Source organism: Ictidomys tridecemlineatus, chromosome 10 (assembly GCF_052094955.1).
Source record: "Ictidomys tridecemlineatus isolate mIctTri1 chromosome 10, mIctTri1.hap1, whole genome shotgun sequence".
NCBI classification, from domain to species: Eukaryota; Metazoa; Chordata; class Mammalia; order Rodentia; family Sciuridae; genus Ictidomys; species Ictidomys tridecemlineatus.
Window position 1 is genome coordinate 62772996 of NC_135486.1, and position 224455 is coordinate 62997450.

The 224455-nt window shown below is 40.4% G+C and overlaps 1 protein-coding gene, 3 long non-coding RNA genes and 2 pseudogenes across 9 annotated transcripts; 3 read left to right on the plus strand and 3 right to left on the minus strand.

Annotated features, from left to right (window-relative positions):
• Positions 1 to 1696: 1696 nt before the first annotated feature.
• On the minus strand, positions 1697 to 154469 carry Lyst (lysosomal trafficking regulator). 5 transcript variants are annotated; one of them, XM_078023087.1, is made up of 55 exons: positions 154357 to 154454; positions 151987 to 152056; positions 135046 to 135130; positions 129706 to 129904; positions 122388 to 122478; positions 118143 to 120219; positions 114825 to 115854; positions 112527 to 112688; positions 110893 to 111049; positions 109131 to 109357; positions 108417 to 108483; positions 104688 to 104797; positions 102817 to 103243; positions 99786 to 99930; positions 99004 to 99177; positions 95794 to 95954; positions 94938 to 95128; positions 92260 to 92505; positions 91366 to 91539; positions 90379 to 90528; positions 87097 to 87234; positions 82273 to 82471; positions 79725 to 79856; positions 77197 to 77821; positions 76326 to 76503; positions 74348 to 74517; positions 72915 to 73145; positions 71119 to 71285; positions 69739 to 69891; positions 66546 to 66686; positions 65666 to 65857; positions 64252 to 64430; positions 62145 to 62351; positions 55629 to 55805; positions 55010 to 55086; positions 54547 to 54735; positions 52047 to 52192; positions 51873 to 51969; positions 50865 to 50926; positions 48528 to 48583; positions 45253 to 45405; positions 41354 to 41598; positions 38439 to 38505; positions 36997 to 37153; positions 34810 to 34950; positions 33130 to 33347; positions 28615 to 28845; positions 24739 to 24928; positions 21766 to 21902; positions 16282 to 16380; positions 11553 to 11692; positions 10512 to 10609; positions 5148 to 5304; positions 4661 to 4732; positions 1697 to 3704 (listed from the first exon to the last, which is right to left on the minus strand). In XM_078023087.1, the coding sequence occupies exons 4-55, from the start codon at positions 129895 to 129897 to the stop codon at positions 3566 to 3568; spliced, it is 11541 nt and encodes a 3846-aa protein (XP_077879213.1). In that variant the 5' UTR covers positions 129898 to 129904; positions 135046 to 135130; positions 151987 to 152056; positions 154357 to 154454; the 3' UTR covers positions 1697 to 3565. The 5 variants fall into 5 exon arrangements, 4 of the variants coding, with proteins under 4 accessions (XP_077879213.1, XP_040134068.2, XP_077879214.1 ...); XM_040278134.2 differs by lacking the exon at positions 151987 to 152056 and having other exon boundaries at positions 154357 to 154469; XM_078023088.1 differs by lacking the exon at positions 151987 to 152056 and having other exon boundaries at positions 64261 to 64430; positions 154357 to 154464.
• Positions 53754 to 53853, minus strand: LOC120887786 (U6 spliceosomal RNA; annotated as a pseudogene).
• Positions 154470 to 165289: 10820 nt separating the features above from the next.
• On the plus strand, positions 165290 to 167850 carry LOC144367303 (uncharacterized). Its single transcript, XR_013426632.1, has 3 exons — positions 165290 to 165614; positions 166288 to 166583; positions 166776 to 167850. It is a non-coding gene; the product is annotated as an uncharacterized LOC144367303 (long non-coding RNA).
• A 1310-nt stretch (positions 167851 to 169160) lies between these two features.
• Positions 169161 to 172319, minus strand: LOC101957401 (serine--tRNA ligase, cytoplasmic-like; annotated as a pseudogene).
• A 5667-nt stretch (positions 172320 to 177986) lies between these two features.
• On the plus strand, positions 177987 to 186251 carry LOC144367304 (uncharacterized). 2 transcript variants are annotated; one of them, XR_013426634.1, is made up of 3 exons: positions 177987 to 178156; positions 178925 to 178992; positions 186054 to 186251. It is a non-coding gene; the product is annotated as an uncharacterized LOC144367304 (long non-coding RNA). The 2 variants fall into 2 exon arrangements; XR_013426633.1 differs by lacking the exon at positions 186054 to 186251 and adding an exon at positions 180302 to 180416.
• Positions 186252 to 207431: 21180 nt separating this feature from the next.
• LOC144367305 (uncharacterized) lies at positions 207432 to 209225 on the plus strand. The gene is made up of 2 exons (XR_013426635.1): positions 207432 to 207933; positions 208263 to 209225. It is a non-coding gene; the product is annotated as an uncharacterized LOC144367305 (long non-coding RNA).
• Positions 209226 to 224455: the final 15230 nt, after the last annotated feature.

The window sequence follows — 224455 nt, forward strand, 5'->3', positions numbered from 1 at the left end:
TACCCTCCAACTGCTAGCCCTTTTCAGCTGGTTTTTCTGGAGAACAGTTTGATGCTGTTAGATTTGAAGTGCTTTGGCTTCAGAGAGGGTGGAATGTTGCTCTGGTTATAAAAGTTCACTGAAAGGAGACTACAGCTATTCAAGAAGTGGGAGTTTGGGAACCATTAGGATATTTACGTCCTCAACATGGAACCAACTGGTGACAGTTAGTTGAAGTGTGGTCAGCAGTAAAAGAACACTGAAGAGGACAGAGCAGGCACTTGCATGGTTTCAATCCTCAACTTCTTTTCAACGTTTATAAGATAAATGTCAGACGCTCCTTGCTCCTTTCTTTGCTCCCTACTCACCTTCCCAAATACTAGCCTCTGCTCTTCTTTCCTGTTCAGGAACATTAACACCTTATCTGAAGTAGTAAGGGGCAGATGGCCAGGAATGCAGGCTGAGGAATCCTGCTCCTCCCTCCCCATCAGCACCCTGATGTGCAAACTGAGACTTGCAGGCAGACTGGCTGTGGGAGGCCAGGCTTGCACTGTGCCAAGTTCTCTTGGGGACCGGACACCTAGGAGCCAGCTTGAGAAGCTGGAACACACCACAGATGCAAGGCAGAAGCAGAGCGCCTGGTCCTGGCCTGCTGGTGCCAGAGCCCTCCCTACCCACACAGGTGAGAGTCCAGGCAGATGCACCTCCCTTTCCTGGTTGGGACCTGCCGGGTGACCCCAGTCTTCACACATGTACTATACTGGACCCGTCTGCCCCATCCTCATCTGGATTCCTATTTGTCCATTAGGTAGCAACAAAACCTTCAATCTTTCAAGGAGTTCTAGATCACCTCCATTTGACTTGAGTTCTTCCTGTTGTGTTTTGGATACTCTTGACTCTACAACACCCTGAGCATCTACCATGGTTTTAACTGCATATACTGTGTGCTGCTTATGTTACTGCTGCTGGCTTCTACACCAGCCTGCAACTTCCAAGATGGCAGAGACACTGCAACACCAAATCCTCTGCACTTAGAACAGTGCCTGGCATGTGGCAGGGGCTCACGGTACATATATATCACGGGGGCAGGACAGATGTTCTTCCCATTAAAATAAACAGCCTGTCTTGGGACTGATGTCTCATTTAAGGGTAGAAAAGCTTGAAAGATAACATTTAGTAAAACAAAAACAAAACAAAACAAAAACCCACACAATTAAGAAATGAAAGTTGTCTCTTTCTCTCGTGGGGTGTGTGTGTGTGTGTGTGTGTGTGTGTGTGTGTGTGTACGTACGTATGGTATTGAGGATTGAACCTTGGTCCTTACACATGGTAGGCAAGCGCTCTACCATTAACATACAAACACAGCCTAAAAGTTGTCTTTATCTTCTTATACTGATAGAAATTTATAGGGGAACTGCAGAGAGAACCTAAAAAGCCACTGATTTGAGATGGGTGTAGTCGTACGTGCCTGTAATTCCAGTGGCTCCAGAGGCTGAGGCAGGAGGATCCTGAGTTCAAAGCCAGCTTCAGTAAAAAGCTAAGTACTAAGCAACTCAGGGAGACCGTGTCTCTAAATAAAATAAAGATAGTGCTGGGGATGTGGCTTAGTAGCTGAGTCCCTGAGTTCAATCTCCAGTACCCACTCCACCCCTTCCTCCCTACAAAAAGCCATTGATTTGAGATCTGGTCGTAAGTCCTATAAAAGATAGGTAATACCTATTTTTATGAAATTTATTCCCAAATTGAAGTGGCAGTGTATACAAAGATAACAGAGCTTGTGATAATTTACAGGAATGTTTGTTATAACATGCACATTAGGAAGTGTTTCCAACATATACATATTAGGTTCCATGCTGAATAAATAATCCCCCCAATTAATTTTTATTTTTACATAAAAATAGAATATATTGCACTCGTAACAAGACCAGTTATTTTGCATATTTCCACTTTAGATAAATGATGAAATCCAGCACTAAAAACAAAAGACCAAGTAGCAACCCTATTCTAATAGGAGAGTAATTTAAAGTTCTCAGTAAAAAAATGGAAGCTAGACAATAGCTGCAATTTTTTTTTAAACAAAGCAAATCACTTCAATGTGAATAGGAATAGTCTCATCTCTGCACTCACATGGACCTCAGAATGGACACCTGGCTCGTGCAAACCATGACTTCAACGTTTGAGGTTGAAAGTGCGCAGGCCATGGGCCTTGCCCTGTGCTTAGTTCCCAGCAGAGACTCTGGAACTGTGTTTTATGTTTTTTAAGCAGAATGTTTTAGAAAGTCTGGAAGTTACAAAAGCAGTTCTGTAAACATCATGTGAACTAAATTTCTGAAACAAATGTGCAATTTGTTCTCAGGCAGGAATATACATTTTTATCCCATGGTAACATATTTTTGAGCCTATTTTGCAATTTTTGAAGCCACTAAAGCGGCACCGCAAGTAAAATACAGCTGTCACTCACTGCATGGCAGAGATGAACTACTCCAAAATGTTTAGCACTGCGTCTTCACGTTATGTAAGTCTGCTGTGGAATGGTTTTCTCTTGTTCCTAGAATTTTCAGGTGGCAGAGGTTATTTGTAACGCAGTGAAAATGGCTTCCTAAAGAATCACTCTGCTTCTGTTTAAAGGACAGCAACCTGTCTCCTTTACTTCTGTGGTTCTGTTCTGGGGAAGACGGTTCATGCTGCAGATTGGGTGAGCTGCTTTACCTCAGCTGCATGATGCCTGTGCTCACCTGCATAGCAGAGGCTTTTCCCCACACAGGTGTTCAAAGCTCTGTAAATGGCACTGCTAATGGCAGATGTTAAAAGATTCACCATTGTGTTTGATCCTTAATGATTTAGCTAAGGATGTTCAATATCTAGTGTTATGGGTTTTAAGTAAAAATTTCATGAAGAAACAGGACATGTCTGAAATTGAAGATGACCATATTCTTGTTCATGGCTTTCGAAAAATTCTGTTTCTCCCTTGAGCTGAGGTGGCAACCAGCAAAAACTGTCTGAAGTTGAGATTCATTAGGAGTTTCCTCTTAGTATTCTGATAGTCCACAGAATGCTTGGTGCAGAGGCACCTACTGAATTATCTGCTTTTCAAAGAAAGCAATTTATTGAGTCCTGAAAAATCTTATCTTTCTCTCTTTCCAGTTTTTGGGGTGTGTCAGGGGTAGGGGTATCTCAAGGCAGAAAACTTTTCAAATATAATTTTTAGAGTGTCTTATATAAATAACTAGCTAGCCAACTGAAATTCTATTGGCCCTTTTTAAGGGAGACCTTGATTTTTTTCTTTAGAATACCTGGGTAGGAAAACACTTTGAGAACATGATTTAATGTACAATGTACCACGCGAGCCCTCGGTCAGCTGGCTGGTACGCATCACACAGCTCCTGCAGCATCCGTCGATGAGGATGGGACTCGCCTCTCAGGGCCCAGGGAGGCGTTGGGATTCTGTGCAGATGATTAGATGTGTGGTTATTTGAAGGGTGTGCCTAGTCATCCACTTCTGCAGGCTCAGCCTCCTTCCTGCCCTGGTGAAGCCCACCATCCCCCTGGAATTGAGGTGCTCTGGAGAAGGCATAGCTCCCTCCGTTCACCCAGCAGCGTAGCTGCTGAGGAAGGAATAGAACATGGGCTGCTTCATGCGCTGCTGGTCCTTCCGACACCAGGCGATCACCGTCCCATCACTGTTTGCTGTGTACAAGTGGTGGCCATCACAAGAAAACGTAAGGCTGTAAAAGCAAACCCCATTGATACATTATATTTCTTGACATTGCTGAGGTGTAGTGGCAGGGACAAATCAAGTGTGCCCACAACCCAGGGGTCTGCAGAGATCTAACACAGTCACTCTGTGGACAAGTGTGAGAAGCCTCCCTTTCAGCGGGGCCAGGAGCTTGGCCGAGTTGGTCCCTGCTTTGCCTCCCTTCTCTTTCCTGCCTGGTCCTGTTCTACCACCTACCCAGCACAAACTTGGGTGTGGAAAACCTTAAAAATATAATAGCAGTATAGTTTCCTTTTAAAAATTAAGTGATTGTTTTAAAAATATATTTTATTTCCCTGACAGATAAAAGAGTAAAAAAAAAAATCTAACATTAATAAGTAATTTAGGTTCATTAAACTTTAAATTTAGGACAGTGAAAATAAATTTAATAAAGTAGAATGTGAATGGCTTCATTTCTAAGTGTTTTTAAAAATATTTTTTTACATGTTGATGGACCTTTATTTTATTCATTTATTTATATGCAGTACTGAGAATCGAACCCAGTGCCTTGTACATGCTAGGCAAGTGCTCTACCACTGGGCCACCAACCCAGCCCCCACGTGAGTTTTTAAAGTCACATATGTTAGCTCAGCGAAGAGTAACTGGTTGTTTGCCAATCTTGTCAAATGTACCCCTACAGCAAGCCATTGCCACTGTGGACTTTGCAAATAAGGAAGTAAGAAAGTACAGTTCCTCGCCTTCCAAGGCCCACCAGGCACACTGCCAGGCCTGACTTTCCAGGGGACCCTCAGGCCGTAAGCTCCCAGGGCAGGGAATGTGGTTCTTGCTCTGGGTTCCTGACAGCCCTGTGGGAGGAATGGCTGGCCTTCACAAAGCCTTGAAGCACCTCTTTCTTTATGTTGGCATACTCTAAGATCTAACAAAAATACCATCACAAATCACAGGGAACAAAGGGGGAGATCTTACCTCACAATAGGCTTATTTGATTTGGGAAATGTGATTTCTCTCACGGGCTTTAGGTCCCATGTGCTCCACAGCCTAGAGGGAAAAGTCATCATGCAGTAAAGTCAACTAAAGTGCCCTCCACACCCCCTCCAGACACCTGCACATCTGTTTATCTGTTACAAGTCACCTGGAAGGAAATGTAACTATCCACTAACAGCATGACTTCCAGGAAGTTTTCAGTGGTGGGTGTGGGAATAAAAGACTTTTAACTTTGTGTATTTTCATGCTGTTAATCTTTTAACAGTTAACACAAAATATCAAAATTATACTAAAGCTATCTTTATTATTTAGAAGTGGGAAATAACCAAAGAACTTGTACCTAAAGGTGATTCTGAATCTAAGATTAAATTATAATATGCCCAGATATTATTAAGAACTAAATTTCTAAAGTTGCTGTATCCTTACAAATGAAAACAAATAAAAAAGTCTGAGTCCACACTCTTCTTACCTCACAATTCCATTTTCTAGTCCCCCAGCAATGACATTGATGGATATCCCCTCAGGCTGGTTGGAGAAGGCCACGGAGCATATGATCTCCCTGCAGTGCACATGTCCAACGAGGTCCCCATTCACTGTCCAGAGCCTGAGGTCACTGCCTCCGCCAGCTACAACATCAAATCATCCCAGTCACTTAAAGGTAGGAGTCACAGCCCAGGCCTACTGAATATCCAGGGCGGCCCTGAGGCCATGCTCCTTGGCAGTCTGGGGGCAGCATGGTACGGACCTGCATGCTACCTAGAGACCAGGGTTGGTGGGCAGGTGGGCAGGTTGGCAGGCAGTTCACGGCAGAGCTACACCGTGAGCAACCGCGGATCCCTGAGCAACTGCAGCATTGCAGTGCAAACTGCCCAAGCTGAGCACTTGCAGCCCTGGGAATGCCAGGCGGTCTCCAAAAAAAGATGGAAATATTCTGTGACACCATCTATCAGAAGTGACTTATGTGACTTTCAAAAAGGAAAAAAAGTTGCAGTAAAAATTACCTGAGCTAAAATTCTTACAAAAAAGAAAACCTACTCTAGAATATCTCATGCGGAATCTTACTTTTCCACGCCTTACTGAACTAAATCCTTCTTTTCAAAGACCACAGAGTAACCAGCTATTTTCAAGTTTTCCTGGGGCTGGGAGAGGCCATAATCGCTGCCACACTGCAGAAATAAGTGATGTTGGGGCCTCAGGCTGTCAGCTACCAGTGGGGCCGGGCCGGGGGGAGGCAAGACAACTGAGACCAGCCTGGACAACTTTGCAAGACCTTGTCTCAGAATTAAATTAAAAGGGCTGAGGAGGCATGTAGCTCAGTGGTAGAGCACTTGCATAGCATCCATAAGGCCCAGGGTTCCGTCCCAGAACAGCCAGAATTATACAAATATACATACACACACACACACACACACACACACACACACACACACACACACACACAAATATATACCAATACCAATGACTTTTTTAAAAACCTTTTTTTCTAAAACCTTTATTTATTTTTATGTGGTACTGAGGATCGAACCCTGGGCCCCGTACATGGTAGGTGAGCGCTTTTCTGCTGAACCACACCCCAGCCTACCAATGACTTTCTTAAGCCTTCTAACCTAATACTCACCTGTTTACTTCATCTTAGGGTAAAAAACAAAAAACTTTTAGCAGATATTAGCTCCTGAGGAGAGGATGAATGCAGCCTGCCTGTGGGACGGGTGACTATCCACCATTCTGTTCTCTAACATACTGAGTCCTGTGTCTCAATGCTGTTCAGATAGCATCTCCAAATCAGTGTTGTGCAGTGGGACATCTAAGTGACCCTGGGACTGTGGGCGCAGAGTAGCTTTAACACAGAATTGCATCTCAGCCCTTCTGAATGTACAGTGGCATTAACTAGATCAGCAGTGTGCGTGTGTGCATCCACCGCCAATGTGGCAGAAACTTCTCCATCAACCCAAACAGGAAGCATAGCCACAGAGCAGTGGCCATGCCCACCCTCCTCTACTTTCTGTTCTGAACTGGCCTGTTCTAGAGACTCTTCATGTCCTGTGCACGTGAATCACATGGTGTTATCCCCTTGTTCTTATCTCCCTTCGAGTAATGCTTTCAGGATTCATCCTGAAAACTAACTTCCTTTTTAATGGTAAATAACATGTCACACATGCACACACGCATGCACAAATTTATTTATCCACTAGTTTTTGAGGGCATTTGAGTTGTTTCCACCTTGTGGCTATTTTGAATAATGCCACAACACCATGGGCATTTTGATCTGTGATATTGAAGGTCTGTAAATCAATTAGCATTTCCAATATTTGTTTCTTTATATTAAATATGAAGTATTTTAATTGCCTTAATAAAGAAGAGAAATATGATCTCTACTTCTGTGTTAGCTCTAATAAAAAAGTGAAATGGAAGATACAAGACAGTGCTATCTGAATGTCCCACCCCCATGGCACCTAGCTTCATGTATAATGTAACACATAAACTAAAAAGTTAGAAACTTGAGCATTCCTGAGGAACATGTTATTCTCCCTACACACTGTCACAGAGGTTAAAAGAACATTGAGAACAGCACTATTCTACTTCGTAGAGCCACTCTGACAGAGGACTGGGCCGGGCCCATCCTTGTCCAAAAGTACAAACTTGGTCCAGTGATAAAATGGTTTAATAAAAAAATACAGAAATAATCTGAGTTTCATAATTTATTTAATTTCACATCTTATCACTATGAAAACTATATCCCATAGTAAGAACTGAGGAAGTATGATCAGGAGGAATAAAACTGCCAAAGTAACTTTAGAAAAGATTTCATGCACAGATACACACACTACACATATAAGTACATACAAGCATATTTATATTTATTTATTTTTAATTTTAGTTTTAAAGTTACTTGTATAGTATCCACTAAAGGATCAAGATCTCTGGTAGGTTAAATCTGGTAACTTCTTTCCCTTCTTGGGCTAGTCTCATTTGGGTCATTACATATGAGTTTGGCCTCTCTTTTAGAAAGTGTTTTGTTTGATTTTGTACTGGGAATTTACCCGGGACAATTTACCGAGTTACATCCCAGCCCTTTTTACTTTTTATTTTGAGATAGGGTCTCACAAGGTTGCTTAAGGCCCTGCTAAGATGCTGAGGCTGGCTTTGAAATTGTGATCCTCCTGCCTCAGCCTTCTGAACCACTGGGATTATAGCTGTGTGCCACCACTCCTGGCACCAGTGCTCTTTATGACTTCTTTTGTATGTGTTTCAAGAGGGCTTAGAGAAGTTGAGAAGGCTTTTTTGTTCAAATTGGAAAAAAGCTGTGCCTATCATTCTGTACCCTGTTCGATATCTAGGGACCCTTGAATATTCTACTGTGAGTTGGCAACTGCAGCAGAAGTAATTTTGTTTCTAGTTCCCAGCTGACTAGCTGATATAATATCACAGATGAATTGTTGCTGGCAGCAGGGAAGTAATTAGCTTTAAAAAATCTGGCTTCCTAAGGGTAAGCCCTAACTTTCAAACCTTGCTAAAACAAGAAAGTAGAGGACTTCATATAAATATCATTATTTACCGGTCCAGCGTATCTCTGGATGTGACACAGTGAAAGCTGCTAATGTACAAACCCAGGAAGAACAATTAGCCAATTTATGAATCATCTGCTCACACTGGTATTACCTAGGTCAGCTCTAAGTAAGGTTTTCCCCCTGGCTGTGATCATTAGGAAATAAAAATGTTTTCATGACATGATTTTATGATGGAGCTGAGAATGGCAAAAACTATGTGAACACCTAAAATCTTTCATCATGACTGATGACATTATAGTTCTTGAATATAAAAATGAATGAATGTTTTGTAAAAACAACAACAGTCAAAATCCTAAGAGACATCTGTGGCATAATAAAAAATAAACATCTGGCTTTTGTCCCTGGTTCCTGGCACAGAACTCCAAAACCCCTTCAGATGCACTGTCTTTTGCTACAAGAAGGAGATGACTCAAGGGGCTGGTCACCAGGGCAGGGATTTTCAGACCCACCCCCACATGCAGGGGAGGGAGGCAGGGCTAAAACTGTTCAGTCACCAACAGTGTGTTAGTGGAGTCTCCATCAAACCCCCGTGACAAGGTCGGGGGTGCCGTGGTTAGGTGAACAAACCACGGGCCAGGCAGTGTGTTCCTCAGTTCCACAAAGACAGTGATGCCATGCTCAGGACTCTCGGGACCTCAGCCCACAGGCTCTGCAGGCTGCTCATTTCTACCCTTCATGATGAACTATAGTAGTAAGTGTGGGCCCAGCACCACGAATCAGAAAGGCTCTGAAGATGGAAAGCTTTTGAGTGCTGACAACAACCACAGGTAGGAAATCCCACAGCTGACCTCATGTAGTGGGTCACAGACAGAATGCAAGTGAAAAATACTGCACGAAATTATCTTCAGGCTGTGTGTGCAAGGTAGATAAAAACACAAGAGAATTTAATGTTTATAACTGAGCTGCACACCTAAGATATCTCAGCACATATATGTAAATATTCTATAATAAAAAATATGCAATATCTGAAACACCCACGTCCTGGGCATTTTGGACAAGGGATACTCAACCTGTGCAGGGTTGTACTGAGTTCTGAGTTGCTCTAGGGAGTCATTAAACCTGAAAGCAGGTGGTCATGGCAACTCCTAAACTGCTCACTTCCAGTGGTGAATGAGCTGTGTTGTTGTTCACCCAGGTAATGGTAGAGAATTGAAGAAATAGTTGGTGTTTGGAAAGATACCATATATTTGGCATCATAAAAAATCAAACAATATAAAAATGTAAACAAAGGATAGAGGACCACTTTCTACAGACGTGTCAAAGATACTCTAGGCTGAGTGGACAGACAAAAGCAAATGGTTATTCAAAGGATCCTTTCAATTAAAAAAATTCCTTAAAAGCAGAAATCCAAGCAGGAAATCATACATTTTCTAATTGTTCTTTGTTGCTAGATGCACTGTTTTAAAAACATACACACATGAAAAAATCCTGACTTTGGCCAGGAGATGTATTTTTGCATATAAGTTTTAAGGCAGATCATGGCTCCACTTACTATCCTATGCTACTGCCCTCTCTCAGAATGGGAAGACACCCCTTATGGCTTGTTACCTGCAGATGCTCTTCATTTATCAGGAGTAAAGGTATGGGAGGCCATTGAGCCCCAACAGACCAGAATAAACCAAACAGAGTCACTGGAGCCAGGTGCCACATAATCAAACTGAACTTGGAAGTGGGCTAGTTTAAAAAAAAACAGATTTGCAGTAACCAATCATAAGGGGTTGGGTCACCAGAGCTGGCATAGTAAGGAAGTCCTCTCTGCCTGCTCCAGACTTCTGCCAGCACAGCAGGCTCCTAATCAGCTCACTGCAGTGTCTTTCTATTTCATAGGTGGAATGCTGCCAGGTCATGAAGGACTAATAAAAGCCAATTATGTCTTCAAACTCAGTTTACTGTACTTACTAATAGGAGGAAGGTAACAAAGTCAATAGCTAAAAAGCAGAAGCAAAAAAAAAAAGCAAAGAAAAACAAAAACCAAGAAAATTCCAATAATTATGAAAATAATTTGGTTATGTGTGCTCAAATGCAATTTTTCATATATCAGGGAAACAGCTAAATTATGACAACATTAATTTCAGTACAAGTTGATGCCTATATCAAGGATCTCAGTCTCAGACCTGATTGTATTTTAACATAAATACATGCAATGTCCACAGTGCTCAGGCCAGGCAGGGAGGGACCTGACAGAAGCTCCTCCTGGAAAGTAACCAGCTGGTAGATGCCCTAATAGAGTGGCAGCCCTCTGCTGTGGCTTGGGCCAAGCTTACCTGAATCACACACAGTAGCAATGTCACCTGAGGTTTCACTGGCAGAGACAGCTGTGACAGGGCTTTTGTGTCCTGCCAGACTTTGTACATAGCACAGTCTGAAAAACAAAAGACATGAATTTGCATATGATTACTAAATAGAACTATTCTCTTATTTGTATAATTCTTTTCTGTCATGAGCCATCCATGGGCTGTGTGTGTGAACTATGTGCATAGTAGCCATGTGAGGGGACAGGCCTGGCATCGAAGGCTGACTGGGCTGCGCCATGCTAGTGCACCTTCCCTTTGGCTCTGCTTGTGACTCCACACAGCACCTGAGATGGGTGTGACTCACCAAGATGTCCATCAATCTGCTGACCACAAGACAGCATGAAGCAGATTCCACTCTGAAGCTTTGCCCCCTGCCTATGTGGTGAAGAACACTCTATCAAATCCTTGTGAATATAAAAGTAAGAGATTCTGGGTACATGCTCTCTTTTCCAGCATACTGTCTATCATGGAGGCTGACCTTTAAGGTTGCAGAGCAGTCCCACCCTTGATCTGCAGAACTTATGTCTGTGTTGAGTGATTTCTTGGTTTAACATTTTGGCCAGCTTTTCAAACCCAGCTCATCTCATCAGCGTGGGTCGTTGGCAAGACTTCCTCAGTATGTGTCTACATTAAGACATACATGTTTTCTTACCTGATCTTTTGATCTTAATAAAAGGTAATCTTAACTTTAGGCATGTGTTTCATTCTTAAAGTTATAAGGTAATGGTACTATTTTACTCATAAGTAAGAACTACAATATTAAAAACAGCCGTCTTTGGGGCTGGGGCTGTAGCTTAGTAGTAGAGTGCATGTGTGTGACCTGGGTTTGATCCCCAGCACAGCAAGGGGGAAAAAAAAGCCATGTGTGAGTTGAACACCCCCCACCACATGTGAGTCCCACACCCCTCACGTGAGTTCTACCCCCCCAACGTGTGAGTCCCTCCATGTGAGTCCCACCTCCCCACAAGTGAGTCCAACAACCCCCACATGTGAGTTGGACACCCCCCATACCTGTTCAAGTCCCACAGGATGCAGGTTCCGTCTCTGCTCACACTTATCATGATGCTATACGGTTTGCAAACACACAAGCTGGTCACCTCTTCCGTGTGCCCATATAGGTGTATCTGAGTCTCCATTTCTATCTCTGATGGCTGAAATTCAGAATGTATAAAGATCAGCATAGAATATTCTCATATAGTTTCTCAAAAATAAGGAAGTCACGTGACTCAAACAGCCTTCTCATGTGATCAATTTTTCTCTCATGTGATCATTTTTTCAATCCTATTCAGTTCAATCTGTTTTAAAGGGTAAAACTAATAAAAAATTTTGACTTTTTATATTTGTGGATTTCATCAACTTGTATGCTTTTCATTTTTGTCAATTCTTGTCCAGTCTTTTTTTCAAAGGAACATATATATTTATAGTTGTAATATTGCTAAATAAAATTATTTATTTTATCTTTTACACATTCTCCTATAAGTATTTTCTTCAAAATAACTAGAAGAGAATTTCTTTTTTTTTTTTTTTTTTGGTGGTGCTGGGGATTGAACCCAGGTTCTTGTGCATGCAAGGAAAGCACTCTAACAACTGAGCTACATCCCCAGGCCCCCAAAAGTATTTTCTAGTTTTGATACTGTCTTTGTAATAATTTTAAAGTGTTATAATACTCTATATGGTTAGTATAACTCAGTTTACTTGAGTGTCTTTCATTTATAGGCTTAAAATTGTTTCCATTTTTTCAAATTATAGATAGTACCATAAAATTCTTCATGTTTAAAAGCTTTATATACTTTTTCTTTAGGGAAAATTCCAGAATTTTATGTCTGTAAACTTATAATTCTTGACAGTGCAATTTTCAAAGGTGCTGCACCAATTTCATGATGCTACTTGTGGTTATGGGCTCTCATGCCCTGCTCCTTGTCAGCAGCTAAGGCCTGACTTCCTAGGCCCAAGAGAGCACGCTGAGGCCCGAGGGTGAGCCTGGCCTACATAGACCAGGTGTCCATGAGCTTTGGCTCTCGTTTTCCTTATCGGGCTGCTCATTATCACAAACATTTCAGTATTTTCCCTTCAAAGAACATAGAAACTTAAGAAGAGCAGGTGTAATAAAGACCTATATACTGACCACCCAGTTAAACCAACTAAATATTTTCAGTTTATTTTTTTAAAGAAAGCATTAAACATTATACATATAGTTTATGTCTTCTTTTATATCCTACTTCCTCTCCCTTGTCAGAAATTACTATTGTCTTAAATTTTCTTCCTTTTTTTTTTTTTTGGTTCTGGAGATTGAACCCAGGGGTGCTTAACCACTGAGCCACATCTCCAACTCTTTTTATATTTTATTTAGAGACAGGGTCTCACTTAGTTGCTTAGGGTCTCGATAAGTTGCTGAGGCTGGCCTTGAAAACACGATCCTCCTGCCTCAGCCTCCCAAGCCACTGGGATCACAGGTGTGTGCCACTGCACCTGGCTCTCAATCCTTTTTGTTTTTAATTTTTTTAAAATATTTTTTTAGATGTTGATGAACCTCAAAGAGTGAACACTGGGTGTCTTCTGCTGACTCAGGCAGGCCACACTGCAGTGTCAGAGTCACCAGGAGGATGAGATGGTTGATGGGAAAAAGCAACAATAAGGACTCCCTGAAAACCCCAGACAGTGATAAAAGCCATAGTGAGTTGCTTTCTTTTTCTTTCTTTCTTTTTTTTTTTTTTTTTTTTGCTAGTGGGAGTTTACCCAGGGACAATTTATCATTGAGCCAATATCCCCAGTCCTTTTGAACTTGGGATCCTCTTGTCTCAGCCTCCTGAGTTGCTGGGATTACAGGCGTGCACCACCAGGTCTAGTGAGTTGCAGTTTTGGATATTATTTAAATAGTAACTGTTAATTCCAGGACTTGATTACCTGATACTTACAAGTAAAAGAAAATCTTTACTATGAGCTGAGCAGTCTGCTTTCATGCAAATATACAACTGGGGAAAGGCAGGCAATAGGAGCCTTCACAAGTACCATGGCTTCAACCCAGAGAAGCAGGCGTCTTGCTGTATTTGAATTATAATAGCCATACCCTTGGTGGGCTATGTGCAAAGTTATTCTGTGTGCATTTAATTCTACACTGACATCTTAATCTTTTCTTTTTAAACCTGTACTATACACCTTATTGGTACACAATTAAAAATACAGAAATAAGGAAAACTAAGAGCAAGGTGGTTCAAAGCGTTGACAAAAGCAAGTGGAGATAAAGAGCAAAAGATGAAGCCAGTTTTTAAAAAGGTACCCAGCTACACAGTGACTTGAGTGCATAGCACACCTCTGCCTCTGTGGCAGGCTTTGGAGTACATTTGTAGGAAACACAAACAGGTGGGTGAGCTCAGAGGTTAAAGGTGCTGGCTGCTGTGAATATTCAAGATGCACAGGGTGAGAGCCATTTTTAGACCTTTGGGAGTAAAAGCGAGATGAAGCAGACATTCCACAAGTTATGGCCTTCCTTTGCTTAGGTTTCTTAGCATCTGTCCCTGTCACACAGGACCCTGACCCCTGGCTCAGCCCCCTTCTGCCCCATTTTTCCATGTCTTCCTTACATGTTATGCTCCATACAGAAAACTATTTGCCACCCTCCAAATCACCAGGCCTTGACTCCATGCCACTGTGGGAGCTGGTTCCTGTGCTGAAATGTTCTCTCCTCTTCTCTCCATGTAGGAAACTACCCTTCAAGACCCAGCCCAAGTCAGGCTCCCTGCCACTGGATGGCTCCTCTCCTGTCTTGGAGCATGAACTCTGTTGTCTGTCCCCTCCTTGCCTGTCCTTCCTCATATGCAGCCTGCACCACTGTGTCCTGGTCTCTCACCCTGGAAGGGTTTCTCCTTGCAGATTCTACTCAGGTCTCCCTAAGAGGCCAACGGGGCCTATCACTTCTGCTGAGAACATTTTAATGGCTCCTTAGGTTCCGAGACAAAAGCAATATTATCACCTTTATACCCCAGGGGATCATGGCATAGAAACTTAACAAGGAACGAGCACAGATAAAGTAAGAAGAACCTGGAAGTCACCCTATACTAGTTTACAGGTTTCACCCAGCAAAATATATTTTATAATATAACTGAGAAAAGTGAAATTGGTGGGAATCACTTAAGAGCAGCTATGTATCTTGGAAGTTCAGTGAATGGCTTAAAACATGTTTCTTCCATTAAGTAATAGAAATTTATCCAGAGAGAATGGGAATGCTTAACACTAGGTTTTCCAAGCTTTCAAATGTGATTACCCTTCCTAAGCATTCAGGTGGACACTGAGAAGGCAGGAAAGCATTCCAATGTCATGACAAACCCAAGACAAAAAACAGATCATAACTCAAAGTGCTATCTGTCTTTGAAACTAAAGAGCAAGAGCCTATACAATTATTTCCAAATTTTTCATGATCATTGTCACCAGCCATCTGTGGGTTGTGTGTGAACTATGTTGCGCACAGTAGCCTCCTAAGGAGATAAGTCTGGCACTGGGAACTCCCTGGGGCACTTCCTACAGGTACTGACTGCCTGATACAGGTGAGCTTCCCTCTCAAGCTCTGCCTAAGATCCCACACAGTGCCTGAGATGGGTGTAACCTGCCAAGATGTCGATCAACCTGAGGACTACAAGGCTCCACCCTTGAAACCTTACCCTTGCTTTTGTTTTAAAATTAATTTTTTAAATTTATATATGACAGCAGAATGCATTACAATTCTTATTACACATATAGAGCAAAATTTTTTATATCTCTGATTGTATACAAAGTATATTCACACCCATTCGTGTCTTCATATATGTACTCTGGATAATAATGTCCATCACATTCCACCATCATAGCTAACCCCATGCTTCCTCCATTCCCTTCTCACCTTTCTGCCCTATATAGAGTTTGTCTATTCCTCCCATGCTCCTGCTCCCTATCCTACTATGAATCAGCCTCCTTATATCAAAGAAAACATTTGGTATTTGTTTTTTGGGGGGATTGGCTAACTTCACTTAGCATTATCTTCTCCAACTCCATCCATTTACCTACAAATGTCATGATTTTATTCTCTTTTATTGCTGAGTAATATTCCATTGTGTATATATGCCACATTTTTTTTATCCATTTATCTACTGAAGGGCATCTAGTTTGGTTCCACAGTTTAGCTATTATGAATTGTTCTACTATAAAAATTGATGTGGCTGTGTCCCTATAGTATGCTGTTTTTAAGTCCTTTGGTCCTTTGGGTATAGACCAAGGAAGGGACAGCTGGGTCAAATGGTGGTTCCATTCCCAGTTTTCCAAGAAATCTCCATACTGCTTTCCATATGGGCTACACCAACTTGCAGTCCCACCAGCAGTGTATGAGTGTGCCTTTTTCCCCACATCCTCGCCAATACTTACTGTTGTTTGCTTTCATAATGTACCCCCTTAAATAAACCACCAAGCCATTTTATCTTTGTCTAGTTCAAGAACCCATGTGGACTAGACCTATCAGGGGCTTCGCTTTTAGAAATATATTTCTGAGTGTTGTTATTTGTTAATTATTTGAGATATTAAGATTTAGGTGGCTATTTAGGGGGGCTTGGATTCCTGTGGCAGAAGAACCCCCTAATGAGACGCTGGAAAATCATATTAAACCTAAATATAAAGAGTTAGATATGTAACTTTTCACATTTTAAGAACTAGTATGGCAAAATGAATGCCACTTTGCAAAGGTTTTCCTGCCCTGACAGGAGGGCCCAGGACCTACCGTGCTACTGGTGAATCTGTTCGTGTAGGCCGTGATCACACCGCACTTGCTCCCAGTGAAGAGCTGGCAACCGTCAGGTACCCAAGCACAACTAGTCACCTTCAAAAAGGACAAATCAAATAATGTAATGTCTTCAAATTGTGAGAAGTGCTTCTATTTCTCACAGCTATTTAAAAAATTACATAATCACAAAATTCCAGGTAAATGTTTTACTTGAGAAGATGGGGCTGGTGCCAGATATAATAGCACTTTCTGTAATTTTAAACTAAACATTTAAAAGTTGTTTCCAGATCAAAAGGTATTATAAGGCCCTTGAGGTCATCTGTTCCCCAGCAGCTCAGCTAAATGGTCCAGGAGAGGTCAGACCCCAGTTTGAACTTGAGTGCCTGTGTGAGTCTCTCAGTGACTGCTTTCACTTTCACACAGCTCTCCCCTCTTCTTTTCTGGTGAAGAACAGAGAGTATTCAACAGAGGCATCGCTTCTGCCAGTCCTAAAGGCCATTGAGTAGGAGAAGAAGTAAATACAAGCATGAAGCAGAGAAGCTGGGGTCACTCTTTTGGTGCAAAATTCTTTGGTTCTAGCTGAGAAAGTACCATTCAAGCTTAGCTGGGTTCCCCACATGGCTGGACAGACCTCCTGTGAGCTCCAGATGACATCCAGTGCCCTATCCACAGCCTCTGACTGCAAATGCTCTGCCCCCAGGGCACCTCTGCTGCAGCCCACAGTCCCTCCCCACTTCACTGAGAAGGTGGAGGTCATCAGCTACTTACTGCCTATTCCTCTTCTGTCCTCTGCGCCTCTGTGCAATTCTGAGTCTCCTCCTGAGTCACAGGAGGAAGGGCCTCTGATTTCAAAGCCAATCTCTGTCTAGCCCCACAACACAACACTGGTCCTTATATTTTCAAACCATCTATTCCTGGACCTACAAAAATGTTTAAGTTCTCTGCTACAGTAGAAAATTACTTTCTTTGATCATGATTCTTCTTTACTCATGATAAATCATGGATCCATTGGATCCACTTTTATTTTATGAGTTTCTTTCTTCATTAGTTGTAACTATTTGTAAGTACTGCTACCTCACAACTTTTATTCTTTCAAAAAGATTTACTTTAAAAATATAGAGAATAGCTGGATGTGGTGGTGCAAGCTATTATCTCAGATACTTAGGAGGCTGAGGCAGGAGGATCACAAGTTAGAGGCCAGCCTGGGCAACCTACTGGGACCTTGTTCAAAATAGAAATAAAAAGGGTTGGAAATGCAGCCCAGTGGTAGCACACTTCTGGGTTTAATCCTTAGTTAAACAAATAAACACAAATCATATTGTGTGTGTGTGTGTGTGTGTGTGTGTGTGTGAGAGAGAGAGAGAGAGAGAGAGAGAGAGAGAGAGAGAGAGAGATAGAGATAGATATGTCATATATATGCACACACATAGAGAATAAAACATGTATTATAAATGTATATAAGAAAACTCATTCTCTTTCAATTACCATATTGATCCACTGAAGTCTTTTCTAAACCTAAAAGGACCATGATATTATTTTTCCTAAATATTGAAACATTGCTATTTCATTGTTCTAGGAATCATTTCATCATTACTCATCAGTTATTCCTAACTATGCTAAAAACATATGAACAAAATTAGAGATGATGGAATGATCTCCTAGAAGGATAACACAGTGAGGGAAATGAACTGCCATCTTTTGGTTTCCTTACTGCATTGTCCGAAGTACAGAATCATCTTTTAAGAAAGCACAAAGGAAGGCGGACACACCATTTCTGGAGTCTGCTTTGGTTTTCACTGAACAGCTAAGAAATCAGAATTTTTCATTTTCTACCAGTAACAACAAAGAGAAGGAAAGTGAAAGAAAAAGAAGTCTCTTAGAGTTAGGAGACTAATCACAAGATGATGGCAAGGTGCCAGCAATGCCCTAGACTCTCGGCAGTGATGACAGTGATCACCTAAGTCAGATCTCAGCGAGTCTCCATATGGTGGTATTCTAGATGAATTTCTCAAACTGAACAACAAATGAGCAAACAGCATATCTATTTTTTAAAATTTATTTATTTATTCTAATTTGTTATACATGACAGCAGAATGCATTTCATTCAAGTACACATATAAAGCACAATTTTTCATGTCTCTGGTTGTACACAAAGAAGAGTCACATCATGTCTTCATGCATCTACTTAGAGTAATCACATCTGTCTCATTCCACTGCCTTTCTTTCCCTCCCTTCCCTTTGCCCTATCTAAAGTTCCTCCATTCCTCCCACGCCCCCCCCCATTCCCCATGGATCAGCATCCATATATCAGAGAAAACATTCGGCCTTTATATTTTTTTGATATGTATATATTTTTGGTTGTAGTTGAACACAATACCTTTATTTTATTATTTTTATATGGTGTTGACAATCAAACCCAGCACCTCATATATGCTAGACAAGCACTCTACCGCTGAGCCACAATCCCAGTCTCTCGGCCTTTGGGTTTTTGGGATTGGCTTGCTTCACTTAGCATGATATTCTCCAATTCAATCCATTTACATGAAAATGCAATGATTTTATTATCTTCTAATGCTGAGTAATATTCCATTGTATATATATACCAGTTTCTTTATCCATTCATCTATTGAAGGGCATCTAGTTTGGTTCCACAATTTAGCTATCATGAATTGTGCTGCTATAAACACTGATGTGGCTGTGTCTCTGTAGTATGCTGTTTTTAAGACCTTTGGGTATAAACCGAGTAGTGGGAAAGCTGGGTCAAATGGTAGTTCCATTCCAAGTTTTCCAAGGAATCTGATTTCCAAATTGGATACACCAATTTGCAGTCCCACCAGCAATGTATGAGTGCTCCTTTTTCCCTATATCCTTGTCAACTGTTCTTATTGTTTATATTCTTAATAGCTGCCATTCTGACTGGAGTGAGATGAAATCCTAGAGTAGTTTTGATTTGCATTTCTCTAATTACTAGAGACGTTGAACATTTTTTCATATATTTGTTGATTGATCGTATATCATCTTGTGAGAAGTGTCTGTTCAGTTCCTTGGCCCATTCATTGATTGGGTGATTTGTTTTTTTGGTGTTAGTTTTTTTGAGTTCTTTATATATCCTGGAACATGCTCTATCTGATGTGCACATGGTAAGAATTTGCTTCCATTCTGTAGGCTCTATTCACCTCACTGTTTCTTTTGCTGAGAAGAAGCTTTTCAATTTGAATCCATCCTTTATTGATTCTTGATTTTATTTCTTATGCTTTAGGAGTCTTGTTAAGGAATTCAGGGCCTAATCCAACATGAAGAATTGGGCCTACTTTTTTCTTCTATTAGGTATAGGGTCTCTGGACTAATTCCTAGGGCCTTGTACCACTTTGAGTTGAGTCTGCAAACAACATATCTCTAAAGAGAAAATGAAGTGTGGTCTCCTGACCCAGTTTGTCAATTCACTGGAAATACTTTATCATACAATATTTTACAACAAGAATCTGGACTATCCCTTTTTGTTAAAAAGACTCAGGAGAGTATTTGCTCATCTTTTATGGTGCTCGTGTACCAAATTTTACATGATACAAATAATATATATTATATGATATATATCTTTATATAATATTACACACACACACGGATCACAGAAAGACAAATACTGCAAGATGTTGTGGATTCTAAAAGAGTTGAGCTTGTGGCAGCAGAGAGTGGAAGTACGGTCTCCAGGGCTGGGGTGGGAAGACGGTCACCCTGGCTGAAGGGGACAGAGGCTTGGATGTCTAGGATGACAGAGCTCTGGAGGCGTGATGTGCGCCATGGGGTCTACAGTTAGCAGGACTTTATTAAGTACTTGGAGTTTGTTCAGTACATCTTAAAATGTTCCCATCTTACACGTAAATTAACTGTGGTAATCATTTCATAAAGTGTATCAAAACATCACATTGTATATTTTAAATATAAATAGGTTTTATTTTTCAATTACACTTCAATAAAGCTGGAAAAAATAAAATCATACCATATAAAAAACAAGATTTATATTTAAAACAACCGTTGCAAAAATAGTTTGATAAACAACTGTCTTTGTACTGAATAAGATTTATCAGTGAATTAAAAAGCTTAAGGTCATTGTTTCTTTGTCCTTTCTTCATATTAAGTCTACCTAATGAGTTAATCAGTAATAGTCAACTTTTAAACAAGTAGAAGGAATTCCTAATAATAGAAGGCATAAAGATTTTGACTGAAAAATCATGGTAAGAGTCTTTGCTTTAGCATTCAGTTAATGGTGATGAAGATTTGAAGATTTCATTTGCTCTTCTTCACCTTCTCCCTGGAAAGTCTAGATTGTAAATCCAGATAACTGTTGACAGTAGGGAGCTGCACCTGGTCATAATCTAGTCATGTAAATGCAAAACACATCTCACTCCCACTGTGCCTGTGTTTCCCTCTTCGCCCCCATCCGTAACAGTTCCAAAAAGGAGTCAGTGAGACATGCATGCTTACTCCTCAGTAGATTCTGTGTTTCCAGTGCCAGCTAATTTTCACTGCCAGCTCTATGATGATTTATGGTGATAACTTGCTTGTATTCAGACATATATCTCTGTCTGCATCAAATGGTTTGATGAATGTAGCTGATATGTTTCAAAACTAAAAAGAATTCTTATTAAAATCTGAGTAGGCCATTTTCCACGGTTCTTTTCCTTTTTGCTTGTCAGTTTACTGGAAAGCCAGGAAGCAAAGGGTGACATCCTCTCAGCTTATGCCAACCAGTCTCTGCTCCCCTTGCTCTCACCACCAGAAACTTCCCCAGAGTAGTTCACCCTGTCCCTAAAGAGCTCAGAGAATGCAGGACATTTTAGGGCACAGGAACAGGCTTGCTGCCTAGACGATAGATGAGAGAACGGTAGGAGAACTTCCCACAGACAGAGAAGGGAGGCTGTGCACTCAGAGCCTGCGGCAGTTGCGGCAGTGCTACGCGTCTACACGACAGTTACAGTTGACAAACTTCAAATGTTGGAAATGTTTCATAACTGTTCTTTAAGGGTAGCATGAGTCCTGCTCTCTCCGTTTTAAAGAAGAAGAAAGATACCCCAGCTTGGAAAGGCTGTCATATCCCAAAGACTACATGGTTAATAAATAAGAAAGCCAGGAATCCAGAGCAGATCACAGGGCCTGAGGCCCAGTATTCTGCTACTTTACCATGCCGAGTGCACTTAGGAAAAGCCAGGTGACCAAGATGGCGCTATGGTTAAAGAAAATGACCTAGTGACAAAGGCAAGTGAATAGGGAAGAAAAAAGTGCCAGTTCTGCTCACAGGCCATCATGATAACCCTCTCAACAAAGAAGTAGATGAGAACAATAACAGGTACAGTTCAAAGAACAGGGCAGACACCAATTCCTCAATAACACTACTTGCAGGATATTTAAACAAGCTAATGTGCTCTGGCTCCTTTGGAAAGCATGGTATTTAATCACTATAAAGTGTTCCACAGAATGGTTTACCTGGTACTGCTGGGAGCTCTGTATGAAGTTCACTGGCGGCTCGCTTTGCTTACTCTTCAACCTTAAGATGTTGTCAGCATACCCCCAGCTCAGGATGGCCGACCACTGAATGTCAGTACTGTTCATGCTTCTCACACCTCCAGGAAGAGGAGAAAAAAAAGTATCAAATTGTCACTTGTCAGTGGTTATATGACAGCCCCCCAAAAGGCAGGTTAAAGGCTAAAGAAGTTTTTATAAAACACAAATGATTATCAAGTACACTTGATTCATGTTCTGAGACACCATTCCTTAAACAACAGCAAAGGCAAACTACTTAAATAACTTTCTAAATACTAACGCTGAAAGGTCAGTATAAAAACTTTTAATGTTAGAAGGAGACTCTGCTAGGAGAGAAGACCCATCTACTCAGGGAGGGGATGTGACCCTGTCACCTGCAGCATGAAGCATGGCAACCCTTCATTCTAGGGACTTCTCTTCTCTTCTACTTTAACAACATAGTATTGAGTGCTTTTGGCATAAAGATCTAGAAATTGTGATCTCCTTTCTCAGTACTGTTTGTAAATTCACAGTTTGTTGCTATAATGGTAAACACAGCATGAATGCTGTATATGGGACTGTCCTTGAAACCTGCAGTGCTTTAAAATTAGCTTGAGGGATTTCAGGAAGAGAGAAGAGATCCATGCACTCTAGTCCTCCGCAGGACTCCTAGCATATGGACAGAACAAAAAGTTCTTGAATGAACCAACAATACATTGAAAATACAATTCACAGATTTCTTTTTGTTTTGTAGGTTTAATAACCAAATATAGGCATCAGTTTCACAACAAAGGAACTGGGATATACTCATATTCAGCTCCTCTGAATATGAGCTTCGAGAGAAAGGAGTGCACTATTCTAAGTCTTGTGTCCTCTCATTATCTACTAGAACGCCCAGCCTGTGGCAGGTGCCCAAGTAACCAAGTTTCTCATTGACAAGTTTTATCTCTTTAGAAAACAAACTTCACCTAACACAGCAGTGAAATCTTAAAAAGACTTTCCAAGGAAACTTGTTTTTTCAGTACCTGTAGGCTTAGACCCAGGAATTCCAACGCTGCCACAGAGTGCCTGAGGGGGACCCGAGGTAATGCTGTGGAAAAAGCACTTCAGGCAACTCTGAGGCACAGTTTTCAAGAAACTGGCCTTAAGACCATTAAAACCATCTCATTAGCTGCCACTTGGTAACATGTATAACTAAGCAAAAACTCAGAGCTTTTTCATGTCAGTGCTGAGAGTGTCCAGCTGTTTCTAGGCCCCCTAACTCTCACTTGCAGGCTGCAGTCTCTCTCAGTAAATGGCCTCTGGAATGTCTATGTGGACTGTTATGTGTCAGGTTCATGCAGTGTCACTGAGAGTCTCTGTCCCAGGGTATCCAGTGTCTGATGGCCACTTACTAAACACTTAGGATGAGCCATGCCCTGTGCTAATCATTCCTATGCATTATTTCTTTGAATCTTCACAGTAAATTACTCTGGGACAGAAGAAATTTTATTTCCCCCATTTTATAGGCCAAAAGCCAGGATGTGAAAAACATTGAGTAATTAGCAAAGCTGGGCACAAACTCTGGGCTTTGTGCTTCCAGAGCTCTTAGCTGAACACACTTCTCTGTACATATCAAGGTACTAACAAATCCAAAATATAGTATGTGGGGAAGTCAAGTGCAATTTGAGTGAACACAGCTATTGAGGAAACACACTAAGAGCTTGGGACCACAGTGGCATAAATAAGATAGGTTGAGAATTATATGGGAAACATCTATATCCAATAATGCTAAGTGATAATACTAATAGAGATAAATCCAGTGCACTCTAATTTATTTAAAGGTAAATAATTTACATATCTTAGTATTTTAAACCTTATTAGCAGTGAATAGTTACAATGCCTCATAATTATTTATAATACACTAGTGAGAATAAACCACTGACTTCCCAGGCATTACAATTAAGTAGACTGAACTTGTCCTAACTCGCTAAACTGAGATGAAATGGTATGCATGCTCCCTATTCCTAGCAACTATAAGAACTATCCTTCATTCTATGACAGAATAAGAGTGAGCCTGAAAGAACCATGGACCATTAGGCACACGTAACTTCTTCAGGTGGCCTGTTTGGCCTGGGTGCTGGCACCTTTATACATGGTGCTGGGGAAGGCTGCGAGCAGGACTTCCCCGAGGAGCATTGTGCACGGAAGGTAAGGTTAAATGCCAACAGTACTACCTGCCAAGGGCATTGGGTCACAGGCTGGCTTCCAGGCAAGTCTGTATACAGCCTGTCTTGAGCTCACTGTCCTCAGTCATTTCAGTGCTCACGCCACGATCTCCTAGGAGAGGAATTTTTTTTTTTTTTTTGCATCTAATGAAACAGTCAATATGGAAGGATTAAGGGACTGCTTCAGTGGAGAATGCCCTACTTCCTCCCTGTCTAGGTGACATTTGACACACAAATGGGTCCTGCTACACAGCACTCTTCATGTGTCACTGTCACTGAGTTGGCACTGGGGAGTTAGCAAAGCCCTGCTTTTCACGCACTCATGTCTCAAAGCCTACTTCCATGGCTCTCCTAATTCCTTTGTTTTATTTTGCTTGTGGTTTAAACTTGAGGCTCCATCTTCTGAGGTTCGAGATTTGTCTTTTAGATACATCTGTCTATTGTGGGGTTTAAGAGGTTCAAAGTGAACATTTCTATCAAATTGGTAATGCTTTCATCCTGTGAGTATGACCATGTATCCTTGTCTCTTTCCAACTCCTCCTTTCATTTTAAATGGGACTGCATTTAATTTTCATGTTTTTCATGTTACATTAAGTAACTACATACACAAGCAGAGTTTTCCACCAAGGACGGAGAAAACTTTAGAAGTCACACAAAATAGCAGCATAGGTGAGCTGGAAACATTCTAATGAAAGATGTCCCCAGAACGATTTTTATTGTTTCATTTTACCTTGTTCCTTGCTGTAAGTCATCAGAAGACAGAAATTTCGGGACAAACCACAGATTGCTCTAGTGGGCAGAGCTTGGAGAGAACCGAACCGTTCTCCGTGGGGCTGGCTGAAGCAGACCACAGGCACAGGAGCGCTCGGGGAGCCCACATACTCTCCCCACTTTAAGCCTTTAATCCACGACAAAGGGCTCTATAACCAAGGAAAGGGAAAAGTGTGATTTTTTTTAAAGGTGGTAAATACAGAATTACTTCTAATTTAAATCCTAAACAAGGAAGAGAAAACAATCTGATCATAAGTTCTTTGAGGACAAGAAGTATTTTACATATTTTTACTTCCCTATGTTTAGCATGTAGGAACATTTTCCTTATTTGATTTTCATTCTGTGGCTTCAGCCGAGCCTGCATGAAAATTTCTGGCTAAAAATTAAAAATTCCTTGAAATTTGAGCAGGGGAGAAAAAAATTTACCAAGGCACATTTCTTTCAGGTTAGCTGAAATACCTAAGCTGAAGTGGATGCCTATAGGGGACTGTAATGTGGAAGATAAGCCAAAAGTACATATGATAGCTACAAATTAAGACCACATGTGGCATAGACAAGCTCACTCAACCGTGAACTCCTGGAAGACAGAGGCCACCATGGACTTCTCCATGTTTCTGGGATCAGCCCCTCAGTGGATGCTTGTGACTGAATGGAAGAGCTTACCTGCAAAGCATACAGAGGGGACTAGAGCACCCAGTCCTCCAGAAAGTGCTAGGAAGTTCTGGAGAACCAAGAGCTACCCTAGAGCAGAAGAAGAGGTGGGCTCAAAGTAAGGCAGGGTGTGGGGAAGATATCGAGGGGGGACACTGGTGCTTGCCTGTGAACAGTGACCGGAGCACTTTCTCTATTTCAAGTGAAAACCAGAGTCGAGAGAAAAGCAAAAAGGGAAGAACCAGGCCCTTTTAGCATCTCTCCCCCAAATTCCGCTCTTTCCATGCTCTTTCTTTTATTGTTTTAGACTCTATTAATCTTATTTTTCAATGGTTTTTATCTGTTTTAAACATTTACAAGTTTAGTTGTTTTGCTTTCAACTTTTCAAATGTAAATCTAATAAAAATAACATACTAAGCAAATTTCAGTAATTTACACACACACACACACATACATACACACACACACACACACACACACACACACCCTGTAAATATTTTCAATGCAATTTATTTATGTTATTTTCCAAATGAATGAAAAATCAGGTATCATTGACCTACAAACTCTCTTCTTTAAAAAAACCACAGCATTCAGGAGCTCTGATGCTTCTGTCAGGCCAGTACTGGGGCAGAGAGTTTGTTTTGAGATGGGGTCTCACTGTGTTGCCTAGGCAGGTCTCCAACTCCTTCCCTTCTCAGCCTCCCAATAACTGGGACAACAGACACAGGCTACCACACCCAGCTTAATATATAGTTTTAAGTGGCATCCAGTGGTCTGGAAACAGTGAGCATCTCTGGGAAAGCTGAGGAGCTTCAGAAATGCTCACACTAGGACTGGGAGGTCAATACCAGGTATTCTGAGAAACTTTTTCTTTTTTTTTTTTGGTGTTGAGGACCAAACCCATGGCCTCATGCATAGTAGCAAGTGCTCTACCACTAAGCTATATCCCCAGTCCTTCTTATTTTTTATTCTGAGACAGAGTCTTGCTAAGTTGCTGATGTTGGCCTTGAATTTGTAATCCTCCTGTCTCAATCTCCTAAATCACTGGGATTACAGGTGTGTGCCACTGCAGCCAACTAAGCACTCTTTTCTAAGTCTTTAGCCTATGAATGCTGAACCTGGGAAAAAGTGGTGCTAAGTTCTAGTAATGCTTTATCACTCATAACTTCTTGCCTCAAGAATACTTTCGTGTGAATTGCAGAGTTTAAACTTTTGTTTTTCAGTTACATACAAAGACACATGGCAACTGCTTTATGTCAGAGTCAGCAAGAAGGAAGATCACTCTACTGAAATGCTTCTCAACTAGTTCTGGTTGTTTTTAACTATCATAATGAACTGGAATCCACAGAAGTGATAGGTCATCTGGCTGATCCTCGTAAGTTCAAGGACTGCCCCTGGGTTTCAGAGCTAGTGGCTTACGTCTGAACTCTATGCAGACACCACCTGAGGGCCAAGGAGAAACCCTGTGGAAGCTTTCACAATGCTTCAAATATAGAGAAGCAGTGGCCTAAATGCATGACATGTCAGCCAGAAGCACGGACAAGCCAAACTCTAAAGAACTTGCAACTGAGAAGTCATTATTTTGAAAAATAATGTCTGTCAGGCACCATCCTAGGAGCTGGAGACACTGTAATGAGCAAGACAAAGTCCTTTCCCATGGAGTTTCCATCAAGTAGGGCTGTGGGGGACAGAGAGTCAATAGATACAGACAGTGTGTGCCATGGAGCAAAACAAGAAGGGGAGGCAGAATGACAGAGCTGCTGTTTTAGATATTAGGGTTGGAAAGACAGAGATGCTGGGACAGAGACCTGAGTGCAGTACGGGCCAACCTGAATCCATCTGGAATTGGTCATTCCAGGGGGAGGACAGACAGTATGAAGGTCCTGAGGTGGCAACGAGGCAAGTTGGTACCACATCCCAATGCCAGCAGACACACTACCAAATTTCCATATGTAGGCCAACTTAAGACGGCTCATTAACAATAAGTACAGTAGTAAATTAGGTGGCATTTATAATTTTAAGATACATATTGTTAAATTATTTTGACAAGAAAAAGTAATGGATTATTTTTAAAAATAGCAACTATGGTAATGATAGCAGCTAAATGATTTGTAAGGCTTCAAAACACAAAATAAAAATATTCCTTTCTAACATGAAAAACAATATTGTGATCTGGTTTTAGCAAAACAAGAATGCCCAACATAATAATGATTTATAATTGAATCTTAATAGTTAAATGAGTTTGTTTGTATTTAATATGCACATTTGACATATAGGAACATAAAGAATTTATTTCTAGTGTGCAGATATATTTGAGCCATATTATTATATAAAACTGTCAAAACAAGGTTTGTGGAAATCTTCTTCTCTGAAAATGAGCACAGCTCCCTGTATCTGAGAGCCACTGCTGATCCCTTTCTAAGGATCCCTCCCCGACTGTCTTACCTCTACTGGCCTCCTGCAAACTCTCGAAGCACTCTACAGTTAACATTCTAACTTCTTCTACTACTTTTATATGAAGAACTTAATTGAAGATTAAGGCTTGCTTGATTTTTCTATTTCAAAGAAAAATTATATCTACTTCCTATTGTCAGAGGCTATACTTTTTATCATTACAATGTGGGAGGCCCAATAAATTTGTAAAGTTCCCCAGCAAGTGTAAACCAAATCAGTCACACCTCTGGCCAGTGCTCTTTTTTATTGTAGTGGTGCTGGGGCTTGAACTCAAGACTGAGGGAGTGCTAGGTGGGGTTCTACCACTGAGCCCCTTGCCAGCCCTTAAGCTTATGGCTTAAGATGACAACCAGGCCCAGACTGTGTGCTTCCATGGGCATGCTCATGTGCTCACTGGGCGCCAGTCCTGAGGGCTCCTTTCCTCGTCCTATGTGTCGCATCCTGGGAGGCTTTCCCTTGTAATAACCCTTCTCTGTCTTTCCTGAGGAGGGCCACAGTCTGACATGACCAATTCTTTCCCTCTGAGCTCGAAGGCACTCTTTTTCTCTCACTGGCACAGCATTTACCACACATAGGATACTGCTTTAGCTGCCTGAGCCTATCTTGCAGGGCTGTTCACAACCAAGACCACACCTTTTCATTTCTGGGCCTCCAGAGCCCACATGAAGGCCTAGAACCACAGGAGTCCCATCAGGTTTTGCTGAATTCTACTAAAATATGAGTGACATACCGGACAGGTAATTTCTTTGACCTGCTCCCGGGTCTCCCTGAAAGCAAACTGTACTAACAGCCCCACAGCAGCTGGAAGTTCTCCTTCAATGTTAAGTTTGGCTCCAGGTCTATTGGCGTGGGCTGTGTGGAACAGCTGACGAGGGGTCTGCCCATAGGTTTTTATCATGGTCTCTAGGGCTCGTCTCTGAACTGGATCTTCAACTGCAGAGACATCCATTCCAAAATACGTCTGCAGGGTAAAAGAGCAAAAGAACATAAGACATCTGATGAGTAAGACTTGGCTTGGTGCCAAAGGGAAACCAAGATTGGTTTTATTCTTTAGACAATGGCTTGCTCCTCTCTATTTCAAATGCAAATGATTTAAGATATTTTTGATCAGGTTAGCTACCTATTAATGGTCTGAGATCAGAATAGGAATAATCAATGTCTCTAAATGAGTGAATTAAAAACAATGTATCTTGTCTGATGTTAACTAGGTTTGTTTATAAAACAATTTAAACTTAATGCCTGAGAATATCATACAAGATTTCATGTGTAATATGAAGCTACTAAAGAAGTTGCTGTCCAAAGTAATATATAATAAAAGGAATAACTGAAGTTAAAATACAATGAAAATTGCAAGTGGTCCCTGGTGAGTAGCAATGAAAGCTCCAAGCCTGTTGATGGAAGGGGTGCGATTTTGTGTTTCTTGGGTGGCCATACTTTGAGGTCAGATGGACGTGCTATGTATTCACTCCTTCACATCCAAAGCTGGCAGCGGGCCACAGACCTGTTACATGTTGTGCAAACCCACGTGGACAGTCTAGCTTTTGGCATTAAGCCAGTCACAGCCGACTTTAATTTACATATCTGGGTAATAGCATTTCTATAAGCATCAAAATAAAATGCCCAAACACTTCAAGTTAAATAATCTTCATCTTTACTACCCCCACTCTCTACCTCCAGCATCAGGGACCAAATAGTCATTGCAAATGCCTGTTGAACTAGGGCCATTCACAGGGCTGCCTGACTGCATGTACTCAAAAAATCTGATGAGCTCTTTTCAAATTTACTTTAAAATAGTGCTTCTTTACATTTGGTGCTATAAGTTTCTAAGGGAACCCCAAGTAATTATGAATGATGAATTAAGGAAGGTAAAAGGCATCTGTATATGTCTTTTGGAAAAGTCAACAGTTATTTGTACTTAATTGTATGGTAGCCATTATCCTAATATGAATTTGATTCCTCCCATAAGAGGCTGGTATTGTCATTCACACTTTATAAAAGTACACATTTAGGTACAGAGAGGTTAAGCCATCTGCCCAAGGTCCCACAAGTGGTGGGGTCAGAGTGGGGATCTGAACTCAATTCTGAACTTAGACACTAGGCACTTAACCACTACATCGCCCCATGAAGTGAATGTTATTCAGTGCTGAGAGCCACAGCCAAAGGGGCCCCAGCAAACTTCCAGCTGCCAGCAAGCTTCAGACTGCCCCAGCAACATCACCGCAGAGGAGCCAATCAGCTAGATGATTTTTTCCTCCCACAATCCTCCTCCTCTTGAGGCCGATTGGCTGGGTTGCGTGGGCAGAGCCAAAGAAGTCACCCAATGAGCAGCTCCGTGGAGGAGCCAATCAGCTAGATGTTGCTGGGGCAGCTGTGAGCCAATCATCAGCTGGCAGTCTGAAGGGCAGGGAAACAGCCCAATGAACATCACCGCAGAGGAGCCAATCAGCTAGATGTTGCTGGGGCAGTCTGAAGCTTGCTGGCAGCTGGAAGTTTGCTGGGGCCCCTTTGGCTGTGGCTCTCAACAATTCAGCCCCTAGAACAATAGTATAAACACTATCCTTTTACAAATACTGAAGACCCAATGAATTAGTGAAAAACCTCCCAGTCAGATGAAAACTCCCTTGCAGCTTCAGCCTTCAGATAGGTTTTTTCCAAGTACTTTTAATGTGATTTTATTTAAGAATAACTGAAAAGGTGCAAAAGTTCCTAATTGCTCTAAAAGTCGTATTTTAGGATCAAATATGAATGAAGCTAAAAAATTATATCTGAACCCTTCATTTTATACTCAGTGGGATTCAGGACATGTTATTCCAAAACACAGCACCTAGGCACACTGAATGTTTTAAGCCAGAGGAAGGACTCTCTGATCTTCCATGAAGCTGATCATAAAACCTAGAAAGGGTTTTTTTGGCCTTGCCTTGAAGCAGGTCAGAAGACCCTCTTGTGAGAGGTGCCCTCCCCCTCCCCTAGTGGAAGAGCATCCTGAGCTCCACAGTCAGGGTAGAGGACACATAGAGAGGACAGAGCCAGTAAGCCTCATGGTTTCCCCCGGTTTCTTGCACGAGGCTCAGACATTTTTTTATCCTATCCTATTCCTCCACGATGCTTCCCTTTCCATTAAACTCAGCATAAAAATACCGGGTTTAAACACTTTTGGGGTCTTCATTTTCTTAACATTCTTATGGCACATAAATTTCAAATGAGATAAATCTGAATGCCTTTCTCTTGTTACCTTTTTATTCCAGAAGCCTCAGTCAATGATGGGTAGAAGGAAAAGGTCTTTTTCCTCCTCTACTACTATTTTATATAAAATTATTATCTCCTTTTTCAAAATAACTTTTCCAAAGCATATATCTTCTATTGGAATAATCGGTAAACCTGTCTTACTCTCTTTTCCAGATAATAAATCTCTTAAGGAATTTCATTTTATATAACCTTGGAGGTACCCCACATAATTGCATAGCAAAAGGGACTAAAGAGAATTTTATTTTTAAGAATGAATCTCTGGGGGCTGGGGATGTGGCTCAAGCGGTAGCGCGCTTGCCTGGCATGCGTGCGGCCCGGGTTCGATCCTCAGCACCACATACAAACAAAGATGTTGTGTCCGCCAAAAAATAAATAAATATTAAAAAAAAAAAAGAATGAATCTCTGGCATAAATAAGCATAGGTATAGAGTTGTTTGTGCATTTTAGCTACATTTGTTATAAAACACTTATAGATTTGTCACAATCTATGGAGAAAATTACAGTTGGAGGGGAAGTCCAAGATCAGTTGATTTCAACCTTCTTTTTTTTAAGTTAGGGAAGCCATGAGGTTAAACATCACATGCAGCGAATTAACAGGTTATCTCTATACTTGTACCGAGTGACTCCTAGGCAGCATCAGCAAATATTGTTCTCATCATCAACTGCTTTTTAAACATTCTGCTTCCAGAGACATTTCCTTAAACAGGCCTCAGAAGAACCCCTCTTCCACAGCAGGGTAGACCTATCTACTCCACCTCTCCTCCTAACCCCATCTACCCTCAATACCTCTGTACCCCAAAGCCTAGCAAGAGAAATATTTCTTGAGTAGATAATATTTTCAAAATAAAAGGTTAGTTTATCCAACAACATAAAAAATACATGTGAAAGTGTTACAATTATACTTCTAGGAAACCAAAGAAATAACCTCAAGGATATTAAACAGATATTAAACAGATTCTAACTAAATATCCAACAGCATACTGGTAAAATAAATCACTATACTTGGAGTAGTAAGTAGCCATTAAAAATCATATGAAATGATATCTAGTGATCTGAGTAATTTAAGACTAATTGTTCAGAAGAGAAAAAGGGTACCTAACTGTACTAATATTATTATACTACTGGAATAATGTACAGAAAAAAGTCTGGAAGCTGGTTTTCATATTTCTCTTGGGATGGTGACATCAAACCTTATTTATAAATTTCTTCCTTTTGCCAGTCTGTATGTTGTAATTTTCCTACCAAGGCACATGCATTGCTTCTGTAATAAGGAAAAATGATGTTATTTTCAAACAGAGCATGTGCATAGGAGAGTGTGCAGAAAAGAGTTAAAGTGGCAAGCTGACTGTTCTCCTTGGAAAGATATGCTTGCCAGGTGGCACGTGGCTGGTGTCTGGGAACTTGGCAGTCAGAGCCTTCCCACCACTGTGCCTACACTGCTCAATGCTGTGCTTGCTGAACACCTGTTGTCCTCTGGGAGTCTGGAGCTCCAGCATGTGCAAAGCAGATGGTGCCTCTGTGACCAGCCCCAAAAGGCCCTGGTGCTCAGTCTCTGACAAGCATCCTGGCAGACAATAATACTTCACGTGTGTCACAACCTGTTGCTGGAGGAAGTAAGTGTGTTCTTGTGCTTCGCCAGGAGGAGACTGGAGGAGGTTTGTGCTGGCTTCTCCCAGACTGTGCCCCATGTTCCTCTTCCCTTTGCTGATTTTGCATTGTACCCTTCCCCATTACAAATCTGATTTGCATGATAAGTCCTTAAATCCACCCAGTAAATTACTGAACCTGGGGGTGGTCTTGAGGAACCTTTAACATGTACCTAAGATATTTCTTAAAAGTTGAAATATAAAACCTCAAAAATCTTGGGTAAGAATAACAAATCAGTATAATTGCCAATTCTGTTTGATAAGTTGGGTATTTTAAAGAAACAGCCTACCAGGTAACTAAAATATCCAGGTTCTATCTTATGTATGCGCAGATTATTGTAAGAGTCACTTACAGCAGGATGAAAAACATTGATGGCTTGAACAGAAGCCTTTCCCTTCTGCTTGTACCCGAACACCAAGTCAATCCAGTGACAGATGTTCTGGGACACATGGTCAGATTCTAGAGCCTGCCGGTGGATGAGGATAAAAAGGCGAGGATCGTTACGTGCCCACGGGGGAAGGTTGACGTGATTAACCCGTTCACCATTCTGACGCACACCAAAATCAAAACCTAAACGAGAAGATTAATATCAATGTTTACTTCCCAAAGCATGCTTCACTCAGCGTACAGAGTAGGCCTCAAGAGCTCTTGGCCTCAGCAGATGAGTATTCCCAAGCTAGGAGCGTTGACTTTTGCAGTAAGAAACACAACTGCTCGCTCACTTTCTGATTTAAGGAGAGGGCTGTGTGCATAAATGCTATCAGGATTAAACTTAAGATCTTTCAACTTGATCCATGTAGCACTTTATACCCACAAATTAGATGAAGAAAAAGTAGAAAACCATTGCTCACAAATTCCAAATTCCCATTAATCAAATCTACAAATGAGACAAGTTCTTAAATATCTAGTCAATTGTAAACTTGATTAAAATCAAACTAAAACTTCAATTTTTTTGGTATTAACATTTAAATGAATTTATTTAGTGAGTTATAATTATTTAAGAATTTTTAGTAAATAGTATTCTGTACTTTGAAAAACCCAACCAATACAAAGCACATGCAATCCTAGAATAAACTGAGAGTGCCTATTAATTTCATGGGTATCTGTTCTGATTTCATTTCTACAATGCACTGCTGTTCCAACAAAGTGATACCAGCACGTGGAATACCAGGATCCTTTCGTGACACAAATGAGCTCATCTCTGTCTGTCTCAGTCTGTTAGCCCAAAAAAATCCTTGGAAATGTTATTAAAAAAAAAAATCATCGGGGCTGGGGATGTGGCTCAAGTGATAGCGCACTCGCTTGGCATGCACAGGGCGCTGAGTTCGATCCTCAGCACCACATTAAAAAAATTTAAAAAAAAAGATGTTGTATCCACTGAAAAACTAAAAATAAATAAATAAATATTTAAAAATTCTCTCTCTCTTTTAAAAAAAAAATCGTCCTAAAAGAAATACCTTTGATTAAAAATGTTTTTGTGCTACAGTTTACGGACAGAAAAGCTAAACAATATAGCAGACAAAAATTAAAAAGGATCTTTTGAAAACTGAGTAAGATCCCTATATAATTGAAGTATTGTCTACTTCTTGATTGTGCATGAATAAAGTAGAAAGATCTTTTTTCACCAATTTTGAAAGTGTTTTGAAATGATACAATGTGAGGTATAAACTGAGGGCTTACATAAAATTACCATGGGGTGAGATGGGGGCTATCTGAGAGCTCCCAAGTATTCTGGAGCAGCCCAGGGCCAGTTTTGGAGGTCCTAGCCCAGGCACCTGCAGAGCTCCAGGAGATCAGTGTGCAGCTATTTTCATTTTGGGAAATGAAAACATTATCACACTCTCTCAGAAGTACAAGTTAGGAGTGATTTGCTGCTGGGGGCTGGAGCTGTAGCTCAGTGACAGAGCGCTTGCCTCATACATGTGAGGCTCTGGGTTCAATCCTCAGCATCACATGAAGATAAACAAAATAAAGATATTGTGTCCATATATAACTAAACTATTTAAAACAGAGAAATTATTTTCTGCTGTACCTTCACGGTTGACTAAGAACTCAGGAAGATAGAAAAACTCTGGAATAAGCTCCTTCACATCAGTCATGGATTCAAAAGACGAGAGGCGCCAAGTTGTATTTGTAGAATGAAAAGTTCTGTCTGGAATGTCAAAACTTTGATCTACAAAGAAATACAAATAATATAGTTAAGACACAGAGACTTAATTTCATTTGAAGCCTGTCATAACTTTTGCTACTTCAAAAAGATCAAAATAATGTTCATTTTGTTTGTTCATAGTTTAAGAGAGAATTTATATCCTTGAAAATATGTATTTCCATAAATAATTTGAGACCAGTTCCATTATTTTTCACCTCAATCATGATTTCATAATATACATACTGCTTAATTGATTACTATATTATTACCCAAGTATAATAAAAGTTCCATAAAAGTAGGAGCCTGGCTATCTGTCACTCATACTAGTACATAATGGACACACAACAATTTCTTTACTGAGTGAATGAATTATAAAGAAGGAAAACAAGGGATTTTGAATATTTTTTAACATATTTGTTGTCCATTTATATTTCTCTTTTGAGACGTGTTTAGTTCTTTTGCTCATTCATTAATTGAGTTATTTTTTATTTTACTTTTTGCAATGCTGGGGATTGAACCCAGGTAGAGTGCATGCGAGGCAGGCATTCTACTAACTAAGCTATTTCCCCAGCCCTGAGTTATTTTGTTTTTGGTGTTCAGTCTTTTGAGTTCTTTATATATTCTGGATATTAATCCCCTGTTGGAGGAACAGCTGATAAAGATCTTCTTCCATTGGGTTCTCTCTTCATGCTCTTGTTTCTTTGCTGTGCAGCTTTTTAAACTGATGCCACCCCAAATACTGATTCTTGGTTTCATTTCTTGTGTTTTATGCCTGCACTGATATGTTGGAGTGTTGAGCCTATGTTTTCTTCTAGCAGTTATAGAGTTTCTGTCCTAATTCTAAGGTCTTTGACTCACTCTGAGTTGACTTTTGTGCAGGGTGAAAGATAGGGATATAGTTTTACCCTTTTACATATGGACATCCAGATTTCCTAGCACCATTTATTAAAAAGCCTGTCTTTTCTCTAACATATGATTTTGGTACTTTTGTCAATTATCAGATGACTGTATCTATGTGAATTTGTCTCTGTGCCTTCTATTCTATTCCCTTGGTCTTCCTGTCTGCTTTGATGCCAATACCATACTGTAAAATTTGAGGTTTGGTATTGAGATGCTTCTGGCATCATTTTTGTTGCTTAAGATTGCTTTGGCTATTCTGGGTCTTTTATTCTACCAAATTAATTTTAGGACTATTTTTCCCCTAGTTCTGTGAAGAATGTCATTAGTATTTTTATGGGGATTGCATTGAATTAATATAAAGCTTTTGGATGGCCAGCAAATAAATGGAAAAAATGTTCAGTATTCCTAGAAATTAGAGAAATAAAAATCAAAATTACATTGAGATTTCATTTCACTCCAGTTAAATGGCAATCATCAAGAACACAAATAATAATAAATGCTGGCAAGAATGTGGGAAAGAAGGTACCCATACATTGTTAGTGGGGCAGCAAATTAGTATAGCCACTTTGGAAAGCAGTATAGAGCTTCCTCAAAAGACTAGGAATGAACCACCATATGACCCAGCTATGCCATGCCTTGGTATTTATCCTAAAGTGCTAAAATCAGCATACTATAGTATATGGGCATATTAGTAATGTGTATAGCAGTGTAACTGCTGTAAACCAGCTTAGGTGCCTGGTAACAGATGAATGGATAAACAAAATGTGGTATATATACACAGTGGAGTTTTATTCAGCTACAAAGAAGAATGAAATTATGGCATTTGCTGATGATTTAAAATAATCATAATGTTGAAAAATCTTTAAAAATGAACTGCATACACTATAAAATTAGGGTACATTTTATGGTTTGTAAAATACATCTCAATTTTTAAAAAGTGAACTCGATGTTTTTAAGCAGACATGTTTAAATTGAAGCTAAAAATTGAGACAATAGTAAGATGATTTCATGTACTACAGCTCTTTTGAGGAAGATTTTGGTGAAGGAATAAATAGAATTCCTGTGATGTCATTAGTCTCATTAAGTTCTCAAGAAGTCAGAAAAAACAAAAGATTTCTTTGTTCTGATGACCCAATAGACTTTCTGTGCAGTTATAAAAAACACCCTTACCTTGATAGGCTAAGAACATTTTGGTGAAAGGAGGCATCCTGACCAGGAAGTGGAGCACAGTGCCGCTGTTGGAGTAGTGGGAACCGTAGTGGTAGGGCTGCACGGGGGGCATGGGGTCATCCTCCCTGGCTCCTTTGCGGTACTCTTCCTCCAGATACTGAAGGCAACAAAGCCCCAGAAGACTAATGATCATGTGCTTCCGGCAACACTGGGAAAGTGCTGCTTCCCCTTTCATCCTTCCCTGTCACCCATGCTCTTCTCCCTGGCCTGTCTGCCCACTCTTGACCAGAGACCTCAACCACCTAGAGAGTCTAGGAGTCTGTCCTGAACCCTGTGAGCCTGACCACCTGAGCTCACCCTGCATCTGCACCCCTGTGCTCTTAATTACTCATAAAACCCACCTGCCCTGCATCCTCCCTCCAGCACACCAGCTCCCAACATCTAAGTGGATCAAGCACCCAAGGAATGGGAGCTGCTCCCATCTCTAGAGAGGCCTGCATTTGAATAGCGTTTCACCTTGTCCATACAGAATGTTTCTCCAGAAGGGGAAATGCAATAGAAATGCAGACATCACCCATTATTACAGAGTTACTATAATACTGCATGGCTGCTCTGCAGTATGTTACACAGAGGTGGAAAAGAACATGGTGATCTTTTATGATTCCTGTATTCCCAACATGAAGGAGGAAGTTAACATCTGTGTACATCACTGTGTACATCTCCCCTTGGTTCTGTCTGGCTCCATAACAAAGTCAGGTGTACTGGATCTTTGAATCCCTTTCATACTCCTATAGACAGCCCCACTTTCAAGTGCAAAATCAAACTGTGACAGTCACGGGTTCTTAGAGGAATGTTTTAGGAACTGTGATATAAAACAATGTGTGAATATGAGAAAACTGTTTCAGCTGCTTTTATCTAGATACTGTTGTGAAGATCATAATTGTGGCAAGTGAGCTTTTTATATTTCCAATAGAATTCCAATAATACTAATATCACAGAAAAAGGTAATTAATTCATTTCTACTTTCAAAATTGAAAATCTGGTAAATTTCTGTTTTGATAAACCAATGCATACTTTTTAATGATTAATAAGGTTTATGATATACAATCAATATTTTAATATTGCTATGTAAATTACACTGGGGGATATAAATAGCAGGTCCTTGGAAAGCTTTATGATTTTTATAAGAATTACAATTATGTATTTGAATAACAATGGATTATTAGCTTTCAATTTATGCCAAAATAAAGGTATTCTTTTTCTTAATTATCTTGAGTTCTCAGAAAATTGATTTCATATAATGATTTCTAGTTGTCAGTCAATTAAAGTACAAGGAAATGAAAAGAAAAAGCAATAGTATAAATTTAAAATTAGGTAATCACAAGTCTATAAACAAAACCCCATTTTTCATTTATCATAGAATGAACAGAAGCTAAAACTACCTTGTATGTGTCCACATAGCGGTCTTCTTTTTCTTTGTACTGCACAGCTATAGGCTTAGAGAGATTTCTACAAAGAAAAGGATAACGGGAAAAGTCTGAAACAACTCGATACTGCCAGGACTAAACTGTGTTTCATACTGGGAGTAAACAAGGGATCCACGAAATGCTTGGCCCTTATTTTATGCTTACACGTGTTGCTTTGCAATCAACAGTCACCACTTAAAACTATGGCTGTTTAAACAACTAAGGTAGAATTCTTCATCAGGTCTGTACTGTATTAGAATTCCTAACTCATGTGTAACCTCAACAAGAAGAGCTGCTCCCCCTCTTTCCTCAGCCTCCCCAAGTCATAACTGATGCTGCCAATGGCAGCTGATTTTGTCAAAACCTGAAAGTTCTTGCTCCATTTTCCAGACTCTATATGAGTCAGGCAGAATAAAGTAAAGGGATGTTTGGACAGTAATTATAATCATGAGGGGAGGCTATGTAATTATGAGCCTAGTTAGTAAAAAATTGAATATATGACACATGCTTAAAATGACCAAGTTGAGATTTGGAGTGAGTACTGCAATAAATATCATGCAATCTAATCAGGAGTTGAGGGATGCACTGAGCACAGTGAGGGTATGTGTGCACACTAATTAAAAACCTTGGTCAAAAGTAAGAACAGTTTTATAGAATAAATATGAATTCACATCTCAAAATCAGAGAAAATCTTGTTTAAGATCCTGGCATGTGGGGCTGGGGCTATAGCTCAGCGGTAGAGTGCTTGCCTAGCACATGTGAGGCCCTGGGTTTGATCCTCAGCATCACATACAAATGAGTAAATAGAATAAAGGTATTAAAAACAAAAAGATCCTGCCATGTAATTTATAGTAATTGTTGTGGCTGACAAATTAGAAATTATCATTGAGCAAACAGAATAAACTAAAAAATCAGTTGCAATACTACTACTCACAGGTAATTATTTCCATATATACTTGCCCAGATTGTTTTCATTGATCTACACACATATTTACTGCTTTTTAAAGTAAAAAAAAATTCAATGCTGACAATATACTATATATATATATATATATATATATATACACACACACACACACACACACACACACACACACACACACAGTATTGGGGAAACCTGGGGAACTCCAAGCTAACATCCTAGCCCTTTTTAATTTTGAGACACAGTCTCACTAAGTTGCTTAGGGCCTTGCCAAGTTAGGTCTGGCCTCCAACTTGCAATCCTCCTGCCTCAGCATCCTGGGTCACTGGGATGACATGTGTGTGCTATTATGACTGGCTATGGTATTGTTTTTTTTTTTTAATTAATTTTTTTTGAGAGAGAGAGAGAAAGAGAGAGAGAGAATTTTAATATTTATTTTTTAGTTGTTTTTTTTTTTCGGTGGACACAATATCTGTGTTTGTATGTGGTGCTGAGGGTCGAACCCGGGTCGCACACATGCCAGGCGAGTGGGCTACCGCTTGAGCCACATCTCCAGCCCTATGGTATTGTTTTAATAGCTACAACATGTAACAATCTAATTAAACCTAGTGTTGGGCATTTAGGGTTTTTTTTTTCTAAATTTTAGCTACTTTGAAAAAATGATTTGAGGACTATACTTGTGGCTAAATCTTTGCAAGCAGAACCAGATGCCAAAAAAATGCAATGATCTAGGCAGAAGTGGTTCCTAGGTTCATGAAACCTATGGCTAGTGGGAGTCTTTGTGGTAGAGCCCACATCCTTCAGTATTTTCTAAGAAAAAATTCCTAGAAGTTAAATTGCTATACAGAGTATGCACATTTTAAGTTCTCTGGATAGACATTGTCAAACTGCCTTTTAGAAAGAGCAAATTTCTTCATACCAGCAATGCATAAAATGCTTAAATGTCACTACAGTGTATAAAAATGCCACTTGCTCTTTTTAAAATTGACAATGTATTAAGATGAACCCAATTTCTTGAGAACGGTCTGAGTCAGGCACCCCTCCCTTTTTTTTTTGGCAGTTATAATTAAGATAGGTTAATATACCAAGTGGAATATTTGGAATAAAATTTTCCTTAAATTACACAAGACAAAAAAATTCAAGCTAAATAAACACAGTATTCTCTCATGAACTAGGCCTATTTTGGTTACTTAAAATATAGTTCATTTAGGAAAGGCAGAAAAATGCTGAATTCATCTCCTTTAATTCTCAAATTTCAAACTAAGAAACTAATACTCTAATAATCACTAATGGACCAATGAGGTTTATTTTGTTTTGTTTGTCTTGTTTTCCTTTTAAAAGATATAAATTAAGTATTTCTACTCCGAAGATCTGGAATCTGAAATGCTCTAAAATTCAAGACATTTTAAACACCGTACTAAAAATCAGATTTGGAGCATTTCAGATTTCAGATTTTTGGATTAGGGATGCTCAACTGGTAAAAGCTATGCAAGTCTTAAAGATGTCAAACACTTCTAGACTCCAGCATTTCAGCTAAAGATACTTAACCTGGGTAGTTAGGAACTTAACCTATCTTTTCATTTCAATGTATTTTAATTTCTTGCAGTCGTTGTTCTGATTCTCAGACTGTCCTATCTTTGGTAATGAGAGCCACTTCAGTTTGTTTCTGTGCCCTTTTGACAATACAATATTAGTTTTTTTATTCTCTGGCACAACAAAATATCCTAGGTTTATCTTGTACACTTTCTTCTAATTTATGAGAAATGAGAGAATAAGAAATCACCATTTTGCCATTCCTAGATTATAAAGATTTTGTAATTCATAATTGTTGAATTGGGATGATAAGAATATAGGGTTTTATTATATAGCCATTTTATATTTGTGCCTGTTTGAATTTTTTAGTAAAAAAATCTTAGTGACATAAATACTATGTTTGGATGAAACCAAAAGGGTTTTTTTTTTTACTCACCTATAAATAGAGGGGTCACTGAGGTCGAGGGTTTCACTAATGTAGTCAGCAAGTATAAATGGGAACACTGGGTACTGCATGAGATCATTGAAGGATCGGCCAGCATGTTTGTTTAAGTGAGTCAAATATTCAAAATTGGTAATTTGTCCAGTATACCACAGGTTTGTCAGAGCAGTAATATTGCCATATTCCAGAAGGTTTGGTAGGTTATTTGTGAGTATACTGTGGTACACATCATCACGAACCTAAAAGGGAAGGATAAAAAAAAAAAGACCCAGATATTGTTTAGGCTATTGACACCCTTTCCCCACAAAGAACTGTAATATTAAAAACATGCTACCAATCCCAAGTCCTCCAAAAAAAAAGGTTTTCTTCAATAAAATGAACTGGTGGAATACTGAGATTCAGAGTAGGTCTTCCTCCAGAGGCAGGACTCTTAGTTATTATGCTTTGCTGCTAGAAAAATCTCCTAATAATTATCTGTTAATAATTTCTAAGGAAAACCTATGAAGGAAAGTGCCCTACATAAAGATAATGAAATGTCAATAAGTAAAAAGAATTTCCTTTTGGATAAATATGACATGGTGCATTAGGAAGGGCAGGGCTCTGCACTGGAGTCTTGAGCCAGCTTAGAACGGATGTGGTCTGTGCTTCTGCTTAGACTTGGTGCTGAGTTACATCTGTAATGTGGAGTGAAAATACTTCTCTCTTAAAAATAAAGTGGAATATCTTAGGTAAATGGGATTTCCAGTACTAAATGAAAACAAATATGAACTCTTTTTTTGTAGAGATTCACAAAAGTTCTGTCACAGTAAAAGAGTATTCTGATTCTTCTAAACCAATTAAATGTCATTTAGTCTCTGATTTGATATCAAGCTTGATATCAAATCAGAGACTCTGCATCTGATAGAAGAAAAAGTTGGCTCCGATCTACATATTGTGGGGTCGGGCTCCAAATTCCTTAATAGGACACACATAGCTCAAGAGTTAATAACAAGAATCAACAAATGGGACTTACTTAAACTAAAAAGGTTTTTCTCAGCAAGAGAAACAATAAGAGAGGTAAATAGGGAGTCTACATCATGGGAACAAATTTTTACTCCTCACACTTCAGATAGAGCCCTAATATCCAGAGTATACAAAGAACTCAAAAAATTAGACAATAAGATAACAAATAACCCAATCAATAAATGGGCCAAGGACCTGAACAGACACTTCTCAGAGGAGGACATACAGTCAATCAACAAGTACATGAAAAAATGCTCACCATCTCTAGCAGTCAGAGAAATGCAAATCAAAACCACCCTAAGATACCATCTCACTCCACTAAGATTGGCAGCCATTATGAAGTCAAACAACAACAAGTGCTGGCGAGGATGTGGGGAAAAGGGTACTCTTGTACATTGCTGGTGGGACTGAAAATTGGTGCGGCCAATTTGGAAAGCAGTATGGAGATTCCTGGGAAAGCTGGGAATGGAACCACCATTCGACCAAGCTATTGCCCTTCTCGGACTATTTCCTGAAGACCTTAAAAGAGCATACTACAGGGATACTGCCACATCGATGTTCATAGCAGCACAATTAACAATAGCTAGACTGTGGAACCAACCCAGATGCCCTTCAATAGATGAATGGATAAAAAAAATGTGGCATTTATACACTATGGAGTATTACGCAGCACTAAAAAATGACAAAATCATGGAACTTGCAGGGAAATGGATGTCACTACAGCAGATTGTGCTTAGTGAAGCTAGCCAATCCCTAAAAAACAAATACCAAATGTCTTCTTTGATATAATGAGAGCAACTAAAAACAGAGCAGGGAAGAAGAGCAGGAAGAAAAAATTAACATTAAACAGAGACATGAGGTGGGAGGGAAAGGGAGAGAAAAGGGAAATTGCATGGAAATGAAGGGAGACCCTCATTGCTATACAAAATTACATATAAGAGGTTGTGAGGGGAATGGGAAAATAAACAATGAGAGTAATAAATTACAGTAGATGGCGTAGAGAGAGAAGATGGGAGGGGAGGGGAGGGGGGGATAGTAGAGGATAGGAAAGGTAGCAGAATACAACAATTACTAATAGGGCATTATGTAAAATTGTGGATGTGTAACCGACGTGATTCTGCAATCTGCATTTGGGGTAAAAATTTGGAGTTCATAACCCACTTGAATCTAATGTATGAAATATGATATGTCAAGAGCTGTGTAATGTTGTGAACAACCAATAAAAAAAATAAAATAAATGTCATTTAGTAATGCATGGGAGGAAAAAAACTCAGAAAAGCCAAGCTTTTGCTAACAACATGCAAAATACTCATGGTAAATGCTCAGGCATAGGAAGACGAGCCACAAGGCGGGAGAGTAAAAGATGGAACTAAAAGAAAGTGACAACAATGAGAAGCTGTGGCTGTAGTTTTGGAACAGGCAGAACTAGAGTTTAATAACCCAAACTTGTAGCTTAAATCTGAAGAAGCTTGGGCTGGGCTGGGGCCTAGTGGCAGAGCGCTTGCCTCACATGTGTGAGGCACTGGGTTGGATTCTCAGCACCACATATAAATAAATGAATAAAATAAAGGACCATCAACAACTAAAACAAATAAAATAAATTCTAAAGCTTGCCAAATCATCATGGATGGAACAGAGAGTGTGAGGGAGAGAATGGTGGAAGATGAGGTCAGAGAGTTAACAAGGTACACAATTATTCAGGGCTTTTTTAGGCTACTGTAAGGGCTGAGTGACATGAGAAGTAACTGGAGGGTTTTGAGCAGAAGAACAGCATGACCCAACACACTCCACCTGTTGTGTCAAGAGCAGTCTGGAGTGGAGTGTGTATGGAAATGGGAGGCCAGTTAAGAGGCAGAGAAGATAGAGACTTAGACCAGGATGGTATCAGAGGAAAAAATTCTGGATGTATTCTAAAATAATAAACATGGGGATGAAAGAACTGTAAGCCTTGGATAATCTCAAGGATTTTGGCCTGGATGTCAGAGATGGTTGCCAAATATTCAGATGGGGAAAGCTAGGAGCATGTGGTGAAGCAGGGATGTTAGAGGTTCATTTTGCTACATGTTACATTTAAGATGCCAATCAGTAACTTCCAAATGGAGAGGCCAAGCTGGGGTTAACATTTGAGTGTGTCACTTATGTGTTGAAGATAAAGATGTAAGGTACTGAGGTACTGAGAACAAGTTGTAGATTGTCAGGATGCAGAGGGCATTTTAACGCCATAGATTAGAGAAAAAGAGAAGAGGCCTGAAGAATGAGTCCTGAGCCACTCCAGGAAGGATCTTCAAATAAGACTGGGTAGAAATGGCTGGTGAAAGAAAAGAAGAATCAAGAGGAAGTGGTGGCCCAGAAGCCCAGAGAAGGTTTTCATTAAGAAGAACAGACCAATCATCTGCATCAACCGCTGCGAACAGGCCCAGTAAGACGAGGACCAGGAAAAACAAGCACAGGATTTAGCAACATGTTGGCCCTAGTGGCCCTGACCATAGTAATGAGAAGGAAGCGACTGCAGCATTTCTGCAGGGGAGGATAGAGGACAGGTGCCCCAAGTGTCCCATGGGGTTCTTTATAAGGAAAGCAGAGAAACAGTAGCTGAAGGACGTGGGTCAAGAGAAGGCTTGTCCCAGATGGACAACTGCAGCACTGAGAAAGATGAAGTACTTCTTTCAGTCATTTTGGGAAATCCAAATTTAATGCAATTTTGAAGGTCATACAGCCAAGGGTTTACTTTAACTAGGACTAAGAAATAAGACAAAAAAAAAAAATTGGGGGCTTTCAGAACAGTGAGCTGAAGTTTAAATAAAATAAACTTTCACATAATCATTATGAATAGAGATATTGGTCTTGGGATTACTTAAACAATATAAATCTATTTATAAAGCTGGATTTACCTTGGTGTTATCGAATGCTAGCAGAAGTGTCCTGCCATTTGTTAAAAAGATTTCTACAGCATTATCTCTTAGTTGCCACCAACGCTTGTGAACTTCTTTAATTTCCTCATATGTCCAGGAAAATGATGCTGGTTCCAATTCTCCCTGCAGGCTCTAAGACAAAAGAAATAGAAGTGTTTGCTTTACATGAAATATAAATCAGAATTTTAATTAAAAAATTTTAAAAATATCAACATGAAATGAAAAATCCTTCTTTTGTAGCAAAATGAAAGATAAGATGAATACTCTCCCACTATAAAACACTTTAAATGCTAGATAAAACTTAGGAATAAAAAAATTTAAGACTTCTTTTTAGGTCAGTTTTAAACTTACAAAAAACTGAGAGGTGAGTTCCCATGTGCCCTCTCCCCCAGCACCACAGCTGCTTGCACTCAGTTTCCCAGCTATTAATATCTTACATTGCATGTGGAATACTCTTATAATTGATGAACTAGTATTAATTCTTATTTTTACCTGAAGTCTTCAGTTTATATGAAGCTTCATTCTTAGTATACATTCTATGAGTTTTGGCAAATGTAAAGTGACATGTATTCACCATTAAAGAAATATTCAGAACAGTTTCACTGCCCTGAAACCCCTCTGGGCTTGACCTATTCATCCCTCCTAACACTGGCAACCACTAAGCTCTTCCCTGTTTCACTTTTTGGAGAACATCATATAGTTAGAACCATAACTATGTAGTCTTTTCAGGTTAACTATTTTTGCTAAGCAAATCTTTTAAATGCATACCTGAGCCTACAAGAAAAGAAAAGTAAATGAAATCCCCAGGGCGGCGGGGGGGGGGGGGGGGGGGGAGACAGCGGGCGGGAGCAGAAGTCACACTTTGGCGGCCTGGTTATGTGTGTGTTTGTAGGTATATACATGTATGCACTAATCCTGGTTCCAGAAATGAAATGAATGAACATCTATAACATACAAGAGATAACGCCTGTGTTTTCTGGAATCAGAGTGTTGAGCCTAGACTCTTTCAGAAAGCTAAAATCCATGACCAGACACATTCCCAGCAAAAGTACAGACAAAACCAATGTGCAGAGAATATCAGGAAGTGTCCCTCCTTGATCTGAGTGGTGTGGAGAACAGAAGGAGGCTTCTGAGAATTCAGACGCCATGCCCACACATGGGTCTGAGTCAGAGTAGCCTGTCTGCGTGGCCTAGAGACCTCCAAGCTGTGAGATGCAGCTCCTGTGCTTAGAGCCACCCTGCAAAAGCAAACCAGGGTCTCTGGAGGAACACTGCTGAGACTAGTGTGGCATTCTCACAGACCAACACCCACCAGAGCCAGGGACTCTTCCCATGTACCTGGGGGAGATTGAAAAAGTGACCCTTGGAAAGCCCTAATCCTAGCCTGCTCAGACAATCCCCCACATTCTGGAATTAGAGGTAGGGCCATGGGTCCTACACATCATACCATTACTGTCTCCTTCCAAAGTATAAAACCAAGAAAAACTGAAACAATGTGAGTCTAATAGTTTATAAATTAAAACTGAATACATGAATTGTTACTCAATGCTTGTAACAGAGAAATCACGAAAAATGTTTGTAATAAGTATAAGACTTTAAATCCTCAAATAAAGTGCCTCCTAGTTTTTCCCCCTATTAATTTTCACTTTTGGAAAACTATGTTTGTCTACTCTTTTTGTGTCGGCCAACAGGAAATTCAGAGTGAAATTTAGAACTCAATTGCAATTAATATTTTATACAAAGTTCTCTATTTTCAAAAGCATGTTTAAATTTTTAAAATTTGAATTGCTATATTCTGTGTTTCCCCTGGGTCCCAAATAATTTTTAGAACAGAGTCAATAAATTATAAATAAAATAAAAAATTTTAATGAAAGCACAATATTCTCCGATTTAAACGAAATTCCTCTTTGTTTAGCTTCAATGTCAATTCAATTCAACACACACAACTAAACATCCTTGTGCAAGATACTTGTTAAGTGCTCTGCATGAAATAAAACTGTACAAATGCTTAAAATGCAAGATAGTAAATGTCATAGAGGATGAAATAATACTATAAATGCACTAAAGAAGGAAAGGTCCTTCAAGCTATCAAAAGGAAAAGGCATTTTCAGAAGTCTTTAAAAGAAGGAAAATGTCATCTCTGGACACAGGAAAATGTTATCTCATATATCAACTATGAAATTATTTGGTTGATAAAAAGATACATCTTGAAAAATAACTATAACTTTTACTAACTGGGACAAACTCTGAGTTAATTTCTATATAAATCAGGAAAGAATGCCTCTCAATTTGGGGGACTACATTAAATATTTTCTTGACTTTTTCACATTATTGGTTTTATAATCAAATTTGATGTTTTTATTAATTAATTACATTAAAATATAGTCATCATTAAACCATATGTAATCTTTTTTAATAGCCTTAGAAATTCAAGGCTTTAGGATTTTTCTAAAACAAAAACCCTTATTTCTCTTATTATAGGAATCTCAAAAAATACTTTAATGGTATACAAAGTAATTCTATAGGAAAATATGAATTAAGAGTTCTTTTTTTTCTTTGGTACTAGGGACTGAATTCTGGGCATTCAAGCACTGAGCCACATCCCCAGCCCTTTTTTGTATTTTATTTAGAGACAGGGTCTCACTGAGTTGCTTAGCTCCTCGCTTTCACTGAGCTGTCTTTGAACTCATGATCCTCCTGCCTTGGCCTCCAGAGCTGCTGAGATTACAAGCGGTTGCCACCATGCCTGGCTAAAGAGTTCTTTTCATTATTTTCTAATAATTTATTTATTTTCTAATAATAATTAGAAAATTTATTTTCTAATAATAATAAAGTATCAGTATATCCAGAGAATAAGCTACATAAATATCATGATGACTTAAGTTATTCAATTACACAAAATTTTTCTTTCTTTTTGAAGGCAAAGGTACTTAATAGTAAATTGGGAGTGGTGGGGAGTAGCTACTGTGGCTACTAAGGACACTGCTGAGGCAGAATGGACATAAACTGAAGTAAGAGGAGCACTTTAGAATATGAGACATAATAGTAATTGCTGAGAGACTCGGGCCTGCACAAGCCAGAGGAGATGGCACAATCTTCCTTTTAAAATTATCTTTTAAAAATGTTTGTCATTTAGATCAATCTATACACGGAGTAATAAGCCATAATAGTTCTGCCTGTTCTGTCATAATGGATTATATATTTTTGAAATTTGTTTAGGCTTAACGTAAGTAAAAACTTAAGCCTCTACTCACCGAACTTTCAACTGTATCAGAAGCATTATCTTCCACAAAATACATTCCACATTTACCTGCAGAGTAAGAGTTTACAAATGTACACACACTGTTATCAGATATGATTAAAGCAGTACTTCTGGAGTCCTTGGGCTTGCCTTTGAACTCCATACCTAGACACAGTTCCCAGCACTTAGTAAATATTTTTAAATGGTATCCATAAGATCTTGGGCAAGTTACTTAACTTCAATGTGTCTATTAACAAAAAGATGTGTGTGTTGTGGGGGAGGCTGTAATTTATAGAATTATTGTGAAAATTAAATTAAAATATATAAAAATGCTTATCAGTAGTGTCTGGCACTTAATGCTACATAAATATTGGCTATTTATTATTATCTTTATGCTTTTTATATTACAAGCACATTGATTTGCTTTGTTTTGTCATACACTAATTTAAGTCAAGGAGTAAACCAAATTTTCTAGCAAAAGAGGATTAATAATAATCCTTAGTTGTTTTAACGATTGAAACATTCAATAGAGCAAAATAGCTCCCATTTTTTTTTTTTCTGCTTCCTAGGCTGCCTGTTGCTAACACATACCATGTTTTAAAATGTTAGGAACTTCCCTGGGGCTCTGCTGCCAGCATGCTGATCACCCTTGAGTTCTGGGGGCCCATGCAGCAGTGGCATAGCTGACTCCGAGAAGGATGATATCTCCATCCTTGGGATGGTGGGGCTCAGTCCCAGCGAGCTCAGAGCTCCATCTTGGACCATGGATGCTGCAGCTTTTTCAAATTTGAGTGTGCCTTAGAGTCACAGAGAACTTGTCCAAACACAGACTCCACCCTCCATAGAGTTTCCGATTCAGGAGTTCTGAGTGGGGACCAAGAATGCATTTCTAGTAAGTTCCCATGTGATGCTGAATGCTGCTGATTTAGGACCAGCTTTGAGCACCGCTGGCTGACAGCATGCTCATGGTTCTTTAAAGGATTAGAGACCAAGTATTTATAACTATTTCTTCATTTCTTGAGGGAAAAAAAAATCCCCATCAAATTTAACCATAAAAGTATTTATGAATTAACAATCTTGGCTTTTCTCTCAGAAGCACAAGAAGGAATATAAATTATGAAAAATATCAAGGTATATAATATATTTGTCTTATGAATAAGTGTATCTGTTAAAATAATAGGAAATATAAGTACACCAATATATTTTTATTTTAAAAGTCTAAATTGGTATATTGTAAAAGGAATGATTAAATTAAAAATGTGCATATATGAAGACATCAGATTCATTAAAATTAAAATTTTAATTATGTGTTTTCAGAAACCAAATGTCATCTCCCTCCCCCCACCTTCTTTCCTTCCTCCCTTCCTTCTTTCTTTCCAGTTCTGGGGGTTGAACCCAGAGGTGCTCTACTACTGGGCTATACCACCAGCCTTTGGATTTTTTATTTTGAAACAGGACCTCACTAAGTTACCCAGCCTGGCCTGTACTTGTGACCCTACTACCTTAGCATCCTGAGTGTATGTGCTGCTGTGCCTAGGCAAGATATAATTTCTTATAATTTATGAGTCATAAGCTTTATACTAGTCCCTCCTTATCAGTGGTTTTGCTTTTGATGGTTGCCATTACCCATAGTAAACCATGGTCCAAAAATATTAAGTGGAAAATTCTAGAAAAAAGTCTTTAAGTCATAAATTTTAAATTACATGTTATTCTGAGCAGCATGATAAAACCTTGTCCTGCTCCATTTTGCCTGAAACATGAATCATCCCTCTGTCCAGTGCAGCCATGCTATATATGCTACCTGTCCATTAGTCACTTAGTAGCCATCCCAGTTGTCAGATTGACTCTTGTGGTATTACAGTGAATTCAAATAACACTTATTCAGCTTCATAGTGGCCCCCAAGCAAAAAAATGGTGATGCTGGAAATTCAGATGTGCCAAAGAGAAGCCACAGTGTTTCCTTTCAGGTGAAAAAATGAAAGTACAATAAAATATTTTGAGAGTTATTTTGAGTTATTCACATAACTTATTATTAAATATTGTTATCATTGCTCTATTTTATTTTTAGTTACTGTTGTTAATCTTTAATGTGCTTAATTCACAAAGTTTTATCATAGGTATGTGTATACAGGGAAAAAAAAGTATACACTAGGTTTAGTACGCTCTATGGTTTTAGGCACACACTCAGGGTCTAAGATGTATCTCCTGCAGATCATGGGAAACTATTGTCTATGTAATGTCATAGCCATGTGGTATTAGAGAAAGTTTATCTGATATAATGTAAATGTGTCAAAACACTTCAAATTATCTAAGGATAAACTGTATATAAAATTCTTCAAAATTGACTTACCTAATAACAATTCACCAGCTGTCTCTCTAGATGGTGCAACGCTGATACATCTTCGATTTACTCTGGCAAAACATATTTAAAATCACTGTGATTAAATGTTTTGACCACTTTTAGAGTGTAAGTTTTATCTAGTGGAAGATTTCAGCAAAGTGAACTAGAGTTTCAATAGCATGAGGTATCTTGTCAAAACCCACGGGGCAATACTATGTCTTAACATTCCAGTGGAGGAGGAAAAGACTGAACACTTTAGAAATTCTTATAATTCCTGTATACACAGTATAAGGGTTTGGCTATGTAAAAGAGACTTCAATATCTCAGATATTCAATAAAAAATAGATATTGTTTGATGCCACTGATACTTCAATACATAAAGAAAACCTAGTATACTAGGGAATCTTGGAGTCAGAAAAGTTTTATTCTCTATTCTTTTGTCAAGTTATTTATTTTTTTGAGGCTTAGATTTTTATATATAAAATAGGCATGATAATAATAGCAACCACAGCAACTGTAGTGATAATACTATCAACAGTTAATATACACTGACACACATAACACTCAATGCCATGAAAATTTGAGTATGATTATTTCCCTCCTTTAATAGGTAAGGAAACTGAGAAAGAAAGGCTAATAAGTAATTTGCCCAAGATTAGATTACTAGGAGGAGTTGATTCTGGAATTTGAACCTTTAATTGCTACAATATATTGCCTGTTGATGAGATCACCAGCACCTCTATCTACTCTATAGAGCTATCAAAAAAAAGTCAACTATAAAAATATAAGTATGCTAACAAAGGTCAGACACAGTATGACAACTGAGATGTAACAGACTGTGCTATCAGTAATGCCATTTAGAATTTGGCTATCCAACCATGTCCTGTTTTGAGCCTCTCTTGTTTAGGACTTTTCTTAAAACCATAGCAATTTATAAAATGAATATTATAGCAATGCTACAAAAAAACCATACATTCACAAGAAAGTGAATGTCTGTGGATGTGGATTAAAATTTACCTTATAGATTCACTTGCAGCTTTGTCTTTGACAGTAGAAGAGAAAGAAGAATGAGTTTTGTCTTCAAACAGGTAAGAGAGTGGTGGTTTGGCCACATCTGTTGGGGAGGACATACACATTATCTAATGACCATAATCTGCCATATTAATGTGCTGAGGAAGAAGCCACTATTACCTTCTGATTTTTGTCTATCTCTCAGTAGATACTTATTTGGAATAGTTAAATAACATCTCTGCAAACGTCTCCTCTCTCGATTTGGCCCTTCTGTGGGATCCAACTGCCATGAGGTTGGATAGTAGATGGGGTCATACCAGACAGCTCTGAAAAAAAAGGAACATTTTAAGGGCCACCAAGGACTTACAGCCTTAAAAATCACAATAGAAATTGGGTAAATAAATAGCAATGAATCTATTAAATTAAAAAAACAGTATTTAGATATTTAGGCTAAGGACTGCATATACATAGAACAAAAGAATAATATAAAAAATATGTATCCTTCTGCTCCTGAGTCCCAGTTTCTGAACACCCTTCTGGAGCAAGCTCTGCTTCTAGTTTCTTGTGTCTACTCAATTTTTAAAAAGGATATATTACCCCTACTATGAAAACTTTAGCAACATAATATAACACATTAGATTTTATATGGTTAACTAATGAAAAAAACTTTTTTCCAAGTTAACTTTTTACATTTCCCATTGTGTCTATTACCTAATGTAAAAAATTAGCTTCTTTTTGTGATATGTATCACATATAAAATGTTTTAAAATAAATTTATATTTTAGCTGACAAGAATATTAAACATTAAGTATTAAAATATTTTTAGAAATAAATAAGAGGGCTGGGGTTGGTTGTGGCTCAGTGGTAGAGCCTAGCACATGTGAGGCCCTGGGTTCGAGCCTCAGCACCACATAAAAAACAAACAAATAAATAAAATAAAGGTGTTATGTCCAACTACAACTAAAAAATAAATATTAAAATTAAATATTAAATATTAAAAAAGAAATAAATAATAAATATAATTTAAATATTTATTTAAAAATAATAAATAAAATCACCCTTAATCCTACTACCCTAAACTTTAGATTCTTTCATTTTTAAACATGCATCTGTTTTTAATTTGCAGTTATAGCTATTACATATATATTTCCATGTCCTGCCTTCTTTCACTGAACACAGCATAACCTTCATTATCATCTTTTCAAGTGTTTGCTGAATATTACACTGAGTGGACGCACCATGACGTAGATGTATTTAACCATGTTTCTAGTACTCTTCATTTACATTCTTTTCAATCAATTCACTACTGTGAATGATACAGAGATGGAAACCTTTATGTTTATTGTCTTATGTATATTGAATATTTTCCTTATGATAGAATCACTAAAACATTTTTAGAGTTAAAAATATTTGTAAGGAAGCTGGGTATGGTAGCACATGCCTATAATCCCAAGGACTCAGGGGGTTGATGCAGAAGGATTGCAAGTTCAAAGCCAGCTTCAGCAATTTAGCGAGCCCTAAGCAACTCAGTGAGATCGTGTCTCAAAACACAAAATAAAAGGACAGGGGATGAGATTCAGTGGTTAAGAGTCTCTGGGTTCAATCTCCAATACAAAAACAAAACAAAACAAAAAGAATGTGGGGTTCTGACATAAATTGTCACAGTGTACAATGCCACCAGACCTCTGCCCAAGGACAATTAATATTCTCAGTTACTATCTTGCTATGGATACTAGCCCCTGAAAAAATATTTTTAATGTAAAAAGTTAAATGGGGTATCTAAAAGCTTAAAAAAATCAAATTAGCCTCTAGAAATACTGAATGCTTTCCCATTTGCTTATTAGCTCTATTTGTTTCACATGAGAAGTATGTTTATATCTTTTTTTTTTAAATATGCAATGCTTCACAGATCTGTGTGTCATCCTGTGCAGAGGCCATGCCAGCCTTCTCTGTATTGTTCCAATTTTAATACACATGCTGTTTGTGCTTTTGCTTTTTTGAAATCAAGGGATTATGATATTTTACTTTCAAATATACATAAGGTTTCCAAACAATAGAAATATTAACTCTTTGATAAACTTGCTAAAAATAGACTTCAATGCTTTTTCATCTTTACACTAGCAAAAAATTAAAGTTCAAAACCAAAAATTTCTTTCCAGTTTTTTCTGTTGCATTAGAGCTTCTTTAGAGTTGATGCTCTATTTTCTTCCACATTATAAACTTTTTTAGTTTAATTCTTTCATCTACCTATAATTTATCTCAGCATGTAATAATGTTTTAGTACCCTAAGTCATATAAATCAATTTTCTTAAATAATTTAAAAAATAATACTTAAATTTCTCTCTTTTCATAATGCATCTTCTAAATCACATTAAACAAGATCACTTTTTTCAATTATCCTACTTCAGTAATTTTCCTATTCATTTGCAACGACTGTATTTTAAAATTAAAGTCAATTTTAAGTCTGAAAGAGCTAATGCCCCCCCCTTTTTTTCTCCAAGAATTAAAAAAAAACTCTTATGATTATTCTTCAAAAAAAAGAAAACACTTGTGATTAAGCAAAAAAATGTTTAAGCTATTGAAACAATTTTGTGAATGTGAATTCCTGAGTGAAAACAGTGTTTAACACCCACTTACAGAATCCACAGGTAAACAACTTTAAACTGCCTCCCCTGCTCACCTATCGTGTGTCAGTTGCTGAATGAGCTCCTGCCAGTGTCTGCTGGCACTCAGGTCAACTTTGTACATTCCTCGGATGTGCTGGATCACCTTTTTCCTCTCAATTCCCTGGGAAAGAGACACTGCCTGTGTGATATCTGCAGCTATTTTAGATATATCCTTTGATTTTGAATCGAGACGCTGAAAGAGACTAAATAATAAGATTGTTCATAAGTTAAGTGAATATGGAATATTAAATACTTATCAAAACACAGTACTTTTAAACTGAAAGATTACACAAGGGTTGGGAGTATAGCTCAGTGGTAGAGTTCTTGCCTGGTATGCACCTGGCCCAGGGTTTGATCTCTGCCCTACCACTCAAAATCTCAGAAAATCAAAAACCAAACCAAACCAGAAAAGCTGAAAGTAAACATGAGACCTAATGATCCCCACAGGATATGACTTTGGAACACATAAATTCTTACCTTTGCTGATTATTATTAACTGTTTTCTGCCAGGAAGCTTTGTTCACGCCTTCTTCAGTTTCATATTTCTTTTGTTCCTAAAAGATTTGTATGATAATATATTACATAAAATTTCTTTCTTGTCATGTGCCAATGTTATGGTATGGAGGCTAAAAAACTAATTTTAAAACCAAGCTAACCCAAGAAAAAATATCTTCAGGAGACCAGGATATTAAAATATATAAGGCACCTAAGTAATGCTAGCACTCTCCTTTGTTACTTCATGCTTTGGGTTACAGAAGTGAGGGTAGAAGAGTTCACTTCTAAACTGGATGGAATAACAATGCCACCTGCTCCCCTATTTTGCCTTTTTACTGAAGAACCCATAACTCAAGGTATGGATCAACTTGCTTATCACTATAAGAATCTTCCCTTTGCTGAAGGCTCCTGACAATGGACAAGGATGACTACAGAGAATAAAAAGCTCCTTAAAATACCTACTCTTTTTCTCTCAAAGTGAAAAAGCACAAAGTTAAAAAAAAATCGCTTCAAGTTTACCATCAGTGATACTCTATAATTAAAACATTTTTCAAAATTATACTCAATGGTAATGGGAACAATCATGGTTCCACTGACTCACCTCTTTAATCATTTTAATAAGGTCTGGTTTTGATGGTGCGCTGGGAGGGATGCACTTGTGACCACATAATTTTAAAGTATTCATCAGCAGTTCTGCTGCGTCTAGTTCCTCTTCAGTCAGCTCGTCTTGGTGATTATGTATCAACTCTGACAAATACAAAACTAACTTGGCTCCATGCTTTAAAAAAATAATATTTTTTTTAGTAATAAGGAATTTTTATTTCTTCCAAATAAATTATTTAATAGTAAATTAGATTAAATTGCTACACTGATTTGTTTGAATCTGATCTGAATACATCAGGTAAAAAAGACATCTCCAGGAACAAATGAAAAAAATTTAATTAGGCACTGGATGTTGATGACATTACAGAATAACTGTTGATTTTGTTAGGTGTAATGATGTTATTATTGCAGAACAAAACGCCTTTAAACAAAAAAGGTAGAAAATGCCATGATTTTCATATTTTACTTTAAAATAACTTAGAAAAAGAAGACATGACTCCAATACAATAAAAACACTAATGAATGTTAAATCCAGGTGATGGTGACATAGTGTTCATTATATTATTCTGTCTATCTCTGTATATTTGACATTTTCCATTTTCAGAGGTTAAAAATCAGAACACTAGCTAGCTAACTTTTGGGGACAGAATTTTGGAGAGGATTTGTTAAAGGAATACAAGATATCGGAATACAGCTGGGGATATAGAAAAAGACTTCTTGGTTTTTCTCAGAGAAAGAAGGGAAACTTTTTTTAAAAAAACCATAAATGTGAAAGAAATATGCTTTTCCATTCCTTTTCTTTTGATTTTTGCTCAGTAGAAGAGAAGTTGGTGAAATTTCCAAAACAAAGCCTATCTTGGCTCATCTATTCACTGCTTTCAGAGAGAGCAAGAGGTGGAAAGCTCTGGAGCCAGCGAGATCTGAGCACCGAGTTCCACACGCTTGTCCAGGGGAGTGGTTTGGGTCAGTCTTCTACAGGCAGCCCCTCAACCAGAATTAGAGCATTACATAAGGTAGACAATTATTCTTTGCAATCCAAACTGAAACCCAACTTGGGCTCATGATTTTCAAAGTACATGTATGAAGTACATGTATGAAGACATGAATTGGTGTGAATTTGTATACCAGAGATATGAAAAATTGTGCTCTATATGTGTAATAAGAATTGTAATGCATTCCGCTATCATATATTAATAAAAAAATTTTAAAAAATCACAAAAATAAATAAATAAATAAAATAAAGTGACCCTTCCATGTTATGGGTATTATATCAGATGGTAATGTGTATACAATATATTAATTTTGTCAACAATTTAAACTTGTCCATTTTGCTTTAAAATTTTGCATTGATATCAATACCACTGCATTTGCTTTTATGACATTTTAAACTGAGAACAGTATTAAATGTCAACAGATGGATCTGGAAATGATTACATTCGGGGCAATATTTAAATTAACATGGAATCACATCATGTAATTTCCCCGAAGCTAAGATGAACACAGGCAATGGTGAAAATATCAAAGCTCATTTTAATGCAACATTTAGTTGCTTTAGTCACAAGACAGCTGTCACCTGACCAAAAGAGGAAAAGGAACAGGTGCTGTGTGAGTAAAAGCTTGAAGAGTTGGCAAATAAAGAAAAATGGTAAATGACTGGAATATACATGTCTTAAAAGTAGCATTCCTGATATAACTTGTAAAATATTTCAGTTTAGTATTTGGTGGCATTCTAAAGTTATCTTGAAAGACTATCAGAAATGTTTTTATTCATTCTGAATATGCAAAGAAACAAATTATTTTCTTTAACACTAAGTTGTTCCTAATATCTCATTTTAACATCCTCCGATCAATTATTCGTTGATTGTAGTTTCTGGGACTATAAAAGGTGTTACGGGGGGTAGATGCAAACATTTTTCTTTTTAAATTAGCCCTCACAAAACAGATTTCTTGGGAGGCTTGAGGTAGGAGAATGTCTTGAAACTATGAGCTTGAGACCAGCCTGGGCAACAGTAGCAAGACTTAAGCTCAAAAACAAAAAGGAACCGACTCTATTAAACATGTATCCCTACAAAATAATAAAACGCTAAAGGGCATAAAATAAAAAATTTCAATGAAGGTTCTCAGAAGAAAGAGTTCTAAGTGGATCATACAAAGGGAGGATGGTTTTGAAGGTGCTACGGAGTGAGCTGGGTCTAGGGATGAAGAGGGAAAGAGGCTCATGGACACAGGAGAGGGCATTGTGCATAAAACAGCATGGCAGTAGGCTGCACAGGATGTGAAGAAGCAACAAGAGAAGTGACAGAACTACCTAGAAGGAGTGGAGGCTACAAACTGATCTGCTATAGCAGACAAACAGCGTGGGGCTTTAAGGTCCAAGCAGACTACAAATGGAGGCTATCTGGTATGCAGGTGAAATCTCTGTACACCACCACATAACAACCTGTGGACATACTCTTAAGTGAAGCAAGTAAGGGCAGAAGAGGCTTTTCTGCTTACTACCTTCCTGTAGGCTGAGTAGAGGGGGTGATACTGACAGAGGCATGTGTGTGTTTGTGGACAGACTTGGTTATACCTTCAACAGAAATAAACTAAATGAACACACTACCTATAGGGAGAAGGAGGAGAGGAGGGCACAAGTAAAAAGCCAGAAGCTCTCTAAATATGCTGTTTCACAATTCTGCTTTGGGAAAATTACACAAATTAAAAATTTTTTTAAATTTAAAAATCAAACAAAAACCCAATGGAATCTGTAAAAATAGAAAATAAAAAGAACCTAAATAGTTGGTTAAAGTTGATGGCATAACCAAATAAATTATTTTAAGTGATTTTATAATACTTCATTTTCAACGTATACTCCTGATAGTAACCTAAGAACAAAGAGAACCACAAAAGAATATTAAGTTACATCTAGTGGGATTGTTATTAATGGTAATATTAGTTATCATCACTAATTATAATTGTTAGTGACATCTTATTTTAAAAATGGTATACATACAGAAAAATAAAGCAAGTAATTATGTTAATGTCATCTGAATTGTCAACATTAATAAAAAGAACTACAAACATAAAATCCACAAAAAGGAAAAAGTTACCAGATGAACTCATGATTTCTTTTTCTTTCTAAAAAAAAAATTACCTATTTCCTAGCTTTGTCCACTAAAGTGACTGAGAAGAAATAAAAACTAAGAGGAAATGAATGCACTTAGTACCTAGAATTGTAGTCCTTAAATACTGTTATCTTGAGAAGAAGAACAGGGATTTCTGGGGAGTATGGTTCAGGTTGTGGGAAAGAAAATCTACAGGAGACCTGGGACATCTTTCTGTACCAGAAATCAAGGAAATCAAATCAATCTTGTTTACTTGTAAAAAGTGGAAAAGGCCATGTTAAAAGGACACAAAAACTTCAATCTCTGCAGCATTAGTTTGAATATCAAATAATAATAACTTTAATAGATTAAAACACATAGAATTTAATTTATACTACTTGAGTCCATAAAGATCCCTCAAATTAAAACAATATAAAAGTTAGAGACTACAAGGGAATCAACTCATTACTTTAAAATTTAATAAATAGGAAAAGAAACACAGGCTGGAGGAGTAACTCAATTGTAGAATGTTTGCCGGGCTTGCACCCCCAGCACAATTAAAAGAAAAAAAGTAGAAACAAATATTTATTCTGCCTTTCCTTCACTGACTATATTTTAAGGTAGTCAAATAATTGACAAGGGAAAGTTTTTCTCTATGATGAATTTTGACAAATAGATAGTAAAGGAATGAGAAACTCAGGGAAATGACTATTTTCTAACTCCTAGGGGAGAAGCAGAATTTGGCAATTCATGACTGGTATGCTATTAGGTTAAAGATGGATGGTACACTACAGACTGGATGGATCAGGCAAAGCAAAGCAATCAGACAGTCTGTGCCCCCTGCACTGATATGAGAACAACACAAGAACACCGGGATCTAGCCCAGCCTGTGATCCAGAGCCACAGGGTATGGTCACTGTGTAAAATCTGCAATGTGAGAAACTCTACAGAATAAGTGACCCTGAAAAATACAATGATGGAAGAGAATTGATGTAGATTAAAAATATTTAAGACACCAAACAAATGCAAAATGTGGACTCTGCTTGGATCCAGAATCAAGCAAATTAATTATTAAAAAAATTAGAAAAAAATTGGGAAAATTTCAATACTAATTGGGTATTAAGTGGTAATAATAAATTACTATTGATATTGCGGAGAGTGGCAGGTAAAAAAGATCTTTACCATTTATAGATACAAATTGAGGTATTTCTAGGTGAAATGATTAGATACCTGGGATTTGCTTCAAAATATTACAAAGAAAAACATAGCTGGGTAAAGTCCTAGGGAACTCTTTCCTGATTCTCCCAGGTTATAGATATGTTTGAAAGCTCCCATAAGAAGCTTTTAAAAATAAGGTGCAGTAATTTGGTGTGGAAGTGGCAAGAAGATTATTACAGTAAGCAAGGAAACTGGCAAAGTCTGAGATAGACTGGGAAGGCAGACCAAAGAGAAAGGGATGCATCTGAGAGACACAGCAGGTAGGTGACTGGCCCTGGTGACAAAATGGATTTAGAAGAAAGTCAACAAGCTGAGTCCAACAGTGATGTCACTGACACATGGACAAGGAGGAGGCAACCGATGGGGAAAAGAGGGTTGCTAACACCAGGGTTGATTTTTTTAAAAATATTTTTTTAGTTGTAGATGAACACACAATATCTTTTTTTATTTTTATGTGGTGCTGAGGATCGAACCCAGTGCCTCACATATGCAAGGCAAACACTTTGCCACTGAGCTACAGCCTCAGCCCCCAGAGTTGATTTTTAATGGATAGAAACATTGCTGAGTAAAAGGAAAGAAAAAACACCACCTCAAATTTTTCCACAGAAGGGAACAGGAGACAATATGATCTGTTTTGGGAAAAGGAAGATAATCAGTGCCCTCGGTGCACTTGAGAGTCTCAGCTGGAAAGAGTGCCTGAGGGTATCCCAGGAGAGTATCAACCCTATATGATGTATTTGAGTTTTCTAGGTATTAAAGAGATGCCTGTTCTTTTTAAATATGTCATCAATTAACTTCTTTATTGAGGAACAACTTACGACAAAATCTACAAATAGATGATAAATGCTTATTTCTAGGAGTTTTTTTTTTTTAATTAGAGTTTTACATACATAGTAGTTGGGTTCATCCTGACAAATTCACACAAGCGTGGAATCTGATTGCAACTCACGACCCACCTTTTTCTCTTGTCCCCCTCCCATGCCTATTCTCTCTCCTCTGCTCTATGTAACCACTGCCTAAAATAAGCTATTGGAGTCTTTTATCACCTTAAAAATTTCCCTCATGACCCCTTCCAGGCAATTCCTTTCCCCACCACCACTTCCACAGACACTGCTTTCCTGAAGCCTATCACCATACTTAGTTTCTCCTGTTCCTGGACTTGATATGAATGACTACAGACTATGCGTCACTTGTGCTTGGCTGTCCCCTCACCAACTCAGCTGTGTTGAGATTCATCTACGAGGGCAGGGCTATCCGTAATCTGTTCCTCTTTACTGTTGTTGCACAGCAGTCTGCTGTACAAACACATCACACATTGCTTATACATCTGCCTCTGTACATTTTTAGGTTATTGCCAGGATTTGGCTATTATGAAAAAGGCTGACGTCGATATTTTTGTATAAGTCTTTTTATGGACATACATTTTAGTTTCTTTTGGGTAAATATCTAAAAACTGCATGGGGTCAAGAGTTTGCATATGTTTAATTTTATAAGAAACTATTTAGTAGACTTCCAAAATGGTTCAATGTACCATTTAAACTCTCCATTGATTGCTTTCTCTTATACAAGGAATTGAACCCAGGAGCACTTAATCACTGAGTCACATCTCCAGCCATTTGTATTTGTTTTTTGATTTAGGGTCTCATTAAGTTGTTTAGGGCCTTGGTAAATTGCTGAGATTGGCTTTGAATTTGTGATCCTCCTGCCTTGGTCTCCTGAATGACTGGGATTATAGGAATGTACCACTATGCCTGGCTCCATTGGTCACTCTTAAGGTGACAGAATTTATATTCTAAATATTCTTTTAACTGCTTTTGATCATTGCAAATTTTTTCATCATAATTGACTGGACATTTTTTGAAATATGCTGTATGTACTCTTACTTGAGATACTCAGTATATGTTTTTCATAGATAATAAAATACTTTTAAAAAGGCTTCCAATTATTTAAAAAATACTCCAAGATATGATAATAAATTACAAAGGATCTTACAAAAACTCAGATACAGAACTTCCTAATTTAATCACTGAATAAAGATTGGGAAATAAACAGAGAAACCAAATCAACCCCACATAAAACAATCAAGAAAGACCTCAGTTAATAGTTTGTTAAGAATATTATATTCATGACATTAATCATAAAAATACAGTTTAATTTCAGTTATTGTTTTGAAAACTTTACTTACTTTTATCAAATGCTGAGATACTTACTTGCAGGGATGGGCTGAGACAGTCTCGCAGTATTTCCTGATGATTTGGTTCATGAACTATTTCAAATATCTGCTTTCTTTCTTGTGCAGTGTGGGCTGGTGATAAAATATGCACAAGTAGTCTTCCAAGCTGCATTCGGAAGGTTTCCTTACAAGACGATAGAATTTTAGTCCACTGCTGCTTAGAACCACTGACTTTACTTGAACCCTTAAATCAAAATAGGAGTGAATTAGGATCAGACTTCTTAAGTGATAATATACAAACCTCATATAGCCCTAAAGATGATAGAAGAAAGTGAACAAGCCGAGTCCAACAGTGATGGATGTTTTTGTATAAGTCTTTTTATGGACATGCATACATTTCATTATAGATTTTAAAAAATTCTAGAATTAAAACAATATTCAAAGTTAGACATATTGTACCCATATAGGTGGGAGTTTAAGAGAGATGGAGGTGCAATGACATTTATAGCAGCATTATTTAAAATTGCCAAGAAGTAGAAATAATCCAAACATCCATTAATGGATGCATGTATGAACAAAATGCAGTCTATACATACAATGGGATATTATTCAGTCTTAAATAGCAGTCAAGTGCCCACACATATTTCAACATGGGTGAAACCAGAAAACAGTATGCTAAATAAAATAAGCTGCATACAAATGAACAGATATCATGTGATTTCACTTATATGAGGCATCTAGAACAGTCAAATTCTTAGACTAAAAGTGCTTATTGGGGGTGGGTGGGACTGGGTAATGGGAGTTATTGTTTAATAGGAACAGTTGTAGTTTGGGATAATGAAAAAGTTCTAGAGATAGTGGTGCACAAAAACATGAATTACTTAATGCCACAAGCTTGTGCTCTTTAAAGTGGTTAAAATGATAAATTTTATGTTACACACATTTTATCAATAAAAAAGAAAAAAATGGATGAAAAAGCTAAAGTCTTATGCCATTTGAAAAATTACCAAGGGCTTAGTATTGTAAATTAAAAATTAAACCAAAAACAAAATTATCAAAGAGCAATGGCAGATACACCCACTTTCACTTTGCAATAAGGGAAAGGATTCATAATAAAGAATTAGTACCACAACATTTAGCATAACATTCACAAATTAAGAACGTATATAAGCTGACCATCAATTTTCCCTAACAAATGACTACCTAGGTTGTTTCAACCACTGAAGCTAGCCGACTTCTCGTTAAATCACTTGCCTTGAGTTCAAAATTGGAACCAGTACATTTTGGAGTTGATTCTGAGTTTGGAAAATGACTTCCCAATTACTCTAAGTCCTAAGAGCTCTGTATGAGTGACTTAATTCTAGGTGAGTCTGCAGTTTGTTTTGCTGTCCAGAGCTGGACACTAAAATCTAGTTTAGATTAGAAACTGCCAGAGTCATGATTTATGAGTTCTGCTAGAACTGGATCAGTGTTAGTTATCTATGGCATGAACTGACTGATTTGTTCCTCAGGATTATCTGTAAATGACCCATGGAAGCCCAGGTGAGATAACAATAAATGGAGCCTGATGCTGCCAGTATTCTCTAAATCATTTTTAAGGTGTTGGGTGTGTTTACTCTAAGATCTAAACTTCAAAATTCAGAAACTCAAGAGTATGGCTGTAAGTAAAGTCCTTTAAAAACTGGCTGATATGGGCTGAGGTTATGGCTCAGTGGCAGAGCGCTTGCCTAGCACGTGTGAGGCACTGGGTTCAATACTCAGCACCACATTACAAATAAATAAATAAAATAAAGGTATTGTGCCTATCTATAGGGAAAAAACAAAACAAAACAAATAGGCTGTTGATTAATATCTCAGAGTAATCTCAAAGCGTTCCTCTTTTCTGATACTGATCTTTCTATACTACAAGATTAGAAAAAGGCTTTCAGGGAATAGATTTAGAAACCAAGGTTGCATGAGGTGAGTCATTTTGGAATTGGGGAAATAAGCAATATATATTACTTGATTATTAAAACTTTAAGTTGTCTGAGTTTCAGAAGACTCTCTGAAAGAGCACAAAGAAATAGATTTTGGAAATGTAGTATATACACATATTATCTCTATTCCTTTTGTGTGAATGAACATTTCCTAAGTAATATACTTACAATAGATACCTTGAATCCCTCAACCAGGTAGGTGAACATCTCTCTTTGAAATGGATTGAAAACAGAAGGCTGTTCATGATGCATATTTTCCTCAAAAATTTCAGTCTGGGAAATTGAGGTCTTGTTTTGAGTTGCATTTTCTGGAGTTCTTAAAATGTCAATAATGTCTGAATTAAACTCTTTGAATTAAAAAAAAAACAAAAATTATTAGTCAAATCACAATACTATCATTATAAGTAACAATTATGCTTGTAAAAATATTCTATGCAATTACTAATTGAATTATCACAATATAAATGTGGGACGGTATACAAGACAGTATATACAATACAGTAGAGGAAGAATTCACCTAAAACAATGCAGATTTAAAAAATACATTAAGTCATTAAGATTTAACTTACTAGAAAAGATGAATTAAACTGCAAAATTATTAGAACCGTAAGACTCTTGTACAAATCAAACATAAAGACCTCATAATATTTGCATAGCTAGATCTGCAGAACTGTTTCACTGTATGTACAATCCAATTAATGTGATAATCCTGATTCAATTTTGGAGTATAGCCTGGGAACTGTTGCCCCAAATGTAAATTACAAAAGTTAAGACAAAATATCCCCCTTGGGTTTTCTGCTTTTCTAGTGATTAACAATCATTCTTTTCTTTTCCCTGCCTTTCTGAGGTTACCTAAAATTTTTTTTTCCAGCTTTATTGGGCATGATTGTGAAACAGAATTGTGTATTGTGGGTATTTAAAGTGTAAATGTGATGTACTGGCTTACATATACATTGTCAATGATGCCTCAATCAATCTGCTACCTATCACACACTTCTATCTATATAACATTCCTTTTTTTGAGATATGGTCTTGCTGTGTTGCGCAGGCTGGTCTCAAACTCCTGTCATTATCCTGATAGTGATATTGTACTATAGTTTTGCAAGATTCACTGGGGGAAAACAAAGTAAAAGGTACACAGGATCTCCCTATTATTTCTTAACAACTTAATGTGAATCTATAATTACTTCAAAAGAAAAGTTAAAATATTAGACCAAATTACTCTAAAATCAACAGTCAATCTAGGGTTCCATTTAACACATTAAAAATCATCCTTTTATTCCAGATTATCCATTCCAGGTAAGAAATTCCTTTAATAATGTAGATATTAAGAACAGAAAAAAAATGCAGTTTAAAAATTTGAAACCTAGGGGCTAGGGATGTGGCTCAAGATGTAGCGCGCTCGCCTAGCATGCGTGAGGCCTGGGTTCGATGCTCACCACCACATACAAACAAAGTGTTGTGTCCGCCGAAAACTAAAAAATACATATTAAAAAAAAAATGAAACCTAATGGGTTCCTCTGAAGTTACTTTTCTTTACATTTGCTGTCTGAGGAAGGACAAGTCAATTCTGTGGTCCTACCTTGGTAAATAATCCTGTTGACTGCTAGGACAGTGAGCCTCTGCAGCCTCTGGGCGAGCTCTGCCTCAGTTGCCTGGCTAGGGCTCTCCTGGCTCATCCTCCTCTGCATCATGGTGTGGAGCTCGTCGCTGGCCACTGAGCGCATTTTTGTCAGAAGAGATTCTGTCTGAGCCAGGGGATATTTTCTAGGACCTTCAAGTACATAAATTAAAATGTGCAAAGCCAGTGTTAACAACAATCAAGAAATTTATTTTTACTACAACTTTTTGGTTATTAGACCACAAAAAGACAGACTTATTTATTACAAAATGAATTTATATAAAGGAAAGAAAGAGAAAGAAATTAAAAGAAAGTGATATTTTCCCCTTTTCCAAGAAGTGCAACAGTACTTCTCGTTCTGAAGTCCAAAATAACCAGGTCAAAGCCCATGATATAGTTTAACAGGAAGAATATAATTTCTGAAGGTTTGAGTCTTCTGAAATACTCAAAGTATTAGATGGGCATAAGTGGTTCAGAATGTTTTGGTAAAATATTTTCCAATACTGTTTCACTTTCTTGTGTTTCAAAATCATCAACAGAGTTTTAAAGTATGTCATGTTTAGTAAGAATGTTACTATTTCTGGATAATTACTGTTGTTGAATTTTATAAAGTAGTTTTGAAAATCATATATGATGACAAAGTAGAAATTAGACAATAAAAATAAAGAGATTAGAAGAGTGAATGTACGCCCAGTGATTTGCTATTAGAATGATTTGGTGCAGATGCATCATTTGGAATTCAGTGTTACATGAATATTTTCTGAGAAATTCTTTGTCAGATTGGACAGACTGGAGTGGTGCTCTTGCACCATTACTGCACCTGCTCTGGAAGGTACCACACCTGTAATGCATCCAGAAGAAAACATGGGGGAAGAGTCTTGATTTAATGGGCTGAAGGAGAAGGGCATCGGAAGTTGACCATAGGAACCAAAATGACGTCTTGGCAGGTGAGGAATAATGGAACCCTTCATTGGAATTGAACCTTTGTTTTAAATCATGAAAATATGTCAATTTCCATAAATAACTTCTATAAAAATGACTTATGTATGAGTAAACTATAATAGGTTTTGATGACTTATCCTGCGAGACATTTAAAAATTTTATAGTTATTTTACATTGCACATTTGATGGGTATAGTCACTGATGAAACAACAAGAAACAAACAAAAAATATCCTGGTTGTATCCTGGTCGCATTCAATAATAACACTGTCAGGCAGAGTCCTTAGTTCAGGCAGATTCTTTCCTGATGTCTATGTCTCTGACCACTTTCCCACTCGTGATTGACAGTTGCCATCCAGAGGGAGGGCAGGGAACAGAAAGAAGGAATGCTGTCCTATCCAGCATTGCATGCTGGGAAAGTGGGGGGCATGTTAGCACTTCTGCTGTCGAGCCACATGGAGTTGATGTGACCTTAAGTACATTTCTTTCTAATCCTCAGTTTCCTCATATGTAAGATGTGGATTAGAAATATAATAAAATTTACCTCACAGGTAGATATTTACCATTATCTCACAGTATATTCAATATATTTATTTATATGCTTATTGCTTATTCTAATTCAAGTTCCAAGAGGACAAGTAAAATAGTAGCTGGTACATGGTTGGTACTCAGTATTTGATGATTGAATGAATGGATCAAGAGTGTTATTTTCTGAATTAAATTATATAATGTATGTGAAACACAATATCTGCCTCATTCTTTATAAAGAATAAAAAATTATTAATGGCTGTTATTTTTATTGGCTAAAAACAAAAAAGAAATTCATTTGTATGTGAATTATATTAATAATACAAAACTATTTACTATCTGCATGAATGACAACTTAGATACATATGTATAATGTATATAATTAATATATAAATAATATCCCAATGCTGACTAACTTCATGCATCCAGATGACACGTAAAATTTTTGATATTGATATGCAAGGAAGCAGAGAGGATACATTTAAAATAATGTACTTTACTGTCCTGTTTATAATGGCAAAAACAAACAAGTTACAAAACTTTGTTTATTGAATAAAAGGAAGATCATGATACATCAATTCAAGAGATTAACATTAATTCATTAAAATGTTTATTGATATGGAAATATGTCTATAATATATTAATTAGAAATAGAAATCAGTTTGTAAATAGTAGGTACACAGCATGATGTCATTTAGGCAAAATTACATCTTTCTCCCTTATATATATATCCATGCCAAGAAGAGACACAGAGGCCAGGGAATTGGGACTCTGTTCTCTGAAGAGAGGGGAACTCAGTGCTATTTGCAGGATGGGGTCCTGCAAAGGGAGGTGTTTGCAAGGCATCTACTGTCATGTAGGAAGCTGTGCAGTATACCACTAGACCTGGGACAGGAAACAATCTACCTGGTACAAAAGAGAGGTACAAAGGTCGGCCAGCTCAGGAGGAGGGACAGCTCAGGTAATAAATAATAAGACATAGGGGCAGAAAGTTTAGTTACATGAATGTTTCAGAAGTTTCATCTATGGAAGTTTTATTTAGAAAAAGTTAAATTACTATAAGACATATGTTTAAAATTTTTTCTATATGGGTGAAGTTTTTAGGACTTTAAAATTCTGCAGAGCCTTGAACACAAATAAGTGGATCAGTGTGAATAGTTGAAAGATTTGGTATTAAACGTCTTTAAGTCTGGGCTGGGATTGTGGCTCAGTGGTAGAGCGCTCGTGCGGGACCCAGGTTCGATCCTCAGCACCACATAAAAATAAAGGAAGGCATTGTGTTGTGTCCATCTACACCTAGAAAATAAATATATTTTTTAAAAAGTCTGTAAAGGTAATTAAATTTAAGAAAAACAATAGTACTCTGTTTGGAGATACTTAAGTATTTGTGTAAACGCATGTGTAGGTACATATAAAAGTCTTCTAAACACAGATGTACACATACGTGCATGTGCTCGCACATGTATCCTGTTTGTGGTTTTAGTTATCTTTCCAGATTATGTTTGTATAAAGGGAATAGCAGGTTTTGTGGAAAACCTAAGGAGGTCTTTTAACATCAACACAGATTATTGGATAACATGTGCTAATTTACAGCTGGTTCTGATGCCACGTGCATTCTAACCGAGTACATGCCAGAGGCCATTGCCTGCCTCACTACTGCAGCAACCCCTCCTTGACTCCCCACTACCTCTTTTGCTCTCCTCTAATTCACATTCTATAGAAGCCAGAGGCATTTTTTCCCCCTACAGTACTAGAAATTTAATCCAGAGTGCTATACTGCTGAGCTACACCCCACCCCTTTTCATTTTTTATTTTGAGAGAGTCACTAAGTGTCCCAGGCTGCCTTGGAACTTGCAATCTTCCTGCCTCAGCCTCCCAAGCAGCAGAGATTACAGGTGTGTGCCACCATGCTAAGCTCAGAGTCACCCTTACAAAATGAACATCTGATTAGATCATGACTTAAGACCTTGACAACTTCCCATTAGAAAAAAATTCCCAACTCTCTGAAACGATCCATATGATCCATGAACAGGCCCGCACTGTCCTGGACAGCCTCATCTGGCAACACTCTCTCCTCCAGGGCCACATTCTAGCTAGAGGGCTTTCTTTCAGTTTTCTGAACAAGCTGAGCTCTTCCCCAACCTTGGACCTGTTGCCTATGCCTCTCACTCTACCTATAACACTTTTCCTTGATTCTACCTTTCTCATCCTTTATAAATGTACTGAAATTTCACTTCCACAGAGACCTGAAGTAAAGCCAGTCACCCCACTATGCTCTATTCCAGCCCTCTGCACTTCCTGTTATTTGATAATCTCTTCTGGGTCAGAATCTGTTTTTTAACTATTATAACTCCAAAATTTAACCTAGTGTTTGACATGGTGGATGATTTAAGAAATAACTGATCAAGAACTGAAAATAAAGTAGTAGAATAGTTTCCTTTGGGAGGAAATTTTCTCAAATTTTATAGTTCAACTTTTTAACCTGAGAAATATTTTAGATACGAAAATATAGGAAAGTCAAACTACTTTCAATTTATAATTATTAAAACATCACTTTAATACTCACCAGCAATGCTCCTCCGCTTCTGAAACACAACATGATGGGGGGCAGAAGGTAACTGGACTGAATCAGGAAGGCTTTCAGAGTCATGATTCGCGGTGCTCCTTATGAACTCCATGGCCGCCTGGAGGACTCTAAGCTGCAGTGCAATAGCCATACCTAAAAACAGAAGAGACTGGAATGTTATCCAGCTAAGAGTTGACTTTTTAAATTTTTATATATTTCATATGTCCAATATTGTTTAGGTATCCACTATCTAAATAATAATATCCCAAATAATACATAATATCCATATCTAAACAACATTTTATTTGATATTAATTTAAAATTTTTTAAATTAAAATGTTTTTAATTTAAATTTTTTAAAATTTGTGACAGTGATATTTTATTGTACTAAAGGATTTTCTTGAGCACATGCAATTATAGACAGGAGTCAGCTACAAAGAGGTTTTTTAAACTACAGTTGCATTAGGAAGATTTCAGACAGTGTAGTATTTATGCCACTGTCAAGTTTATTTTCAATCATTTCTAATATTCTTTACAATACCATATGTTTTGCAAATTTAATTTTACTATTCATGCATTAAGAAAATATACTGAGAAAGGTCATTATAGATTTTACATAAAAAACAGTAACATTTACAAGTGAATATTCCTCTTTTAAAATATCAGTCCTATTGTTTTTGCACAATTATTTTGCAAAACAATTCTGAAAAGATAATAATTTATATTTAGAGTGATAAACATTTTTAATTTCATAGCATTAAGGTCTCATTTCAATAAAGCAGTACAGCTTGTTCTTTTTAATTTTAATTAGGTATATATGACAGCAAAATGCATTTTGATTCATTGTACACAACTGCAGCACAACTTTTCATTTCTCTCAATGTGGGTTCTCAGTGATAGTATTTTAAAACTACATTTAAACTCAATTTTTAAAGCAAATATCCAAATGGACTCTATAAAATTTTAAAGGAAAAAAGTAATACATGAATTTATATAATTTTACATAATTGTTTCAAAGAACACTTTTTTTTGGTACCTACAACAAATGTTCAACCCACAATTCTCACATTTCCAAGTTTTACCTTCACTTTAATATTTGCCATTAAAGAAAACTATAGGGCATGACTATTCCACATAGAATTTCAATTCTACTTGGCAAGAAAAACCAGTAGCTTATGGCAGCTTCCTATGATGTGCTGCCAGCTACTATGTCAAGGCATCACTACCTTTACCATTCCAAAATGCTGCCTTTTAAAGCCAATCAATATCATCACAAAGTTAGGGTTAAGCCTTTAGAAAAAAAGAGTTACCAAGAGAGAAGAAATTAGGCCCCCCAGAAATGTTTGGCTACCTCTCAGATCCATAAAAATTAAATCTTACTTTGTGTCCTCTTGTTTTTGCTATTTTGAAGATATCCAAGGAGTACAATAAGGTCTTCAATAACTCTAAAATACTGTGAGCCTGAGGAACTACACGCGTGAATCGTCACTGCTATGAAAAGTTGCTGTATATCACAGGCAAGCAATCTGTATTCATTCACAGGAAGACTGAAGATGAGCAAAACACAATGCAGGACATTGTAAGAACCAATAATTTAAGACCACAAGAACTGGTTTCAATTCCCATTCTACCAGCATGCATTTATTCAATGTTTATTCATGTTTACTCTATGGCAGGTAGCACATTGCATACTAGGAACAAAAATGAGAAGATACACTTTGACTTCTGTCAAAAATATAATCTTTAAGAGACAGGTAAAGAGATCATTATCAACAGTAAGTAGTGGTAAGTGCAACAACAGAGGTTAACACAAGATACCATGGGAATGCAGAAGCAGGTTCCTAGTCCGCACTAAGGGGGAAGGGTATGAGAGTATGAGCAAAACCATAAAGAGAGGCTCCCCAAAGAAGGTGAGCTTGAGAAGATCAATTAGCCTTCTGAACCTCACTAGTGTAAACTATAGTTATTTTAAGGATTAAAAAAGATAATAAGTTTGAATGTGTATTATTCACTTCTAAATATATACTGAATATGAATCAGTTACGTCTGTCCCTCAATTTCAGCCTTGATAACCTACTTTGGTATATGCTGTTAGACCTCTTCCCTCCATTCATTTTTTTTTTTTTTTCAAATCAAGCAAAGGTTAGACATGGTAACTGCATATAGAGCAGCACACGGGGACTATCAACAAGCACAATTCATCTTTTTACAGAATAGAAGCAAAAACTACTTCTAGAACAAGCTTCAGGTACCCTTTCCAATTTATCAATTTCATAAATTATACTGAAATCAATACTAAGCATTTTGAGGAAATAATACTTGGTATTTCTTTTTATTTCTCATATATCAAGTATATAGACCCTAAATATAGTAAGTGTCCAATGAAAGTTGAACTGAGTAGAGTAGAAGTTGTCTCTGGCCTAGAGAATCACTAAAGATATACTCTCTTCTCTCTGAAAGAATATAGATAACATTTAATGCTTTAATAGGCAACAAGATTTATTCTTGTTTACTCTAAAGATTTGTATCTTATCATTATGCTAGTAAAAATAGTATGCTGTGTGTGCATCATAAATGGAGACATCAAAGATACAAAATCTGAATAAAAATCTAATCTCAACATATTTTTAAAGCTGCTAATCAATTGCCAATGTACTTTTGACTACTAGAAATTAATTTATGGTAATAGTGATAGAATATGACTATTATAAATTAATTTATTCAGGGATAGTGATAGAGTATGCTAATAGTAAGATAGCATGGTGAGTTCAAAACAGACTTTTGAAGTGAGACAGATTCAGTCCTCAAGTTCTCTCTTGTTGTAAGGCTGTCTGATATTCAATGAGCTACTGTATCTCTCTCATCCTCAATTTCCTATTCCTGATGAAGGTAACAATTTTTATAATCCTATGGTGGAAGCTTAGCAAATCTATTTGGGGGCAGTTAAACTTATTTGTCTTCAGGTTCTAAATATCTAAAAATAGGTCAAATACCCTCTTCATAACTAAACTTTGCTGGAAATTATGCCCTCTCCAAGCTAATTTAATTTCAAAATTTTTGTGGCAAAGAACTTTGAAAGCATTATGAAAAGTTACACTTTAAAGTTAGCTCTTACTAAAGTTTCTTTTTCTAAAGGACTTATCAGATGTAAATTTAAGTAACAATTTAAAACTTACCTTTTTTCTAATCCATTCAAAGCTGCTACTGTGTTACATAACACATAGAGCAGACCATTATCCAACAACAAATCTGCTACCTTTGAACAAGAATTCAAAATTTGGAGAAGAAGTAAAAGACCATTATGCAAGAGTATGTTGTCATACAGAGAGGTCTCTATTAGTCCCAGAATAGGAATCACAGACCATTTCTGAAAAAGTCCCATGTTCTTTACGTCTTCCAGATCAAATCTATAATAAAAAATACAATTAAGAACATGTTAGAAGCAATAGTCACAAAAATAAGAAAAAATGGGCCATTATGTTAGCCTGATTTGATGCTATAAATTTGGGTCATTTTGTTAACCTGATTTGAAGCAATAAGAAAATAAATTTGGGAAATAAGGATCCTTAATCTTTTTAAAGATTATAAACCCTCTCTAATAATAAGATAAAAGCTGTTGTCAGAAGTCCATCCCAAGATAAATATGCAAATATTCAAAAGAAATATGTATACTGTTTTATATCTGTAACTGACTTTAATCCATTCATGTGCCCCTTATATCTAAGGCATTCCTGCTACTAACAAGCATACAGGATTATTATTGTTATTTTACATAGTATTTGAAAGACAATGAGCTAGTAAGAAGAGGTTCAGCACAAAGGAATGAATGAATCTTAAGTTCTTGTTCTAAAACTATTTGCCTTTGTGATGCAGCTAAATTATTTAAGCACCTCACCTGTCAAATATGTGTGATGATATCTGCCCTACTTTCTTCTCAAGAATCGGAGGAGATAATGCAGAATCGCTTTGAAAAAACTAAAAGCTATATGCAAATGAAAAGTGCTATGAAATCTCAATAAATAAGTAAATTCCTCAGGGTCTGAATCTGTCTACTGCAATAAGGAGACAAACATTTCTCTTTTTAATAAACAGAAAAAAAATAATGTTTCTGTGAAAACTTTGGGTGAAAAATATTCTTTTACTTTGCACTTATTTGCTAATTCTTCAGCACTACTCCAGGGCCAAATCTCAGGAATCAAGACATGCAGGAATTTAAAGTGAGGGTCTCCCTCTTCTTCCAGAAGACCTGAGGCTCTGAGGGGAGGGAGGAGGTCCTGCTCTGACCACTCCTATAACCCATGGTTGAGAACACATTAGCCATCTCATTTTTAAGGTAACTTTCTCATGTTAGTACAACAAGCCAAATCTTACTTTATCACTTTCTTTCATTTGATACAGCATTTCTTTGTTTCTAGTTTTTAGTTAGTGAATTAAATACAAAGGAAGAAGTAATATTTGAAAGGATATCATATGCAAAATAATAAATTGATTTACCTGGAAAATGACTACATTTTTTTCTAAAGTTGACAAATGATTTTAAGAGTGCACTTACTAAATCTGACAGTTAAGATTAAAAAAAGAAACAATTATGGTGGAAGAACCCACTTACTCTTCATCAAGACCAATATGTCGACCAAAGAACATTTCAATGAAGCATTCTAACAATTCCTGAGTCCCTCGATGCAGATACAACTGGTTGGCTAACAAGGAAAAGCCACGATTCTTCAGAAATTTATCTTTTTGTTCCTTAGATGCTCTATTAAAATATGCATGTAAGAGCTAAAGAAAAAATTCATGACAATTTAGATCATATGTTAAATTTGATATAATACATACAAGTCAGTATATCACACTTGTATTTATAAGTTATTGTATAAGTTATTCAGAAATATATATAGAAGAACACAGAAAGCTCAATGAAAGACTCCCTCTATAGTAAGAGGAACTTTGTCTCTGACTGTGGAACTCTAGGAGTGACTCTCTCAGAGACTTTTAAACACTGCTGTGATGAAAAACCAGCCATTTCAGCAGAGCGGGGACATCTAGCAGACTGGCAGCCTTGGTGGAATTTAAGTGGAATGAATACATGTGCTTAATTCTGAAGGAAATAAAATCAGTGCACGAGGCTTTCCCTGTGAATCTACATCTATTTGCTTAGAGCTCTATTTCTAGACTACTTGACAGGCTATTTATCCTGAACACAGGCCTGATTCTCCACCCTTCCTTTTTTAAAGACAACGTGTATACAACTTACTTTCCAGAACCACTCCTCTCATGGTTCTGAACTTAGATGGATCTTAGCTCCATCCCATAGACTTCAAGGTGAACTTACTTTGGGCTTTTCTCCCCACCTGAAATTATGAAGGTATCTTTCTCTCTTCCACCCTAGCAAGTCTCTCAAATCTGTTGATCCTTTGACTTCATTACTCTAGGCTGGAAACTCCTGAATTCCCCTGGACTTCCAAGTGAGCCTCTGGGACCAGTGGTCTCTCCCTTGACTACTATGCTAGCCTGCGAAGGGAGCACGTCTACCTCTCCCTATTTTTCAGTCCCTCCCTCACAGTGGTGACAGACTACCATTCCTCAAACATCTATTTTTATTGCCTTATTTTAAAAGCTTCCTAAGTTGACAGTATACTATCCAGTTGTTTCCCCCCACGAATCCTTCCCTGTGTCCGCATCAGAATTATTTGCTCCCCCTCTGCTCGAATTCTTCTTTATCAGTGCTGCCACTGCAGCACGCAGCACGGCCCCTTGCGTTTTATGTGTTTGGGTTTGTGACCCTCTTCTTCATGGGACCACAAACTCTTTGAATGTAGGGGCTCATGTTACTCCCCTCTGTACCCCACAGAGTAACCAGCTCTGCGTGCAGCTCAGTGCTCTGCATGTGAAATGGAAGCACAGTGAATACTAGGTGGAACTGCAAGTGATTATACAATCTCTACATCCAGACAAACTAAAGAGAATGAGAATCTTTAAAAGACCACTCCAGCACTTGGTTGCTTTCTACTCATATTAAATATTTATTCATTTGACAATCTATTTTGGACAACTCTTATATACCAGACACGAGATATGAAGAGTTTATTTTCATGTGAGAGATTAAAACATAAGTCCACAGAATAAGTGAAAGATAAATATAAGACATAAATAGGATGGTTTGATAGAAAAAATAAAGAATAGTGCTAGAAGGAAGTAATTTTGATAAGGTGATCAGGGAAGTTCTTTTGAGAAGATGACATCTGAGCCGACACCTGAGGTAGCATCTAAACTCTGATGTTCTGCCTATGCAGGCGAGATCTCAGTGAACCACACTTACCTTGTGAATTTTTTTGACATAGATTTACTAAATGTTTAGATGTATGAATTTCTTGGTAGATTTAAAAAACATTGGAATGAATAAATATATGGATAACTTAAAACTGGATGATACACACAAAATATAAGTAATAAAAACTACATTAGTTCATTATTCCTAAATATAAAATAAAGCTTCAAGTCTATTTTACATAAATATTCAAGTTTTTAAATTATACATATGTTTATTTTCTGAATTAAAACAGCATTCATGTAGTGTTTGCGCTTACTTTAATAACTCTTTGTTGTATAGCTGGCAAAGGGTGGTTAACGAGGACTAAAAGTGTATCTGCTTGAATGATCTTGTCCATCACATCCTCAAGCATCATATCAGGCAGGATGAGAAGAACACCACTTAAGAGTTCATACAGTCCACAGCATACAGGTTCCAAACAGTCTTCAGTTACACTAAAATAAAGACCAAAAAGTCTAACACAGGGTAAGGGTAACACCACATGATGAGTACCCTAAGAAGTATGCTGAGTGGTAATTTTAACATGTAAAACAAATCTCATAAGGATTAGGAAATGTTTCCAAATTTAACTGTGATTAACACACTTGCCATCACTTTTTATCACTGGTATTTTTAGGAATATAGTACACTAAACACTATTCTATTCTGTGTTTATGATGCTTAGTACTGGAGTGACTGTGCTACTTACTTTAAATTAAATTTAAAATTCAGTTCTCAGTGGCATTGGCCACGTTTCAACAGGCATGTTTCAAGTGGTGTCTGTGGTACTCTCCAGCGCAGAGAAGACATTTACATCATCACAGAAGATCCCACTGGGCAGTACTACTTGAGATGCCAGTGGGAACAAGAATCAATCTGATTGTTCCCATGAACTAAGGGGTTTTTCCCTAATAATTCCAAAAAATAAAATAAGCCACAAGAGATATTTTTCTTTGAGAGCTAGTTAAGCCTTTTGTTGAATGTGGAACTCAATACTACCTAATATTAAAATGAGAAGAAAGGCACTTTTCATTTGTTATCAACATAATGTAATATCAGAAGTGGAATAATGAAGACATTTCTAGAAGTGTAGACATTCTTCAAAGAATATTTAAAGAGGGAGGGATGCACAAAAAACATGTGAGTACCTGTGAGCACTTGCAGCACGGCTGAAGTTTGGCTCGTAACCAAGAGAAAAGGCGAAGTTTTCCCAGTCCTCAGTGTTCCTATCAACGAGACTTGGCCACCGGCCCACAGCTGCAGATCCATTCTGTGAAGGGAAAGCTAGCCCAAGACTTGCAATGGTGCTGTGGCTTCGCTGGAAGGAGGCCAGTCCCTTCAGGTTGTCTGGTCGGCGTGGGCAGGACTCATCCCCAGGGCTTTCATCATCTGACCGGGGTTCTGCTCCTAGGTCTTTGTGATCTACTCTGACCACAGGAGATCCCAGTGTTCCTTTTGGGACAACACTGGCAGAGTTTTGGGCTGTGAAAGCAGCGTCCACTTCACAGACAGTTTTGGCAGACTCGCAGCTACTGATGAGTGCATCCTCTTTGCCTGTTTTCAGCATATTGAACTCCCCCAAAAGGTTCTGTGTCTCTGGCTGGGCAGCAACATACATATCTACAATGTTTCGTAACTTGTCAATACTACAACCCAAACTTCCAGTCAGTTTTAGTGGCTGCACTTGTGGACAGGTAGGAAATGCTGGCAGGCTTCTGGAACGCAGCAATTGGGCAGCCATTGGCTGTAGAATAACAGTGGAGGAACTATCTCCTAGGAAGAGCAACAGAAAAATACTACTTAAAAAGCTGCTAAGAGGGACCACTTTTCTGTGCACTATAAGTCTCAGTCATGGTGAAGGCCCAGCTACCTACTGTTAAAGAATCTATTTAGGTTAATTTTCCCAGCAACTAATGCTTAAAATGCTTAAATGCCAGAATTATTTTTCTTTTAACCACATTTCATTAAAATCTTTCAAGAACATATGCCTTTTCCTATTTCTTTAACAAAATGCAATATTGACCACATGATTTAAAATCATTAGAAACTAATCAGTGGTTCTGCTGAAATGAAATGAATGAAGTGAAACAATTTATTCAGGCCAGCAGTCACATGGATATGGTGAAAAGACCCGATACTTTGCAACTAGAGATAACTGGATTCAAATGTTAGTTCTGTTAGTTCAGTGGCCTCAGTTAGATCACTCAATTGTACCATATGAGCAGTGTTTTTGCAAACACAAATGAGAGTTCAGAATATCTACTTTGTAGGTTGCTTTTAGGATTAAGAAAGACCTATAGCATAGTGTCTGGCATATAATAAGTGCTCAATAAATGTCAATTTTATTGTTATTAAACAGCCATTAAAATAAATAAAGAAAGAAAGAAAGAAAGGTATCATGTCCATCTGCAACTAATGTTTTTTTAAAAAAGAGTAATTTGGAAGACTAAAAAGTACTGTTGACATAAAGACTTGAATACATTTACTACAGAAACACAAGAAGGAAGTGATTCTGAACAAACAGAAAAATTATAGGGCAACATTAAAAGCCCTGGTACAGTCTTCAGCAGTGTGAGGTTGGTCAGACTGAGGCCAGGTTAGGGTTTTTCAGGTCAGGAAAACCAACAGGGGTGGGGCTGTGGCTCAGTGGTTAGGTGCTCGCCTAGGACATGCGAGGCCCTATAAAAATAAATAAATAAAGGTGTTGTGTCCAACTATAACTAAAATAATAAATAAATACTTTTTAAAAAGAAAACCAACAGGCCAAGGGACAAGGAAACTGAAGATGATGTCAAGAAAATTGCTCAAGTTATAGGCTAATGGGATTTTGGCTGGATAGGGAAAGCAGAGGCAAAAAAAAAAACGTTGGGACTGTGGTAAAGAAACCAGAAAAGCTGGGCATGGTGATTCAGCTATTCGGGAGGCTGAAGCAGAGGATCCTAAGTTCAACATTAGTATGGGTAGTATAGTAAGACCCCATCTCAAAATCTGAAAAATTAACCCTAAGAAAATCAGAAAGAGAGAATGTTATGATCAAAGAGTGGATTAGAAAGGTTGGAGGCATCTTCTTTGTCATTTTCCTGTGAATCCCCAGAGGATTCTGTTTCTCTATTGGCTAGGGGCTAAAGCTGCCAAAGAGTCTGCTCAAAAGACCTGGAAAGATGGAGGCGTGAATGCATTTGAAAATGTTGCAGAATGATGCCCATGATTGAAAAATTGATCATAAATGTAGAATAAACAGTGGAACCCTGTCTCAGGTGTGCTTGGAGGCCTTGCTGATGATCATGTCTATGACAGATGGGACAAGAGTGTGAGGCTGGAGTACTGGATGGCCATCCATCTACCAGTGAAGCTGCTCAGGTAGGAAGGAGAGCATAAAACAAAGAAACCAGGGTTTTGAAGAAAATGGGAAAATAAATCAAAGGCTTAATGAAAGATAAATGACTGTGATAACAGAGGACAGACAATGTCAGAGCAAGAAAGTGTGAGCCTCAGCCACTCAATCTGTTCTCCAGGGAACTTGTGTTAGATAGCTCTTATTAGATTATGAATTATAGATACCAGAAAGTAGTAAAAATGGGTTCTTTAAATATATTATGCTTAAGTTTAATATTCCATTTATTTTAGTCTAGAACTAAAATAGGTAGGGGTATACTTTCATTATTGCTATTTTTACCTTCAGGTGGTGAAGCAGTAAAACCAGATGGGCTTATTACCACAAATCCAGGGCTAGCAAGGGATCTCCCTCCACTATTAGAATGCCTCAGGTACATGATTGACTGTACTTTCTCTTGAAAGATCTTGCCATCTATGATTAAAAAATAAAATTGAGACAGCAAAATATTAAAAAGGGTAAAACAAAAACATATCCTTAAAAGCAAATAATTAAATACAAATTTCAAATAGATACTCAAAGAGAAAAATGTGGTATACTTTATCCTAGTGTATACCTGACCTGTGAGGACTCACACTGTGTTACTTATCATTACAGATTTTGTTGTTATTGTTGCTGGCCACATTCACTTTGCTTTTTTCCTTCCAGATCAATCTGCCTTCTGAGGTTCATACTTTAAATTCAAGTGCTTGATTTCTTCAGTGCACCACAAATGCAACAAATCTGAACTGGACCATCTTTCTGCCTAAAGCCAGCCTTCCAATTCTGTGCTCTGATTAGTTCCACAACAGCACCAGTTCATTCCCCATGGGGAGCCTGAAGCCACTTGGGCCATCAGTTTTGCTTCTTCTGTGCCAAGTCAGTCACCAAGCGATTCTGACTTTATTTCTGGTTCCCTCAACTTGTTCCCTCCCTACCAGAGTGCTGTATCATCTCTCATCTGGATTGCTGTCAGGGATTTCTAAATTGCATCCTGATGACATCTTGTCACTTTCAAATCTTCACGGCCATCAGAATTTTCTGCACAGTACTTACCCTCTAATGTGCTGAACTTAATACAAAATTCTATCCAAAAATGTCAATCTTTCTGCTTAAAATCTCCTGTTGTCTTTCTCTTGCCTCCTTTCCAAGCTTATTGTCCACAAGCATCTCCATGATCTGTCCACAGACCTCTTGCCAGGCTTGCTTCTTCCATTTCAGCAGCACCAACTTCTCATAGCTCTTGCTCAAGCCATTTCCTCTGCCTGAAGGCCCTTCCCTTGGACTTCTACCTACCTTTAAGACTCAGAGCAGGTATCACCTCCTCCAGGAAACCTCTGTCCCCTCAGCCCTAAGCAGGCTCTCTGCTACCAGAAAACCAAAATGCTAACTTCCACATCTCTGTGCTTTCCACATGATATGGTATAATTACCTGCTTCCACCTCTCTCCCTCCTCTCTCCCCTCTACTAGGCCGCAGATCTTGGAGGGGAGGGAAACATATTTTACTCAACTTTGCAACTATTCTGCTCTCAGGATTCTGCACAGTACTTACCCTCTAATGTGCTGAACTTAATACAAAGTCATACTACCTAATTTCATTTGGATTTTTAGTGTTGCTCATTTATTCATTTATTAGACTTCTTAAAAAGGCTGTTGTATCGCTGGTTTTCCATTCTAAACTACCGCCTAGGTTTTTCGTAGGTTCACTCCTGCTTGCTTTCTTACAATACTTCTCTGCCCTAGTTCTTTAAAAACTTATCATTCCATCTTCTCTTAGACTGACTCCTCTTTCCCGTTGTCGTTTTAACCTCTAAATAGTGATATTACCAGTGTCCTACCTTGGCTCCCTCTTTCCTTCTCTTTCTACATTGCTCTTCAGTGATCTCATCTATTCTGAGTTGAAACTCACTTTGGCACAGGTAGCTCATTGTAATCTCCCCCATGTTATAACCTTTCTTTCTAGTTTGCCTGCTGCACTATTCTTACAGAGCACCTCAAATGCAACATGCTTTATAAAACCAAAGCCATTATCTTCTACCCTAACACCCCATTCATCCCATCCTAACCTTCTCAGTTCTCCTTTTATCCCTCTTTTCCAGTTCTACTGCTACTATGCGTATATTCTGTTATTTCATTCTCCTACAGATTACTTAATTGAACTTACTGCTCCTAGTTTCCTACTCCTAAATCCTACAATAATTTGCTTACATCACATCTCTGTTCAAAAACAAACAAGTAAATGAGCAAAGCAAAATAAAATTTAAAAACCCCTTTTTCAAAGATCTCTAACTAGAATATAAGTTCAAAATCTCTAGCCTTTCATTAAAGGACTCATTTAACATGACCTTGGGGAAAACAAATAAATAAATGCCTTAATATGGTATTATTTCTCATTTGTCCTTTATAGATCCTATATACATGGTTAGGAAAAATCTCTATTTTTTCTATTTTCCTCTCTTCAAGTTATTCTCTTTGCTTGAAGTGCTAATTCTCCAAACTACCTATCAAATTCTACCTAAATTCTTCAATGCCCACAACAGATAATTGTGTAATCTATTAAATACTCTCTGTATATAATGGTCTAATTAAACTCTTTCTCCTTTGAAGTCTCATTAGCTTTACTTTTGTTTCTAATACACACTACCATCTGAGTGTTTCCTTTCTCCTAGGTACTCAGGCTCCCTGAAGGCAGAGATCAGTCAGGTTCATTCCATAACCCGGTGTCCTGTTTCTACTCCAGTAAGTAATTAGAGCAGTTTCTAGCTCAGATAGGCCATTCAACAAATATTAAACAAATGTGAATCAAGTGGGCCAATGGGACAGAAGATTGAACAAAAATGTCATACCTACCTATATGCAAAGAGAAGTAGAAGTTTGTGGGGTTGTGACAAACATAAGTATTAGTAGGAGGGTGAACTGCTAAAAGGAAATTGAAGATAATCGTCAATAACTCCAAATCTGGAGGAGATCCAAGGACTTCTGCAATAATTTTCACAAATGATCTACAAACCTCTCGGGGCATGGATGTAAGTTGCCCCTCTTTGTGTTCCTGAAAAAATAAAAATCAAATTCTCTTTAGATTTAAAGAGAACAGTTAAAAAATATTTTTCATTTAAATACGATATTCTTTTTAAGAGAATTCGGCTGGTTTACTACTCTAATCAGACTTTATTTACCACTATGTTGAGTTGCTATTTTTCAAGTCAAGTAATCTTGTTATTAAAAGTTCATTAAAGCCGATAGCAATTTATCCCACATATCTTAATAGACTGAGGAAAGTCACATCACAGCACTGTGGGCATGGACTCCAAAGTCCAACGCCTAGGCTTACACTCCGGCTCCTTCATTCCCTGGCAGCGTCATCTCAGGTGTGCTTTTCAATACCTCCACTCTTCCACTTCTCTGTCGATAATATGGGAAAAACGCTAATGCTACTTCACAGAGTTCTTACAAGGAACAAATACACAGACTCTTAAAACAATGCCTCGCACATAGTAAACTCACACATCCAAGTGAGATCAGACATGCCTCAAATCTTAGAGGTTTTTTTGTTGTTGTTGTAACCTTGCATACTCTTTACAATTGAACATCCATAATCTGAAAATCCAAAATGCTCTAAAATATGAAATTTTTGTGTGCACAAAACTATAAATGTCAATACCATCATTACTGTGACTATTTCTATGACTTTGACTTCCTCTTCTATTATACTGCTTCTATGAAATCCATAGGGAAAACGTGTACATAAAGCTAGTTACACTGCATACTGTACATTGATTTACACAGCTCTTTCTCACAATGGCTCTAAAGGGGTTTTCTTTCTTATTTCTAGAATAAGAGGCTAAAAAGGAAGTTATGTGACTAGCTTAAGTGCTACAGAAAATATATAAATAGTGCAACTATAACTTAACTCAGGCTTCTAACCCCCTACTGCATCATCTACTGCTTGGAATAGTGAGACTTGACAGAATGTCAAGTAATTACTAAAGTAGAGACTGATACAACTTTATGTCCTCCAATTCCACTTTCCCAATGGGTAGCAGTAGGCTTCTAGGTCAAGAGTTTGGGAGGTAAACTTCTTCATCTTCCTTCTCCCTATGTCCACATACATGTCTCTACATCTATTCCTCTTTGACTCTTAAGCACTGCTGAATTAGAGTATTTAAAAGGTAGATTTTAATTTTGAGACAATTTAGTCTGACTACTATAAATGTGAGAGAACACTGAGTCTACAAAAACAAACACAAAACCCCTGTGTCAGTGTCTCCCAACTGTAGAGTGGCCAGACTAAAACAGGAAAATTCATCTGACTTCCAGTTCAAAGCTACTTCTGCCACACCATCTGCCTTTCTTCTCAACAGCACCTCTTGCACCTCCCCAACTCTCCTGGTTGCATTATCAGGTGTTCTTTCCTAAGCCATTCCAGCCCATGTTTCTTCAAACTTGCTTGCTCCACTTATTAAAAAATAGTCTGGTATTCTATTTCATTTTTAAAAAAAAAAATCCCTTAAATCAATCTTTTGTAATTCTGTTTTTCTCTTTGCTCTTGCTGCTAGACTTAAATAATAGCTTGCTCTTACTGCCTCCCATGATCCACCTCACATACTGTCTGAAGTCCTTGAAATCTAATTCTTGTCTTTTCCATTGTACTGATATCTTACAAGGCATTAAGAATGTTCAAGGTCATAGCCCATTTCGGCCAACATTTTCTCTGAACTTTCTCCATCACTGGGCTCCTGGTACCACCTTATGTGTATGTTCTTCCCTCTTCTTGCCCATGGCTTTTGTTTTTCTGGGTTTTCTGATTCTTCTCTTCTTCTTCAGCTACCCTTTCTACACCTCTTCCTACAGCTGATTTTTCCAGTTTCATATCTTGAGGATGGATGCTTCCGAAGAAGCACACCTAAGCCTCCTATGATCTCTCACCTCAGCCATCCATCCCAAGGTGCCCATTACCTCAGCCTCCTACCATTTCTCACCTCAGCTGTCATCCCATGGTGCCCCCATCTATTCCCACTGCTTCACAGTCACCACCATTTTTTTTATAATGTCTTTTATTATCCCAGGTTGAAATTTTATGTCACGTGTGACTCCTGAAGCTCCCATTTTATTAGAAGCAAGTCATATTCATTAACCTCTTTCATATTTGCTCCCTACTTTTTTACTCCCACCCTTAGTGCCTTAGATCAGGCTCTTCACACTGTTCTCAAACTGATCAAACTGCCTCATATCCAATGTGTTACCCATTTGCTAATCTTCCTGAAATACCACAGAGGTTCAGACTCCTTAAAGGCAAAGACTAACTTCATTACTTTAAATACTTTCCATAATACCCAATGAAAAGCTATGCTTAATAAACAGCTGTTAATTTGATAAATGGGCTCTTTAAATGAAGGGGGTAAAGAAATACACACTTTTCAGGAAAAGGAATTGGTTCCTTGATTTTTCTATCATTTTTATAAATAATATGAAAATAAAAATATATAGATTGAAGCCTCTAAGTTAAAAGATGAATAAGAATCTCACATTTTCATTTAAATTCATTGCAAATTGTCTAATAATTTCAAACTGGATATAAACAGAAATAGATTTAGAAGAAAATTTATATATATAAAGGATGCATAAAACATTCAGTAAGCAAGGGTCCTGAGAGATCACTGTACTGTATTGTTTTTGGTTTTGTGTTTCGTCTTGGGGAAACAACCCAGAGCATAGGGTGTAGGCAAGTGCACTACCACTGAGCCACACCCCCATTCCACTGTCTTGTATTTCTGAAGACAATAATCTAATTTCCACAGGGGCCAAGAAAGGCATTGAAGGGTGTCACATTCCACAAGTAACACACTTAGTGTCACTCCAGGAGAACTGAGCTGCATGAAATAACCACACAGAGGCAGAGATACCTTTTTCTTTGGGTCCTGTAGCAGCTTCTCTGACCTTAGGGGTGCATGGAAAGAGAGAGAGAGGGCTAAACCCTCTTACTGGGGAGAAGCCATTCAAATGAGGCAAGGGGTCAGGTTTCAAGGGCTGAGTCTAGCTCTGTGATGTCTGCTGTCAGCAGGTTGACTGACATCTAGGAAGGCCACCCAAAGGCAGAGCAAGAGAAGGGAACATACAAAGGGCATTTCCATGGAACATTCTATCCCAAACAGGGCAAAGGGGTAGGATTACAAAGGAATAGGTGAGTGTAGCTCAACCCAAGGGTATGCCCCACTCAGAGACTGGCCTTGCTATCTGAGTGAGGAAAAGATAAGAGTCACGAGTCATGGTACTACTGTGCCAGACCACAGTGATCTTTCAGATCCCCTGGTGCATCAGGATGGGAAGGCGTGGTCACTCAGTGTGGCTCCCCACAGAAGGGCTCTTGCCTCTTTTTCAGAATTTGTCCATTGAACAGAGAGTTATTAGGTACTTTGTGTGCCAGGTTTAGGCTTATGGAGTGATCAACAAAAAACATATCCCTGCCCTCAGGAGGGCTACAGAAGGAAATAAACTATAATCTTATAAATAATGTAAACTTACATATTGGTATACACAGTGAGAGTAAGAGTGCATAGGGGAAGGGATTAATCTTGATGGAAAAAGCAGGTCAGGTTTCTCTTAGAAAGCAAGGTTTAAGTTGAAGCATGAAGAATAAATAGGAGTTGGCCAGATGACAAGAATGGAATCAATACCTCTGCGGCAATGAGAACATTACATGCCTCAAGTGGGGAGAAGTCTCTCTTGTGTAAAGGGAATGAAATCTGGGTTCAGCGGCGTAAGAGGAAGTATGTGGCCATCAGATGGCAAGAGCTTTGTAAGGATGTCTCAGAGGGTGAATGTCACTCATCCACAACGAGAAGCCCCAGAGTCACTGAAGCACAGGCATTACCAACGCGAAAAATCACTAATCCCATGAACATCTGCACTTGTCTAACTTCTAACAGAGGCCTCAGACACTTTAAAAAATTGGAAAATAGCCCAATATACCAACTAATCAGGTAAAAGGGCATCTGTAAAAGCAAAGAAAGGAATTTGACTAGAAACCAGGCCATAGCACAGACACTACAATGTAACTCAGGAAGTTAGTATGACTTTTTAACACAGTGGGTATATTTTCAATATTTAGTCCAATAAATGTTAGTTCAATATATGTGTCCAATATTTAGTTAATATAGATCTTCCAGTCTCCATGGAGCATATTCTTTATTGTATATTTATACAGCCTTTGACCTATTTTTTTTTTTTTTACATAGGCCTGGGTTGCAGGTCTTATTATTTCTCAACAGGTCATTGGTTTACTTTCTCTGCAATATTAGACACAAGGCTAATTCAAGTATATAAAGCAGGTCTTCAGCAAACAATGCTTATTAAAACAATACATAGTTGTAAGTTGCTATTTAAGGAATACTAGAATAAGATTCATCAGCTATTGCTACAGTTTGAGAGACAATTAAATTACCATTCTATCCCAACACAAAAAGAAAACCCTCAGAAGCTTAGTGGTTGCTGTTCTTTTGTCATTTGAGTTAGGAAAGATGACAGTGTGAGATCAAGAGGCAAAAGTTGAAAGAAGAGCCTGGAGATAAATAAGAAGAAAAGAGAAAAAAAATCCCACTAAGATTTGATGCTCAGAGTTGAGTTATTAGAGAGAAACAAGTGCAGAGAGCCACTGGCCAAGGCAGAGGAGGGTACCTGCAGAACCTGACACGTTAGCAGGAAGTGGTGCACTGCCCGGGCTTTCAGCAACTGCTGCGTGTTAAACCACTGATGCTGGTGCTCTACACGGATGAGGGCTTCCAGAGCTGCGAGAAGAGTCTCCCACACGCCAGGCTGAGAGAACAAACGCACACAGTTAGCACACAGATGCTCAGAAACTGCCACAGGCTTTTGAGAAGACTACAAAAATGACAAACTATCACTGTGCATACATTTAATGCCAAACATTAAATTCACCTGAAAAAAGTTAATCTTAAAAATTTATTTCCCTACAATTATTCTTTGTAGTCAACAGGTCATTTCTAAATTCCTGTGATGAATACAATATTGTTTTAAGTGCTTTAGTACATTACCCTTTTCATGGCATTAATAAATGTTTTCAAAAGGTAAATTATCTTGAATTACTTATTCTGATTAAAGAAACATACATTACCAATATGGCTTTACAAGATGGAAAGTTATTTTCAAATAATTTTTTCAAAAAGTGGTGTTATTTAAAACATAGAAAACTCAACAGTAATTTGCATCTTGGTCAATGTGAAACATAATAGAATTCTCCGAGCTATTAAAGATTATGCATCTTCAAAGAGTAGTTAGTATCCTTTGAAGGTGCCTTAAAATGTTCCTCCTATATTGAATCAATAAAATTATCCAGAATAGCACGAAAAAAGGATCTCACTGATAATAATTGAAAGATTATCTTCACCTCATCTTATTCCTCTAATTGATCTTTCAATAATGCTATTGACAAAAAGTTACAATAACTGGCCTGGGTTGCAGATCTTATTATTTCTCCTATCATTATCTGACAGTGATGAACAACAGAAAAGCCAAGGAACTGTCAGACTTAACTGTACTACTCTAAGCAAGGCCGCTCTCTTCAGAAGACGGAACCGAAATCCAAACACAGACACCTAGAAGAAAGGCAGCCCCAGTATGAAAACTTGACTTGGGACTGACAAAGAGTACCAAAATGAAACAGTGCCCCTGCTACTCAATGGCCAACACAAAAACCAGATTTTGTTAAAAACAACTACTTAGGAAGGAAATCCTTATTTCAAATCCTTCAAAGTGTATGTGTATTTTATCATTTTTGAATGTGATAAAAAAATTAAATCAACCCCATATTTTCATGGTCTTCTGAAATACTAAATAAACTGTCTAAATTTAGTTAGGATAGATATTCCAATCTCCAGTTGAGCATATTCTTTATTATATACTTATACAGCCTTTCATCTAATTTTTTTATTAATTTTTATGCTATCCCTTTATGTGTTTACCTTCTCTGCTACATGAAACATATATCTTCTATTTTTCAGATCTTAAAATAAATCTTTATTCAGAATGAGAAATCATGACAAATTACAAAGTGAACACAAACTGACAAATATCATCAATACCACAACATACGAAAAACAGCAGTAGTTGGGTTAGTTGCTTGGCACTACTTTTTAATACTTTTAAGTTTGTGGCTGACTTCCTCTTCATATAACAACAATTTTATAAAAATTTTCTATACAATGAGTAGAAAAATAATTATTTTCTAGAAATTTTTAGCTAATTCATTTTTATTACTGATAGATTAGAAAAGTTTTTTATTTATTTATTTTTTTGGCTTCACAACTCATTACAGTCCATATTAGAAGTGAGCAGCCTGTTTGACCCCATACCACTACAACTGCCGAAAGCCAAGTCAAATTTGGGAATAATCTCTCTCTCTCTAGTACTGGAAACTGAACTCGGGGGTGCTCTACCACTGAGGTACACTCTGAGGTCTTTTTATTTTTTATTTTGACAGAGTCTTGCTAAGTTGTGGAGGCTGTTCTTGAACCTGCAATCCCAAATAACTGGGACTACAGGCACACACAACCATATCCAGTGGGAATAATCAATTTTTTAAAAATTCTAAAGATATATACTTAGAATAGCTCTTCAAATAATTACATTTGCTGATAATATTGTTATATTTCAACTAATCACAGACAGTCTATTGTTTTTTAAAAATCACCAGTAGGATTGAGGCCATAATTCTATGGCAGAGCACTTGTCTAGCATGTGTGAGTCACTGGGTTTAATCCTTAGCACTGCATAAAAATAAACAAATAAAATAAAGGTATGCTGTCCATATACAACTACAAAAATAAATAAATAAATAAAATAGATAATATCGCCAGTAACTTCTAAAACCCTGCCACACATAATAGGCACAGTCTATTTTAGAAGTGAGCAGCTTGTCTGACCCCACACCACTACAACTGCTGAAAGCCAAGGCAGAAAGTAAACAGCCCTGTACCCATTCCCTGGATGAGTCCTATGAAAACCAGCTCATCCACTTCAGGTGTTGAGATGCTATGCCTAGACCTACTGTCTTTCTACGTTATTTCATGCTTCTGACAAAGTCTTGCCCTTGGCATGATCCAGACTGTGCCTCCTGGCCAGTGTAGCTCCTCTGCTCAAAAGGACATCCATTTCTGTCTCTTGGACCTGGTTCCCCAGACTCTTAAAATCCCCTTTTTTGGAGTTTATGCTAAATGTAGGTCCCAAAGGGGATCTAAATGCACCATGTGCTCCTGCCTGATTATAGTATTCTGAGCCAGCCCAAGTTCTGATCATGACCCTCCAACTGAGTATTACCATGGCTGTTCAAAACTCAGCATGGGAAATAATCCCAGATTTCCACTTACAATGAATATTACACTGAAGTAGTAAATTCATTATGTGGTTTAGAAGAATGATTAGGTGAATATTTGAGGGTATACACATCTATCTATATTCATAATAGCTGAGATCTGGAAGCAAGGCAAATATCCCTGGACAGAGAATGGAAAGTGAAATGTGGTAGACACATGCAATAGAATATTACTCTACTTTGGAAAAGGAGGAAATTTAAACCTATGACATCTGGATGAACCTATGAAGACATTGCGCTAAGTGAAGTGAGCTAATTATAAAAGACAAACACTATATGATTCCACTTAGATGAGCTGTTTGGAGTAGTCGAGTCCACAGAGGCAGCAAATACAATGATGGCTGCAGGGCTGTGGAAGGGGAAATGGGGGGTTATTGTTTACCAGGTGCAGAGCTGTGGCTTTACAAGATGGAAAGGATCATGGAGAAAGACAGTGGTGATGTTGCACAACTCTGTGAATATGCTTTATACTACTGAACTGTACACTTAAATGGTTTAAAAAGTAAATTTTATGTTATGTGCATTCTAACACAATAAAAAATGAAAAAGAAGTATATATTTTTACATGCCTCTGCTTTATTCCATATCTTCCAGTCAAGCAGTAGCTCCTCTAAGAGTTTAACATCTTGGATTATAGCATTAGACTCTATATCCAACTTGAACTCTCCATTCTCATTGATATGGATAATGTCCTCCCCACAGCAACCTTCAAGAAGGGTCTATGGAAAACCAGCACCAATATGAGATGTATTAATGAGTGGTTAGACAAACAATCAATAGAAATATTAAGTTTTCAATCTGCAGTCTTAACATTAAAAGGAATATTAGTTACTAATTCACCATTTCATAAAGTGTCTTTGTTTTGTGTTGCAACTCAAATAAACAGAAAATCCTGAACTTCTAACTGTTTGTAAGCAATTACTCAGTTTCAGACACAAAAACCATCCACATCTTATTTTTATTTTTTAAGTGGAAACAATCTGCTATTAATAGTAAGGATTTATGTCAGAAATGTATAGATCTTGACAGTTTAAAGAGGTGGGGCTGGGATCAAGGACAGAGAAATCAACTTCTGCCTTAATACCAGTACTCACAGAGAAATACTTTTACAATGTTACCATCCAGCTTTTAGATAGATGAGTATTTAAATATACAATGACTTAGGCATTTATACCTTTAAAACTAACTATAGTAGCACTGCCTGATACAAACGTACATCTCTGGTTCCTATAAACTGTAATCTCTTCCAAAACTGTGGGATGAAGACCATCAGTCCACAGCATGAGGAGCCAGCCTGAGGACATCTACAGTCCAGCCAAGTCTAAAATTCTTTGAGTTTTTTCTTACTTGTCTAAAATGCTTTATAAAATGAAAAATGTAATTACTTGAATGATGGAAAGAACCAAAAGAGTACATGAGTTTGCTTAAATATACAATAATGAGTTTCTTTCATTTTTCTCGGGAATCACTGAAACCCAAGATTCTTACTGGAAGACTCTAATGAAGGGTGAGAATCACTCATAGAAACTATGGGAATTGACTTTAAGAAGTCATACCTTCAAGATGTGAAAGCCAACAATGCATTTCTGCTTGATCAACACCTGATGAATCATAGAAAGCCCATTACAATTTTCTAATTCATGAGCTCTCTGTTGGTTGAATTTAACTAAGTAGAGCAGGACTCGCAGTGCCAATGCCTGAGTTTCTTCACAGTCACTGAGTTCAACAACCTAAAAACAAGAGGTGGATATATTTTTCTCCTAATCTGTTGAGACTAAAAATTTAACACATGTGATTACCTACATTCTTTCATATCAAATTTTCTGTATTTATTCTCTTTAAAAAAAAAACTCCTAACCCAAATAAACTAAAAATTTTCTTTCACTTATTTGTTGACCTTTGGAGTTTTTTCTCTATGCATTGGGAAGATTTAAGGATAACTTTTCACAAATCTAATTTTTAAAATTACATTTCTTGCCAGGTGCAGTGGTGCATGCCTGTAATCTCAGTGGTTCGGGGAGGCTGAGGCAACAGGATCACAAGTTCAAAGCCAGCCTCAGCAACTTATCGAGCCCTGTCTCTAAATAAAATATAAAAAGGGATGGGGATATGGCTCAGTGGTTAAGTGCCCCTGGGTTCAATCCCTAGTACCAAAAAAATTTCTTTACACCATTACTGTAGTATGCATTCTTTTCCAAAGGCAATTTAAAATCTCATAATTTAACATTTGATTGTTCTAATTACAATTGTGGATAACAGAAAACTTCTAAAATCTTCATAAATTAGAAGAAACCTTAACCATCTGTTGCAGAAAGCTTTATGTCATCCTTAATATGAGATTTTTATCTTAGTATGGTTAGGTGTAGCTTTTTTATAATTCATAAAGAACTCTTAATCAATAATAAAGAAGTAGATTCTTTTTAGACAAAACTATAATCCATGAGTCTTACCCTAGCAAAGAGAAAAACAAAGATACCAGCTCCGCCAACCTCGTGCAGAATGCCTTGAATCGTTTTACACTCAGTGGGCTGGAGGTTTTTTAGTTGAGGAGAATCTAGCAAGATGCTCTGGACTTCTTTTGAACTGAAGGGTCTTTGAGAGAGTTGGGTTTTCACCTGACCTTTGAGTCTGATCACTGGCTCATAGATGGTATACTGAGCAGGACAATAAGTTGTATAAACAATGGAAAGACTTTCCTGAAACACAAATATTTTCCTTTAATTACAAAACAAAGTTTAAAAGGTTAAGTCATCAACTGGCAAATAAATATTTCAAAGTGGAAAGACACCCAGGTAGTCTTTATCTTTGTGTTGTTGTTTTGTTTTGTTTTGCTTTTTAAATGGCTATTACACTGAATAAAGATGAACATGAGAAGAAAGGCTGCTTCCCAAAGGGAAATCACTGTCACTAAGTTGTGACTGAAAATATAAACACATTGAGATTGAGAAGGATTCCAGCTTTGGTCAGCTTAGAATAAGCATGAAATCATATTTACCATCACTACTAATAACAGCTAAGTCTTAGACCACACTCATTATAAACAAAGCACTGTCCTAAGCACTTAGGAATATGGAGACCCTGGTCAAATCATTTGAAATTTTGGCTTTAGATTTGCTCATGGGCCTATAATTAATTTTTTTTTTCAGAGTAGAAATTAGAAGTTTATTAAAGGACAGCAGAAAAGACTTCTCCCAGAGGAAGAAGGGGACCCAAGAGGTGGAATCCCAGCCTATAATTAATTTAAAAGTGACTCTGAACTACATTTTTGTGTTAGAATAGAATTCCATCCTGTCAGCACAACTAAATAAAATTAAGTAGAACTTTCAATATTTCTCCCATTCATATGGTAGTTTTGAATAGTTTCTAGCTCCCTGCCAAGTTTTTTCGAACTGCTTTAAAAAGTAACGTAAGTTTTAAATGCAGAATGAACTTTGAGGTGGTCTCAGTGGCAGCAGCTGCGCAGCCCAGGCCCAGGTGTCTTCTCATACAAGCGGAGGGAATCCTGGGCTTTAGTCATGTATGATTCATGGCAATTTAAGTACCATTTCATCAGATACATACACCAACAAGTATATCTGTAAACCAGCCAAAGAATCTACACAGTCTGTTGTACATGATTGAGATAAAATTATTACTTGAACAAATACTTGTCTAAGTACCTCACTTTCCCTAAAGCAGAGTATCTCAAATCATGACCCCAACCAGCAGCAGCAGTAGCAGCAGGGTCACACAGGAGTTTACCAAAAAAGGCATGCTCTTGGCCACACCACAGACCCACTCCATCAGAAGCTCCTATCCAGGTATTCTGCCAAACATCAGTGAATCTTCTCAGTGAGTGGACCTTGGTAATTAGACCAGTTAGCATCTCTGGTCCCCACCTGATAATAGCTGATAGCCAAAACCTACCCAGGCCCACTCTGCACACACCATGTAAAACTATTCCGTAGAGATAAGAGATTACATGCCTAATGTCAGAACTTCTGATAAACTCCACAGTTATCCATTGTTTCTATTTTGCCACAGATATATATTTGATAGCATTAAGATGTATATGTGTTTTACAAAACATTTGTACTATAATTTCTCCTTTAGTCAAATGTTATAGAATTATAAAATTATTTGTGGAGGAGGGGGCTGTGGCATGAACCCAGGGCCTCCCAATAGTAGGCAAGCACTCTGCCACTGAGCTACATATAATTTTTTATTTGAAACATAAATCTCAACAATAACAAATACATTCCCAAATAGTGGCCTGATTCAAGTAAGAAATCTCTGCCTACAATTGTAATTCTTACAAGAAACAAGAGGAAGAGCCAGGGAGGCAGCTCAGTGGCATGGCCATTGCCTGGAGTGCACAAGACCCTGCGTTTTATTCTTAGCACCACAAAAACAGAACCAACCCCCATTCCAAGAAAAGAAAAGAAAAACAAAACAAAACCCCAAAACCCCACACAATAAGACAACAAGAGGAGGAACAGTTTCATGGCCAGATGTACCAGTTTTTAGTAGCTCTTCTAAGACTAAGAAATCTGTTTTCTAATTGTTATTAATGCAAAATCCCCACCAGTAGTTCCTAAACTGTATACTGGTAGAACAAAACATTAGAATAATGTTAAAAACAAAATAAAACAAAACAGAGAGTATCATATTAGCAATACTTTGAAGGCAATATTGTTAGCTTCTACTAATATTAAAAAACCAGTTTTCAAAAATCTGATACATGTAATTAAAACTAATAGTATAAATGAACATTAGTATTTATTTGTTAAGAATGAAAAGGAAATATAATGAGCAATATTATAAAAAGTATATAAGGCTTATATTTTCACTGTATCACAAACATTTTTCCTGAAATTTTACTAGGTATAAAATAAACTGATAAAATTATTAGAGAAATATAATTCCAAGGAAAAATAGATATAAATTTAAAACCTGAAATTATGACAGAGTGACAAAGTGTTTTGAGTATTTTTTCAGGAAAAAATAAAATATTATAAGAAATACTGTAAGAAAATATTAAGGAACAAAATGAAAAATTAGAAATCTAATGCATGGTAATTATATATTTCAATAAACATACCTATATAAAGTTTACTCTAAAGTTTAAATTTCTAAAATTAAAACTTACAGTTAGGAGACCAACATCCACATCTTTTTTAGTCATAAAAAGTTCTCTGATTTGTTCACATCGCAAAATTTCTTTATTAATATACTTGGAGCAGTCATTCATGGGCTTGCCGTATTTACACGGCATTATGGATGTATAATTGGGTCCACAGGCATATAGATAAAAGGCTTCTTGTGAACCAATCTTCGCTCCTGAGTAGCAGAGAAATACAGTTAGTCACTTAAAAACTGAAGCAGAATCTGTCACGGAGGACAAGAGGACAAGGGTTCTTTTTGCCAGATTCTATCAACTATTCACTACATCTATCTATATGTTCCTTCAATCAGAAAATAAGCTTTTGGTTTTGTTTTGCTTTTTGTTTTTAATAAATGGAAAATATATTTTGGTAAATTCCATTTTAAAATAAACTTGAATTGATGTCTTTATTCCTTCCCATATTTCAAAAAGCACTATCTGAATACCACTATATGCCAGGTTTAATGACATATTTTTAACTTGTATATCCCCACCCTGGCAAATTTAGTATTGACTGGAAACATTAAAATTATAAATAAAAGAGAGAACCATTCTACATTTACTAGTCCTGATACTGCATTTTTCAATACTGTAAAATTATGCTGATTTAATGTTTGGAGTGGGATAGAGGGAGATGCACTTAATGTATATTTCAGTCGTAAGATCCACATTTGAAAAGGTTTAAGTCCTTCAAAAGTACATCATAGGATCTTGGGAATATACTATTTATTAAACACAGGTGAAGGAACAGAGATCTACATTTTAGCTGGGTTAATGTACTTAGCTTAACATTTGTTAAATGAAAGAAAATTTTGGAAATGCTTTCAAGGGGAAAATATACCATTGAAGAGGAGCAAATTTCCCAGGTCCCATTTTCCAGACAACTGCAAAAGCTCTTCTTGAGATGATAAGCCATGGCCAATCATGCAAAATGTTTTATTGCTATCTGATGACAAACTTGTTTTTCTTGGAAGCATAAAGTCCAAAGTGACATCAGGCTTCCTGCATTGAAAACAAAGTCAAGACAGTGATTTCAGGGAGTACTAGAACTAAGCATTTTAAAGTATGACAGTTTAGTGATGGGACATTCTTGAATACTGCTTCTTGGCTCAGTATAGATGGTTGGTGATGGGAAGAGAGGATGCTGGTTCTGCTTTGGGTCAGAGGTGCTGCCCATCCACACGCCACAGAAAGGCAGACAAAGGAAAGGTGACTGAAGAGTCTACAATAGGTCACGGGAGCGTGACCAGCCATTCACTCCAAGTTTTTGTCACTGTTGGACTTCTGCATATGTGCCTTCCTGGTTTAGAGAAACCAACCAACCATCCATCCCCTAATTTTACCAAGAAGTCTACTATTTTGGTAAACAATTCCTAAAATTTCATATCCTCTGAAAGGACTTTGAAGACTAAGCAGAAATAGAATGTCACTTCACTAAGCTTTGCTTTGTCTCACCACTGAAATGCCAAAGCTAACCACATTTTTTTTAAATGCTTAGGATTATAGAACTTTGGAATAGTCTTTTTTCTCCATGGATAAAGGTTACAGGGATGCTTATGAAGGACAGGAAAAGCAAGGCTTTCCTCATAGACAGGCAAGGAAGCTAGGAGGACTTCTTCATCTAGTGAAACTAATGAGTGTCAAGTTCCACCCCTACTTTAGGCATGTCTTAAATTCTTATTAAGATAATGAAGGTAAACTATTAAGACAAAGTCTAGATAAAATTTGTGAATAAGATGAAGATTTAGAATAAACTAACATGGTTAGGTCCTTTTAAGAAATTCAACCTTGTATATATTTATTTAAAATTTTCCTTTTGTTTTCATGTTTCATATTTCACAAACAAAATTGACTATTTTAATAGGCTAAGTCTAGACAATCCTTGGTACAAAAAATGTTTGTAACTAAAACACTACTGTCACCTGGTGACAGTATGATAATATAATTTTTAAGGGTGAATGAAAACCTACTGCGAGATGAATGCAAAAAAATTCAATAACTATCTACTATTTTATATATTTCTACCATATTTATGTGTTGTTCATCAAATCGCAACTTATATGAGATATTAATAAGTCATTTTAAGTTGTTATTATGTATTATTAAGTTATTCTTTGTATCCTGCTACTTTGCTGAATTTTAATCTATAGCTCAGAAAGTGACAAAAGCACTGAATATGAGAATATTTTTGCCCTTGTTCACATGCTCACTGCTCTGCTAATTAAGTCATTAACTTGTACCAAATGACAAAAAATGTTCTTCAAAGGAATGTAGAAATAAGTGGGAGGACAAAGAAAATGAATCAAGTGATCATACTAATTTCAGAACTGTCTGTGATGACAATCTAATCTCTCACTCTAAATGTGTCTAATACTTAGTTTTCATATCTGTCAGGTAGCCTGATTCAGAAAATGGCTGCACAGCTTTACCGTACAGGGTTTGAAAGCATGGGCTCCAGTTAGGGTCAGAGCTTGGGTTCGAATCTCAGCTCTGCTCCTTGCCTGTGCCATGACTTTGGACAGCTACCTTACCCTGTTCTGGGTTTCAGCTGACTCACGTAAAACAGAGTAAATACACCAACTTCATAGTGTTTGGGGAGAATGATACTCCATGTAAAGTGCTTAATACAATGGCTGACCCTTGTCAGGAGTTCCAGAAATAAGAGAGTCCAAGAGGTGAAAGAGGCATCCACTCACAGCCCCACCTCCAACTCCAACTAATTTGACTCAATGTTCTGCAAACAAGTTTACTGATTGCTGCAGCTACCATTTCAGGCTTAGGCAGGTGTGAAGACTGAGAACTTTCCAGACAGCATTTATTTGGAATACGGATATTAGGCTTTAATTAGTTATTTTCTTAACTGAATAAAACAAAGCTGAATTCTTAATTTTAACTGCCAAACCTGTTCTTTCCTATGGCAGGCACTGTGGACCAGCTACCCTAGAGCCATTCATAAGCCCCTTCTCCCTGCCTTCCTCCATCATTGAAGCTTCACAGCTAAAAGTAATCAATTCTTGCAGCCTCCTACAGCAATGGCAGGCACACAGTAATTGCTCAATAAATGTGATGAATGGATGAACAGGTTGATTTGTGCTAAGGATGCATGCTATTTCTGTGGTCTAGCCTGCTCTGGGCATTAGAAGATGTGTATAAGCACCTAGCTAAAGGACACACTGTAGAATGGTCTGTGGGCTCAGCTCTAGACTTGGCTGCTTGGTAGTCAGTATATCCTCTCAAATATCTTTACCATGTCCCTTCATTATTTAATTTAGTCTCTTCCAGCCATTTTTCTTACAGTCATTGTAATTTCATTTACATTTTTCTCTATTCATTGTAATTTCTCTTAGGAGCCTAATTTAATTTAGGTATTAGCTTTATTAGCCAATTTGTTTAAATAATTCCTTGTGAATTTTTTTAAAACATGGGTTTGAGGAATAAAATTATAGTCTATTCTTTGATCTAATATTTATTGTACATAAATATCTAAATGTCCAGAATTTCTGCATTCTCCCCAAACACAAATACAATCATCCATCAGTATCCATTGGGGGCTGTCCTCCATCCCAGGACCTCTGCAGATCAAAATCTGAGGATGCTCAAGTCTCTCATACAAAATGGCATATTTGCATATAACCCATATCCTCCTGTATACTTTAAGTCGTCTCTAGATTATTTACCAAAGCTAATACAACATAGATGCTTTGTAAATAATTGTTATACTGAATTGTGAAGAGAATAATTAGAAAAAACCTTGTATATATTCACTATAAACACAACTTTTTCTTGAATATTTTCAGTCTGAGGTTGGTTGAATCTGTAGAGCAGAACCCATGCATACAGCAGACCCACTGTGTTAAGCCTTAATTGTTAATTCTATGGCAGATTTATTTTGTATGAAAGGGATAAATAGAAAAACCCAACTCTAATACAATTTTTTATGTTAATATATAGTAAATTTTACTTTCAGTTTTCTGAACTCTTTCTAGAGTTATAATAGACTAATTAAAATTATGACTGAAATTAATATGTATTCTTAAAAAACACTTCATACCTCTGTCCAGAGACCCACGTGGAGATTTTCCCATGTACATTCTTTTTCCCTTGAGGCTGCTGGAGGTAGGTGAGTACTAAATGCTGCCATTTGCTTGGGAGGAAAATATTTTCCTGTGATTCAACCTGTGCTAGTAAAACAGCTTTCATATCATCATTTGAATCCATGCATACACTACAGAAAAAAAGGGAAGAAAACAGATTGGCTGAAAAACATGAAAATTCTGACTTTATTATTTAATACATGCATAGGAACTACAATTCTAAATATTTAAGTGAGGTTAAAAATCAGTTCTATTTTTAAATAAACTAACTTGAAAAGTCAGTAGGTCTTTTTCTTACACCAAAAATATCAGTTATATTATTATATTATTACCTCAATTTATGAACTAAGATAGGTTAGGGTCATTGGCTGGTGTTAATTTAGGGCAATAATTTCTAAATCAGTTTGTAAACAAATATTATTTCTATATACATAGTCATTGTCTTTGTTAGAAATTACAATGTAATATTTGGTTCACATTTATTTTAATAAATGTCCAAATGCCTGAACATACTGGAGGTCTAATCTACTTTGAGAGTAGATTCACTTGATTGAAAAAGTGAAGAGCTAATGCATACAAGATACCTAGAAACATTTCTAACATTATAAAATACATATTCTGAAGTAACGCATTGGTTTGTTTGGTTTGGGGCCTTATTTCACATTATTGGCTCTTATATTAAATGTCTAAATTATTGAAATGCACATCTATTCATTAGGGGTTTAAGGATAATCGATACCGGAAGATAAAAGTGCCATTGTGCGCATCAGCCCACACTTGGATCATCAATGCTTTGGATCCCAGGGAAATTAAGTGAATGCAGCCTTCTTCGATGAGTCTTTCACTGGGATTTGTATACTCTGCACCTTCTGGTTTTTCGTTCTCTATGAGAAAAACATGTTAGAATAGTCAGTAAAACAGTTCATAAAAATTGAGCAAAGAATAAATTTAAAAGAATATGATGCATGGTGGTTCATTTGTAGCAGAGTATTTACCTGAATGTCTGAACTTCACCTGTTCCAAATAACAATATTTCCAAAGTTTAGATGCTAACTCTAAAAGAGCATAATACATGCCAACAGTTATCCAGCACTTTACAAGTTACTATGTTTTAAAGTCTATAATGACTGAGAGCAGTAGTGAGCATGACTGTTGGGCTGCCACCTCAATGACTTACTACCATCTCCACCAAGCTGCCTTTATCGTTTGACTGGGCATCATTGACCCTGGTCCAGAGAGCACACAACATTGTCATATACCTCACACTACCAAATTCACTCCATAATTGTCATAAAAATCGATCATATTATACTGTTTGAAAATAATATTTAGATTCCCTGGTGAGTGATCTTTGAATGTAACTGCTAAGAGATTCTAAAACTCTACATTATAGTTTCTTTAAGTCAAAGAGGTAAGTGCTTACAGCTAAGCACTATCTGGTTATTGATTCTGACTTCTCTCTCTCACCACTTGAACCCTGCTTATATATGATGAACTACTTATTACTATGATGCCTGTGACTTCATGTAAAGCTATGTTAAGATCTACCAAAATGCACATCCAAAGGCTTATTATGACTTCTACAAAATATAAACATTACTAATTATTGTTAAACTGCATAAATATTAGTTGTCAACAGATATAATTACCACCAATTTTTAAGAATACTCCTCTGAGCATAGTGGCAACAGTCCTAAAGAGGAAGAGTTAGTCAATAGTTATTTTGAGGACCAGTGCCCAAGATATGAAAGATATAGAGAACTCATATATGTTTTAACATTTAAAAAACATTTCTATATAAAATCTGAACCTGAACAAATAAAAGAACAAAACAAATACCAGTGTGAACCTAGGAATTAGAGAGCAGAAATATAGCAAATATTTCTTGACTTAAGGCTCATAAAAATCTTAGGAGATGAATATTATTATCCCTACATTGGGGGTGACAGAATTGAGAGGTTAAATAACCTCCTCAAATGTATACAGTTCAATGTCAGAATAGGTGATATCACTGCAATATTTTCTTCATTTCTCTTCAAAAATTTTTATATATGTCTGCTGTTTTTAGATTTTTTTTAGTATTTATGCACAATAACCTTTTTAAAATGTTTTCTAATACATCTTTAAATTTTTTAAAATTTACTTTTTAGTTATAGTTGAACACAATTTCTTTATTTAACTTCTTTATTTTTATGTGATGCTGAGGATCAAACCCAGGGTCTCGCACGGAGTAAAGATCTCTCAAAAATTTTTCGGATCTTTACTTTTCTCAGTAGTTGTGTACAATTATTCATTTTATTAAGATCTTGCTCACATTGGGAATGCCCAACTACAACATTAGAAAGCAATCTGTTTTCAGCAGAACAGTGATGTTTAAGCTTTGGAATTAAACACATATGGGCCTGGTCCCATTCCACCACTTATCAGCTATGTGACTTGATCATGTTGCTTAGCCTCAGCTACAGGTATGGAGAGTGTGAGCGCTCACCTTACTGACTTGCTATCAGGGTTAAAAATGAACACAGGGAGAGCTGGGCAAAACAACACACAAACCAAAAGGGCACAAGGCGTGTTAAACATCAGTAGCAGCAGTGGTGGCAGCAGCGGCAATGCCGTGACAGGCAGTACCCTTTCAGCACTATCACTCTCAGGGGGCAAACTTCGTCCACAGAAGATATTACAACTACCTGAAACAAATTATTTGACGAGATTTTTTTTTTTTTTTTAAGTTTAGCCTCTAAGGCTAACCCATAAAAGCATACAACTGTTATGCTGTTAGTAACATGGAAAGCATTTATGAAAAGTGAATTCCAACCGTGGAAATTAGATGATACTTTCCCTCTGCTTCAATCTTGACTGTGCCATTAGGAATTTTCCTTTCCATGTACAGATCAATGGAGATCAGACATTGGGTGGGGGCTTATGTTCTAAAATAGAGTATTCAAGGGGTGGGTAAGATTTCTAGGATGAATAGTTAGTGATGTCTGCATTTCCATGTACATATAAAATCCTCAAAATCTGTCTCATTCAATTATTATATTTATTATTATATTAATTCCATGGGCCTTAAGAATTATCCTACTTATTTTATTTCCCTCCACCAAAGACTGCTTTTTAAAAAAATATTTTTTAGTTTTCAATGGACCTTTATTTTGTTTATTTATATGTGGTGACGAGGCTGAGAATCAAACCACACACATGCTAGGCAAGTGCTCTGCTGCTGAGCCACAATTTTTGCCCTGATTATAGGAGATACAGTTACAAGGCAGCATAACAATTCCTCAGTTATAGAAAGGGCTGGAATGAATCATATTCTTACTTTGGAGAATGAATGATTCATGTAAACGTCCCGTGAGAAGGCCACTGAGGTCAGGCATGACACCAGAAAGAAAACTTGAAACAAAGGGAAAGAAGGTGGACTAGAGCTGCCTGATAGGGCCTGGAACCAGATGCCAGACAAAAGTGGCTCTAGGGCTGTAGCCTTTCCTATCCTAACATCAGGAGCCACCCTATCCAGAAACAGGACCTGAAAAGAGGCAGGGAATGGGGCTAATGACCCCAGCAGCATCCCACCTGTCCCCCACCCCCAGGACAAAAAGTACAGAAGGAACCAAATTTAAGGCTATCTGGAACTCAAACTTTGGTAAATCAGTCCCTCTAAGGTGAAGAACATTAAGAACAAGTTAGAACACTACTGTATATCTTAACTCTCGACTAAAATTGCCCTCTGAAAAAACCTTGTTGTACAAATGATAATCATGTCATCATACCTGCTCCATCAAAACTGCTGTCTTGTACAATCAACGATTTGTTTCTTTTCTTTATCTTCTTTCCTTCCTCTGTGGCACTCTCAGATTCATGGATACACTCCACATTAAACCACAGTGAGATACTGAAACCTTCTGACAGGTGTGGCCAGCAGTTCTGCCCCAGCAATGGCAAGTGGATTGGGGCTATGTGCCAAGAGGAAAGCAGCCGATGGGGGAAATTTCCTCTGTCAGCCTCTTTCTTAGACCGTGAAACTCGTGCTCTTCGCAGTAAGCCTATGGCCTTGCTGTTTAGTATCCCGGGACACTTTGGTGGTGAGACCCCATTGCTTAAACTTGGGGTATGCAGCAATGGAAAGGTCAGATACTGTGATGGGCTCATAGTAACATCACTTTCCACAATTTTCAGAAGACCCAGAAGAAGAATTTCCTAGAGGAAAAAACGAATGAAACTTTATAATCATGTAATCAAATACATAATTATTTTGAAATTCAGGTGATTAGTGAAAATACAAACATACCCACATATATCAGTATTTCTATTTTAATACCTTCTTATCTAGCATATCTTTAAGATTTTTATTTTTGTATAGTTAAAATGAAATATGAAACATACTTTATTCTTAAAAGTTGTAATCTCTTGTGGTTAATTTAGTTTAAATTTAGATATTTTTATGGTACAATCTAATATTTATGAGTAGGTTTTTAAGCATTATAAGCTAAGTATGATGATTATATCAGTAATATCTTTTAAAAAAAAAAGTGTTCATTTCCCTGTACACTGTGGTTCTTCTCAATTACTTTAAAATGAGTGATGTAACCAAAGACCTTAAAAATTCTCCCGATTTCTGAATGATACTATAACATGACTAACTTCATAAAACTGAATGCTCAATTACTTTCCAATTTATTTCACATGTTTTTTTCCTAGTCAAAAAAATTTTCTTTCATGTGTGTTTGGCAAACTGAAATAAGGTTTTAAGACTGATTCATAATTACATGTTTTTTGGTTGATCTGAAATATTAAAAGAGAGGAAATGAACACTTAATTAAAGAGAAGAACAATAATTAAGGAGAGCGAGGCATGCTCTAGTGGTATGCCCAAGTCACACATAAAAGGACATCTGATGCTGATTGGTATCAGGGAGTGAGCTTGCAAGTACTACAAGCCTTCCATAAATACACAGCCAGTTCTCCATGGTTCCTTGGAGGCCACAGGACTGGTGCAGAAGGTGAAGTGGGGTTGAGTTGGGCAAGGGCTAGGATACCCAACCTTGCTTTACACAAAGCAGCCTCAATGTTTTCTGTTTTATTTACAAACATTTCTAGTTGAGATTTCATCATAAAAATGGGTTCACCGTGGCTCAGGATGTGGACAGTGGTACAGTGCTTGCCTAGCAAACCCAGAGAGGCTCTGGGTTTCATCCCCAGCATCACTCACTCTCACACACACACACACACACACACACACACACGGGTTTCTCAGCAACTAAAAGCCACTGGGCTATCCTACTGGAAAAGAAAATAAGGAAGATAACTGAGAAGTGGATAATCTTGTTTTTGGAAAAGAATGATCTCAAAGATAGTTGTAATTACAATTAAATTGTCTTTAGTAATTAAAATTAGCATTTCTCAAGCACAAAGGTTAGGGACAAAGTATGTTAAAGGAACTATAATTTGGTTAGTCAAAATCAAAGTGAATATTGATTTGGTTAAAATATATGCAAACAATAAAATAATTGGGTACTTCATACATGACACCTGAAATTGACTATATAACAATTACCATATCAAAACAAAGAGCTAAGTGATTTCCAACTAAATACATTCTATTAAAATATTAGTGAAAAATGTAAAAATCATAGCATATTTACTGTACAAGGAGATTTCTCCAGAAATATCCTCAAAAGAAGGGTTAGTTCTTCTGAACATGTTCTTGTGCTCATCAAAGACACCAGGAGATCCACCAGTACTTTCTGGCATGCTAAACATAAAACAGCCAGTACATATTTAATTAAAGAAAACAAATAAGCATCTTGCATGGATTATGAACAATTTAGTAATCACAAAATTTGCTGAACAAATAGCAAGGTGACTAAATGCAACTCAACCAACAAAACACTTTTCTTAAAACATTGGCTAGCTATAAGTAAATTGAAGACATTCTTTAAATAAATAGAGTATCTGTTAGACATGCTGCCATTCCCCTTACCATAAAATGATCTGTTACCTTCTCATTTTGAAATGTTTAAATTATAGCTATTACTTACATGGAAAATTAAATGACAGAAATAAGTATAAATAGTAAAGATTATACAAATACTTAAATATCACAAACTAGTTTAAATAGTTTATTTTACTAAGAAGTTTAGCATAAAATACAAACAGTGGCACTAAATTCATAGAATTCTTTAGAGTAAAATATCTTCTTAGTCTTTACAGAGCACATTTTAGTGTTCAATGGTTATTTTTACATGCATTATCTCAGCTGATCCTTACCAAAACCAAAAACATCTGAATCAATTATTATTACCACCTCAGACATGACAAAAATAAGACTGATATAAAACCTGAGGTGTATCACCTCAGACATGACAAAAATAAGACTGATATAAAACCTGAGGTGTATCTTAAAAGAATGGTAGTTTTGAAAGACCTGAAGATCAGGGAACTGAAGCTAGGTTTAAGCCACCCAGTCTATAAAGGCAATGAGCTGATGCAGTAGTGTCACAGAGGGCACACCTGGAAAGACAATTTGCAATGACACTACAAATTAGAGTGGACTTAATGCTCTAAGTAAGATGAACCCTATAAGGGTTTTAGAGTAGGAAAGTAATATGAGCAGAATAAAGTATGTTAGATTTTTTTTTTCCATTCCAAATGAGGACTACTTCTGTAAAACTACTGAAAACTCGAAGCACTAAAGTATAAAATTACCAAAAGAAAGAAATCTGTAACAACAAAAAGAAAACTAAAAGCAGTGAGGATGGTTGTGTGCTTTGGGGACATGTCAGGTGAAAAAAAAGCCAAAACTTCATTTTTTTTTTTTTTTTTTTGGTACTTGGTATTGAATCCAGGGGTACTTAACCACTGAGCCACATCACCAGCCCTTTTTATTTTTTATTTTGAGACAGGGTCTCACTAAGTTGCTTAGGGCCTCACTACATTGTTGAGGCTGGCCTTGAACTTGTGATCCTCCTGGCCTCTGCCTCTCAAGTCACTGGGATTACAGGCGTGCACCCCCATGCCCAGAAGAAGTAGAAGGATAAAAGAGAAAGCTATATCCTACTTCCTTTGAATTGCAAAGGACTTAGAGCAGCACGGGGTTCATCTGTTGGTCTAAAATCAGGAGAGGGAATGAGAATGCTGCTGAAAACACAGAAATGAATGAAATGTCTCTTGGTGACTCGTCACCTCTCTTCCTGTTTCTGATTACAGAGCGGAGATAGCTCGGTTCTCAGTTTAGGCTAAAAACCTGAGGATTCTTCTCTAAAGAAATGGAATGAATTACCAAGTGAAAGCTCGGAAGTGCAGTGGAATGTCAACATCATGGCTACTGAGCATACTGGTCAAGTTGCCTAACCACCTCACCAGGCTGCGCACTCTGGTGAAGCTGTCCTGCCTGGATGAAGAAAGATGCTCCTCACAGGCCAAGCTCTGTGTGCAGAGGACCCATTTTCATGATGTACACAAAGTGCCCTGTGGGGTAACTGTGGCCCTAATGGCTCCCCAAAGTAAAGCTCTCCTCCTTAGGGCATTTGGGGAGACTAGCCATCTACCGGCACATCCATCCACAACTCTTCAACAGACATCCATGTAGAAGAAGAGGCCAAAAAGAAAGAGGAAATCCCCAACAATTTTTTAAACATAAATAGGCAAAAAAGGTTCACAAAATATTTGGGAATCAGAAATCTAAAAGAATAATCCCAAGATGTAAAAAGTGAATAATCATTAAACTGATTCTAGAGGAAAAAACAGTAATTTAGGGGTTGCAAGAAATCATCTTAAAATGTTAAAATCCATACACACACACACACACACACACACACACACACACACATACACAAAGATATTCTATCCTCATATGAAAAAGAAATAGCCAGAAAATAATCAAACAAAAAGCGTGCTTAAATATTAAATAGAGGATTAGTGTTGCAGCTCAGTAATACAGTGCTGCCTAGCATGTTTGAGGCCCTAAATTCAATTCTCAGCACCACATAAAGATAAATAAATAAAGGTATCCTATTCATCTACAACAAAAAAAAATATTTAAAAAATATTGAATAGATAGTTGCCCAAATTAAAAACTGAATAAAAGGTTGAAATAGAATTGAAAACTATCTTCCAGAATATAGCAAAACAAGAGAGAAGTGGATAATATGAGAGAAAAGACAAGACACATGTAGGGCACATCCAAAAGACTCAAGATTACAATTAAAATGCAAGAAAACAAAAAGCAGAGAATACAGAAAGAAGAAAATTATTTTAATAAGTATTAAATCTTTATGACCTAAGATTGGATCTTCCTAGATTGACACCAAATCAACAAAGCAAGGAGATTTGACAATTAATTGTAATATGGCATATCCTGGGTAGGATCCATGAACAGGAAAACGATATTAGGCAAAAACTTAGGAAATCTGAATAAACTAACATAGTTAATAACATGTCAACATAGCTTCATTAATTGTAACAAACACCATACTAATGTTAGATGGTAGGAGGGGACTCTGACAGAGAGGAGTGCAATACAGAATATAATAATACACCCATACACGACATAAGTAAATGGAGGAGAAAAATAAAGCTCTTTTTTACAGTATAATCCCAACTGATAAATGTAGAAAGAATGACAGGAATAGAAAATCACTATTTGGCCAACACTAGTCTTAGCTGTTTCCATGAATGATTAGCAATACATGCTAAAATTCGTGGGTTAAGGTATGAGGAAAAATAGGATATTTACATATTTTAAGATACAACCCCCAAAAGATACTTATTAATTGTAAGGGAAAAATAGTAACTATACAATGGAGAAACCTGGCAGACAGCATCTATAGTGATTAAAGTTAACATCACTAGTAATAAGATATAGACACCATGAACCCCTTGATATAATGCCCTCAGAAGGACCCAACATTACTGCCAAGTATTCCTGCCAAAACTGTATAATCTGAATTTAGTCAGAAGGAAACACTGCACAAACCCAAATTATTGTTTTATGTTAGCTTTCATATTCCAACTAAAATTTAGATTTAATGTGGCTAAGCATCATATTATACATCATTATTAGTTTCTCAAATGTCTGAGAAAACACTAATTAGAGATTAGACAATATGAGAAAGGGAGTAGCAGAACATTTGTGCCATATTACCATCCCCAAAACGCTACCCAACAATTTACTTAATCCTTCCAAATCTAGCTTTTCATCCCTATACATTAAGTATGTCTATTTAATTGAGGAAGACAGGGACAAATGGGATGATGTATATAAAGGTACTTTTGAAATCAGAGCACAATGCCAATGGATACTGTGATGATCAATTCTTCACACAAGAACAAAACAATTTCAAAGCTATTTGGTTAAAACAGTTTTAACTCACCTTGAAAATCAGAATCAGCTTGTGTTAAAATACTCAAGAACCCTCCTAAAAGATTTTTCACAGTTCCCTAAAGATTATAAAATGAAACATAAGAAATTAAATGTTTTACCAAATGGAAACAGAAAAACTTCAACATCGTAATAAATTATTTAATAGGAATTGTGTGTGTGTGTGCGTGCGCGTGCATTTAAATGACTGGAAAAATGCTCTAGGTAGGATTAATTACGCATTTCTTTTCCATACTATCTTGATTTTTTAAAAATATTTTAAAGCAATGAATATACTTTACAATTAAATGCAATTTTTAAAAAGTTATCCATTTTCAGAAAGATAAAATGAATTCATTACTGGTCAGCCAATGACAATATTAACTTTTTATGCTATTTTAGAGAACTATAGAATCAGAAGATTTTAGAATGTTACTTCAAGGTCAAAACACAGGTATTAGGGGATGGGGCTGTAGCTCAGCGGTAGAGCGCGTGCCTAGCACATGTAAGGCACTGGGTTCGATCCTTAGCACCACATAAAAACATACAAATAAAATAAAGGCATGCTGTCCATCTACAACTACAAAAAATTTTTTTAAAAAACCACAGGTATTATAAAAGATAAGTGATCATCTCAACTAATTTTCAGATGAGTTGGGTTATAAGTAAAGATATAGGGGAATGGGATATCAGTGATAGGTAGCAATCAAACTTAAAACATTTTTACCTGTTGCATGAGTAGAAAAATGTTCTTTTCTTTCTGCTGGATAATTTTCAAAAAACTCTCAAATACATGGGCAAGCACATCAAGTTTAGCTTTGCTAGCAGAAAGCAAATTTAATTCCAGCATGCAAATCTCAGGATATATTATTTCCCCTTGAGTGAGCTTTTCAATCAAGTCATTTGGACTGACTGATGCACTGAAACCTTCTGTTTCAGATTTTAAGTCTACCCCTGCAAAGGGAAACAGGAAAGACTATGTTTATACTCTAAAACACTGAATAAATACTTTAAACCTTATTCTCCATTTAGAAGACCTAGTGGCAAAGTGCTATTTATAAGAAGATGCTCATAAAATCTTTTCCTCCAATATTACTTTTGATTCAAGTATTGAATCAAGTCTTGTGGATAGTTTGAAGTTTAATGAGTAGTCTTAAAAGTAATTTTGATATCCAATAAAACTACAAATATTACCAACAGCAATTTTTATACACATGTGATAAAGATTAAATACATCCCTCCAACACAACTGAAGAAAAATTACTATTCCAACCTTTTTGCCCCCCAAATACCTAGATCACAGGATAGTTTAATTCACTTGCCCATATTACTATGAAAATAGTAGATTCAGCTCTTGATTTCTAGGCTCAAACTTGCAATTCTTCTGCCTCAGCCTCTCAACTAGCTGGAATTACAGGTATGCACTGTGCTTGGGGTGGGTGGATGAATTTTAAATTTTGTCTTCTCCATATGTGAGAAAAAGAGGCTGTCTTACTGAATATGACATTTTGGAAGACAGATCTTAAAAAGAGACTGCTGTGATCTTCAAAACATGTTCGTAGAGTGAAAAAATTTATAAATTTCTACCTGGACCAGAATTCTTGAAGTTGAGATCTAGTTAGCAAACATAAAAGGGAAGACATCTACTATTACAAAATCATACCTATACTATTACAAAATCATACCTATATTATGATAAAACCATCAAAAATTGATATCTTTTCAAAAAGCACCAACCATGGGTTCCTTATATCCTTTAACCAAAATATTAATGATTATTCCCATTTATTTTCTGTGAAAAAGAAAATTAACTCTGAGGAAAATAAACAACTTTAAATTTAGTAAAGACTAACAGTACTGAGACATTCATAAGGCCGGTATAGGAAAAGACAGAGCCTTCCTAGAAATCTTTTGGCTCAAATCAACCCATCTTTCCCATTCCACTCAAGTTTTAAGCCCAGAGACAAAGGATCATATGCAATGCAGTTCCATCCCAAGGGCAAAACTGGACTGCAGAAAACTAAGAAGAAATCTATACTGAATTCTTGGATGTCACAGAATGATGTCTACATTCCTTTTGTTATTTATTCTTTATAATAAACTGCCAGTATTTGGCTGGTTTTCTTTATTTAGAATTCAATTGTAAATATCACCTCTTCAGAAAGGGTGTCCCCCTCAACTACTATCACATTACCTGGTTTTATACTGCTTGTGTTGTTTATTTCTGATAATTATTGTCTATATTTCCCAGTGGAATGAATATGAAACCAGGAAAATACACATATGTTCTTAGGCTCTCAGTCAATGTTTGTGATAACAAGATCCATTTCATGTCTTAAATTGCATATATGAATGCCAGATTTGTTGTGAAGATCAAATAAATGTTAACGTGATACATTTTAAATTGTAAGGCAATACAGAGTTCTAAAGTGGCATCACTCTGAACCACTTTGCAGATCTAATCATAAGCACATCTACAACATTTGTACCGTCATCCCGGGTTTCGCCATCCTCAGGATTGCTTTCACTATCCGCCTCATAACCTTCTTCTTCAACAAGAAGTTTAAAACTACAACACTGAGGACCCTCAGCTTCTTCTGAAAAATCTCCAGGATGGGAAGACAACTCTTCCTCGGACTGATGACTCTAGAAGATCAGGATAATTCAAAGGCAACAGTTGTAATATTCCCTCATTTCTAGCAAGAGGATATTTATTACCTTTTGAGAAAAAAAATCTTACTAACTAGTAACCATTATGAATTATGAAATTCACTAAGCCAAACTTTCTAGTATCTTTCAGACAAGTTAACACTTCATTTAAAGTGGTTTCTAACAGATGGGTCATCTCGATTTCCCTGAAAAATAAACCTACTTAAGAAATTTCATTCTAGTTATACAATAAGGAATAACTAAAGACCATTAGGAGGTGGAATTATATTTTGCACTATTTAATGTTTATATATTATTTATTTGCTATTGGAAATTTTTTCAAAGAATTTTTATAAGTAATACTTCATAACCATAGAAAATATGAAAATTTTTCAAAGAGAGTGAAGAAGATTTCTGAATTTAACTGTCTATATATAAGCATCTCAAAAATCAAGAGTCTCAGTATTAACTTCCTGTTGTAACACCTGTGATAAGACATTTTCTTATGAAAATGCTATCAATATCTTCACTTAAGAACACATGTTCACTTTAAAAAGTTCAGTGTATTTTATTACAACAATAATAAAAAGTAGCACAAAGTATGTTGACATTTTAGAGTTAACCAATCGATTCAATAATAAAATGAAGGCATTAATAGTTATTTCATTAAATTTGAAGAGTTACAGCAGGCATGGGCTGGGGTTGTAGCTCAGTGGTAGAATGCTTGCCTTGCATGCGTGAGGCCCTAGGTTCAGTCCCCAGCACCACATAAAATTAAACAAATAAAAATAATAGAGGTATAGATATATAGATATAAAAGAGTTATGGCAAGCAGTAATATATTTCAGTAAAAGATTATTAAACATCACATCTATCTATTGACTACAGCAGGCCAAAGAGAAGTTATATAAAGGTTAGTGATAATGAAACAAACATAAAAGAAACATGAAAAAAGAAATGAGTCAACTGTGTATCACAAAGCTAAAGAGAAAAAATTAAAAGTTACTTTAGAAAAAAAAATGTTAACACCAACCACTAAAATACTATGATTGCTATTTTCTATGAAAGTACTAGTCATTTTCATATTGAGTGATTTAAAATTAAAATGAGTAGAGTTCTGGAAATATTAGCTGCATCAATATAGGACCAGATTAGATAGCTGAATTTCACCATTCCTAAATTACCACTTAATAAACTCAGTTATATGTAAGACTTATCAAATCAAATCATTACTTGATTTTGTCTTACTTGAAGTAATTCTCAGAAAATTTCTAGATTAGATTAAAGAAAAGCATGTCATATTGCTCTCCTGTGTTTTGAGGTAAGGTACTGAAGAAACACTACCCCCATGGAACTCACCTGATTAAATCTGGGTCCCTATGTTCTAAGAACCACATTCACCAACCTCCTAGTCCCATCTCACACGTCTGCCTCTGCTAGTCATACCCAATAACACAACCATAAAGGTTCATACCTTCTCTGTCACAGCATCAGGATGTTCAAAATCTGCTAAATGATTCCCCAGGGCAACTCTAAGCAGGGCATCAAACAAAGGCTTTGCCAATTCTGTCTCAGTCACTTTTGACTGGGAAAGATGATCCCTCATTTCAAACAATATATTTTCCACAGACAAGTTCTAAGGTAAAATAAGAGAGACCAGGAATATCAATAACATGCTTTTAACAAACAGTAACAAAATAAATAATTTCTTAACAAACAAAAATACCATTTATTTATAGTTGATATGAAAGTAAATTGACTATATAAATTTTGACCTCTTATCCCAACATTCTATGGTAAAGTTAATAACATTTTTATTTATTAAATATATTACTTGGTTTTTAGCTTCAATTACATAAATGAATTGCATCACAAAGATTATTTCCTGAAACTTCATAGTTTCAATTAACCATCTTTAGAGTTTACAAATTTTCTATTGTTATAGTTTAGATATGAGGTGTCCCCTAAAAGCTCATATGTGAGACAATATAAGAAAGTTCAGAGTGAGAAGATGGGTTATGACAGCCTTAACCTAATTATTGTATTAATCCTCAGTAGGGATTAACTGGGTGGTAACTGAGGGAAGGTAGGGTGTGGCTGGAGAGGTGAGTCCCTGGGCTGTGCCTTTGGGGTATATATTTTGACCTTGTTGAGCAGAACTCTCTCTCTTTTGCTCTCTCTGCTTCCTGCTGCCAGGCTCCTAACTGCGTTCCACTCCAACACTGTTCCACCATGATGTTCTGCCTCAAAGAATGGAGTCAACCATCTATGGACCAGACCTCTGAAACCATGAGTCCCCAAATAAACTCTTCCTCTTCTAATTGTTCTTATCAGGTATTTTGGTCAAAGCAGCGAAAAAGCTGTCTAAAACACTTATCACTTATTCTCAGAGATTCCTTAAGATTCTAAGAAGTTCTAATTCTCTTCTCTTAGTCCTTTCCTTCTGCTCATGAAGGAAGCTCTTGCTGCTTGCTTGTATCTCTAAAATAGGTGATGAGACCATGAAGATGGAAAAGAAACCAACTTGTTTAAGGAATTGTCATCCACCATGAGAAACAGGTACATAGAAGTATGATGATAACTCTACCAGAACTATAAAAAAAATTCTCTCAGAACAGAAAACTGAGAAGGTGCCTGAGAGACCAAGTACCCCAGAAGAATTGTATGAGAGGATCAGAGAACAAACAGGAAATAGCAGGCACTGGAACAGAGGAAGAAAGACTATACCAAGCACAAGAGCATGCACACAACCCTAGAAGCAAGGCAAAGATCAACTCGGTATGGCTGACTATGCAGCACCATGAGGGGTGGCAGAATGTGAGGCTACACAAAGAAGTAGAGCAGACTGTGAAGGATTTTGCAGACTATGCTAAGGAGTAGGATTTTAACTGAGAACAATATGGAAGCATTAAGATGTTTTAGACAGGAGGCTACACAGAGGCTGAAACTAGAGTAAGGGGACTCATTGGCTGAAATAACAGGAAGGGACCAGATAGTAAGGACATCAGACCTTCCACATTCCCAAGTTCCTTAGTAGTAGGGCCTGAGACCATGAATTTCTTTTTGGTGAGGGGTGCTCTTGGAGATATCTGTCAGGATGTGACAGATGCAGAAGAGGTCAGAAGAATGCAGACAAAGAATGTGGTTTCAGGAAAAATCTCGCTCATTCCATGTAAAGCTCTGGAGCCTCAAGTGTACCACAGAGATTGTCCTCACTCCCAGAGCCACATCCATCAGCCACTGGCAGTAAGCACCCTTTGCCTGGGCACGGCACTCTATCAGCCAAGATGATCCTTAGAGGAGGAAGCAGCCCACGCAGATGGGTGCCTCAACATTCTCAGTCCAACACAAGAAACACGTGAAAAGACAGACATGACGAGGACGACACTGGAGCACAAACCAAGGAGAGGGGATCTAGGCAGGGAACCCAACAGAGTCATACCAAGATTCTGAATTCCAAAACACAATATGCATAATTACTCATCTGAAGCAAAATATGTGAACTGCTTCACATGGGCTTTTGTATTACAAACTAAACTATAAGGCTCTTTAGGCAAAGGCTAAGGCACAAGGTTCTTTGTGCCTTTCCTGATACCTGGAATTGAACTATGCTAGGCACACAGGAATTTCTCAAAATGTAAAAGTTTTGTAAAAATAAAATGATAATAGTATTAAGTCAGAACTTTTACACACACACACACACAGAGAGAGAGAGAGAGAGAGAGAGAGAGAGAGAGAGAGAGAGAGAGCTGGACTAAGAGCAAAGTATTACCTGATTAGATAACTCCAATTCTATCTTTTGTTGACTGGTTCTAGCACTATGAAGACAAATGGCCAGAATGGCTTCCAAAAGTCGTATGCTCTGAAGTGCGGTCTCACTTTCTCGCCTCCTAAACACCTTTGCTTCCTCAGGAGTAGCTTCAGTAGATGAAATAGGCTCCATGTTTATGGAAGAAATATGTTGTGATTCTAATTCACCTACAGAGTCAGCACTGTTTTTCAGACTACCGCCATCAGGTAGTGTGTGGTCCTTTGTTTTAGTCAGAGATGACAAATCTTCCTTCCTTGCTTTCTCCTGTTGAGAAGTTCTGACCAAGTCTTGGTTTTCATTTACATTTATATTTCCCTGCCTTTTCCCTTGCTTGTCTTCATGATTTCTGAATATTTTCTGTATTATCATAAATATTAACTTATGGCACACTCGGAAACCACCAAGCCTATGAAATTGTTTCTGGAAGACGGAGCTCAACATGTAAATCCAACGACACATAGACCACACATCTGCTGCTTGGTGCATATGCTCAGGAGAAGGCAAGACAAGGCTCTCAAGAGACAAACATGGCAGCGCGTGACTTAAAGGCTCGCTGGCTGTACTGTCATAGCCAGAAGTATCTTCTGACTCATTGGCCGACTCCCTATCCAACTCTGCTTCTTTACTTACACATAAAAATGCCACACAGAGGAAGAGGTTTATGGTGTTGATATGATCATCTTGGTGAACAGTCTTCCATTTCTTTGGATAAGCTTCTTTGAGACCGGCATAGAATTTGCTGAGGCTCTGAGGAGAATCTGAATAAGCCTGATGGCCATGAAAAGGGGCCCCTGTATTTGAGAATGAGGGCTCCTTCTCTTCAGTGTGTGATCCATCAATACCTGGAGCTGAAGCATCTTTCTGTTGTTCTCCTAGGCTGATTATCAGAGTTTCAAATGCTCTTAGGGAATGACTTCGAATACCATCTAAGTAATTTAATTCAATTATTTGATTTATTCCATTACAACTTAAAAACAAATCTCTTATTACCCTGTGAGATAAATGGGAAAAATATTTTATTTACATATATATATATATATATTATATATGAACATCATTTATAAATAGGTACATAAACTACTTAAATATGACATTGCTGCATGCATTATATACTTAATACTACCTAACTTGATTTATTAATTATCTCATAAAGTTCTTAGTTAGATATTGGCCAGAACCTCAAGCTACTTTAGAATCACTCTCAAATCCTTCTTCAAATACTGCATGTATGGCTCTGAAAGTATTTAAAAAGAAAGGATTATGTACAACCCAAATTAAGTGAAGCAAATCAGGGAAGAATATATTTCTCCAAATGGCAAATTCTATATAAATTCTACTCCAATCACCATCATCCAGACACAGATGCCCTAAATCAGACAAGCATCTGGAGTTTGTTTATTTGTTCCTCTACCTAACGGTTCATTCAGGACTTTTCATTTGTTTTACATCTGTACTTCAAAAAGGTAAAGAATCAAATCATAGAGCTGAAATTCTCTTCAGAAGGCTTTTCTCTCAGGTGGAGATTCACATGAGTTTCTCTGCAGTTGTCTCTAATTTGGCCAGTTGATCAGAACAAATACTGAACACTACCAGGTTTTCAGGGGGCTAGGATACAGCTCAGCCCTAGAGGACTTGCCTACCATATGCAAGGACCAGGATTCCATCTCCAGCACAGCAAAAAAAAATTTACAAAGTGTATGTGGGAGGGGAGATTTAGCTCTGTCCCAAGTGAGATCTGGGTCTAGGTCACTGAAATCATTCTAGAAATATGCAATGTAAATCAATTCAGTGATTCTCAGAACTTAGTTTACAAAGATCCAGGTTGCCCACAAAAGAGTTGCAAAACTTTCAATGGAAGTCAGTTGTATTTAAACAAAGTAAAAAAGGTCCAAAATTTTAAAAATAATTGTAGGGAAATGATTTAATATCAGTATTAGTTTTAAAGTAGTTGTGTTAAGATGAACTCCAAAATGCCACATGTAAAAACAGTAATGATAGGTTATATTTACTTTACTACAAGTTTTTAAGGATGGTATAAGCATTAACTTGAAAAGCTAATATACCTACCAGAAGCAAGCTTTGTTTATAAAATTATTTTTTAAATGTACCAGACTTGGCAATCACAAAATCTGGAAAATCACTGGTGGGTTTACAAGTAATTTTAATTTCCTTCATTTGTTTTTCTGTATTTTCTTATTTTTCTATATGTATTGCTTAGGTAATAAATCCAAATATGATATTTAAAAATAACAATCCCCTAATGCCACTTCTTCAATATATAATTATCATCTCATATATGTACATATTTTATATGATTGTAAATAAGTGAATATTGTTTGAAATTTTGTATATTTAAAAAAAATTTTTTAGTTGTAGATGGACACAATGCCTTTATTTATTTTTATGTGGTGCTGAGGATGGAACCCAGTGCTCTATCGCTGAGCCACAACCCCAACCCCTGAAATTTTGCATATTTTACCCACAAAATATTATAAGCATTTTCTCTTGTCCCAGCATAATCTTTGTAAGCATTTTTAAAAAATATTTTTTGGTGTAGATGGATACAATACTTTCATTTTTGTGGGAGTGGGGGGTACCATAGATTGAACTCAGGGGCAATCAACAACTAAGCCACATCCTCAGTGCTATTTTTTGTATTTTATTTAGAGACAGGGTCTCACTGAGTTGCTCAGCTCCTCGCTTTTGCTGAGGTTGGCTTTTGATCTTCCTGCCTCAGCCTCCAGAGCCGCTAGGATTACAGACGTGCACCACTGTGCCCAGCTCACAATACCTTTATTTTATTTTTATTTATTTTATGTGGAACTGAAAATGGAACCCAGTGCCTCATACATCTACCTCCTATATAAGCATTTTTAATGGCTAATAATATTCCATCTATAAATACAATTAAACTTGGCCTTTGCTCTTAGATATTTATGTTGCATCTGTTTTTTTCCTCAGAAATACATCTAAAACTTTACCTTTTTTCCATTGAGACCTTAAATTCAATGACTATCCTTTTCTTTACCACTACTACTCCCAGTCAAAATAAATAAAAAAACAGTTTAAACTATGGCAAGAGGCAGGAGTTTTTTTGTTAATAAACTAAAATTAAACTAAAGATTTTTTGTTAATAAACTCAGACAACAGTAAATATGGTTTAGGCTGCTGATAAGGCCCTGGAGATATGAGGGTTAGAAGTGCCAATGCATACACTTTATCACACATTCAAAAGCATCCATAAGAAAAAAATAGCAGTATATATATACATACACAAACCTGGATTTAAGCAGGATAGGCAGAGTTTTTAAATAAATCTGAAGCACTTCCTGCGGCAGACACCGATTCAGGTGGCTGCACATATGAGTTCGAGCAGAAGTAATGTTGAGGTGTTGACAGTGATGTGCTAGTTCAACTCCTCTTTGCAGCACAGGATTAAACAGGTAATTGTACAACTTCCATTGAATAACTATATTGCCTTTCTGAATTAAGTTACAAATGTGATTTGCAATCTGTATATTATGTAATCCGTCATCTTCAAAAACAAATTTCTGATAAGCCTCTAACGCATCCCATTTCCACAGCAAGTCTTCAGATCCACTGCTGGGCAGGATCCCCTGAAATCTGTAGGAAGGACTGGGTACACCTGAGGCAGGTTCAGCAGCACACAAGCTGCCCCGCAGTGTCTCTTCTAACTTGGCCAGCTGGTCAGAATCAACAGTACAAATGTTGCAAGCTGCTTTTTTAATTTTCTGTGGTATCTCTGCACCTCCTAACTGATCCAAAATAAGTTTATTAAGGATATTCAATATATGTTGCTGAAAATTTTTCAGTGCTGGCAATTTAAAAGCATGCAGCAAAGGGATGATTACAGATTTGGGATCCATACAGCAGCATATTCCAACACTATGAATGCCTGATAGAATCTGGACACAGGTGCTGCCCAAAGAAGCCTGCTGCAGCAAGCGCAAGCACTGATGAGCACACACTGCAATACAGCAGCACCGCTCGGGGTAATGAACATCTCCATCTGCAGTCTCTTCAAAGGGGTTTCTGGAAAGCTGGTTTTTAAAAGCTGAAACCAGAAGTCCGGAAAGATCTCGGTGGTGATGCATAAAATGAGAATACTCACAGCGTCTGTGCCTTTTTCTTGTACACATTGAGTGATGAAGTTGCTCTGATTTTACTTTTTTCACAGTACTCATGATTTTCATCACACTATTTATTAGGGCTGTCAGATGTTGTGAGGCCTCTGGAGGAACTCCATCTCTTGAAACTAGCCATTCCATTTGAAGAACTGCTGTTTCAAATAGATTAAATCCTTGGTGCTGAATGAATTCTTGAACCAGATCCATGGCTTGACTGAAGTAGAAGGGATTTGAAGCTGCACTTTGAAGACAACAGATCAGGATCCGTAGAACTCCTTCCAGAAGCTCAGGTAAAAGAAGGGCTCTATGACGAAACTGGGAAAACATAAAGCCCTCCTGGACCTCCTGTAGTGTTTTCTTTTGCCTTGGTGCAAAAGGGTCAGGCTGCTTTTCTAAGCAAGTTCTAATTTTTAAAGCTGCCCTAAGCAATTCGGTTAAATTTTTTCTAAGACTTTCCGGCATGACCTCTGCAGCGCTAATACCTACTGACATGAGATGCAACACTGTTCGAAAGAGCATCCTCTGAACTAAAGCCACAGGTTCTTCGGTCCAACTTACAGAAACCACTTCACTCTCCAGCTTGTCACTTAGATTACAGCAATCCCCAAAGCCTGCTAGGAATTCAGTCAGTGTGGGCACTACACTGGCTGCAAGGGCAGAATTATGATTCAAAGTAATGTCAAATTTACAAACTTTTTCCAATAAGGACAACAGAACATGACATAAATCAAATGGAGAATTATTCATGTTACTGAGAATAGACAAGGCAGCTGGTTCACTTAAAATGTCAGTGCTTGACTCCTGCCTTGGAGTAGTCTCTGTGGAGTTTTTCAAAGCCATGGTGTCAGGAGACCCCTGCTCTTTGGTTACAAAGGAACTTAGTCTAGGTGAGAGGTGGTCTTCAGGAGACTGTGTTACAAAACGCTGCAGCGCGTGGAGCCTTCTGTGCTTACTCACTGCCGTGCTCTTTTCATCTGAGTTGCCCTCCGAGTCAGAAGTGGAGAGCTGTGTTTTTCGAGCATCTCTTATAGAATAGCGATGGGTACTTTTACGCTGTCGTCTGCTTTTTCGAAAAGCATTTACTTTTGTAGAAACCTGACCAGATGGGGCACTTCCTTCTAAACATAATTTTTCCTGAGTAGATCTATGTGAACTTGAGTTCTTTTCTTTGGTCAGGATTATATCAGATGACAATGGCAAATTAAAATCTAATGAAATGAAGAAAGAAGATTTAGAACATCTCAGCATGTGGTTACACTCAATTTGTTCAGGCAATGACTCTCCCATTTACCTACCACCCACTGTAGGAGTCCAGCCTCACATGATTTTGCTATAGGCTGTTTCCCTCAGTTACGCTCTCTCTGAGTTACTTCTTCCCATATTTATCCTTCTTATTCTAAACATGAGGTGGCATTAGTTCAAAGGATATCAACTAATTTGGAAACCAATAATGGAGAATAGAATTAGGATTTGGGGCTGGGGATGTGGCTCAAGCGGTAGCGCGCTCGCCTGGCGTGCATGCGGCCCGGGTTCGATCCTCACCACCACATACCAACAAAGATGTTGTGTCCGCCGAGAACTAATAAATAAACATTAAAAATTCTCTCTCTCTCTCCTCTATCACTCTCTCTTTAAAAAAAAAAGAATTAGGATTTAAAACCATATATTTCATTTTAACTGCAACATAAGAGACTCTATTCGGTAGTTAGTGCTGCTGTTCACATCACTTTACAAACCTCCTTCAGTAGTGTCACAATGAAGATACAGGGATATATTATGTTCTCACAAAAGCAGTAGTTAGTTTACAGCCTTTAAGAACTTTAAATTTTTCCAAAATTAATTCAAAATCATATAGTATATACCAAATGTTCACCAAGACAGAGGTTAAGAGTTCTGAAATAAAAATATTTCTCAAGGGTCTCATTAACTGAACTAAGCACAAGGTATGGACATCAGTGTTTGATCCTAAGTCCCTACTAGCCTAGGGCTTGCCCTGTGGTCAGCACTCAATGGCTATTTCTTGGAGAAATGAATGAATCTTCTTTACTAAAAAGATGATTAAATTGATCTTTCCCTTTGCAATATGTAACAAAATCTACATGAAAAATATAGTTGCAATTTAGAGTGAATAAAAATCTGTAAATTAAAGAACTATGCTTTACTTAGTAGAGGGAAACAAACAAATGAGAGGAAAAATTAAAAGGAGTCTGACCAATTCCACTGAAGCAAAAAATATAGGCAATTAAGAAAATCTCTCTAAAAAGACAATAATCAGATTTCTTATGTGACTAACAATTTTTGAATTCTAAAAATTCAGAGGAAAATAAGAACATAGAGTAAATCAACAATATTACAAGACCTTAGATAACCTCATAAAAGAGCCCCATATGAGAAATTTACTAAAAACACAGGGCATTAAAATATAAAGTACAGGAGGACTTTTTTCTTTTAACCTGATTCTCAAGCATTTCACAATTCACATTTCCCAGAAATGGTCAAGGGGGAATACTGCTAATCCTTCCAGTGAAATATTTAGAGTTTCATGTATTTACATGCATATATAAATATACAAACTTACATATATACATACATATTAAATATATATGCATATATATACACATATGTTTTTTATATATACACAAACTTATTTTTCAAAATCAGAAAATAAAAATGTCTCTTGGCCTTAAGTGTAATAATTCTACACGGTTTTTGAAACAAAATATTATTTCAACTTATCCTTTAGAAACAACGTTAGATAAACTATGGGCTGGGGATGTGGCTCAAGTGGTAACACGCTTGCCTGGCATGTGCGGCGTGCTGGGTTCAATCCTCAGCACCACATAAAATAAAATAAAGATGTTGTGTCCACCAAAAACTAAAAAATAAATAATTCTCACACTCTCTCTCGCTCTGTCTCTCTTCTCTCTCTCTCTCTCTCTTAAAAAAAAAGAAAAGAAAAGAAAGAAACAACTTTAGATAAACTAAAGCAAACATGATAAGTCATTTCTGGAGATCTGGTAACAGCAATCTTTAAGCAAAGAAACTTTAATTTCTTTCTTCACACTTTTCCACTATCCATTTTTCTGATGTGACATATCTAGGTTTACTCTCTCAGATAAGTGCTCTGCTTCTTCATATATTTTCTAATCATCATTACCCTAAGTAATTCCTTAACAAGCATCATGGTTTTTGTATTACTGAAAAAAAATTAAAAATGTGCTTGCTAAAGAATTTTTCATATTAAGTATAAAATAAATCAAAATTAATATATGCAGAATCTGAAGCTGCACCAACCATTCAGGCAGAAACAGCTTTCAGTGGGATTTCCCCCCAGTGGGCTGTGGATGATGCCAGTGACAGGCTGAGGGGACCATACCTGCTGCCTGCTGCTCCTGAACAGGTATCTTCCACACAAGGGGCAGCAGCGACAGAAGCAGAGTCAGGAGTTCTTCTCTGCACGTCAACGCCTGTCAGAAACGAAAGAATCCTTTGTGTTCTAAGGGCATAAGATACTTTCCTTCCTAATACCTATCTTAAAGGGAACCAAAAACACTTTTTATTGAAGAGTTGCATTTGAGAAGCAAGGAATCAAATTAACCTATCGTAAGTCCAATTAAAACTGTGATTCTTTTCCATTTATAATCCTTTCCAATGACAGAAGAATGTGGGAGTATTTGCTGGTATTTAGTACATTCTTGCTGTTATTTCCAAAAATAGCTCTTATTACTACCATGCACCTTGCAAGAATTCCTCACCTACCTATGACAAAACAGATTTCTTAGGTGAAAATGAAAAATTAAGCCCTACTAATTAGCAAAATAATAATACATTACTAGAAATTTTTAAGTCTTCATGCAATTAAATGTAAAACTCAAAAAAAATTAAACAGAAAATTATGCTATTAATAAATGATATATATAAAGAGAAAAGGATTTATTAGTGAAGGTAATCTGATAAATATTTACTGCACACTATATCCACAAGACTTACTGTCTTACTCTTTCTGGAGTAAATGGTCCAAGCTCTGGAGAAGGTCCCCTCATTTGGTCCATAAAATACATACAAACAAGAACAACAGAAGGCATGTAGTATGAGTAAGTCCCCAGATGTGGTACAGGTAATCAGTTTAGGAGTTCAGGAAAAGGAACACACTTTATTAGAGATATTGACATAGGACTGGAACTTGAGAGGGAGACCTGGGCCCCCTGGGCTGCAGGTGGTCAAAGATTTAAAGACCAATCAAGTTAGAAGTTATTTCTTACACCACCTGTTGGGAGGGGGTCAGGGTGATACAATCGGATTTGGTATGGGGAGGCAGTTAATATTAGAGGCACAGACACAATCTCCGAGAGAGATGATGACCATCTGAGGTATTCTGACAACACAAATGGTAAAGGAAATAATATTTGAGAAGGTGTAAGGTAGGCCTAAAATGACTTGCAGTTGACTTAGGCATAAGGGAGGGAGGATAAAAGATCTAAAAAGATTCTTCATAATGGCTGATAATGAATCACCAAGACTGGAAATTTATGAGTGATATTAGGCGGGGTAGAGATGATGGATTCACTTTTTAAACCTGTTGAGTCTGAGATGCCTGTGGAATATCCAAATGCATTTCAGTGGACAAAGGCTATGTATACCTAGAACTTAAGATGGGTGGAAGTCAAGGGTGTATGTGAGTTCCCAGAGAGAGTGTGCAGAAACACAAGAGGATCCTGAGGAGGACTAGCTCTGGAGGTTTTTAAAGTCAGCACCAGAGAGAAACCTACACACAAGCAGCCTGGCAAAAGAGAAGTAGAGCCCAAGGAACCAAAGAAGAGAGCAGTTCATGAAAAGAGAGGAGAGTTAGCAGGGTCAAAAGCTGTTATTTTTGAACTGTGTCAGACAATGGCTGAAGAGCATTTAGCAAAAGCAGGGTCCCAGTGACCTTAACAAATGCAGCTTTAATGGAGTGACTAGGGGGGAAGTCCCATCACACAATCAGTAAACCACTGTTTAGCCCATCATTCCTGTAGAGTCCTCCTCATCTGCTCTTTATCTTCAATAGATGAACCAACAGCATTCTAAGGGAGCTTGCAGAAACCTCAAAGATGTGTGAAGCAGCTCTGTGGAATTCAGCTCCTGCTCCACAACAGCACACTGGCACCTCACCACTGCTGTGTGAGCAGATGCTTCTGCCTGCTCTCCTCTGCACTACATGAGGTCCAAGCACCCTGGCTCCTTCCCACTAGCTAAGGTACTCTGGCCACCTTTGAGGTCCAGCCCTGAAGCATCTACTCTGTGAAGCTTCTCCTTCCCCAGCATCCCAAGATGATGGCTCCTCTCCTCAGAACAGCATGCCTGTTGGCCTCACTTCACCAAGTGGACTAGTTTTCAGAAAACACAAGCCTTTCAAAGGGATGATATTGCAGCAAGAGCAGATTTTTGGTTTTTGTGCCCTCTGCTGGAATTGCACCCTGAGGAGGACCCATAGACCATCGGGCAGCCTAGTACAGTAGTGAGGAAACAACTCTTGTTTTCATACTCAATTGCCATCATTTCTAACCCTATTCATTACCAGAGCAGTGCTCCCTAACTCCACTGGACCTATTACTTTTTTAGAAATTCCCAGGTTTATTTATCTTTTCTGATCCCAAAGAAACCTCATATTTAATTCTGTCCTTTTGGAAGTTATCAAATCTTTTTCTATTATGTGTGGGCACCCTAAAAAACTAGAACTTGCAGTCCTCTATTTCAGATCACCTCTAGTTTTATCTCTCAACATCCACTGGATACACAATAGTCATGGTATCTAGGGGAATGGGGCATACCCTTGGTCCAGCCAAGTGGAATATGCCATACACTGATCTATTCCCTGGTCATCTCTAGGCTATCCAACCTACAGAAATATGACCTTCTAATTTTGGCCAGAGAAGAGACGATGGTACATGAAACATGGCCACCGACTAACTAAAATTCCTCCTGTCAAGTGATGGAGTCTATTTCTCCATCCCTTAAATCAGAGCTGGCCTCATGATTTGCTTTGACCCACAGAAGGCAACCAAAGTGATAAAATGTAGCTTCCTGCACCTTCTCCCTCACTCTCTTGGAATGCTCCTGCCACATGTAAAGAAGCTGAGCCCGCTGAGAGATGAGAACTACAGCAGCCTGGCCACAAGCCCCATCCAACAGCCCTCCGGCATCTGCTGATTGACTGAAAACCCAGAAGTATGCCTAGCTGACCTGTAGGAGCCCAAGTGGCAACTCCAGGGTGAGCCCTGCCTGAGCTGTCAGCTCCGAGTCCCTTGTGGTTCACTGCATGTGCTCTTCTTTCTCCAGCCCTGATGTCCTCAGGCCCCCTCCTGGGAAGCCCATCTCTCAGAAGCACTTGCTGAGGCCTCCTCTGCACTTCTCACCTTTGGTCAACACTCCTCCATCTGCCTGTCTCTTCTAAAGCTAAGTGCTCCTGGAAAAGCCTGCTGCATGTTTTCATCTCCGCTGGCCCACAGTGGGTGCCGAGTGTCAGCTGAGTGAACCAGTGAGCACACTGTGTAGGCACACTCTTCAAAGCCTGCTGTCTTCCTGTCATATGTATTTTCCGTATCACTACAGATAGGCCAATTAGGTAGTACTATAGATAAAAGTGATGATAGTACAAAAACATAAAAAGACTAAAGAATTTTACACAGAAAATAGCTGATAATCAAAGAAACTTTTTAAAATGTCTAAATTAAATTTTATTCATCAATGTATAACATCCGTCAGTGAAACGTCATACTTTAGGGCTGGGGATGTGGCTCAAGTGGTAACGTGCTTGCCTGGCATGCATGCGGCCCAGGTTTGATCCTCAGCACCACATACAAACAAAGATGTTGTGTCCGCTGAAAAACTAAAAAATAAATATTAAAATTCTCTCTCTCTCTCTCTCTCTTTAAAAAAAAGAAACTTCATACTTTACTCAGCAAAAAAATCAACAATTTTATCAAATGTTCATACAGTTTAAATATATAACAATGAAATTTTAAACAGTACTATTTATACCACATAGTTATGAATACTGGTCCAATTTTATATATTAATTTTTAGATCATTGTTATTTTCTATCTACTGTGTAAGAATGCAGCTATATATTTACAGTCAGGGTATAGAAAAAACCAGAAACCATTATTACCAAGTATTACATGGAAACAATTTTTATGTTGGAAGAGATCCCCCATTCCAATCAAAGGTATCTAAAAACACCAAGAACCCACATGACATTCAATGGTGAAATAGTGCATGCTTTCCCTGAAGTCAGACACAAGACTAAGATGTCCATTTTCACCTCTTCCACCTGCCTTTGTTCTAGAAGCCAGCACAAAAGGCATGAAAATAAAATTGGGAAAGAAGTGAAACTATCATTAATCATAGATGAGATTGTTTACATAGAAAACCCTAAGGAAACTACAGAAAATTTTCATGATTTAATAAGTGAATTTAGCAAAGGTCAATATATAAAAAGTAGCTATATTTCTATAAGCAAACAATAGGAAAATTAAAAGTTTAAATGTCATTTATGATAGCGTCAAAAAAGCATAAAATATTTTGAGTAAATTTAACCAAGAAATGTGCAAGATTTCTACATCAAAAACCGTAAAATAGCTGGGGTTGTGGCTCAGCAGAAAGCACTCGCCTAGCACTTGTGAGGCCCTGGGTTCAATCCTCAGTGCCACATAAAAATAAATAAATAAAATAAAGCTATCGTGTCCAACTACAACTAAAAAGTAAACATTAAAAAAAAAACATAAAATATTGCGAAAAAGTTGGAAGACCCAACTAAACAGAGATTTTTGCCATGTCCAAGGACTGGCAAATTCAACATTGTTGTCAATTCCTTCCAAAGTGATTTATGGACTCAACATCACGCCCAAGTGAAATAAGTAAGGGTGTGCATTTTTGTAGAAGTAAAAAGCTAGATAAAATTTTTATGTAATTGTGAAGAACACAGACAGAAAATATTCTTGAAAAACAAGAATAAGGGGCTGGGATTGTGGCTCAGTGGTAGAGTACCCGCCTAGCACTGACGGGACCCGGGTTCGATCCTTAGCACCATGTAAAAATAAAAACATTGTGTTGTGTCCATCTACACCTAATATGTGTGTGTGTGTGTGTGTATACACACACATATTAAAAAAACAAGAATAAAACTGGTGACCTTCACTACATAATTTCTAGACTTCTTTTATAAAAGCTGCAGTAATCAAGATAGTATGGTATTGGGAAACCAGTGAGACAGAAAAGAAAGTCAGGGCGAGATCATCACATATGGTCAATTGGTTTTCAACAAAGGCACCAAAGTTATCCACTGCGGAAAGAGCAGGCCAATAAGAAGAAACGATGCTGGAACAACTGGATAACTGTATGGGGGAAGGAGGAGGAAAGAACCACAACTCCACAACTCACACCACACACAAATATTAACTCAAATTGTATTACAAATCTAAAGGCAAAAGCAATAACCAAAAAGCTTTTAGGGAAAAAAAATAGAAAACTAGAAGAATATCTTGCAACTTTGGGATTGCAAGACAAAGATTTCTTAGGACACACATAACAAAATCAGTATAAAAAAAATCTGCTTTTCTAAAGACACTTAAGAAATGACAAGGTCACAGGGCTGGGGTTGTGGCTCAGTGATAGAGTACTCGCCTAGCACATGCAAGGCCCTGGGTTCAATCCTCAGCACCACATAAAAATAAATAAATAAAAAATAAAGGTATTGTATCCAACTACAACTAAAAAATAAATATTTTTTAAAAAAGAAAAGAAATGACAAGGCCACAAAAAATACTTGGAACCCAACAAAGATTTGTCTCCAGAATACACAAAGAACTATGACTCGATGATAATCAAATAATCAGACCTTAAAAATAGCACAAAGCAGGACTGGGGTTGTGGCTCAATGGCAGAGCACTTACCTAGCACATATGAGGCACTGGGTTTGATCCTCAGCACCACATAAAAATAAAATAAAAATATTGTGTCCACCTAAAACTAAAATATAAATATATTTTTTAAAATGTCACAAAGCTTGGACATTCATAAAAAAAGATAACACAAACAACAGTCTGCGCTTTCCCATGACTTTAGTTTTGCACTTTTGGTTACCCATTGGAAAGCACAGTTTGAAAATATTAATACTTAATTCCAGAAATAAGTAATTTACCAATTATTAATAACATAGTATGTTGTCACAACTGCTCTATTTCATTGTTATTGTTACTAATCTCTTACTGTGTATAATTATAAATTACACCTTACCATAAGTATTTATATAGAGGGAAAAAAGAATGTGGAGAAAGTTTGGTATTACCCATGATTTCTGGTATCTACAGGGGCTCTTAGAATGTGTCACCATGGGTAAGGGATGACACGTTATATATACATGCCCAATAGGTACATAAAAAGTGCTCAATATCATCACTTGTTAGAGAAATGCAAATTAAAACCACAACAAGATTACTAATTTATATTCATTTAAGAATAGCTAATACTAAGAAAACTAGCAATATCAAATATTAGAGAGGCTATAGAACAACTGAAATTCTCATATATTGCTCCTGAGAATAAAAAATGGTCCAACTACTCTGAAAATAGTTTGATAGTTTAAGTTAAGCAAACACCTACTCTTTGACCCAGCAATTGCATGCCTAGATAGTTGCCCATGAGAAATGAAAAATAGCTACATAAAGACTTTTACAAGAATATTCATAGCAGGTATATTCATAATAGCCAAATGCATACAACTCAAATGGTTAAACAACAGGAGAATGGTAAAACAAACTTAGGTACATATGACATTTTAAAATATATTTATTAGTAAAATGCATTCAGAGTAAAGAAATTTTTAGTGATGGCTAAGTGCATGTGTAAAACCAGTAATATTCAATGTGTTTAAAAATGTCATATTGATATTACAGAAACCTTATTATCTTTTAAATCCAAGGTAACTGAAATATTATCTGACCATATTAATTGGTTCCTAAAAGCAGACTGCAGAGTTTCTTTCCTAAAGTAACATTTTTTCTACTAATATGGAATATTTAATAAATCATATTTGTCTTCAGTTAACTGTGAGTTGCTCAGTGCCTTTGCATTTGTTCTCTCATCTACAAAAGGTTAGATGAAGACTGCTTTCTAGCCCCAACTAGCTTTGAAATTCTGTTAATTCTGTAATAAAGAAACAGCAAAACATATGGCCCTACTTCAAGCAAAAATAACAATGTATGAAAAACTAGAGGAATAAACTATAGGACTCAGTAATTAGTGGTTAACACAAAAGATTTCACTGATTTCACTCCCGAATTTGCAAGTTCCCAAAGTATAATCCATATTTAATCTTTCAAAAACATATTTTATCTCTATTGAAAATGTGAATTCATATATTTCTGAACTGTAATCTTGTACACCTACCCATAATCATGGTAATCTCACTGCCATTAGGATAAAAAGCACATATATGAAACCACATTAGAAGAAAGGCCATTTGAAACTTTTAAGATATTCCAGATGTTTTGAAAAGTAGTATCCAAATAAACAATGTGTACATAATTGGGGCCATTTTTTTTTTCTATTGGAGAGACATAAGAGTATTTTATCTCAAAGAGACTCTCAGAAACTATGTAACCCAGAAGTTACCAAGTTGTAATCAACTGTGTTATACTGATGAAAAATGTTACCTGATCAATGAGAGAATTTAGCTTGGTAAGTAATAGAAATCCTCTCCCATGGACAAGGTACTGCCCAAGGGTTGCCATGTGTGTCTCTTCCTCCTCTTCCTCCCTGGCCTCTGCCCTCTGGACCACTGCATTACAAAGCCGGTTGACGTCGGTCAGAAATTCACGTGCCAATGAGTTACTGTCTGTGCTCATGACCAAACTAAAAAATAAACATTACAAAAAAGGTTAGAAAAATGACTACAAATTTACTTTTTAAATTATGTGTTTTGGTTTTTTAAAAAAAATATATTTTTAGTTGTAGATGGACACAATATCTTTATTATATTTGTTTTATGTGGTGCTAAGAATCAAACCCAGTGCCCCACACATGCTAGGCAAGCACTCTACCAACTGAGCCACAACCCCAGACCTGTTCTGCTGTTTTTAACAGAATTTTTGCTTAAAATTGCTAGGCATTGGTCCTAATCTATAATATTCTCAGGCATGGTTCTGATCTCAAGTACTCCTTCACTAATCGCTACATGGCAAAGTCCCAGGTTTGCAATGCCTGAGCATAGCCAAGAAGGGGTTAAGTGACAACACTTGGAGAGAAGACACTAGTGAGGAATGGCGGTCAAGGTGGGTTCTGACTCTCAAACAGAATAAAAATAAATCCATTACTTATGCAAAATTTTTCTTGCCTTACATGTTTTAAAAGAGAAAGACACACCTGTTAAAAATATAAATTGATTTTTTCATTAAATAGAGCCCACAATCAATGGCCCACCCTCCCGAAACTCTAGAATTCAGTTAATATTGGGACAGGGGGTGGGGGAGATATTCCATAAGATGAGTAAAAAGTCAAAGAATTCCAGTAACTGAAGTTATGCCAATTTACTTCTTAGTATATATTAAAATCAAATGTATAGCAATGTGACATTTTAAATGAAGGAAAATAATAAGGTAAAATAGATACAAGAAGGGGAAAACATATGTAGAGAACGTGTACAAATTTTCAGAAAGGAAAATCACAAGCAACAATATAGCTAAAGAATTTCAAGGTAGTTTTATCTTGCCAGGCGCCCGTGGCCCATGCATGTAATTCCAGCAACTATGGAGGCTAAGGCAGGAGGATTACAAGTTCTAGGCTAACCTCAGCAACTTTGTGAGATCCTGTCTCAAAATAAAAAATAAAAAAGGCTGGGGATGTAGCTCAGTAAAGTGCTTCTGGGTTCAATCCCTAGTAAACAAAAACAAATAAGTAAATAAAGTTTTATCTTAAGGTTAAAAGTAATTTTAAGACCTCTGATAATCTTTAAATGTTTAACCTAGAGATGTTAAATGACATGCATTTGGCCTTTGGGGGTTAAGACTACTCCACAGTCTGGATGAGAAGGTAGTGGGCCATGTGACTATACCAACTATCAGGAGGCAGGGACAAGCTCTGGGCCCTCACCAACTGAAGCACACCTGAGTCAGGAGCAGTCAATATAGATGTTTGCTCCAAGATCTAGTTGTATAGTATTGCTTGCAAAGGGATTGGGCAAATTGGGTTCTCTCTCTCTTAGGAATTTGAATTAAAGGGTATAGTTGATGTGCTGAATGGTCACATAGAGATAAGCCTGTGGTAGCTGAGGCTCACAAGAAGCCAAAGGTATAACAATGAACCAACAAGATACAAAGAGAAGCAGATTAAACACTAAAGGGAGAGGCTGGAGAAATTCCTATTCTACCTTGATTTCTGCTTGTGTTAGGGCTTGATAGTTTAATTCCTGGATTCCTACCTGAATTTAAGTATTATTATAATAACAAATAAAATTTGTATATATGTATAAAATAAATATTTTTTATTTTTTTTAATTTTTATTTTGTATTTGCTCTATTAATTCATTCTTTAGATCTTCTTTTAGTTAATTAAACATTTTAATAATCTTTTTTTTTCTGGAATTTCACTCACTTCCATATCAGTGGAATCCTCTGTTGAAGGATTGTGAATTTGGGGGGGAGATTTGTTTGCCTGTTTCCTGATGTTTTCAGAAGTCTTAGACTTGTACATAATTGAGATGGTGGATTCCCCCTTCCTCTTTTATGTGAATGACCTTTTATGTGTAGCTATCTTTTTTATTCTGGGATTTCTCTCTGTTTTTGATGTATGAGAAGATGTCCAAGAGTAGGACCTCAGGTCCCTCTCTGGTTGTTTATCTTTGAGAACTGGTTGTTGGTTTGGGGGTTTTGTATCCCCAATTCCACATGTTGTGTTGGTGAGGCTTAGGTGAGGCTAGATTGTGTGTGGGGTAAGACTTGCTGTCACTTGTCTGAGTTGTGAGTATTGCTTGGAAATAGGACTTCTACTCTGTAAAACTTAAGTATCCCACTTTCCAGTCCCTCCTAGAGAAAACAAAGAACTCAGAATAACACTAATATTAGCAACAGGTGTACAGCTTTAAGATAAATACCAGTGTCTACATTGACACCTATAACACTTATTGTCATCTATTCAGAAATGGTGGGGTCAGTATTTAACAATAAAAAAAATTGTGAACTAGATCAGGTATTAAATAGCAGGTGTCTACTACGTCATCAACTATATTAATCATCACAACGTGAATGGGGTAGGAATTACACAAATTATATAATTCTAATAGTGGAATTATAGCTTCTTAAGTGAAAATATGGTAGAAAGGCAAGAGAAAGTATGACATATTTTGAAAAGTGAACAGAGGAGAGGCAGGAGATAGCAGACGTTGGCTATGAAGAAGGAGAAATAAACTATTAACTAAATGAATAAAAAATAGAAAGGAAAAGGAACAAGAAATTTTGGCTATTAGTGGGGGAAGAGAAGAAGGGGAAATAAGAGGGACCAAAAAAAATCAAGTCATAAACAAACAAGCAAATATAAGATAAAAACAACTCAAATCCACATATAATTATATCCCACCTAAGTCAAATCAAGGTTTAATGATAAACAGGTGCAAAAGAAAGCAATTAAAGTAAAATTCCATATATATATTTTCAAACCTATGTGCAGTAAGAACACACATACCCCCCTACACAAATATATACACACAAAATCTCACAGAATGGAAAAAATTTAAAAATAATAAAATACAATGAAATGATATTTGAAAAAAATTTAAAGTGAAAACTTTTTAAAAAGTTTTAAAAAATGGGAATTTGGAAAAAAGATAAGAAAAAAAAGAAAAATATCTTAATGATAAATAAAGAGCTTATTTCTGCTAAAGTGGTCAAAATTGTTGGCAGAGATGAATTTTCATTCTTTATATTTATTTTTGGGTTCTGACCTGGGGTCACAGGCTGAGGGATGGCAAATCCAATGTATTTGTGTTCTTCACCTAGCTGCCAGCTGTCAAGGCTAGGAAGCAAAGCTGGTTGTAGCATTTCTCAGCTTCCTGTCTCCCTGTGTAGAGTGGGACAGACTAGGGAGTGCTGATGAACTCTGTATTCCTGCAGTGGAGTGCTACAGAGTTTAAATTGGAAATTCCAATTTAGTCCTGGGGTTTAGTCCTGGCTGAACTTGGGAACTCTGTTGGTGGGGATCTGAGATTTGCTCCCTAAATTGCTGGGTGTCTGGATCACTAGGCCATCTAGTAAAATTCACTTTTAAGGCATTGGGACTAACCCTCCACAGGTTTCACCTTCACTGTGATGAATGTGAGTTACCAGGCATCTGCCCTGGAGTGACACTACAGGTGTCTTCCCAATAGCTCTCAAGGGGCACCAGCAACAAAGGGAGCACTCTCTTTCTTTGACATCTGAAGCTTGGATGTTCCAGGCACAATGTCTTTGTACCTGTTTCAGTCAGTCTGACTCAGGAACACTCTAGGGATCATAATAGGCAACTGCTAGGGGTGCTGGCAACTTCTTTTATGAGTTCCTGATCTCCTGTCTGTACTCACTGCATCATGGTACTTATAAATGGTTCCCAAGCCAGCCACCCTGGCTCCTGCCAGACTATCAGCATGTGGGCCAGGTGATTCCCACCGATTCTGGGTCCATTAAGATGGGTCTCCCTCTCTACTCCACAGGTCCCCAGGTCCACTTCTTCTCCTATTGCACTTCCCTCTCTGCCTGTTCTCCCCTGTCCTCAGAAGCCAAGCTGGTACATCCCTAATGTATTAGTTCTTCCATTAAGTTTGAAGTTTCTGACTTTCTGGGTCTCTCTGGTTTCTTTGGCTGTCCAGTATTAAATTTTCCTTCATAAACACCTCACTGAGGTGCAGTCCTTCCACACCTGAGGTCTGGTGCTAAGAAGTGTGCCCTTCCTCTAATCCACCATCTTCTCTCTCCCTCTTTTTTTAGACATTTTGAAAAACTCTTCACAAGACATTTTTTACCATTTTCTCTATTATTTTACTTTTCAATTTGACAAATAAAATCATCCTTAACATATACAGCATATTTTGAAGTATATATACACTATGAAATGGTTAAAACTAGCTAATTAACAAATGTACTACTTCATGTGGTTATGTTGTGAGAACACCACCCTCTTTACATTGTTCAAGACTATATACCATCATTAACTATAGTCACCACATTGTCACAATAAATCCCTATTATCTACAAATTACAAAAATTCTGAATTCTTCTATGCAATGTATTTACAAAATTTCCCTTGAGTCTGACTGTGCCAGCTAGCACTAACAGAACACAGGCAGGTTGACAGGGGCACTTCTACTTTGCACATGAATATTCGTTTCTTCCTAAAAGCCATGCTAAATTTAACTGAAGGCCTGTCAGCTATTCTGAACACCAAATTAAAAGTTAAACACTGTATTTTCTTTGAACTTTTTCTAATATTTCAAATACTCATAAAAGTACAAAGAATATATACATGAGGTTACAGTCAACATCCACATCTATCAAGCATTACATCAAGTTCAAGTCAGTTCATGTGTGTGTGCGCACACACACCGATTTGTGTGTGTGTGTGTGTGTGTGTGTGTGTAAAGAAGTCAAATCTAATATAGGAAAGTGCGCCCACACTTCTACCTCCCACCTCCCTATAGCTAGTGTTTATCACTGCATGGCATGTATTTATATTTTTTTGCATGTCTACAGCTATGAAAGTATTCAGTATGGCTTTTACCATTTAACAAGTATATACAAAAAGTCTATAGGTGTCTGTACTTTGGCTTTCCCTCTCAACATAAGGTTCTTCCTTTAAACCAACCTATAACATGCTACAGTATGAATAAACTACAATTTATATCTCCATTTCCATGAAGGACAAGTTTAACTGCTTTTACTTTGGCTGTCATTACTTTTCATATAACACAATTTCAAAGATTTAGTTTGAATCAAGTCTTTCTGACTGCTAATATTTATTTTATTACTTACCAGTCTTTTAACACTTTGGTAACATTTAGAGTCAATGTAATTTGACTTCACAAACTAGATGAACAGTCTTAGAATAAAGCTTCACCTATAGGGAAAAAATAGGATAAATATATTATTGGCAATAGAAAATTAGAAATAATATTAACAAATAAAGTTCTCACATAAAAAAACAATGGCTCCTCTTTATATATGTTGTATGAAATAGCCAATGAATTTTTTTATAATTTCAGGGGAAATAAAAAAAGAAATGCCTAACTAACTTCAAGTACTGAATCTTGAAAGAGGGAATCCTAGAACACAGTGCTAGGAACTTAACCATAGTTCTCACTACCTCTTCCTTTTCCAACTCCTTGCAGCCTCCAGGCAAGTCACAAGTTGATTATAAAGGATAATCAGACTAGTCGAGGTCTTCTTGACACACAACCTACAAGACACTGGACTATCACCTTCATACTACTGAGAAGGAAGTCTTTACCTCTTCATCTTAATGTTCCTATGGATAGCCACAGTATTATTCTTTCTCAGGGTGAAAGGTGTTTGAGGACATAAGAGAACTCCAAAAACTAAAACCAAACAACTATTAACTGCCACCAACTTTCATATCCTTGAATTCCTTAAATGGATTAATTTGTCATGTACAGTACAGAAAAAGCTACTTTTGGAATACTAAAGAAAAATCCCTACTTCTGGAATAGCGACAAGACGCTTCTTTTTGGTTGCCTGTTCTCCCCTTCTCTATAGTTTTTACTAGGAAGAAATATGAAAAACATTTCCTTATTATAGTTGTGCAGGTTTATTTTAAATCACATTGGTTTTTTTTTCTTGTTTTGGTAAGAGTGATTGTAAATTGTTTTAAAATGCTCATCTCTGGAGCATTGTCTTGAGCTCCTGTACCACACACTGTTCTAGGCAAATGAGGAGGGAGCGGTCAGGAAATGGAACAGAGCTGTGTTAGAATGCTCAGGGCTTTGTGTGAACTAGGAAAAACACCTTTTCCTGGTGGGCACAGCCCACGTCAGCACAGACACCAAAGCACAGGCCTCTCACTCACTCCAATGCCCAGATGGGACAGCTCTGGAATGGAGTTCATACCCTCCCCATGCCTGCTCCCACTGCTTCCTGAGCTAATGGAATCAGGCATAAACTCTAAAATCATGGGGGAGGAAATTATCAAATTATGAGTCTAAAAATGGTATTCCCTTAATTGCTCTGACTACCAACACCCTCTCAGCTGAACTGCTACAAGGTAGAGCCATATATCTTGCAAAGCTAAAACAATTCCACCTCAGTGTGGCCATTAGAAAGGACTGACAGTCATCTAGAACTGTCTTTCTCTCTTATTGAGAGACATATTCTAGGCAACGTTAAAGAGTTTTCTACTGCTCTTAAACTGGCCTGGCTTACATATCTGTTTTGCAAAACCCAGCTTGGGCATCCATGGAGTTCTCATTTTTTCCAAGATCATAATTCTAACTGCCAGCAGTCGATGACAGCCTCCTTGGCTCTGCCATCACTCTTTACACACAACTGCATTCTTGTTTTTATCACCTGATATTATACTAAGGAAGTTGGGAAGCATATATTTTTTTTAATTTTAATATTTATTTATTTTTTAGTTCTTGGCAGACACAACATCTTTGTTTGTATGTGGTGCTGAGGATCGAACCCGGGCCACACGCATGCCAGGCAAGCACGCTACCGCTTGAGTCACATCCCCAGCCCGGAAGCATATATTTTTAACAGACTAAATCTGTCCTTAGGACATTAAATCTATTTGCCTGTCACCAAACAACACAGACACCCTGTAGTCACTTATCTATACAACTTTCTGACTACTAGGTCAGAAGCTCCTTAAGGCCAAGGACCCTGTTTTATTACTTTTTGCCTTTTACAGTTATAATGCCAAATTTTAAATTCAACATTATTACTATAATTTTCCACTTCTAATACAACTTTTGTATTAGATAAATATGACTTGCCCCAACAATATTCCTATAATGGTTATATTCTTAACATTTACCATAAATGAAAGACATAGTAACAAATGCCTATAATCATATAAATGATCTCAGAAAAATTATAGGTCTCACTTTATTTCACATTATGACTAGTAAAATATGAACAGATAAAACAATTTAAAAAATCCTGACTTAATGTATTAGTTACAATTTCTAGTTTTATGTCATTAGTTAATTCTTCAATGTGTCATTTAGGGCTGGAGATACAGCTCAGTGGTGGCATGCTCGCCTAGCATGGGAAAGGACCTGAGATCAATACTCAGTACCATAAAAAAAAAAAAATTTAATTCAAGCAATATTTAGTGATTACCTACTATATGCCAGGTATTATTTCAGGTACTAGGTATAGAACAAAAACCCTATCCTCATGGATTCTAGTGGGGTAGAGACAAGAAAAAAAAAACCCCAGTATCACATACTGTAATGTCAGGCAATGCTAAGTGCTATGGAAAAGGTGAAACAAAGTAAGGTACAGAGTGGTAGGAGGAATGCTGCTTCAGAAGATCTGAAGAGGTGAAACTTAAGCAAAACCTTGAGTGGAATAAGAAAATGGGTTCTATGAGTATCTGAGAAATGTGTGTTTAAGGTGCTGAGATGCATGCTTAATGCACCAGATATTGAATGCAAGATTTAAAAAGAGAAGTCAAAAGAGACTCGAAAGAGTGAGAAAAGTCATTCTGTCCTACATTTCAGGAACCGAAGATATGAAAAGAGCAAAGCAGTGTTCTCCTAGAAACCCTGCTCCTTAAGAATACAAGAGAACTTGCTGAGATGATGAGCCTGTTCTACATCTAACATGGCAGACAATATTCTTGTGCTAGGATTTTGTAGCACTGCTGCTGTAATGAACGGTAGAGACCTTGAGGATGAGTGTTGGTTCTAGAACTTAGTCCTGCCTGGGCTGAACAAGACTGAGTCAGGGAGAAGAGGACCATCCAGCAAAGGAGAAAGAGAAGTAACATCAAGAGAGACAGAGGAAAAAAGCCAGGAGAGTGGTGTCTTCCAGAAAACCAGATAAATAAAGTTTGGAACAGGAAGGTGTGAGCAAGAATAAAAAATATTGCTGAGACACTATGGAAGATGAAGATGGGAACACGGAAATCCTGACAATCTCATCAAAAAATCGTTTCTGGGGAGCGGGAAAGAAAGACAAAGAAACAGAAGAAAGCAATTTAGACAGCCCTTTTAGGAAGTTGTGCCATAAAGTATGCAAAAAAATGGGTGGCAACTTGAGGGGGGCATAGAGGGCAGGGGATTTTTGCTTAAAAACTGATCCCAAGAGCATGATTATAAGCCAAGCTATAGCCTGTAGTTTCAACAGAGAAAGGAAATATAAAAAACTAGAAGGAAAGATAATTGTAGGACAATGAAGGCAAAGTTAAGAAAACCCAATATTTAAGTGGAGGGGCAGTCCCCCTAATTGAATAAGAAGGATGTCATACACGGGTACAGATGTAGCAAGGTGAGTATAATTGGCAGTGGGAAGACCAAAAAATTCTTTGCAGGTACTTCCAGTTTTCTTCGTGAAATCAACAGCAAGGTCACGAGCTGAGAGTGAGAAGTGGGGAGGAGGTGTTAAATTGATGGGTATAACAAGGTCAAAAACAGCAGCCCATGAGAGATTTCCCACTGGACTGCCAATGAGTTCAAGCTAAGACCGAATTTCACTGTTCAATAACTGTGCCCATACCATGATCTAATTCTCCTGTATGTCTCCAAGGATAGAATGATAGAATGACTGTCAAACACCCCATGGAAATCTATACTTACTACAGTTGCAGCAGCCTCCTGCCTGTACAGGTAGCATTCCAGTCAAAACTGGAAACAGTACTACCTGGGTGACTCATTGTCTAATACCCACATAACCTGTACTGCTCATCTTTTCCTTCTGTATATACCTGCAAATCTTTTAAATGCTCTCTCGAGTCTTTTGTGGAGGCACCATCAATACACTAGAATCTACAGAATTTACATTCCTTTTAATTTGAGGACTTTATCCCTCTACAGATTCTTACAAGTTTTCACATGCACCAGGACTCAAGGATTACCAGTTTAGCAAAGACATTAGCAAATCTTCTCAGAATCTGACCATAAGATGTGAACTTGTTTTTCTTACTTCTGCCTTTATTAGCCTGGGTGTGGATCACTCTCTTGTGTCAAAGACAGAAAACAGAAGCTGAGAGTTTCATTCAGGCTCTATATCTGATTAAAGGGTCAGTTTGTTAATAAGAATATACTATTTATTTGTCATTTTCATTCTCTATATATAAAATATATAGGTCAGCCTTTTTTCAAAAGCTTATTATCTGACTAGGATTATATTCCTTTCTTATGTTTTGTACATATATATTTTGGTTTCATGTCCTTCATTCTTCGGTCTGCATGTAAAATTTTAAAATTAGTTCATCTGGCCATTCAACTTCTCCCTTTCTTCCATATATTATTTTTAATTGTTTGGTAAAGACTCTATGATTGCTTGACATCGTGAATCTCACCAGAGGCTGAAAACCATAAGTTTCTGATGGTATCAGTTTTCTCAGATACTTTAAGTTATTCAGCAGGATTCAGCAGCCTGAGCCTACCGACAAAGACGGCAGACTAGGGGAGCAGAAGCAGAAGCAGGAGTGAAAGGGAACAAAGGGATGGGTGTCAGAACAGTCCCCATGGTCAAACACAAGGTCAGGCAAATGTTGATAGACAAGGAGAAACTACAGGTAATCCAGAAAGTCTGGATCTCTGTGAAACGAAGGAGAGACAACATACAAATGAAGGGTGTTGGGGTTTTTGGATACAAGCAGTTCCAGATGATAATGACATCCTGAGTGCAACTGTGCAAGTAGGTATCTACAGTGAAATGAAAGGTAGGTAACCACAAGGCTAGGTGTTTAGACACCAGATCTTCATAAGTTCTTAAAATGAAAGCTCCAAAATGACAGGGGTTTTGTCTGTTGTGTTTACTACCAGATCCCCAGCATCTAGAACAGCACCTGGCAAACAGAAGGCAAGCAATTCAACTCACTCACTGAATGAATGGCATGGCCTTTCAGGACTCCCATTATGTTCCCTTGTCTGATTAAGTCCTCACTGTAGGTCAAAGTTAGGTTAAAGTATCAGGTCTGCTGATCATTTCCTTTACTTTCTAGAAATGAAATTGTCAATAAAGTCATCACCAATGGCTTTGCTTTTGAGTGAAACTTATTGCAGACATCTGGATAGTTGACTTTGAAATCTTAGCTCTGTTCTAGTTCTGTGATTAATTTCCATAATCTACTATCCACCGAAACATCAAACATAAAAACCTCAAGCTCAACAATAGGCAAGAAGTGATTCCTAGGTCACTGATCTTCCTCCTGAAGAATATCAGTGCCAAGGGAAGGGCTTTTACAGCTTCATTTTTCACAAACTCATTAATTCAATCAATATTTATTATTTATTAAATATTTCAACAAATATATTAATCTGCTTATTCATTCTGTCTTCATTAGTTTCAGAATCTGTTCTGAACAAATATGCATGTAACCAGCATAGGACAGCAATGAAAACAAAGGACCCAGAAGCAGCAGATGGGAATCCAGCCCTTCCCAGCCAGTCACACAGAGCTGTGTGGAGTTTGGCTTCCTCTTCCATAAACTGTCTAGCCCACAGGGTACCTGTGTGGCTCCTATGACGTTATATAACACCAATAACATGGCTGGCCAATTCCATGGTTCTATTTAAAGCTAATACAAGCTGAACATGCTGTGAGAGAGCCACCTAGAGGAAGGAAAGGGTCACTGCAACCTTCCCTCAGAACAGTGGATTCATGATTCTGTCTTCAGCTTTATGATTCAATCTCCAAGGCAGCAATGGAAATAAGAGCAAAGGAGTACTTGTGTTTTCCACTTTACCCTGCCTTGTGGCTTCCACAAAAATAAGAAAAAGACAAGAAAAATTTTATAATAATGAACATAGAAAATATAATTTTTCCTCATCAAATGGTAATGCCCAAAGACTCAAGTCTTAATCTCACCAAATGACAAAAATTCTTTTAAATTTCCTTTTAAAATAAGATCATATGTTTTCCCAAGTTCATTAATTGCAATACTATTGAAAAATTACCACTGGATAGAATATTTTTAGAAATGCTATATGCCAAAAAGATGGAGACTATTATAAATTAATTACAGGGTTATTTGGAGAATTAAACAAAATAATGCACAGAATAATAAGTGCTCAATAAATTCTGTTGAATCAGAATAAGCCACATTTGAAGCAGCAGTCTTCTTAAAAATAAAGTAGGTTGATATGGACTTAAATATGCTAAATCTCATCTCTGTGGAGTTCAATATAATATTGATAATAAACTAGGGAACAATCTTCCCAAAGATCTCATATATTCTTTACAATACATCACTAACAATCAAAAAACAAAAATTAGAAGTAACATCATTTATACCATGTCACAAGTGACATGAATAAAGGAATGAACATGAATAATTTAAAATAATATATTTTCATAAAGGCAGAAACTTTAGATATCATAGTCTTTAACCCCAAACTTTATGAAGGAGAAAAAAACCTGAGGCCCACAGGTCCAAGGTCATAGAACTAGTTAGGTCCCTTGACTCTACAGAGTTAAAAGACCTATGGTTTAAAGACCACATTACAGTTAAGAACATTCATAGATAAGAAAATTAAGGTTCATGGAAAGTAAGAAATTTCCCAAAAGTCATAAAACTTAGTAACTAGGTCTACAGATTTTCTACTAAATGTTTTTCCTGATACTTCATAAAGTTTCTGGAAGAATTCTCACAGATAAACTATGCCTTTCAGAATGGGACCTGTCAGAGAATTCTAATGCTTAGTTCCAGCACCAAGTTCAGCTACAAATGCCCTGCTACCCAAACTTCTAACTTCCTGATCTATAGCTTCATGTCATCTTTCCCCATCTGTTTCTGCATTTTTCATTTACACCAAAAAATAAATGATCAGGGAAAAAAATTGCTGCTTCTCCTAGAAAGAAGTAATTACCATCTAACAAGAAGTAGCACCTTTAGCTCTTACTTGAATTTCAGTACCACAGGGATAAAAGCTGCTTTGATCTAGATGTTTCACATTAAAAATAGAGAAATATAATAATCCTTAAGCAGTAAACATGGAAACAAATGGTTGTACTGTTCCTACATTTATTGTGTATGATGCATTCAGACTGACTTTACAGCACATCACTAACAATCAAAAAACAAAAATTAGAAGTAACATTATTTACACCATGTCACAAGTGACATGAATAAAGGAATGAACACGAATAATTTAAAATCATATATTTTCATAAAGGCATAGAGTCAATTTTATCTTTTGACTCAGCAATAGCAAGTGAGATCTTCTAAGTAAATACTGCAACCTCTTAATAGCTGGCAAAAGTGACACTTTCAGCTGTGATCTCTTTTCCAGATATTACTTTCTAAAGACAGCTATTTAAGCTGACATTAGTTTATTATAAGCAAAACAATTATTTCTTACCTAAGTAAGCTTCTCAAAGACAGAAGAATATATTTTCCCTTTTTCCAATGTGTTTAATGAAATACTTTCAATATCTGTAGAACTGTGTGGACTGTTCAAATAAAGAACACTAAAAAATAAATGTATTAAAAGTATTTCAGGAGGGGGTGACCCCCATAAAAGTACCTACTATTTTTTTTTTCATATTTTTGGGAGTCAACAAACAATACTACCTGTATCCATTCCCATCTCTTCGACCCCAGAAGTCTTGTTTACACTGTCCAATCCAGCTGCCTTGAAAGTCTGGAAGGAAGAGGCTACTCTGGCTCCTTGTATGACAAAGCTGGCCAAGGAAATCCAGGCACAGAGTAGCAAAACAGAATTTTAACAGAAATTCAGAGGAAGACACACCAGCATCTATCAAACTGAAGCCTTTCAACAAGTGGTTTATTTTCCCTAAAACAAAATGGGCAACCAGATACCTCAGAAGAACTTGTGTTGACCCTGAGTCCACAAAAAGGCAGAAAATTCTGAGACACTGCAGTTTTAGTGAGTCTTCACTAAAAGGAAACATGAAGGCCTATCCACATAGAACTCCTCCACTGGCTTTCCACCCTAGTTGCAAGAAATATATAGAAGTTTCATGCTAACTAGCTCATCCATCCTCAAGGCATACCTTTGGATTTTTATAGAATGACAACAATGATGGTGAGGATCTAATTAACAGCCACAGTGACTGCATACACACCTGGTGCTGCTGAAAGCACTATATATACATAGTTGGTTTAATCCTCTAATAATCTCATAAGTGCTATTATTTATTGTTTCACTTTTGAGAAACTGAAGCACAGAAAGGTTAGGCAATTGCCCAAGGGTCGTTGAGCTACTTAGTTCAGAGCAGGATTCAGACTAGAGCAATCTCTTGGTATTCTATATATTGACTCTTCCTTCCTCACTTCTATTTCAGTTTATAGCCTCTACCCACTCAGATGAGAAACCAGGATAGCACTTCATCTGGGGCCTAGATAATTCTCCCTCTTGACACCTTGCATGTTCATGTCTCCATCAACTACTCTATGTTCTTGGGTACTTGACTTCCTCTTTCTAAGCCTCAGTTTCTTATTTGTACAAATGGGTTCCCCAGAGTACCTTCATTTGTCATAAATGTAAAAATTCAATGAGAGAACTCATGCAGAATGCATAACAGTGCCTGGGAGACTGGAGAAAAATTAGTAATTATTAGATATTATCATCATTATCTTGAAACCAGCACTTCTCCTCTAACTATACCTACAGATTCTTAGGCCCTTGCCTCCTCTTTTCACTTGCAATATCAACAACTTCCTAATTGGTCACCCTGCCTATGGTCTGTTTTCCATCTAATCAAATCTTACAATTGCTGGGGCTGGGGTTGTGGCTCAGTGGTAGAGTGCTCGCCTCACATGTGTGAGACCCTGGGCTGGATCCTCAGCACCACATAAAAATAAATAAACAAAATAAAGATATTGTGGCCATGTATAACTAAAAAAAAATTAAAAAATAAATAAAACAAAGGTATTTTAAAAAATCTTACAATTACTAAAAAGGTAATTCAGATTTCTGGAGATTATGAGTAACATTCCAATTTGTAGGGAATAAGACCTCAATTCCTTAAAATCAGAGTATGCAATATATGCCACCATCAAGTCTCTCCAAATCTTCTACCACATCCTAACACACCGCACTACCCTACAATTCCCCATAGGGTATCCTCTATATTATTCTACTATTTTAATCATGTTGCTTTTGCTATGGAAATTTCCATTAACTCCCAGTTAAAAACTTCTCTGCACACCTCTATTTTAGCACTGTATTTTAAGATTATATTGTTATTTTCCATTCCTTAAGAGAGAACTAAGGACTTACTTTACTTTAAAAAAAAATAGGGCCTAATACAGTGCCACAAACAATAAGAATTCAACAAACAATTTATTTAATACTAAATTCAATAGGAAACATTTTACTGTTCAAATATTTTTAGGAAATCTTCCCCCAACTAAGACTCTGAGAAATAAATAGGCACATTCACAAAAGCCTTTCTGCATTCCACAGAAAGCACTGAAGGTATTAATGAAGCAAAGTGCTACACAAACATCTAAATACCTTATCACAATTATTTATATTAAAAAACCTTCAACAATAAACTTTTGGATGTTTACTCATACTATGCTAAAGATTATTATTCATAGAATATGGTTTTAAATTTCTTCAAAATCTACTATAGACATGATACATTTCCATACCCTCTAAAGAACAGTTTGGAGTCTTATCCTAAACATGAAATGAAAACAATCAAAATCATTTATATAGCAACAGTATAATGATGAATTATTTTTCAGATATATTTTACTTAAAGTGAAAAACTTTGCAAAGTAGGTTTTAGAAATACCGAACACAGACACATAACTTTCAGTACAATCTGCAAGGATAGACAACTCTAGCTTTCTCCCATTCTTCTGTGATCACATAGAAACAACACATAAGTTTCCTTTTAAAGAAAGAAAAAAGTAGCTGATGTAGTCAATCATGAAAAACTGTTTATTGTTATAAATCATTTCATAGGGAGAAAGGCAAGAACAAGGTGAAATTGAGATCCAGCTGTGGAACCCACTGCCTCCTCGTTGTCCAGGAAGATCAATAGACAGGGGAGAAGAGCACAGGCTCTGGAGAGCAGAGAAAAGACAGGGACATCAATGACATTTTCTGAGTAAAGCATTTAAAATCCAACCCTCGCCTTCCCCCCACCACAGTGGGCATCATCACAGTAGTCGCTGTCACTGTGGTCTACACGAAGACACACATAAGAACACAAGGCAGAGTCATAAGAGATCTTGCATTGGATCTGGGGTTCTGTGGTGCACAGGCATCATTGGCTATAGAATTACTTTATTAGAATGATTTAAATGTTTAAGAAATTGGTAGTATAGTAGAAAAAGTACCAGACTAAAAACAATCAAGAGATTTTCAGGTTTTGTTTTACCTCAAACTCTTTAGGATGTCACACAAGTTGCTTAACCTTTCTGACCTTCTATTGTTCTTATATATAATTTTAAAAAAACAAAAACTAGATGATCTTCCAATGTCTCTTTGGGTTGTAAACTTTCATGACAGAATAATATTCAGAAACTGTAGTAAGAATGAAGATCTATTCAAGATCATGATCAAACACTTAAACATTTCCTTAAGGTGTACTTAACTAGGTTTTGTCAAAACTGGTATTCTACTTTTTTAAAATAAGATATTGAGAAAATAAATATATTTTAGTAATGAGGAACCAACGACATTAGAAATATTCTCTAAAAGTATAAAAAGAAAATACTTCAAGAATAATTATCACCATTACTATCCTCAGACACATTTCTAAGAGCAAATTCAGAAAATGGCAAAGGGTTTTAATCTTTAACAAACTCTAGGTCAAAATGCAGTGAAGTTTAATAAAGTCTAAGACAAGTAAATATCAAAAGCAGGATAAGAGCTGTGAATATAAGCAGCTGTTCTTCAAGTTACACCAGTAAAACTTCCTTTTGCCATTGGCCAGAATACACTGAATTTTGCACTTCAATGAATGAACAACCAGAAGCAATAACAATGAATGCATTTTCTGAACTGATAGATGGTATGTTGCCCTTTCAAACAGGCCACATTTGTATTATAAATGAGGAAATCATTCTCATCACTGTTTTAATTTCACACTCATCCAAGCTCAGTGTAATAATTATGCTGTCGAAATGATATTTACGAAATTGCAATTGTTTTTCTTCTGTTCAAGGAATGAAGACAAGTGAACTATAGAAATAATAAAAATTATGGCAAGTTATATTTTGGCCAGATCAATTTTAAGAAAAGGAGAAGGGGAAAAAATTTGTATACCATATTGCTTTTTAAAAGTTTATAGTACTTAGCCCGGTACTGTGGAGCATGCCTATGATCTCAGCTACTTCAGAGACTGAGGCAGGTTGACTGCAAGTTTGAGATCAGCCTCAATAATTAGTGAAGTCTTGTCTCAAAATAAAATAAAGGTCTGGATTTAATCCTCAGTACCATCGGGGGGAAAAGTTCATAATATTTACACAGCATACAGATTTAACTTCACTAATGCCAAATAAACAGAAATTACTAAACGCTGAATCCAGCCAAAAATCAAATGTTATAACAAAATATTTAAATATACTTAGCTAGAAAATCACAAATCTATTGAAACAATAATCTTGCAGGTGGGCTATGACTAGCCTATATGAAAAAACAGTGCAGAAAAATAGAACCCTAGAGGTGGTCCAAAACTCTATACATAAATTTTCCAATATTCCCTTCCAATTGGGAATCTGTCTCTTCAAAACACTGCCTGCTGGTTCCGGTTTTTGATAAATTTTAGCTATTATATAATCTATCTTACTTAATTTAAAATGTATCTTGATCTTTCTTTCGTTCTTTAATAACAGATTTACTGACTAGACATTACTGGTTTTATTTCCAGCTCCTTCCTAATTTTTAACCCTTCATCTCCACTGGCTTCTTTACTATCAACCTTTTATTTATTTATTTATTTATTTATTTATTTTTAAAGAAAGAGAGAGAGAGAGAAAGAGAGAGAGAGAGAGAGAGAGAGAGAGAGAGAGAAAATTTTTAATATTTATTTTTTTAGTTTTCGGCAAACACAACACCTTTGTTTGTATGTAGTGCTGAGAATCGAACCCGGGCCACATGCATGCCAGACGAGTGCGCCACTGCTTGAGCCACATCCCCAGCCCTACTATCAACCTTTTAAAAGAAAAAAAAAAAAAAATCCTGCTGATACCTCCTCTTTCAAAATTATTCAAGGGCAGTCCATAAAGGAAGCTGTTCTCAATCCACCTCACCCACCTCACCTGCACTGTGGCCTGGCTTTTGCCCACACTACTCTACCTAAACTACTCAGGCCAAGAACAACAATAACCTTTTGATTGCCAAATTCATTCCAATAGACATGTTCCAGTACTTATATGATTTGACCTCTCTGAAGAACATGAAGCATGAGATGTTTAACCATTCATTTCTTAACTCTCTCCTCTCCTGACTTGTGAGATGATAAAACCCATGTGCATACACATTTATCTGCTTTTCTTGGTTTTCCTCGGACCACTTCTCTGTCTCTTGGCTGGTCTTGGCTCCCAATTGTCTCACTCACCTATATTCTCTTTCTTTGCGTTCTCCATTGACTATCTCAACCACTCCTATTGTTTCAAGATGCACTTCCAAATGTTCAACTCCAGATGAAACTAAGAAATTTCTCTAAATCCCCAGATACTTATAAAGATGTACCTGGACCATTTCAGGGCAATATTTTGGGGCTAGAGAAGATCATTTTAAGCTGATGTGCTGCAATACATGCACTTCTAGCTTGGGCTCAATTATTCATTCTCAACATCTACAGTCCCTTTCCAATGTACCCTCTCTGGATACTGACCATTAGTACAACCAAACATTTCTATTTGCCCAGGACAGTCCTGGTTTACACCTGCTCTCCCAGAGCAACTATTAGTGACACTCTTTCACTCACAAAATAGCACCTGTTTGGCCTATAAATTACATGATTTCTCTAGGTACCCATCCATTATTTCTGATTTTTCAAGTACAACTAGGTGAGTCATCCTGCCTCCGACTTTATTACTCCCTACCCCTCAGAACCCTCACCCTGTTGCTAAGAAGCTTCCCTATAGCCTCTACCTTCACACAGAAAGATCACCTTACTGCTTCTTAATAAACTACTATATCACCCAGATCCCAAGCCAGGAAGACAAGTTAGTATTCCCCTGGTCTCCCAGGTGACTCACAAATCATTGTACTTCATTTGATCCAACATTAATATTATAGTATAGCTATATTTATAATTGGCACCTACTGACCTTTGAGTCAATCAACTCTGTTTATTATGAATTTTGTCAAGTCTTTCTCCACAAGAGCTGATATTCCAGGGGCTTCATGATCCTTAAGAACAATTAATCCCAACACAGTAGACTTAAAGTGCTTCGCCTTCCTCTTCCTCAATAAACCCTTCTTTGCAGAAGACCAACATGGTTTATTAGCTGGTCACAAAGGCTTTGGAGTTAGACAGACTCAGGTACTTCCTTGTTGTGTGCTTTGGAGAAAGTTCCTTAATCTTACCAAGACCCAGTTTCCTCAGATGTAAAATATTGATACTAATATGGTCCTAAAGAATTGTTATGAAACTAAGTATGACAACATATGAAAAGCATTTAGTGTAGTGACCAGTACACAGTGTCCAATAAATTGCAGCTTTTTACAACAGCACAACTGTTGTAATTAGCACCATTAATTTGGCTACCCACCATTACCAAGTTGTACTTTAGCTCTTATCACCTGAAACACCTCCAAGTCTAGAATCTTATTAGGACTCTCACATCACATCTGTTTTTCATCTCTAGTACTCCAATACTGCCATCAATCCTATTCCTTACTCACCGAGATTCTTTACCCTCTTCATTCACATTTGCTTGGTTTGGCTTTTTTCTTCCTCAATCAAGTAGGATGCCCAAGGTTCAGCCCTTCAGTTGGCAACCTTGTTACCGCCCCTCCACCCAAGTTCTCCATCACACCTTCCCCTCTGCTCCCGTTCAGGTTCAGGTTCTGTACTGTTGCAGGTAAGTGGTGGAGGCAATAGCTCAACCATTCTGAACAGCCTCTTTGTACATTTGTCATTTCAAACCTGTCCCCTTCCCAGTCACAACAGTAACTTTTCTTTTCCCTGAAACATACCCCAGCCCATGTTTTTCCTTTTTAGTTTCAGGAGATAATCATGTTTCACAAAGAAAGGAGACACATCCTGGAACTTGACTCTATCTACATCCATTCTCTACTTCCTTTGCCTTCTTAACTAGGAAGGGGCACCACTGCTCTCTAGAGCAACCCTTTCCCCTGGGTCCCATCCCTCCCATTTCCTTTGGTCAATTTTTGGTCAATTATTTTTCTTCTCATTTGACAACAATTTTGTTCCTCTTAGATATCCTTTTGTCTCAACCCATGAAGTATCCCTGACTTATCCATCCTTACAGAAAAATTTTCCACCAATCATATCTCCCTGTTCAAGCTTCCATCCATTGTCCTCCATTACCAAAAGTATTTTTAAAAATGTATTTATTAAATGAAGATGTTTTTATTTGGCTCAGAATCCACCCACTTTAATTCTATTAACTTGGTTTTAACAAAGGAAGTACAATAGTTAATTCCACCAAACTGAAGAAAACTGATGAACTTCACATCTTCAACCCCACTCTTCTATCTGTAATTTAAAAATTAACAATTATCAGTATCACTATTCACCCAGTCTAGAATCAAAGAATCAGATATTATACCTTTGGCAAATTGAGCATGAGGTTAGTTTAATATGATTTATTCTTTAAAAATGAATTCCAGGCCGGGCACGATGGCGAACACCTGTAATCCCAGCAGCTTGGGAGGCTGAGAAAGGAGGATCTCAAGTTCAACCCTAGCAAAAGTGAGGTGCCAAGCAACTCAGTGAGACCCTGTCTCTAAATAAAATACAAAATAGGGCTGGGGATGTGGCTCAATGGTTGAATGTCCCTGAATTCAATCCCTGGTACAAAAAAAAAAAAAAAAAAAAAAGAATTCCAAGTCTTAGAAATCAGTGTTTTCTTTTGTAATTATGAAGCATATGGCAATCTGGTCCATTATCTTTCTAGAAATCAGTCACTGTCAAGATTTTCAATGTATAATTTCTCAGTTTTTCACCTCCATCTTCCTCAATTTTTAAATGTAAAATCTGCCATTCTTCAGTTTTCTGACAAAAATCTTCTCTATTTTTTAGACCTGTTTTAGGTCCACAGCTAAGCTAAGTGGAAAGTAGAGTTCCCATATACCTGTCCCTGCACATGGTCTCCCTGGCTTTGGAAGTCTCCCACCAAAGAAGTAGATTTGTTACAATTGATAAGCCTACACTGACAGGTCATTCTGATCCCAAGTCCATAGTCTACATTAAGTGTCACTTTTCCTGCGTACACGAAGCAAGAGTTTATTGTCTCCAGAGTCTTACTTTCCAGAATGTCATATAGTTGAAATCATAAAGCATACTGCCTTTTCAGGTTAGCTTCTTTTACTTAGTGGTATCATTTAAGATTCCTCTTTGTTTTTCATTGGTTGAGCTACTTTTAAATACTACTTTATTAAGGTATCATTGGCACAGAACAAAATGAACATATTCATAGTATATCATTTAATAAGTTTCAACATACGTGCCTACCCATGAAATTGTCATCATAATCAAGATAGTGAGCATATCTAGCACTCCATTAAGCTTCCTGGAGCACTACTGTCCCCCTCCTTTCTGCCTCACATTTCCTTACCCCATACCCAAGTCACCATTGATATGTTCTCTGTCACTGAAGATCAGTTTGAATTTTCTAGCATTTTATAGACAGAACCACGGAGTATGTAGTACGTCCCTTCTTGGCCTGTCTTTATCCATATAGTATAATTATTTTAAGATTTATCCATGTTGCTTTATGATCTATAGAGCCTTCCTTAATTGCCAAGTAGTAATCCATTTTATGAGCACCTGTGTATTTTTTAAAACTTAGTGGCAGTTTCATAAACATTTCTAAGTATGTACAGAACTCTACTGTTAGAGTTGGCAACTTTGTTACTGCCCCTCCACCCAAGTTCTCCATCACACCTTCCTATTTAAAATAGCTAGAAGCTCTCATTTCCTCATCGATTTTGGTTTTTGATTTCAAATAATCACATTTGAATTAAACAATGACTAGCATTATAGAAAATTATTTGATTCTTTTCTTGATTAATTAATAATATTGATTTAAGCCTTATTCTTCCATGATATTAGGTTTCTTTGTTGTATTTTATTTTTTCCCAGCAGTTAAATTTGATAAGCATTCAACTTTTATCAGACCTCTCTCAATTACTAAAAACAAGACCAGGGGAGTTAAGAGGTACAAGGAAAACACAGGTGAGAAACAGTGGCAAAAGAAAGTAGCATCAAAAAGAACATAGTATCCCCATTGACTCTAAGATCAATTTATAACTAGTTACTAATCAGACACATTTTATATATTTTCAAGGTATACTTAGGTTAAAAATTCATTTAAAAATAATAGTTTATTTTCTGCTTGTTCATGAAAGGGGCAGACATTAAATTCCAGGAGTCATACTTTTTAATTTAAGTTTTATAGGTTGAGTTCTACTGATCCAATACTGTATAATCTGATGTAAAAAAAAAAAATCTCCATTTAACATGTAATGTCCCATTTATAGACATCTTTAATGAAACAAAAGAATTGGGATAATCTCTGTATATTATTGATTTATTAGTAAAGTATTAAAAACCCAGGTAATTGGGGCTGGAACTGTGGCTCAGTGGTGGAGTGCTGCTCACCTGGCACGCATGAGGCACTGGGTTCAATCCTCAGCACCACATAAAAATAAAATAAAGGTACTGTGTCCACCTACAACAAAAAAAATACATTAATTTTTTTAAATCCAGGTAATTTCCACTTAATTTCACAAATGGCAAAATGAAGCCACATTTGATAACATTTCTAGAGCTTAATTTTTTTAACCTAAGCTACATATCTTAAGATAATATAGAAAAAGATTAATCAAATGAAGGTGTTCAAATTAAATACAGCAACACATTAAAAGGATACTCTAAAATTCTGGATTATAAGGTTTTCTCTACTACTAAAACTAAAAACACATGGCCTGAGTTCAAGCAAACAAAAACAAAACTACACTAAGGGAAAGAATGACTAGGTTGCTTCAAAAGAACCAAAAAGAAAATGAGCATGAAATAAAAGCTGGCAGTTTGTGGGTGAAAAATATTATGCCCTTAGAATAGTCAAGGTAACATAAAAATTCCTGTAATACAAAGTCACTACAGTATACTACTAATAATCTCCATTTGAGTCTAATTGTATTGTCCTCAAATTCACTTTCTCCATATCTGGTAGCCCTCATGTATCTACCCTACTTTTCTACTTTCTAAAGACAAAAATTCTGGTATTCTTTACATTTCTACCCTCAATTTATACATAAATTAACAACCTCTCCCCACTGCCACTAATTCTCTTCTGATCCAAGCTCCAGCATCTCTGGCCTGGATTATGGCAAGTCCCAGGTCTGGTATCCCTGAGCCTGTTCCTGCCCAATCCTGCCCTAGAGTGATCCTTTTTAAGGGTAAATATAATTGCACACTTTTTTATTCAAGGAATGACTCCCCTCCTAACAACAACAACAAAAAAAATCTATCAGGCCTTACTCAGTGAGATCTCCCATCCCACTAACCTCTCTGGCATTATTCTAAGACTCCTAGTTTTGTTCCCTCTAATCTCAAACTCCTGCCTCAGGGCTTTTGCAAGTGCCTTTCCCTGTTTTCACATCCTTTCCCCAAAGAGGGCTAGAATTACCCCTCACTTTCTTCCAATTCAAAAGTCATCTTCTCCAGGAGGCCTTTCCTTGCTACCTCTAATTGCAACCCAATCCATTTCCTGTCTTCCTTGCTTTTTCCCTGTAGTTCCAAACACTAACTGACAGCAATACTCTTCCTTTATTATCTGAGGTCCCTGACTAGAATGTAAGCTCCATTTAGAAAAGTGTCTGGCACACTGTACTGTTCAACAATATTTACTAAATACATACAGAATATATATTATAAAGTATTTAATGCAAATTAAATTACAATAACTCATTTTTCCTTATGCCTTCTCTTCTCCAAATCCTCCCATCTTTGCAGTATTGATATAGATGATAGCAGACAGCTACCAGAAAGCAAGTTGCTAGCTACTTGCAAAGCTCTTTAAGACTGCCCATATTAATCAACTACATCTATAAAATGAAAGCTTAGAGTCAACATCTTTATTAGCATAAGGTTTCTGGGTGTGGAAGTTTAAAGTAGTAGAGCAGAAAAGCCAAGAATATTCAGGAAGAAAAACTCAATTCAGTTTGTCCTATCAATCGGTTAAACAAACCCTAAAGAAAAGTCGAGCTGAATTCGATTTTCAAGGAAACACTGGCCCAAATTCAACACTAGCATATTCAACACAAGATTTAACACCTTAAATTTTTCTATCTGCTTAAAACAAACCCATCAACTACCAGGCGCTGTCATTGGGTGTGTGCACGGTCTGCTGAGCATATGGGGATGTTTTGTTTTGTTTAACCCGGTAAGGACCGGGGCCGAGACAGCGTTTCCCAGCTCAGGCTCCTGCCCTCCGCCGCGCTGCCCCGCCGGCCTGCACACGGGCACCAAGTCTCCCTGGGTAGTCTCCCTCACAGCCAGCAGGGCGAAGCGGCGCTCGGCCACGGCTCCGGTGATGCCCCGGACCAGGGCTGTGGCCTGGAACGGGTGTCAGGCACGAGCGGACAGAGGCGTCCGGGGACTGACAGGTGGGCTGGCCGCGGGACGGGGCGCGGCGGGGCGGCGCGCGGGAGCTGTCAGCCCCAGGCACTCCTGCCCGTCCGCGCCCGGGGGTGCCGCGGCCCGGGCGGCCACCCGGCGAGGGACCAGCCCGCCGCCAGCCTGCGGCAAGTAAAGTTAGTGTCCGGAGCCGCCACGGGCATGTCTCGGGGCCCGAGCAGGAGCAGCCCGGGACCCAGGAAACCCGGCCGGCGCGCGGGCCGAGTCCCTAGCGTCCTCAGCGCCCCGGCCGCGATCCCCGCCCGGGCTGAGCGCCGCCTTCCCTCCAGGCCACGCTGGGGTCCGACCCAGCCTTCCGCGGCGTGGCCGGCACCCGGCGGCCGCCTTTACCTGCTCCGGGGCCGCCGCGCGCGCTCCCTCACCCGGAGAATCCCCAGTCGCCGCCGCCGCCGCCCGGCCGCCGCGAACTCCCCGCCCCCGCCCCGCAGGTAACCCAGGAAACCGAGCACACCACCCCTTCCTCCCCGCGTCCCGGGCCAGACCCGCTCATCTGCGCCTGCGCGCTCGGTCTCGCCTCACCCTCCCCGAGCCCCGCCCCCGCTGGGAGGGCACGCCGGGGTCGCCAGCGTGACGCGCGGAACCTCCGAGCCAATGGGAGGGAGGAGAGTGGGCCAAGCGGGCGGGGCTTGGCGGCGTGGGGCGGGGTCTGCCGTCGGGGCTCCGGGGCTCCTGGGCTAGCTGCTGGGCTACCCGGCTGAGCAGTGGCCCGCGCCTCACTTCCTCGCACTTGAGTGGCGGCTGTGTCTGAACACATGAGAGCTGGCTGGGCTAGTGCAGCTTTGGGCACCTTCGCAGCGTCCACTTTTTCGGTCTAGCGGACTGCTGTCCTGGCTCGTGGGTGCAGGTCTAGAGGGAATAGGGGAAGGGGTCCGGACAGATGGCAGGGTTACCCACGAGGGATCTCGAGCCTCTTCTGGGGCGGGAAAACCGTGTGGTGGGGTTACCTTAGGCTTTGTTCAAGAACTGCAGGGAGGCTTGCAAAGTCACAGTAGCATTAATTCAAAGCAGAAGTGTATTTGTCAATTCAGCCCTGTGTTCCAGCACCCGTGTGCACCTTGTGACAGGGATCTTTGGCTTCCCAAACTTTAGTCAGGCTTTGAACATTCTCCTTGATCCATGTGTTCTCTTCCTTGTAAACTCCAACTGTAGCACATAATGCTGCCAAGATAGCTTAGCATGAATCTAATTGATATCTAATTAAAATTATTCATCTCCACCTTGTTCATGCTGGCCTGCCTACAGCTAGAATCTTGCTAGGTTGGTTCAACTAGAATTCATTAACTTGATCTCTCCTCTTGCAATTTTCTGACCATGGGCCCCTTTCTCCTTGCCTTAAGTTCCCACTTATTCCTAGTGTATTCAGAATGGATCCCAGTTCTATACTGGGGTCTCTCTCCCTCTACTGCAATGCATTTGTCTTCACTACTTTAATTTTTGTCCAGCTCTTTGTTTTGATAACCATCAGTGGAATATGTCTTAGTGGAGTCTCTCCAGAGCATGGAAGCCACAGGTTAAATGCAGGATGTTTTATCTGCATTGTAGACTGCAGGGTTCAGCAAGAACTTGACAGACTGCTGCTGTGGGCAGTTCTCCATTTCAGGGACACCCCTCCTCACTTTGCAGTCACTGTTACAAGCCTGTAGAATGTCAGAGGTGAAAAAGAGCTTGAACTATAAAGATACAGTTTGTATCATTCAGTAGTTTTCAAGTTCTACTGAATAATACAATATGTAAGCAAAAAGTCTACAAATTGGTAGAAATTGCCGTAGAATCAACAATTCTAATAACTTTTTTCCACACAGGAATCAGGAAATAGAAATGATTCAAGATATTATGACCAAAGGCTACAAAGGAAAGGCAACTCTGAATTCCTCAGCTCACAGCTGGCCCAGTGACAAGCAAAGTAAATAGTTGTCCATTGATGTGGTTTAAAGGGGCTCTCCAGAAATTTCCCCACTTTAAAAAAATCTCCGCTGTGACTCTGATGTTTAACCATTAGCAGTTCATATTTTAGGTAGAGGTTACCCACTTCCCAGCCCGCAGTCTTTTAAAGTGTAAATACTCCAAAAATGGACAACATACAAAGTCTTTAACAATTTAATAAAAGGGACACCTCCAAGAAATGGGCACTCATTTAACAAATATATAATAAGAACCTACTGTGTGCTAGGTACTGTACCAGGCACTGCAGATATTTTGGTGCCTGTAAACTCAAAGAGGAAGAGGAAGTCAAACTTGACCTGTTTCACAATTTAACCCAGGGCTGAATCTACTCTCATTTATATATCAACTTTTCATTAGCTAAATCTTAAAACACCTTTTTTATAATTAACAGAAGTGTCAAGTAACTTTCTGTTTCTCTTGAATGGAAAGTAACAGATAATCACAATTCTATTAAAGCAAATGATATTTGGCCCATGAAGTGTTTTTATTTGTAAAAGATACAAAGTAAAATCATTTGTGATTATTCTTTCCTCTGTAAAGCAGAGTCATAAAGCATTTTAACCAAATGACTACAGTACTGATTTTGTTCAGGAGCACCTTAGAATATTAAGTATTCATATTAGATAAAACTTAGTTTTGGCTGGGTATGTTAGTACATATTTATAATCCCAACAATTTAGGAGGCTAAGGAAGGAGGATTGCAAGTTTGAATCCATCCTGGGCAACTTAGCAAGACAAAAAGTAAAAGGGGCTGAGGATATAGCTCAATGGTAGGTCACTTGCCCAGCATGCACAAATTTTGGGTTCAATCCCCCATGCTGCAACAAGAAGAAGACAAAAAGGAAATGCCCTTAGTTAAAAGTTTTAAATGAGCACAAAAAAAAAAGCGTAAATGAGAATATGCAAAAGAAGGAAAAATATAGACGGAAGTCTACTACATATATATAACATACTGGGAAAATTTCTAAAGAGGTACATTATCTATAATTTGACTGTCAAATGATCTTATAATATCAAGGCTTAAAATATGCAGTTAATGTAAATATGCACAGTTTCACATTTTGTTATTCCCTACAATTTCTTAAAAATTTTCCATGAACAGATATGTAAATCAGATCATGTCACATCTCTGCTCATAAACCTGCAGTTGCTCCCCATTTCCTGTAGGTAAAAACCAAAGCCCTCACAATGATCTTCAAGAGCTCAAAGTGTCTGGCCCCACACCCTCATCACTTCCTACTGTCTAGGCACTGCAAATGCACTGGGCTCTATGCTATTAACAAACTTGCCAAACAGGTCCCCTCTGCATTGCCTGGTCCCTCCATGTGAGGTGCATTTTCTCCAGATGGCACAAAGGGATCTCCCTTGTCTCCTTGCTGTCTGTGCTCTTACTTTCTCTCTCAAGGAGGCCCACACTCAGGACTGCCCTTAAACATAGGCAGGACAGGCCTCTGCCCTGGGACTTGAATTTCCCTCAGAAGAAAAATTCCCCTAAAATAAGTTTATTAAAAAACATAGGCTACCTGTCACTTGAGATCTGGTACTGAGTTGGTATCCTGTAGCTTAAAACTCTATAAACATCATCTCTCTCATAGCTACCAGTTTCTAACATATTACATAATTTACCTATTCATTATGCTTATTTTTATTGTCATGCCCATTTTGACTGTAGAATTCCCAAGGCAGCAATCTTCAGTCTATTTAGGATGTACCCCAAGCACCAGAACAGTGCCTGAGATTTTGTAGTCAATCAGTAAATATTTGGATGAATGCTTTAATTAATTTAGAAAATTTTGTTTACAATTAAAATAACTATTCAAAGAGTAAAATTAATCATAATCTTGAGATAAAGTTCTGCTTAAATGCCTACTTCCATGTGCTAAAAAGGAAATAGATTTGGGTAGTGGTAGAAAGAATATAGGATTGCAATTTCTGTAACAATAGCATGGTCAAATTGTACAGATAGGTCCTGGGGTCATGGCTCAGTGGTAAAGCGCTTGCCTAGCATGTGTGAGGCACTGGGTTCTATTCTCAGCACTGCATATTAATAAATAAAGGTCCATCGACAACTAAAAAAGTATTTTAAAAAATTATACAGATAGTTAAAATCATACATTTAACTAAAGACCAAGTAATTTTTACATTTAAAAAATTATAGACAGCTGGGAGTGATGGTGCATGCATGCCTATAATTCCAGCAGCTTGGGAGACTGAGGCAGGAGGATCATGAGTTCAAAGCCAGCCTCAGCAACTTAGCAAAGTGCTAAGCAACTCAGACTGTGTCTCTAAATAAAATACAAAAAAAGACTGAGGATGTGGCTCAGTGGTCAAGTGCCCCTGAGTTCAATCCTTAGGCCCCGCCACTCAAAAATTTAGTTTTAGAGTGCTTTATTTTATTAGGATATATGTAAATCTTTTTTATATGTTATTTTAGTAGGTACCTCAAAACTTTATTGAAGTGGTGAATTAATGATTCGTGTCTTCATTTAGTTGATAGCAACATTTTGTAAACATTATCAGATTGGATTTTAGTAAGCTTCTTTTTCGTCATTTTCTCTACTAAATCACCAATAGCATTTTAAATCCTCCCAAACATCTATACTGTCCTCAAAAACTCATGTCATTGCATTAAAAGATTTGTAAATATAAAAAAAAAATAGTGTTTGAGATAACCTTTTCAACCAGCTAGAAGTGTCAAAAACCAGTCCGAATTTCCTATTTTGCTGTGGAAACTTCTGCAAAGTGACTCGGTAGTCTCCTTTCACATGTGGGAAAGACCTGCTGTGGGCAACCTGTCACAGATTCTCATAAAAGCGTTTCTTTCTTTTTAAATTTCTGACTTGTTTTTCTGCTTATTTTTAAATTTCTGACTTGCTTATCTGCTTATTGGAAATATGTACTATTGTAATAATTTTAAACATTAGAAATACATATAATGTAGAAGATGAAAAGTATTCTATTAAGAACAAATAAAAAAATATATAATTAAAACAGTGAAAAAAAAGTGTTCTGTGATCTCATCCCAAAGTGAATCACTAGTAATTTACACATATGCCCACAGATGTTTCAGTACACACACACACAATCATTATTCTTGTCATTATTACTATTGCCATCACTGTCATGAATAAAAAGGAGGTATGTCTTTTGTTGAGCTTAATTCTTGGCTTAAGTATTTACTTGGCATTTCTTATTTGAATAGCAAATATTTATCTGTCCTAATTCCCGATATATTCCTGCAGTCAACACGTTTCTGATTAACTTACAGCTGTAACCTACAAGAACTGTTCAATTTGGAAGAGCAAACAAAGTCTGTTGTACACAATAGTCAGGCTAAGAAGTAAAGGGAAATGAAGAAACACTGCCATGAGAAAAGCAAATTTCCTCTCTAGTCCTGTTTATAAAGCCAACGCCCAGGTGATCAGAGTAGATCACAGATCATCAGGATTCTCTAAAAATCATGTAGCTCATGCAGAAGAAAACCAGGAAAACACAGTCCAAGTGTTCACAGATTTATACAACAGCACATCTCCTGACTAGAATCAGGAAAGAATCAGGCAGGGTTAAGAGGTTCAGGGTAAGAAACAGGTGATATATGTGTTCCACTGCCTACTAAAAAACTGTTACACAAAAGATTCTCACTATGGCCCAGCATGGTGGCACATGCCTATAATCCCAGCTTCTTGGGAGGCTGAGGCAGGAGGATCACCAAAGCCAGCCTCAGCAAAAGTGAGGTGCTAAGCAATGCAGTGAGACCCTGACTCGAAATAAAATACAAAATAGGGCTGGGGATGTGTGGCTCAGTGGTTGAGTGCCCCTGAGTTCAATCCCTGGTACCAAACACAACAACAACAAAAAAGATGCTCAATTACATTTTCTCTATCAGTTTATGTATGACACACTTTGGGACCATTTTAAAAATGTCTCTAACTCTTCCAGAATCCACTAGTAAGTTTGCAAGACCAATCCATTATTTGAACCTTCTTTTAATTATTTGAATACCTCCTGTTTACTTGCAACATTCAAGGCATTAGGATCCAAAGGTAGTTGCAAGATATTCCAGGTCTGCTAGGACTCCACACAGGCTTACTTGCTTAAGCAATCACCAGGGGAGAGAGGAGGATGGCAGTGACATGCTTAGGATTCTCTGGAGTGACATGGATGGACATCTAAGCTCATCCCAAGTCAGAAAAGTCTTCTTTGGAGTGCTGACTCTAGACTTGACACCAAAGACTCAGAAGGCTTTGGGCAGGTCAACGTCTCCTAAGGTTTGTTGCTTGATTGGTGCTGTTGATATGGTTGCTATATTGCTCTGTGTGTGTCTGTGCATTGCCTAAACATATAAAGTCCATGTGTCAAGAATGAATTGCATATTATTACCCTATGTGCATACGTGACTACACAACCAGTGTCATCATGTACAACCAGAAGAATGAGAAGTTATATTTCATTTATGTAGGATGTGTCAAAATGCATTCTACTGTCATGTATAACTAATTAGAACAACAACAACAACAAAAGAATCCACTAATCACCGGCAGTTTGGCCAGGACAGGCAGGAAGGGTGTTCAGGCCCAGCTGTTCCTTGGCCAGCAGCGGCTTCATTACCTGGGAGTTTGTGAGAAACAGTGTCAGGCCATGCCCCAGGCTCACTGAGTTAGACTGAGCATTTTAACAAGATCCCTGTGTTATTTGTGTTGTTTATGTTATTCAAGTTTAAGAAGCACTATTGTAGGAGAGGGAACAGCATGTAAAGACTGGCAAGAAGCACCCTTTGTGGTGGAGAAAGTGTCAAGACCAAGTTCCAGGCAGGGTGAGAATGCTGAAAGGCTGGCAGGAGGGTAGTGAAGATGACCCCTGTCTGTCCTTGCCCCAGGTGTCATCCTGGTCATTTTTAACCAAGTTATGTTCCATCTTGCTTAAAATGTCAATTGCTTATTGAAAAACCTCAAAGCATAGGTCAAACTGATAAGGAACAGAGATCTCGGACCTATTGTGGGGAACTAGTAGGATGCTGATTAGGCATTTCATAACTATAACCAGTGTTACTCACTCTCCAGAGGGGCTGGTGGAGAGTCTACTTTAATTTTCAAGAATGAAAGGGTACCCTAAGTCAGGGTGTGCTGTCACTGCCAAGAGTCCTGTTCCACACAACTGCTTTCATATCTTAACCCATACCTACATGAGACTTGCACTGAAGGTTCAAAAGGCACCGTCTTTCCCTTTCAGTGTTATAAGTTAGTATTTAAATTAAAATGTGCTTTTTCTCTTTTATCAATTAAAAGGGAAAGAACATCTCATATAACTGTGGCAGACAACCTCATGGTGTCCTCCTGATCTCTCCAGCTTCCCACAACATTACTATTGTGTGTTTTTAAAATTTGTTTCTCTTCTCAAATACACTTTGAGTTTATTAAGTTTTAGGTGCCACGTTTTGACTTTTTGTGCTCCCAAATGCCCCAGACAGTAACTGCTCAATAATTTTTTTTTAAATAAACGAGGAATATAGCAATACAGATGTATACAAATAGCCGAAGGAATCTCTCTGACCTATAGTCACATGGCCAACCAAGGTTATGTGTCCTCTCATGCTTTGGCAGATTTTATTTAAATTCCAATTTTGTACCATTAGATATGTCATCTTATTGAAAACAAACTGCATAATCCTTCTGGAAGTGCAATGATCCTACCCAGAAAGGAGGTTTTAAACACACAGTGATACTGGAACCAATGCAGTCATTAGGTTGGAAAACCAATCACCAAAATGTTAACAAGAGAAGACAAGGAAACAGAGTGTCACTAGATCCTAGCAATCTAACTGAGGGAAACGGTTGATTCTGTTTAGATATATTAAATCATCCTTGCAGATTGCAAAGGGCCTTAAATAAGCAAGGCACTCCAAAATTTGTAGGCCTATTTAACAACATAAGCTTCTGGATTTTTATCCATATTTAAAAACAATCACATGTCATTTCCCACATGTTAGTGAGGTAGGGTGCTTCAAGCAGCAAGCTCTGAGAATGATTCCCAGAGGCAGGTGCAGGAGCAGGTGGACTCAGCCTCCAGCTGAATGCAGACTCCACTCCCTCTCCAGACAGGGAGGGAGGAGCTTGTGGCAGAGTAGCTCTGGCCCTGGAGGTGGATTTTGTGGCCCATGTGCAAGTTGCTATTTCATCTGGCTTTTCCTGGATTCTACATGATTTCTGCTCTCCCACACTCCCTGGCCATTGACTCAGCAGACCTGCTCTCCCTGGTAAAAACATGCTCAAAACTGGAATGAAAACCATGGTAGTTTTCATTCTGCTGCTCAGACTGCACGAGTTCCTTCTCCAGTCATTCAAAGCATCAACCAGGAATCTGAGGCCACCAAATCAAAGCAATAGATGATCAGGAAGTGAACTGTAAGGCTCCATCCCAGGACCTCATACCCTGCAGTATAACCTCCCCTGGCTTGTTTCTGGCAGAACCTATAGCCCCATTTCTGCAATTCCGCTGTCACTGGTCATTAGTTCTAATAGGAGAGCAATTGTTTCCTGATGGGATACAGAGCTGCATTTGTTGGCAGCAGTGCTCTGCTAATTGTTGGAAACCTGGCTTTTAACCCTGGGCTTGCCATCTACTACTCCAGACTCAGGCTGTCCAGAGGACTGAGGTCCTCATGAATTGCAGGCAGCCACCTAGGTGAGTGTCCTATTCACTTGTGACAGCGTTTTAATACTGAGAAGTGGTCTGGGAACAGTCAGCACATGAGAGGTTGTCTTTCAGGTCTGAGAAGTTTTCCTGAAATCGGAACACATCAAGGCCGACACACACTAGCTCTCCAAAATAAGACAAATTGCTTGGACACTGGGGACTGCTTTTGCATAGAGAGGAGGATATGGTAAGAGTGGCTGAGTGCCAGACTACATTCACCTCCAGCATGGCCCAGGGGCACACAGGCACCACTTGAGTTTACTGACTCCCAGACTAGATGCCTTAGAACACAGTGTGGAAGACAGTCTGAAGGGGAACAGAAGAGGGAAAAAGCATTTCCCTCCAAGTACGTATTCAGCCCTTCCACACCATCACACTCACCATTCCCCCCTCTCATTAGAAACGCCACCATGATTACATCCTGATTGCTTTTCTGTTTCTAATCTCTCTAGAACAGAGGAATACAGAGCCATAAACGGACAGTCCTGAAAATGGCTCTGAATTTTTCTGAAGAAACTGTAGTCTCGTTTTTCTCAACTACCACCACCCCTGGACAGCACTAAGCCTTCCTTGTCTCAGGGTGATGTCTCCTGAATTCTGAAATTGTTTCCAAACATGTTTCTTTTTGCTGACCACTTTCTCAGTTCAGGGAGTAAAGACAGAGGAATGAAGGGGAGAGAATATATACCCTTTGGTATTATTTTATCAGTAAGTGAAGAAAACAAATATCAGTAGGCTTGCCTGCTGCCCACTGTCTTCCCTGGTGAGCCCCAATTAGCACAGCATCTTAACACGTGGGAGACAAACATGGAGGTTGGAAGATCTAAAAATAAGTTGACTGGTCAGTTCTTTTAAGGCAAGAAAGCCAGTTTATTTATTACTCAGTAAAAGTGTCACCAACATCATATTAGTGACCATAACCACGTTTTTTGCCACACCTAATGCATACACAGAGCCAGAAGCAACCATGCAAAATAGGTTAGAGCACTTATCCTAAAAGTTAACCAAGACTTCCCGCCTAGGGTACACACACTCCATGCAGGACTTGCTATCCATTTTTACCAATAACTTTTTTCTTTTCTGTGCCTTATTTTTATAAAACTGACCCCTCAGGTGTTTTTTTCCAATTCCACCTTCCTTTATCACTTTAATGGATGCCTGGACTTCTGCTTCCTCTTCAGGGTTTTTCTTTTCCCTATGGTAATGACCAACTATTGTTATTACAATTCATCCCAAGGAATTCCAAGTAGCTTCCTTTGAGAGAAGACCTTAGTCCAGTTTGCTGCCTTGCAGCTCAGCTAAAAGTGTCCCCTAGCACCTCACGGGGTGCCAGTCTTTCAGCCAGTTCAGATGATCCCCTTTCCTGAGGTTACCAGAATGCTTTCATTTGGATTCCTTCCTTACCATGAATGTAAACGGGTATTTTGTGTTTTACTGATGATGAAATCAGCCTAGAGATTTAAGTAACTTACTGTAAGTAAGGGCAGGGCCCCAAATGAGGTTTTCTGTCTCCAAATTCCCAAGCTCACAACAAAGTGGTGACTATGAAACTCACTAACTGTATTTCTCAAGAGTTTCTTCTTAGAGTCTAATTTTAGATTTCGAGTGCTATTTGCACCGTCAGGTTTCAACCAGTTTGCGACTTCTGTGGAAAACCTACTTTCACTGCAGGGAAAAATCAAATATCTTCTGCTGGGCATTCTTTGTGCTTAAGTTATCCAAAATTCCTCGGAGGGAATTCATGCGAGGCTACAGAACCACAATGAGGATGTACATGCAACACGCTTGACTTTTGACTATCTTTGAGGTTGGAGGACAGGAATTAGAGTTTCCACATGGCCCGGCAACTCCATGTCTGGGTGCATACCAACAGAAAAAAAAGCAGGCTCTCAAAGAGACTCCTGTTCCCCATGTTCATAACAGCACCATTCATGACAGCCAGAGATGGAAGCAACTCAGGTGTCTGCTGATGGATGAGTGGATAAGAAAGATGGGGCCCATCCATAAATGAGATATTATTCAGCCTTAATAAGGGAGGAAGTCCTGACACATGCTATTAACAGATGAACCTTGAAGACACTGTGCTGAGTGACACAAGCCAGTCACAAACGGACAACTACTGTAAGAGTCCATGTAGATGAAATCTCATTCAGAGTAATCACAGCCTTAGAGACAGAAAATAGCAGGGTGATTCTAGTGACTGAGGGACAAGGGGAGTGAGCGGGTAGCATCTGGGGATAGTTTCAGTGAGGAAAATAAAAATGTTCTGGAGATGAATGTTGGGGACTGTCACACAACCATGTGAAAGTAGTTAATATTGCTAGGTTGTACACTTAAAAATGGTTAAAAGAGTAACCTTTATGTTATGCATATGTAAACACACACAAGGTTAGGAGGCAGAACAATGAACCCTGCTGTGGAGGGAACGTGGGAAGGCTTCACAGAGGAGGTGGCTTTGGGAAGATGAGGAGACTGAGTATTAGGGTCTGAGGGAAGAGCATAGGCAGTAAGAAGCTTGCCACAAGGGCCTGTTAGGGAACCACCAATACTCGGCTGACTCCAGCACTGCATCCTAGCAGGCAAGTCACAGATGACCCTGTAATGGCCAAGGAGCAGATCTTTTTTTTTTTTTTTTTTTTTTTTTTAAAGAGAGAGTGAGAGAGGGGAGAGAGAGAGAGAGAGAGAGAGAGAGAGAGAGAGAGAATTATTTCAATATTTATTATTTTTTAGTTCTTGGTGGACACAACATCTTTGTTGGTATGTGGTGCTGAGGATCGAACCCGGGCCGCACGCATGCCAGGCGAGCGCGCTACCACTTGAGCCACATCCCCAGCCCAAGGAGCAGATCTTGAAAGCTAGAAGTTTGGGCTTTATTCTGTAGACACTGAGAAGCCACTGGAGTCCTTGAAACTGGAGAGATGACCATGCTAAATTTTGGAAAGATCATGCTGGTGAGGAGTGAAGAGTGGGTCAAAGGGAAAGGGACTAGAGGCACAGATGGTGGCCGGGGGACTCCTGCACCAGGGAATGCGGGGATGGAGAGGGATGTTCAGAGGACACGAGAGTCCTTGCGAGCAGGCTTGTGGAGTGGCAGAGAGCCCCCAGCTGCTGGCTTGGCTTCAGAGCAAATGGAGTTGCCTTTGTATTCACTCCTGGCCCCTCTCCACCCCCAGCTAAGCTGACCCAGTCTCCAGGTGCCACATTTGCAGAATGATTGCTCAGAATCCCTGAACCTCAGCACTTCTACCGTAATGGTCCACCCCCTGACTTCCAGGTTATCCTCCACCCCTCCCAATTGGGCATGGTCCTGGCTCCCTTGGATCTCATTCATGAGCTTTGCTAGCCCTTCATAATTCTCCACTCCAATCTGTGCCAACCCAGGGGGTAGAGATGGTCTTGAGAAGTCCTCAGGTCAGGAATGCCATGGGGCCCAAAGGATTACGGGAGGACTAGCAGTGAGGAGTTGGAAGGTGGGAAAGAAAATACACTTGGATATGCTCAGTATGATGTGCCTTGTGTCCTAATGTCCTAGTGAGCCCATCTGCATCCCTTTATTGAGTGAGTTCTTATAACCACATTAAGCCTCAGACAAAAAATAATCTCAATTTCTTTTCCCAAGAATAGGTACTAGAATCTCTCCAATGAAGGTCTCCCGCTCACCCCACTTGGACCCTTATTCTCCTTCCTCAGATACCCTCCCCTCAGATTTCTCTGCAGAGCTGCCCCCCTCCAAGCAAACAGTCTGCAGGAGCCAGCGTCCAAGGGCACCAACCTGGAATCCATCAGTAATCACCTTTCCCTGTGGTACCCAAGCTCTCAGCCAGCACCTCGTCTGCCACCTGGGCTGCTCATGCTCTCTGCTGGCACTAGGCAGTCTCAGAAACAGGCAATCCTACCTGCACAGTGATCACGTTCTTCAGGTGAGCAAAGAACCCTTGCCTTTGGTGGTCACTCCGTGGGCATCTCCACTGGAGGCCCATCAGCAGCCTCCCACTCAGCCGCAGTGGAACTGGTGTCCTCCACGCTGGTAGCCAGCTGGGTCTCTTGTCTGCAGTTAAATCCTGGCCTCTGTTCAGCTGGCTTAGGGTAGCATGATTCTCCTGGCATTACAGGGGCATGGAAAACGGAGGCAGCCTGCGTTGGCAAAGTAAAATGCTGCTGTGCTCTCTGATGTCAGCAGAGGAAGCCACAGTGGTGAAGGAAATGTCTTCATGAATCTCAAGAGCACAATGCCCACCTCAGGAGGGCCCAGCTGCCAAAGCCCAATGCACCAAACCCTCTGGCAGGACACCTGCTGTCCTCGATGCCAAGAGTCCCTGGGACAGTGTTCTCTAAACCCTTACACTGCTTTTTCACGAGGTGATGGAGCTCAGAAATCTGTTTCCAGGAAGGCAAATGGCCCTCTCTCCCTCTGGCTCATTGGCAGGTGGCCATGCTTGTATCACATGGGGAATTTGGCAAATCAAGTCCAATTCCTTTGCAGTGCGGCTGCAGCAAGGATTTCCAGTTAGTGATTTCGTGGTGGCTCCTGTGAGTCATGGCTCCTTGACTTCTGCAGAGGAGGCTGTCCTATGTCTGTCCCTGAGAGGATCATCCTTACTCTTGCTTGAGAATTCTGCAGTCCTTGGGGGAAGAACAACTAAACTGCCACCAGAATGAGGCCTGAGTCTAGTCCCGGCAGGGCCACGTGCCTCTGCTTGTAAACTCAACAAACCTGTAGTGTTGCTGTTTTTCCTTCCCTTTGTGCTGACATCTGTCCCCCCTTTCCTCAACTTTTTAAAATATCAATTATAAATTACTGTCATCATTTTAATTCCATGCATGGTATGAATGTCTGTATTACTATTTTATTAACAAATTCTTATATACATACATGCATGTATAAGACAATATATTTCTACTTTTTATTGAGAAATTATGCCAAATCCTGGGCCAAATGTTCACTTTATGAACATTTTCACATTTAATCCTCACAACAATTCTGCCAGGTGGATTTTTTTTTCCAATTTCACAAATAAGGAATCCAAGATCTTTCCCATATTGCTCTGCTTTTGAATGGTGGCATCTGGCCTTTGATTCCTGAGTCCATCCTCTTAGCTGCTAACTCGACCATGTCTGTGGGGGTGTGTTACATGTATGGATATAAAGACCACATAATAGGTGTGCAATAAATATTTGTTGAGTGACTATGATGTGTTATTTGTATTTGCTCAGAACTTCCATGGTACTACTTCACTAGAAATTGATACCAATCACTTTATTTTATGGATACAGATTATACCTTAAAAGATTCACATTATAACATCACATTGGAGACTAGAACAAGGGCTATTAAAGTAGATGCTTATAATAGATACAAAACCACATTACATACAGTTCTCAATTTCTACTCCTGGCTCAACCCTAAAGCACCTGGCAGAGTCTTTTGAATTAGTTCCTTAATAAATACTTGTAAATGTGTTCTAGCATACTGCGTGCCATGTAGGTGTTAGGCCCTCAATAGATAATTTTCGATAAATAATTATTGCCACTCCCATCAATCACTGTTTGAGCTGGGTCTGTGGATTCCTCCATGTGCTGTTAGTGAGACGAATGTGGGTTTGACTGTATTTATCATCCTTGCACCAGCTCCAGTTTAACTCAGGGACACATGTCCAACAGAGAGCTAGGAGTTGAAGGAACTGAAAGAGAACTGTTTGTCTTTCCAACATGAAAACTGACTGTTGTGGGTAATAAAATCCTTGTCAATGTATGCCTTTAGGAGAGAGAGAGTGAAAAGAAACATTTTTACTTTGAGATGTTTGTTAGCTCTGTTATAACACACACACATGTGTGTGCGCGCAGGCACACAGACACACACCCACACAGCCCTGAAGCAGTTTAAATCCTGTGACTTCACACCTCTAAGTGTTATTTGCATCTCAGGTGGTGCTTCCTGCCTCACTTAATTCCACAACTGTCAGATCACCTGCCTCAGCCTAATGGACTGAATCGATTTTTTCTTCTTGAAGGCTTTTTGGAGGAAAATATTTCTTGGCCCTATCATGAACTCAGAGGCCCTTGTTAGTAAATACCATGCAAATGATACATGTCAAAGACGGTGCGCTTTTACAGGTTGCCAGCATTTAAAAATTCTTCTGATGCATAGTGTGATACAAGGTAGCCCCCAAAAGTAGATCCAGATTCCAAAAATAGGGTAATTTAAGATTAAAAAAAAATATAGTGAGGCCTATATAAATGGGTGACTATCACCCATTGCCTGAGATGAGCTGTTTGTTTTAGTTGGCTCTAAAAAAAATCTTGGAATGATTGTAAAAGCATGACATTTAGTAGAGAAAAACGGCAGGCCTTCCAACCAAGTCCAAAACATCAATAGTTGAGTAAAGAATAGAGACAACACTTGTGGGAAGAAATGTCCAGGGTTTCAGTCAAAAGCAAGCTTCATAAGAAAGCATAGTTTATAGATTGAAGGCTTTCGTCCATCCTTCTGCTGCCTGTCAAAAATAAAAGCCACCTGGGCTGACTGGTCTGACCTTGGGACAAACCTCGGTTTGCTTGGGGCTGTCACTGCCACTGCCAACAGTGGTTACTAAGCTGCTCACTGTCCACTTATCCAGCATTACCAAGTCCAGATGTGTCACGGAGACTTGACTCATACCTATCTGTCCCCTCCCCAGCTCAAATGGCTGCTAGCACTGTCTAGAATAAAGGAGGTGAAGGACTCTCTCAGCCATGTTGCTTGGACTCTGTGGGGCACTTCACGAAGCTTGGGTCCCAGTCCGAGAACTGTACTGAAATACTCTCACTTGGGGAAGGAGTGCCCAGGACAAGGAGTCTTCAAACTGCCACAAGAGGAAAGACTTTTAAAAAGTATGAAAGTTTCTCCAGAAGATAAAAAGATGGCGATGATGAAGAAAGATCAGAGGGCTGCCACCTGGCAGTGGGATCTGGTTTCCGTGTGACCACAGCTACGGCACCGGGAGACTTCCCTGCCGGGTGTTCCAGCCCTGGGAGGAAAGCCCCATGGTACCAGCACAGACAGGGGGCTGCAGGTGTCAGAGGGTAGCCGTGCTAGAGTAGGTTTCCGATCCTGGCCCTGCCAACCTTGAGGTTCTAAAGAGTGTCTAAGGAATCTTTTCTTCCCCTCTGCAGCAAGTTACCAGTCATCAGTGATAGACCCTGTGCCCAGGTGAAGGGACAGGGTAACAGGGTGCCTGCACTATACATAGCAGACAGTTTGCCGTGTAGCTGTGCAGTCAGATGGGACTGCGCCATGAGCGGATGCTTGGCCTTCCCGCTCCTGCGCAAGCTCTGAGGTCCCAGCTGACAGCAATGGAGCCTAGCAAGCTGGGAGGAAGGAGTGTTCAGGCATCGTGACTTCCGTGGTCGGCAGCAGCTTTCCAGGGTGACATCTCTTGCTGCCTTTTTCTTTTTGCTGTCTTCATGTTGCTTCTTCTGCTTCTTTGAAGGTTCCTGGTCAATGGGTGCGGGCTTCCCAAAGGGATCAGTTTTCAGGAGTCCTGGCTGCATGAACTCCTTCCATTTCTCCAGCATGACGATGCCCTGCTCTGTCTGGTGGTTCTCCAGGATGCTGCAGAGGGTACGGGTGGTAGTGCACATCATAGTGTTGAGCCTATGGACAAACTTCACCTTATCCATCATCTTCTTGGTCAGCCTGTATCTGATTTGGAGCTGGTGAGCCTGATGATCTAATTAATACAAGAGACTAACCCTTAGAAGGCTCTGGAGCCTGGAAACAGGCTCCAGGTCAAGCATCTTACTGGCAGCTTGTTTCCAAGACTCTGAGACGATATTCATATAAGGGGTCCCCCAGAGACTGTAGACCTCTTCTGCCTTGGCAATCATCTCTTTAAATATCTTCCATGACTTGTTATGATGGGGTGGCAGGTACACAAACTGTCCAGTCTTCTCAAACTGATGGACTCGAAAGATCCTGCAGGTGTCACAGCCATGGGAGCCAACCTCCTGGTGAAAGCAGGTGGACAGGCCAGCATACTTGATGGGCAGATCCTCTAGCCACAGCCACTTACCCTGGTGGAGAGCACAATGGGCTTCTCTGAGGTGGCAATGAGGTATTTCTCACCATAGGGGTTGCCATCGGGCTTCTCAGTACCTTTCCCATTGCCTTATGAAGCTCTTCATAAACTGGCTGAGCTGTGCCACCTCCTGCACGACTTCCTCCCTCACCAGAAAGGGGGTGTAAAAAGGAGTGTGGCCCCGACTTCCCAACATATGGGGACACACTGAATGAGTGCCTGTTCCAGGAAAACCAGGACCTTCAGGAAGTAGCTAAACTCCCAGCCACCACGGCCCCCCTTTCTCCTTCAAAGCCATCTAACATCACCACCAGGTCCGCATGGGGATATTTCTTCCTGATGGCAAAATCAACCCGATACCTCTCTACTTTGTTGTCTGTATTCCCGTCACTACTGATGGGTACAGAGGGGTGCACAAGGTTCCCATTCTCTCTGATGATTTTGTCCATGCGGAGCTGGAATTTTTTGATTTGTGAGACTTTCAGGCTAGCTAAAATGTCTTCAGGGAGTTCATGGAAATTCAACATGTTCTCTGGCTGTCTCTCTCTCTCTCTCTCTCTCTCTCTCTCTCTCTCACACACACACACACACACACACACACACACACACACACATTGTCTTGCTACATAAGTTCTTCAGCTTACTCACGTTGTCTGCCCCAAATCTGCATTGTCTCGGTCCACCTTCACCAGCTGGTCTACTAGTCCTGAGTCCTTGAAGTGCTTCTTCTGCGTTAAGGACCCTTGATTCTTACCAGCTCTCCTCTCCACCTAGTCTCACCTCCCAGAATCCTTTTTTTTTTTTTGCTACAAAAGGAAGGACCCTTAAAGTGAAAAAGAATTACCATATGAGCCAGTAATTACACTTCTGGGTATAGAACCCAGAGAATTGACAGCAGGGTCTCAAACAGCTCTTCGAATGCTAATGTTCCTATCAGCATTATTCACAATAGTGGAGAGGTAGAGGCATCCAAGTGTCCATTGATGTATGAATAGGTAAACAAAATGTGATAAACCATACGATGGAATATTAACTTTAACAGGAAAGAAATTCTGGCACGTGCTACAACAGGGATGCATTTTGACCCAGTGAAGTAACACAAAGTCAGTCACAGAGCCAAATACTGTATGATCCCACTTACGGGAGATACCCAGGGAAGTCAAGTCACGGAGACAGAAAGTAGAACGGTCATAGCCAGGGGTGGAGGATGGGGAATCGGGAGTTGTAGTCTTCTGGGGGCAGAGTTTCTGCTTGGAAAGATGAAAAACTCCGGAATCAGATAGTGTTGATAGTTCCACAACAATGTAAACGCTTTTAATACCTAAGTTTTACAAAAGGAGTGTGTGCAGGGAAGGGAGTGTGACTGCTCTTTACTGAATGTCCAAGGATGAAAGCAGACTCCAGCCACTGTCCACCACTGTCCACCACTGTCCACCTCTGTCCACCACTGTCGCAGTGGTGCTCCAGACAGTAGGTGCAGTGGACTTGCAGTTGAGCCCTGTAGTGCACCTGCTCCCTGGCAGAGCTGGTCACAGAGCTTTCTGGTTGCACTTTGGCTGGTACATCCCTGTCCTCTGCTCTGTGCTTGGAGCCCTCCATACTGCCCCCTTCACTGGACCCTCCATGAACTGTGCATCATCCATGCATCCATGAGCCACTGGCTCCAAGGTTCTCTGAGCCTAAGGCCATATAAAGACCTCTGCCTGTGGCCAGTCTGCCACAGCCTAGGGCAGAGCAGGAGTCCATGGCTCAGCTAGTTTTTGTAAGGAGGATAATATTGACACCATCGACATATTCTAAGTGCTGGAATTCCCACCGGAAGCCCAGAAAGCACTATATTTACTCAGCACTCAAGTTGTGTTCCCAGATCTCAGCCCCACCCCATGGGACCAGCTCTGAGACACAGGACAGTCCAGAGCTGTCCAAGGCCAAAGTATTTCTCAATGTCCAAAGGTCATGAGAAGGATGACAGCTCTAAGACCATGTTCACCTATTTATTTAAAGGTTTATCTTCCCCCAAGGTGTCTTTTAAAGGTCACTGTGAGTATAAAGGTACAGAGGCTCTCAAAGAGGAGGTCTAGAAGCCCAATAGGGAAGGAAGGCCTGGGACCTGGGCAAAGTCTGACCTGTTCCTGCAGCTGGTCCAGTAAGCAGGGCAGGTGAGAACAGGAAGTATCTGCCCCACGTCTCTGGGAAAATAAACAGGCCTGTCTGCTAATGTTTGATGGGCAAATACTGTTCTCGAGAAGGACAAAATAGACCCTCCAGATGAGGCACTCCTGAAAGGTGATCAGGGAAAGCAGAGCCCGACCTCCCCAGGGTCTCTGTGCAGTGACAGATTCACAGGTCAGAATGACAAGGCTCCAGGGCCCACAGAGTGGTGGAACGTGGAGTGGCAGCCTGGGGAGGGGTGTGTGTCAAAGCACTAGAGGCAGGCATGACCTGCGGCCATGTGGAGCCCACCATGCAGGCACCACAAGCCAGTGCCCAGGCCAGCCAAGGCATCCACCTCCCCCTGCCACAGCCAGGTCTGGGCATGGGACTGATGCTTGCTGTAGAAGCTGGTTCCCCACAGCGCTGCAGCCACATCCACGACCTCCCCCTACCCCTGTGATCTGCCCTGATGAAATGGACGTGGGCAAGTTGAGTGGAAGTTGGGACTCCAGAGTTGACCCACAGTATTAGTGCGTGTCCAAACTCTAACTAGCATAAGTTTGAACCAATGGCAGTGACCCAAGTGCTATATCATCCCCTAGACTAGCATTTTCTGAGGGTGAAATTCCCTTATTCTCACTTGCATTGCAAAAGTTATGCTCCTGCTTTTCAATAAATTCTATCATTATGCTCACATGTCTCGTTCTGCCTTGTCTGTGGATTTTGTCCTTCAAATTTATAAGAAACCGGCACTTCTTGGCTGCCTAGACCCACCGGAATGGAGTTTCATCTTGTGAAACATTGTGTGTTTTTTCTAAAGTTAACAGAAAAGGACTCTCCCCAGAGGGGAAGCGGGAATGGGGAAGGAGAGTTGGTAGTAAGTTCTCGACACTGCTCTTACACTTCATCATCTCTTGACTCTCATCCATAAGACAAGGAGACTTATATGAGGGCTTCAGGAAATACTTGAGGTGGTATGTTTTCTCTACCAACTTGCTTAATTTCTTCTGAAATTTCTGAGAAGTGTCCTGGGTTATAGTGCTCTGTAAAGTGACCAGAATACTAATGATCATCACAGATTCCACATGGTGTCATGTTTATAAAAGATAAGGTATAAACATTCTTAGAACAATTGATCAATTCACTACAATCAAATGCAGCCATTTTTAAAAAATCATGCAAACATAGTCTTTAGTGAAGGAAGTAAGAAAATACAGTAGGTTCTAAATGATTCTATGAAGGAGGCTTTTAGGAGCCTGATAATGTCCCGGTTCTTGATCCGTTTGTTAGTTTCCTGGATGTGTTCAATTTATGATCACTCATCAAGTCAAGAGCAGGTGAGTGCCCATTTCGTATTCATGTTATACGCCAATAAAAAAAATTCACATTTTGAATTTAACAAATTAGATGCTGTAGATTAAAAAAAATAGCAACAACAAAAAGCTCCAAATGTGCCATTTTTCATAGGTAGCCACTCTATATTTTGGCAGAGATTCTTCTAGAATTTTTTCTCTATATATAAATACTTTATAGAAAATTATAGTGCAGAAACTTTCCCTGTGGACAGATTATCATCACTGTATTAACTGCAGAGGGCTGAAGTCTTTCTACCAATGCCCTATTTCACTTTTACAAACACCAATAATCAAGACTTGGTTAAATATCTTTGCTTGGTAGATGCTGTATTTTTCACAATTCCTGAAACTAAAACTAGGGACTCTGGGAGGAGATGCATCTCTAAGGCACGGGGTTTTCTTTTGGAAAGACTCCCCGTTTGCATCCCCATTTGCAATGGGTGAGAATTCCCACCCTCCAAAGATGAAGGGATATTATCTTCCTCTTTACTCTTTCTCATGGGAGCCTAGGAGCTTTGGAAGCAGCAATAGATGTTTAAGTTCCCACTGAGGAAAGGGGCAGATGTAGGTCCTCCAGCTCTGATGACATTTCCTCTGCTGTAAAACGGGGTAAATGAAAATATTTCCTAAGATTAAACAACTTACCACTACCCCAGACAACCCTGGCTGTTCCCCCTTCTTCCCCTGCTCCTTCCCAGGCTTGTTCTGACCCTGACCCCAGCAGCTTATAGGCACCACACCATATGGCTCCCCTCCATAATGCTTCCTGGCTGTGGAACTTGGAGCAGAATCTAAGCCTGGTCCCTGATATAAGCCTATTTTTTTTTTAATATGTGATTTATTTTTTATTGGTACAGACTAATTACACAGCATCAGGGCTTTCTTTGAGGCATATCACACATACATACAACATAAACCCATTGGTGTTCCTCCCTCTACCTCCCCACTCCCCTCTCCCCTTCCCCTATACTATATTCTTCCTTGATCTACCTTAATGGTGTCTGTTTTTTCTTCTTCTAGCTTCCATATATGAGAAAAAAAACTTGAAATACCTGTCTGAGTCTGACTTATTTCACTTAACATGATGATCTCTAGTTCTACCTAATTTCCTGCAAATGACATAGTTTCTTTCATCTTTATGGCAGAATAAAATGCCGCTGAGTATAAATGACACATTTTCTTTATCCATTCATTCATGGATGAGCACCTAAGCTGACTCCATAACTTGGCTATTGTGAATCATACCATGAAAAATGTGGGTATGCAGATACCTCTGAAGTACCCTGTCTAGAATTCTTTTGGATAAATACTGAGGAGTGGTACAGCTGGGTCATATGGTGGTTCCATTCCTAGTCTTTTGAGGAACCTCCATATTGATTTCCATACTAGTTGTATTAATTTACATTCCGGTGAAGAGTATGAGTTCCTTGCCTGCCTATATTCTCACCAGCATTATTAATTAATTAATTTATTTATTTATTTATACCAGGGATTGAACCTAGGGGCACTTCACCACTGAACCACATCCCTGGCCCTTTTTACATTTTAGTTTGAGATAGGCTTTTGCCGAGTTGAAAAGGGTCTCACTAAGTTGCTGAGGCTGATCTCCAACTTATGATTTTCCTGCCTCAGCCTCTTGAGTCATTGAGATTACAGACGAGTGCCACCATGCCCAGTTTGTTAATTGTATTCTTGCTCTCTGTTCTGACCAGGATGAGACAGAAGCTCACTGTTGTTTTGATTTATATTTCCCTGATGGCTGAAGTTGTTGAACATTTTTTTCATATAATTATTTGCCACTTTGTCTTTTCATTTCATTTGCTCATTTATGGAATGGGTTGGGATTTGGGGTTGTTTTGTGTGTGTTCTTTTTTTATATTTATTTTTTTAGTTGTAGATGGGCACAATACCTTTATTTAATTTATTTATTTTTATGTGGTGCTGAGGGTTGAACTCAGGGCCTCGCACGTGCTAGGCGAGCTCTCTACCACTGAGCCACAACCCCCAGCCCTTGTGTGCTCTTTATATGTTCTGGGTTTTAATCTTCTGTTGGAAGAGTAACAGGAAATTATTTTCTCCACTCTGTAGGTTCTCTCTTCACCCTGTTAATTATTTCCTTTTCTGTGCAGAAGCTTTTTAAATGTCCCATTTACCAACTCCTGCTATTATTTCCTGAGCCACAGGGTTCTATTCAGGAAGCAGTTGCCTGTGCTTGTATCTTAAATTGTTTCTCCTAGTTTTTCTTCTAGTAGTTTCAAAGTTTGGGTTCTTATACTGAGGTCTTTGATCCCTTTTGGATTGAGTTTTGTGCAGGTGAGAGACAGGGATCTCCTTTCTTTCTTCTACATATGGATGCCTAGTTTTCCCAGCATCATTTGCAAAAGAGGCTGCTTTTCTCTAACGTGTGTTTTTAGCACTTCTTTCAGAATCAGATAACTGTAGCTGTGTGGGTTTGTTTCTCTGTCTTCTATCCCATGGTCGATGTGTCTGTTTTGACGCCATCAGCGCGCTGGTTTTATTGCTAGGCCTCTGTAGTTCGCTGTGAAATTGAGTTTTGTGATGCCTCCAGTACCAGTTTTGAGTCTGAAACGGGCTCCTAAGTTTCTGGAAGTGCTGGTCCCTCCGTGCTGTGTCCTGGGCTGCTCCTCCTCCCTCTCCTTCCTGTCCTGCTCAACTTCAGCTCAAAACCACATCCTCAGAGAGACCTTCCCTCCCCGCCTGCTATTTTCTCTCTCTGCATCCTGCTTCTTGCATCATGGTTCTTATTACCACTTGTCAGGAGAGATTTCCATGCTTGCTCTCATGTTTTCTGTTTCTCCACCAGCTGGTTAGCCCAAAGAGAGCTGAGACAGGACTTTGTTGTTCACTGCTGTGTCCTCCCACACCTGGCCCTACCTGCCTCATGAGTAGATGCTCACGTGGGTTTGTTGAGTAAGCAAATAGCCATTTCATTTCCCCTCTGCTTTGACCATGTGTAAACCCAAGGCAGAGTGTCGAGGTGCAGGGGATATGGATACTCTATAACCTGTCCTCTGACTCTGGGCTTCCCCCAGGCCATTTCTGCTCTCTCCTCTTCCCCCATCCCTGAGCCCCGTGGGCTGTTTCACCTTCTGAGCCCTGGAGTGAACTCCATGTTGCCAGGGATGTTCTTTCCCACCTCGGGGGCGCGCACTAGTCTCTTTCATCTAGTTTCTCCAAGAGACACACTGTCTGTTCATTCTGCATTCATTTAGAATGTGCCCAAGACTGCCAGGCACCATATCAGTCACACAGGAAACAAAAGTGAACAAGAAGCAGCATTTCCTGACTCCAAGGAGTTCATGGTCTAGGGTGGGAGGCGTATATAGCAAGTGCAAAGACCTGCCACATCAGGACAAGATAACCACCAGGGAAGGATGTGGAATAGCAAGTACAAAGGCCTGCCACATCAAGGACAAGACAGCCACCAGGGAAGGATGTGGAACCCAGTTGGAGAGAGAGGAGGATCAGGGAAACTTCCTGGAGGCAACGTCCTCCATCTGAGGTAGCCAGATAAAAGGGAGAAAGGCATTGCAAGCAGTGGGGGCCATGTCAGCCCAGACACAGAACTAGAATGCAGCCTTTTGTGGACAAGGGGATAGACAGCAATTCAGTGTTGCTAGAAAAAGTGCAAGTCAGAAGGTGCAGAAAAACAAGTCAGAGAGAGGGGCTGGGCCTGATCAGGGAGGGTACTGAAGAGATAGTCAGAAGCTTGGATGCTGCAGAAGCAAGAGATCACTGGAAGTTTTAAGCAGGGAGGTGCTGGACGTCAGGATGACCCAGGTGCACAGTAGCAGAGGGGTGGGGAGAGACAGGTTGAGGCACTTGGAGAGGTAAAACTGGAAGGACCCGGTTACTGAGTAAGCATGGAGCAGGTTGGAGAGAGAGAGGATGGCCTGGAGACTCCCAGTAAGCAGGCTGGGGGAGGCTGAGGGAGTGGAGTGATGTTAGGGTTGGGGTGTGTTGAATGTGCGGTCGGAGCCCAGGAGAAGCAGGCCTTGAGGTCAGGGCTGGAGGTCAAGGTCAGGAGTCACAGGCCTAGCAGTGGTAGAGGAAATCATGGAGAGTAAGTCTGCCCTGGGGGATATATGGAGTTCAGCGAGCTGGGCCAGGGTTGGGGTCCTTCTCTGGGGTGGGAGAGACAGAGAGAGTGACCCTTCTAGTTACCTGTTCGTGTTATTCCTGATACCTTCAGACCTCCCTCGGCTCAGGTGGCCAATCTCTAAGAGTCAACAATGGCCCTCATCTGCAGAGCACTCACTGTGTGCTGAGCACTCACTGTGTGCTGAGCGTAGTCTAAGCTCCTTGCCTGTGTGGAATCCTTTCATCTTCACCAGAGCCCCAGGAGGAAGTGCTCCCCATCTTTGAGACAGTGGCTTGATCCCCCGTGGCTCCCTGCACTTGCTTATGACCTCGGTTAGTCATAACTAACCGAGGTCATAAGCAAGTGCAGGGAGCCACGGGGGATGGGCAGCTACTTGTCCTTCCTGAGTCAGTGGCAAAAGTGGCAAAGCGCCTCCTTGAACTATCCCATCTTTGTCTTAAGATCAAAAGGCAGCCACAGTACTGATCGTTAACTTTGCTGGGATCTGACAAATCATTAAACAGAGAAATAACTTTTTAACCAAGTCTAGATTTCTAGCTTTCTCATGAATTAATTTTGGTTTCCCTCTTAAGGGCTCAAAACTGAATAAATATTGCTGAGGACGGCAGGATATTATCACTCCACTGTGCACATCATGCCTGTAAGTGTGCTTTATTTTAGGATGTGGGTGTTAGTGAGAAGAGGAGCAAATTGTGAGAATATCGAGGAGGCTCTGACATGGGCACAGATGCTCTAAGAAAACTGCAAAGCAGATCTCCAAGAGCCTTCCCCACATTGACTCCAAGATTTCTGGGTTTGAATAGTATATTGCAACACACCTCATATAAAATAATATCTTTATATAACTTTCCTAAATAGCTTCATATGTAGTTTTGGGGGATGAATCCAAGACTTGCTTTCTTGCTATGCTTTTCTGTACATTTTGGGTGATGTTACATTTTCTGAAATTATATCCGAAATCAGATAATGATTTCATGTTACAAAGCATTCAGGAAATGCTAATGTTTTATTGTCGTGTTAATAGATGTATGAAATATTCTAGAATTATTGTATAAGTGAATGTATAGCCAGGTATCCTGTTTTAAAATAGAAATTACGACTTCATTTACAAACACAGGTGGCTGTGCACAGGCCGTGGTAACCCAGAAGACCTCCCACTAGTCCCACCTCGTTCAGGTTCCACCATTTCCTAATTGTGCAAAGATAGGCCTTTGCCACGTGGGCCTTTGTGGGACATGTTAGATCTAAATTATAGCCATGCCATTGTCTCCTAATTCTATACCTGGCCCTGACCTGCCCCTAGAAATCTGGATCAGATGTCAAAATGTGGTCCCCAACCAGCAGCATCAGCATCACCTGGGGTCTTGTCAAAGAATGCAAATTCTCAGGGCCCACTCCAACCCCATTGCATCTCTGTGGGGCCCAACGCAAAGCCAAGTCTCTATCTTCACAGCTCCACCTGGAAACCTGATAGGTGCTTTTGCTCTCCTCTTTCTCTCTCTCCTGCCCTCACCATCCACAACACTTTGCCCCCATCCCCATGTCACATATCAAGGCCGGGCTTATGGAGATAATGAATAAAGATGATGGCAGCTCACTTGTATTCTGAAAAGCACCCTCTCCAAGGTGACCCTGAAGGCCCAGCCCAGCATTCATCTCTTCCACTAAGGCCGGGGCTCTGGAGGAGCAGCCTAGCCCTGAGGTGTAAAGGTTCAGCCCCTTGCAGCAGGGTGGGGCGCCCGTGTGGAATCAGATGGAAGCTAGCCTCCAGCAGGGACCATGTCCTCATTCCAGCTGTGGTTCCAATGTGGTTTGACCCCTCTGCAATTCATGTTGAGATGTAGCCCCCCTCACAATGTCCTAAGAGGGTGGAAACCATCCAACTTTGTTGTTCAGAGGTGGGATGTGAACCAGGCTGCACATAAACACACACACACACTTTGTCTCAGACCAGCTAATGCCCTGTGCCACCATGGGACTCTGCAAGCAAGAAGGCCATAAACAGGGGCAGCCCTCAACATTGGACCAGCACTAGGAGCCCAAATAAATCTTGTTTCTTTTTAATTTTCCCAGTCTGTGATGTTTTGTTATTAGGAACAGAATATGGCCCAAGACATACAGCAATCAGGCTCTGGCTGTGCATGCAGTCAGTCCATGCTGCTACTTGGCAAAAAAAGGCAAGGTTACTAGTGCCACCACGGAGGGGTTTGAATCTCAATCCATATGGCAGGGTGACAGATTCACTTTAAACAGCATGCACCTTCAAAGTTCTGACACTAGGTCCCCTGCTTCTAGCTTTGAAATGAAATCAAAGCTTGCTAAGGCCTTGGCTTTAGTCTAATAACAATCTTATAGGTAGGTTTGCAGCAACTTTTTTGTATTTAACTCTTCTCCTTTAATGACAGGAACACAGAGTCTTTGAATTTCTTGGCATCTCTAAGATGAGTCATGCATTTTATAGTCATGCATTTTATGGAAATTGCAAGATGGATGAGTTGCATGAGGCCAGATAGCAAGCTCAGAAATACCACAAATCCAGCACCTTGAGGCTGCCAGAACCTCCTGGCCTGCTGCCTATCTCTCCTCCCTCACTGTACCAGGTATAAACATTAGTAGCAGAGAGCAGTGATGATCCCTTGAGAGGAAATGTGACTAAAGCCAAAAGCTGGATCTTACCTGTAAAGGTAAGGCAGACCTGGGCTGCATCTATTCTGTCCAGGCGGGAAAGAAAAATATAGGTAATCGATTTTTTTTTCTTTGCACTTTCTCCTGTCCCTCTTGCTTCCAAAAGGCCTACAGCAACTTTTCTTCAGCAAATATGTAGTAGGTTCTGGGCAAAACAGTGTTACCATAAAAACAGAAAAGTTGAACCACAGCATTAGCTTAGACTGTTGACAGAATTTTTGCTTCTAAGTTAGAAGGTGTGTAGTCTCATAGCTTCCCATGAAGGGATGAAGACATTTACCTTCACAGATATCTCCCCCTTTTTTGGACATAATGGGTATTAGCAACAGGATATTCTCTCTTCTCTCTCTCTCTCTCTCTCTCTCTCTCTCTCTCTATCTCTCTCTCTCTTTGTGGTGCTGAGGATTGAACCTAGAGCTTTGTGCATATGAGGCAAGCACTCTACCAATTGAGCTGTAGCCCCAGCCCTCTACCATCTCTTGAATACCTATTTGAGTCAGATACCACTGAGTATTTTATACGATCTCATTTGATCTTCATAACATCAGATATTAATTAAGCAACTACAAGCACCAGATTCTGTGTTGGGGTCAAGAGATACAAAAATAAACAGGACACAGTGTCTTCTCCCCAGAGTTTTCTTTTCATATTTTATTTTTTAGTTGTAAATAGACACAATATCTTTATTTTATTTTTTTATGTGGTGCTGAGGATGGAACCCAGGGCCTCACACGTGCTAGTTGAGCGCTCTACCACTGAGCCACAACCCCAGCCCCTCTCCAGAGTTTTACTGTCTAGTCTTCAGGATAAAGTTGTGATCAAGTAACTGATAAGCTTGAGTTCGGGACCCCCAAAAGACCACCAGAGACCAAGATGGATGTAAGCAGCAAAGAGGCATTTATTGCAAGCTACCTCGGTCCTCTGCACACACAGCAACTGGTGACGCTGAGAGGCCCCAAGCCCAGAGTTTGCAGCAGTTTTATACACTCTTTTGGGAAGGCAGGGACTTCACATACATCATAGCATCTCTTAGCAAATCATCACACACTGCGGGAAAATCATAAAACAACCCTAAAACATAGTTAGCGTATCTTGTGGCGGGAAAGAATCTGGAAAGGATTATTGGTTAGTTCAAGGGGTTGACGCACTTAAAAATGATTTGTTTAAACCACAAGGAGTGTATGTGCTAAACTACATGGTTTCCCAACAAGTTATCAACCACCATAAACTACTAGGGGTCATCTGGCATTCCAGGTATTTTCCCTGTCTCATGCTGATTGGTGGCTGCTAGGGGGTTGCTATGGGTCCTTACCTAGCCTGACTGAGTCAGGGCCACCTGGGACTGCAGATCTCTCCTGTTATTTGTAGACAAACAACTCAGCAGGGTGGATTTGTGCTTAGGAGTGTCTGTGGGTTTTTCCAAGGACAAGGGTCACACTCCCTTCCTTGGACAGGCTTTGCTCTGAGGTAGAGGCTAGTTTCTCAAAAATGGAGTCACATCAGTTTCTCATAACTATAATGTGGGCAGAAGGGTTCACACAGCGGGGAGCCCAGAAGGCTGCTGGAGCACATAGGAGGAAGCTCTAAGTTAGTTTTGGGGTTTCAAAGAAGTCTTATAAGAAATGATATCTAAGCACAGTTTCATGGAAATTATTGTCTTAAGAGTTATGTGAGCCTCCTGGAGCTCATGAAAGACAGAATAATGGCCCAAAGGACTTTGCCAATGTGATTAAGTTGAAAATCTTGAGACAGGAGATTTTCCTGTGTTGTCTGGGTGGGACTAATGTCATCTATTGTGACCCTGTGTAAGTGGATCTGGAAGGTCAGGGTCAGTGGTGGGAGAGGAGATGACAAAGCCCGAGGCTGGGGAGATGAGAGGAGGGGCATCAGCCAAGGAGTGTGGGTGGCCTCTAAAAGCTGGAAAGGAAGGAGATTCTGCTGGAGAGCCCCTCACGAGGCTTGTCCCAGGTGACAAGCTGTGGACCTCTTCCAGAACGGTGAGAGTGAGTCTGGTGGTGAGCTGTGAGGTTGGCAACGGGAAGCTTACAGAGTTCAAGCAATGACTTGCCCAATGCCACAGTGACGGAGCCTGGGTTAGAACCAGGAGTGAACCGGCCCAAAGCCCGAGCGGCCTTTCCCCAAAGCTCACATTCCCTCTGAAGAGACTCCTTGGGCATCTGCTCAGGGCTTTATAAAAGTTTGTCTATCCCTCTCCCTTCTGTGTTGCCTGATGCACAAAGATATGCTTTTGGGGACGGTAAGTAGCATTAGATGCTAGAATGCTGATATAGGACAAACATCCAAGGACAGAGGGATCGATTGCTTTCTGAATGCTCGAGTGGAAAGAGATCTGGACTGTAAGTTGAGACACCTGGGCCCTGCTCCTAGGACTCAGTACTGTCCCTTCCAGATCTGAGGTCTGAGAAAACCTACATTTGCCAATGAGCACAATGAGGGCTGGAGTTTTGCCTCTCCAACCCTTCTGTCCCATGCCCCGAGGGCGGGCCTGTCCTTTTAGTCAAGTCCTTATCAGGTCCCTGCTGACAGCCAGGAGCCCTGCCCCTCCTCCAGCATAGAGCTTTGAAGCCATTTAAGCCTCCAACAGGAGCTCAGTCAAAGCAGCTTGGATGCCAGTTCATCAATTATTGAACCAAGGAAAAGGAAAGGAATCTCTCCTCTTCTGAAGGGGCCAGTATGAGGAGAGAGGGCCTCAAATTCCCCAGGGCTCAGAACCTCTGCGTCTCAAACCAAAAGATCATCTCACTGCTGACCAAGCTAGAGAGAACCACTTGTTTCTATATTCCGACCTTGCAACCAAGTCTTTTCTGAATGGTGCTGGATGAAAAAGAGTTCTAGCTTGTTCTGGGAATGGCTACCTCCCTGCCATCTGGTGCTGAAGCTGAAAAGAGAGCTTGATGTCAGATCAAGTGATCCAGGGGCCCCAGGTGGCCAGAGCTAAGGCTGTTGCAGATCATGTGTCCACACGGAACCCCACTAAGGCTCTTGTTATGCTGATGGTGCCCTGTGGGATTTGAGCAGCCTCCGGATCATACCTGGCTGGTCACTTTGCCTCTTTGTGATAAGGAGACTGCAGCACCAATCTCCCTCCAGCCCTCTCTGCTGGTCCTCGGTGTCATCTTACAGATGCTGCTGTTGTTGCCCAATTTGCTTCCTGGGTTTTTCCTTCTGCTCTGTAGATGCCCACATGCACTCAGAAGAACACTGATTATCAGCCCAACCATCAAACATAGAATAAATAATAGGCAATTTCATGGCCTTAAATGACTGTTCCTCTTGACCTCTGCACAGCACATGACCTCATCTCTCTTCAGGGATATTTCTGCCTTCTAGAATCCTTTCCTCCACGCACTGCCCACTGTGGCCACCCCTGCTTCCTCTCCACCTCTGTCTTTTCTTTTTTTCTTCATTCTCAGCCTTCCAATTCTGTACTTGGTGACCAGCTCTTGCCTCTGCATGTCACCTTCCTGGACAACCTTGTCTGAGCTCAGAGCTGCCACCAACGTCCTGTGTTGACCCCTCTGATGTCTGCAGAGAGCTCTGAACCCTCTCTCCAACCTCTCTTTCCCATACACCGAGGGCGCCAAGTCCCACAGTGTGGGTGGAATTCCATCTCTGCCATTCAGAGCAGCTGGGTGAACCCGAAAAGTGACTCCACTGTGTTCCCTCATCTATAAAAGGGGAGAATAGTGGAATCGGTGTCGTCAGCATTCAAGAAGTAAATTTTGTAAAGTGATTGACTACTATGGAGCAATTACTCAATAAACTTATCTCTAATTTTATTTGACTAGTTAAACTTTAGAACTCGATTCTCTGCGAGCACATCCAACATACACTTCTCCTCCCTAAACAAAGTGAGGTGCTTCCCTTTATACCTCTAATGACCCCTATTTCTGCTGGTGGCGTCACCAGCCTTCCCATTTTCCAGACCCAGGAGTTTGAAATCTACTTGAGCCTCTTCCTTTTGCCCCCACATCTGCTCGATTACCAAGTCCTGCCTCTCAGTTGAACTCTGGCCCTCCTCTATACAGATTCCCGCAACCTGGTCTGTTGATTACTGCCATGGTCTCCAGCCAGTTTCCCTTACGCTCAAGGCTTTCTTTCCACCAATCCATCCTCCAATTCCCAGAAACATCCATCTTTGGACAGAGCTATAATTGCAAACTCCCTGGTCCTAAGAAAATGTCCACTGACCCTCCCTGGTGTTGGGTAGAAGCCAGTTTCTCAATGCAGCATTCAGGTCCCTACACGGTGTGATTGAGGTGTGTGCTGTGGGTGAGGGTGGGGCGGTCCTGCCCTCGGCATGGCATCAGTAGGCGTCAGCTTAGAGCCAGAGAAGCTATGAGTCACTTGGTTATTTTCAGTACACAGCAGAGAGTATTAAAAGAAAACAGTTAACTATATTTTAAACAGCAAAAAAACATCAAAAATCATATGAGCATGAAGAACATTCAACCATAAATATTTGTCAAGTGTCTGTGATGTGCCAGACAACGTGGCAGGCAGGGCTCTGGGACTAGAGCAGTGATGGCAGAGCTTGCTTGCTCTTGAGGGTTGGCAGCTGGCGGAGGGTAACTGCAGGGGCCATGATGTGCCTGGCAGAGCTGGGCTCTGGTGTGGGAAAAGCAGGAAGTGACATCTTAGCTGAGAGGAAGCGTGAAGGCCAGGGTGGAGAGGCAAGGGGAGGGCTGCAGGGCCACCAGACACGGGCTTGGCCTGTCGGTGTTGTTGGCTGAGACGGGTCTGGGAGCCCAGGTGCTGACAACTACCGCGCACGGAGGGGCATCCTGCTCTAGAGGGGTGTGCGTACAATCCTAACTGCCAATTTAAAATCATCATCATCATAATAAAAGCTGAGACCCAAGAGGCAGGCAGGGGACAGATTGTGAAGACTCTCTTTACCACGAGGGAAGAGCTGGAGTTTAGCTCAGGATCGGGGAGAAGCCCCCTTGAGTTTTAGGCCATGGATTGAGCTCATCAGATTTTCTTTCTTTTCAGAAGCTGAGAAATAGGTCAGGACTTGGGCTGGGAAGAGACTCCCTGCACCAATGACTAGAACCCGGAGCAGTTTCATTGACTGACAAGATACTTCATTGTTCTTGGCTCTCTGTCTCTGGCCTGGCAGTTTATAACAACAAAGGAAGTCATCAACTAATTTGTGTGCTGTATCTGAATAAACGATTCTTATGACCATGATACAGGATGCCAGAGTCGGAAATGACCTCCCCGTCTGCTTTCTTTTAAAGTGCTGGTGTGCTGACGGGTGGGTCCTTGCCTTTTTCTGTTTGCTGTCTTAATTTGGCATTTTATGCCTCTGTGGCCTCTGGGTACTGAGAAATAACCGGAACAGAGCAGTAAGGATCCTGATTTCCCCCACCAAGGCCCCTGCCTAACACAAGCTGCTTTCAAAGTGTGCTTCCCCAAGCACAGGCCCGGGAGCTGCTGGTCCTCCCCTAAGCTTTCCTACAACCCTGGACTTGACCAGAAGGTGACCTCCTGGGGTGAGGTAGGTCACCTCTGCCATCATTTGAGCCCAGTAGCAGGAGTCCAATATCAGCAGATCTCCAGGTCAAATACAAACCCCAGTGCCCAGACCAAAAAAAAAAAAAAAAAAAAAAAACTTTATAATTACGTGTGCAGAAACACCCATCGTTCTCATCTACAGAAGCTTTACTCCTCAAGTCCTTGGGGGAACAGCTGAGGGGCCCTACCTGTGTGCTTGAGCATAAAACCAACAAAGCCTGGTTCAAGTACTTCTGGCTTGCCTCTCTGTGATTTCTGTCTCAAATGAAGCCAAGAAACCAGGGCTGAGCTGGTCAAACTGAAAGCTGGTAAGACTGCAATAACCGTGGTGAGGCTTGGTGCCTGGTGCGGGGAGCTGGGCTGGCCCTGCGCAGCACCTCACTGGGGCAGGGGGCAGGTCTGGAGAGCTCACCTGGACTGTAGTGGGCTCCCCGAGGAGAGAGAACAGGGGCTGGAGGCATAAGCCCCCAGCAGGAGGGGAATGTAGGCCTCCATATTACAGCTGCTGCCCCTTATAGTCCAGTTTTGAAAGACAGAAATACAATTTCCCTCCAGGTCCAGGCTGGCTTAATCCAATTCAGTCCTAGCAGTGTGTATCCTCAGGGAGAAATCTATCCTGATGGCTTGGTCATTACACTGGCTGCTGTGGTCTAATGGGCCAGTCCTGGAAGTGGGCCTCAGCCATGGACTGGAGTCCATACAGACTTGGTTATTGCCCATGATGAGGCTGAAGTGGTCCTTCCCTCAATCCTTGAGTCTTTCCAGGTTCCCTGAAAGTTTTAGCACCACCACTATCTCACAACGTACCAATTCCAGGCATGTTTTCAGGCTTTGAGTTAACACCATCGAGTGCATCTGCATTTCAGAAATCAGCTGCCTTTTTATTTCATTTGTATAATAGTGAGATCTCATGGGCTAGCAATATTGTACAGAGAGCTCTCTTGTGAATTCTTATTCTGCAACCACTACTTAGCTGTGGTCTTTTGAGCAAGTTACTCACCCTCTCTGTGCATCTGGCTCCATGTTTCTAAAATGGGAATGATTGTAACCTATCTTATAGACTTAGTATGAGGCCTATAAGAAACATTTCGTGTAAGATGCTCAGCACAGTAAATACATTCCAGGGGACTGATTTTTTTTTCTCATTTATAGATTTCTATTGCTCTATTGGGATAAAGTCAGGGAAAAGAAGTCAACGGGAACAGTGACACTATAAATGTTATCATTGTTGTCACAATGTTGAGGCAAGCCCAACCACAATTTCAAACAGTCTCCTCACTTGTCAAAAAACAGAAGGTGTTGGTTCTGACGTCACCTAATTTTTACCTCTTCTGAGGACTTTGGTGCCTCTACGACTGACCTGCTCTTGCCATGTGTCCCCTTTAATTAGGGGCCAGCTACCTTCAACTGAAATCACTCTGTCCACATTCACAGGACAGCAAGGCCACGTTTAGAGCTCAGCCAACCCTGGCAGCCTGGCGCTGGCTGTCAACACCCAGACTCTGGGGCCTCTTCGCAGTTTGCCCATCACAATCTACAGATCTTCTCTCCACGGAGTCTGTTCTTTTGTAAGAAGACGGAACACTCCTTTTTCTTCCTCTTCATTCTTGAACCACTTCCTACTTGCCGTAAACACTTAGGCTTCCCTCCTCCACTCCAGGAGACATTGTCCAGGAGATTCGCACACAAACCACAGGGTGCGGAGGGAAACTGATGGTCCCAGGAACCTACGCTGAGCGCCTCCGGCACTTCCCACGATGGCTGCAGCTTCTGTGGGCCAGTCAGGCATTCCCTGTGCAGGCAGCACGGGAAAGGTGGCAGGCAAGATGCCGGCCGCTGTTCAGGGGTGGGAGACAGGGACTTCCTCTTGAGGACCTGAGGTGTTCCAGGGCTGGACCTTCCAGGAAACTGAGGCAGCACAAAGACCTCCCTTCCACCCAGATTCTTGCGATCAAGTCAGAAAGATTTCAGACATGTCACTCAGAGTATCAGGCATGAGTTTATTAGCAGGAATCGGAAAGGGGACAAGGGGACACTCTGAAAGGAGAGAGTGGGTCCTCTCAGGAGAGGACTGTGTGCCTCTCTGCACTCCAGTTTTATTGGGGGTTCCAGGGAGGTTTCCAGAGAGTCCTGCCCAGGTTCATCTCTTGGCTTTTGTCTGACAGTAGGCTGACATCAGACTTTCAAGTCCCCACTGCCATGGCAACTCAAGGTCACCCTGGCTCATGCTGACTGGTTCTAATTGGAACCTCTTCTTACAGTTTTCATGATGGGGGAAGTTATTCTTATCTCCCTGAATTCTGGAATGTGATCCATGTAAGGGGCACAAAAGTCTGCCTTCAGGGTAATTTGGGTTCCTCTTTTCAGGATCATTTCAGACCTGCATTTCTCTGGTAGATAACAGGTAGTTTGCTTAAACCAGACAGGGCCACAGGTAAGCTGCTTTTTAAAAGAAAAAGCACGTGAAGTTCAGCACAGTGGGCCCAGTTTTTAGAATTATTCCCTTAACCTCATGTTCCCACCACTTCTGTCTGCCTGTCCCCATCAAAGGAGACAGGCAGTGCCAAGACCCCACCAGCAGTGCAAGCCCAGAGAAAGGGTATGTGTGTGCTCCCCACTGGTACCAGGTGTAAACTTGTGCCTGCTGGGTGCATTTCCTGTTTTAAAGTTCTCCTTTTCTTTAATTAAGCTTCTGGAAGCTTCTCTCACATACACATCAGCCTCTCTCCTGATCTCTTAGAGCCCCAGGGCTCTGTGTACAATGTGCCCCATGACTTGATCTCTTTTAATTCTCACAAGAAATCTATGCAACAGATATTATGCTCATTCCAGAGAGGAGGAGCCAGAGGCTCAGAGAGGTGCAGGAGCTTGACCTAAATTATTCAGCTTCTAAGTAGAGGCTCCAGATTAGGAATGCAGGTGGGCCTTCTGTGCTGGATCACACTGCTGTCCTGTGTAATCTCATTGGGATACAGAGGGAACTTCAGAGAGGGAGATGGCCTATTGATTTATTAGATTGGCAAACACTGGAAAGCCCAGTGATGTCCAGAATGAGGAGGGCTGGGGAAAGTACCTCGCCACCCCACAGAGGTATGATGATGATATTCATTCCTCTGGATGTCGTTGGTTCATCTGTCCCAGATCCAGAGAGGAATTTGAATATTTCAAACCAGTGCTGTTCAAACTGCTATCAAGATCCACTAGCAAGTCAGGAAGTCTACTTAGTAGGTCTCTGTTGGTGTTTTGCTAAAAAAGTAAAATAAAATCTAAGAGAAGACAGAGTATTTGAACTTCCACTTGGAGTTCTGATTTTTGTGTGAGGGAATGTCTTCTTTATTCAAGCTCAGCTGTGCTGGGATTTTTGTTCCTTTGCAGCTGAAAGCGTCCTGGCTGACTCACGAGAAGTGTGAACTGGGTGATATTTCTGGAGAACAAATCTGAGTGCATGTATCACAAATTGAACCAAACGTACTTGGAAATGAAATGTCACTTCTAGGCATGTATCTCAGCAAGAGATGAAGGGGTGGACCGTGTACACAGACATTCATGCAATCAATACTTTAATAGCAAAAATTTAGAATCAACCTAAATAGCTAGCAATAAGGATTAAGTAAACCACATCTTATTTTAAATTGTATATAATGGAATGCTACGCAAACAGTAAAATAATGAGACCTAGACAGTGGCGAATTGTTCACCATGTTTTAGCCCAAAAGACTCAAATAGGAAATGAGTCATGCAGCTGAGTTAAAATGAAAGACTAAGGTGCCTGTGATTTTTGTAACCACTAACTTATAATTGAGAGAAGCAAGATTGTCCCTAGATAGAAGACCATGTGGTGAAAGGCTGTAGGCACAGGATGTTCATTCACATGGTCTCAGGATTCCCGAGGGTGAGGAGGGGCCTTCAGGAGGAATCCAGCAGATGCCACTTTCACAGAGATCATGCTTTGCATCCCCAACAGCGGGGTAAACACACAATGAGCCTCCTCATGTATAGGGCCAACATCACTATTTCAATCAGCTTTTTCTCTGCTGTGACTAAAAGACCCAACTGGAACAACTTTAGAGGAGGAGAAGTTTACTTGAGGGTTCACGGTTTCAGAGTACTCAGTCCACTGACAGCTGGCTTTATTCCTCAAGTGTCAGATGAGGCAGAATAGCACGACAGAAGAAGGTGGTGGAGGAAGTGCCTCACATGATGATCGGAAAGAGCAACTCCACGCTCCAGATACAAACATGCACCCCAAAGCACGCCACCAAAGCCACCTTATGCCGCCATACCCCCCTGCCTTCGTCACCACCAGTTACTCCCATCAGGTGATTGATTCATTGATTGGGTTGAGGCTCTCACAACCCAATCACTTCTCCTCTGAACCTTCTTGCATTGTCTCACATGTGAGCTTTTGAGGGACACCTCACATTCAGACCATAACAATCACGTAAATTGTATTATTGCCAGAGATTTAACCAGAATATAGTAAAAAAGAAACAGACAAATCCAGATTGAAGGGCACTCCCTAAGATAATAGGCTTGGATTTTTAAAAATGTCTGTATTACAAAAGATACACACACACATAGACAAAGGCGGGACAGAATATTCTAGAACAGTGCTGTCCAGTAGAAATATAATGTAAGAAATAAAATCACAAAGCTCTGAGACAGGTGAAATTAATCTTAATAATGCATTTTAGCCCAATATTTTCAACATGTTATCTCTTCAATGTGAAACCAATATAAAGAATTCATTTAAATAAGATCACTTACATTCTTTTTCATTTTTTTCTCAGTCTTTAATGCAATCAGTTTGAACTGGTCACATTCCAAGTACTCAGTAGCCAAAGGTGGATGGAGTCAGGCCACACAGTTCCAGATTAAATAGATCTAAAGAGATCAAACAAAATGTATGATCCCATTTTGGAATCAGTAGCTGTAAGCAAGGCTTTGAGGGTGAATGCTGGGGGGGCTGGGGGGTGGGATTCTGAATACAGACCATCCTTTAGAGATTGTAGCATCAGCGTTAGGGTCCTTGATGACAGGAATCAAAGGCTTATAAGCCACATATTCAAGTCTTGCCTCCCCGGGTGATGGCATTTGGAGACGAGGCCTCTGGGAGGTCCAGAGGAGGTCACAAGGGTGGCCCTGATGTGTTCTTGCAAGAGGAAGAGACATGGGAGCCTCTCCCACTGGCTCTCTCCCTACCATGTGAGGACACAGCAGGACAGGTCACCTGCACACCAGGAATCGGCCTCGTCAGGGACCCATCACCTAACACTTGGATGTTGGGTTTCCAGATCTGTAAGGCCACCAGTCCACAGCCATCCCACGTGGCATCCTGCACAGGCTGACGGGAAAATGACAGTGCAGATCTTACCAGCAAGAGTGTTGCCAGGACTCTTAAGCCATCCTCCACTCACGAAAGCACTTGGAAGGATGGTCGTGACATCTGTGACTGACTTTCCAATGGCTTGGCACATTATAGGGAAGAAGATGAGAGGTAGTAAAGAGAAACAGAGAAACAGAGAGATGGAGCTCCCGAAGCCACTGCTAATAATCGCTGCATCTCGGGAAAGCATGTTCAGATATTTTTACATAATGGAATAATGTTTCTTATTTTTTTCCAAAGTGGAAAATTTTAAAATAAAAACTTGGAGGATAATGCTGGTGCTGTGGGTCAGTGGCAGTGCTTGACTAGCATATGTGAGCCTCTGGGTTCCATCCTTAGCACCACCTTAAAAATAAACAAGTAAAATAAAGGCATGCTTTCCATTTACAACTACAAAAAAAATTATTAAAACAAATTTTGGGGGAGGAAAACAGTAAATTTGTTGGAGAGGAAAAAAACAGATTCCAATAATGACAAAAATATTTTATATTTATAGTTTACCGTATATATTTTCACATATATTAATTTGGTTCTTTCAAAAATCCATGGGAGTAGAGAGAAATTATGTTTTATTTTTATTTTATTGTCAGCAAAAACACTTCTTCCGTGCCTAACCATGGGCCAGGCACAGTGTATAAATCAACTCTTAATTTCCACTAGAACAGCAGAAGGCAGATACCATCTCTCCTAGCCACAGAGGCTCTGGAAGGGTGGCAATGGCTAAAGGCAATAGGTGGTAGAGCTAGGACTTGAATGCAACTCTGTCTGACTTTGAGGCCTGGCTGAGCTCATTCCTCTATTGGCATCCTCTTTGTGATTCTTTTTTATAGATGGAAGCCCAGAGACATTAACTAATTTATACAGTCACACAGCTACTCAGATGTCAAAGACAGAATTCCAATCGGGACTTTGGGCTCTTATCTCACAGCCCCTTCCTCACAGCACTTGAGTTACCTATGAGTTGGCCCTTCCTGCGGAGCACCGTTATGTACTGAGAACAGGTTCAGGGCTATCCTAGTGGCTCTTAGGATAAGCAGTCTTGGCTCTCAGCACAGGAAATCAGTCACATTTTTGGAAAGGAGCCAAGGAAAGGCCCAAGCCCAGAGCAGGCTTCCTGGGGCAGAGCTCTGCAAATAATATCACAGCCATGGTGACCAAGTCACTTGATGCTCTGATGAAGAGTCATGAGCTGGAGGCCATGTGATGGGACTGGCAGCTCCAGATCAGCAGCCATCATGGGCACAGATTCCTCTGGATGGCAGGCGGGATTCCACCACAATGGCCATTCCCGGCAAGCCAGGGAGCAGGTCCGGCTACAGATAAACAAACAAACAAACAAACAAATAAATACTATTTGGGGTTTTATTTAATTTTAAATAACATTTACATTTTTTAGTGAAAGTTAAAAAGTTCATTTAATTTCAGCTGTCAGATGGGGGACCACATGCTTTAAGAAGGGAAAATGGACAAGAAGGGAACAGCAACTGCAACAGGAATTCAAGGGCACTGTGAGTGCTGCCTGGGCACAGCTCAGTGCACGAGGACTTCTGATGCAGGCTCAGTAAGTAGAGTCCCTTCAAGGACCCCTCTTCCCCAGGAGGTTCCAACAAGTGTCCACCAGATGGCTGTGAAGCTGAGAAGGTGCCCTACCAAATTTCCATCCTGAAATGCCTGACCAGCCATCCCTGGGTCTGTAGGTGCAATCTGCATAGCACTTGCAGCCTCAGCAGTGCGCCAGGGGCACACAGGTGACCATAAGGCCCTCACTCTGACCACGGCAAGCCTGTGCTGTGGTTCCCTCTGCCTTTGTTCCAATAGCCCCCCTCTGAGACTTTTCAGTGACCGGCCATCTGGACCCCGTGTCTAGGAACAGTCGGCATTATTGCCGCGTGCTCATGAGCAGGACACAGATTTAACCAGAGATCTGTGGAGCGGAAGAATGAGGATGTGGCTGCTGGCGGGAGCTAAAAATAGACACCAAACCACAAGCAGGTGGTCCCAGAGGTGAAGGTCTGGGCAAGAGGCCAAGAGCAGTCCTGCAGAGAGCCTGGCCTAGGTGGGTCTGACCTCAGATATTCCCTGCAGAACCCTGTTCTCGTCCTGTTAGGCAGTCAACTCTACCTGAGCTCTTTATCTAGATTTGTCCAGAAGGGACCCAACAGGAAGATAGCAACCTTCATCAGCAAAGGAATTTCCAGAAACCCTTCCAAATATATTCTCCAGGGTGGGTGGCCAACCAGTGTCTTTTCTGCTTCTGACTCTAATCTCCATCCATGGGGTGTGTGTGTGTGCGTGTGTGTGTGTGTGTGTGTGTGTGTGTGTTTTCCCTGCTAAGCCCTAAGAAAAACTCAATTTGCATACTTAAGAGCTTATAAAAAGGAAGTTCATCCACGTGGGCTAGTGAATCTGCAGCCCAGAAGAGTCATATTCTCTCCCTGGGTACCCCACATGCCCCAAGGTGGTTGGCCAGACCCCCAAACTGAAAGAAGCTTGTGAGGCCCAAACTCAGAACAGAGCAAGCTGGAGGCGTTTGCCCAGTCAGTCTGACAAAGGCTGGGACCATGTCTTGTGACTCTCCTTATCAGAAGGGTGAAAGGTGCGCTGGTCCCTGCTCACTTCCTGGGCAGCTGTCTCCTGCATGTCTTAATCTTGCTGCTCAGCAGGTCCTTGCAGCTGGACACTCACTAAATGCAAAGGCCCCAGCTCTCCAGCTGATGGGAAGATTCAGAAAAAGATATCAAGGTAGTTGTAGAGCTGATTACAATGATTACAATGCAAACTATTCTGAGCTCACAAGCAAGGGGTGGCCCTTGAGGGCTGCAAAAGACTTAGAGATCTCAAGACTCAAAGTCAGGCATAAGGGCTAAGTTGGGAAAACAGCCTCCCCATCCCCTTTCAGTGGTTTATAGCAGCTGGTGAGCTGCAGGGGAGGCCAAGGTGAGAAATCAATCCCTCTGCGACCAGAGCCGTGCTCTTCCAGACTCAACCAGTAACACCCGAGGGGCTTATGACCTGCAGACCCTCATCCCCACCTGGATCCAGCAAACCTGGATCTCTGTGGTGAGAATCTGTGCTTTGGACTCTCTCATCAGGCAAGCTGGAGAAACAGGCCATGAGCTTGACCACCAGCCAAAGCACCAGTTCCGGATTTCATTGGCAACTTGAAGGCAGCATTCAGGCAGAACCATATGCATTCATTCATGATTGCTGTTAACAGTCTGCCTTAGATGATTTGAACAGTCACAGTCTATGGTACACACACACACACACACACACACACACACACACACACACAGACACTACACACAACTCCCCCACACAGGGGTGGAGAGTGCCCCACTGCTTTTAACCTAGTTTTTAGCAACTAATCTCATTGTTATGTGCCTTATCTAATCTGATAATAATTACTAAGAGAAAAACCTGCACAGTAGGTATTTTTTATTTTAACTTTTTTAAGTTGTAGATGGACACAATACCTCCATTTTATTTATTTATTTTTATGTGATGCTGAGGATTGAACCCAGTGCCTCCCATGTACTAGGTGAGTGCTCTACTGCTGAGCCACAACCCCAGCCCCAGTAGGTAATTTTTTAATCCCTATTTCATGGCTGAAGAAATTGAGATCCTGCAAGCTTCACTTACTTGCTCAAGGTCACAGAACCAGTACTTGCTGCTATGGGTTTAATTGAATTCCCAAAAAGTTATATTGGTGACCTAATCTCCAGGACCTCAGAACATGATCTTATTTAGGGAAAAGGTCTTTACAGGGGTAATCTAGTTAAAATTCAGTCTTCAAAAGTGGTTCCCAACCAATATGACCAGTGTCCTTATTTAAAGGGAAAGGTTGAGCACAGAGGTGCACTCAGGAAGAAGAGCACAGGAAGGTGAAGGCAGAGATGGGGTTGGGATGGGGTGGAGCAGGATGCATTTGTAGCCAAGCAATGCCCAAGATGGTGAGAGAGCCACCAGACCAAGGGATAGGCCTGGGACAGATTGTCCCCCATTCCCTGCTCAGAAAGAGTCATCTTGCCAACACTCTGGTCTTAGACTTCCAGCCTCCAGACTGTGAGGAAGTTTCTGTAAATTAAAACACCCTGGGGAACTAAAATATTGCCCAACATGAGAGTCAAAAGCAACATGTCCATGTCTGAGTTCAGGGGATATTCTGTGTCACAGCCATCACGGTAAACTCAGGTGTAGGGGGCGGGGAGCACTTGAGCCAATGACCACCCCACAGGTCCACGACGGTTCTGCACAAAGAGCAGGAGTGCCCAGAGGAGGGAGTGTGATGGGCCCAAGGGTGTACCTCATGTGCCCCAGTCGAGCCCACCTTGAGGAGGGCTCCTGGATCTTGCCATACCATGTGCATGGAAGAGCTGTCCCTCCCAGGTACTGCATAGTCCTGGCCACCTTCTCTCTCCTTTTGACAGGTCATGCAGTCTCCCAGGGCCTCAGTTACTTCAGCTTTGAATTAAGACATAGTACCTTCTTACCTCCATGCAGGGCCGCGCACCGGATGTGGCAAGGTACCCTTATCAGGTTTATATCCCCGGGGTGGGGTGGCTTGATGTTAGGGCAGTGGTTTCCAAACCAGTTTCAGTGCAGGAAGTTTTTGACTAGTGCAGATTTCAGGGTCCCTCTCTCAGAGACTGCTTCAGTAGTCTGTATGCTGGCACAGGAAATAGACTGGGAAAAAATGCTCTCCATGATTCTGAAGGGCTGCCAGGTTGGACAGCTGACCGCTTGTGTTCAAAACCAGCCCAAAGCAATCTGGAGGTGCTGTTACTTAACTTGTAAGGTACTGAGTTAGAGTTGACATCAGAGGCAGGTGTTAGGCACATGGCCATGCAGAGGCTCACTCCTCACAACTAACACTCTTGGTATGAGAAAAATGACCTTGTGTAGATTATATGTGTGCACACATAGGCACACACATACATGTGCAAGGGCAGGATCTGAGGTATCGATAAATGTTTCTTTTTTTTGTTTGTTGCAAGTCCTTTCAGACATTGAAGTTACTCTATCACTGAGCTACATCCCCAGCCCTTTTTATTTTATTTTTTAAATTTTGAGTCAGAGTTTTACTAAGTTGCCCGGGTTGGCCTTGAACTTGTAATCCTCCTGCCTCAGCCTCCCAAGTTGCTGTGATCACAGGCATGTACCATCACTGGACTGGGGTCCAGTAAAGGGTCCTTTTGCTGGATCTGGATAGAAACCATGAATAGGCAAGTGCAGCTCCCTGCACATTAGCAGCTCTGAGCTGTAGTGTCTGGCAGCTCTCAGCATGGCAAAACTCTCCCAAAGCTGAAGCCAGCAGCTCCTATAGCTCTTCATGGCTTCCCACCACTGTGGCTGCTAGCTGCCCTCAGCATCACCAGCCCTGGCTGCTGACTGTGGCACTGCAAGTGCCAACGTCCTTGAGTATCACCAGCTTTCAATGCAACGTGCTTGGCCTGCTCTACCCAAGATAGATGTCACCAGTAGGTGAGATAACAGCCACCTGAGAGCAGCTCTGCTGCAGCACAGGAGAAACAGCCTGCACACTGTCCAGATAAGGGAAGGTGGCTGTCTGTATGGACAAAAAGGTGGGCTCACGCATGCGTGGTGTCCTGAGGCTAACAGACTTTCTGCCTAGTCCTGGGGAGGAGGGACTCTTGCAGACCTGACCGCAGTCAGCACTGTGGAAGAGCAGCAGAGAGGCAGGTCATCCAGAGAGGCTGTAGGAGGAGCCATCTGTGATGGACCCACCACTAAATCTGACTCTGCCTGGGGCATCCAATGTAGTCATTGCCAATTGGGAGGCATAGTGGGGCAGTGATGTTAGGGCAGTGGTTTTCAAACCATCTGGGGCAGCCACAGATGTCGAAGATGGAAGAATGAGAAGGACCACTTGGCGAGCATGGTGCCTGTCTTTTTTTATTTTTTATTTTGTCTCACATATACATGTGCCCATACACACAAACACACATGCACATTACTAACAAAGCCAAAAAGTCATGCTACCAAGGAGTCTGGAAATTAGCATAGACAAAGGCCAGGAAAGAGAATCCAGGAGACTGGGGCATTGCTGGAGGGGGCTGCAGTTCTGTCTGGTGGGACAGAACCTGCTGTTTGCAGTCAGAGCATGATTAAAAACAAACATCCATGTGCAGGAGCCCACAGAACTGAGGCCCTGGGCACAAGGAGGCTGGCAGTGGGAGGGTGGCAGTGGGAGGAGTATGAAAGCAGAAACCGAGACAAAGGTGTAGGAAGACTTTTGTCACTGTGAAATGATAGCCCAGGCTGCTGGCCACACGGAAGCGTTGTGGGCACAGAGAAGAGGGTCTGATAAAGAGCCATGAGTAGTCCTGTGTGAAAGGGAACCTAGGGGAGTCAGGTTAGACTCCAGATCCTCAGGGGCAAGGCAGGCTAAGTCAGGCTGGAACCAGGTGGGAAAGCCCAGAGTTGGAAGCCAGTTAGTGCCTGAAGCAGAGCAGGAAGCAAGGGCAAGGGCAGGATCTGAGGCATAGATAATTGTCGGACATTTGTTCAAATATGCTCTGTGTGGCAAGGAGCTTACACGTTCTGGCAGGACTGGCTGCATAATTAGTGGGGCACAGTACAAAATGAAAATGTGGGCTTCCTCGCTCAAGAATTATTCAGAATTTCAAGAAGCAACAGTAGAACAGTAAGCCTGTGTCCTGTGCACTATTCAGTCCACCGCCTAGAAGGGGGCCCTGTGTTGGGGCTCAGGAGAAGGAAAATGGAGCAGAGGCTACCGAAGCCATGCGATGCTGAGGTTCTTTAATTTTAGCAGCTAAAAATATCCCAAGATTTTGTAGATGGTATAACATGGTCCAGACAAAGCAGGCCAAGAGTGCCAGAGCAGAGGTCCCCAAGGCTCATGTCAAACTTAACTGCCAGATCATGGAGATGTGCCTACCTCCCCTGCCTCCATATCAAATTCCATAGCCACCCCCAGAGACTCTCTTCTGTAATTTAAACAGGGGAGCAAGTACAGTATCAACAAATTTCACAAATAGCCCAGGACAGGTGCAGGGGACGTGGTTCTCTGAGCAGGAGGAGCCATCTGGGATGGCTTTTCTAAAGTTTCCAATACTTTCTTGGTGCCAGAAATCACAAATCTCCCGTCTGTCTGCAGGAGTCTATTCATTTCTGTCACATACAGTGATGCCAACAGGTGAGAACAAGAAGAGTGACAGCTTGGGAAATGGATTCATGCTTGATGGGGTGGCACTTCTGCCTGAGAATAGGTGACAGGTGGGAAATATGATCTTCAATCACACCCAAGAATCTAAGCAAAAAGTTTGCTCTTCTTTTTTCCTTCCTGAGGAAAAAAAAATAAGATTATTTGAAATATTGAAGTTAGCATCCCATAGGTACAGGTTAGGGGGCCGCACATCAATCTTTAAGCTGTGTATTTGTGAGTGCATGTTTATGTGTTTTACACACACACACACACACACACACACAATTTATTTATTTATATATAAATAAAAGCATGTGTGAGTGTATACCAGTTAATAGTCAGCCTTCCACATCTGTGGCTTCTTCATGCGATGGTTCAACCAACCAGGGATTGAAAACATTCAGAAAAAAATTGCATCTGTAAATGCTTTCCTGTCATTATTCCATAAACAATGCAGTATAACAACGATTTATATAGCATGCACATTTTATTAGGTATTATAAGCAATCTAGAGATGATTGAAGGTGAGGGAGGAGTATACAGGTTATCTATAAAGGATTTGAGCATCTGCAGATTTGGGTACCTGCAAGAGTCCTAGAACCACAGTCCCCCATGGTTACCAAGGGACACTGATCAGAGTTGCCATGTCTAGGAGCACAACTTCAGTTAGTAAATTCTTGGCTTGGGAGATAATGTATTAAAGGCAAGCTGCAAATCTACTTCTGAGAAGGTTATGACCTGTGTCAGGAGAGATGATCCCCCGGCTGCCCTTGGGACCCAGATCCAAGCCACTGGTGAGCTTGCCTCAAGCTCAGTCCTTTCCCTACATTTGCCTCATGTCCCCTTCATGCAAATGTGTAGAGGAGCTGGAAGATAAGGAAGAAGCCTGCCATCTGGGTCACTAGCACCTTCTAGCCCTTATCCCTGTCGAGTTCAAATCAGCAGCTGAAAGTCTCTACTGTGTGAAGCCACCTAGGATTTCTGAGGCCACACTGTCTTGGAGCCCTGCATCGACAGAACTACAACCCTGTTGGATTTTGACTGTGAAATAAGATCCAGAGTGTCTTTAAAGTTCATTTTCTACATGAGTCTGATGCTGCTTGGGAGAGGTAAATTAGGCATTGGGACAAATGGTCAAAGAGAGGTCAGCTAGGTCTTTGCCTTATGTTAAATAAAGGGGTACTTCACACACAGTGCTGTTAATGATTTATATAAACATAGGATCATACGTATTTTACTTTAACAATATGTGAAAGATGTCTGTGCATGTAGAGAAAGAATGAGAAAAACACATTTACTCATTCCAGAGTTGATCCTGGGGCCTGAGTCTGCGAGGGGTGGGCGGCCTGTGGGCCAAACCAAGCCCCATGCTGTTTCCACACGGCCTGTGAGCCCTGGATTGTTCTCACACTCTCAACTGGTTGAGAAATATCAAGAGAAGAATGCTGCTTCTTGAAATTTTGGCGCTCCCATGTGAGTTTTCATGGAACACACACACACCTGGTCACTCAGGTGTCATCTGTCGCTGCTCCAGTGCTCAGAATCCCTACACACACACCCAGACGTAGCCTGCAAAGCCACCAGTATCCAGTGGGGGACTCTAAGAAGGATTTTGCTGAGCTCTGCTCACTTCCAGGGGAAGATAGTATGGCCCAGAGAGGTGGGATCCAAGCCAGGGCCAGATTCTTGACAGAGCCACTCTATGAAGCCCAGCGAATCTGCTCCAGCCCCCAAGGCACCTGCCTCTCTGAGCTATGAGTCCACTGGGGAAGGCAGAGAGGACAAGGACAGAGACCTCCTGGGCCATAGCTGCTGCCCGCAGCATTACTTCCCCTGCTCTAAGTTCCCCTTGCCCACACCATCTACTTCCTGCCTTTTCTCCTTTCAAAACTTCTGTTGCTGCTCATGATAACTGAATGTCCCAGGTATGCCAGCATTAAAAGAAGAGGGTGGAAGCCCTGTCCCTGGGTCACTGGTGCCACCAGACATTTCAATGTTAGCACTTTTAATCTTCCTACAACTTCCTGATCACCTGGGCACCAGAGCCTCACTTTGCAAATGATATTAGCTATATCCACCCTCACCCAATGATTGCCATGGTCCCTGGCATTATTCTAGGAACTTCATACAGATGAAGTCATTTGACCCTTACAATTCTACAGGTAGGTACAATTACTAGTCTCATTTTGTAAGCAAAGTAATCGAGGCCAAGGTGTATTAAGAGATTTGCCCGGGATCACTCAAAAGAAAATTCAGGGCCAGGATTCAAACCCAGGTGCTTTGGTTCTGGAATGAGAGCTTTAAGTTTTCAGCTAGACCCCTTCCCACTACAGAGAGTACAAAGAGCCTGGGATTTTGCTAAGAAATACAGCCACGTGACACTTGTTGAGGGGATACACTGTGAGAAGCATGCTTAGTTGGTTTCATTGTGTGAACCTTACAGAGGTCACACCCGCAAACCCAGCTGTTACAGGTCACTCTCTAACATGGCCTCAGTCAATAAAGAGCCACAGAAAACACAGGATGCAGGAGTCCACTGCCAGAGTGACCTGGCGCATGTTTTGCTTTTTATAAGTACAAGAAAATATTACCTCTAAAATTACCACAAGAAGGAAAGAATGATAAACACATAAACCAATACATCATCAATTACATAACTGTGCTGCACTTTTACACAGCTGCCACATAGTAGGTCAATTCACACCAGCAACGACACAAATACATCGTGCAGACTTCTAGGATGACTACGAATCATTAGGCAGTAGGAAATTTTCAGTTTCTTTATAATCTTGTGGGTCCCCCAGAGTAGACGTGGTCTGCCATTGACCCAAATGCTGTTCTGTGACACATAGTTATACTGCAGAGGGAGCTTTTTTGAAACATGGTCTATTTCTAAGTCTATGTTCTTTCCACTGCTCCTTGACTAATGATCCTTCAAGGCTCTGGATCCAGCACACAGAGACCCAATCAATTTCAATTTCACCTTCTGATACCTAGCAAGGAGGACAGCAGTCTTTGCTCTTCTCTAAACGAACTTGACTGCTAATAAAGTGATAAAGTGAGACCTTCGGGCTTCTTTGATTGACATCAGAGAAATTCTTCCTAGCAAGCCCTGAGATCTGCCATGCACGTGTGTGTGTACACGTATGTACACCTGCATGGTGAGGCTGTGCTTCCAGATCTGAGCTGGAATACGGAATGAGAGGAACCAACATGGGTTTACTGAAGGAGAAAAAGAAGGAACACTAGCACAGCTACCACTGTATGCAAGTCTGTATCTAAGAGGATAAGTTGACATGTTTATTTAGACAAAGGGGACTTTTCTGGTTCTAACCTAGATAAGAAAGTTGGGGGAGTTCTGAGAAATGACTCATGTGTAACAACATACTTGTGATGATAGGTGTTGCAGGTAAAGGCACTGTGGTTATTGTCACCCCAGGAACTCCCTGAGTGGTGATGGTGCCTTTTGCTAGGCTCAGTGAGCCCTTTGGATCACACTGAGCTCTTGCTGATGAGATAACCCAGGTTGGTGACCCTAGATAGCCTTAGGGTAGGACTGGTTAACAGAAACACCAAGCAACTGGGAAATGGGAAATTTCAGTCCACTGACTGGCCTCTCGGAAGGACAGGGCACCAAAGGTTGTACTTCTATAAAAGCTCTGGAGCAATAATGCTTGGTGGACTTCCATGCTGCTGAACATGTGCATGTGCTAGGAAGGTGGTTTCCGTAGAAGGCGTGAAGCTCCGCACTATCCCCTACAGGTCCCTCACTCTTGTTCTATCTGGCTGTTCATCTGTAACCTTTGTCTTATCTTTTTTTTTTTTTTTATTATACACACACACACATACACACACACACACACATACATACATGTATATATATGTTTTTAGTAGTAGTTGGACACAATACCTTTATTTTATTTATTTTTCCATGGTGCTGAGGATTGAACCCAGTGCCTCACACATGCTAGGCGAGCACTCTACAACTGAGCCCCAGCCCCAGCCCCTGTCCTAGTTTTTATAATAAACCAGTTGTGTCAGTCAGCTTTCTATTACGGCAACAAATATCTGACTGCTGGGATTTTGCTAAGAAATACAGCCACTTGTCACTTGATGAAGGGATACACTGTGAGAAAAAAGACAGAAGGTTTGTTTCAGCTCATGGTTCAGAGGGTTTGGCCCATGGTTGCTTGGCTCTGAGCCTTTGGGCCTGGGGTAAGGCAGCGCATCATGGTAGGAACGTGTAGTAGAGCGAGCTGCATATGTCATGGCAGCCAGGAAGCAAAGAGACTGAGGAAGGGGCTCAGGTCCCAATATCCCCTCCAAGGGCACACCCCCAATGACCTACTTCCTCCCACTAGGCCCCACCTCTTAATGGGTCCCCACCTCACAGTAGCGCTAGAGTCTGGGGGCCAAGCCTTCAACACACAAGCCTCTGAGGGGCATTTCTATCCTCGCCATAGCACTGGTGAGCACGAGTGTTTCCCTGAGTTCTGTGAGTTGCCCTAGCAAATTAATAAGGCGAGGATAGAGATCCTGGGAACCCATGTATAGCCCGCTGGTCAGAAGACAGATGCCAGCCTACTGCTTGTGATTGGCACCTGACGTGGCTGAGGTCCCCTGAGACTAAGCCCTCAACCGGTAGGATCAGATGCCATCTCCAGGTGGATGGTGTCGAGATCAAATGGAACTCAAAGACCCCTGCTGGGGTCCACTGGCAAACAGCTCAATGTCGGGGGAAATCCCACAGGTCTTGTTGTAGGAGTTGCATGTGTGAGTAGAGGGACAGACAGTTTGCCTTTTCCTTGACAGTAAAAACATGCACATTTTGAAAACAGGAGTCAGCCTCAGATGCAGTTTGATGCATTCACCAGGGACGTGAAGCTCAGCAGTCTGGGTCCATGCGACCCGACCCGCGTCTGCCTGAAGAACTTCACTGCTCATTAGCAGCTGCATTTTGGATATCAGATGCAAAGGCTGAAGGGAGCACAGGAAGGAACCTGTGTTTCTTGTTTCTCTAAGTGTTGGGGGGCTGGGGAGAGACTGGCCCTGGGTGGCAAGAGAGGGATGGACTCTACTCTTGGGCAGATCATGCTTCCGCCCCCAGAGCCTGCTGTGCAGACTGAAGCCTCCCAGGGGTGCTGCTCTGAAGAGTGAGCAGAGAGCAAATCAAGGGCATATTTGCAGGTGCCCTGCTGGGAGCAGGAACAGTGCAGAGCCAGCAAGAGTGTTCCTATGGTGACATCCAGGGAGAACTTTTTATCCTAAATTATCATCTCAGTCCTTGATTCTGTTTTACAAATACTTACTGAACAACCCTGGGACAGCTGCTGGGAGGACAAGAGGAACCTGCCAGTCACCGAGTGCAAGGGACTTGCAATGTGGCATCCTGCGTGGACAGCCCAGGCATCACCCTTGTCCCTGGTGCTTTTGAGGGTAGAGCCTTGGCTGGCTGGTGCTCACAGTTGTGTGCCTGCTCCTCCCAGGGCCCTTCTCCCCTGGTTCCCACCATGCAAGGTGGAGCAGTTCTGGTGGCTCTGTAAGCTCAGCCACAGAGAGCTACTCCGCCCTTTGTCCCAGAGAAACTATGGCTTGTCCTGTCATTATTGTCTCACTGAAACCTGGTGCCATCTGATAAGTATAGGTTTCAAAACTGTACTTGTAATTCCTGCCAGCGTGATCCACCAACATCAGAGGCACAAATCGTGTCTGGGCTGAGAGTAGAGTAAAGGGCCCACAAGATGAAAGCTGGAGGTGGACTCAGCAGCCACTTAAAACATGCACACGCACACACAGACGTGTCCACACACACATGTACTCAGGTGAGCACACATGCTCTTCCTCCTTCTTTGACTCAATCACTTATGAGATTTTATGTCAAACTTCTAGAAAAAGGAAGTGTGCTGAACTTAGGTGCCCTGCAGAGTAAACACAGGCAATGGAAGAGCTTCCCAGAGGAGAGATCAACAGAGTCCAGTTTCCTCCTATTCTTGTATAAGAAGAGGCCCAGCTGGAGTCTGAACTGGCCTGTGCCAGCCAATTCTGGAGCTGGCTGTGGATGGCCAGCTTGCTGTGTTTAGAAAGTGAAAGCCACAGGTGCCAGTAGCTGGACTTCAGTGTCCTGAGCACACAGGGAGGTGTTCTGGGACTCAGCTAGCTTGCCAATCCTCTTAGGTGGCAAAGGAGAAGGATGTTAATACCTAAGAATTTCCAGGAGTGCACTGTGGTCCTGGCCCCATGATAAGATTCGGCATGCACTGGCTCACAGATTTCTCATGACCACTCTGTGCCATCCTGTAACTATTCCCACTTCACAGATGGAAAACCTGAACGTTAGAGCCATACAGCAGCTCGCCCACAGGTGATCTGCAGGTGGTGGAGCTGGAATGTGAACCAGACTATGCGATCAGCTGTGGGCTGGAAGGGGAAGCTCCAGAAGTCAAAACGGAGAACTTACTGAAAGAAGCAAGCATCTGGGAACAAGAAGCAGTCCAGCCCACCTTCCCCAAGCTGTAGAGAATTAGAATTCCTTGAGGCAACTATTAAAGTCCTGGGGGACCTAATCGAAGCAGGCAAGCTTCAACAAAGTGGGGTCTGGTATGTCAAAACCTCCTGCAGCAATAATTAATTACAACCCATCTTTCCAGACCATGTTGTCATTCTGTCTCATAACCTGGCCACCAGGACCTTCTCTTATCACTGTGTCACAACCGCCCTGTTACCCTGGCAACCAGGACATCAAGGCCCTCACGTATAAAGCTTGTCGAGGGCTATCCAAAGGGTAATAAACTGGCTCCGGGGGAAGGCAAATGGAGGCAAGAACAGGAGTTCCATTTCTTTAAAAGCTCAGCTATGCAAGCATACGCTGTCCTCTAAGAGCGACCTCCAGCTGTCCTCCGAGCGGTCCCTGAATTGCTGTGCTGTGAGAAGCCCCACTTCTCACCCTCTCCACTGAACTTTGGCCCACTGCTCAGTTTCACCCAAACCCTTTCTGGAAGAATCACAAGCACCTGCACCTGAGGACCCTGGCAGCCACCCTGGGCCAACCACAGAGCCCAGCTCCTAGCCCCGTGCTGTCCCTCCAGACAGAGTGCCTCTCACTTGTGATGTCCCCTTTATCCCTTTCCAGCCTGCCTCCTCACCTCCCTCTCTGCCACATCTGCACACGCCCTGAGACATACATGCACACACATGTGCTCACATGTGTGCACCTAGGGTGTGGTTGTATGTGCTTGTACCACAGATGACATCCAGCCTTTCTTACAGCTGACAATGTTTTTAAGATTCATTCCTAGTCTGTTTGTAAATCTAGTTTATGGTTTCTGACTGTGCAAAGTATTCCCACCCTGGCCCTCCCCTGCAGCCGACCCTTGTCACTCCCCATGTGTGCACACGATCATGGAAGTAGGCCACATGTGCCCATTGTCTTCCCAACACTAACTCATGCTCCATGGCAGCGGCTCTTCCTTCTGCTCACGGCTCCCACCCCAGCTCTCCCACAGCGACAGCCTGCAGTAGGCCCTTGTCAGTCCTGAATGAATGAAGGCATGGCATTGCTCACAGCTCTGATGAGGAACCTCGGTGATTTTTACTCCTCGGTACCATGTCTTAGTCTCCTGAAGGCTGCTGTAACAGGAGACCTGAGACCTCGTGATCTATAAAGAACAGAGGCTAATTTCTCACAGTGCTGGAGGCTGGGAGTCCAAGTTGGAAGGGCCACACCTGGCAAGGGCCTTCCTTCTGGGCAGAGGCAGGAGGGCAGAAGGGTCAGACCACACATAGACAGGGAGTGGGGAAGGGAGACCATTCATCTTCCCAGAAACTGACTTCAAGCCATTCTGGAAGGCTGAGTTGTTGACCCGATTCCCCTGGAAGATCCCACCTCTCAGTACTGTTGTACTGGGGACAGCTTCTAACACAGAGGCTTTGAGGGCACGTTCAAACCATAATGTCCCCAGGAGGAGGAGAGTGGCTGGCTTGGGAGGTGTACTCCTCCTCCTGCCCCCTCCTCTCTGCAGACCCCTCAACCCCACAGCTCTCCATCCCCCCTCATGGTCTGTCTTCCCTCCTTTCCTTCCTTCCTTTTAACATACATGTTCACTCAGGGCTCCGTCAGCCTCAGCCTCCTCAGGCAGATGAAAGGCCCCTTTGTGCTGGGGTCTGTAGAGGAGACCTTTGTGAAAGGCACCACTGTTGCTGCCCTCACCCCCAGGACAAGACCTCAGATCTGGGATTTTTATTTAGTTTCGTCTGACAAGCACTTGTGGAATCCTGCTCTGCAAACCTCTATGCTGGGCAGGCAGGCAGGGGTCATGAGAAGCACAGGATCCTGACAGCAGGAGAGGGACATGGCAGCAGGGGGAAGGACAGGAGGTGGGCGAGGAGCCTCCAGGTGCAGGCGGGCACCTGTGCACCAGGCCTGGGACCTTCCACTCTGTTCTAGAATCCCCTGGGTGTGAGTCTGAGAGGAACGGATATTTATAGTCTCAAAGCCTCTCCCAGAGATTAGAACACACGTCATGTGCCTCTTAGCGTGATCACTGAGAGGACTGCAGTTCCATGGCATTGGTGCCCAAGGCGCCTAATCTGAACCTAATCACGAGGGACAGATCAGGTCTGTGGGAGGAGCATCCTACAATCGGCATCTTCAGAAGCAACACCACGTGAGACACAGCGGACCCAGGAGCCATCCCAGGTTAAAGGAGACTCGCGTGAGCCGGCAACCAGAGCGATGTGATTCCAGATTGGATCCAGGAGCAGGAGAAAGCAATTTCCTTACGGTGGGACTGTTGGGTCACTCGTTGAGACCTGGGTGTAGATGGTGTGTTAGATGATAGTATTGCATTCATGTTAAATTTTCCGAATAGATTTACACTGTAGATAGAAGATGTCCTTGTTAGAGGTCAAGGATCAAAAAATCTGCAACTTCATGCTCAAATGCTTTAACAAAAATAGCAATAATGATGGTATTTATAGATTGTTAGAAAGGAAAAAAACAGAGACAAAGCAAATGTGGAGATACTAGCCATTCATGAATTATAGAATTACTCTTGCAAATTTTCTGTAAGGTTAGGTCATTGCCACCTGACCACAGGCGCTCATTTTTCAGATGTGGAAACCATGGTGCAATCACTGCGATCTCACTGCAGGGAGGCACAGGCTGGGTTCCACTCAGGAAGGCTGTCTCCTGGAGCCCCTCCTCTTCACTGCAGCATGGGCACCAACACCGGATGCAGGAGCCATGCCTGAGCTCACCTTCACTTACCACAAAACTGGCCGCATGACCTTGGGCAAGCTGGTAGCCTCAGCCGCCTCCCCCAGTTTCAGAGAGTGAGGCTGCCACAGTTTGAACATGGGTTGTCCCTCTGAAATGCTTGCTGAGACCTGATTGCTGGTGCAGCACTGCAGAGGAGCCTCATGAACAGAGCCCTGGCTACTTGAGATGTGCTCTCCTGGGACTGGGTTAGTTATCTAGAGAGCATTGTTCTCTCTTCCTGATAGACCAGCATGTCCTTTGCTTCCCACCATTCACTGAAGCGGCACATGGTATTCATCAGAAGCAGCCACCCCATCTTGGACTTCATAATCTTCAGAACTATGAGCCAAATTAGCCTATGCTCTTTATAAGTTACCCACTCTCAGGTATTCTGTTATAGCAACAGAAAACAGACCAAAACTGAAAGTGACAACTGCACTTACTTTATAGGCTTTTTGGGGGGTTAAATGAGGCAAAGCATGCTAAGGGATCAAGACAGTGTTTTATGTAAAATCAGCATAATATTATACAGAATCTTCTGGATTCCCATAAATGTAGTAGCTCTTAAATCTCACTGTGTAGGTAAATGAGAGCAATTGCACAGAAACGAAGGACTACAGAAGTGAAGTCAGAGTTGAGACTGGGGAGAAATTTCACATGGGAAATTTGGTCTAGGGCTGGGGATGTGGCTCAAGCGGTAGCGCGCTCGCCTGGTATGCGTGCGGCCCAGGTTCGGTCCTCAGCACCACATACAAACAAAGATGTTGTGTCCGCTGAAAACTAAATATATATATATATTAAAAAATTCTCTCTCTCTGTCTCTCTCTCTCTCTCTCTTTTAAAAAAAAAAAGAAAGAAAGAAAGAAATTTGGTCTATATGTTCATGACCTAAATCTAGGGGTCTATAAACAGCTCTGGCAGCCCACCTACCCACACTAGTGCAGACATGACTGATGAAGGGGCAGAGGAAGGAGACCTCCGCACCTGGGGCCCTCAAGCATTGGCTTGGTGAAGGGGAAGTTTCCCCCAAAGCTCTGCAGACTGGCTGGGCTTCAGTGTTGCATTTCCTGCAACACTGAAAGTTCCCAGGCCTGCTGGGCACAGGAAAGCTAGGCTGTGGCTGGGAGAGGACAGTGGCCCAGGGGTCGCAGAGAAGATAGAGCTTTGGAAAGGAGGCTTCAAAGCTTTCATGTGGGTTTAATACTTTTAGGTGGCTCCCAAAGACCTGGGGCATGTCCTCTGGGACTTTAGGTGCACTGCATGGGGTAAATCCAGAGTGTAGCTCAGCCATTCCTGGCCTGCACTGCCCATGAACAGTGGCCTCAGCATATTGGAGATTCTTAAATTATTAACAGGGACAACCAAACTCACAGGAACAGCCCCACCAGGGTGAATGGCTCAGGCCAGCTTCCTCCCGCGGGTGCTTTTGTACATTTATGCTGGACGTATAGTTACGTCCCTCTTGCTGTTAGTCCAGCCTGTGTTAAGAAAGCACGTTTGGGCTGGGTGTGGTGGCACACGCCTATAATCCCAGCGGCTCGGGAGGCTGAGACAGGAGGATTGCAGGTTCAGAGCCAGCCTCAGCAATGGCGAGGCACTGAGAGACTCAGGGAGACCCTGTCTCTAAATAGGGCTGGGGATGTGGCTCAGTGGTTGAGTGTCCTGAGTTCAATCCCCAGCACCAAAAAAGAAAAGAAAGAAAGCACGTTTGGCTGACCGGGGCTAAGTGCCCCGAGGAAGTTGCTCTATTTAAGCAGAAACCAAACCCTCACTTCTGTTTCTTTGGGAAATGTTGCAGCAACTTCTCTGTAACCCCTGAGCTGGAGCTCAGCCTTGATTGCGGCATAGGCCACTTGGACGTGGCAGGGCTCCATCCTGAACCATCATGCCCGTCATTCAGAACCGTGAAGGTATGGGATTTGGGAATCCCCCAGCCTGGAGCTGTTCACAGTTTCTCTGAGTCTACAGCAGCACTGGGTTCTCAGCATCTTTGCTTCCATTCATTGCACCCACCGGGGTGGGGTGTGTCTCACTAGGGCATGTTGAGGGCAAAGGCTAGAATGGCCTGGCTGCAGCTGCAGAAGGGGAGTCCCCTCTCCTGTGACAATGCTTCAAAGGCCCTGTGGCTATACCGCAGCTGGCTCCTGGAAGGAAGCCAGTAGCCTCCTCTCTCTGTCATTTCAGTCCCTCTTCTGCCGGGGAAATGTTTGTCTTCCTTTAATTTGCATTGGCTTTCATTGCTTCAAATCAGTCATTCAGTCAACAAACATTTACTGAGAAACTATAAAGTGGTTCCTGGGCTGTCCCTGCCCTGGCCCTGTGCTCCTGCCAGGGGGGCTGGTGTCGCGAGTGGGGCAAACTGCACAGCCCCAGAGCCCTGGAGAAGCCCTGGTGCCCCTTTGACAGCACATCCCCTGGGCCTTCTCTAGCTCAGTCTGCATGTGCCCCAGCCCCCCTCTTTTGAATCTGCTGCACCCAAAAGCAAAGCATCATCCATTGTCCCAGGAGCAGCCAGCGGTCAAGCCGGTGCCAGGCAGACTTTGCTCCCTTTCTGTGAAGGACAGCCTGTTAGGTAACACATCCATCCAGATGGAAAACAAGCCTTTCGAAAGGCCCGAAATAACCTATTGCCACATCCCCCTCAAGCCCACAAACAGTTCTCTTGCTATGAAAGATGAGCCAAATGAACTAGGAGTCTCAAAAATGCCTTTCTAAGCTTTGAAAAAATGAGAACTCTGGCCTCAGGATGCAAGAGGAGAGCCCAAGTGAGTGCAGTTGGGCCTGAGCGAGCCGCTGTGGCCCTTGGAGGGCAGCCAGGGTCCTCAGCTCTGCTGCTGCTGCTGCAGGAACTGTCACTCAGGATGGGGCGGTGAGCACAGTGCAGTCATGTGCTGGGGCTTTGAGGAAGGGCTGCTCACGTGGGGACCAGCCACTGCAGGGATTTAGGAGGAATTCATCCCAAATCCTGGAGCCTGTGAGATGAAGCAGCTGCTTGGCCTCTTCACAGACTCAAACCCAGGGTGAGGCCAGAGGAAGGTCACATTTTTTTACATGCTACAACTCTCCCTTGTGTCCCAGACCTGCTGGCTTTCTGTAAAGCATCCCTTTCCAGCTCCCCATCCCACTGTACAGACCCCCAAACCACACACGTTTGTGCACGAGTGCAGACACAGGCTGCTAAGGGCTAAACTGTGCTCTGTGCCAAGTGCTTGGGGGAACCGCTGTCAGGGCCGGTGCCCCTGAGTAGAGCAGGAGGCTGGCACTCAGAAAGGCTCAGAACCAAAAGCCAGGGTTGACCTGCCTGCTCTCCCCATTCCAGAAAGTCTGCTGTCACAACGCAGCACAAAGCTCCTCACTGGAATTTCATCACAGAGTGAAATGGCCTTGTGATGGGTTTTTCTCAGGGTTGGCAAGCCCGGGATCAGCAGGAGCCCTCTGAATGATCAGCCTTCCCCTCGGTGCTGGGCTTACTGCAGAGGGGTATGTGCCAAGCTGGCCAGGGCTCCCCAGGAGGTGGCACCTGTAAACCTTTCCAGGAAAGCCACAGGTGCGGGGCTCCTCCTGATCAGTACAGTGGCCTGTGGGTGTCTTCTTATATTTGCAAAGCTAACAATACATTTCATTGGGTATTTAACAGTTCTGCAGGCTCGACAGTCCTGTAGAAGCCCCAGGGGGGTCATGGAGTGGTAAAGGAAGGGGAGTCTAAGCATTAGTTACCCCATGCTGAAGCTGCAGTTCCTGAGAAGGTGGTCTTCCTCCTATGAAGCTCTTGTTTAACAGTGAGCTAAAAATACCTGGCCCTGGGGGTTGTGGGCGGTAGTTGGCGTCTTCTTCATTTAAGCCTGTAGTGCCAATGACTGTTCTATAAAAATGAAATGTGTCAGCTGAGTGCAGTGGCGCACATCTGTAATCCCAGCAGCTCTCAGGGCTGAGACAGGAGGATCATGAGTTCAAAGCCAGCTTCAGCAACTGCAAGGCACTAAGCAACTCAGTGAGACCCTGTCACTAAATAAAATACAAAATAGGGCTGGGGTTGTGGCTCAATGGTTGAGTGCCATCTTCAATACCAAAAAAAAGGAAAAAGAAAAGAAATGGCATCTCAAAGCATAAGAGCTGTTCTGCAGCTGTACCACCTCAGTGCAGCAGTGTGCAAAGAGCATAAGAACTCAGAACACTAAATATCAAGCTGTGCCTGGGATGATCACAAACCCCAGGTAACAGCATGGCTGGAAGATGGACTCTAACACCCCCAATGGCCTCTGGTGCCCCAAGTCCTCTCTGAGGCAGGTGGCTTTGCTCAGGGCTGTTCCCTTTCAATTCCCACTTTCCCTTCCAGCCATGGCGAGGGATCTATTCGCAGAGCCCAGGATGGAGTGTTCCAAACACAGAGCCCCACCATGCAGAACACCATTTCCCTTAACATCTGGCTTCATTGCAAATGCCTCTGGGAAAGAGGGAAGCCGTGTGCATTTATATTCACTAAATAAAGTCGTTCGTCCTACGGCTCCATCCGTTGACCGTCCTCTGGGTGGCATGTCTCATTGGCAGATGAGCACACCCCCCTGTTGCTACTTAGGGCCACCCCAGCTGCCAGTCAGTTAGCCCTCTGGGCAGACAATCAGGGCCACCTTCTTTCATCTAGGGCCAGACACCAGTTCCTTGAGACTTGGGAACACAATTCTCAAGTCTCAAGGATCAGGAACTTACTTTTAGACCCTCTGGATCATCCCATGATTCGGGGGCCTGCTGGTTCTGCATGTAGCCCTCTGTGCTGGGTGGGTCCACCAGGGCCTGAAGCCCCAAATTGCCCTGGATGGCTAACTCAGTTGCTGACCCATCTGTTTTTCATTCAGTGATGCCCTATAAATAGTGGCCAATTGTGTTCATTGGCAGCAATACTGCCACCACACCTGGGTCCCCAAATCAGCTCCTAGCAGGACTGCTGACCCTAGTCCCTCTGTGTGGAGGGCAGCCTGGGCTCTGGTGGGCCGACCCCCCTTCATTATTCTGGGGCAGGGATGGGGTCTTCTCTAAACCAACTTCCATCCCTGCATCCATCCTGTGGGTGGTTCTAGGCCTTTGGGGGCAGGTGTTACTCCAGAGTCAACTCATACCTGTCTACTCCATGACCCATTAACTCAGCAGTTCCAGCTGAGGCACCGTTCAATGAATCCCTCCAAAACAACTTATTTACAGCAGCCAACCAGCTGCTACCAGCCCCCCTGGGAGCCACCACTAGGAGAAGCTTTAGAAGATATACTTTCAGGGACACTGATTATGCTGGCCATTGTCTAGCTGCCGGGTGCTGCCCACCACGGCTCCCACCCAAGAACAGTTGCATCTGTCACATGCGTCTCCTCTTGACTCATCCCCAACCCCGGCCATTGGTGATCAGCGCAGCTAACCGAGGAAGCAAGACAGTCTTAGGGCAGAAATCAGGTGTGTTCTCCCCAGGGGGAGCTGGAAGGGAGGTGGGGACCACTGAGCCATGAGAGACAGCGTGAGTCTAGCGGAGCCAGGAGCTCTCTGAGCTCACCAGCACTGAGTCTGAACCTTAGCTCTGCTTGTGCTCCTGGGCATGGGCCACCCTCTCCTGAGGTGACTGTAGAGTCCCTGTTGCTTGCACCTCCCAGGAATGTGGCCACTTAGCTTTTGCTTCACTGTAGGAACATCTCCCAGGGGCTGGTGGAAGCTCTGGTGTTATAGTTGAATTGTGTCCCCTGAATTCATATGTGGAAGACCTAACCCTCAGTTTACCTCAGAATGTGACCTTGTCAGGAGAGATGGTCTTTATAGGAAACCAAGGTAGAATGAGGTCATTAGGGTGGGCCCTACTGCAGTGTAATGGATGTCCTTATTTTAAAAGAGTGGGCCAGATGCAATGGCACCTGACTATAATCTCAGTGACTCAGGAGGCTAAGGCAGGAGGATTACAAATTGGAGTCCAGCCTCAGCAACTTGGCAAGACCCTAAACAATTTAGTGAGTTCCTGTCTCAAAATAAAACAATAATTTTAAAAAGGCCTGGGCCATAGCTCAGTGATGAAGCACCCCCAGGTTCAATCCCCAGTACCAAAGAAATAATAAATAGGGCAATATTTGGACATAGACAGCATATAGAGAGAATGCTGTGTAAAGATTGACAGGTCAAGACAGAGACCTGGAACAGAATCTCCCTCACATCCTCAGAAGGAACCAACCCTGCCAACCCCTTGGTTCCAGACTTCCAGGACTGTGAGAGAACAAATTTTTGTGGTTTAAGTCACCTAGTTTGTAATGCTTGGTTCCAGCAGCCAAAGAAGACTAATACATCAATGTGGCCCTCTGCTAGGCCAGCTGCCCCCGGACTACCACAATCCCACATCCTCAGCCACCAATCCAGAATTTTTATCTCCATGCCCTACCCCCAGCCCGCAAAAAACCCCAAACAAAAAACAACTTTGATTTTGTTTTAGGCGTGTGTGTGTGTGTGTGTGTGTGTGTGTGTGCGCGCGCGCACATGCTGGGGTTGAACCAGGGTCCTCATGCGTACCAGGCACGTGCTACACCACTGAGCTTAGCCCCCAGTCCCTCTTTTGGTCTGTGAGAATAGATACATGCACAGTTTTAACAATCACTTCATACAGGAAGGTCTATATTAAAAAGGCAGCCATTTCTGGCCTCTTCCATTCCCTGCGGGTCCCTCAGCCCTCAGGCAAAGGTCTTCTGTTGTTCCAACCCTGAGGCTCTGGGACCAGCCCCTCTGAGCTGAGGCCAGCTTCATGGAGCAAACAAAGCAGAGTTGAGGCAAGGGGGACCTGTTCAGGGGAAGCAGGAACTGCTTCCGAATGTGCTTCAGAATGGAACTGGCCTGGGGTCACACAGCAACCCAAGGACCCAGAGCAGATCCTGAGCTGGATAGCACAGGTGGGAAACCTAGGGGCTACCAGGTTGTCCTGTGGCTCGTGGGTCACTAGAGGGCGGTTCTTGTCCTGCTGAGCCATTTGCAAGGTGCCCAGAGGCCAAGGGCAAGAGGCCCTCCCTGCACCACTCTCACTGTCACAGCCACAGCTTCCTCTTCGTCACCCCACAGAGTCCCTTAATCCCCAAACAGGAAGTGCTGCAAGGTTGCAGCAGCCCTGGAGAGGGATGAGGGGCCTGGGCACCCGCCCTGGACACAATCAGCAACCTAATCTCAGGGCAGCTGCTGTGGCTGGGCTCACAGTTGGCCTGGGGGAGGACCGTGGGGAGGGGAAGGTGCTGGTTTGTCCCCTCAGGTGTGTGTGTGTGCCTGTGTAGCTCCCCTGCAAACTTCGCCCTCAGGAGGGTGGGACCCATCACCCCATGGTCACCAGGTCACCAGGCTGGGAGGGAGAGGCAGCAACTTCCTATTTTCAAAGTTCTGCAATCAGCACTACAGGGGAGCTCTTTCCCAACTCTCTCAACCAGACATTCTTTTTACTGCAAGGACAACACCTGTTTATAGTAGAAACTTCCACTGATATGAGAGGATGGTAGAAGATCAAAAGTCAATTAATTAAAACATTTTTAAAATTAAAAAAAAAATTTTAAATTTTAAAAAGGAAAAAAAAAATGTCATAGTGCTTTTCACTGATCCCACCCCCACCAATAGCGTTTCCCTCCCCAGAAAGAAACACTACTCAGAATTTCCTGGGTTTCCTTCTGGGACTTCCCTATACACATACACACAAATATCTTGGTTTGTAAAAAAACACACAGGTCATAGGATACACAAAGTTCGGTGATTTCTTTATTCACTTATCTCTGTGTCTTGGACATATCACTACAGATAACTCGTCTCCTTTTAATTTGTCTCACTCAGTTGTTTCTCAGCTGTTTTTGAAGGCAGGTGATTGTGCTCATGAAACACCCTTGTGAACTAAAGATCTCCGGCTGAGGCTGGCCCAGGACTGGTGGCTGTGGAGGGGATGAAAGCAAGAGGCCAAGTCATCTTGCACTAGCTATAGTCCCTCTTCACAGCCATTTAATATCAACCCCTGTGTCGGATCCGGCATTCTCGTGACTACAAGATAAAACTTTTGGAGTGTGTGGTAAGCTTGGAAGATCTCTGGCCTCCACAAACCCAAAAGCTAAGAATGTGATAACATCTGAATCTCACAGAAGAGATTCCCTCTCCTCTTTCTGGTCCACCGCTCATGACCCACCTCCTCTCTTTGGTGACTCTAAAAGCTCACGTTACTCCTTCCAGGAAGAAACTGTGTTGCTTCGGGTCACTTGAGTTTGTGTTCCCGAGTCATGGTCATCATTTTTGGCTCAGAATAAACCATTTTCTTATTTCCTCAAAGCAGAGTTGTTATTTTTCGTCAATGCACGAAGATAGAGCTGGCTGGGGTGCTATCAGTTGCTTCAGTGAGCAGAGCCAACAGAGGGAAGCTCCAAGAGAGTCGGACAGACCAGCTGGAATTGCAGCCTCCAGCTACGGTATCGTCATAGGTTTCTGGATGACTCTGGGCTCAGACGAGGCATCAGTAAAATGCAGATGATCCTTGATTTAGGTTAATGCATCAGTGTAACAGGTGATCAAGAAGGTTCGCCCTTCTAAATAAACAGAGAGACATCCCATGTTCATGGGGAAGCCTCAGTGTTATTAAGATGGTGACCACCTCCCACCCCACACCCCGCGTGATCTATGGACACAGCACAATCCCTTCAAACCCCAGCAGGTCTTTCTGTTTCCCAGATGTTTTTCCATGGCTCTCAACCTCAATCACATTGGAATCATCGTGGGGAGCCACAAAAAGAATACAGACATGGGATCCCAGTGGCAGAGCTCTGGTTGACGACAGGCCCGATGCTGCCTAGCCAGGAGATGGCAAGTTCTGAGTTCGAGGAAGGTCAGGCAGTGTCTTGTCCAAAGTGCAGCTGACACTGCCTTCCTCCTCCGACCCAGTGGCTCTTTATTCCCAGGTACCCTCAGACTGGTGATTCTTGGTCCCTGGAACGTTTGGGGTGACAGCAAAGGTTCTCAGTTCTGTGTGGGAAGCGTCACCTCACTTAAGATTACCACCCTGCAAGGCGTCTTTTTAGAAGAGACATAGAGACCCCATGAGATTAGCTGAGCTGCTAGAGAGCAGCTAAGCCAAGACTCAAGGTCTCCACTAACCTCGTCCCAGCTCGCACCTTCTCCACAGCTGCCATCCTTGTGTGTGTGACAGAGGCCTGCACTGAAAAACCCAGGTACCTTGGCCAGGGGTCCCCAACGTGGGCTGTTCCTTAATCTTATTGCAAGGGACCTAGACCCTCCATGTGCACCAAACCTTGCCTAAAGTGAATGCAGTTGCCTAAAGTCAGGGAGTTTGGGGGGCCACCCTCTTCAATGCGTCCAGTTGATCTGATGATGACGATAAGCAACTTTATTCAGGAGGATCACAGTTTCATTATTTCCTCTCTTTTCTTCAAAGACAGTTATTTCAAGAGGATCCTGAAACGTAAGTTGACATTAAAAAGGAAATCTGTTTGAAAGTATTGGGAACGCTACTCGGAACCTACCTTCCCCAGAACTGACACAGCAAGTGAAGACTGAAGAACTGAAATGATGACAAGAAAAAAATTATAGACTCATGAAATATCTTCTGTTTGCGCCTCAAACCTCATGGCTTTGCTATGACAGGCCTACGGTGGTTGGAGGTGTTGGAGTCTTCAAGTGTCCTATTCTCTTCACACCTTTCTTTACAATCGATACATCAAGATTTGCATCTCGGGGCCAAGGTTATGGCTCAGTGGTAGAGCACTTGCCTAGTATGTGTGAGGCACTGGGTTCGATCCCTGGCACCACATAAAAATAAAAACAAAATAAAGGTATTGTGTCCATCTATAACTAAAAAAAAAAAAAAGATTTGCATCTTGAAGAGTCATATCAGGAAACTTACAATTCATTGAGTGATTTATTATTTGTTTAGGAATGAAGTAGAGACCTTGGTGTGACCCCATGCTGGCCCTTGTCTTGTTCTAAGGTCCGTTCATGTTTATGTCCACAAGTGGAGCACCGGCTCTTCATCATTTGTGTCTTCAGTATCGTTACAGCAGCCGTTACAAAGCTGGCCTGGAGTCTGTCCCCATGCTTTCTACATGCCTGACGTCGTGTTAATATAAACCATGCTTGGCATTCCAAATAGATGTACTTAAGTGCCTTCCGGTGTTGGTACTATAAACCTAATTCTGGCTTTTTTACTATCAAACAAAATATTGGCCCAAATCTCTTCTCCCTTGGGAATATGCTCACATTCAAACCCCACCAAAATGCACGGTGAGTGCCATCATTTTCTGGATGTCTGTTCCTTGTCTTTCCCTTGGAGATCTGGTATCCATGTAGCATGAGCTCCCAAGATCAATACTGCCCTTAAATAGAAGGCTAGGTGTTCTTCTACGTTGCATCTGTAGGAATTATACTTGAACACTCTATGCGCTGAGCCGATTTATGTGGGACCATTAAAGAGGCGATGATCCCTGGGCTTTTCATGCCTATGAGTTGATGGAGGTTTGAATGCTTTCCTGAGTGCCCTGGTAGGCTTCCAAGTCACTGGTCATCTTGACTCAGTTGATGTCACCATTTCCCAGAAGCCTCTTTGCCTTTCCCTGCCATTTCCTGGCAATAGCTGGACTTTTCATGCTCAAGAATCCAAGAAGTGCTTTTGTGTGTGTTTCCATGGTCCCTGGAGGAGCCGTGCAGCTCCACTGTGTCTCCTGAGATGGACATCAGCTGGGGAGGGGTGAGAGACGTGGGGTGACAGTGGTGTGTCTCCCTCAAGTGCCAATGTGATTTGATTGCTTATTAGTCTGCAAGGGTGGCTTCAACAACCGCAGTTGATCTCACAGTTCAGTGGAGTCTGAGATCGAGGTGTTGGCAGGGCTGCTCCTAAGGGCTGTCTGGAGTCCATGCCAGCCTCTTCCCTGACTTTTTCCTTGGGGCATGCTGGCTGTCTGGGTGCTCCTTCACTTACCCGAGAACCTTGGCCTATGGCTTCGTCTTCGCACATTCTCCCTGAGAGCATGTCTATCTGTCCAACTTTCCCCCTTTAATAAGGTCACCAGTCCTATTGGATTAACAACCCCATCTTCATAACTTCATCTTAATTTTCCTATATCTGCAAAACCTTTTTAAAATATTTCATTCTGAGGTACTAGGGTTAGGACTTCAAATATCTTTTTGGTAGACCCCATTTCAATCCACAGCAGATGCTAAAAAATTAAAATAGAATTTTATATTTGAATTTTTATATACTATGGCGCTTAATGAAAGACTCATATGATTTTTAAAGGCACTGACGCGTGTTCTAGGAACACCTAACTTTGGCCTGCGGGCACCTTCTCCACCTCCTCACCACCACCTGCCGCCCTGGGGTTGTAAGGCACCTCTTATGTCCTCAAGAGCATTTTGATGGGAAGTTTGAGATGTCCCCAGGGCTGGGTACTTCTGTAATATGCACTTCACAGGGAGGGCACTGAGACTGTGAGGAGGCGCCAGAGGGTTCCAACAAGGTACATATTCTCCTTTATTTTGTTTGATTAAAGCAACCAACAAAACGCAGCTCTAGGTTCCTAAGAGCTGATCACACTTGGAATCTGTATTAAAATCTCAACCCGTTCCCTTCCCCTACCTTGGAATATTAAGAAAACTATGTTAATGCAGGTGACACTCAAGCCTTGTAACTCATGTGTCCTTTTGACTCAGTTGCCTTATTTGGAAGGGCAAAATCACGGTTATCAGATGCCACTATGTGTGCCTGGTGCCATGTTCCCCAGAAGCTCCTTTATGTATCTCAGTGGCAACTTCACTAAGGGCAGGAGGGCCAACAGGTGGGGCTGGTGGGCACCACGGCCAGGGCATTGTTTATTTAGAGTCACAGGACAGGGGGACACCCCTGAAGATTTAGATGCACTCTGTTGCTAACAAACTTCAACTTCCAAATTCTTGTTTGCCCTCAAATGTGACTTTCCCCCGTGGTGTTCACTTCTGGGGACATCCTGGATCTGAACACATCCACAACTCATATTGGAGTTTAACCTGCATCATGGGATGTTGAGGGTGGAAACTTGATCCCCCCGTGGTGTTCGGGATGTTCAGAGGTGGGACTTTGGGCAGGTCATCAGAATTAAACAGGGTTGTCAGGGGGAAGCCCATGGTTGAAGGCTGGTGGCTTTATCAGAACTCCTCCCACCCCCATTCTTCCTCTCCAGACATTGAGGGGCTCTGACTGCCCTCATGTGGTCTGTTCTGGAACTGCCTTGAGAACAGTCCTGGGGATTTCAACCTGGTGGCTGGGCTGGAGCACCCTGGCTGTTCTGCTGCCTCTAGGTGCCCACCTGAGCATCAGGCTGCTCTCACAGCCGGTGGCTCAAGGCATTGGGGCTCCTCCATGACTTAATTTTCATAGAGGTTGTTCATGGTTAGGGCCTCATGAATACGTACAATTTACTACATGTTAATAAAAATTTTAAATGTTTGAGGTGGAAATATTATCCACCCTGATTAGATCATTACACTTTGTCTACATGTATCAAATTATATCACAGTACCCTTTAAATTTACATGATTAAATAATAATGTTGCAATTCCCTTGCTTCTGTGTGAGCCTACCAGATGCCTGTCCCACCTGGCATGGTGCTGTGGAGGTACGTGAAGGGTGATAGTCAACTAAAACCAGAGATGAGTCTCCAAGTATAAAAGCTTTGTTTAGGAATAATACAAAAATCAGGATTGAAACCTCGGACACACGAGACCAGGTGGCCTGTGGGGTGGGGGTGGGGTCTGGGGAGCCAAAGAAAAGATCAGGGTTTTACTGGGGCCAGAGGGATGTGTGGGGATCAGTAGATGAAGATGAAGGGAGCAGCAGATGAAGCTCTGTCTTGAAGTCATATCAGGTTGCTTGGTTGGACGGGGTTTGCCAGATCTGGAGCAGGTGTCCCGTCCTATGCTCTCCTCAGGGCTCTGGCCCACTCTGATTGGGTGTGACAAGGACTCCAGTTTGTAGTTTCACAAGGAGAAATGCCATGGAGATAGGGCTCTGCCCACCTGGGGAGCCTCTGAGGAGAAAGATGGCATGGACTCACAGGACCTGCAGCCAGTAGGCAACCCAGGCTGGACATGGGCCACCTCCTCCTCCGCGTGGAATGCTAGTGCCAGAGAAGGACCAGCTGCTGGGAAGCCCCTCTGCAGCCCAGGTGCTCAGCTTCTGAGCTAGTTCACTTCTGAGTGAACTTCTGTCACCCAACAATGAGGAGTGGCTCTCCATCCTCAGGTTACTTTGTTCTTCCATTCTTTGGGCGTCCTTGACTTATGATGGGTTGAATTGTGATTTTTTTTTTTTGATATCACAGTGGTGCATGAAGTAGAAACCATGCTTTCAATTTGAATTTTGCTTTTCTCCTGGCTGGAGAGGTAGGGTGCCATCCTCTCTCATGATGCTGGGCAACAGCAGCCCCTCATTGGGCAGCTGGGCCAGGTGTAGGGTAGCTACTGAGAGCATTTGGTGCTTACAGAGCTTTTTGACTGATGGTGGGTTAACAGGATACTGCCCTCTTGCATACCCAGGAGCACCTGCGCTGACTTAGCCTGGCCTCACACCCACCCGCTGCCTCCTAGAAGGGCAAAGGTGAGACCAGTCATTTCCTCCTTCTTGTGGTGTCAGGAACCTCGGATGCAGCAGAGGCATTGTTGGGGGCTGTCCGTCTGGGCATAGAGCAGAACTGGGCCACGTGGCTGGGCTTTTAAACAAAATCTGTGAGTAGATGAAGAAAAGAATAGAAGGGCTTCTGAGACTGTAAATCAGACCTCAAAACCTTTCTTCCTTGGGTAAGAGTATTTCTTTGCTCTCAGTAGTGAGGTAAATGGCTTTGATGAGGAGGGGACTCCCTGGCCTTGGGAACCCTGGTCCAGTGAGAATGGGCCCTTACTGGCTCTCACCTCTGAGGGTGCATGTGCTGGGATTGTTCACTTGAGGCATCAGCCTGAGGGTACCCTTTCTCTACACCCTGACCTTTGACTCTGCCTTTGGAATGAGATTGCTGGGACCTCCATTTGTCCTTGGGAGAACCGTGGTGGGAATGACAGTGAACCAAGGTTAAAAAGAGAAAGACCTGCAGCCCCAGTGCCTTAAGCCCCCAGGAGATTTGAGCAGAGCAGGAGGGAAGGGAAGAATAGAGGTGGTCCTGGGTCAGCGTGCTCAATATGCAGGAAAAGCAAGAGCTGTGGGTGCATGGACCGTGACTCCCACATCCTGCATGGCCCTCTCTAGGGCAGGGTGGCCCTGAGAACTACCCACTGACTACGCAGTCCCCCTTGCAGGAGGCAGGACAGCTGGACCTTGCCTATCTGCAGAAGGGATGAGGAGAAGCTGAGGTCCAGTTAGGTCAGGTGGGCAGGATGAGGAGGCCAAGGGAGGGTCTGGTGGGAGGTCTCCAGAGGGACACAGGGAACACAAGCCCAGCCTCACATGGGTCAAGATGTGCTGTATAGAGGACCAGGCTCTGTGGAGTTTAGAGGTAGACCTGAGGAAGGACAGGGCAACAGCACTCCTGAGCACAACAAGGGACTGAAAAATGGCTGTGTGCAGCTGGGGACATCTGGAGGAGCAGGACAAGCTGTCTGCCATCAGCAGCTCCTAGTTTGAGAACTGAAATGAGCTAGTGAATAAATTGGACATTCTGTACCTTTTTTGGCACCTCTGTGTAATTTTCACCTGTTAGTTATACCATAATGCACAGGCACTAAATTAAACGAGATACAACTAGAAGGTAGCTTTACATTTTTTTAGAAATCAAACTATATAAAATTTCCAAACGTACACAAAAGTAGGGATCATGAAGTTATGAATTTCTAATTTAGGGTCACAACAACAAACAGATGACCTCAAATTAAATCCCTTGAGGAAGGATTAAAGTTTTGTCTGAGGTTGATAGTTTCGTCAGGGGTACAGGGAAACGAAGAGGAATAGAGCATTCCCTGGGGAAAAACAGGGGCCTGTCACCTCCCCAAGCCTAGGGGAAGGGGTGGTTCCTGGGGCCTAGGCAAAGTGTGGACAGAGGGACACCCTGAGAGGGGCTGTGACCTTCAGTCAAGGGCTTAGCCTGCCCTGAGCTATGTGGCCGGGAATCAGAGAGACGCTCAATCCCACTCTCTCCTGCCCTCCGCCTCCTGCTAGGAACCCAGGGAGCAGGAGAGGCCAAATGTTGTCCGCATGGATCAGCCTCTTGGGGCCCAGGTCAGGGTGGCCGATGGACACATGGAAGGGACAAGGCATGTCCCATTTGGCAATACCCAGCTGCAACAAGTGCATTAGAAAGTTCTCTATCACTGTGTGACAAATCACCACTCACGTACCACTGTCAACCAACACCTTTATTGTCTTCAGTGCCCAGGGGCAGGAGAGCCATCTCCTGTGGCTCAGCCACGCCCTCTGCTGACAGTGTCCCTACTGAAGCCCTTGCCAGAGGCTCTGGGAAGAATCTGCTCACAAGCCCCCCATCCCCTGCAGTTGTGAGACTGAAGTTCCCACCTGCGGGGAGCTGTTCTCTAGAAGTCACCTTTCTCCTCCTCTCCTGACTCCAACCTCCACTCAGGACCCAGAAATGGTGGGTGACACTGACTTGCTCTTGGCCCTCACCTGCCTCACTTCGCAGACCCCTGCCTTCCTTGTCTGTTTCTGAAGGCCCACCTGGATGACCCAGGATCATTGTCCTGTCTCAGGGTTGGCTGATTAGTAACCTTGATCCCATCTGCAGTCCCTCCACAGCCGCAACTGCACCTAATCAGGATCTCGAGCTCTTTAGCATCTAGCCAGCTGCCACCACAAGTGGCATTTGCCAATCTTAGGTAACTAGTCTTTTTTTTAATATTTATTTTTTAGTTGTAGTTGGGCACAATACCTTTTTATTTATTTATTTATTTTTACATAGTGCTGAGGATGGAACCCAGTGTCTCGCACATGCTAGGCAAGCACTCTACTGCTGAGCCACAACCCAGCCGTCAACTAGGAGTTTTTTAAAACAAAGATTTACTGAGATACAGCTCACATACTATAAATTTCA

Excerpts from the sequence above, each read along its gene's own strand:
- Lyst (XM_040278134.2), bottom strand. The coding sequence starts at position 129,897 with ATGAGCACAGACAGTAACTCATTGGCACGTGAATTTCTGACCGACGTC. Across the intron at positions 48,584-50,864 it reads AGCTGGTGAATTGTTATTAG|GTAAATGTGGAATGTATTTT; the intron begins GTAAGTCAATTT and ends CTTACTCTGCAG. Across the intron at positions 24,929-28,614 it reads TCAAAGAAATTACCTGTCCG|AGCCCTTTGTCGTGGATTAA; the intron begins GTATGTCACTCA and ends CCTTGGTTATAG.